The sequence below is a fragment of the Rattus rattus genome, chromosome 4 (genome assembly GCF_011064425.1).
Source record: "Rattus rattus isolate New Zealand chromosome 4, Rrattus_CSIRO_v1, whole genome shotgun sequence".
Taxonomy (NCBI): Eukaryota; Metazoa; Chordata; class Mammalia; order Rodentia; family Muridae; genus Rattus; species Rattus rattus.
Window position 1 is genome coordinate 113,862,487 of NC_046157.1, and position 273,802 is coordinate 114,136,288.

At 44.2% G+C, this 273,802-nt stretch overlaps 6 protein-coding genes and 2 pseudogenes across 9 annotated transcripts in view; 3 read left to right on the forward strand and 5 right to left on the reverse strand.

Moving 5' to 3' along the window:
* Positions 1-38,522: 38,522 nt before the first annotated feature.
* Positions 38,523-38,703, reverse strand: LOC116899945 (annotated as a pseudogene).
* Positions 38,704-72,266: 33,563 nt separating this feature from the next.
* Positions 72,267-76,800, forward strand: LOC116898479 (annotated as a pseudogene).
* Positions 76,801-96,306: 19,506 nt separating this feature from the next.
* Positions 96,307-199,900, reverse strand: Tsga10 (testis specific 10). The gene is made up of 20 exons (XM_032900959.1): positions 199,829-199,900; positions 187,263-187,391; positions 177,997-178,212; positions 171,839-171,904; positions 170,655-170,822; positions 169,968-170,126; positions 167,727-167,897; positions 167,563-167,640; positions 166,524-166,675; positions 144,183-144,298; positions 140,298-140,452; positions 135,958-136,013; positions 132,591-132,759; positions 130,141-130,251; positions 127,770-127,955; positions 114,122-114,331; positions 104,946-105,148; positions 102,374-102,478; positions 101,868-102,014; positions 96,307-97,251 (listed from the first exon to the last, which is right to left on the reverse strand). The coding sequence occupies exons 1-20, from the start codon at positions 199,898-199,900 to the stop codon at positions 97,227-97,229; spliced, it is 2,694 nt and encodes an 897-aa protein (XP_032756850.1). The 3' UTR covers positions 96,307-97,226.
* Positions 199,901-210,601: 10,701 nt separating this feature from the next.
* On the forward strand, positions 210,602-215,963 carry Lipt1 (lipoyltransferase 1). Of its 2 annotated transcripts, none has more exons than XM_032900960.1 (2): positions 210,602-210,722; positions 213,283-215,963. In XM_032900960.1, the coding sequence occupies exon 2, from the start codon at positions 213,284-213,286 to the stop codon at positions 214,403-214,405; it is 1,122 nt and encodes a 373-aa protein (XP_032756851.1). In that variant the 5' UTR covers positions 210,602-210,722; position 213,283; the 3' UTR covers positions 214,406-215,963. The 2 variants fall into 2 exon arrangements, with proteins under 2 accessions (XP_032756851.1, XP_032756852.1); XM_032900961.1 differs by lacking the exon at positions 210,602-210,722 and adding an exon at positions 210,854-211,044 and having other exon boundaries at positions 213,283-214,499.
* Positions 215,964-216,342: 379 nt separating this feature from the next.
* Positions 216,343-227,052, reverse strand: Mitd1 (microtubule interacting and trafficking domain containing 1). 3 transcript variants are annotated; one of them, XM_032900963.1, is made up of 7 exons: positions 226,812-227,051; positions 222,261-222,362; positions 219,958-220,094; positions 219,120-219,170; positions 218,325-218,440; positions 216,956-217,016; positions 216,343-216,810 (listed from the first exon to the last, which is right to left on the reverse strand). In XM_032900963.1, exons 1-7 carry the CDS (start codon positions 226,960-226,962, stop codon positions 216,715-216,717), a joined length of 714 nt encoding a protein of 237 aa, XP_032756854.1. In that variant the 5' UTR covers positions 226,963-227,051; the 3' UTR covers positions 216,343-216,714. The 3 variants fall into 3 exon arrangements, with proteins under 3 accessions (XP_032756854.1, XP_032756853.1, XP_032756855.1); XM_032900962.1 differs by having other exon boundaries at positions 219,084-219,170; positions 226,812-227,050; XM_032900964.1 differs by lacking the exon at positions 216,343-216,810 and having other exon boundaries at positions 217,011-217,103; positions 219,084-219,170; positions 226,812-227,052.
* A 6,296-nt stretch (positions 227,053-233,348) lies between these two features.
* Positions 233,349-238,355, forward strand: Mrpl30 (mitochondrial ribosomal protein L30). The gene is made up of 4 exons (XM_032900965.1): positions 233,349-233,459; positions 234,790-234,870; positions 237,716-237,862; positions 238,083-238,355. The coding sequence occupies exons 1-4, from the start codon at positions 233,409-233,411 to the stop codon at positions 238,284-238,286; spliced, it is 483 nt and encodes a 160-aa protein (XP_032756856.1). The 5' UTR covers positions 233,349-233,408; the 3' UTR covers positions 238,287-238,355.
* A 6,129-nt stretch (positions 238,356-244,484) lies between these two features.
* Positions 244,485-253,369, reverse strand: Lyg2 (lysozyme g2). The gene is made up of 5 exons (XM_032899519.1): positions 253,327-253,369; positions 248,470-248,613; positions 246,466-246,662; positions 245,699-245,837; positions 244,485-244,603 (listed from the first exon to the last, which is right to left on the reverse strand). Exons 1-5 carry the CDS (start codon positions 253,367-253,369, stop codon positions 244,485-244,487), a joined length of 642 nt encoding a protein of 213 aa, XP_032755410.1.
* Positions 253,370-272,687: 19,318 nt separating this feature from the next.
* The window catches only part of Lyg1 (lysozyme g1), an 11,736-nt gene continuing 10,621 nt past the window's right edge, over positions 272,688-273,802 (reverse strand). Inside the window, exons 5-6 of the mRNA XM_032899520.1 lie at positions 273,113-273,245; positions 272,688-272,952 (exon numbers count right to left, since the gene is read on the reverse strand). Of these exons, the coding sequence (XP_032755411.1) occupies positions 272,834-272,952; positions 273,113-273,245 (252 nt within the window). The 3' untranslated portion in view covers positions 272,688-272,833. The remainder of the gene's footprint in view (positions 272,953-273,112; positions 273,246-273,802) is intronic.

Genomic DNA, 273,802 nt, shown 5'->3' on the forward strand with positions numbered 1-273,802 from the left:
CCGGGAGCCTCACCTGCAACCTGTGCCACCCAGAGGAGGAATTTGTCTCCCAGGAAGAGATTCCAGTTCTGACAATTCAGTTACCTTGCAGGAGAGACTGAAGCCGAGACAATGGCGGACTCGGAGATGGGTAACAACACATCCCGGCCAGGACTGCTTTGGTTATGCATGCCCCCAGGCCTCTATTTAAGCCTAAATCGCCTATCAGGACCCCGAAGGTCCTGATAGGGAGGGATAGGTCATTGGATCTCTGTGTTCTTCTTCCCAGCGAGGCCACAATAAACAAATCTCCTCTCCCCTTTTTTCTTCATTAATTTATCTTGGCTGACTGAGGACAGGGTGTTCCCAGCCTAGCTTGTCAGGGCTAATGGCCCAGGCTCTGACCCTAAAGCAATTCTCTATCTGAAGAAGGCCAGAACCTGGGAAGAAAAGATCTCAGAAAATCTAAACAAACAAACAAACAAACAAACAAACAAAAAACATATCACAACCCAATCCTATTCTTGCACCCGAGCCACACAGCCCCTCCTGTTCCCAGGACCACTCTGAAGAGCAAGGGGCTTTAAAGCCTGTCATGATTCCTTGGGCTCCATACATTTTCAAACTGCTCTTTCCCGGCTGTCTAAATACTGCTTGTAGCTAGGGACAGGCTCACTATGCTTTGTGTGTCCCTGAACACCCCCCCAACCCCCGCCACCCGGCGCTGCCCCCCTGCGTGCCCTGCTAGAAACCACACCTGGCAGGTGTAAAGACCACGCCCACCCAAGAAGTCACCAGCACAGCCTCTTTGGCTGGGATCTCTGCTTCACCCAGTGACAAAGCCAAGGGCTTAGTGACATCCTCTCTGCCCTCCTACAACTGACACTTCAAAATAGTAGACTCCAGCAACTCCTGGCAAGGCCACTTGACTCAAGTTCAGCAAAGCCCGGCTGCCTGCCTCGGGGCAGCTACAGCCAGCGGTTTCTAAGCAACCTTTTAAGTGTTGACAGACAAGGATAGGCAGCAAATGAAAGAGTGTGGGGTGTGACTCCGTATTATTAAAATCTAGGCAGACTACGACTTCTGAGAGTGGTTCTAAAAAACTTTTTCCCCTGTTTCCCCAAACTGCTTTATACAGACCCCTAGCCCAGGAGTTTACAATCTAAAGAGAAAAGCATGACAAAAGTGGCCAGTGATGACAGAAACAGAGGACACCAAGGGCTGTGGAGGTTGTCTATACCCTCTTCTCTTCATGTAGGGTTAGAGTCTGCAGGCCCAGTTGCTACCTATCCTGTCTTCTCTTAGGGAGAGGGACAATGAGCTGACAGACAGACCCCTGTCTCCTCCTCAGGAGCCTGTGTAGCAGTGTGAAATACTGAAGCAACGCGGCCAATACCTCAGGGCTGCGTAAGCTAGCTGGGCTCTGGCCCAGTGGCGTAAAGATGCCACACCACGTGACACCCACCACACCACGTGACACCTACCATGTCACGTGACACCACGCTGTAGGACACCTACTGCATCACGTGACACCTGCCGCACCACGTGACACCTACCGTGGCAATTCCAATCTGTGGAACCCAACAGATTAGGGCCCACTGTGCCACCTGCCTGCTCTCAGGTGCCACTTGCCCTCTCCCAGCAGCTCAACAGTCTCTTGTGTTGTGCTGTGCTGGCTCAGCATCACGGTGCCCAGCACAGAATGGCCCAGGAAGCGATGCGTGGCAGCTTGTGTTTGCACCTCTGTATGTCCAGGGACCAAGATTTCCTCGGAGAGCAGGGAGGGAGAGGAGAGGTCAGTCCTGACGCAGCCCTCACAAACTTCCGCGTGCATCTCCCCCTCCCAGCATGCTCTCTGTGGCTGCTCGTTCTCACCCTAGCCTTCAGGAACTATGCTTGTTGTTCCAGTGTCTGAAACCATGTATTCTGGGTGGTAGACTGGTAATACCTACGTGTACCATTGGAGCGCCACTTATAAACTGCGACAGAAAGTCTTCTATGGAAAAATACCTAATGTTTTCCTAGTAAGACCTCTGTCTTGGTCCATTTTTTCTTTCTATAACTGAATAGTATGACGTATTGGATAGTTTATAAGGGATAAAAGTGTATTTGGCTCATAGCTCTACGGAGAGATCTGACATTGAGGGGTTGCATCTAGTAGGGGGCCTTGCTGTCAGTGGGGACTTTGATGAGTCTTGACACAGCCTCGGACACCACCCTGAGAGGAGCAGACATGAGACAGAGGCAAAGTGGCTTTATGACAGACCCACTGGTGGTAACCCATGAATCCATGGTTAGCTCAACTCATTCTTTTTTCTTTTTCTTTTTTCTTTTTTCTTTTTTTCGGAACTGGGGACCGAACCCAGGGCCTTGCGCTTGCTAGGCAACCACTCTACCACTGAGCTAAATCCCCAACCCCAGCTCAACTCATTCTTAAAGACTTTGCTTGCCTGTCTCTTTCTCCACATCTTTCATTTTGCAAGTTTCTCTACCTCTCCCTCTCTCTGTGTGTGTACATGTTCGTGTGTTTGTGTGTATATGTGTACATGTTCGTGCATGTATGTATGTATGTGTATGCACATGCATGCGTATGTATGTTTGTGTGTGCACTCGTGTGTAGGCCAGAAGTTGAAATCTGGTGTCTTCTTCAATTGTGTATATTGAGGCAGGCCCTCTCATTCGAACCCATTGCAGATTCAGCCTGTTTACCTATCCAGCTTGTCTGTCTCAAGGATCCTCTTCCTCTGTCTCCACAGTGATGGGATTGCAGGCACGCTGCCACACACACCTGGCACTTCTGTGGGTTTCCAAGCATCTAAATTCCAATCCTCGTGGTTTTTGAGGCAAGTGCTTTACCTGTTAGGCCGAGTCCCCAGCCTGCTTGTCTCTTAAGGCCTCCTGATGGAGATTAAATTTCAATTTGCTCTTTGGTGAGGACATTCAAGCCATAACAGCACCCTACGTTTCCCAGGATCACATTTTTTCAGAAGGATTAGCAGAAGGTCCTGGAGAATTTCTATCCCCACTCTTGTCTAATGCTCATACCCACCAGGGATTTGATGCTATAGTCCAGTTTTACAAGAGAAGGACACAGGATCTTCGAGGTTGAACAGCTCGTAGAAGATCATTGAGCTAGTAACTGAAAATCTGATGCTCAAATCAAAGCTTGTACATTGTGTCTGTCTATCCTAAGAGGGCAGGAAATGCTAAGAAACACTGGCCAAGAGCTTGAGGGACCAGTCTACCTTTATCCCTTTGGGGCAGGCAATCTGATAGTCTATATCAAAAGCCTTGTAGGGCCTCATCCTGCTGGGTCAGTCATTTCTGTTCTGGGGAATCTGTCCTAAAGAGATAAATCAAGGGCCCCTTGTAACACCTTTGGGAACATATTGGCTCTGTCACAGAGCTGAAGGGGAAGCGATCCTGGGAGAGGCTTAGAGAGCCATGCTGCAAAGGAGGCAACCAGCTTGCCCTCAGCAGCCAGCAACCTTGGATTTGGGGCTTGCCCAGGACTTCGTTTTGCCTCCATTTCCCACAGCCCGTTTTTGCATACCCTCATGCAGTGGCCATGCTCTGACCTGAGGGTGGAAACAGGAACGCAGCCCCGGGGTCCAGCCACCAAGAAACAGGCTGAAGGAGCCTCACATCATGTACCACTAAGCACACTTACCCCTCTGAGTATTGTTCTTTCCAGGGTGTATAACTTGGGTGGAGAAACCCGAGGGGAAAGCCAGAGAAGTGGAGCAGAGGTTGTTGCTCTTGCAGAGCACCTGGATTCAGTTCCTAGCAGCCAGGGGGCGGTTCACAACCTCCTGCTCTTTTCTGACCTCCCTGAATACCAAGGTACCCATGGAGGGCGCACACATACATGAAGGTTCAAAAATAAACATAAGGCCCAAAGAATGACATATACTCAAAAAGTAAAATAAAAAAAAATGAGGGAGAAAAAAAAGTAAGGAAAGGATGAAGGAGGAAGAAAGATGAGGAGAAAAAAAAGAGAAAGAAGGAGAAGGAAGGGAAAGGAGGAAGAGAAGAAAAAGGAAGGAAAGAAGAGGAAGGAAGAGGAGGAGAGATAGGGTGGTGGTGGTGGAGGAGGAAGAGAAAGAGGATGAGGAAGGAAAGGAGGAAGAGGGGAGGAAGAGAGGAGGAAGAGGAAAGGAGGAGGAGGAGGAGGAGGAGGAAGGATAAGAGGAGGAGGAGGAGGAAGAAGAGGAGGAAGAGGAGGAAGAGGAAGAGGAGGAAGAAGAGGAGGAGGAAGAGAAAGCTCCATAGTAGTTCCCTCCTGGAAAAAAGCAGACAGCAGAAGTTGCTTCTTCTCAGGCAACATGGAGCCAGTCACCCTCAACATGAGAAGTGCACTCTACGCTCTCCCAGAATGCAAAGGAAAATATTTGAGAACTTCTTAGAAGACAGGACTGAGTGCTGTGGCCTCCTCTCAGGCCCTTGAGAAATTCCCACTGCAGAAATGAGGGGGTTTGGGGGCTCCCTGGAAGATCTGTAGGCAAGAGCAGATGCAACCGGTAGAGTCTTGTGTTTGGCCTGAAGCCAGCTTCCCACTGTCCTGGGACATTACCACCACTCCATCGTTAGAGGCAGCCCAAGCACAGGTGACAGACATGGTTATTCTTGCTGTTGTTGTTGTTTTGTTTTGCTTTTTACAAAGCAAGGCTCATCCTCTCTGACTGCCACGGTGCTGCTCCCAGGTAGAGCCACAGATAGACTGAAGAACCACTATCACCCTAACTCCATCCCTCAGATCACAAGGGGAAGGCAAATCATTCTCCCGACACCCCCGACTCCTGGGAACCCATCATGGGCTTGGCTACCCTCCATTTCACCCTCCCTGGGCACATGTAACACAGGGCAATTCCAGCTGTGTAGTCACACACACACACACACACACACACACACACACACACACACACACACACACACAGCAAAGCCAGAGCAATGTCCTTTCCCACACTGCAATGTCCCTCTACACAGCTGCCATAACTTAAGCCCCGTGAGGCTGGGGCCGTGGACAGAGTGTGACTCAGTCCCTCATCCAGCAGACGAAGGCGCCGGCCAAGTAGATGCCTGGGTGCCTAATTCCCAGCTCTCTGTGCTTCTTCCTGATGCCCGTGGCTTGCTCTGAAACTCAGCAGATCAAAAACCTCAGCTTATCCTCCCAGACGCTGCATTCTCAGGCGACAGCTGTCAGGTCTGTCAGTCACCCTGTGGGGAGGCAGGTCCAATCTCTGACAGGGAAAAAGGAAAGTCCCAGCTGACAGAGTCAGAGAGAACAGTGCAGAGGCCCGGGACAGCGGGACTGTTATCCAGGGTTCTGTCATCTGCAGGAACTACCCTGAGGGTGAGATGCATGAGCACAGGGCTCAGACAGGAGCATCGTGAATCTCTGGAAATAATGTGTAGCAAGAGACTGAAGAAATGGGCTTCAGCCCTAAGGACAGAAACAAAGGTGACTATGAGAACCAGCTGGCTAGGGGGTTCTACGTTCACCACAGTGGGGTGGGTGGCCAGGTTGGTAGGCTGCCGATTAGAGCATGGTCCCTAACACCAACGATTCACTCTCAGACATACTGAGCACTGTGCCAATAAATGTGACCTGTCCATCTGTTGCCCTGCCTTAGTCAACTCCCAAGTTTTCTCCCAACCAGCTTGATCCCGGGATAAGACACACATGTGCAAACTGGTTTGTCCCACATAGGAGCAAAGCCTTCCAGGGACCATCTCGGAAGGACATTTGAATCTGGAGCTGACGTGAAGACTTTAAGAAATAATGAAATTATCATACCCCACCCCCCGCCAACTTACAGCTTCATTTGCCTGTATTTTTAAACTCAGCAAAAAAAATTTGAGGTAGTATTTTAATGCCTTTATAAGTCTGAAATCACCTTGGTATGTTAGCAACTAAAAAGGTATTAAATTAGCTTCTATTTTAACTTAATCTTAAAATAGCTCAGGCAGCCTGAAAAATGCACCACACAGCTTAACTGCACTCACGTTTCCCATCCCATTACAAGCTTCTGGTGTTTAAGGTAGGTTCATTTCCTCACTGATGGTGTTTTTCCTCCAAGAACTGGAACTCAGTGAGGGCCAGCTTTGTGTTCACAGCGTGGAATGCCTGTGTTAGACTATACAGTAAATGGCTATAAATTTAAATGAATGTGTTGGGCGTTTCATTTTAAAGTCATCACCAACCCACAACTTCTGCTTTAGAAGACACCTCATTTTTTCCACAAGGAAAGATGAGGCAAAAGGGCACTACCTGGCACCACCCTCTCATTGTCTGTCCTTGGCAGACATCAAAAATCAATCACAGCATCATTCTCAGGGCTGCTGGCAGCACAATACTCCAGATATCTACTTACTGCCAGCTGCTCAGATCGACGCATGGCTGCAGATGTGTGACCATGCTACCATTAGGAAGGATTAACTCTGTAGAACTGGATTCTAGCCTTCTTATCTCACAAGCTGAGTGACAGACACAAACGTCTTGCCTCTGTGCACATGGTGTACGGTGCGTGGACTCTGTTACATTGCTTTTAAAAAATTGAAGGACTGTGAAACTGGCACAGATTTCTTTGTGTGTGTGTGTGCCCACACATGTGCACAAGCGTATTTGTGAACACACATAGGTGTGTGTGTGTGTGTGTGTGTGTGTGTGTGTTGGGAGGTTGCACATATGTGTGTGTGCATGTGCATGTGGATCCCGGAAGATAATCTCAGGTGTGGTCCCTCGGGTGCCTCTCTTTCTTCCTTCCTTCTCTCTCTCTCTCTCTCTCTCTCTCTCTCTCTCTCTCTCTCTCTCTTTCTTTTTTATTTACTAATGACAGAGTCTCTCACTAGCCCAGAGTGTACCCAGGAGGCTAGGGTGTCTGGCCAGCAATCAGTGGAGGTCCCCCTGTCTCTACGTCTTCAGCTCTGTTACTACAAGCACATCATAATGGCTCCCTCAATGTGGCTTCTGGGGACCAAACTTAACTCTTCATACTCGTTTTACTGACTGAGTTATCTCTCCAGCCCAGCATAGACTTCTTTTTTCGTTAAGATGTTTTTAATTAGACGACACATGGCACATGTTTGAGATGAGACCAACGTATACTTTTTCTTAAAAAAAAAAAGTTTGTTGTCCAGAAAAGTGAACATTCATGGCAGTACTACAAATCCCCTCCTACCATCCTTGCTGTGTGTCCCCGACTGCCACACCTAATGTTCTGCATGGTCTCCAGGGGAAACATGAGCTCTCTGCCTTGCCCACACACACCAGCCCCCTTTCCCAGCACCTTGGTCCTAGGAAATGCTTCCTCTCCCTGGGTAACCAGCAAGCTTCCCTACCTACTGACAATTTGGGTTGTACACATCACTCTGCTGGACTTGGAGTTCACTGGGGGCAGCTCGTTCTTTTATCTTTGATGTCCTAATTTCTACACCCAGCAGAGGCTTGGTAAACACTCTATGATTCAGTAAGCCTCAACAGAGAGCGTTCACCAGAGAGCAAAACCTGCTCCCATTAACAAACAAACTGTATTCTTGGGAAATTTCACACACGCAACAATGTATCTTGACCATACCTACCCTATGCTCTGATCTAAATTTTCCCCCAGACTCCCACGTCTTGTCTCCCTCCCAACTTCATGCCTTCCCTAAATAATTGTTTTTAGCCCGCTGAGTCTAATCGCTGCTGCCCATGGATATGCACGTGGGCATGGGTCTACCCACTGGGCCGTGGAGAACCCACCAGTGGTCACCCTCGCTCACAGCAGCCTCTGCCTATAACTTGCCAGCTAGGGGTGGGGCCCAGGGAGCCCCTCCCTGCTCCGTGCTGGGAATTTTAACTGACTCGGTCCTGGGCTGGCAGCCCCTGCTGTTGTGAGTTCTTGCATGCAAAAGTCATGTCCAGGAGACTGCATGGTAGTCTTTTACATTTTTCTGCTCTGTCTTCCGGGATGGTCCCTGGCCTTTTGGGGGTTGTGGGAGTACGAGATAGCCGTTCCATCTGTGGCTAGGTATTCCAAGTCAGTTATCTTCAGCTCTTTGAACAGTAAAGGGTTTCTGGGTGAGCTACAACTCCCTGCGATAAGATGTTTCTCTGACCAAGGAGGGGGGCAGCTCAGATATATGGATATAAACATACATATTTAGAATGCAGTCTGACAAAGTGACCATTTAGAAAGAGCAACATCAACAGTTGTCTGCCAAGGCCAACGACTTCTCTTCTTCTCATGTCATCAGGCATGAGATGCTCCCTATGGAAGAAGCCTCAAATCCAATTATGACAACACTTGGCTAACACCACTAACGATCCTACCACCACTAAACTGGTGGGCACGGCTGGGTCTATATTGTAGCATGCGGGGTCAACGTTGGATAAGACACTGATGTCTGTTGTGTCTTAGCAGCCTGCATGGCACTTTTTGGGACTATGAAAGCTGGCCGGCCGGTGTGGAGTGTCTTGGTCAGTTTGAGGTTGATTTCTCTATGTCCTATAACCAAAGTATGTGGTGTATCTCACCATCCAGTTGCAGTGGGCAGCCAAGAGCCACAGCGGTGTTGTTTTGTGTGTCTCTGGAGCCTCTCTGACCAGTAACTTGTAAGGGAGTTGCCTGGCACTGAGACTTTCATTTAATGGCCCATGTCTTGAGAGAAGCATCATTTACTAATATGGGGCGCTTTTGTTCAAACTTTGTCAAAAACGCGTTCAATGGGCTTTCAAACTAGCGGTGTTCCGTATGGCTCCTTCACAATCCTTACTTTGGATTAACCATACCCCTCTCTTCCTCCCACCCCTGTCCCTATCGCAGCGTTAGTACATAGCGCTCAGTTTTAGAAGCCTCTACTAAGATAAAAATTATTCCCAAAGAGTTCATTTTGTTTGAGCCATTTGGTAAGATCCTCTGACAAAGTGCCCCTGTGTGATTCAGATGCGGGGGCTGGTTTGGTTTGACAGAAATATCTCCCTCTTCTGTAATTCCAAAGCATCACATTTGGAGAGCGGGGACATGGAGCAATATGGAGACACATTGGCTCATTATGTGCAAACACCTAATATTCTAAGTCACTCCAGTCTTTGTATTTCAAAGACCTAAAAAAAGGCAGCAACCCTCCCCCTTCCCTAACTGTTCCAGCGGGGGTGGGCACAGTATCTCGATGGCCCACGCCACTCCGCACTGAATGTCTCTTGGGTCCAGCTGGCTCCTCAGTTAGACTGGAAGTCTCCAAAGACGGCTTCTGCACACGCCCTGCCGCCAGGTTAAAAGCAGTTACTAATATTGAACATACAGTGCTTAACTCTGCTGGCAAGGGTCACTTGTGTCCCTGCAGTGGGCACGATGTTCCCCAGGGAGAACTACTATATCCCTTCCTTGGCTCACGCACAGGAAAGTGACCAAGGAGGGCAGGCAGGATCCCATAAACAAACAAGGACACTGGGGACTTCTCCAACTTTCCCCTTCCAGAAGGCAAAGTGCGATGGTCACGCAGTTTACCACATACTGCAGCTCTTCTAAACAATGCGTTCTCTCCTTAAATGGAAACTGGATTGAACATTAGGAACATCTCACCCGAGCCAGGTGACAGAGTCCTTCGGACTAAGGGTAGGGATGTGTCTCAGGAGTTGAGCACTTGTGAAGAGCAGAGCTTGCAGGGATACCTAGGGCCTGCACTCTAAGAAGCAACTCTCAGAATGGACTGGGTGGATTCCGAGGGCCTCCTACCTCTTCTCCAGAGATAGTGCTCCCCGATTCCCACCAGACAGATTCCTGCATGCACACACACACACACACACACACACACACACACACATACATGCACACACACACAAATACATATATGCACATGCACACACACATACAAATACACATATGCACTCACACACAGGCATGCATATACATCATGCACACACGAGTACACACATGCACACACATGCGCGCGCGCACACACACACACACACACATGCACATGCGCGCATGCACCACAGCTGGCCAGTAGGACTGACAGGAGGCATCAGTACGCAAGAGTACCAAGCCCCATTAGCAATGGGATTCCTATTTCTATTTGGTGGTGCCTGATCCTGAAGCCTAGCAGGGTTTCCAGCCTCCTGGCAAGAGCTCATTAGAGAAGAAGTACACTAAAGGTTCTTCCTCCATTTTACCAGATTTCCAGCCAGGGGCAAGACACTGCCATAGCAAACAGCTGTCCAAGGGGAGAGGGAGAGACAGGGGCGCCAGGAGAGCCCCAGGTGGAGCACTGCGGGGACGTTATGAACAGGTACCCTTTAGACCACTTTAACACATCACCTGCCTTCAGAGGAGGAGGCTCCTCCCAAGGACTCCGCCCCCTAGGGGGTGCTAAGGAGACTTGAGAGTTCCTTTTCTGAGTGTCAGGCTCTGAGGAGGAGACAACCCAGCCTGGGGCATTTCCTCTGTAGACAACCTGCCCCCTGAATGCCCTCTGATCTCTTGAGTGTTCCAGTGGCTTCCTGACTGACAGGTTAGATGGGGTACACTAGGTACCTGCTTGTAACCAAGTAAAGAACCCCAGAAACGGGAAATCATGGGTCCAGTTTCAGATTCTACCCACAGGCAGTCCCATGGATGGGCTGGAGTCCATGATGGAAGGTCCTGGCACTGGGTGATGTACACACCCACCAGGGGAGATCTGGAGGCCTCTAAAGGGGGACCCCAGTGTCCCTGACACTCACAGAGGAGCCTGGAGAAGTCCAATGGGAACTGGCCACTGCCTCACATAATCAGCGTCCAAACCCTAGCAGGACCCTCTCGAGATCCAAACGTGAGAGCCTTGGCTTTAAACCACTGGGCTCACACTGGGATGTGGGTGTTGGGTCATTTTTAAAGCTCCCAGGTGATTTCTGGTGGCAGCCATGGTAGAATGACTATTCCAGAGGTGTGTCGAGAGCACTCAGAGGGTGTGGCCTTCGCTGCATGAGGTAAGCCTGTGCTGAGGTGCCATGGGATACACCCCCAGTGTAAGCATGAAGTGCTCACATGAGACAAGCAACTGCTGCAAATTCAGTGCCCGCCTCATGCAGGCACGGAAGCCAGTCGTGCCCAGCAGGAATCTGGGAATCTGTCTGGTGGGAATCAGGGAGCACTTCTCTGGAGAAGAGGTAGGAGGCCCTCAGAATTGACCCAGTCCATTCTGAGAGGAGCTGCTGCTTCCTCCTCCTCCCCTTCCTCTTCTTCCTCCTCCTCCTCTTCCTCCTCCTCCTGCTCCTCCTCCTTCCCCTCCCTCCTTCCCCTTCCCCTCCTCTTCCTCCTCCTCCTCTTCTTCAAGATTTATTTATTTTATGTATGTGAATACACTGTTACTATCTTCAGACATACCAGAAGAGGGCATTGGATTCCATTACAGATGGTTGTGAGCCACTATGTGGTTACTGGGAACTGAACTCAGGACCTCTGGAAGAGCAGCCAGTGCTCTTAACCGCAGAGCCATCTCTCCAGCCCCTGAGAGTTGCTTCATACAGTGCAGGCTCCGGGAATCCCTGAGCTCTGCTCTTCTCACAGAACCTAGAGGATGTTTTCCAAACCCGAAAGGGAACAGTAAGAACGATGGGTCTAGGATTCAAGTGGACCAGGTTGAGGAGGGCTCAGTTCTGTGTCCAAGGCTCCCACACACAAGGCTTTCCTTGTGAGCCACTGGAGGTCAAGTAAGGCCAGCTGAGGTGGAATTTCAGTCCCTACTCAGCAGCACACAGTAGGCAACACCTAGAAACAAGGACCCGTGGGTGATGGATTTAATGGTCATTTTATTTTCCCTCCATTCAAACTTTGTTCTACTCTTAGGCACCGCTGGGCAGAGGGGACCATGCTTTGAGCAGAACTGGAAGCTAAGTTGAGAGCCCGGATTCCGTAAGAATCTAATGAGACCACACTCTTAATACACGGTGTAGCCTGAGATGGGAGCCGATGGCTCAGGCTTGAGCTGATCAACCCAATGGATGCTGTTGCATCCCCTGGACTGGTTTCAGACCAAGGAGAGTGAGGCTGAGAGCCTTCCAGAATCCCGTTAGTATTTTTCTCTTGGGCCTGGCAGGATGTCTGCAGAGAAAAGAAGCCAGCACACCACAGCGGCTCTGTGGGCAGCTCCAGCTTTTCCTGAAGTCAGTTTACCTGAGGCCACAAAAAAATCGATTTTTAAATGTGAACAACCAGTGGCAAGGTTTATTTGCGGGAGAGGAAAAAAAATGTCCCCACTAATTCCATCAGCATTCAGCGTAAGTGACTGAGTGATATCAAGAGCATGTGAAGCCCCGGGGCTGTCTGGGCATACGTTCCCTGGTCCAATGTTTGGATCTATGTGACAAACAGGGCTGGCACACTTCCCGCACAGCTGCATCCAGGGCGGATGGTGGTGAGCTCTAAGGTGGGGACCAATCAATGAAGAGGCTATGTGTTGTAGAGCTGCACGCGGCACAGGCACCAGTCCTTTAAGCCCCATCTAACAAGGCCGGGAAGATGGGCCCAGGACCTCACGTTCTCCACCAACAAAGGAAAACTCAGTCTCACAGCTCTGAGGGAGACAGACATGGGAAGACAGACTCGGTGGCAGCTAGAACAACAGAGAGCTGTGAAGGGTGTTCGGGCCAGTGAGCCTTTAATGCATCATGTGGGGAGGATGAGAGACTCAGAGTGAACCTTAGGAATCACCCGTGGTCCAGAGTGTGGTAAGTCACCAGAGGGACCAAAACAAGGGAAGACTCGATGCTAGCCTATGGAGAGTGCGAAGAGGCAGGGGGATTAGGTTTTGATGGATTGGACCAGTGGTACACAGGCCCATCAGTATTCCTTTTGTCTACTTCCCAGGACTCAGATGCTACCCACCATGAGCCCAACACTGGCCAAAATTACCCCTGGAAGGCAGTCACTGCTGGGCCTCATACTGAAGGTTGTGAGGTGTCTTCCCTGGCACCTGCTGGTCCCAGCCAGGGCCTCTGCACATCACAGAGGCAACAAGACACAGCAGCGGGTTTCTCCCAGCAGCTCCAGGAAGAAGGTCTCTGCACAAAACTAATACAAAGTGCCACCGGCACAATCAGCCAGAGGCGGTAAGTTTCCACCAGGCACACGGAACGGGACACTCGGGTCTGAATAGCATCAAAGGAATTCCACCGTGCTGTCTTCCCTGTGGTCTTGGGGTCCCTCCCTGGTAAGCCCCTCAACTGTCACAAGAGGGGGACAAGGTCTGCCACACAGACTGTTGTTCCAGACCCAAAGGGATGATGTCATGCATAAAGGGGGTGTGGAGCTAATGGAAGGGATTATTGCTCACTGGTATTTTTGGCAGCTTTCAAAATGCAGCACATGGAGACCCACCCACACCACCTCCAGGCAAGCCTGCTCTGGCTGTCCGTCTTCACTCGCTGGGATTCAGAAATAGTGCCACCCACATGAGATGGTTTGAGCCTGGGGAAGAGACAGAACTTCAGGTGTCCCGGCGACCGGCATGGCCAGCAGAGGGCAGCAGGGGGAGGGCGGGCTAGAGACTCCAACCAGGGATAAATGGTTCTGGGTTCCAGAGACAGCCAGGATGGCACTAAAGTCCCCATCATCAAACATCACCCAAATGGTTCAGAAGTCAAGATGACTCACAGAGCTGGGGATGGCTCATCACTGGGGACATGCACGACACATGTCAAACGGAGCCAGAGCCCTGGCACAATGTCAAACAGAGACAAAGAGAGACATGTAGGGTTGGGGATACCTGGAAAAGGAGTTCAGATTCTGGTGGCTAGGCCTGAACTCTCCTCTCTCCCACAGTGAAGTACAGCATGCCTGCCTGGCCACACTGCAAGGACACCTCACCCTCCCTGCCATCCAGTACAACTCCAGTGGACACAGGGCACAGGGCCGATGGTGCGATCCTCTCATGCTCAAAGTGTGCAAATCGAGCGTGTCTTCCAGGTGAACATGCTGAAGTTCCGACCCACAAGGTGTTGACACCAGGTGGTGGGGCCACTGGGAGGGGACTAGAGTATGACTGGGGAGCTGTCATGAAAGGAACCAATGCATATATAAAAGATGTCCCAGTGTACTCTCTTGCCCCTTCCTCCATGCAAGCACATGGTAAAGAAGGTACCTCCCAGTGGCCGGGGACTGGATCCTTCCCCAGACTCTGAAGCCAGAGTGGTGTTCATATACTTCCTGTCTCCAGAACAGTGAGGAATGAGTTTCTATTGTTTTTAAGTTACCCGATCCCTGATACTTTGTTACAGAAGCTCCTGCTAACCAACACGGAAGCCTTCAGGAGCACAGACTATGATTCTAGGCTTCCTGCTGCAAACCTTGAAACAAGTAACCGCTGAGTTAGTGTGGATAGTGGCAGGGCACAGGCAGACAGGAGTGTGTCTGTGGCAACTGGGTATCTAGAGGGGTGCTGGGTATCCAAAGGGCATCCAAGTACACAAGCTACAATTTACACAGACATCCTGTCAAGACAATGACAGAAACCCATGGCTGAAGTCTCTACCAGTGAAGGGTGCAGCCGGCACACGGCTTGGATAGCAAATATGACCTTTGAACTCCAGGCTTAAGATTAACACCCTAAATGAAGACAAACTCAGAAGTCACTCCTCGGATTTCATGCCAAGGAGCTGCTAAACCAGGAGGAAGGAGGCTGGTGGGAAAAGCAACTGCATTTCCCCCCTTTTCCTTTTTCTTTTTTAATGGAGGTTACTACACAGTAACTACTATTTGACATTCTTGGCAGGAATAAATCATACCTAAGAAGCATAATGGTGCTCTCAATAGCCAGAATGTTTACAATATGGAATGACGTAATGATTGTAAAGATATGCCCGGTAAAGTATGATAAAAAAAATTAGATGGAGAAGCTCAACAAAAAGCAGATGACACGGACAAGCGAGAGGAACATTAGAGGCTGAGAATGGCAAGATGGCAGAGCTGGGCTCTCACCTGGGAGTTAGCCTCGACTTGTTGAAGCAACAGAGCTCACTCTGACAGGATGTGTAACTCACCTCGGGACAGCGTGAACATGTGGCTAAACTGAGCTGGCTTAGTGAACGGTCCTTGGGTGGGAGTCGAGACACTGCTGGTGATCAAGGTGATCAATCAACATTCAGAAAACGTTGGAATAAGAAACTACCCTGCCCCCTGGCAAGTCCACTCCTCCATAGATGCCATCAGAGAACCAGCCAAAAGCGATCAATTAACTTGCCAAAATCCTGGAAACTGAAGCAAGAGTTCAAGGGGTGCTTATTCAAGAGGACCAGGCAACTCTCAGTGAAACGGCAAGCTCTGTGGCTTTTCTCTTGCTGCAGTACACCCCAGGCACTCCCTCCACCCTCTAGCTCCAGGAGAGCCTTGAAAACCAGCCATGTCACAACTCCTGCATGAATTGGCAGCCTGGAAGCTAATGCCAAGGGGGGAGTGAGGTTGAGGCTTCTTTAAAACTCCACTCCACGATGAGGCTGCTGCTGCTGCTGGTGGTGGTAGTGGTGGTGGTGACGGTGACAGGGATGATGCTGAAGATTATCTATGTGGTAATTCCCTCACTTTAGAAAGGGGAAACCTACTGTAACTAGGATGGTGCTCATCCAATGTGAAAAGTACCTCACCTCCCAAATAAGGTGTGTGTTAGAGTTAGAGGTAAGTATTACAACCAAATACTTACTTCACGGAGGCCTAAGGCAGTTGGTAGCTGTTGAGGGAGTAGCAGACTAACTGCAAAGCTTTGTTAAAGGGACATTTGGCATATTTCTAGGAGCCCAGCAGGCCCCATGTAGGTCTGAGCACACAGTCAGACCTGAGACAACCGGATCCCTCATCTCTGATTAACGTCAATGCTTTGCAGAAACAGGAAGTGAGGATTCACAGGTGTGGACAGCCTGGCTGAAGGCTGAAAGGAACGTTCTAATGGGTACACACGGAGGCGCTCACCAAACGCTGGTCCTGAATGTTTTCAAAATGTCCATCTAATCATTACCTGATTGGCCACTAAGGTTCTGCTCATTTACACCGTTAAGTATCCAATGTGTGCACAAGCTCAAGAGGGGGCTGGAGAGTGGTTAAGAGCACTGACTGTTCTTCCTAGAGGTCCTGAGTTCAAATCCCAGCAACCACATGGTGGCTCACAACATCTATAATGAGATCTGATGCCCTCTCCTGGTGTGTCTGAAGATAGCTAGAGTGTACTCACCTACATAAAATAAATCTTTAAAAAAGAAGAAGGAGAAGAGGAAGAGGAAGAAGAGGAGGAAGAGGAGGAGGAGGAGGAGGAGGAGGAGGAGGAGGAGGAGGAGCAGCAGCAGCAGCAGCTCAAGAGGAGATCCAAAGGTGCAGAAAGAATAGCTGAAGAATTTAGAACTAAATACTTCCAATGTCTAAGGCAAATGAGCTACACTCCGGAGAAAGCCAATGAGCGCCAGTAGGCGAACACTGACACACATACCTAGACCCACCAGACTGTCGAAAGGAGAGATGAAGAGGGAGCAGCCGGGGAGAGGAAACACACCACAGCAAAGTCACGGAGGACAGGAGGCATGAAATGTACACAGGCTGAAAGAACACTAAACCCACCCAAATGAGTTTCTGAGACTGAGCTGCTCAGATGTTTCCTTGTGGGTGGGTGGTGCTCTGGAGCTAGATAAGAGGTCCGCACTGCACGGCGCTCTAAATGTACCCTGTGCTTCTGAACTGGTCACTGGAAATAGCTAATTTGTTATATGATTTTTTTTTATAATTTAAAAAGGAAAGGAAAATTAAGTTTCCAGATAAACACAAACTGTAGACGGATTATTGGTAGATCATCAGGTTAATTAGGAAGCAATGGGCATTGGTTATTCAAATCCACATGGGGAAGAATAGTGCTAAGAAAGGTAATTACACAGGTAACTAAAGAGGAAATACAATTGCATTTTCATTTGCGATCTTTTTCTCCTTGACTTGTACCAGTGCACACATAGTATATAGCGACATGGTCTGTTTACCAATAGTGCAGAAAGTGAAGAGAGAACAAGACTATACAGGAGCAGAGACCTTCGCACGCTTTAGAAATTATATATTATTAATCCGAACCAGCCTGTTAAAAACTAAATATGTCCACTGAACCACCGCTCCCCAAGGGAAACTGCTTAGAAAATACACTAAAAACCATAGAAGAAATGACAAAGGAAGAAAGGGGTCCACTAGAAAACACCTATTTAACATGACAGGAGGCAGCAGCATGGTAAGATACACAGAACCCAAAAGATAAAAATGGCATTCTGTAAATGCTATCTTCATAATCACGATGAAATCATAAAGACTCTGATTAAAAGATAGAAGTTGACAGAAAACACAGCACAAATTGATCTAACAACACTATGTATGAAGAGACATGAGTTATGGTCAAAGACATTAAAACTAAAATAAAAAGGAAGACTAAAACCATGAAACTGTCAACCAAACCACCATTACAGCAGCCACACTACAACAGTATGAAATATTGTCCAAGACAAAAGTTACCAGAAATAAAGGGAGAAACTGCGTCTGGATGAGGGGCCGATCAAGATCTAACAATTGTGTGGGACAGACTAATAATAGACACCACTCAAAATGCATGAAACAAACGTGAAAGAAGTGAAGAGACAAATCGATGATCTAGCAGCCATAGCTGAAAGTGCTAATATCTCACTTCCATAATCAGTAGGAAAAAAAATAAAACATAAGAAGCACAAGAAACAGAACACTTGCTGATTTAATGGGACCTGGAATCAAGGACCCAAGAACCCAACTAACACAGAATGCAGGTCCTGCTCCAGAGTCCAAGAACACTGGGCAGACCATCTGTTAGACCATGAAAGAACCAATACTTGAAAAAATATTTAAGTCACAAAGATTTCTCCAACCACAACAGAAGTACATTAGAAAAGGAACAGAAGGGAATTGTGAAGACTAAACCGTATCTTAACCAAAAAAATCAACAGGTCAAAGAAAAAGGCCTAAATGAAATTAGAAAACACTTTGAGATTAATCAAAACAAAAGCCTCAACATACCAAAACATGAGATGTAGCTAAAACCATCCTTAGGAAGAGGTTTGTGGCTGTAAATGCTTAAAGAAAAAGAATCCTGGATCAGCAGCTTTCTACCCTAAAAATAGAAAGAAAAACATAGATGCAGAACAAGCTATGCTGCAAGCATGCAGGAGGAAAATTCTGAAGCACAGAAAAGAAATTAGTGAGATTTAAAATAGAAAAGGAGTAGAAAAAAATGACACAACAATTTAGAAGGAAGTTCTTAGAAAAAAGTTAACAAATCTATAACTAAACGTGCCACGAAATATAGGAAATTCAAAATGTTAAAAAATCAAGAACGAAAAAGAAGTCATCACTACCAACACAACAGAAATTAGTATGATTAGGTCAAGAAAACTAGACAACAATGAAACAGACACAAACTACGAAAAATGACTCAAGAAGAAATAGAAACTATGAGTAGACCATTTGGAAATTTTAACTTTCCATGATGAGATGCTCATCCCTTACAGCTTCACGGGTAAATTCTAAAAAATGCTTACAGAAGACTAGTAATGGATACATGACTTCTTTGATGGGCCATGAAAATATCCTGGAATTAGATACTGGTGATCATCCACAACCTTGTTCTGGGATATGCAAATTATATGTCAACTATCTTTAAACTGTTGGAATAAATAGCACATGTAATCTGGTACAGTTGTAGCAGTGGAATTCCTACTTCTTTCTCCCATATTTTATCTGGTCAAACTGAACAGAATTTGAAGGTTATCAGTCATGAACTGTCTCTCTCTTTCTGTATAGGTGTATGCTGTAATATGTGTGTATGTGTGTATATGTGTATATGTGTGTAATATGTATGTATGTGTGTATATGTGTATATGTGTGTAATATGTGTGTATGTGTGTGGGTATATGTGGAAGTGTTGTTACAGGTGTATATTGGTGGATGGGAAGGTCAGCAGTTGATGCCTTATGTCTAACTCTGATCCCTCTCTCTTTATTCTTAAGACAAGGTCTGTCTCTGAAGCTTGAGTTCATTGATATAGCTAGACTTGTTGGCCAAGGTGCTCCAAGCATCTGCCTGTCTCTGAGTCCCTGGTGCTGGGATTACAATGTAGCCACCTTCACATAAGTGATGAGGATCAGAACTCAGGCCCTCCTGTTTGTACTGCAATCACTTTACCGACCAAGCCATCTACTCATCCCCCCATTTTTATTCTCAAAACAAGTAGACTCACATCCCATCTCCCCTGAACCTACTCTTCAGAGAAATGTAATCAGGCAACATGGCTACTCTGACAAGGGATCATACCCAAGGACCTAGGTCTGTGTGATCTGGCTGGAATGCAGACAGGCCACACACCTTTAATCCCTCTGGCTGGAATACAGACACAACTTTAATCCCAAACAATGGCATCTAATTGAGGGATAGAGTGATGAATCAGAGGAAGATCTGACAGAATGAGTCAGAGATAGGATACGCCCAACTCTCACAAGAATAGACAGGAAAGAGAGGCTACTCTAAGAGCAGAGAGGGAGAGAGAGAAGTTCGGTTCACTTCCATTAAGTTCAGTTCAGTTCAGTTCAGAATAGTACAGTTCATGGAATTCAGAGGCAGTCCTTCCAAGCAGAGCAGTTCAGGGAGAAGCTGAGAGAAGCCAGTTTTAATCAGTCACCTTGGAGAGGAGTTTAAGCCAGAACGGCTGAATTGAACCAGCAAGCCAGAGTTCAGAAAGAGGTAGAAAGGGTGAGCTTACTCAGTAGTAAGTCCCAGAGGCTGAAACAGTCTAGGCCTAGGTTAGCAGATGGAGGCTGGAAGCTGAATTCTTTAAGGTCCAGGCTTGCAAAAGATTAGATTGTATGGAGGCTAGAAGCTTCCAGCCCTAGGCCCAGGGATAGTTCATACAGAGAAGGGAACGCTCATGGCTCAGCCCAAGCCACTATACTATAGAAGGCAAGGTTGAAATACAGTTTAAAGGTATAAGTAAGATTAGGAAGAAGTATCTACAGTGGCTTCAAAAAGGGGATACGATCAAATCTGTGAAAAGTATTTGCTTTTTTTATATACAGAGCTTGATGGTATTCTGTAAAATACCTGGTCTGCAACCCAACACATGAAGCTAGGTGTTCTTTCTCTCTCTCTCTCTCTCTCTCTCTCTCTCTCTCTCTCTCTCTCTCTCTCTCTCTCTCTCTCTCCCCCCTCTCTCTCTCTCTCTCCCCCTCCCCTTTTTGAGGGATGTAGTTTTTTGTTGGTTGGTTGTTTTTTTTTTCCTTGTTTTTCTGATCAGCTGGCCTCAAACTTACTATGTAGTCTAGAACAACCTTGACTTTCTCATCCTCCTGTCTCTACCTCCCAAACACTGCAATTCCCTGCAAGAGCCACCAGGCTCTCAGTAGTGTGGGATTTTCTTTTTTGTTGCATTATGGTGCTCAAAACAAAACCAAAAAATAAAACAACAAAAATCAAAACCATGCAGATTCTGGAGCATTCAATTCAAATAATCTTCCTTTTGCGAGCCTCACTATGCACATGTCCTTTTATGTAAATTACAGCCGGTCACAGCTGGCCGCCTTGGAGTGAGAACAGCAGTCCAGTTCACTCTTCCTCACACTCTCACCAAACTCAGGTCTTGCTACCTGCAGAACCTCTACCCTTTCTCCCACAGACTAGTGCGTAGTCTCCCTGCCGCCTGCTCCCAAACCTCTGAGCTACTCCCTTCTGGGATGCATTAACCCTGGCACCACATCCTGACAGCACCCCAAATCCAGGAAGGACCCTTGCTAGGCACTCTCCACAACGTCCTTTCAAATCTGGAAGAAAACAGGCTCTCTGTAGCGTGCTGCACGGAAATCCATCCACCAGAACTGCATCTGCTCCGGAGATCGGGGGAGCAGGGCCCACGGCCTTCAGCTCCACAGACCCGGGCCTCTGCAGAGCTTCAGACTTGACAGTCTGTGTTGCGGCGGGATGAAGGGCATACTTGAGCTTCTCTGTGGAAGGAACCACCTCTTCAGGATCTGTGCCTTCCCACCCTCTATTACTCATGTAATTAAAAAAAAATGATTTAAAAAAGGATCAGGAGCCTCTCTCTGTCTGTTGACAGCCATCAACCTTGAATCAGGCTACCCAGGACTAAGGAAGGAGGGCTGAGATGGTAGCCTGGTGCCAGGTCAAGGGCCACTTAGAAGTCAGAGTACACAGGACAGGGCTCCCGAAGCAGACTTGGGGAGGGAGAAGTGACACGGAGGTTGGTCCCTAGTTGCAAACGTAGGCAAGCACACAGGAGTCAGGGCACTGAGGGGGCACAGTCGCAGCCCTGGTTACCAGAATGGCTTCGGGGAAGAAAACATTCCAAAATGAAGAAGCTAAAGAGTGATGGTTCTGGGTTGGCAAACTTCACATGAAAATGTGTTCTGCAAACATTCATCGAGGCAGAGAGAAAGAAATCCTGAGAGAGACTCCCGAATCCCTACCCCAGGAGAATCCTCCACACCTTTGTCTTCCAGGCCAAGTCTGGAGCAGAGGCGCAACTCTGCCATCTGTTTTCATACAACAGGAAACCAGCTCACACTCTTGAGTGAACCCAGAAGCTGCTGACATGACGGAGTGAGCCCCGAGTCGAAAGTTGCTACCATGAGGTGACTTCTGGGGTGAGCGGCCGTAGCCAGAGGTGACTGCATTCAGACGACACCCGCTCTTCTGATACTTACTTTATTTCCAAATGATCTCGATGTTCAGCTCCACGAGTTCTGTCACATGCAGAGTCACGTGGCCACCACCTGGCTGGGTGGTGATGGGTACATAAGCGTCCCATCACCCCCAAACACTTCCCCCGTCTGTTCACTCAGGGTTGCACAGCACCCCTCTCCTGCCCCTGGCAACCATGGATCTGTTCTCCGTCACTCACATTCTGTCTTCTCCAGAATGTCACAAAAATGGAATGGTACACTGTGGAACATTCTGGGACTCGGTTCACTCAGCAGTACAACGCTTCCGACGCTCCCCCAGGCTGCTGCGTGCATCACTGCTCAGTCCCCTATCTGCTGCTATTAACTGGTGATGCTGGCAGCTATTCAGCTGTGATGGCCTCTGCCCCTTTTAATGCCCACATTTCATCTCTCAGGGACAACAAAGACATCATCTATCACAGGAACCCTAACCCTGGCCATCTGAGTTCATAACATGTCCCATGTGGGAAATCCTGCTACCTGTCTAGAGCTCTCACGAGCTAGAGGCCAGAGCGACCACCACCAGGTCCCCACTGTCTTCCCAAGTGGACTACTGCTCCAGCAGCACAGCATGAAGCCAGAGCCTTCAAGAATCTATGGCGGGGAGGCAGGGAGCCAGTCATGTTCTGCAAAATCTGAACCTAACAGCAATCCCACCCCTGGGCTCAAGGGCACAAGAGCACATTGTTCTCATACCTTGAACTGTACAAGTCTGTGCTGAAGAAGTAAACCTTTGTTCTTCCCAAGGAGAAGGAGGAAGCTCTCACTTTCACTGGGACGTTACCTGCTTCCAAATGGAGGAAGGCAGGGGCCGAGGCAGAGAGGAGTCTCAGTCAATTGCTACTTCATGACGGCCCAGAGAAACCCTGTGATAGTTCATGGCTACCAGGCTCCCCAAAGTGGAGGCACCAGAAACAGCCCCTCTGTCTCTTTAAACCAGAGGAGGGGCTGAGTACAGAACAACTTGTCCGAGACCTCCCACCCAACCCCGCTCCCACCCAACCCCGAGACAGTACAAAAACATGAAATACACCTGTTGCCATCCGTGTGAGTTAGCTCAGTCAGTCCTGACCCCGACACTCCCGCAACTGCACACAGACACCCAGCCTCCCACAACCTGTGTGTGTGCCCGTAGACACACATCCATCTGGGACGCTCACACTCTCAGAGGCAGACCATCTGAGGTTGAGTGGCCCTTGTGTTCGATCTCTCCCAAAGGTCTCACAGCAGATGGCGTATCTGGAGAGGTCACATGGTGAGACAGGAAGCCTGAAAGGGAGCAGAAGCCAGGCCTCCTCTCTCAATGTCCCATTCTTGTAAAAATTCACAAGACTAACACGATCCCCTTCAAAGGCAAGGGCAGCATCCCCAGTGACTTGCCAACTTCCCATGACGCCCCATCTCTTTAAGTTTCAAATATCTTCCAACAGCACCATCCCAAGGACCAAACAGCCAGGGTAGGAAGCCTTGGGGACCACAGCCAGCCACAGCAAGGCTGAATGAGAGGATACTTGGAATAGACTCAAGACATCATTACTGATGACCTTCTGACCAGCGGGTCTCACCAGGGGGCTGAGAGACCAGCTACCCTGACCCTGCCACGTGCTTGATTCTAGGATACGAGATTTCCCTGATTTAGAAACCTGTGCTAAGACTGGAGAGATTGCTCTGAGATTGGAGTGCAAACCACTCTTGCAGTAGACCTGAGTTTGGTGCCCAACATCTGTGTTGGGAAACTCACAAATGCCCCTGAGTCAAGTATCATGGGATAAGAGATCATCTTTTGACTTCTGTGGACGGACATACATACATACATACAGACAGACAGACAGACAGACACACACACACACACACACGCACACACCACACACACAATAAATAAAATAAAATAGTTTTTTTTTTAAATCTATGTTGTTTACTACCCTCACCTCTAAAAGTCTCATGTAGGGAAACAGGACAGTGGTTTTATTTTTGTTGTTGTTTTTTGGGGGGTTGCTTTTGTTTTATTTTGGGGTGTTTTTGAGTGAGATGTAAGAGAGGACATTGTGGTCTATTCTGCTAAATAATAATTTACCCATGGGAAGAAGGCATGTCTCAGTGGACACATTGTAAATGACCTGGAAGCACTTACATTAAGGAGTAAGTCTTTCTTCCCCAAACACAAATATACCAACTAGGACAAGCAATCACATCAGGATTAACCTCAACCTCTGAGAGAATGCTCTAAGCTGCCTCCGTGTGACTTTGTCTGGGTCCCTAACCACATGACACCCAGAATGACACCTGTAAACAGAGACAGCGCCTCAGGTAAGAGTGCCTGTAACCTCTGTCATTCCAGGTGTCAGTGATACTCACGGCTCCTGTCAGCATTAGATGGTCTGGAGACCAGGAAGGTGATGCCCGAAGAGCTGTTCATAAAAGCAGAGCCCCCGCCCAACACTGATAACGGAATGCGTGTCTGCTACTGTTCATGCACATTCAAAGGAGATCGTTTTAAGTCACTATTCTTGTCATTCGTTCTTGCCTTGGAACGAGTCTGCAGGAACCTCCAACCGAGTTAGCAGGCTAAGGCGTTGTTCTCCAGTTTTCTCCGTCTATCGCTCCTCTAGGGGAACTTGTTCCACAGAAAATGTACCTCAGCTGGAGCCTCCAAGAGAGAGTGCTTGCTTTTGGAATTCTGGGGTTTTTGTTTTGTTTTGTTTTGTTTGTTTTTCAACGCTGGGGATCCAACCTGGGGCCCCACAAATGTTAGACAAATGTTCCACCACCAAGCTACGCCCCCATCCATCCCCAGTTTAGAGTTTCTAAGACCCGGAATCCGTGCCAGCTTTACCACCTAATATGGGAGGAAACTTGGAGATCCACGTGTCCTTTCTCTGCCTGTTTCTTCATTGGAACAGATGGAGGAGGATTTTTTTCCCCCTTGTCTGTTTTGAGACTCCAGTGAGATCCTACATACAAAAGCCTAGTCTTTCTTCTGGTGATGGATCTGTCAGTGTTATGGACATGGATTCCTATTGGAGATAGGAAAATCAGCCTTCACGTCTCCAGTCGGGTATCCTGCCTCTCTAGGTGGCTTATGTTAAATATGCTGGACCCTGACAACTAAATCAGGCTAGCCCAAGGTCCCTGCGGAGCCCTGCACTTCATTTTTTATCCTGTCTGGATCCTTCTGGATCTGTCAGTCCCTTAGTCCTAGGACTAGCAGGGCCCTTCTTCAGCCTTTCCCTACATTTCGAGATATTTCAGGTCTGACTGATGCTGGGCTGGTCCCAATCTCTATCCCCATCCATCTTGCCTCCCTAACAGACCCTGAACACCTAGACCACTCTTCCCAAACTTGTCCTATCAAATGTAAAATCTTATAAACACCAGACTCCAAAGACTGCCTTGCCACACAGCCCGTGTGAAAACTCCGTAACAGGATGTATTTCCCATTACAGAATACGCTGGCTTTAGCTCATCTGTGTAGCTTTGCACAGGTAACTTACATCATGTACAGAAGGTATTTTGCAAAAGACGGCGGGGCACACCAAGTGTCCATCTGACAGACATGTGCTACCTTGATGTTCAAAACAATATCAAATCTCTCTACTTGTTTTGGGAAGCTGGGCACCAAACCCCAGAAACTTGCATATTCTAGGCAAGCACCATACCACTAAACTATACCCTTATCCCAACAATATCAAGAGTAAAAATTATGCACGTTTGTGCCTGCGAGTGCAGGTATCCATGGAGACCAGAAGAGAATCCCAGATCCGTGGAGCCAGGGTTACAGATGGCTGTAAGTTACCCATGAAACCCAACATGGGTTCCAGGAACCGAACTTGTCCTCTGCAAGACTAACATGAGCCCCTCATCTTTGAGCTATGTCTTCAACTCCTCAAAAACCTTTAACTAAAAATGGTCTTTCATGGTAAAATTATACAGGTTTTCGAAATAGGGTAAAGCAAAGCTGCCATGCTGAGTATTTTCATTTAGGTATATTTATTACCAGAGTCTGCACCCGTGGGCACTACATTTTAGTTGCAATCATTCACGGAACAAATATTTACTGGCTACTGTTAAGTTCCAGCCACAGCCATGGTACTAAAGATTCCTTGGTGGTCAACAGCCAAAGACAAATCCTCATTCTCTTGTTCCAAAGATGGAGAGGGCCAAAAAGCAGATGTATGATGTGTCAGGAGGTGGTGAAATTTCGAAAAATCAAAGTGGGAGGGGCTTGAGAGGAGTTCAGTGGAAGGGGCTGGAGGGGCTCAGTGGGAGGGGCTGGAGAGGGCTCAGTGGGAGGGGCTGTAGGGGAGCTCAGTGGGAGGAGCTAGAGGGAAGCTCAGTGTGAGTGGCTGGAGGGGGGATCAGTGGGAGGGCCTGGAGGGGAGCTCAGTGGGAGGGGCTAAAGGGGAGCTCAGTGGAAGGGGCTGGAGGGGCTCAGTGGGAGGAGCTGGAGAGGAACTCAGTGGGAGGGGCTGGAGGGGAGCTCAGTGGGAGGAGCTAGAGGGAGGCTCAGTGGAAGGGGCTGGAGGGACTCAGTGTGAGTGGCTGGAGGGGAGCTCAGTGGGAGGGGCTAAAGGGGAGCTCAGTGGGTGGGGCTAAAGAGGAGCTCAGTGGGAGGGGCTGGAGAGGAACTCAGTGGGAGGGGCTGGAGGGGAGCTCAGTGGGAGGAGCTAGAGGGAGGCTCAGTGGGAGGGGCTGGAGGGACTCAGTGTGAGTGGCTGGAGGGGAGCTCAGTGGGAGGGGCTGGAGGGGAGCTCAGTGGGAGGAGCTAGAGGGAAGCTCAGTGTGAGTGGCTGGAGGGGGGATCAGTGGGAGGGCCTGGAGGGGAGCTCAGTGGGAGGGCTAAAGGGGAGCTCAGTGGAAGGGGCTGGAGGGGCTCAGTGGGAGGAGCTGGAGAGGAACTCAGTGGGAGGGGCTGGAGGGAGCTCAGTGGGAGGAGCTAGAGGGAGGCTCAGTGGAAGGGGCTGGAGCGACTCAGTGTGAGTGGCTGGAGGGGAGCTCAGTGGGAGGGGCTGGAGGGGAGCTCAGTGGGAGGGGCTAAAGGGGAGCTCAGTGGGTGGGGCTAAAGGGGAGCTCAGTGGTGGAGCACTTGCCTGACACACACAGACAACACTTCCAAACTTCCAAAGCAAGAAGAAAGCAGGTGTCATATGAAAAATGAGGCCTGTTTCTCCTCATGCTACATCATGGAAAGTCAGGACTTCTGGTCTAAGCTTGCTGGAAACCTCTGGTCAGGTGACTGAATATTTTTGACTAGCTGTCTCATCGATCTATCACTAGACCCTATGGGGAACTCTAATGGTAATACTCAGGTGGAAGCTTTGCAAAGGACAGCCTGCTCAGCACTAGGGATGGCCTTCTCTGAGAAGGGGACAGGTGAGCAGAGCCTGAAAAGCTGGGGGTTGGGGGGTCTGATACATGTGGGGTAAGACTGTGCCAGCATAATGGCAGGAGGGCAACCCACAGGGATCCCATGGAGTCAGCTCCTACAGGTCACTTTGCATGGTTTTGGCATCAATCCATTGGCCTAGTTTTCTTTGCTCCTGACCACCTTGCCCTCTCAACTCATGATTATTTTATTGTATGGTAGGTACAGCAGATAATACTTTGTCTAAAGAATATTGGGTTTCATTGGGACTATTCAGTTGACTGGCATAAGACCTAACTCCTAAGAAGGGGTGTGTTTAGCTCGCCATGGCTCCAAGTAGGTGACCAAGAGTACAGTAGGTCCCTCTACTCCAGCAGGCTAGAAGAGTCAGCAGTGTGGTTCTGCCCTCTCCTGATTCCCTGCTCACAGCTCCCTTCCCCAGTCTGGGTCCAGTCTCAGAGCGAACACAGCTTGGTGTTTACTCTGCTCCATGGCTGCAGTTCAAAAACTTCTAGCTTGTTTTCCCTGCTCAGAACTGTTCTCTCTCTCTCTCTCTTTCTCTCTCTCCAGTGCACTTCACCACGAATGCTAACAACCTCGGCATGCTCAATTCTCCCCGCCCCCGCCCCGCCCTTCTCTGCTGGGCTCTCTCGTGGTCTCTGCTCCTCTGTGCCAAGGCTCAGGAGGCATTCCCAGACAGAAAGTCAGAGCGAATGTTGGTCTTGCATCCGACACCTGCACTGAGTGGTGTTCCGGTCCGGTCGTTCAAGTAGAGAAAGCAAATCCAACACAGATTGCTCCATCCTGTCTGGGATTGGAAATATGATTCCTTCTAAAAGGTGAACTCTCTGCGGTGTGTAGAAGATTAGAAATGAACTACATACCCTCAGACCACAAGTTTAAGAAGAAAAACTGATGGAGAAACTTTCTTGAGGCAGGAAATGCGAATACTGTGACACTGGCTACCCACCTGGGCCAATGTGGGAGGCCCCAGGAGCAAAATGTGTGCCTTCAGATAAACCCCAGGGAGTGTGAGGCCTGCTCACCTCGATGACACCAGGCAAAAGCAGACAGCTTTGAATGCTCCAATGGGAAGCCCAGCGGGGACAATCCCTAAAAGTTCTTTCCATGTTCAAAGCTGTGACCATTGGACTGACTGGCCACTTCATTTGCAATGCCAGCTATAGGGCCGAAGAGAACAGATGTGTGGGGACACTCTCAGGTCTTGAGTCCCCTTGTGATGACTACAAGTCCTCAGCTATGGGGCAGGAATGGGTCTAGTCTGCCAGCAAACACAGACCTAAGCTGCTACAGTTTAGATAGTAAATACCTCCTTAAGACCACCATGACCCTTAAGATGACAGTGACCGCTTCGTCCCCAGCTGAGCACTAATAGGAAGGGGCAGAGACTGGAAACGGTGAGGCCTAAGGGCCATCATTAGAGGTGTGCTCTTAATGGGACTATGGACTCCAGGCTCTTCCTGACTTGTCTGCACCCAGCCATTGGAAGGGTTTTCTCTGCCCTTGCATGCATTTCCCCCATCATGTGCTGCCTTGCTGCGGTCCAGAAACCGTGGGTCAATCAATATTACACTGACACCTCAAAAAAAAAGTCAAGAGAAGCCTTTTCATAGGCTGATGATCTCAGGAATGTGTTGTAGTTGTGGGAAGCTGACTAACACACACGTTTACTTCCCAATTAAAGTGACTTTCCGGCAAATGCTTGCCCTTGGTGCACAAGAAGGGGTCTTGGTGGCAAACAGGCAAACAGTGCTTCTTGACTACCCAGCTCCCACTGAGTTTCTCTCCACAGAGTCTGTGGGTCGCTTGTAAACATAACAGCTTGCTGGCATTCAAACTTTATCAGCCCCAATAAGAAGTCAAAGAGAAACTCAACCCCATTAAGGTGAAGGCCTATCAGGCAGATAAAGACCTCAAAGGACTGACCTTTCCTTACTCTGACACAAGTGCCACTTGCCCTGCACCAGAGACCAGGGTTCTGACGTCTCAGGTAGCTTTATATTCCAGTGACCTTCCTCTGTCTGGTGTGGCCTCCATCCGTAGCACAATGACATTCGTAGCTTATCAAAGGCTACAATGGAGAAGTGGACTGAGCCCTTTGGTGTCCATGGGTGAATCTTGTTTAATGACCTGCCACCTCTCTTCGCCCAGACTGAAGTCCTTGATTCATTTTTCTAACTATTCAGAATGATCCTAAATAAAGGCTCAGAGAACTACCTGTAAGAAAAGCCCGCAGACTCTAACGGCTTTGTGCAGACATGAGGAATGTGGGTATCTGAACAGACCCCCATTTAAAGGCATGTGCTATGAGTTGGTGTCTCAGAAGCTCCCAGAAGGCCTTCGGTAAAGATGCAGAGGGCTTGTAGGCAGCTTTTGGGCAGACTCTGGGTGAGACTGATACGGACGCTGCGAGATTCACAAGTCCTGATCAGCAGCAACAGACTGTAGTTCCCTTTGCAGCTTGCTTCAGAGTCCCTGGGCTTGTTTGGGGGGGGGTGTCAGTTATTTAAGCAGATCACCATGTTGGCTCACTTTTCTTCTGGTGACAGGTACCAGCATGGCAGCGTAACTGCCCTAACGTGAAAGGAGCAGACAAGGGGGGTGGGGGGACAATCCTATTATGCGCCTGAGAAAGCAGCCGTGATGATTTTAAAGAATCCCGGAGGAGGCTCTAACTGCTTCCGTGTCACGAGGACCCAAGCAACCAACGCTGTTCATGAAACAATGGGAACTGTCTGGCACAGGGCTGGCACAAACACTGGCCTCGGAATGGCCAGTCCCCACTCTGCTACATTCCTGCTTGACCTACCTGCCTGCTCTAAGGCTTTGGGAAACCTGACTCCAACCGGCCAGCCTTCCCGGGGAGCTGGGGCCTGGCACTGAACACTCCATCTGTGTGCACGCCCCGGGCCACCTGCCACGCTGCTCTCTGTCTGGTTCCCTCTCACCACCTGCAAACTCAGAGTGTGTCCCCAGGCACCGGGCCCAGCAGAGGGCAAAGGGACTGTGATAAGCCCAGGGAAGCCAGCAATAAAACGAGTAGGCTAAGCAGCGTAGGCAAAGGGGCGATGGGATTCTGAAGGGAGAAAAGGCTATATACTTTGCGTACATCCCCAACCCTCTGCTTCATCAAGCACATGAGCAGGAGGTGACGTGGTCTCCTTCGGTGGCATTTTCCTCTCTCCCATTGTACTGAACAGCCTAGAGAGGTGGTTCCCGACCTTCCTACCGCTGTGACCCTTTAACCCAGCTCCTCGCAACGTGATGACCCCAACTGTAAAATTATTTCCATTGCTACTTCTTGACTAGAATGTTGCTACTGTCGTGAGTCATAATATAAATACCTGTGTTTTCTGATGGTCTCAGAAGCCTCCAATGGCCTGGAGGGTAAAAAGGACAGTTAAGAAGTCCTCTCCTGTCCACACGTTCTTGCTGTCCATTTATCTGCTGAGTGACGTCAACAAGGGTCCCCGAAGGGCATTTGTATGCTAACCACTGAACCCACTGTCATGAGTGCCTGCAGGATTAAACGGGGTGGTACGCACAAAGCATTTAGCTCAGAGTTCCCTCAGAAGTGTGCCTTGGTTCTAATAAGCTTGCTGTGCAGAGACAACAGGAGAATGATGAAATTGGCTGGGCGTGTAGCTCAGTGGTCAACGCTTGCATGTGCCAGGCCCTGAGTTCAATCCCCAGCACAGTGAATAATGATAATAATAGAGTGGTAATAATACCTATTATGATTATATAAAACATTGGTGTAAAATAAAGAGGCAAAGGAAACGCTAAGACACCTTTGGTTTTCCAGGGAAAGGCTGAGGAGGTGTGGGCAGCGTATTCTGATAGGACAATGGCAGGCAGCAGTTGGGTAGCAGGCACCTGGGCAAGGCACTGAGTCAGGAGGCGAGAGAGCCACATGCCCACCACCCCATGCACACTGCCTGCAAGCGCCTCTCATTCTCTGGGCCTCAGGGCCCTGCCCACCTCCCAGTAGAGCCGGGGCCCCAACAAGGCAGTCGAGTACATGCTGTACTTTGAAAAGAACCAAATCTGAGCAAAGGAAGGCATTTCAAGACTCCTGGGGCTCGTGGCAGGAAGGCACCCTGTGCCCTAGCCTGGGTACCAGCAGAGAGGTGGGAAGAGGGTAGGAGGCCTTAGTGCTTAGCAAATGCTTCTCTGTGTGTGTGTGTGTGTGTGTGTGTGTGTGTGTGTGTGTGTGTGTGTGTGTGTGTAGTCTACTTCCAGTGCTAAAGAGACAAGGCCAATGTCCCTGATCCCTAAGTAAGGAAAGACTTCCTGCTTGGTGTGCTGGATCTGGATATTACCTGACCACCACTTCTGACAGTCTCCTACTAGTCCCCTCAGACCAGTGAAGACCGGATCTAATCTTGGTACCAGGACCCCAGCACAGACAAGGAACCCACAACTCAGGCCCTATCAAGACTTCTCAGTGACAACAGAGCCAGGCTGCATGGCCTCCTGACCCCAGACAATGGTCACCACAGCCATCTGGGGTGGGAAGGTACAAGTCACGGGGTAGAGCCACAGAGCTGAATACCCCGAGGACCTTCAGAGGTCTTTCCTTCCCGGACTGTTCTGTTCACATGACTAGCCACACAGAAACACTGAGAACACCGTGCACGCTGCTCCTGTGAGTCTCATCTGGCAACAGGAAACCTGCAAAGCTAGCGCCCTGTGCCCTACTGCACACCAGGATCTTAAACACCATTCATTCTTCTAGACCAACGTTGATGCGCAATTCAACACCCACCGTTCCTTCCAGCTGACTCAGCTGGGGGCTTCCTGAGAGCCCAGCCCCTCCATGCCCCTTGGGTTTTGTCCTAAAGATTGTCAGGTTGACAAGTTCTGTTTCCCTGTTTCCTCTGGCGACAACCACTGGCCTCTTCAGCAAGATACCTGTGCAGGAAAAGGCATGAGGGCAGATAAGCCATCTGGGATGGAGTAAAGCCACAGGCTAACAGTTGTTGCAGCTTACAAGGGGCAAGAACGACGCCAGACAGAGCCCCCCACCAGCTCCCCTCCCCCACCAGCTCAGGCATGCGTCTACTTGCCAGGTGTACCGACGCACTGAGCAGCCCTACCTGGCCAGACTGTGGGCGAGCACCACGCCTGTGTGCCACCCGTCCTGGGAGTGGACATGGTGATGTCTGCCCTGCACCCACACCCATCTTTAGCCTGCCAATCACACTAGCTGTGGATACAGACAGCCCACTCTTGAACAACTGCTCACCTACAGCTGGGCATGGGCCAGAAGCCAACAGGCTTTCTCCTTACTCTAAAGCCCGTGGTGGCTCTGGAGTGCTGACCCCCCTCTGTGGTGTGTAGCTGCTGCCTGGCACTGTCTCGCCCTCCCCACCACAGCCCTTCTAGAGCACAGTTGAGCTAATTCTGGGCTCCCTGCCACCCTTGCAAGCCCACGCTGCACATGTTCTGACTCACGCTGAGGTGCCCAGAAGCAAGCTCAGGAGAGAGGCTGCAAGGCACCTGCTGGGTACTGGGCCGCAGCTGGGGCTCCAACCTCAGGCTCACAAAGGATCCAGAGTTAGCTCTGAGGTCTCCCAACAACCTTCGCCAAATCTCCCTGGGAGATGAACCCAAAGGGCAACCTCCAAAAGCTTCAGAGACACCGAGTTCATGATATAGATCCATTGAACGAGACCCTGGAGTTTAATGTTAGCCGCCGATTGCTCTTTATAAGCAAGATCCACTTCAGTGTGTAACAAAAAATTCCTGACACTGACCAAGTTCTCAGACACAAAAAGCGTTACACCAAAAACATAGACTGTAGGTACCCAATGGTTCCAGGCAATCTGGTTCAAACACTGTTTTCTGAACACCAATTACAGGCTATTTTTCCACCATGTCTTTGTTATTTTGTCTTTTCCCCCTCCCAGAGCTGAGCACTGAACCCAGGGCCTTGCGCTTAGTAAGCACTCTACCATTGAGCTAAATCCTCCTCTCCACAACACACACACCATGTCTGTAGACTCAAAGTCATCAACACCAGAACCTCAGACTATTGGGGGAACAGACAGACGTTCCTGGCCCACAGTTAAGTACGGTGTGCTTAAGGAGAGAGAAGCAGCAACAGTCGCATCTGTTCAGAAGCGACAGAGTTAAGACAGCTCAGAAGAGTTGCCTCAGGGTGGCCTGTGAGTAGTCGGCTAGGTAAGCAGGCCCTCCGGACAGACAAGACACGGTTGTGAGGCCTATGGTCCTGTTTGGAGAACATGGAGAATTGAAGCTGGGCCTGGGTTGGGGAGCGTGAGGGAAAAGGGGTATGAGAGGGGGTTAAGCATGGACATGCTTGCCCAGTCTCTGAAGGGCTCAAGGAGCTGCCTCTGAGTCGGCAGGGCTAAAGGAAGGACACAGGGAGAACCACATGGCCAGATTGGTAGCATTTCACTAGCTGGCCCCTTGGTCCCTAAGGATCACAGCTCGAAAGGACGGTCTATGTCTTTTTTAAAGATTTATTTATTTATTTATTTATTTATTTATTTATTTATTTATTTATTTATTTATTTATTTATTATATATAAGTACACTGTAGCTGTCTTTAGACACACCAGAAGAGGGCATCAGATCTCATTACAGATGGTTGTGAGCCACCATGTGGTTGCTGGGAATTGAACTCAGGACCTCTGGAAGAGCAGTCAGCGCTCTCAACCGCTGAGCCTTCTCTCCAGCCCCGGTCTGTGTATATTCAGAAAGGACATCCTTAATAAACAGGTTAAGTTACTTAAGTACACCAAGCCTCCATGATAATCCCAACAAACCAGCAAGCTGAGGGCTGTTCTGAGAGCAGTAAACTAAGTTACAGGGAAGCCCCAGCTTTCAGCCCGAGAGCCCGTGTAACCACGGTAACACAATAGGGTATGACGGAGACTGGGACCTATCAGGAAACACCTCAGACATCGGAGCTTGCTTTCCACTAAGAATGGCACAGCCAGGGCCCCAGTGACAGGGCCAAACATCATCTCCATAGCATAGTCTTTCATCGCCACCCGTGACTCATGAGCTCCGATGATACCGGGAGCCAGGTCACAGGGGCCAAGGGAAGAACTCCAAGAGCCCAGGTAGCATGTTGGTGAAGGCCCTTGCTTCAGAAATAGCAGGCCTTGAGCTCTGGGATGCAGCCTAGCCTGTGCAAACATCAGAATCTACCTAGCGGGCCTCTGCACCTGCTCCCTAGGCTAAGCATCCCAGAGCAGGTTTCCAGGAAGACTGAGATGTGCCGACATGCAGTGTGAAGGAGCTGTAGATAAACACGCATAACTGCACACCCGAGTATCTTCCGCTGCAGGGCAGAGCCTCGCTCGGGAGAAACCTGGACTCCCACCCCCAGGACTCCACCAAGCTCAACTCACATCCTGTGCCCTGCGCAGCTGCAAGGCAGGCAAAGGGGCAGCGCCCCCACGTGGAGCCCAGGTGAGCAGAGCCCCCCAGGAGCTTCCTGAACCACAGAGGTCCCATTCGCCCTGGTTCCCTGGCCCATCTCAGTGGGCCCTCGGGTTACATAAGCTGGGTCCTGCCACCACCAGTGGTGGCTCTAAGGTTACACGGCTGGACAGGGGCCAGGCGGGCTTACTGTTTGTTTCCATCCTCTGTAAGGGAGGCTCTTCCAAGGAGACTTTCCTCACACTAGAGCCTCTGAGGGAAGAGGGAGCACAGACCCCACGCATCCCTTCCCAGCCAGAGTGCCAGCTCTTCACTCCTGTAACAGCCCCTCCCACCACCACCCACAGGCTCCTCCCTCAAGGTTTCTGCTAAAATGAGGACCCAAGGAGCAGAGCCTGCCTGATCCCGGAGGTGATCAGAGCTGGTGCTGTCAGCAGTCAGCCTCCCTTGCTCCTGCCTCTGCTTCACACAGCATCTCCAGGACTCAGATCCCTGAGAAGGGACAACGAGAAGGCTACTCTCTGGGCAAGGCCTTAGCTCCCAGAGGGCAGTGTCCCACCCAAGTCAGCCAGAGTCCGGGTGAGCCAGAGCCATACTCCAGAGCAGGCAGCCTAGAGCACCATCAGCAATGGCTTTTAGCATTGTGCATCCCTGTTGGCATTGAGTGTCTTGGGTACAACAGTGGCATGTGTTCAAGACAGTGCACAGAGTGACAAAGACAGCAAGGACCTTGCACGCCATATCTCGGGACACCCGGGCCAGAGACAAGGGGGCACAGAGGACTGGAGAAGACCCACCCCTGGTTGCTCCTTCTCTTTAGCAGCTAAATGCCCTCTTTGGGCCCTGCCGGCAATGCTCAACAGACAGCCAACACAGAGTGTTCTGGTGGAATCACTTCTGAGGACCCAAGGGGTAGCTTCTGGCATCCCCCAGGATATGAGCAATATGTGTGTGGGAACATGCCACAGCCAGCTGTTCTGGTCACAGTACCAGGATGCTTGGGGATTGATCTAGAGACTGGAGACATCCAGAACCCTAGAGTTTCTGCCTGAATTCCTGCTACTGAGAAAGATGGAGAGACCTCGCAAAAATCACCGGAGAGCACAAGGAGGTGGACCATGGGCTCCGGTGGGTGAAGGACAGAGATGCAGGTGTCAGGGATAGAGGCAGGAGGGCCACTCTGCACAGACATGGTGTCTAGGGTCTCTATTGCTGTGAAGAGATATCATGACCAAGGCAACTCTTAACGAGGAAAACACTTAATTGGAGCTGGCTTACAATTTCAGAGGTGCAGTCCATTATCATCATAGCAGGAAGCACGGCAGCATCCAGGCAGCCATGGTGCAGGAGGAGCTCAGAGTTCTGCATCTAGATCTGCAGGCAGCAGGAAGTGGGGGAGATGACAGAAAGAGAGGAGAGAGGGGAGAGAAAGGAGAGATGGGGGGGAGGACAGGAAGAGAGGGGGAGGGGAGAGACAGACAGACAGAAACAGAGACAGACAGACACTAGGTCTGTCTTGAACATTTGAAACTTTAAAGCCCATCCCCTAGAGACACTTCCTCCAACAAGGCCACACCCTCTCCTAATAGTTCCAGTCCCTGTTGGGTTTTGGGGGCCATTTTCATTCAGGCCAGCACAGACCCACAGGTGGAAGGGATGCCCACAGAAGTAAGGGGAAAAGTGTCTGCCACTTGGCTGATGCTGAGCAAGGACATACGAAAGTCAGCACCAGATTGTGGTGAGAGGCTCAAGCTCCTCCAGAAAAGCTCTCTTCAACCCTGACAGGGCCAAGTGCTAAAAATGCCTCTGGGACCAGCACTGAGTCTCCACCCAATCAAAACTCTCATCAAGACTACATTACCATCCCGAATATTAATGCTTAGTAGAGCTTTGTGAGCCAACATACTGTGAATGCATTATGTCTGGCCAGGAGAACCTCCCCCCTCCAACTTCCAAAGCAGGAAAGTGGAAGAGAGCAAATTCCCAGGAGACCAGCCTTTCCTATGGGGTGTGTGTGTGTGTGTGTGTGTGTGTGTGTGTGTGTGTGTGTGTGTGTGTAGCTGAATGAGTTTATGTAAACCGCATGTGTATAGGTCCCTGGAGGCACTGCTCCCTGCAAATAGAGTTACAGACAGTAGTGGGCTGCTGTGGGTGCTGGGACTGAACTCAGGTCCTCCGCTCTTAACTTCTGAGTCAACTGTATATATAGCCCCCAGTCCTGAACTTTTTAATTTTAAAAGTTTGTATTCTGTGTTTTTATTTGATTTTGAATTCTCCAATCTATCATGAATATTGGGAAGAAGAGGTAAGAATAGCAATGCCCCAGAAATGGCTGTAACCAGGAAAAGACGGGGTGTCCATGGGCCCAAGGCAGAGCCTTATGTCCACTGATCTCAGCAAATGAGGCCCACTGTAGTGACTTGAATAAAAATGGCCCCCATAAGCTCATATATTTGAATACTTGACCCTCAGTTGGAAAAATGTCTGGGAAGGATTTGAAGGTGTGTCCTTGTTGGAGGAAGCATGCTATTGAGGGTGGGCCCACTCCATTGCCAGTCTCTGTCTTTCTGTCTGCCTGTCTGTCTTTCTGTCCGTCCCAACACCCCACCTCCTGGTTGTGGATCAAGATGTAAGCACCCAGCTGTCACCTTGGTTCCACCACCACGGACCACAAGCTCCAAATTAAATGCTTTCTTTTATAAGTTGCCTTTGCCAAAAGTGTTTTATCACAGCAATAGCAAAAAGTAACCGCAGCACGCACGCAAAGCACCTCTTCCTTAAATGGCATCTCTTACCCAATCTCTGCTCAGGTAAAGCTCACTGGCGGTAACCTGCGTGCTGTGAAGATGAGGCTGGGAGTGGTGGTGCACATTTTTAATCTCACACCCTGGAAGCAGAAGCAGGGCGATTCCTGTGAGTTCAAGACCAGCCTGGTCTGGATAGGACATCCTAGCAGACAGGGTTACATGGCGAGACCCTGTTTCACAACAGAACAGCAAAAACGAGAGTGAACCATGGGAGCAGCCCTTCCCCAGCACATCCCGTATGCCGCTCAGCCTCTGCCTCCTCCCCACCGGTCTACTTTCTCCCCTCAGCCCTGGCCCTTCAACCTTAGGTCTCTGCATTCTCTTGTGACTGCACATTTTCCAGAAGCGTTCCTAACTCTGGACCCGGGATAGCGGTTTCCAAATGTTCCCTTTTATAAATAACGCTGGAATGGAATTCTTGCAGAGGAATCTTTACCTGCAGATTTAATTGTTTCCCCAGGATAAATCCCTAGAAATGGAATCAGTGGGGTAAAGGGAGGACTTCCTTTAAAGGTTTTGGGACAGACTGCCAAACTGCTTGGCCGGAGGCTTGCATGCTCCACTCCGAGTTCCAGGACTGTTCCTGTCACAACACCTCCACCTGCCTGCAGTACCATCGTCCACACAAACAAGTAAAAATGACCCAAAATTTGCTAGTTTGACAAAAAAAAATCTTGTATCTGATTTTGCATGTACTAAGATTGTCTCTCTCACAAGTCACCATTTCTCCAGTTGCCAACTAATCCCTACCCTCTACCCTATTCTTAGTTGGAAGTTCCTTCGAAGTAACGGGAATTCAGCTGGCTGTGGTGGCCCACGCCTGTAACTTCAGCACTTACAAGGCTGAGACAAGAGGGTTGTGAGTTCAAAGCCAGTCTGGGGTAGACAGCAAGACCCTGCCTCCAACAACAACAACAACAACAACAACAACAACAACAACACCGGCCTTGAACAACAACAACAAACCCAGCATATTGGTTTTTCTATTCATCTTACACATTGTGAGCATTTTTCCTGTTTTACCCTCTGACTGGTGATTTCCTATATACTTACACTTTTTTCCTTTTCCTTTTCTACGCATACTGAAGTTTACACATGCATGCAATCTTCAAATAAAACTTCTGCAGCCGGAGGCCTCGGTCTCTCGTACAGGAAGATATTTCCCATCTCACGAGAGCTTACTTACCTACATTTTCTTTTAGCACTTTAGTGTTTTTATTCTCACACTTAAGTTTTAATCCATATGGGATAAAGTTCTGTCTCCATGTAAGCAAAGTTTTAAAAAAAAACAAACCAAAAACAAAAACAAAAAAAGGCTGTGTCCCAAGTAGGGAAAGGCCTGGGATTAAATTTTACACTTGATCTTAGCCAGAAGGCCGAGAAGCGATCTGGGATTAAATTTTAATTATAGTTATTGTTAAACATCAACTAGATATGGTAAACTACAATTTCCAGAGCTTCTAGTATTTTCCACAAGAACTACTTTCACCCCGATGTCAAAAATGTTCAAATTAATTTATGGTGTTTTCGACATCCAGTCACCTCCCTAGGTTCTGGCTGGAGATTAGATTAAGACTACAAGTTAATTTGGGGAAACCTGAAACACTGATGTATTATTGATCCCTCCCGTGGTGGACGTCTAGACGTCTCTGTGCTCACACGGCTGGTTTGTGCTCTGGTCTATCTGTACCACGGCCTTCACAGCGGTTCCGATTTCTGATATGCCCCATTCCTGGAGGTTCCAGCTCTGATCCAACCATGCATAGAAATGTTCTGCTGGCTTACCCCCTGAGCAGTCCCTGGCTCACCTCCTGAGCAGTCCCTGGTTCACCTCCTGGGCAGTCCCTGGCTCACCTCCTGAGCAGTCCCTGGCTCACCTCCTGGGTAGTTCCTAGGTCCAGGACTGGGTCAGGCAATTCTGCGACTCCCACCAACCAGTCCCACTGGTCCCAAAGCCTTGGCTGGGTGGGCTGCCTCCCAGGCCCTTTCCCAGTTTGGCGCAGCCTGGCGTTTTCCTTAGAGACAGAGCCTTGTCCAGTCTGGTTGAAAGTTTACAAAGCATCTGTCTTAGGCTCCTCAGGCAAGGACGCAGTCACTGACCACCATTCCCCACACAGCATGCTGTTAGCTCTGTACATGATCTACCCCAGTTCCTCCAGGCAGAACCCTGGTCTGCACCCAGTCTTCCCAACCACAAATGTTCCCTGTGCTCCCTTACTTGGACATGGCTCCCCTTTCCCCACCCGAGTCCATGAGTCCCTGGGCTTACACCTTGTGGATCGTGTATGAGAGTGTCCCCGTGCAGTGCCATCATGGAGGTGCCACCTCCCTGGAATCTCAGCACTGTGTCATGGCTACAGTGTGCAGGAAAACTGATCAGGGCAGCAGCAACGTGCACCAGGGTGTGAGGAGCAGCTCCCCCAGCTCCCCCTGTGAGTCAAAGGAAGGAGACCCAATAGATGGTCACTGAGGCCTAGGGAAAACCTATGCTTCTGCCCAGTGATCCAATGGGAGTGTCTGCCAAGCAGGCCCATGACATTCCTCAGATCTCTTGACAAGGTCTCAGGCTCTTACCTCCCAAGGGAAGGTTGTATCCTGTACTTGGAAGTCAAGCAAGGCTACCTGACCATGGCCCAGACTTGCCTGGGTTAAGGTTGTAACTCTCACTCCAGCAGATTTGCCTGCAAAGCTTGTTAGACGCAGATAGTCCCGCCCAGATCTCCTGAGTCAGTCAGCAGAGTGAAGCCTGGGCAGCTACAGGATTGCTAACACAGGCCTAACAAGCAAAGGGAAAGTCACCTCCTCAGCACTGAGACTGTCCTGACAAGTGTCAGCCGACTCCTTTCTGCAGACTGTTTGAATGACTGCCACACTGACAGATGAGACAGCAGGGAAATCTCATGCCCAAGGGACCAAGCAGGGAAGACTTCAAACAGTCCATGGTATTTCAGAATCCATCCCTTTCTGGCCTAACCATGACTCTAAGAGTCCTGTGATTCCCAAGCTTCTATTTCTCAGAGATGTCTAAGGTAGTCCCAAGCCTGCAAAAACAAGAAACCTCTTCACTGACAAAATGGCTCTGGTGTGTGTGGGGTGGTTCTCCACTCAGATAGCATGCTGTTCTTCCTGTCCCATCTGGTGCCACATCTACCAGTGTGGCAACTGAACCCAGTACTGGGTCATTACCTATCTTTGTGATTCTGGGTCACAAGGACCCCCTATCACATCCCTGCCTACGCTGACATTATGGCTTTCTCAGACCCATATATTTCTGTCTTCAAGACCCCCTTCCTCCATTAGAATAACAACAACAGACTAAGGCTTATTTTTACCATCGTGTCATTATAAAAATGAATATATTAACATTGTATAGCAAAATATTTTAACACAATGGTCATATTTTCCTCCTGATTTGAAAAATATCAGAAATTAAAACCCTTTGGTGGGCCCCTAAACTATGGTGACCCTTTGACACTGTGCCTCGGGGCCTTATCCATAGCTAATCCTTCCTAGCCATGAGCCCCCAACCCTCCACAGGGTCCTATGGACATCCCAAGTAGAAGGCCCAGCTGAGGCATGGACTATGCCTACATTCTGGATGCCATACATCCCTCAGAGCCCCCACATTCTCTCCTGACGCCTCACTGCACATAAGTGACAGATCCCCTGAAGCCCTCCAGGATCCTCAATGGCCGTGGACTGAAGGAATCCTGCACAGAGCAGAGAAGTCACTTTTTTTCCCATTGGGCCACCATGCATCATCAGCTGAGATTTGCTTAGAGGAATTTGTATGGATCAGGTTTCCTTACTATGACGAATACTTAGCATAAGTCAATTCAAAAGGAGCAAAGGTTTAAACTCACACAAAACCATGATGGCTGATCCTGGTGCTCTGAACCACAGTGGTACTGTGCTCTCTGGAGCAATGTATGACAAAGGAGTCGGTTTACCTCATTGTGTGGCAGAGGAAGGAACCAGCATCTGACAGCCCCTTCAAGGTCACACCTCACTTCTATTGATGAAATGGCCCCTCACTCAGCCACACCTCTGAAAGATCCCACAACCTCTCAGTATCCAAACTAAGGAAACTTCTTCCTACCTTTCTGGTGAGTATGCAGTTCATATTTAAATTTTTCTTGACAGACAGTTGTGTTTCAAATCTCAGTATAGGGTCACGTTCACTGAGAGACGGGGATACTGAGGAACAAGACACACCTATAAGAGACCCAGAACTTCATAAAAGGATTGGGGCGGGGAGAGGCTTGGGATACCTCTCTGTCCCTGAGTGGACAATGCAGACAGCCTGGCAGGTTCTATAGTTGATGCTCCATGTGGCTATGACATGCATGCAACATACATACATACATGCATACAAACCAGGATAGCTAAAACAAGCCTGAACAATAAAAGCACTTCTGGAGGAATCATCACCTCTGATGTAAAGCTGAACACAGAGCAATAGTGATAAACACCACATGGTATTGGTACAAAGACAGGCAGATAGATGAATGGAATAGAATCAAAGACCCAGAAATAAACCCATATACCTATGTGGTCACTTGATTTTTGATAAAGAAGCCAAAACTATACAATGGAAAAATGAAAGCTTCTTCAACAAATAGTGCTGGACAAACTGGATGTCTGCATGTAGAAGAATGGAAATAGATCCATACTTATCACCCTGCACGAAACTCAAGTCCAAGAGGATCAAGGACCTCAACATAAAACCAGTCACAAAGAGAAAGTGGGAAGTACTCTTGAATACATTGGTATGGGAGACAAGTTTTTGAACAGAACACTAAAGGCTTAGGTTCTAAGACCAACAATTGATAAATGGAACCTCACGAAAATGCAAAGCTTCTGTAAGGCAAAGGACAGTTGTCAATGCCTTACGGGACATATTAATGCCTGAAAGCTAAAAATAAATGGAATCCAGAATTAAACAGAACAGAGCAATGGCTACTCAATGGGATTTAGCTTTTCTCTTAGCTTCACTGTATCTTTTAAATTTGAGTTTTTTGGGACAGTATTCTGTTCAGTCACATAGGAGACATATATGAATACATAATACATAATATAATAATAAATATATAAAATATGTCTCTCTTAAAGAATATTAGGGATCGGGAAGCTATACTTCATCTTTCAGTTGGGGTAAAGTTTCCAAATTTGGATGTAGCCTAACTACAGCACCTCCTGGTGGAAACTCCTGAAATTACAGGCAAAATTCCCAGGAGGAAAAAATGAACTACAGAAGACAGCCTGCCCCTATCAGCTTCTCTGGAAGCCTACAAATACGAAATCTCCAAACATAAACTTTAGTTACCAGTATCTGAACTTCTTATATGCCATAAGGGAAAAATTATGCCATGCATACACACAAGCGACTTTCCAAATATGTAGGGATGTTGAAAGAATTAATAAAATACAGTGTCACCTAAGCGACCCTCAATATTTAGCAGCATTTTTTTTTCCGGGGCTGGGGATCGAACCCAGGACCTTGCGCTTCCTAGGCAAGCGCTCTACCACTGAGCCAAATCCCCAACCCCAGCAGCATTTTTTTAATGATGCCTTTACTAATGATGGATTGTGAAAATATAGTCACTGTCGTGTAAAGGTTTTCCAAATCGTTTAATGTCACATGCATAGAAACCTGGGGGAGAGTTGTAAGAGAGAGAGATGGCTGAGAGGATAAACAGCTATGCAAGACTGGAGACCAGAGTTCAGAACCTTAGTAGAAGCTGAGCAGACCCTGTAGCTGTCTCTGGTCTCAGCACTCAGGAGACTGGCCAGGCTGGCTAGCTAGAATAGTTGGAACTGGTTAGCTTAGGTTCAGTCAGAGACCTCAGAGTAATAGAGGAAGCCATTCAATGCTCAATGCTAACCTTAGGCCTCTATATGTAGGGACACAAGTACACCCACAAGCGTGCACACACGCACACACACACACACACACACACACACACACAGAGAGAGAGAGAAAGAGAGACAGAGACAGAGACAGAAACAGAGACACAGAGAGAAACCAAACACTATGGTATATTGCGTACTGATCCTTTGATGTTTTCTTTTTAGATCCTTTGATATTGTTCTCCATATGTTAAAGACTTGATCCCCAGAGAATAGGTGGTGGCACTGGAAGGCAGTGGAACATTTAAGAGGTGACACCCAGTGGGAGGTCTTCAGTTTTCTAGCCATGATGTGGTCAGGTTGGTCCAGCCACCTGCTCCTTGCCATCACTGCACCACAGACCTTACGGCAATGAACACACCACCTTCAAAGTTGTGGACGGAAACAAACCTCTCTACAAACTGGTTACCTTGGGCACTTCTTGAAGCAACATAGAGCTAGAACAGCTGGGAAAGAATCCAGGACGAACTTGAATCCAGTGGACAATCAGCAGCTGGAACTGCCGACTCTGTACTCAAGTCTGGAGGGAAGGATTTCTGTGATACCCACCTGCAGCTCCCGTGTAAATTTACCCAGGGAGAAGCCAGAACGGATGATGCTGGCAAACACCTTCTCTTTCAAGTCACTGAGCAAAGTGAGCAGTTCACTGGGGATAGCCCAAGGAGTCAGATGACTCAGGATGCAGCCACCCACAGCCATGCCACCTCACCCAGTGCCAACCCAGGATCCAAAGACAACTCAGGGCCACAGTCACCAGATCTGAACTGTAGCCCACTCCCTCAGGCACACCTGGGTCTTCTGGGATTCAGACAGGGCAGCCATGTTTGCCTCACATCTGAAGTTTCTTCACCTTGAACCAAAGATCACCATTTCCATTTTAGAGGCTTACTTTTATTTTATGTGTATATGGGTGCTTCGCCTGCATGTCTGTCTGTGCACTGTATACATGCCTGCATCTGTGGACGACCAGATGTCCGGGTGTTAGGTTCCCTGGAACTGGAGTTACAGGGAGCCGGGAGCTGCTACGTGGGTGGTGAAATTAAACCCAGCTTCTCCAGAAAGGGCAGCCAGGGTTCTTAACCTCTGAGCCATTTCTCTGGCCCCTACCATTTCAATTTTTAATTAGAGGGATAGGACGGCAGCTCTAACTATTCCCTAAGTACCCGACCCATGGAGCAGGGCGCTCGCTCACTTATCAGCAAAGGAGGACGCAGCAGTGCCCATCAGCCACTCTCGGGCTGCGAAGGCTTGGGTGTGGTCCCTCAAAGCATCATCTGAGAATCCTGCTCCTCCGTGCAGTGATACGGAGGTAGAGGGACCTTTAAGGAGTGGAGTCTTCTAGAAATTGATTAGGTCTTTAGAATGGCACCTTAGGAAGGTACTTCTCAGGGGATCCTAATTCATTCCCATTAGGGTTGATTATCAAACAAACAAACAAACAACCAAAGTCAGCAACCCTGGCTCCCGAATCTCTCTCCCTTCCTGTCCTACCATATAATTTCTTCCTCTGCTGACAATTTTTGTCCGACTCTTAAAACCCCAGAATGATAAGCTAAATGAATCTCCCTTCTTTATAAAGCACCTGGCCTTATTTTTGTTCTACCTGCAGAAAATGGGCTTGCCCTGGCTTTGGCATAGGGTTCCCACTACCCCGGCACCAATGCTCCCACTGAATCCACACAACATCCCTGAGTCTATACTAATCTCTCCCCAGCTTTCAGGCAGAGGACAGAGGCAAGGAGACCCCACACACACATCTAGAGAAAGGAAGAGCCAGGTTTTGCACTTGGAGCCCTACTTTAGGATGGGATGGAAACTGTCGTGTACCCTTCATCCTACTGCAGAGGGCCCTGCCTGCCACCCTAGGCACAGCCTGTCTCCCACTCTATCCTCACCAAGTACCAACTATCCAAAACTCCTAACCCTGACAGCAATGTCCCCTCACTGACATTGTCACTCTAACAGCAATGTCCCCTCACTGACACCTGTCACCCCAACAGCAATGTCTCCTTGCTGACACTTGTCACCCCCCTGCTAATTCCACACAGAGACCTCTACTTCTCCCCAGAGCTCCAAGTTTCACGGCTCCCACAGTGTGAGGAAGATGGTGAGGTCTAAGCTTCACCAAACAGCACCTGGCTAAAGTGTGGACGGGGCCCAGTCAGCCCTCACCAGTGAGCTTTTTTGTGTTGCCCTTCTGCTCAGGGTGGGCAGGGAGAGGTAGGAGGTTATCTACCATGATTGCAGTCTGGGGCTTTGGTACAGAATGAACTACAGAGAAGTGCTCTGGTAGAGCCTGGAGTCTAAGGAGCCCTTCTCAAAGCCCAGCTCCAGCAGTGTATGCACCCCAGCAAGCCACTGCTTTCACTGATGGAGCACCTGGGAGCTCACTAGGACATTCTCCAGCTGGGGATTTCCAAGTTCAAAAGTCAAGACAAAACAAGAAGATGGAGGTTGGAAAGATGGCTCGGCGGTAAAGAGCACTTGCGAGGGCTGGAGTTTGGTTCCCAGGACTTACGCCAGGTGGTCCAACCTGCCTGAAACTTCAGCTTCAAGGGCATTGGGCACCCTCTTCTGGTCTCTTCATGTATCTGCACTCACATGGTGTATACACACACACACACACACACACACACACACACACACAATCAATCAATCATTCAATCAATTTTAAGAGGAAAATAAACTAAAAGCAAAGAGACAAGGTGAGGAAGAAAGGACCCGCTCTTCTACATCATGACAAAGTGGATGAGTCCTGTGTCTGTGCTTCAGTTTGCTTCTCTGCAAAACAGGGACAAATGCGGCCAAGGAGACAGCCGCCGGACGCCCTGTCTGCCGCAGCAGTGATAAGATGGACACCACAGGGCATGTGATAAGCGAGAGGGCAGAAAAGCCACACTGGGAACCAGGCAGTGTGCCATCCGCTGGCTCCTAAGCCACACACGGTCAAGATCCTCCCTTCTCTGAGCCTCAGTATCCCTTCTAAACTCACAGGGCGACGCTAAGGATCAGATCAGATGGCCGAGGTGAAATGATCTGAAAAGGTGATGAGCTGTGCTCCGGTTTTTAATTATTTGAAAGCACGAGGCAGTGAGGGTTCATACGGGGCATTTAATGAATATCTAGTGTTCACTCCTTTCCCTCTCTCCACTCTCTCTCCATCCCCCCAACACACACACACACACACACACACACACACACACACACACACACCCCTCCACATAGTAAGAATTGAGAGGAAAACCGCTGCTGGTGGGAAGGTAATTAGCATAGTTAGCTTCATACAACACAATCAGTACATACCCCCAGATTAAGGAGAAATGACTGCTATATAGAAATCAAATACGACTTGAAATCTATAAAGAGAAGGTGCCATAGAAACCTGGGCCGAGAGCTTGGATGTGGGAGAGCGAGAGAGCGTGGAGAGAAGAGAGGGAGGAAACAGAGGGAGGCAGGGGGTGTGGGGGGAGAGAGAAAAGGAAGGAGGTGGGCAGAGGAAAGGCAAACCATTTGCTGAATGTTAAACCGCTCACTGCTAGATTCCCTATTGTCAAAAACTACAGGTTTCCTGGACAGACCTAGCAAAACCATGACCTGCTGGGCCAGCCCAGGGCTTATCCCCAGAGCATGGAATGGGCTCCTCCTTCCAGCCCCCCTCTACCATTGAGAGGGAGCACCAGGTCACTTAAACAGATTAACCATCCAGAACGATGTTTGCTGTTGGGGGTCGCAGGGCCCCACAGTCAGGTCTGCGGCTGTCTACCTCCATCCACTGTCTCTCACATTCCCCAGCCTCGGCCTCTGCGGTGCTGTGAGCTGCTAAAAACATGGTCTCTCCTGAGCCCCCCTTCTCAACATGCTTATGGTCTCTTATCAACAGAAAATAACCCACCGCACTCCCCATTGAAGGGGTTCCTGAGAACCACACAGCTACCCAAACTCAGAACGATTGCATACAGAAGCCCGTGTGAGCAGGGAAAGAGGAAAATAAGCTGACTGCTGATTAATTATGACTCATGAAAAAAAGCGGTTATTTACACAGCACCAAATGCAGTGCTGCTTCCTGCCTACGCGTGGCCACGGGGCTCCTCAGTACTCACCCAGCACTGAGAAAGTGCAAGAGCATTTGCCTCACATCTCATGTGCCCTCTCCCTGGAGGCAGGGCTCCTGGGGGCCTGATTCCCCAACTCTTGGCTTGCAGGCTCCCCACACCAGTTGAAAGAGTTCTTCGAGTGTCTTCCCCTTGTTCTCCACCTGTTTTGATGCCCAGGCTGAAATCTGACTTCTCTAAGAGAACAGAGCTGGGACTTGAGGGTCTCTGCCGAGAGGCACCTGCATGGACTCTGGCAGAGGTCCTAGACCCTCAGGCCATTTGTGTCTCCATGGGGATGGGACCCTCCACCAAGGTAGCTAGATGGCTAAAGGCATGTGGCATGAAACCACCATAACTTCCTGCAGGACCAGAGCCGCACGGCTGCTGACGTTCCACCCGGATGTCTGGCCAAGGACCAGGCGTCTTCCAATCTGTCAGCCCCGTGCTTCCTGCCTTCAGCCTTCTTCTGCTTAGACTAATTAAGACTGAATCCCAAATAACACAGATGCTGCCGACCAAGACACACAAAATCTTAGCACCAATTCATATCACGGCAAAGAAACCTGGGGTGAGAAGAAATTACTTCAGGCGGGACACATCGGAGGAGGAGCCTTGTACATACACAGGAATCCTGCCTCGGGGTTAGGCACTTAGAAGTAACCAGGACATTGTGAAGAAGCAAAACGTGGACAACGGTGTTCACAGTTATACTGATGCTAAACGGAGAAGGGTTGGAAATGACCTAAGTAATGCTCTATCCAAGATGAGGCTTAGATGAGAAGATAAAGACTTATCCCCAGAATGCAACTTCTCCCAGCCATGAAAGCGGTTCAAAAAACAAAGGTCTAATAATCCAGTGGAATGTGGAAAAGAAACCCCACACACCTATTACTTTTGGAAACTCGGTCCACAGAGCAACAGGTGCATTGCCTCTGCTTCATAAACAGGCTCATGCCACAGGATCTGCAAAAGGCTGGGTTCCAGGAACCGGACCAAGACAACCCAAATCTGCAGATGCTCAAATCTCTTTGTTGTTTCTCGTGTAAAATTTCTCCCACAAGTTCATTTGCGTGTCCACTTGGTCCCTAGCTGATGGCACTGTTTGGGCTGGTTGTGTGGGCTTTGGGACATGGGATCTAGCTGAAGAGGTTTGCTAGAGGGTGGGTTTTGCCCAGGGGTGCGGGGGTTTACAATGGGGCTCTGTTTCCAGCACGATCTCTCTCAGATGCTCCCTCAATCATCTCACCAGCAAAGTCACCACAAATTCTATCATGCCTTCTTTGCTACAATGAACTGTCCCTTCAAACATTGAGTCCTTCTTCTTTTAAGTTGCTTTCTCGCCAATCATTCGATCATAGCAATGATAGAAACCACTACACCCTTACGGAAAATGTCAGGGCTGGAAAGATTGCTCATTGGTTAGTGCTTGCTGGATCTGAGTTTGATTCCCAGCCCCCCACACCAGGTGGCTCCTAATCACAACTCCAGCTCCAGGGTATCTGGTACCCTCTTCTGTCCTCCGAGGGCACCCACACACGTGTGCCATACATCCACACAGACGTACATATACATAGACAAAAAATAATTCTTTTAAAATGGTATAGTATTTGCATAGAAACTACATGTAGCCTCCCACATACTTCAAATCATTTCTGGATTATTTATAATGACTGACACAATGCAAATGCTATGCAAATAGCTGATAAGCACCATTGTTTAGAGAACAGAGACAAGGGCAGGGGTGGGGTGGGAGGAAGTCTATGTGTATTCAGTTTAATGCTTTCAAATGTTTTCAATTTGCGGTTGGTTGGATTCATGGATGCAGAACCCACAGCTACCAAGGGTGACTGCGTATTCTTACGCAATGCATTCTTGGGTCTTCAGTACAGCACAGACAAGTGTTTGCAAGGATGTCTCCCAAATGATACAAGTGATATGGAGAGGTCTGCTCCTTTTCTGCTTGCCTGATGGTAGAGACCACTGAGTCTGCCAGCATCTGGCCTGATACCACACAAGAGAACAGTGGAGGAGGCAGTGAGCCAAAGCACAGGTCTGGACAAAACCCGGCCTATCTAACAGGCCTGATCAATGCAGCTCGTTCCTCCCTGTCCTTCCTTGTTTGCTCAGCCAGATCCTCCGTCACCTACAGCCTCCTGGTGTCTCTCTGTTCTAGAATGTAGTACCAGACAAGACTCATCTACCACAACACCTCGGCCCAAAGACGTGTCTTTTCTCATGAAGAGTATGAAGAAAACATTGAGAACATGGGCCAGGCCTTGGAAAAGGGCAACTGACTCCTCTGAATGCCTGTGCGTGTATCCTGAGATCTCATCTGCAACCTAAGAGTGTGTGGAAAGCATACAGACACCAAGGATACAAAGAGATACAAAGAGATACAAAGGAGCTCACTTCCAACAAAGATTCTGGCGGCTGCCTAACAATTGTTCAAAACCACATAGATTTGGGGTCCTCTGGAAATGATCCGTTTACTGAGTGAATCACCAGCCCAGGACAAGATAAGGCGGTGTGATTTCAGACTTTTAGTGGGTGAGACTATTCTTCGCTGCCTTACCTCCACTGCCCTTAAGGTATAGCTTCTAAGTCACAAGTTGTGTGCACAGGAAGGGCCAACAAGAGTGTATAGGGTTGGGGGAGGGTTGGAGCATTCAGAGCCCAACAGTTGGAAGTGCAACTGCAACTGCAGAGGGCTCGGTTCCCAAACCCTCACTGGATGGCTCACAGCTGTCCGGAACTCCAGCTCCAGAGGATCTGACACTGTCTTCCGGCTGTCACAGGCACTGCATGCATAAGCACTCGCGCTTAGTGGTGTTTCATAGCAATAGAAACCCTAACTAAGACGTGTATGTATGTATGCATGTGTGCGTGCATATATGTATGGCTGAGATATAAAACAAGGTCATATGAATAGCAGGTACAGACCAGCGGTGACGGTCCAGGATGGCCACTGAGATTCCCATGCAGAGACTCAACCAGAACTCAAGAGATCCTGGTCTCTCTTGGCTTGTGCCCTGGGACAGTGTATGGACCCTTTGCCTGTCCATGTGTCCTTGACCCTGCTGGGTGTAGGCAATGCGCCCGGACACAGAGCCATAACCAGACCAAGGGCAGGGAACTGTTGGGACCGGTTTTCAACAAGACTCCAAGCAGCACCATGTGACAGTGAGCTTCCCCCCATGACCACTTCTCTTTCCAAGGCATCCAAGAGCACGAGTCAGCCCAAGTTCAGCATCTAAACCTAAAATAGATATGACCAAGCTTCACTGCCCAATACAGACCTGCACCCGCTCCCAGAAGGTCCCCGGGCCCCTCATCTCACCTATATTGATAAGAAAATGATTTCGCAAAGACATCCAACCCAGAAAACAAAACTGAGAGACCCAACTTGAGGCCCAGTCTTTTACTGTTTTGCCTTCGCTTTACTGTTTGAGAACATCGAGCTCAGAAGGAAAAGATTGCACATGCATGACCTGAGTCTTGTAAGATATATTTAATGCAAAGAAATACTAAATATAGTTCTGTGTGTTAATTACACAAACAGGAAGATTTGGGAGGCCCAAAAGATGCCTAATATTCATGACATCCTAAATAGACCCAAGGCAGCAGAGCATGTGATAGCATGCCGCTCTAAATCCAGAAAGGACACTCAATATTCCTATGCATAGGACTACTGTCCATAATCCAGTTGCCCACAGATGACACCTGTTCTGGTCCCTTGGTCCCAATACAGAGAACAGGACACTCCCATATCTCCTCAATTGAAAGTATACATCCTTGACTTGGGGCACCTACAATATTAGTACTTCAAGTCTGGTCCCTGGGATCCCTTATTAGCAGGGAAGTACGATGCTGCACAGAGTGGGATATGGAAGGCTTGTAATGTGGCACGCGGGCGCCATGGGCTAACATAATCTACCTCGCCTCTCACTGCATGTTCAAGTCCATCAAGGTCATTGCCCACATAGCACCCCTGCCATCCGCTCTGCTCGGGAACACTCTGTGCTACAGATATGCCCGCTTTTCTTAAATAATACCAGATCCCCAAAGCTGAAGAACCCTTCTATGCTTTATGTTATGTCCCTAGGAAATCTAATTGGGGATTCTAGCAAATGCCCCACACGTTCTTTTTTATTTAAACATTGTGTTTGCTCTGTTAGCATCCGTGTATGTGTGAGCAGGCACATGTGGAGAGCAGAAGACAGCCTGCAGGAGTCGGTTCCCTCCTTCTACCACAGGGGTGCAAGGGATTGAACTCTCAGGCCTGGGGGGGCAGAAGCCTCCACCCACTAAGTCATCTCATAGGCCTACCCTACCTCAGTCTGCTAAGGTCAACACTTGCAAAAACTTAATAAGGCATTCTCTACATCATTCAATATTCGGCATAGTGTGGGTATGCATATGTGTGCACATGTGTCTGTGCTTGTGTGTGTATGTGCATTCGTGCATGTGTGCATGTGTGTGAATGCATGCATGCATGTGCACACGTGTGTGTGTGTGTGTGTGTGTGTGTGTGTGTGTGCGCGCGCATCGCATTCCTATCCCATAGGAGCCTGAGGTCACAGGCTTCTAAGCAGTCATGCAGAAACCAAAGCCCGACCTCCTCACTGGCCTGGACTTCCTGCTTTGAGAAAGCAAAGTCCCTTTGGCATTTCCATGTCCCACAACTGACTGTATCTTTCTGTTTCTTGGAGACTGTGTGTACCACAGCTAATGGGCCTGGGGCCTCCCACAGACAAGAGAATTTGGAAGCAGAACCCACGAGAGGCTTGGGTATGGACTTCGGAGGTAAGGGCAAATATTTCTGGAAGTTCTTCAACTGCATACAATTAAAGATTGGACCCACACACTTCAGTTAGGCAAAGGCCTGGGGAACTGATAGGTTTCCGTGCCTCCCCAGAGGCTCTTTCCTTGTCTCTTTTCACAGAAAACTTCCTCACAAAAACCCCTTGAGATTGCCTCCTCCCAGAGACCTCTTCAGGAATGCTCTCGGACTTCCAAGGTCGGTGGTTGATGCTGACACACAGAGCCTTCATCTCCAGTGCACTACTGAGGCTGCAGGACACAGACGTGGCAGCTCAGGATGGCGAGCTGGAGCACTCTCGCTGGAGCACTCCTAAAGCAATCCGAAGAACCTGGGGATTAGTTCTCCGAATCACAAGTGTGTCCTTGGGGGACCTTTTTACCTGACCCAAACGGTCAAGTTATTTTCTGGATTCGGTGAGCATCACGAACACGATCTGATGAGAAGTCACCGTTTCCTTTCAGCTTAGAGACAGCAAGAAGAGCTCCGTGCGTTGGGTACCCTTGCTGTCCTACGTGCAGGTGACAGTGCCCGCCGGTACCCCGTGTCTCTCGATAGTGAAAGAGATGTGCACAGCAGCCAGACAAACCTCTGGCTGGAGCAGAAGATGCTTTGAGCAGGTCTCACATTCACGTGGCTAAGTCCATTAGAAGGCTCACCTCTTCCCAGAGGCTTCAACACCTAGCATGAACCTAGCATGAACCCAGCACGAACAAAGGCCGGGGCTCACATACACCACACCAGCCCTCCGAAGGGCTCCCCGCTTGCACCCTTGATGACTCTTAACCTCTCAGAACCTTAACAGAGTTTTCCGCCATCCCACCATTGCATCCTAATAAATGCCAAGTGCACTGTGGTTCCTTCTTAAGAGGAAAAAGCCACAGAAACAAGAAGCCGCATTAATTCATGGAAATTAAAAAGTCCAGCATGTAACCCAGGGCAGCCTACCCAAAAACACAGAGACAGGGATGGCGAGGCACTTTCTGGTCTTGTTTTCTCAGTCTTTTCCCTCCATCCCCCGCCCCACGACAGTTTCTCCAGGGACGGTGGAGTGGGGTGACTGCATTTTAAATAAGTTTGAGTGGAATGTTGTTTCCAACCACGTACCGCAAAGCGTGATGATCTAGTCAGGACAACTGCAATATCCAGCACCCCCAGAATCCAATTCTTTCTTTGCATTCACAATACAAAGCATTCACAATATTCTCTTTTTGGGTTTGAAATGTATATAGAAACTTATTTTCTACCTATAGTCACTTTGCTGTGTTGGAACATATTGCCGTCACATAACAAGATAATTTGTGTTTATGTCCCCTTCACAGATCAGTGACAGAGCCTCGCTGTCTCGGCCGAAAGCTCTACTGTAAGCCTGTGTTCAACTACAGAAGAAACCACCTAAGAAACATTCCTGGCCCCAGGTATGGAAAAGCTCTTCTGGTCCTGGGAGGAGAGGGACTGCGAAAGATCTCCTAGCCCCTTTGAAAGGTTGAGGGGGAGGTGGCAAGCACTGGGAACTCTGGTCCAGCTTCCTGTGTGTAATGTTGGGAAAAGGCTGCCCAGAAGTGCAAAATGGTGGCCTGGTGTGGCAGTACCACTCTACTCAGTACCCGGCCGGGTTACCAGCTACCTTATAGAGACCTTAGGGGTAAGGACAGCCAAGCAAAGACCAGCTAAATAGCACTTAGTAGAAACCCTAGCAAGGAGACCAATGTAGCTGAGGAGGAGGGGCTCCCTGAGGAACAGCAAGAAGACCAACACACAAGAGGCAACCTCCCCATGTCCCGATTTCACTGTGGCTTTTCCCTCGTGCCTAGCCACTGCCTCAACAAGAAGGTTCCTAAAGAAGGACTGGAGGAGGAGCGAACTGCTTTAAGCTACACAGAGATTGAAATATCACTTGAATTCGCCCCAAGAAAAACAGACTCCTGAGCTAGAAGTGAGTATTACCAAAAAGGAAGCCGGGGCCATTCTGTCTGGGCCACAGAATTAAATTCGAATCAGAAAGCTGCACCCCTTCACAGTAAACCCACAACAGGAGATGTATCTCTCCTGGTGCAGATGCTTCCGCTGGGTCTCTGTATAACACAAACAATATTTATAAGACTATCTGCCTGGGCTAAGTTCCAGGCAGAAAGCACATAGCCTCAAGCTTGCCAAATCAAATGCACGCCCACTAGGCCATCCCAGAAAACTTAGCCCACAGGAGGGCTAGGCCCTTGTTCATAGTCTCCCACTGTAGTTGAGAATTCTCCCAGAGCTGGCTGCTGTATAGCATTCAGGCTGCTGTAACAAAATACTACAGACTGCATGGCTTATAAACAACAGAGGTTTGTGCTTCACAGTTCTGGGCGTCTAAGATCCAAGCATCTGGTACCTGGTGAGGGCTGTTTCCTGACTCACAGATGCGTTCTCGAGCAGCCAAAGGAGGGAAGAAGCTCTCTGGAATCTCGACTCTAATGAACTTTAATCCAGTGCAGGGGGAACCATCTCATAAAATCCATCACCACAGAGCCTTCAGGACAGGGATCTGGAGGTGGGCACACAGGCAGAATGCTGCCACTTCTCCCCTTCTCCATAAAGAGCAGACAGATTTGAGGCGCGATTTGATAAGGCCCAAAGAACCAGGCTGAGTGCTGATGCTCCTAGCTCGACCACCCTAGCAGACAGCCTACCACGCGCCAAAACTCACACCCTCACCAGCTCCCGCAGCACAGCCACGCAACAGCTATGGATGGATACTCCCCTTATGGGCTATTACACCAATTCTATAAATGGGGAGAGGCTGCTGGAGAAGCTGAAACAAATCTAGAACCACAGCGAGTCCAAGAGAACGCCTCTCAGGTTACAAAAAAAAAAAAAAAAGAAAAAAGAAAAAAGAAAAGAAAGAAAGAAAGAAAAAAGAAAAAAGTCAGCCATGCTACTAGAAATGTTAAATGCAACATTTTGAAGCATTTAAAATAAATATGAAAATCCATGATGTTACAAAATACTTCAATCTTAAGTAAAGGACAGGGTCAGTCTTCCTGATCTCTTGGTCTTGTCTCATGCTCCAATATGGAATTGCACAACACTAGGATCGAGCCTGGAATTCAGCTCAGCTCAACATGGGGCAGACATCTTCAGCCACCCACCCCCCACGGAGCTTTCTCGCCACCATTTTATAATCACAAAGAGCTCTTGAGGTGATCTTGATCCTCAGTCATCTCAGGTGTGGGTCGGCACGACTTAGTTCCCAGGGAACATCAGGGCTGAGATTCTAGTTCGTGGTTGCTATGTATTTAGGTAAATGAAAGGAAGTTCCAGCCTCCACCAAAGGAGGGGCTTACTTTAAAATAGTTCTGGAAGGTGCGAGGTGGGCTCCCAAGAGAGAGGCAAACACAGGTGCCTGTGTCCCGCTTGGATTTTCTGGTTCAGTCCTGACACGGTGCCAACTGGCCACCTGCAGGCAACAAGTCCAGTCACACCGCGGTCTTCCTATTCCCTTGCATTTCAAAAAACAAATGCTTGCTCATTTGGGTAACTACTCCGCCTCTCAGCACATGTACACCTACCTACCTCATACCGAAAACGAAGTCCTGCCGGTTAGTAAATGACTTCTCAACAAATATTTGTTGATTCAAATCCTGATTATGTCTAAGATTAAACTCAGAATCCCCTCTGGTGCCTTGTAACCTAAGCCCCAAGCCTGTTAAATAAACCATGACCCGAAGCATAAGGAAGACAGTCAGTGTGTTCACTGTCTCCCTCGCCGTGGCCCTTGGAGACAGACGCGATTATGCCTCTGGTACTAAGAACTGAAACGCGGGCAGCAAGCCCTGCTCCCCCTCTCCCTCTGTTAGTGTTAAAACTGGTTAAACTGCTCAGGTCTGCCTCCCATTTCAAAGTTAAGTCCAGCAAAGCGCTCAGAGGAAAACTTTAGGCACTTGCGCGTCTGGCTTTTCTTGGCCCCACCGACCATGGTGTCGTGGACGTGGCCCCTACAGGGGTGGCGTGGGTCCCGCGTCCAAAGGGCCAGGGACTACCTGAGCTCTGCTCGCCACCACCTCCCCAGCTCCACGTCCGGACGCGACTTCAGGAACGCGTCAGACTCTTCCCCACAACCTCGCTCCCTCCAACCTCCCTGGGTCTGCGTTCCACGCGTGCTGCGTGCCCACGCCACTTCAGACCGTCCCAGGTACCTGGCACCGGAGCGTGGCCGTGCTTGGCGAGCGTGATGAGAAGGGCTCAGTCCGCGGGGACACGCGTGGGGCTGCTCTGCCGGGGTGCGCGCTGACCCCCAGCTGCAGAGTCGAGAGCCAGCGGCGTCGCGCAGCAGGTGGCGGTAGGGCGCGAGGACCGCAGGGTCTGCGGCCGGGGGATGGACGCGGACGCGACCCTCGGGCGGCCGCGCTGGCCCTGCGCTGGGCGCGCGCTCGCGGCTCCGGCTCGGCTGCGCGCGGCCCGGCGGGGGCGGACGCGGCTGTTCCGCTCTGCTCAGCTCTGCTCCGCGCCGCCCAGGCCCGCGCGCCTCCCCCGCGCCTCTCCCGCCGGGCACGCGGGACCCTGGCCACCCCACGCGGCGGCGCTGCAGAGCTGGGAGCTTGGCTGGCTTCTGACTACGTGAGGTCCGAGGACCCGGGGACCCCGGCCCGGACGAGGACGCCCACGATCGCGGCTCCTGCGCGCCACCTCCCTGCCACCTTGGCCTCGGAGAGTGGGCGCCCGGGTGGCAGGGAGGGACGTGCACATATGGATAAAAGTAAAAGTTGTTTCGTAACCTTATGGGTCCGAGCGTCTGAAGGCTAATGGGGGAAGCTGCCGCCCCTTCTCTAGGTGAATCATTGCTGTGATCCTGGCAAGTGTGGTATAAAAAGCTGAAGGAGACATCTCAGCCTTGTTCCCCACCCCCACTCCCTCATCTAACTGGGGAGCTGCTGGCCCATTTGGAGAAGAAACGCACTGGCCTTGAATACCTACCTGCTTAGCTCATCAGCTAGCTACCTACAGAAAGAGTCCCACTTTGGCCTGCTGACACTGTCATCGGCAGGGATGAAGTACAAGGCATATCAGCTGAGCCCCAGCAGGGCGCCCAAGCCGCAATAGCAGGAGCCCCAGGTGGAAAAGAATCCTCCCATCAGACAGTGGCACTGGAGTGGAGTGGTCCCTGAGTTCTGACTTCCCAGCGATGTTAAGAGGGCCATTGTCAGATCTAGAGGAATCCTTGGGGCTGATTACTCTGGATCGGGGACACTGAGAACCCAAGAAGCACACACTTGCAACTCTATCTTGAAAAGTCTTTCTCCACAGCTGGCTTTAAAATGAGACAAAAACCCCAAACAAAATAGGAAGACCGAGAAAGAACCTGGGGATAGGTCTCATTTGCTCGGACACCTGAAAGGACGTTAGTTGCTTCTTTAACTTTTGGGTGTTATCGATCGCTTTGGTTCAAGCTAGTCACTTAAAAGTCTCCTTTGATAGTTAAATGAAATTAATTCCCTCTAAGAACATAAACAAATCATGAATCAGACTCCAAATTGACAACCACTCGCAATAGGCAGGTGACTCACAGAGGAGCAAATGAATTGGTTAGGTGTGTGTGTTTGCCTTGTTTGAAATCCTCGAGCTAAACTGAACTAGGCAAACCCGTGCCCTCACCTGCCTTGAGCCTGCTGCTGCTTGCTGTTCAGATCCACGTGTATTCTGCATGGCTGTAACCGCTAAATATTTATTGACTCCGTAACTTGCCTTTCTAACCTACGAATTTTGTTTCCAGGCTATCAGAAGCCTCTGGCTTTATTCGTCTGTGCTTGTGGGTGGCTTTTGAAGTTCCAGGAGGGCTTCAGAGGACAAAAAAACCTACAGGATCTCGGTGATTAGCTAAGGCTTAGAACACGGTGTCAACACCCAAAATAGAATGTGGTTGGGAATGTGGTGACTGGGTTGGCAACAGGGAAGCTAAGGAGGAGCTGTGAGGAAGAAGAGCTGCCTACAGGAGACTCCCAGGGACTTCCACCGTCGTGGACATCTCTGGTTCTCAGAGATCCTGTCCACGGGCTCTTCTCATGGTTTCTGTCACCAAGCCTTCAAGCCAGCTGAGCAGAAGCTGTTGTATTCAAGGCTCAAAGGAACTTCAAAGGAAACATAGTTTCTTAAAGCCAGCAGAAACCACCACACAGGGAAAGCATAGGGTCGGGTGTTTTCCAGCCTCTACAAAGTCTCTCCTAGCCATCTCCAAACACCCTCTTCCAAGGGAAGAGACCTTCTGACGAGACTGAGGAGGCGATGCTACTCCTAACTCCATTATCTCTCTCATCTGGGGACACATCATTGTGAAAAGTTAAGATGCTGTTGCAAGCCATGGGCAAGAAGCAGCTCAGTGAAGGCTTGGGTCCTTAGCAGAACCCTGAACAACGATTCACCATTGTCGCCACATTAAGCGTGAGAGACCCCTGTGTCCTCTACAGTCTCAGTAAGTGGCAGAGATGGAGTCTGAATCTACAATCTATGTAGAGCAATCTTACTGTAGAGCAGGGCTGCCTCTCTCAATATAGCCCCCCACCCTGACAAGGAAGGAAAAAAATTTTGAATTCTGAAGAGGAGACAACTTTCCTACACCCAGAGAGAAGCCTCCTTCTGGGTGACAGAAAGCAACGTTGTTAAACGATCTCCCCCCCCCCTTTACATTTTAAAGTATTTCTATTTCCTTTTCTGCTCAATTATTCCTGTGTTGGTTAGTTTCTGGTCAACTTGACACAAGCTAGAGTCATCAGGGAGGAGGAAACCTCTTGAGGGTGTGCTTCTCTGTGAGCGTGCCTGGGGGCATTTTCTTGATTGCTGATTGGTTGATCCCAGTTCACTGTTGTTCAAAAAAGAAAAAAGAAAGAAAGAAAAGAAAAAGCAAGCCAGTAAGCAACATTCCCACGTGGTCTCTGCTTCCGGTTCAGCCTCCCAGTTCCTGTTTGAGGTCCTTCCCTGGCTTCTCTAAATGACTGAGGTGTAGGTCCATCCCACCTCACTATCACCAAGTTGCTTTTGGTCAAACATTTCTGTCACAACAACGAAAACAAACCAATTCCTGGCGCCATCCACACCACCATCACTAAGAGGATTTAGGTAGAAAAGAGTTTCCACTGCCCTGCAGATTCTTTCGGTTAAATGACAGGCGGGGAGAGAGTCAAGCTGAAAGTGGGCTTTCTCACCTAAGCTGGCAATGGGAGCTTGTGCTCTGCAGGAAAGTTCATCCCTAAGCTCTGCTTGTGGGTCGATGGAAGACAGCCACTTTCTTTGATTTCACTTGGATTCAGAAAGCAGGGACCCCACTGACAAGGATGTCTCTGTCTGGGTGGCATTCTGGAGCCAGGAGCCATGTCATTCTCCAGGCAACAGTACTGTGACTCAGGAAAGTGTTGGTGGCCGTGATCTCAGGGAGCTGCCTCCCTGTAGGAGTGTAATGACCGGAGTTTGAATCCCTGATACCTGCATAAATGCTGGTGGAAATCATGGCCTCTCACCTGGAATTCCAGCCCTCAGAAAGCGAAGACTAGGGATCCTCCAAACGCTGCCTGGCTGGGCTGGCCCATATTAGTGTGCTCTGAGCTCAACCGAGAAACTCTGCCTCAATGAATAAGGGAGAGAGCAATCAAGGAAGACTCCCAAAGTCAACTTCAGGCTTCTACATACACACACATGCGTGTGAACTTCCACACATATGTACACCCACACACATGCAAATATACCTATACGCACATAAAAAAGTGGGTGGACCAGCGAGATGGCTCAGTGGGTAAGGGTGCCTGCCACCAAGGCCTACAACCTTGGTTCAATCCCTGACACCCATATTGTAGAGGGAGAGAGCCAACTTCAGCAAATTGTTGTCTGTCCTCCATATACACACCCCTCCATAAATGTGTGGAAATATAATAAAACAACTAAAGAAATAAAAAATTAAGTTTAATTAAGTTGATATTTTTAAAGGGTAGGGTTTGACTCTGTTTTCGGCGTTAGTATGTACCCAAAGTGATCTCGCATAGCAGCTGTCTGAGGAACATCATTGGACAATGAACTTTCACCATGACCGGCTGTGTGACCCACATATCAGGCCATAGCAGCCACTCTTCTGTTTCAGACTCCATTTCCCCAACTGACCTATTCTCAGGCATTACCCAGAGTTTGTTCTGTTACCTTCCCTCTGCCTTAATCCACTCCGCGTGCAGCCACACTGGCCTTGATCCTCATGGCTGTTACTCAAAGCCACCCACCCAGCATCGGCAGTGAGTGCCCAGAGCCCTTGGTCCTCCATACTTTTCTGTTCAAAACCACAGCCTACACCAACTTCCTCTATTCCTACAGCCAGGCCTTGCTGGGATGCCAAGAAAATGCAGAAAGCTGCCCAGGTTAAACACATAAAGAGTTCTCCAGCCTCACCGGACTTTGCTTGAACCGTTTAATTACTTTCTGAACCCCACATGGGCCCTACATAAATGGGAAAGAAGGGGAGGCCACCAGCAGTTCCAACCCCAGAGGTCACTATTATTGCTGGGGTTGTTCGTTTGTTTGTTTGCTTTTGTTCTGTTTCCATTTTTGTTTACCATAAAGAGGGCATACAAATGTCTCCTATGTAGATGAAGTCAAGGCACAAGGAAGGAGATGTACTTCAGAGGGAGAGCACCTACCTAGGACACCCAAAGCCTTGGCCCAATCTCGAAACTCCCTCTACCCCTAATAGTTGAGGCTAAGGCAAATACCTTTATATTCTCTTTAAAGAACTACATGGAAATACAAGTATTCCTGCATGTGGTAATGAAGTCTTCATAAGTATAAATTCTTAATGACTTGCTAAGGTTGTGTGGTGTGGCTATTTCACAATTTAATGTTTAGTATTTTACTACTGCTGTGCTTCCAAGGCATGTGTCGGCTTTCTTTGATGGTATGGAGATGGTCTGCCAGTGCGTATTTTCCTGCATTTCCTTCCTTAAGAGAGCTGCAGAGCGGTGTCTCCGAGAAAATCGGTAAGAGTGAGCCCGAGGCCCTGGCTCCCACGGGTCTGAGACACAGTGGTCACATTTTCATTGTCCCTGGGTGGTTCCCTGCCAGCCACAGCTGCTCTCTGACACTGTGTTCCCATTTCCCACCAGAGTCTCTTGGGAAGAGCTTGTCTGTGGGTTTGTTTCTTCGCAGGAGATTAAACAGTTACAGAAATGTAACGATTCCAGGGTGGGAGGAGTTTTCTGCATCATCTGGGTGGGTCCAACACAATCAGAAAGTTGCTCATAGGAGAAGGGGCAGTGTCTTGAGAGTCAGGGGACTAGAGAACTCCACTGAGCAGGGTGCCTTAGGCTGGTAGAGGGGGCTGTAAGCCCAGGAAAGTGGGAATTTGCTAATGCTAAAAAGGGAAGGATACAGTTTCTCCTGCTTGAGCTTCCAGCAGAATATAAGCCTGATTTGTATCAATTTTATCAATAAAATCCCTTGATTTTTATCCCAGTGAGATTTCTTCTACCAGAACTGTAAAAGGGTTGACTTACTCAAAGCTACCAGTTTGGAGCTGGGGGATAGCTCAGTGGGTAAAGTGCTTGCTTCCCAAGTGAGGGGACCTGACCCTCAGCACCTACAAAGTTGTCAGAGACAGGAGGATTGTTGGCCAAACAGCCTGGCCCAGGGAGCCGAAGAGCGCCAATGAGAGCCACTGCCTCAAAGGAAGAACGTTCTAGAGGAGGGCATTTCCCTCTGATGTCCTCATCTGCATGGGTGCACATGCTTACACCACAGAGTCACACGCATATCAAGCAGAAACGTACGCACACAGGTATACCACACACACACACACACACACACACACACACACACACACACACACACACACTCTGAGGTCTTTCTTTTTCTTTTTCTTTTTTCTTTTTTCTTTCTTTCTTTTTTTTTCTTTTGCAATTTCTTATCAATGTGTGATTAGTAAAACATTTGTTTAGATTCTCCTTCCCATTGCCAGTTCCACTCCACAGTTCCTGCTCACTGGTACCCTCTGTGGCCGTGGTCCAGACACACTGGGGTCAATCGCTGCTTCTATAAGCTTAATAATTAGTATTCTAAATAAAGGTTATCATTGCCCACTCTAATAGGGTCCAGACTCTTGGCTAAGAGACATCATTCGTTCCTGTTCCTTTTGTTGTGTCATGCTAAACACTGGTGATCTGTTTTGGAATCTTGACAACTATTTAACTTCCTTTCGGCTACGTACAGACTCTTCAGCAACGCTGAAGATGGATTTTTCCCAAAGTCTATCACAGTGCTTCCAAAACAGTCTGCGTTTAACCCACAGAAATGTTACAGGATTTGTTATTAACCCTTTACCCCCTTTCAAAACAGCGTGTTCTTTCAAAAGGGTGTCAGAATTGTGTCAGTCCTAGACATCGATAAACGTCTACTATTTTCCATAGAACACTATGGTTGAATGCTTAATCCTAACGTTTGTGAAAACACTTGTTACTTTGCTTATTATGCAAATGTGTGGTCAGGTTCCTGGATGTGGAAGAATCTGGAACATGATTGGGGGACAATGCCAATACCAATAATACTGTGTTTATGGGGAATAAATATTGAAATAATAGACTGGGAACTCGTTATTATCAAGAAAACGTCCAAATCGCTACTTTTCTCTCAGGGGGAGAGAGAGAGAGAGAGAGAGAGAGAGAGAGAGAGAGAGAGAGAGAGAGAGAGAGAGAGAACAAGCATGTATCTGATTTTTGTGCTGGCCCACACAGTCCTTTTTGCAAATGTGGCTTTAAACCAGCTAATCTTTTAAAAGTCTTTACACCGACTAATTTAGAAGCAAGGAGAACAAACGTGGGAGTCTAAATGTAAGGCGCTGAATAAGAGAGATAATCTGTGCCAATGAGCACGCTGCTGTGTCTCTGCTACCCAATGCCATCCACGGCTTTCATTTCGATGGAGCTTCCTGGAGCTTCTCTCGCCTCCCCAGCACGATGTGCTACGTGACTAGGGTTTGGAAGCTTAGATCTGCCCAGGATCTTAGAAAATGTGCTTTCCTTCCCCCTTTTCTGGAGGAAAAGGTGCCTGTTCCAAGACTACCCACTGGCAGCCAAGCACAGCCTCACCCCTGCATCAAGAGGAAGGTGTGCACAACCCCTGCGCACCTCTGTGTGGACACGAAAACCACTCCCTGGTCCAGCTCTGCACTTTGCAGAGTTTCTCTGGCCATCGCAAATTTTCAAGACAACTATCTTCACAGCAGAACCAATGGCCGTATTCTTAGCCCCTTTGCTAGGAAAACCCCACCTTACTGATTTGATAGAGTATACATCTTTCGAATGGTATTTTTAGTCACTAGGTTATTTTAATGGTCAATATTTGGGCTGTCCCTAATTTGTGGCTGACTTGCAAACAAAAGGTGCTCGGAAGGCAGGTGTTTGGTACCCAAAACACATACTGTCTTCCGAAAACTGCTTAAGCAGCTGTTCCCATCTCTGTCAGTGAAATGCTGTGGCATTAAGGTGAGAGAACGAAGCCAGTGTTTCTATGGCAAATGGTAGCACTAAAAATAGTGTCTGGAGTGGAAGGGGGTGTGGAATAATTTTTCATTGTTTCCATGGAAAACCAGGAGCGGGGATGGTGAATCCGTGGTCTGGCTGTGCCGAGGAGTTCTCTGGTGGATTTGGAGACTTGCTGAGAGGAAAGGAAGGAAGTCCACCGGCAGTCACTCCCTGGCTGTTAATTTCATCACCCCCTCCCCTTAGAATGTCCGGGAAGGGAGGTCCATGCTTTATTTCATGGATATGTGACAAGTTTTCTTGATTGTATTTTGAGTCTAGTTTGTCCATTGCCTGCTCAGCGTCGAATCTGTACAGAATCGCCTTGGGGTGGGACCCTGTTCGAAACTGTGGTACCACCGAGTCACATGAGAGTCCTCTCCCAGCTCGAAGCATTCCTGGATGACCTTTGGTAGGCAAGCTTCCTTGGTTTACTAGTCTTCCCTCCAAACTCTCATTCCAATATGCCTTTGTATAAAATTCCATTAGTAGAGCAACAACTGGAAACCAATCCCTTCACAGGGATCTGTGGCAAGCATTGATTTGAAGGTTTCTGCTTAATGGGAGTATGCATAATTTCCTGAAACCCTGAAAAAAAGCCCCAAAAAGCCCTGGGGTGTTGTTGGTGAAAAGCACAGGCGAGGACACAGTGGGAAATGTTGGGTACAGGTTGCGAGCCTCTTACTGCAGTGTTGAGCGCAGACTGCTTCCGCATGAGTCAGCTGCATGGCGGGTGATGGTGGCGCACATATGCCCCCTTTTATGTTCAAAATACAATTGTGCAACATTTCCTCTGCATTCCAGCCACCAAGAAACCCAGAGAGAACCTGCCAAAGTCCAAACAGCAGTAAATAGTCACGTGGGAACTGAGACCCAGTGGCCGGACCCCAAGACCCTTAGGGTGAGTGCCGCGTTTATATTGCAAGCCGGTTCTCCTCTCTTTGCGGCGAATTTAGAGGAAGTATTGAATTTGGGTTATGATAATATGGTGTACTTCAACTCAACTGTCTGACAGAATCTTGAATGTCTTGCTGTTTAATCCATGGGGCATAAGGGTGAAACCACGGGCTGCACCGGCTACATAAGGCCGACAGGAGCCATGCATTTTTTTTTTAGGAGTCCCTCAAGTTTAGGGGTGCTACACTCTCCTCCTGTCACTTGCCTTCCCTCTTGGCCTCAGAGCGGATTGTGCAAAGCGAACGTTTCCCTGCTTATAGGTGCGGCTGAGAGGGGGCCACTGATCCGGTTTGCTGCGTGGACCTTTGTGAGAACTCTGGGCATACGGCTCCGTGGACCTTTTAGCTCAGCTGTGGGGCACATATACCGCATTCCAGTATTCAACACACACACACACACACACACACACACACACGCCAATACAGGTGAACGCAGCAGTACAAAAAAGGTTAAACAACTGGACACTGGGGGGAAAATAGGAACCGATTATGCTCACTTAACTAAAACAGCAGCCCAGGACTGAGGTCCCTAAGAACAGAGAAATGAACGCTGAGCCTGAAGATCACCTTGGCTTCTTGCCTGAAGGTGGTTTCTGCGCTGCGTGGGCAGAGAAAGGAGGAAGCCAGAGTCTGGCAGCTTTGCTGAGTTAAGGAAATGCAGCTCGGAATCCAGGGCGGCTGGAGGAGCTGGGATTCACAGGGCAGGTCTGGAAAGGAGACACTCCTGAGGGAGAAGAGCTGTGGGAGCTGGGGAAAGGTGACTAGGGCCTTGCAGACCACACACAGTACGGTGCCCAGGACTTCCACAGAGCTGAGGATACTAAAGCTGTAAGCTTCTCATAACTGGTGTATGGCACTTAATTCGGCACTGGAGATAGACAAGGGGTCACCGGAGCTTCCCTGGGTTAATCACCATTTGGACAAACCAGGCAATGGGTTGCAAGTTGAATTCATTCCTCTCAGGCTCATCTGCTCATGCCCAGTTGCAAGCCTCTTGAATATGACCTTATTTGGAAAACATTTTATAGATGTAGTTAGCAAGAAAGGGGGTCAGCATAGATTAAGGGCAGACACCTAATCCTGTGTGTTTTAGTTCAGGTGATAAAACACCATGACCAAAAGCGACTTGGGGAGGAAAGGGTTTATTTGGCTTCCACTTCCACATCACTCCTCATCCTCTAAGGAACGCAGAGCAGGAATTCAAACAGGACAGGAACATGGGGGCAGAAGCTAATGTAGAAGCCATGGAAAAGTACTGCTTACTGGCTTGCTCCCCATGGCTTGCTCAGCCTGCTTTCTTCTAGGACCCAGGACCACCAGCCCAGGGATGACACCACCCACAATGGGCTGGGCCCTCCCCCATCAATCACTGATTAAGAAAATTCTCTCCCAGCTTGCCTATAGCCCCATCTTAAGGGAGCATTTTCTTAATTAAGGTTTCCTCCTTCCAGATGACTTTAGCCTGTGTGAAGTTGACATAATACACCGTGTTATTGGTATTCTTATAAAAAGGGAAATTTAGACACAGACACACACACAGGAAGAACGCCAAGTGAGGCAGAGATCCTGCTGGTGAACACGCAGACACTAAAGATTGCTCGCAAACCCACAAACCTAAGACACCAGGAACATACTCTTCCTCGTTGGTCCCTGAGGAGCCAGCCACACTCTCACCTCACCAGTGGTCTTCAGCTTCAGAACTGGGAGGGGATACCCTTCTGCCATTCAAGCCTCTCAGTCTGGGAAACCTTGTTTTGACAGCTCTAGCAAAGTTACAGGCGAAAGCTAAGAGGAGGTGTTAGGGAGGGAGTGACTAGGGGGTAAGCCTTGGGGCTCTGTTTTTGCTTAGCCAGTTCACAGTTGTGCTGCCTCAAGTGGACTCTCAGCATCAAAAAGCTGAACGCCTACTTAATGAATTCAAGGTAAATCAAAATGTTAGGCAAAGGAGAGGAAAGGAGGGGGGTAAATTACACCAAGAGTGTCTGAGAAAACAGGGCATCATATTCTTCTGAGCTTACCTAAAATTGCAGGCAAAACGTGTGTATGTATGTGCATAGATACATAGTTTAAAGATGCTACCCCACACAGGGTAAAAATAAACTCCCAAGAGCCATGGACTAACAAAAATGCCAGTACCAGATGTGAGAAACCCCCCTGAAGTTGTTGGTCAGGGAAGTCTAAGAGAACCTCAAATGGTAATGTATCTTCTGTGTACAATGTATCTACTATTGTATGTTGGAAGTAGGTAATTTCCTATTTTCTTTTTAGAGGATACTACTCAAACGATTGCCCTGAGTCACGGAAGAGACTTAGGAACTTTGGGTTTTTAAATAGTCTGGAGAGGGAAAGACCATGAGGACTTTTGATTAAATGTATTTCCTATTGTGATACGACTGGAGGTCTATGGCCAGGCAATGGAATACACCGGATTGAATGAGAATGGGTTTCACAGTCTCATATATTCCAATGCTTGATCCCCGGTGGGTGGGACTCTTTGGGAAGGACTAGGTATGGCCTTGTTGGAGGGGTGTCACTGGGGGTAGTAGAGATCCTCTCTCTCTCTCCCTCTCCCTCTCTCTCTCTCCTCTCTCTCTCTCTCTCTCTCTCTCTCTCTCTCTCTCTCTCTCAGCTCCTGGTTCAGCACCATACCTGCCTGTGCGGTGCCAGGTTCCCTGCCATGACAGTGATGGACTCAGCCTTGGGAACTGTAAGCCCTAATAAACTCTCTCTTCTTTAAGTTGTCCTGGTCATGGTGCCGTGACACAGCAATAGAATGATAACTAAGACGAAGTCTCACGGGAAAGTCTTATGAAAAAGTAAAGAAATAAAAAGGAAAAGGGTAGTAAAAAGGTACTGGGTGATGGACAGAATTGTTTTGCTCTTTTCCGCAGATGCTTAGATACAGAACAGGTGTCCCAGGGGCTGGTGGGAGATGGCTGAGAAGTTAAGAACACTGTCTGCTTTTCTAGAGGAAACAGGTTATCAGTTTCTGATAACCATGACAGCTCACAGCTGCCTGTAACTCCAGCTTCAGGGGACCTGATGCCATCTCTGGTCTCCATGAGCACCTGTAAACATGTGGCATACACTGACACCATAGCATATGCACACGTGCGTGTGTGCACACAGACACACACACACACCAACACACACACATACACACCAACACACACACATACACACCAACACACACATACACACACCTCTTTTTTAAAAATACCTTTGGGGGGCTGGAGAGATGGCTTAGTGGCAGAGCTCTGGCTGCTTTCCCAGAGGACCTAGGTTTGATTCTCAGAATCTGTACACTGCCATCCTCAACTGTTTGTAATTTCAATCTCAGGGGTATATGATGCCCTCTCCTGGCCTCTTAAGGTACTGCACACTTATGGGCCACATACTTGCAGGCAAAATACATACACATAAAATAAAACCTGAAAGAGAGAAGCTTCACTTGACTATCTATCCTGTCTCAAAACAGGGCTGACTAGAGTGGGCAACAGCCCAGACTATACCCCTAGAAAGAACAAAGCCACCACTGAATGCTTTAGTTTTGACAAAGTATCGTGATGAATTCTCACACATAGATACCTGTTCTTCTTTGCCACTGCTGTGTGTGTGGTGGGGTAAGAGAGGGAGATGCTGTGTGCTTTATTATTATTAGCTACTACTACTACTACTACTACTACTACTACTATTACTACTACTACTACTACTAACTACTACTACTACTAATAATAACTACTACTACAAATATGTTAATATTTTCCACTTTTACTATTGTCTTTCAGTGTTTTTAGTGTCTGCGTGTGAGTATGTACACGTGAGTGCAGGTGCCTGTGGAAGACAGAGGGCTGGAGCTACAGGCAGCTGAGAGCCTCCTGACATGGGTGCTGGGAATCAAACTTGGGTCCTCTGGAAAAGCAGCAAGTTTCTTTTAACCCCTGAGCCACTTCTCCAGCCCCCAAATATATTTTATAAGGCTCTCCCCCCACTAAAAACAGCAGGAGGAGATGTCCCTCCCAGAGTCCAAATGTCGCATGCAAGAAGGTTGTGGGAGTGAGGAGTCTCTACCTGAACTATGACCAGTCTGATGCAGGCACATGGTATTAGTACTCATGTACAAGGTGATAACAGTCAGCGCACGTGCTGTTAGTGTTTAATGTGTTAAGAGTTCTGGCCCATCCTATCTGCGAAGTCTTCCTGAACTCCAGTTTTCCTATCAATGAAATGAAAGGGGTTGAATTGTTTAGAATATGTATGATTTCAAATCCACACATGCAGCAGACCTGATGCATGATTTCAAATCCATATGAGCAGCAGACCTGGTAGAAGATTTATAAACTGACTGCCATTCTTCCTTGGTGGATGAGGGTGACAATGAGTTGGTTTTTAGTAATATATTGTGCTGTATTAAATGAGGATGGCCCCAGAGACTCATATATTTGAATATTCCCCAACTGGTGGAACTGTTTGGGAAGGATTTGGAGGTGTGGCCTTTGGAAGGAGGGGCTTCTCTTGGGGCTAGCTTTGAGGTTTTAAAAGCCCAATTTCATCGCCAAGTAGTGGATCCTACTTATGCCTAAGGATATTTAGTGACACCAGGAAAGCAAAGATGGATACAGACATCTTTATGATGACAACCAGGGTGTAAACATAGGTCCTATGGCTCACCAGATGAACACCACCATGTGTTCCATAACCTTGTTATTTCCACCTTAAATCAAAAGAGCTGCTTTTCTCTTAATATAAGCGTGCTTTCTGATAACTGTTTCAAAAGGATATCCATGCAAGTTACAAGTCTATGAATGCATTGCAAAGGGTGAACTAAAATGCACCCTATTGGGGTTGGGGATTTAGCTCAGTGGTAGAGCGCTTGCCTAGCAAGTGCAAGGCCCTGGGTTCAGTCCCCAGCTCTGGAAAAAAAATGCACCCTATTATAGGAAAATAAAATCTTTATAGACTGAATAATATTCATAAATAGAATAATAATTTGGAATATTTTTTCTTTCAGAAATTTTTCTAATCTAGTGGAAGGAAATGTTTCAATGTTTATGTCAATGAGTGTGAAAGAAATTTAAATACAGTTTCTTTTTAAAAAGCACAACGATAACAAAATCAAGACCTTTAGCAGAGACTGGTGTAGGATTGTCATACAGGTGAAAGCAGGTACAAGATAGAAAGAGGCCTGTCACTGGATGAGAAGGAAGGATGGGTGGGAGAAAAGTTTGACGGAAGAGGAGGAGACTGGAGGTGACGGCAGGAGAAGTCGAGGGGAGAACGTGGAGGCTAACGTTAAGATTCCTCTCTGCACATTTACAGTTGTTATGAATGTTCTTAAGGGATGGATGTGTACCGGGCTTTGTATGTTTAGGTGGGCAATTATATCTTATCAATTGGATCAGAGGTTATTGTGCTGTGTATTCTCCCCCCCACCCCACCCCCGGAGCTGAGGATCAAATCCAGGCCCTTGTGCTTCCTAGGCAAGTGCTCTACCACTGAGCTAAATCCCCAACCTGTGTTGTGTATTCTTTATTGTGGTGAGTTGAGTTTGGGAGAGTGTGTGGTGGCAGAGACACTGGGCCACCACGGAGTTGGGGTGTGTTTCTGGCAAGATATCTAGGAGATATCTTGGGGGCACTGCTGTTGTGGATCTAGTGGGGAATAAAAGACAGCATTTTATTTTATATAATTTTACAACAACAGCCTGGCACCTGCAGTCCCAGCACTCAAGCCTTAGAGGCAGAAAGACCAGGAGTTCAATATCAAACTCAGCTACCCCAGACCCAACTTTAAAACAGTTAACAAGAAAACCCACAAGACTCTTAATGACACAACGATTATGCTGTCCAGTGTCAACTAAAGCTATGCCATGCCAAGAAGAATGTGAACTATAGTCAAAATGAAAAAATATCCAGTTAGTAGGAACAGACGCTGAAATGAATCGGTTGCAGAGAAAACAGACAAAGCAACCGGTGTGGCCTTGTTTAGACATTTGAAAAACATAAACATAAGGAAAGGAGAAAGGGAGCCTGGACTGTAGTGATCATTTTGGAATATTTTGTTTCTTTAAAAAAACCCACAGAAATATTACAAGACTATGTCTTCCATTTTAACCCCAGGTGTGGGATAAGGGATTCCTTCAGATCGTCCACAGCAGCTGACTATGATTTGCCTCGTGCTTTAGCAGGGCTGTCATTTTTTTCCCAGCTGCAGACAGTCTCTGCGATTGTGTGACATTGGGGACACTTCAGAGGGTAGATGAACACCAGGGCCCTGAGAGTTGGAGGCCAGGGGCGCTGCTCGTTGGTTGGTTGCTGTTGATTTCAGTTTAAGTCGTTGTATTCCAAGAAGAAATTAGATATCCCGATGTCGTAGATTAAACTTGCCCCAAGAAACTCCATGCCTCTAATCAGCAGGAAACAGTCGAACGGTGACATCACCCCTTTTCCTTTCTATCCTTTTTTCTCTCCTGTCTAGCGTTAAGGGGTTGAGATGGTAGAAAAAGGGTGGAGAAGGATGGAAGAAATAAGAACCCACAACGTAGCGAATGCTGGCTATCCTGGAGAACCTGCTACTTCCATTTCCCTAAATGTACAATTTCTAGGTACATTCTAAGGGCATATCTTTATACCCATATACTCTCACCTCTCACCAGAGAAGCTCCATCTGCAGCCGATGGAGACAATCACAAAATCCACCACCGGTCAAATGGGGAGAACAGCCAACCATGGGGAGCCCAGTCCCAATGGATACATCTCTGATGCAACACCACTATTCCTGGGTCTCAGGGGACATCTCAGAAGATGGGGTGGAAAGACTGTACGAGCCGGACCAGGACCTCATTCAAAAGAGTGGCTTCCCTGCATGAAATGGAAGCTATGCCAATGAAGTCTCAAAGACATGGCTGCCTAAATGAGACCTGACAACACTAAATGACACTCTAGCACGGATGAGGGAGGTCTCACAAGGCCCACCCCTAGAGGAAGAGCTACAGACAATTACTGGCTGCATGAGAGGGAGAATCAGTCTTCTCCAAGGACAAGACTCCTGTCTCATAGGTTAGTCAATCCCAAGTGGTCAGCCCTAAACAAGAGATCACACGTGTGTGTGTGTGTGTGTGTGTGTGTGTGTGTGAGAGAGAGAGAGAGAGAGAGAGAGAGAGAGAGAGAGAGAGAGGGAGAGAGACAGAGACAGAGACAGAGACAGAGAACTGAAGAAGTCATAATCTGAGAGGGAGAGGAGAGACACAGGAAGAGTTGGAAAGGGATGGAGAAGGGATGGAAATAATGTAAACACAGCATTCATGTAGAAAATCCTAAAATAAAAATTCTAAAAATTAAAAATGATCAGATTGTATGTAATATGTGTATATATGCATGACAATTAACTGTTGTAACTTTTACTGATGTACACATATAATACGCAGGTAAACACAGATTGATACTTTGATTTTATTTTGAAATTAACACACAAAAGTAATAGGCTTCATTATACCGTTTCCACACTTAAACTTCAATATACTATGTTCTTATTTGGCCCCACCCACTACTTCCTTCCCTTGTTTCTGATCTTCCCACTTCTTGGTCCCTGTCCTTCCTGGAAATAGCCCTCCTTTCTTCTTTCATGTCATGTGTGACCCCGCCTACCTGAATCCTGTCAGTCTCAGGTTGCCTCCTGGACCTCAGAGCCTGCTGCCAAACATGTGGCTGCCCAGGGCATCCGACTTGCGAGCGCCACGATTTTCTCCCAGTAGACCCCGAAGGGGACGTTGCATTTGGCATCAGTGGCACAGGTAGCGAGGGTGAAGAACTGAACCAGGCGCAGGTTTTGCAGGAGAAAAGAATAAATGGAGATAAGAAGGGGCGGGGGGCGGGGAGATGCTGCGCACTGAGAAAGTCAAACTGAAGGGAAGAAAGGAGGAAAAGGTCTTACTCCGGCCCCACTGAAGACGACTCTTTAAAACAAGAGAAACAAAGGGTCAAATAAAGAACGAGTTTGTGTTTGTTTGTTTGTTTGTTTGTTTGTTTTAAAGAACCAGAGGGGTCCAGGACACCAGGCAAGCACAACTCAGGGAGCTCATAGGGGCTTACAGAGAGGAAGCAGCAGCCACAGAGCCTGCATGATTCTTATCTGTATAGACGGTGTGGTTGTCCAGCTTGGGGTTTTTGTGAGACTCCTAACAGTGGCAGTGGGGGATGCTTCTGACCTTTTTTTTTTTTTTTTTTTTTTTTTTTCGGTCGCTCTTGAACCCTTTTTTTTACCTCCTATCGGGTTGCCTCGTCCAGACTTGACATGAGGGTTTGTACCTAGTCTTATAGCATCACCCAATGCTGCGTTAAGCTGTGTTAGGTTGACGTCCCGAACACTGGGGGCGGGGCTGTTCTTCCCCAAACTGTTCGGAAGCTACATAATTAGCATCACAGAAAATCCCAGCCTCTTCCATGAGGACAGTTTTTGCATGTTGGGACTCTTACATCCCCCTGGTCGTCCACACTAAATCTATCTGATTGCTTGAGAGCCGTGCCTCCAGTACAGATATTTGTACATGCAAAGCACATCATTTTGGGTGTTTGCGTTTCTGTGGGTTTGGCTACTGTTGTCATCTCATAAGTTAGTTGTCACATGACTTCATTGCAGTCTAGCGAGTAATCTACACGGCGGCTACTGTTCCTGTCAGCCTCCTAGTGACGGAGCTGGGCTTGTCCTGATTGACACTAGAGCCCAAAAAAGATAATGGCTTTATATACTGTGTGCTCTATAAAGATAAGTGGGGATCCTCACTGTTGTTTTTAAATCTCGGGGTTTTAAAAAAGAAAACATTGATAGTGAAACTGCTTTACTGACCTTGAATAGTAAGTTTTTAAAAGAATGGGATCTACATGAAAATAGGAATGAAAGTATTTTTTAAGAAAGTGTTTATGAAATGTGTGTTTCTAGAATATGCCTCCCATGTTTCGAAACGATTAAAATATTTCTTCCTCTTAGAATATAAAATAATGCAAAAGTTCATCCTACAACATATAAAAAGGACTGAACACCATGACCAATGTGTTCTCATGAACTAGGAACAGAAGGAAAACATCAACCTGACAAGGGGATCTGTGGGAGCCAGACAGCTGACCTTACGCTAATGGATGAAACACTGAAGGTTGCCCACCGAGAAAGATCTAAATGAATGTTTGGCTTCCAGTTGGTAGACTGTTTGGGGAGAATGGTGGGGGGGATTAGGAAATGTGGTTTTTCTGGAGGAGGCGTGGCCTTGCAGGAGGGCGTGGCCTCGTTAAAGGAAGTATGTCCTTGTTGGAGGAGGTGGGGCCTTGCTGGAGGGCGTGGCCTTGTTAGGGGAGTTGTGGCCTTTTTGGAGGAGGTGTGTCACTGGGGGTTGGCTGACTTGAGGTTTCAAACACCAGGCTGTCTTCCTCTCCTCTACTTGTGAATAAGTCCCGAGCTCTCAGCTACTGCTCCAGAGCCATGCCTGCCTGCCTGCTGCCATGCTCCCCGCCATGATGGTCATGGATTCAACCTCTGAAACTGTAAACAAGATTCCAGCCCAATGCTTTCATTTATAAGTTGCCTTGGTCATGGCGTCTCTTCACAGCAGTAAAACAGCAGTAAGTAGCTAAGACATCAAGTGACAGGCAAGTGAGAGAAATAAAAGCACCCAGACGTGAAAGGAAAAGTACATTATATTTGCAGGTTATTTTATATATAAACATCCCAAGGAATTATCCAAGAGGTATCAGAACCGATAAGCAAATTCAGCAGGGCTCACTGATCAGTACATAAAAGTCAATAGGATATTGACAGTAAACAACCCGAAGTTAAGAAAATCCCGTTTATAATAGTGTCAAAATAATAGAAAACATAGACACAGATTTAACAACAGAGGCACAAGAGTCACTGAAATCATAAAACTCTGTGGAAACAAATTAACGGATCTCTAAATAGATGGAAAGCCAGCCACACCCAGTCTTACTGTTTATAGTTAAGATAACAAGTGCCCTAAATGGGTTTACAGATTTAACACCATGCCTACCAAACACTAGCTCACCTTCCCTCCCCACTGGCAACCGAAAAGCTTATTTATAGGAAAACATGAGAAATTCAGAGCAGTCAAAACAATCTTGAAAATGAAGGACAGATACAGGAAGACTCGAGTTACAGTGAAGGTGGCTGGAGAGACGGCTCAGTGGTTAAGAACACTCACTGCTCTTCCAGAGGACCTGAGTTCTGATCCCAGCAACTACATGGTGCCTCACAACCACCTGGAACTCCAGTTCCGGGCGCTCTGCTGCTGCCTTCTGGGCTTTGGCAGGCACCTGCACACACATGGAGCAGAGATCGGGAGTGGGGGGGAGACAGAGACACAGAGACAGAGACACAGACAGAGACACAGAGACAAGGAGACACAGAGACACAGAGACAGAGAGACAGAGAGGAGACGGAAGACAGAGAAATAAAAAAGAAAATCTCTTAAAAGGTAGTCAAACAGGGTTGGGGATTTAGCTCAGTGGTAGAGCGCTTGCCTAGGAAGCTCAAGGCCCTGGGTTTGGTCCCCAGCTCCAAAAAAAAGAACCAAAAAAAAAAAAAAGGTAGTCAAACTACTGAAACCAAGGCAGTGCCGTGCAGTTGTAGACAGTTGTGTATATAGGAGAATAGTCTTGGCAACACAGAAATTGTTTCCCATATTGATGGCTGAGTAATTTTCAACCTCAATGCCAAGAAGACTCCCTGGGGAAAGAGTCATGTCTTCAGCAAATGATGACGGGGTAACTGGGATCTGCATTCCAGAGAGTGAATCTGACTCGTTTCTTCTCACATAAAAGACACGGTGATAAGGAGAAACGTAAGTGCTCACATAGTAAACCTCTCGGAAACACAGGAGTAAGCCTTTGTGTCTTTGGGATAGGCCCTTATTTCTTGGAAATGCTACCGATAGAGAAAAAGAGGTCAAATTTTGTCAAAACCACCAACATTTGTGTCTCAGTGCACATCAGCTATGTTCGAAGGCATCCAAACCGTCTGTTAGTTACATCGCAGGGTAAGTGACTTGTGTTCAGATGGCAGATTCCTACAACTCAGGAATCAGAAAGCAAATAGCTTCATTCGAAGTGGGCATGTGATGTGACAATTTCTCCAGAGACATATTGGAAATGAACGTTCTCAGTGCTGCACAAAGAGACGCCCAGGGTACCCAGCAAGGTTTTCTTTCTGTAATGGGAGTATCACAACCCAAACCAGGTTAGCAAGCAGCACACTGTCTCTATCTTTCATGCCCTTAAAGCAAGGGGGAGCTCCCCACAGCCTACTCCTGATTGGCCCACTTGGAAAGTGGTGGGGAGAAAAAAAAGGAAGGAAGGAAGGAAAAGGGGAGGAGCAGCAAGACCTTTGCAAAAGCAGAAGTCTCACTATGTGAGGGAGATTCAAAGATTTGAATTCCTTTCCATGAAAACTCTACAGGGTCTTTGTGTGTGCAGGGGGCAATTATGAAATATTGGTTCCTGTCAGACTAGCCACCTTTAATAGAAAAAAATATTCTCACAGTATGAAAGAGTTAACAAACACATGAAAAGATTCCAGTGTTGTGAGTCACTAGGAAATGCAAATCAAGCTCTTTAGTATATGTTAGGATAAAATAAAAATGCCACACATCAGCAAGAAGGCAAGTTTTCAATTTCGAAAACGATGCATACCCACCATGCCTATTATGAAAGCACGGGGGAAATTCATATGCCTAGTAACAAATCTTCAAAATGCATGGTGCCAATTCTTTCTCATGGAAAGCTGCAAAACATTATTGGAAATAAAGAGAGGAGTAATGCTTTCAGACTAGACGATTCAATATTATAGGGACGTCAGGTTTCTCCATAGTGCACTCACAGATTTGATAGAACCTAAATAAAAGTCGACTAAATGATCTTATTAGATGGTCTCACTGTGTAGCCTTGGCTGGCCTGGAACATACAGGAGTCCTTCTGATATTGCCTCCATCGTCATCGTCTTAGCATTACATGGAAACACAAAGGTGAGAGCAGAAACAGACGCTGTTGAACAAGAACCGGGTCAGGAATGCACCCGTGGCACCGAAGATAGAAAGGCTTTTCAGTTGATTGGAGACCCGTCTATTGGTCGCGTCTCGAGACAACGCTGCGCATGCTCAAGAGCTGCACAGTCAAAGGAATAGTGTCTGCCCAGGACCCCAAAGACCAAGTTTTCACCACAAAGGAGATGTGTTTGCCCCAGAAGGACAGAGGGAATGGGGAAGAGACAAAGACAGGAGATAGAGGATGAGGGCGAAGGGGAAGGGAAGAAAGGGGAGGCAGGAGGGGTATGTATATGTTCCAGGTGATAAAATAAACACAGCCCAGCAAAACCTCTAGGACACGTTAAAAGCAGAGGCAGGTGGATCTCTTGAGTGTGAGTCCAGGCTAGACTACAAAGCTAGTCTCAGGACAACCATGGTTACACAGAGAAACCTTGTCTGGAAAAACAGACATGTTTGTTGCTGCTCTATTTAAAAGTAGCTAAGGAATGGGTGGGAAAAACGTAAATGTCCTTGAGCCGATGAATGGATACTGAAATGTGGAGTATCTACGCCATGGAATACTACTCACCTGTAAAGAAGAGTGACACGATCCATTTCACAGGGAATGGGTGGAACTAGAAAAGATCACCCTGAGGGAGGTGAGACAGACCCAGAAAGACAAACATGGCATGTTCTCCCTCATCAGAAGCTCCTAGACCCAGATCTTCAGATGTGAGAACATATTACGGAGTGACTGCAGAGACCAGGAGAGTTAGAAGGACCATCGTCAGGATGGGGGCGGGCAATAGTGAGGTGATAATAGGACACCCATGATCTAATCAGGGCAGGGACGGGGAGTGAGGGAAGGGAGGAGATAGATTCAGAAGGAGCAGGAAAGGAGGGCAAAATAACTGTAAGAGTGTCTTAAAAAGCCATTAAGAATAATATTATTAGCTACTACCTAATAAAAAGCCCTATGATACACCTAGGTTTGTGTATTCATATACTCTACAGATATAAGAAATGAAAATTTTCTTATCTTTGCCAAGAGCCAAAGACCTACACACACACACACACACACACACACACACACACTTTTGAGTTGTTGGTCAGGGTTGTCTAAGACTCCTAACACATTACACATTATTGCTAGTGCCTCCAGTTGGCCTTCAGATGTGGACGATAAGTTCCTATCAGTAGTGATACCATGTAGTTTGGATACAAGGCCCAGAAGTCCATAAGCTGGAACTGACCTGAATGTCTCCCCCTTAAGAACTAACTTTCATGATACCAAAAAGCACTGTGCAAGCTTCCAAAGGAGGGAAACGACCAACGGTCCAACCCAGTGATGACGTCTATGAACCACAACAACTACCATGGTATGAAAACCCCAAGGATACCATGCTAGTGTCATATATACCTGGACAGTAACCAACATCTCTCTAGTTGAACTTAATTTAAGGCCTACTCAACAAGAGAAAGAAACATGCCTGGCACCAGAAACCTAGCAGTAATGAAGTCATAGATCTTGAAGGAGAATGTGTAACTGACCACTTTACTAAACCAGCATAACCCATGACTACAGTATAAATATTTATCCTTACACACGCAGGTAAGTGTAGCCCTAGTGTCTCATCGATGAAACTTCTCTTCACAATAGACACAGGCCTTTACAGAAAACCATAGCCAACCAAAGCGCAGTGGTTGAAGCTACAAAAACAACTCCTATATATTAAGTCTCAGGAACATTGTGGAAACCTAAGTGGAAAGATTCTTAGAGCCAGAGGATCAGAGAGTTTGCTGTGTGATATGTCTCCTAGTAATGTCACCCAAAAATTTATCACCAGCATGACCACCTAAACATGAGCTGAGCAAGGACAACAATACACATACCAAAGTGGCTGGGGAAAAGCCCATGCCGGCTCACAGACTCTGTAAGTACATATGTGCAAGTCTAGTGTCTGGAAGACATTGTCACCTGTGGATCATACAACCTTTCTACCTCCTTGTGATGGTTTGTATATGCTTGGCCCAGGGACTTGCACTATTTGGAGGTGCGGTGTTGGAGTGGGCGTGGACGAGTTGGAGTGGGTGTGGCCTTGTTGGAGTCGGTGTGCCACTGTGGGTATGGACTTCAAGACTCTCATCCTAGCTGCCTGGAAGTCAGTCTTCCTTTAGCAGCCTTCAGATGAAGATGGAGAACTCTCAGCTCCTCCTGCACCATGCCTGCCTGGATGCTGCCATGTTCCCACCTTGATGATAATGGACTGAACCTCTGAACCTGTAAGCCAGCACCAATTAAATGTTGTCCTTATGAGAGTTGCCTCGGTCATGGTGTCTGTTCACAGCAGTAAAACCCTCACTAAGACACCCCTCTTGCACAAAGACCCCTGAGCCTTAAGGTCCAGCCTTAAGGTTCGTGCCTCCTGGTTCCTGCCCTGTTTGATGGAGACGTCCCACTCAGAGCTGGGTGCTCCACAGTCTCTCACTCTCTGTACAGTGTGCAGTTGCTCGTCTCTGTGCTAACTACCATCTCCTGCATGATGGAGAATCTCTAATGAGAGTTAGGAGCCAACGCTCCTGTGCTGGCTGATTTAATGTCACCTTGTCACAAGCTCATGCTATCTGAGAGAAGTGAACCCCAAATGGGAAAGTGTCTCCCGAAGATTGGACTATAGGAAGGCCCGTGGAGCATTTTCCTAATTAGTGATTGGTGTGGGAGGGCCCAGCCTATTAAGAAAGCTTTGAGTAAGTCGTGAGAGCAAGTTAGTAAAAAGGACTCCTTTATGGAACTGCATCAGCTCCTGCCTCCAGGTTCCTGCCCAGTTTGAGTTCCTGTCCTGACTTCCGTCAGTGATGAACAGAGCTGTGGAAGTGTAAAGCAAATCAACCCTTTCCTCCCCGACTTCCTTTTTGGTTATGGTGCTTCATCACAGCAACGATAACCCTAACTAAAGGCTCCTTTAGCAGAGTAAGAGTAGTTTGTTTTGCCCTAGGGCCGTGGCGTATCGAGTTTCAGGGTTTTGGCTAATTTAGCAGTGTTGGGTTTGGGTTCCATCTCATGGAGTGAGCCTTTTAGTCTATCACACACACACACACACACACACACACACACACACACACACACACACACACACACACAAAAAGATACTTGGTTACTCTTTACCTGTCTGTCCCTCTGTCTCACCCGTACACCGTCAGATATGGTTGTAGGATTCAGGATCATAGCTAGGAGATGTCGATGGCCACCTCTCTCCTCCAGTACTGTGCAGAGTGTCTTACAGCACCATAAATGCTAGTTAGGAGCGGGTGAAGCTTCTGGTTAGGCACCGGTTTAATTTCTCTGTGTTTGATGACAGAAGTAAGTGTCGTCTTCATCACCAGGGCCTTATAATCAGGTTGTGCCAAATCAGTGAAGGCCTTGTCAATGCCCTCAGATGTTGGGGTTTCCCATGGAGCCCCTTTGGTCAATGAGTCAACAAGACTGGGTAACCCATCCCTGACAATGGATGTTTTGCTTGGTTTCTTTTAATCTTTCAAATGTATTTCAATCCAAATAAGCACAGAGCCTTAGGAACACAGTAAGGGACCCGGGGTGGGGGGGAAGGAGGGGAATCTCCCAAGGAAAGAGGAGCATAGCATTATGGAGAGATAAGGGGGGAAATGAGGAGGATTAAATGGGAAAGGGGACAAGTAAGCACAGCAAGGAGGGGATGTGGGAAAAGACAACTAACTCTAAAGGTATTCTGGAAAACCTATATGGAAACCTACTACTGTAAAGCTTCCTAAAATACATACACATTTAAATTAAGGTACCCCACAACAGGGGGGACAACACTCCAACTAGACATCTCAGTCCATGGACTCCGTGTAGATGTATACCTGACACCCATGCCGAAAAGACATACTCCGGAGCACTCTTGCTTTTTAAAGACTTGTTTTTATCATCGGATGTATGCCTATGCCATGTGTCTATGAGGCGCTCGAAGAGGCCAGATGTGGGTGTTGGAGCCCCCGGGGCTGGTGCTGCAGGTGGTTACGAGCTCCTAGGGTGCTGCACTAGGGAAACAACATGTCTGCATCGTGGAAAAGAATAGCTGAAGCTACCGTCATGTTTACCAATATGCGCAAGCCTCATGCATAAAACCTGACTGAAAGAGAAGCAAGAGCGAGCTTCTCTGCTGAAAGCCTCCGCGTGGATTAGACTAAAGCCTCAGCCCTAGATGCCAGGATGCCAGTTACTTGGAGGAGACAGGAATAGTGACAGAAATTGGGGCCAAAAGAAACTATTAAAGTTTGACGGAGTGTGTATATTTTCACTCCGATTATGGTTATATCATCTCATAATTTATTGCGTTTAAAAAACACGAGCATTGTGTACTTTTCTGCCCAGTTGTAGCCCGTTATAATAGAGATGCATTCAAAGAGCATGGCCCACTGTATTTTTATTATCTCTTTCTAATACTAAAATAGAGCAAATCAGAATCCTTGCTTCTCCCCGGACTCAGCCCAGCAAGCGGCTTTGTCCAGTCATTGCTCGATGTATCTGAAATATCAGGTGTCAGGTCTAGGATCCTGTGAGATCCTAGTCACAAAGAGACTGCTTTCCAGAGAAAGAAAATCTTTCCATCCTCATTGTAGAACCAGAGATGTCTGCTTTGTTTTGCCCCAGAGAGCTTTTAAACAATGAACACAGCACACCAAGAGAACAGACAGTACAGAGAAGCAGCCAGAGAGACAACAGACTGCCCTGTCTGGCTTTGATGCTATGGTAACTCAAGTAGATGATTCCTAGCCATTCTTTTCCATTAAGAATTAACCTCTAGCAATCTGCCATTCATTGCTGTGATGGAAGGGACTGTTCTGTTGCTACATTGCCAGTCCCTCACTGGCCCCTCATCCACACCAAAGGTGTTTATTTCAAAACCTCGAAAGGCTAACCTGCCTGAGGGGCATGGGCAGAAACCCGGAGCCATTTATCTTTTGGTGTACTTCCTGAACATCCTCCTCTCTCTTAAGGATCCAATTTCACAGATATCTGAGGATCCTGGATAAGCAGAGGGATTTGAGAGATGTCCTGGGAGGGCTGTCATGTTCAGATGTATAACTGTCTGTCAGTTATAGTGAGTTTAACAGTTTAGTCAAGGTACAGAATTGGAGGGAATTTTTCTTCTTGTACTAGAGCAAGCATAAAATCATCACAAATACAGTTTAGAATTTTCTAACGCATACACAGATTTTATAATAGGCAACTGAGTCTTCTGGATTCAAATGGTCTCTCTCTCTCTCTCTCTCTCTCTCTCTCTCTCTCTCTCACACACACACACACACACACACATGCATGCACACAGGACTGTGTAGCTACTAGAGTGTGGTTTTTTGTTTTGTTTTTTTTTTTCCGGAGCTGAGGACCGAACCCAGGACCTTGCGTTTGCTAGGCAAGCGCCCTACCACTGAGCTAAATCCCCAACCCCTAGAGTGTGTTTTAAAAGGCACTATAGTTTTCCTCCAGTACATGTACTCAAGTCCATGTGAACCCCAATCTTAACTGTCCACTCCCTGTTTACTGGAGTCCTCACAATGGCGGTCCTGGGTTTAATTACAAATTAACCTGCCTTTGATGTACAATTCTCAGCTTCTCGGGACGTTTTCTTGGATTTTTGGATTTTTTTTCTCTTTGTGACTCGACCTCAGATCTGCCTTTACCTCCCACTGTGAAGACCCACTTTTTGTTTTTGTTGGTTGGTTGCATAAACCGTGACCCAGCCTTGTTAAATCTATGTTTATTTATGATGGAAATACCTTTACCTGCATTTAGAATGCTTTAGTGTGGGTCCCTTAATATTTGGAACAGGGGTTGTCTCTGACTCTATTGCCTGACATCGGATCCTTTTCTCCTAGTTGAACTGTGTGGTGGGGTCTCAGCTATGATTTGATGTCCCAGGGTGGAGGTGGGGGGCTAAGAGGGGAAGGAGGGGGGAAGAGGAAGGAGGAAGGGGAAGGGGGAGGAGGAAAAGGAGGGAGAAGAAAAGAGGAAGAGGAGGGAGAAGGAGGAAGAGAAGGAGGAGGAGGAAGAGGAGGAGGGGGAGGAGGAGGGCAGAAGTGGGATTTAACTGCAGAGCTCCCCTAGCCAAGCAGTGCTTCTGGACAACAGATAGGTGTGTGGTTTAGCAGCACTTAGTAGGGTGTAAAAAATGCATTAGACTGGCTGTATGGGTCTATCATTTGGTGATTCCTCAGAGTTACAGACAAGCACCGAGAAAGGCCTTTGACGGTGATGAATTAAAAACGTAGACTCACCTGTTGAACAAATAGTCGCTGACCATCTCTGAGTCACTGGTGCCAAACATGGGATTCATGGGAAGGAGGGGAACAATCTAATGAAAGAACAATAAACTTATTCTATAAGGAAACGAGTACCAGTTCAAGCTTATTTATTTTAGTGTCAGAAACAGTCACGGGACACGTTTCTGAGTCTTCCCACTCCCTTCATCAGATGTAAGTCTCTAGATAGACAGATGGCTCTGCTCCTCTAGACACTGTTCCCCTGAACTGCAGACTGGCGCACACAGAGCTAATTGCTTGCTCTTGAGCTAGGCCTGTTTCCAATTGTACCGACATCAGTGGAAACATCATGAAAGAAACTGACCCTTTTAATGTCATCTCTGAGATCCCGCTGCCTGTCAGGACAACTCAGGAAGCGGGAGAGTTCTACCACACTAGTGTTTCTTGTCTCGGAATCTTGCAAATTGCCTATCAGACGTTGTATCCAAAGGGGGGGGGGCAGGTGCAACACTGTAAAGTCTGTTTGCTGCCAAGATGAAACTGGTTTAACAGAACACTTGTAAACAGGTAGCAAATAGAAAAAGAGTTCTTCCCCTTTACATCTCAAAAAGTGACATATTTGTGGTGCTTGAATTGATCCCAGCTCAGTGTTATCACATATACAATTAGTATTGTTTGAATAGGTTTGGCTCTCTTAGACTCTGTGTTCGAATGTTCGGCCCACAGGGAGTGGCACTATTAGGCGTAGATGTGGCCTTGTTGGAGGAAGTGTGTCATTGTGGAGGCAGGCTTTTGAGGTTTCCTATGCTCAAACTCCACCCAAGTGTGGAATCAGTCTCCTTCTGCTGCCTTTGGTTAAAAATCTCAACAACTCCAGCACGGTACCTGCCTGTACACTGCCATGCTTCCCACTGGGAAGATAACAGACTAGACCTCTGAAGCCAGCCCCAATTAAATGTTTGCCTTTGTAAGAGTTGCCTTGGTTAGCCAACAGAGGCAGTAGCCTTGGAGATGACAATGACTTCAGGCAAATAAAAGATACTTTTACATTGTTCAAGCGTCCTAAGATTTGATCTCCATTTTAATAAGATACAAAATTGTGAGTATAGAAACAAGAGAAATTTAAAACTCAAAAGAAAACTGGATTTTTCCCAGCACTAGCTCCACCCCTCTGGTGGTGGGATGCTGAGAGAGCACAGGTGCTCAATCAGTAGTTGAAAAGCCTCAGTCTTTTCCAGGAGGAGCTGGCACCTCGCTCACCCCACTTGAACCACTCCCCTTTTGTTTCTTTGTTTCAACCTCCTGCCTGTCTCAACAGAACAGAACGAAGAAAAGCTCTCCACACACAGTCCAACAGAAGATGACCCTGACAACTGATCTTTTCTTTATGACCACTGTCTTAGGGTTTTACTGCTGTGAACAGACACCATGACCAAGACAACTCTTAAAAGGACAGCATTTAATTGGGGCTGGCTTACAGGTTCAGAGGTTCAGCCCATTATCATCAAGGCAGGAGCATGGCAACATTCAGGCAGGCATGGTGCAGGAGGAGCTGAGAGTTCCACATCTTCACCTAAAGGCTGCTAGCAGAATGTTCACTTCCATGCGCCTCGGATGAGGGTCTTAAAACCCACACACACACACAGTGGTACACCTACTTCAATAAGGCCACACCCTGGGCCGAGCATACACAAACCATCACAACCACTGAGTACAACTGCTCTTTTAGGCCTTCACCCTCATTAACCGCCTACTCTTGATCAGTTCACTCCTGCATTATCACCGGTAGCTGTGAAAACAACAACAACAACAACATCAAACAAACCAGAACAAACAAAAAACCCTAGACACATTTTTTTTTAAAGTAAAAGGGGGAAAATGAACTCTGGCCATACTCTGTTTATTCAATTGAGATCTTTAAAAGAAAAAACTGATGACTTTTATGACCGTTCAAAACTGAGGGCGCCGGCGAAGTGGCGATGAGCACTGGCTGTTCTTGCAGAAGGCCTGGGTTCAGTTTCCAGCACCCACATCCAGCAGCTCACAACCACCAGAACTCCAGCTTTGGGGGACTCTAATGTCCTCTTCTGGCCTCTGTGGGTACTGGCACTCATGCACAATCTCATGCACATATATACACACACATACACATAATTAAAAATAAAAATAAATCTTAAAAATAAAGCGATTGGGGCAGGGCTTGCAGATTGGAAGTGTTAGAGTTGACCACTGCACAAATGGAAAGAAACCCCACAATGGATCTGCTATTGAGGTTCTAAGACATTGAACTGAACAGACTAAAACTTCAAAGAAACGATTGTATTTCCAGGAACTGAGAGAAACCACATTTAAACAATTAAAATCAGCAGTGGGCCAGGTGCCATAGGGTCCAAGAGGGTAGATCTGCCGCCAGCCCAACATCATGCAGCCCAGGTGGCCAGACCTTACTGGAGATGGCCCCAGCATAATGCCACATCTCATGGGCAGGGCACAGGACTCAAAGACCATGCCAGATACCTAGAGGCCCCTGGGCACCACTAGAAGCAAGTAAGTGATGAAGAGATGGATGAGAAAGAGAAGCAGAAGGATGTGGGCACAGTGAAGAGAGGAGGAACTTGGCTCTTGAGGATAATGAGGAACAGCCTGATATGAGTAGCCAGCGATGCCATCAAAGGCCATGTGGAAATCCTAGCCTGTGTTGCCGCTGAGGGCCATGTCTAGGTCTGTGGCCCTGCAGCAGAGAGGCTATGTTATTACCAAAGGCCAAATAGACATCCCTGATCTGGGCTGTCACCTGAGGCCATGTTGATGTCTGAGGGCTATGCAGAGCTGGTCCTGCCCCTCAACAGTTACAGCATTCAGGAGAGAAGAGGGACCCTGCACCTCTCCCAGGAAGCAGAGTAGAGCTGGCTCCGGTTGCTGGGGTTGTAGGTGAACCAACATGGAGGACATGAGTATGGGAGAGCTGGCCCTACCCCTCACCTGCTGCAGCACTCTGGACAGTGGCTCTCCACCTCCCTGAGATAGAACTGGCCCTGCTGGCACGAGGGAATGGAAGTAAGAGAGTTGGCTCTTCCCCTTGCTGGTCACGGCATTGGATGAGCTAGGGCAGTTCTGGAGAGCTCACCCAAGAGGTGTGGGTGAGGGAGAGCTGTTAGGCTGACCAGCTCAGATACCTCCAAGGCTTTGAGTTGGCCCTCCCCAGCATCTACCCCATCTGTGAGCTGCTGGAGGATGTGAAGGCGTCAATCCTGCAGATCCAAAGCTTTGAGCTCTTCATGACACAGGACAACAACAGGATATCTGAGAAGAGTCCCAGTGAGGATCCAGTATTGATAGTGTAGCAGAAGCCAGAGGTCTCGAAGCAGACCAATGACTCATTGCAATAAACACTTGCAAATAAAGTAGTGTGGACAAAAGGGTATACTGTGGGACACACTGTGACACATTACAAATTCCACAAAGGAATTTTGGGGGAAGATTGCTAGGTAAAGGTCAAGTATGAGAGAAATGAGGGGGATTGGAGTAATGAAATGAAATTTACAAAGGATAAAAAGTTAAATTAAAGAATAAAATAAGGTCTTGGGGGGTAGTTCAGTCAATAAAGTATTTGATGTGCAAGCACGAGTTTGAACAACAGAACCCATGTTTATAAAGCTAGGTATGGTGGTAATCTGAGTGCTAGGGAGACAGAAAAAAATTAATAAAATTTTATTATTTTTAAACAATGTTTATAAAAATAAATTTTTATAAAATTTTAAAAAAAGAGGTCGGTGTGGATCACATCTGGAGGTTGAAAGTCTGGAGCAGGATGCTGTTTTGCTAGGGGTCCCTTCACTGCATCCCTTCATGATCAATGAATTGTAAGTCATGGCAGAACATGGCCCATGTATGTTAAGACATGGAGCAATTCAGGGCCCAGTCTGGCTCTTTTGTACCACCCTCCCTTGAAATAATCTACTTCTTGTGAGAACTGTCTGCACCCTCTGACTTGATAGGTGTCTCCTGAGACCCTCAGGAGATGAACAGCTTGTTTGTAACAGAAACAATGGAGGCGAGAAGGCAATGGAATGCCATGCTTACAATGCTAGAGGGGACACACCACTGGCCTAGGTTTCCATGTCTTGAAAATGAGAAACAGATCTTCCAGTTCCCCCAAATGAAATTGCTAATGACAATCCAGCTTTAGAAGAAATGTTAGAGGAATTTCTTTAGGACAAATGGAATCAATATGAAAGTCACTCAAATCCATGCACGAAAACAGAGTTCCAGTAAAGTGACTATATGAGACGGTGCAAAATTGGTTCTTTCTTATTGTCTTAACTGACTTTGAAGAACCATTATATAAAAGAATATGCATATAATAGTATTAATTAGTGTTATATGAGATAGATGTGCAGCATATTTGACAATATTAGAAGGGAACGGGGACAGAACTATATTAGAATAAGGAAATAACACCATTTGGGTCATTTGAATTCACATGAAAAAACTGGAGAGAATCAAAATTGGGACACAAAAGTTAATATTCTTTTAAAATAAAAAACAATGTAATATAAAAAACAATGCACCCTTAGAGCCAGGGGCATGGCTAGCAGTTAAGGGCATTTGTGTGTACTCCTCAGTGGTACTACTCTCTCAGAGGACCCAAGTTTGGTTCTCAGTACCCGCATGGTGACTCACAACCACCCATAACTCCAGTTCTAGAGGATCAAATCCCTTCCTCTGACACATGGTGCATGAGATAAATCTCAAGAGAATGATGCTTCTCTTCCTTCTTCGATATTCCTTGAAAACATAAGAACAAGTAATTATTGGGCTTGTATATATGGAGAATATACATACAATATGAAGAAGATGTAGGTAGATGATCAATAGATGTAGATAGAATGATTGATAGAATGATAATAGATAAGCATCTGCCCATCATCTATCTAATTGGAATTAAGTAAAATTCGTTAACAAATTTAAAGGAAGAATATTTCAACCCTTAGAGCATCCCCTGGGGAAGTAAATAAATACACATGGCCAGGTAAGGGTTTTCCAGGGCCAGCTTGTTGCTCTGAGCACTCACATCCCACCCCTGTGTGAAACCTGTCACCTTTGCTGTAAGGAAACCCAGTGAGCTCACTCATTCCCCAGAGTGAATTTTGGTGGAATCATGTCAGGGCTTGTGGTTGGGACCACTGAGGAGTAGACATTGTTTATGTCTCCCCACAGAGGGATATTTAGAAACATTGACAAAAAGCAACTTAATGGATGGAGAACTTGTATGGCCTACAGTCTGAAGGGGTACAGTCCATCAAGACAGAGGCAGGATAGAGGCAGGAGGCCACATCTGATGGATCAAGCAGAAGAGAATGGTGGATGTCAGTGCTTGGTTTTCTTTCTCCTTCACCCTTTCCATTTAGTTCAGGACCTGGTCAACCAGATGTAGACCCACAGACACACCTGGAGGTGTGCCTTCTACATCACTCTAAGTCATGTTGACAGTGGAAATGCGTCATCACAGGAGGAAAAATAGATACTAGTAATTATATGAGCAACTATTTGTGATAAACCCTTCAAAGCAGACGTATTCCATGATTCTACAGGAAAACATCCCCAGTCAGACCAACAAAAAGTAATAGGAACCCTGAGAAAATGACTTTTTAAAGCCAATAGAGGCTGGGAATGGTCAATGTGTGCCTATAATCACAGCAGTAAGAGAACCACTAGCTTAGAATCAGTATGGGCTATGTGAGAGCATCTAAAAAGGGTTTAAACTTGTAACAAAATACATATAACATAATTTCCATTTTAACTGTTGTGAAGGGTACAATTCCGTAGTTTTATTACATTTTCAATGTAGTACAACTCTTACTCCATTACTATTTTGTTCAGAAATCTTCACTCTAACTAGATACCCTGTATGAGCAAAGAAGTTTCTTCCTGGGACCTTCTGACAAGCATCAATTTTCAGTATGCCCCTGTGAGTTTTAGTTTGCATATTTCATATGGATGAAACCATAGGGTACATGGATTTTATGCGTATCTTTAAAATTGCCATAAGGTTTTCAGGTTATCCATGCCATAGAATGTATTACTCCCTGCTCCTACTTTTATGACAGTAATATTCTATCATGGGTTTACTATACTTTTGGCTTGTCAAATAAGCAGCTGACTGATATTCTTGGTCTCTGCATTCTTTTGACTATTGTGACCACTATGCACATTAGTATGAAAGTTTTTGTTAGAACACTACCTTTACGTTCATTTGTGGGTAGGAAAGTAACAATTCTTGCACTAGTCATGTGTTAAACTTGCTGAGGAATTAGGAATTCCCAGACTGTTTCCCACAGTGGTCACATCACCTTATATTTTCAACAAGGAATAAAGATTCCATCATCTCCATGTCAGACACCCTTTCTTTAAATCACAACCATAACAGTACTTCTGAGGTAGGATTTTAAGGGTTTGATTCCCATCACCCTGACGACTAATGACATTGAGCATCTTTTTCTATAATCCGATTATTGGTCTTCTTTAGGGAAATATTTGAGGTGTTTTTGCTTATTTTTAATTGGACTGGATTTTCTTGTAGGTTTTTAAATATATATTATTCATAGTAAATCCTTGTCAGATAATCATGTGCAGATGTGTTCTCCTAATATGTCAGTTGCCTTTTACTTTCTTGATGGTATCTTGATACACAAAATTAAAGATTCTGAGGGTTTTTTGTTGTTGTTTGTGATCTGAGAAACCATTGCAAACCCCAAATAATGTCTCTATATCTGCAAACTTGTGTGTGTGGGCACATGCATGTGCACATGCCCACACACACATGCATGGAGGCCAGAGAAGGGCTTCAGATCCCCTAGTGCTGCTGCAGGTGGTTGTGGTCTGCCCTGCGTGGATGCTGGGAACTGATTTCTGGTCCTCTAATGGAACAGCAAATGCTCTTAACTGCTGAGCCACCTCTCCAGCTCTCTGTTTTGTTTGCTTGCTTGTTTCCTAAAAATTCTATAGTTTGATTCTTAAAATAAGGTGCTTGGTCCATTTCAGTTTGCTATTTGTATGCAGTGTGGGTTAGAGTTCAATTTCATCATCTTGCAAGAGAATATCCAGTTGTCCAAGTGCTGTTCTTTCTCCTATGGAATGGGCTTGGTGTCTGCATTGCAAACCAACTGATCCTAAATGCCTGGGTCTTGTTCAACACTCTAAATTCTATGTGGTTGGCCTGTATGTTTATTGTAAAGCCAATTCTGTTTGACCACTCCAAAGGAAAATTTGAAATTTGGAAATATGAACCCTCCAACCTTACTTTTATATTTTAGAAACTATTTTGACTATCCCTGGTCTCTCAAAATCCTGCATAAAATTTTGGATGAGGTTCTCATTTCTATGAGAGAACATCATTAGGGGTTCTGCTACCGTTGCATGTAACCGTAGCTTTGGGGGGATTTTACTGTATTAGTAACCTCAGGCCTTTCAATCCACAAGTGCAGGCTGCCTTCTTGTTTACTTAGGCATCAATTCCCTTCAGCAGTATTTGTTAGTATGAAGTGATATTTGGGCTGACTCCTGTAGCTAACAAGGAAGGAAGAGGTTTCCTGGGATGGCAACTGGCCTCAAAAGTCAAGATCATGATTAGTGGCATTCTGGAGAGCAAGAACAGAGGATGCTGGGAAGAAATGGTCATGGCTGTTCTTTACATCCCCTGTGCCTAAACCCACTTATCTGGGTGGAGATATTAAGTGGGCACTTTGAGATGTGGTTTCAAGAGGTTGATCAAGTCTGGAAACAGAAATACATCACCAGGGGTTGGGGATTTCGCTCAGTGGTAGAGCGCTTGCCTAGCAAGCGCAAGGCCCTGGGTTCGGTCCCCAACTCAAAAAAAAAAAAAAAAAAAAAAAGAAAAAGAAAAAAAAAGAAAGAAAGAAAAAAAAGAAATACATCACCAGGATGCAGATGGCAACCAGAGCTAAGGAACGGAATGAGATCTCTGGGACAAATTACAAGGAAGGGGTGTCTAAAATAGATCCCCTATAAAAAGCTATCATTTAAGGGAGAGATGTAAGAGTGTGAGAGCTGCCAGAGAGACAGAACAGTTTGAAGCGAATGTGGTTCCCTTGAGAACGTGTGCTCATCTCTCCTTCTGTTCACTGTTGTGGCAAGTGGTACATCCACAGGTGCCTGTGTCAGCAACTGGAAAACCAATGGCAAATACCATCTTCTCACCTTCCCCATGGTCATCACCTAATGTCTCTGTGGTCAGCTGCATGCCCCCATTCCCACTGTTTCAGTTTTAGGGCTTGTAGCCTAGACCATCCCCATATCAAGTGATTCTTCAGAAATGCAAAATCTCAATAATCAGTCCCCTGGTTAGAAGTCTTCCTCAGCACCTTGCAATATCTCCAATGGCTTTCACACTCCTCAGTGTAGAAAATAAACCCTTTATAGTCCATGTGTTCTTTAAGGTCCCAGTGCACTGACTCATGTGTACTGCCCCACCTTATGTGAACTTTCATCCAGTTTCCAGTCTGTCCTCACCTTGAGGCCAAGCGAGCTGGTCTTCCTTCCCGTGACACAGCAGCTCCTCTTGTCCATTCTTCATGGCAGCTGTGCATCCTTGTTGTTCTCAGGGCTGTCTAGCCCTCCTTAAGCCTGGAGGGTCTTTGCTGAGCCTGTGGTTCTATTATTCCCTACTTGCATGTGTTTCTGAGACTTGTCTGTGAGCTCACAAAGGGCAAACTGTGCCTTTTATCTGTGTGCCTCAGGTGATCAGAACTCAGTAACCATTCAGCAGAAATTAATGAAGATTTCGTAGGTACGCAGTATTTTTTTTTAAGCAAGGAGAGATCAGAACTTTCTGTGGATCAGAGTGTTTGTGAACAGCTACTACCCTCGTCAGGCTAGTTTATCTCTATACAGTAAATACGTGGGCTCTAAACTCAATCATCATGCTAACAATGGAAATCTGGTCAGGAGCTATGAGTGTGGAGGAGTGAGGAACCAGGGCAGCTAAGAGGTCAGGCTCTCACAGCCTGGTAGCTGAACATTGAGAAATACTGGGAGGAAGTGGGAACTCTGTCTCTTGACTCCACTGAGGGCATCATTATCACCACCATCCAATTCTTTCTTCTTCTACCTTGTTGCTCTCTAGTGCTGGCTTGCATCCGGATCATCTTCTAAGAAACAGACTGACCAAACTGAATGTCTTACTTCTTTAATAGTTTTTTGAGGGCATTAACTTATAAAGAATCACCTTTTTGTTGGCTTATACAAACCCGTAACAAAGGATGTATACCATGCTTCCTACAAGTGGCTGCTTAGTCTGTAGTCTGTTACTTTGATAGAATACCAGTCTGGGTAACTTATAAAGGAAAGAAATTTAGTCTGGAGCCTAAAATATCTAGTATAGAGATGCTGTCCACTGGTGTGTGCTTTCTGCCCTATTATAACACAGTGGAGTGCATCGTGTGGTAGGAACAAGAATGTGTATGGTCAGCTCTCTCTTCTGGGAAAGCTGATAATTCACCAAGAAGGAACATCCCTCATGAATCTGCCTAATGCTAACTGCCTCCCAGATACTCTTCCACCAACTACATCCACATATGAGTTTGAGGACTAAGTGTGTAGCACTTCAAACCAAGGAAATAATTTCCATTGATTTCTTGAGGATCAGTAAATGTCTACACAACAATGAAAAAAAGTTTGAATATCTTAATTTAAAACCAATCCTACATATAAGTGTGTATGTAACACACACACACACACACACACACACACACACACACATGATGATGGTTGTAGACACTGCACACAACACAAAAATTTCTAATGGTGAATAGTCAGTGTCCAAGGATAAAAGTTGAAAGCAGTTCCAAAGTGTATCCAATTACGTAGTCTTGGCAAGTACATTTCCAGTCAGTTTGGGTGCACATGAAGATGTATAATTACATCTATAAACATCCTTACAGGTGCCACAGGGTCCACAAAGGTGTAATGACACTAGATGTTCAATTAGGCTGGGTGACCTGTCTCTAGTATTTACTCTCCTCTCAGGACAGAGCCAGGTTTGTTTAGAGAGCATCGTTTATACAAGAACAAAGCAACTTCTGCTCACTCACCATGATCCTGAGGTTACTACTACAGTACACAGAAGTACACAATTCATTGCAGTCGTAGAGACTGGAGAGGACTTTTTATTGTAATGGAAAAGCACGCAGTGGTTGAGACTGCATACTGTTTTCTCAGAGGACCAGAAGGTATCACATAGAACTGGAACTGTAGTTGGTGGCTCCCAGCCACCTGTATTCCAATTCTATGGGACATGATACCTTCTCCTGGACTCTGCAGTCACCTGCCCTCAACACATGTATATACCACACATATACACATAATTTAAAAAGTAAAAAGTTAACTCCAGGTCTGATTTCTGCATTCACCAGGCTACATGTGGTACACATACATAAGTGCAGGCAAAACACTCATGAATATAGAACAAAACAGATTTTAAGAAATAAAATAACAGATCTTTAAAAATATCCAAAATTTTAAAAATTCATGGGAAACAACAAAATAAAACTACTACAACAAAATAAAACTACTAATGTTGCAAAAATTAATATAATTTGGAACACTGGCAACATATACTACAGCAGATGTCATGTAAGACAGGCAGAATATGTATTATAAATCTATTATAATCTATTAATTATGTTTGTAAAATTCACAAGAATTGGTTAGAGTCTCTAAAATTGAGTTATAATGTTCATTTCTGCCTTAGTTACATTGCTGGTGCACTAGGCCAATTAATATTGTTGTATTTTTCTGTGGAGGTGTCTAGGTTGCTATATAAAGTGAAGATTAGGAATTACTGACTAGGACAATAAGCAAATAATATCTTTCTTCCAATCTGCATCGCATGGCCGTCTGTACTGTGAGAAGGCAGGGTTACTGCACGCTGGCACTCTCTCTCCCTACCACAGATTTTATTTTTAGATTCAACCAAGAAATCACATTAGTGGTAATAAAAACTTACCTAAAGCATCTTGCGTAATTTGTGTCTAATAGAAGAGGTCACGCTACCACACGTGCATACTTGACTATCTCTGGCTGCACCGTCATCGTGGGATTGGACGTGTTCCTTCTTCTGTGAATTCTAACCCAATGAGGTACACCTAAGACAAGTGCTCTGCTGCTGTGGTGACAACCACACTCTGGTTCTACAGTCTTGTCATTTCAGGAGACTTTTGTAAATTATAATACACCTATAGAGTGCTTTCCCTTAAGAGTAAACAAAAAAATTCATTTTACATTCAAGAATGTATTGCCAAGAAGGCAGTGGGCGAGTTCACGCTGACCCATGGACTCAGACTGTCAGTGGTAAACTTTGAACGGTGTTCATTTAAAGGACGTGGATTATGATGTGAGGCTGGGCATGTGGAGATCATCTCTTCAGACAAGCTGCTTTGGGAGCTATTTAACATAAACGCCTTCTGATAAAACATGCTGCTTTTCCAATTCAATATGGAAATTACATAAAATTTAAAGATAATTGGTCTCAGGGGCAAAGGAGTAACACATGCAGGGGCTGAGAAGGTAGGTCAATTACCCAGGGGTTTTTATGTGCTTGTGGTGTGCTTTTCACATCTTGAGACCCAGATATGGCAAAGGTTTAAAACGTTCCTCTCTGATAGTTTGCAATTTGTCTTGTGGCACTCGGTGACCTTTGGTTTGCTGTGAGTACTGATACACAGTGGGCTGCAGACAGGTGGGCCGTGAGGACTCTTGCTTTCGACTGGCAGCTCTTATCTGACCTTACTGTGCTAAGAGAGTCTCTTCAAATTAGTTACAAATGTTTCTGATCCTGTAAGGAATGTAGCTTTGAGCACGGCATTAGGGAAGCCAGGGAGACTCTATTAAAGTCAGGACCAGATTTTCCGGGGAGACACACCGGAGACAGGAAGGAAGAGCAGACACCCATACGGACTCTGAAAGCATCGATTCTCATGGTTGGAGTAACATTTTAGTCAGTTTCAACCTCTGTGTTATGTAGTTGGCACTGTCTGAAAAACAGTGGACTTGTTATGTATTCCTATTGTTAAACTTTAATAAAGGGATATTCTGTGGTTTTAAAAGCTGCAGGTGGAACCTGGGCCTTTGGAAAAGCAAGGCAAACTCTACCATGGAGCCACACCCAACCTCTAATAATTGTATTATAATCACAAAACCTAACAGGCATTCCCTTTGAAATGCTGTCTTATGAACATCAGCACAGATTCTCATGCTCATACTTTACTTCTGAAAGAAAACTGGATGAGGGTTCATAGTAACTCAAGACCAAAAAACCCCAAGGGTACCTAGAACTTTAAAATGGGCTTGTTATAGAACAGTGCTTTTTGAGGTAGGTTCTATGTAGCTCCAATTAGCCTAGAAGCCACTAGCTAGCACTGTAGTACTGGTCTTAAACTTTCAGCAATCCTCCTGCCTCTGCCTCCAAATCCTAGGATTAAAGGTGTGCACAGCTCAAAAGGTATTTTGCCCTGTGAGTTAACAACACTCTTTATCAAGGCTTGTTTCAGCAGGAGTTGATATTTTGTATTGAACATAATATTTCTGAGCTTAGAGACCTTTTCAGGAGATTCCTTGCTGCTATGTCCAGGAAAGAATACGTTTGGTGTTCTGTGTTTGCAGCCAGGCTCGACCACATCAGCAGGCTACTCCGTACTCATATCAAGCATCAAGAATCCCACTTCAAACAAATATTCTTGACTATTATCTTAATGAAGAGATTGCCTTCAAAGTTTCTATATAGAACACAGGCAAGGCTCTTCTTGCCTCTAGGTAACAGTGGTCCCTTTGTACATAACAATTTTCCTTTGAAACAGTTTGTAACTTGGCACAAGCCAAGTACAACTTTAATCAAGTACGAGGATACTTTCTTACACACTTTATTCCCATGCCCTCTCCTAAACCTGCATATAATCTGGCATGTGTGTACCATCAGTAACATTCAGCTCTTGTTGGTTTTCTAGGAGAACAGATTAGTATTAGCACTGTGATCCAAGGTCACTGGATCACTTAGTAGAGGTTAATTCTGCAGTGCGTAAATCAGTATGTTCTGTGATATGAACAAGAGAAGTTACTTTGCACATTAGTTTTAAAGCATTTTTGAACAGGTGATCTTTTAGCCAGTCTGTAATGATTGTCTAAAACAGGATGAATAAAGGTTTGAAAGGCCAATCTAAAGTGAGTATATGACATGAATTTGTTATAAAGTATCAGAATACTAATGATTATGTTCTGATGACATAATCTCAAGAGGCTGCTACCCTTGTCCCTACTGCCATATCGAATAATGACTAGATACAATGAGAAATGGGCCATCATATAAATACTATTAATGACAGGGCTTGCTTTTTTATTAAAATGTAAGAATACAAATAGCTTATATCGGTAAAATACAGTAGCATTCAGGCTCTAATATCAACAGTAAATCGGCCTACGGACACAAAAAAACGTAAGAGATGCAGGTGAGGCGAAGGAAACATCTTGTCACTCTAGATTACAGACAGCTGCCACAGGCAAAAAATAAATAAATAAATAAAATGGCAATTAAGTTCATTGTGGTACTTGAATGTTTTGAAGAAAACTTATTGAGAATACATATTTTTAAAAAATCTTACATTCGGATAGATATACCATCACCTACCTTTCTAACAACAGTAAGAGCAAATGCTATTGTGAAAATGCTTGGCACCTGGGCTGCGTACTGCAACAGTGTGCACCAGAGCGTGGCATGCTCATACTTTGAAGGCAGACTGTGGCATGGGAACTATGGCAGGTTGGTTCCAAAATGTGACACTGGGTCCCAGGCCAATGCTGCTGGGCTGTGCCCATCTTGGCCCAGCTTCCCGAGCCATGAGAATATACATCACAAAGAAAAAAATGTAACCAACCAGTCATTTGAGATAGCAAGGAAGGAAAGGAAATCAGTTTTGTAAAAACACTTTTCCCTCTTTTTTAAGCTTCTTTATTTACTCCGGACAGTTAACAAAACAGTGCTCAGTAGTGAAGTAAGCAGATTTTATACTCACTATCACTGTGTGGATAGAAAGAACCATATGCATTTCGTTTGCATACATCAATCATCCCAGATTTCTGTGGTAGGGCACTGGAGAACAGACTCAGAGGCACAAAGTTAATAAATACATTTAACCCTGTCAAGCATTCAAAAGATAAATGCAATCACATAGCAAAAAATCCATTTGTATATTTGACCTTCCCAAGGCTGTGGAGAATCTTTTCACATGTCAGAAATCTCTATAGCAAAGATTCCTATAATAGAAAAAACAAAACAAAACAGATTAAGGTTTTAAATTAAATGACGTTAGCATGTGTAAAAGGAATGGATTATGTGTTACTTTAGCAGTTCTTGGGTTTTATTCCCTCAACTTCTGGGAAGGGAAGTGACATAGTGAACGTGTTCGTAAAATATGGTATATTCACACCATAGAGTACTAATTCAACTTCCTAAGAATGAAATACTGAGACGTACAGTTTGCATGGTTATCATGGGCATTACGCCCAATGGAAAAAGTCAGTCTCAAGGTTGCGCTCTGTGCACGGGCTCCTCAAAGGGATGGAATTATGGTGTGGAGAAGTCAGTTGGCCATCTGGTAGATACACAGGAGGTATGGATCCTAACGCTAAGGGGATGGGCGCCACAAGGGAGGATTTTCTTTTACACTTGATGTTTTTAATTAATAATGGGCATTTGCATACATATGTTATTTTACATTTTTTCTACTGTATCCCTGCCACAGTGCCCCTCCCACCATCCCAATCTGCAGGTCCTGTTATCCCATAATAGTTGCCCCTTCTGCTTTCGCGTCACCCTTCCTTCAGACCTTCTCCTAAGTAAGTTCTTTGCTGCTGCTGGGACAATTCAGTATCCAGTTATTAGTAAGTGATGTATACCAAGACTGCGCATGCGTGAACATGTGTGGACACTGAATACATGTAAAAAGCTAGGAAAATATAAATAAAGTCTGTGCACTGAGTTACATCAGTACTGACTTCCTATTTTGCAAGGTATTGATGCTGTGGGAACTGGAAAAGATCTATGAAATTCTCTGCCCTGTTTTCACTTCTGCCTCTAAGGCAGTAGCCATTAAAAACATTTGTGGTCCATCCATTCATCTGATGAATTATTTTTTTTTCAGAGCTGAGGACCGAACCCAGGGCCTGGCAAGCGCTCTACCACTGAGCTAAATCCCCAACCCCTCATCTGATGAATTTTAAATGTTGCTCAGCAGCTAAAAGAGACTGCAAGACTCTGTCCAAGACTTGAAATCTATTATGTTGAGACTAAGTCAGTGCCAGAGGCTGTATGCTGTGTGAGAGCAATTCTTTCACAACCTGGTAGAGATGAAACTAGAGGCAGAGGAAACAGAACTGAAGGTGGGTCCTCTGGCAGAGCTGCAAGCACTCCTAGTTACCTGCTCATCTCTCCAGCCTCGGGGGTAACAGTTTAGTTGACAGTGAATGATGAAGTTTAAAAGTAACACATAAAATACAAACCTTTCTATAACAAAAGAAAACCAATCAAATGGAGAAATACAGGAAACAACATAGTGCAAACAGCAAACAAGATATTGTGACTGATGTGAAACCAAATGTAACAGTTACAGCAACTGTGCATAAATGCTTTATCTCTATTAAAGTTTTTAACCTTAGTAAAAAAAATTAAATGGCATATAAAGCAAAACTCAAAACAATACTTCATAAAAGAGACAAAGTGAGACAGAGAGATCCAGAAAGAGCTAAGGGTATTTGCCAGGAGAATGGAGACAGTAAGAGCGGATCAGCAACTTGGACACACAGTATCAGGCACCAGACCAAACAAAGAATATAAATGTTTCAGAGAAGAACACTTCATAAAAGTTACACACAACAAGGAAGGATGGCAATTCAGAGTGTCCAGGCAGCAAAAGACAGCAAACCATATGGGAAATAATCATCTATGAGAGAGACAAACGCTGGTTCGACAAGCACCACAAGCAGAGAGGAGACAGAAAATCAATGACCTGTGCAGCAGGCTGGACTTCCCAGCAGTGAGATGCTGTATCTGTGCAAGAGAAAATGGGAGCGCATCTTCCAAGTTCAGTTCAGTTCGGTTCGGTTCAATAGCCGGACCTGGAAGGTGATTGATTAACAGCAACTAGGGTATTCAGGAGTGAGGCTAAGTTCCAAGGTGATCCTGTTGTCAAGAAAATGAAGGCTGGGTAGATGGGTCCATCGGTAGAGTGCTTGCCTTGTAATCATTGAGACTCATGGTGGTTCTTGCTTGTAACCCCAGCACTGGAGACAAAGAGATGGGGAGCCTAGGGGTGACTAGACAGCCAGCCTAGACTAGCTGGAGAGATCCTGTCTCAAAACAAAGAAAAATAGTGGACAGTACCTGAGGAACAACAGCCAAGGTTGGCCTCTGGCCTCTGTATATATTTACACAAGCATGCATGCACCTACCCCTCACAGAAAGACTATTCTTTGAAACCTTGGTCCAGAAGCAAGTGAAGGAAACCACAGCTTCTAAAGAAAGCAAGTTCCTGCCATGAAGTGCTAGCTCCTGGAGACTGCTGGTGCTCAACGTCTCTCATTAATGTCTTATTAGAATTTGATAGATTAAAATCCCTAGTATTTGATGCTTCTGAAATTTCTGACTTTTGAAATTATGTTTTGTTTAGCGCAGTATGTAGACTAATATTAGATCTCAATAGTTTTTATTCCAAACACGTGTTAATATATGCGAACATACTTACTAATTCTAAACTTTTACCTCTAGATCCTTTCTTCTCAGCATTTACAACCTTGCCATCTTTGAGAACAATCCCTATGTCCCTGTTTCTATGTTCAGGGCTCCTTTTATTTCACCACTCTTGACATCACTGCAGACCTCTAAGAGAGTTGGTGTTAGTGGTCACTATTCTATTTTTGAAAATAAACAGGATTCTGTGCCCTGAAACATAGGAGGAGTGAGAAATTAAGACATACAGGAGACTTTAAAATTCTCTTCACAAGAGAAGACAGGCCAAGTGGACAGAAGGTAATCAGATCTGCTTAAAAGATGTGCATAAGCCACACAGTCAGTGCGTTGTAGATGTACTACTACGCTGCAGACAGAAACATGCTGCACAGGTGTACACATTTGTGAAGACTGGTCCTGTGGAAGGTGTGTGACCACAGAGCTCAAGAGACAGAGGTGGTAAAGACAGCATTTCCTAGTCATGATGTGAACACAGCAGAGAAAAACCAAAACTGAATACACCCGTCCAACTAGAAATGCTAAGATCTCCCATAACTCATTGACAAAAGTGAAAAAACAGAAATCAGAGTTTCACAAACAGGGTGACAGAAAAGCAAAACATTTCAGAACACAATCAAAGATCATTCAAAGCAGCAACAATGAAAATGGAGAGCTCTAAACCTCCAGCAGTTAAACAAAGAACAACAGTAAGTTATTCATTTCCAATCCCAAAAGGTAGGAGAAAGCTCCAACAAAGTAAAAAATAGCAAAGGAAGAAAATGATAAAAAGAATAAAAATTAATAATAGAGAAAATAGATCAAAAGTAGTAGATTAAAATTCTGGGGTGTGTGAGGCTAGAGACAATTCAGTGGTTAATAAGAGCCGGGTGTTCTTCTAGCTGACTGGGTTTCATTCCACATGGTGGGTCACAGCCTTCTGTATCTCCAGTTCCAGGGAACCAGATGCCCCCTTCTGGCCTTTGCAGGTACCAGACATACATGCATGCAAAATACCCTTCCATATATATGCATGCACACACACGCTCGCACATACACACACACATGTGCATATATATGTGTGTGTGTGTGCGTGCATGCATGTATATGGATATATACATTATAAAGTGGGGGTGTTTTTAGTATTTAATGTTTTAGTATTTTTAGACTATTACAGAAAACACATTATGCCCACAACAGGTTATCACAGGTATTAGTGGATCATGGGTGAATACAAGAACAAATTTAAGTCATTCATGAACTCGATATTTGGTTAATGCTCTCGGGAAAAATAGGATTCAAGGACAGGAATGACAGCCTGCAAACAGATCCTGATCTTTTCCCTGAACTGATGGTGTTGGAAACATCCAGAGGCTGTTCAGACATGCTGTGGGCTGAGTGAGTCAGGAGTGGGGATGGGTGGTGTTGGTGTTGAGCCTCTGTCCTCGTGGTGACAAATACAACATGAGGAAAGACAAGATGGATGCCCACCCATGGACGGGTTGGGGGTGGAGTGGGATGGAGGGGAGGGGAGAGGGAGAGAGAAAGTAGTGATAGGGGAAATACGCAGTAGTGTGGGTACATGAGACACTTCTTTACACAATAAACAAATGGGACAAAATGGTAACAATAGTAAATTGAATGCAAGGTATTTTCGTTTTTATACATTTAGTTCATACATGTTTTTGAATTATTCCCAAATAAAACTTTTAAACATTTGTGAAATGTAACAACGAAGTCTGCAATGAAAGTAAATAGTAAATACTTTCCTGTGCATATGTCTTCTATGGTGCAACAGCAATTAACCCACACTTGTAAGAGCTATACAGGAGAAGAAGTAAAAAGAATTCTGACTTTGACCACACAGCATGCAGGGGATGGCCCAGGTCAGCCCACTGCGCTTGCCGAGTACCACGAGGCCTTAGCTTTCACTTCAAGGATTACAAAGGAGAGGAGGAACGGAACACTTACAGCACAGAACTGGGTAACCCTGGGAGCCATTTCATATTCATATGAAACACACTTATAGTTGAAAACCCTTTAGTCTTGGCATCACCATGTCTTATTAACCAGGTTTAAGTATCAGTTTCCTCGCTTCCTCACATCTCACTGTGAACACTGCTACACTCCAGGTCCTGGGCACACTTACTCTTCCAATGATCGGTCAAGGCCTCGGTCAGGAGATCGATGGTGAGCTCGCTCTGGTGAGTGACACTTTGTATTTGGCTTCATTGAACCCAAATGATAAGCATTGCTTGAGTAATTCTGGCGGCGAAGTTCTTGGACAGCCCTTTCCCTAATAGTAATTAAAATAATAATAATGATGATGCTTTAAATTTTACATTCAGTGGTATTATTAAACCTATCATAAAACTGTAGCTCAACTCAAACTTTAAAATCTACCCACTATGAAATAATAAACTCCTGACTGAGCCAACAGACTCTTATAACAGCAGCATTCTGGAGGCTGAGGCAGGAAGATCAGCAGTTTGAAGCTAGCCTGGGCTAGAATGAGACCTTGTTTCAAATAGGAAAACAAAAAGCAAAAACACAAATAAGACACATATGTACACACACCATGAGCCCCTAAAATAAACCAACTGTTAGCTAAGGAGCAACATATTTAGGCTGAGTATTATACAGAGGTTAACTCACCTTTCAAATCGTTCTGTCCCTAGTTGTCTTTTTGTAATGTCCAAATCTGCTTCTAACTGTGTTACAACGTTTCTGAACTGTGCCACATCTCTACTCTGGATGGCCCTGTGCAAAAGATCAGAGTGAGGGTTGATTAAACTCAAAATATGCTGTAACCCCAAGAATACATTAAGTATAGTAAGTAAGTCATATTGCCAATGGCATCTTAGCTGGATCCAAAATACATTGTGGTTTTTGCAGGTTATTTCATGAGTGTGTGGTATGTGTGATGTGTGTATATGTATGTGTGGTGTGTATGTATGTGTTGTTGTGTGTGGTATGTTGTGTGTGGTATATGTGTTGTGTGTATGTGTTGTGTGTGTTGTGTGTGTGTTGTATGTATTTGTGTGATGTGTAGTATGTGTATTGTGTGTGTTGTGTGTGGGAGGTGTATATGGTGTGGTTGTGTATGTGGTTTGGTGTGTGTGTATGGTGTGTATATATGTGGTGTGTGTGTGTTGTATGTGTTGTGTGTGTTGTGTGTAGTGTGTGAGTGTGTGTATGGATGCGGTCTGTGTGTGTGGTCTGTGTGTGGGGCTGTGTATGTAGTGTGGTGGGTATATGTGTATGTGTGTATATATGTGTTGTGTGTGTTGTGTGTAGTGTGTGAGTGTGTGTGTTTATGTATGTGGTCTGTGTGTGTGGTCTGTGTGTGGGGCTGTGTGTATGTAGTGTGGTGGGTGTATGTGTATGTGTGTATATATGTGTTATGTGAATGTTGTGTGTGGGTGTGTGTGTGAGTGGTGTGTGTGTGTGTGAGGGGTGTGTGTGTGGTGTGTGTGTGTGTGATGATGTGGTGTGTGTGTGTGGTGTATGAGTGTGTGTGTGTATGTGTGGTGTGTGTGTGTGTGGTGTATGTGTGTGTGTGTGGTGTGTGTATGTATGTGTTTGTGTGTGGGTGTGTGTGATGTGTGTGTGTATGTGTGTGGTGTGTGTGCATGTATGTGTGTGTATGTGTGATGTGCGTGTGTGTATGTGTGTATGTATATGTGTGTGTGTGGTGTGGTGTGTGGGTGTGGTGTATGTATGTGAGTTTATGTGTGTGTGGTGTGTGGTGTGTGCACACTGGACTTGCTACTGTTCTATGTATATGCACATGTGGGGTGGGAAAGGCCAGAGGCTGACTTGGGCCTTTTGCTCATTCACTCTCCACTGTATTTTTAAGAGGGTCACACATACACACACACACACACACACACACACACACACACACACACATCCATCTGGTATGCTGTATGGCCAGTGTCAGGGATCTGTCTGTTTGCAGTGCAGGGTTACAGTTGCTGCTGCTGCTCCCCGGTTTACATGGATGCTGGCAGGAGAGCCAAACTCAGATCCTTATTTTTGCATAGCTGGCACCTTACTGACTGAGGTAGTCCTCGGTCACGCACACACTTTTTGGGGCAGATTTACTGGTGTGTGTTAGATATATTCAGTGCACACACTTAATTACTTGAAAGGCCTCAGCCATCCCAGTCATGTTCAATCAAACCTTGTCCCAGTTCTGTACCCACAAATGGGGCAGCATTATCTATCATCAGTCTATATATTCACTTGTGCAAATGTTCTTTACAAATGTACTGTTTAGAAAAGTTTCCCCACATAGGCTAGCTCTGAGTTACAGTACTCAGCAGCAGTCTGAAACTGAGTACACCTCATGGTGGGAGTTTTCCTCTTTATTAAGGTGTGTTTCCTCTGGGCAGTCTGAGAAAGGGAACCTGAGGGACCTGCTGAGATTCGAAACAGCCTCTGACTGGATCTGACAGAACAGCTCAGTTACAGCCAAGAGGAGCTAAGGGACTGTCAAGGAATGAATTGTGGCTTGGGGTTCTTGGTGGCTGAGTGCTGAGAAAGCACTTACCATGATGGCCCAGGTACCAGGCTCAAGGGTGAGGAAAACAGGGTGACAAGCCTTACAGGTGACCCAGAGGAACAGAGGCTGAGGACCCATTAGTGACCAATTTCATAAACTCTCACTACCCAGACACTGGGATATCAAACTAAGGGTGTTTGAATTAAAGGCTGGTATAACTGAGGGTTTAAAAACACATACTAAGATAAAAACACATACTAAGATAAAAACACATACTAAGATAAAAACACACACTAAGATAAAAACACACACTAAGATAAAAACACACACTAAGATAAAAACACACTAACATAAAAACAGACACTGAGATAAAAATTCTGAGGGATTCCTCAGTGTTTGTAGGCTCATTTCCTCTGGGCACACACAGGGAACTATGATGTGACAAATGGGGGGACAGACAGCAATACAAGAGTCCTTGTGGTTTCACGGTGCTTGTTTACATTTCCTCATGGCAATATTTTATATCAGACTACTATGTTCAAAACAATCAGCAGAGATCATTACATTTGAAAATCTTAGATTAGAAAAACTAGACTATGGCATTGAATCTTGGGCAAATCACAATATTCCCATTTCTCAGCCTAATTAATGGCAAACTGGGTTCCAACCTCTAGATCCCAGCTTTAACATTCTCCTAAATGACCCTGCGGGCCGGCTCACATTTTGTTCTCGGCCAGGCAGAGGTGCTCCTTCAGCAGCTGGATCTCAGACTCCTTCTCCTGCAGAGCTATCTGAGACTGGTACTCCTTGTCTCGGTTGGCCACCAGCAGGGCCTCGAGATTCTGCATGGAGATCCTCTCGTTTGTCATCTGACTCCGGAGCAGTTCTATTTCAGAGCGCGCTGAATCCAGCTCGTTCTCCATCTGTGTGAAGGAAGACAGCCATGCTTATTCCTGTCCATTCACTTAGCTGACACATTATTAGGGTTCTGTGGTGTACCCTGGGCCATTGTTTCTTAACAACAATGGCACACTCAGGGCACATGTGTTGCCACTTTCCCCTCAGGCTTTATCAAAAAATCCACTATTTAAACATTCTGTCAGTCCCAACTGCAAACACTTTCCATTTCCAGTTTTGATACTTTCTCTTGTAACTTTGCAAAACTGACAAGATGGTGCTTGTGACTCCAGCATCATCCCGAACTGGATGTATTAGGACTAAGTGCCTTATGACATATCACTGTACTGTAGTGGCAAGGAGTAGGAAGGATATAGACGTACCATCCACTCTCTAACATAAACCTCGGAAAAACTTGCCCTTTGGAAAGGTATTCTGAGCTCAAAGTGTGCTCGATAAGCTGAATATTTCTTCAAAAGAATTATCAGTTAAAAGATTGATTTCTTGTGTAATATGTAAAATTTTATATGCACTTTAAAGCTAATAAAGAGACAAGAATAAAAACGACATTACTGGGGGAGGGGCAGATACCTCAGTAGACAGAGAGGAAAGAACTTTCTAAGTTACATAATGAACTTGCATAAACTAAGGAAAACTAAAAGTAATACTAAGCTCAGAAAAAAATTTAAAAATACAGTTAAATAGCAAACACACTGGGGAGAAAACCCGTGATCTAGGTTTTTTTTTCTGTTGTTGTGATAAATACCAGGACGAAAAGCAACCTGGAGAGGGTTCCTTTGGCTGACATTTCCAGGTGACAGTCTGTTACTGAGGGAAGTCAAAGCAGAAACCATGAAGGAATGCTGCTGACCAGCTCCCTCCTGCTCATGCTCAGCCAAGCTTTCTGATTTAGTCCAGGACCACGTGCCTAGGAGTGTCGCCACCCACAGTGGGCTGGCCACTCTTGCATCAGTACTTAACAAAGACAAGCTCTCACAGGTAAGGACAATCTGATGAAGGCAGTTCTTCACTTGAAGTGCCCTCTTCCCAGGTGACTCCAGGTTGTTCCAAGGTTACAATAAAAATTAACCAGAATGCCTGGGTCGTAAGTTTCAGAGGGAAACAAAGAACCCATCTGGGCTATTTAGGTGATATTTTGGACTAGGAATCTGTGCAAGTGAAACCTAGGACAATGGCTGCTGGCGATCTGGGGCTGAAGAATATCTGTGAGTAATAACAGATCAGCGTCATCAAGGTGGCGTCTCCTGAGAAGAGAACTGTATTTCCTCAGTCAGCAAACAGAAACTAGTCTAAGGAGACCAAGGAAACACCTCAAAATGGCAGGTGAACTTGGCAATGTGTAAGAGTCCTCACATGGTACTGGCTTTGAAGGCATGACGAAAGGAGCCATGGAGAAAAAATGGAGCTGGGCAGTGTGGCGGAGTTCGAGCTTCCCTGAGGAGAAGTTAAAAGAGGCCATTGGTAGGTGAAGACCCCAGGTTTGCAGGGGCCATAAAGAGAAACGGAGGTTTGGAACAGTGTGTTAGCATTGGAGTCTGCTGTGGACAGTGTCAAATGTGTGGCAGAGCCATCCTGAGCCTTGGAAACAACTGTCTGGTTGAAGGTGGCCAAGCTAGAGACATAGGCTGTCCAAGCCTTACAGAGGCAAGGCAATTATGTATAAGTCCTGAACGCTGGGCTACTGGGTTTTATTTATGTTGATTTGGGGCTTTTAATTTAGTCTCATTATTCCTATGTTCTGATTCCTCTCTCTGGAGTGAGAAGTATTTAACATGTTATTTTTTTTTTAACTTTATAGGAGTCTGTATACAAGATACTTTGGATCCTTAAAAAAGAACTTAGGCTTTAAAACTACTGAAAACTTTAAAGATCGTGGGACTTCTAAAAATTGGATGTGTTTTGTCTTGTATTACTAATACTAACATGCAAAGGAAGGAGACAAACTGAAGACAAAGCAAGGAAAGGTTGCCATTAAATATGCATGTCAAATAAACATGTCTGTGCTTAGGTTGACAAGGGATGGATTGTGCTGGTTAGTTTTTATTGCCAAGTTGACCTAACATAGGGAATTCTACCCAATTGGGAAGAAGAAACTTCAATAGAAAACTTGTCTCAATCAGATTGATCTATGACCAATCACACTGACTGATGTTTGATAGGGAAGGGTCCATCCCTACGTAGGCAGCACCATCCCAAGGTAGGTGGGTCTTACTGTATTAGAAAGTTAGCTGTAAGGATAGAGAGATGGCTCAGCAGTTAAGAGCAGGGGCTTCTCTTCCCGAGGACATGAGTTTGATTCCCATCACCCACATGGCAGCTCACAACTGTCTGTAACTCCAGTTCTAGGGTGTCTAACAACTTCTTCTGGCCTCCACAGGCATCAGGCAAGAAAGTAGTACACAGACAGATAGGTTGGCAAAACACCTGTCTGAGTAAATGCTCTGTGAAGAGACACCATGACAAGGCAATTTATAAAGGAAAGCATCTATTTTTGGAGACTTGCTTGTAGTGTCAGAGGATTCGTTTATGATCATTACGGTGGGAAACATGATGGCAGGAAGGAAGGCATGGTGCTAGATCAGATGATGAGAGCATACTCTTATTCGCACCACAGAGCACAGGAGACTAGGTCTGGTGTGGCCTTTTGAAACCTCAAAGTGACGCAATAAGGCCACACCTCCTAATCCTTCCTAAACAGTCCATCAACTAGGAACCAAATATTCAAACATTGAGGTGTATGGGGCCAAACTCATTCAAACTACGACAGAGCGTAGACACACAAAATAAGAACAATTTAAAAAGATACTGAAAGAAGGAAAGCTAGCTGAGAATGAGCAGAAAACAACCATCCAGTAAGCAGTTCCTCCACGGTTGGTTTCTGGTCTAGGGTCCTGTCTTGAGTTCCTTTCCTGACGCCCTCCCATGATGGATTGTGACTTGGATGCATAGGAAGAATAACCCCTTTCTTCCCCTAAATTGCTTTTGGTCATGGTATTTAGTACAACAGCAACAAAGCAAATTAGGACACCCTGCTAGTAATCAAACAAATACAAAAAACAAAAAACAAAAACAAACAAACAAACAAACAAACAAAACGAGGAGCTATTTCTAGTCCAGAGTTTCTTATCCTGACACCCTATTTACCATGAGAATCACACTTTAATTTGAATGACTCTGCTTATGGAGCTGCCTGACCTCTATTCACCAGACGCCAGTAACATTCCCCACTCTAGTCATAACAGTCCAAAACTGTATCTAGACATTACTAAGTGTTTCTCAGTTGAACTTAAAGCTAACAAGACACTGTTCTTGTCTGTCAACTGACTTAGTCAGTTTATGTTCACATCACAAAAATGACAAGGATGGTCTCCTATATTCTGCTAGCAGGACTATGAAATAAAACTGCACTTCCTTTGGCAGCAGCTTTATTGGGGTATAATTAATATGCCATACTACTCATGCAAATGAAGTGCCCAAGTCAATAACTTCTAACATATTAGTATTACCAAATATTAGTCACTGCCAAATTCTGTAAGAGATTGTTTTATTCTTAAAAAAAACACACACAAAAACTCAAAAGTATAGTTACACTAGTTGACATGCCGATGTGGATGAAGCCCCACCCCTAGGTGAAGAGATGTGGCTCCTACAGAAGAGAATCAGTCCTCTCCAAGAGACAAACCCACTGATAGGTTATCCTACTGCAGATGTTCATCCCTGTGTGTATATGCAAATCAGCAACACTGAACAAGCCCGCACATTACGTGTGTGTGTATATATGCATATACGTGTTAATTAAAGAATAAGAAGGTCATCAATTTGAGGGAGTGGGAGGAACATAAGAAGAGTTGGAGGGATGAAAGAAAAGGGGAAATGATGTAAAACTATTTGCACATGAAATTTCCCCAAATTAATAAAAAATATATTGGGAAAACTGGAGAGATGGCCCAATGGTATAGAACAGTTGTTATTCCTATAGAGGACCTGGGTTCAACTCCCAGAACCCACATGGTGGCTCACAACCACACATGACTCCAGTTTCAGTAAATATGACACCCCCTTTTGATCTCTGCAAGCACCAGACATGCACATAATATACATGCAGGAGAAAACATTCATACACACAAAATAAACCCATGATTCTTAATGATATATTTTAAAGATAAAAACAAATGAATAACTAAACAATCTGCACATCTACTGTGTCTCCATGGTTTACTCTACTGCACCTCCATGGTTTACTCTACTGCACCTCCATGGTTTACTCTACTGCACCTCCATGGTTTACTCTACTGCACCTCCATGGTTTACTCTACTGCACCTCCATGGTTTACTCTACTGCACCTCCATGGTTTACTCTACTGCACCTCCATGGTTTACTCTACTGCACCTCCATGGTTTACTCTACTGCACCTCCATGGTTCATCAAATTGTGGATGTCTTTCCATTCATTCAGTTGATAATTTCTTTTAACAATAATGTGTTACTTGTAAAGTGAAACTTTTATACTTCAGTATATTTCTTCCTAAGCTGGAAGATGGCTTAGAAAGCGAGGACCTGCATATAAGCCTAGAGCCCTGAGTTTAATCTAACACCTACCCGTGTAAAGGAAGAAGGAGAGAACTGACTCAACACTGTTGTATTCTCATCCCTACATGCATGCCATGGCATACCTGCCCACATACATGTGATATATATATATATATATATAATGTACATATGTGTATATATATGCACATAGTAATAAATAAAATTTAAAAATTATTTCTAAGAACTATGTACTTTTCTGATGCTGCCTTTTTATGCTATTCAGGTTCATGGAACTGTTTTTATTGTCGTTTCCATTTGATAATTGCTCATAGGTGGAAGTAAGAATTATACTGAATTTTTTGACACATTGGGCTAGTGTTCTATGATTTCATGGTTGTATTAGTTCTAGTAAGTTTTTAGCAGTTTCCTTTCTGTATAAAAGACCATGTGACCTCAGAGGCAGTCTTGTACCTTTTTCTATTTGAATGCCTGTTGTCCCTCTTTCTTGCCTTGTTACTCTGGCTAGACCCTCCACTAGATAGATGTTCAGCAAAATGCTGTGCTAGGCATGTATGTTACTGTCAGGGAAACGCCAGCTATCCACAATCAAGTATAGTGGTCACTGTAGGTTTTTCATAGATGCTTTTTATACAAATGAAAATATTTCCTATATTCCCAGGTTATAGCTATTCTTTCTTACTTAAAAGTATTGGATTTTGTCAAATTCTTTTTCTTTATCTATTTGAGAAAATCAGTTTTGTTTTTGACTATTCAATATGTATTACATTGATTGGTTTCAAGTACAAACCAATCCTACATTCATGGGATAAGTCCCATTTGATTAGTGTATAAATTCGTTTTATAGACTGTTAGATTTAGAGAGAAAAGAGGAATATGTGCATGCCAAAAATGTATGTTGTGTATGTTCACATGTGTATAGAGGTCATAGGTCAACTTAGGTGTCTTTTACAATTGCTTTTCTACCTTACTTTTTGTAGACAGGGTCCCTCACTGAACCTGGAGCTCACTGATTGGCTAGAATAGCTGCTCAGTGAGCTCCAGGCATCCACTTGTCTGCACTACTGTAGAACTTCTACAGGCCTCTCCAAGCACCCAGATTTTACATGCATCTTGGGATCCAAAGGTAGGTCCTTAGCACTAATCTTACATTCCTGGCCTGCAAGCATTTTACATAGCATAATGTCTTCCCAGCTCTGTATTGGTTTTGTAGTTATCACATTAAGAGTTCTTAAAGAAATTATAGTCATAAGAACTACTGGTCTTTAGTTTTCTTGTGATGACTATGTAAGTAAATATAAACTGTAAGTTGGAAATACAAGGGGACATCCTGAATCATAAAAAGTCATCTATGAAAAGTCTACAGCAACCACTATACTTAAGGATGAACACCTGAATGCTTTTCTGAATTGACACAGAAACACTTCACATGCCATTTCAGTCCAATATTTGAGTAGGGGCTCCAGCCAGGGATGGACATCATATTGGCGTCCTGGAATGTGTTAAGACATGTTTTCTCTTATTTGGAGGAGTAAAGTATTTTTGTATTAGAGTATCCTTCAACATTCAAGGGAATTCACAACTAAAGCAATCTAGATCTCAATTTGCTTTCTGGAAGTTTTCCAATTACTGTTTCAAGGTCTATATCTGTTTGGAGGTTTATCCAGGTTTGCTGCTTTTCCCTAAGCCAGTTTCAGCATTAGAAAGCCAACAAAGCATGAGAATATAGACAAGTAACAGGAGACATGCAGATGGTGAACAATGTCACAAAGAAAAGATCAACTTTGCAATCCAGTAGTCCATGCATATTTAAACCACCCTGATACAGTGCTGTATGCACAGAAGATTGCTAAAGCCCTACAGTTCAGATGACAACAGGTTTGAACAAGGATGCAGAGAACTAGATCACTCATTCATCATACATAGACAGGAAAAATGACAAATACTTAGGCAAACTGCATGGAACTTTTCTGAAAAAGTAAACCACATAATTAACATACCACCGAGAAATAGCATTTGTGAGCATTTGCACAGAAATGAAGACTCATACAACCAAGTCCCACAGTGAAAACCTGTCTTAAAAAGCAAATAAAAAAGAACAGAAACTGCTCACAGATGTTTATAGTAACTTTATTTTCAAAAATTCCAAACTGAAAACACACAGATGATCTGCAGTGGGAGAATGGCTAAGCTGTTATACCAACGGCACAGAACATTCCTCCACAGAAATGGAGGAGCTATGACAGACACAGCAGCCTGAGTGAGTCACAGTGTGACTTCATATATATTAGCATTTTAAAATTACTTTTAGTTGGCATAGAGTATTTCATTATATCTGTAAATACGTAGTATGCATTGCTGTTGTTTACACCCCTACGGCCTTCTTTGTCCTTCCCACACTCTTGCTGGTTCTTGAAGTGACACAATTACAGAAGTGGGGAACAGGCTAATGGCTGACAGAGGTTAAGGAGCATGTGGATAGGCTGTAGTAGAGAACTATGTAAATCTGCAAAAGGCAAATGTGATAGATTCTACAGTGGAAAGTCTCCTGTTTGCCTGGATCAAAGTTAATAGTACAATTATATCAGACTATAGTTTCAAAAGCTGCAATCACTAAGGGAAACTAAGTAACAAGTATAATATAATTATATATTATATTCTTCATATAATTTATTAAATCAGATGCAAATCTATAACCTTAAGAACCACGAGTTGTCTTCGTTACTTTTTGTTGCTGTGATAAGATACAAGGCATCTTATAGAAGGAACTGTTATTGCTTTCAGTTCCAGAGGGTGAGTCCGTCACTATCAAGGCAGGGAGCATGGCAGTGGGAAGAGCTGCGAGCTTACACAGGAGGAGGCAGAAAGACTGCTAACTGGCCCAGCCACAGTCCACCTCCTAACCTTTCCAAACAGTTCTTGAAAGTATCTGAACGTATGAGCCTTTGGTGGCTACTCTCATTTAAACTACCACAGAATGTTTTAAAATCTCCACGACAACTGAAAGGTTCAAAAATAAAAGGATGATCCCCGCATCTGACATCACAGCTTACCAACAAAATCAAGACAAAGATAGCTCAGTGTCACGGCAGTTAATGTCTCAAGTAATTCTGAAGAGCTAGGAAGAGGATTTACAGTGAATGGGCCCTTCAATTATGCTGTTTTCAAGCTTTAGATAACAGCTGTATATAAACCCCTGTGCTGGGGGCCATGATGGAAACTTTAAGACTGCTGTGGAACTGCACTCTACTTTCAAGTGGCATGCTAGCTTATAAACTCTGAGATTGTAACTACTGCAAGTGCCATTTTATATCATTTCAGTTGTTACAGTAACATGCCAAGACTTTCCCAATTAAAATAAATCAAGTGAATGTTTAAGTAAAAGGTTACATTTTTAAGTTTTTACAGTACCAAATTAATCTTTCAAAAGTTCATGATGCAATAAATAGTGGAAAAGGAGTGAGGGTTTGGGCAGATGGCACTTCATTAAAAGATTAATAGTAGATTCTTATAAACTAGACACATGATTCTCAAATGCACCATAAAGGGTGGATTAACAAGATAAGAAATTCAATAAGGTTTTATAATAATCAATAACCAAGGTGACCAAATTTGCTGACATTTCAGTTACACTGTACAATGTCTACACACTCAGAGTTGGATTCATCTCTCCAGGTTTATTTCCAGATAGTTCTTCTTACACTAAAAAGTACTTATTTTGGGGGCTGGGGAGATGGCTCAGTGGTTTAAGAGCACTGACTGCTCTTCCAGAGGTCCTGAGTTCAAATCCCAGCAACCACATGGTGGCTCACAACCATCTGTAATGAGATCTGGTGCGTCTGAAGACAGCAACAGTGCACTTATATATAATAAATAAATAATTTTTTTAAAAAAGTACTTATTTCCATTCAAGAATCTACATGGACCTCTCTACCATCACCGATGTGGGAGGTCCCAAGCTCCACAGTAATTCCTATAAGCTCCTCCTATTTCTCCAATTATTCGTATGCCAACATTGGGAGGTCCTGGGGAGCCCAGGCCTGTAAGGTCTGAATATTCTATCTGTAGTGTAGGCAAAAAGTAGATACAAGCAAGCGTCAGACCTCAGCCTGTTATCTCATCATGCTTATTACTGAGATGGGGAAGGTTTGTGGTCCCTCGCTCACAGCTCCGTCAAAGTGCCTTATAGTTCTAGCTAAATGTAACTGCAAACTACAAGTTCAAAGAAAGGGTTTGCTTTATGTTCTTGAATTCTTTAGAATAAATTAACTTTTTAAACTTTAAAAATAAAAATTAAAAAGCAAAACAAAAACAAAATTTAAAGCTAAAAGGCATAAATGTCTGATATAGTATTTTATGAAAAAAGCAACATGCTTTTTTCAAAAGTAAAGTACTGTTACAGTAGCAGCAATCATAGACATACTACATACCATCTCTATTTCCTGATCTTTGGCAACCAGCTGTCGGTTAAGAAGTTCTTTGCTTGAGTCGAGTTTAATGCAGAGTTCCCTTGTGGAAGACAAATCTGCGAGCGCAGACACCTTTTCAAACTGAACCTTCTGAAGCTCCTCCTCCATCTTCACAAGAGACTTGTGTAAAGTTGCAATCTGGGATTTGTAAGAGCGCTCTGCGTTTAAGTGCTGCAAGGACAAGGTGAGTGTTTACACAGATGGAGAGAGTTAGGCCGTAAGAACGTCCAACAGGCAAATCTCTCGTCACTGGGACAGCTGACTCAGCACTCAGGTGCTGATGGGACACATGTCATGCTCTCAGAGAGACAAACTGAGGCTTCAGCTTTCCTTCAATAAATCCTATGAGTAGTTCTTAAAGAGCAATTACAAAAAAAACTGTTTCCTATTAAAATGCCCACAGGTTCAATGCCAGTGAAATATCTACAGTTTGGTCTGCAGTTGTATCTGCATTTCATGGTTTGCATGGTCTACAACACAAATATTGCTGCTGCCAAAAAATAAATAAAAGATGCTAACCACTGCCTCACTCAGAGAATTCTTTTTCAATTTTTGACTGACAGGCTTATCTCGGTCACGCTATCATAAAATGAGGACTGATAATTTTCTAACACTAATACTTTTGAGAGAAAACGATTCTGAGCTAGTACAAATTAAACACAACCAATTATGGGGAAAAGCATATTTTTAAAACTGTAATATGAGATTCAAGTTACATAAATGCTTTCAAATGTTCAAAATAATTCCACTCTCCACACCCTTTTCTCCTAGCAGGCTGCTGACGTCAGTGCACCACCTCCTACGGAGAGAAGTATTTGTTTGCTACAGCATCAAGATAACAGATCTGGGAGGCGACAGCTGTGTGTGCTTTCACAAGTGCTTTTGCACGAATAAAACACTAAAAATTGTTCCTGGCACATTTCTTTGCCATAATTCAATGACCCGTCCACTCTCCCTTCCTTCTGTAGCCATTCCTACTCACTCTTCACATTATCTGTCTAGCTGTCCATCTACCCATCACATCTTTACAAAAGACTTTGTACGCTATAGTCACTGTGCCCAGAGACAAAATCAGTGGGAAACAAAATTACCTCTGTGTTGTTGTAAAAATATAAAAATAAAAAAGAGTAGTTGTCTTTTACCCCGCTAGCTCTGCACCGCAGTGCCCCAAGATATCTGCTAGGTATCTTGGCGGAAACACATCCTAGCCGCACACTTTCTTACACTCAAACCCTCACATTAAAGAACACACAACACAACAATCTTTGACCCAATTGGTAAGATATAATTGCCCACTTAAACATACAAAGCCCAGTACCATCCATCCCTTAAGAACATTAATAACAACCGGTAAATACACAGAGCAGAATCCTAACATCACCTGCCATCTTATCCTACTGCGGCTTCTCCCTCTCTCCCTCCTATCTCTTCCTCTCTCCCTTAGTCTCCTCCTCTTCCTTCAAACTTCTCTCCCGCCCATCCTTCCTTCTCCTCCAGTGACAGGCCTCCTTCTATCCTGTACCTGCCCCTCACCAGTACTTTACAAATTCAATGGAGAGGTGGTTCTGGTGAAGTGACCTGAGTTCTGAGTCCTTGACTAGGCAGCTGTCCTTGGGGCAGTGGAATTAGCATCAAAATACAGATAACTTCAGGGCAAACCACAACACCTCTGTTCTCACAAACTTCTACTACTGAGGGAGTCTGGTAGCAATCAAATATGCTATAGATGAATGTATAAATACAGACCGTATGAAGCTCAAGAAGAAGGAACACCAAGATGTGGATGCTTCAGTCCTTCTTAGAAGGGGGAACAAAATACTCAGGGGAGGTAGAGGGTGGAAGGGACTTGGGAGGAAGAAAGGAGGGCAAGAGGGGAAGGGGGAAAAGGGAGCAGGATCAGGTATGAGAGGAGATGGGGATGATATACAGAGGGGTCAGGAAACTGAACAGAGGTGTGTAGCAAGCGACGGGAAATGGGTAAGTGGGGGTAGCCACCAACAAGTCCCAGATGCCAGGAAAGCAAGAGGCTCCCAGGACCCAACAGGAATGAGCTTAGCTAAAATACCCTACAAAGAGGAGGGAGAACCTGCAAAGACCATATTCAGAGGTTAGGCAAAGCCCCCAGTTGGGGGATGGGGCCACCCAGTCATTTCCAAAATTTTTAACCTAGAATGGCTCCTGTCTAAAGGAAATGCAGGGACAAAGAGTGGAGCAGACACAGGGAAAGGCCATCCAAAGACTGCCCCACCTGGGGATCCATCCCACATGCAGCCACCAAACCCAGGCACTATTTCGGATGCCAAGAAGTTCATGCTGACAGGAACCGAATATAGCTGTCTCCTGAAAGGCTATGCCAGAGCATGACAAATACAAAGGCAAATGCTCGAAGCCAATCACTGAACTGAGAATGGGGTCCCCATTGGAGGAGTCAGAGAAAGGATTGAAGGAGCTGAAGGGGTTTGCAACCCCATAAGAACAACAATACTAACCAGAGCTCCCAGACACTAAACCACCATCCAAAGAGTATACATGGGACAGACCCATGGCTCCAGCCGCATATGTAGCAGGGGATGGCCTTGTCAGGCATCAATGAGAGGAGAGGCCCTTGGTCCTGTGAAGGCTCGATGTCCCTGTGTAGGGGAATGCCAGGGCGGGGAGGTGGGAGTGTGTGGGTGAGTGGGGGTAGCACCCTCATAGGAGGAGTAGGTATGGGATAAGGGAAACCAGGAAAGGGGATAACATTTAAAATGTAAGTAAACAAAATATCCAATAAAAAGAACATATTTCTGGAAAAGTAGACAACAAAAGTACTGGCATATGCTGAAGGACTCAGAAAGTCAGGAATGGCCTCCCCAGGGAAATGACTGAACAGTGAGCAGACAAGTGGCAGAAGCAGGCATTTCAAGCTGAAAAAAATGCAAAGCACCACAGCTCTGTTGGATGCAAGAATAACACGCTCCAAGAACTGAAAGAAGGGAGTGTGAGTAGAGCTTAGAGGTCACAGAAAAGTAACAGGAGATGCAGAGTCAGGCAGGCTTTAGTAAGCTGTGCTCCTCAGCCAGTGGTGAGGTGATCAGGCTTCTTGTGTTTTTGGAAGCTCACTCTGGAGGTTGTAGATGCTACTAAGATGATTGGCTAAGCTGAGGAAAAACTCTCAAGATGAAACTGAGCAATAAACATCTTGTGTGTTTTGATACAAGGTCTCACTATGTAGCCCTGGCTGGCTTGGAACTCACTATGTAGACCAGACATAGACTAGGCTGGCCTTGAACTCAGAGAGTTCCTCCCACCTCTGCTTTCCTGTAAGAAAACATTTTTATCAATTTCATATCTGAGCTTACAGAGAAGAAAGAAATTCTCATTTCCACAAAGGGAGCAAAGCAAGAGAGCACTGATGTTTTGCAGTTCAGGGATACAGCCACTTTGCCTAGCAAACATGAAAAAACTGGGTCACATACACACACACACACACACACACACACACACACACACAGAGAGAGAGAGAGAGAGAGACAGAGACAGAGACAGAGACAGAGAGAGAGAGAGAGACAGAGAGAGAGAGAGAGAGAGAGACAGAGAGAGTAAGACAAAGAGAGAGAGAGAGAGAGAAGACCAGCTTTGACATCACATGGTAAACTGAGGTAGGCAGTAAAAGGGTATGGTGATTGCAGTTAATCTGATAACAGCCAATTGGCCCCCACCACTTGCTGATAGTGGTGGGCAATTTTTGGGGTCAGCACTACTGACAGATTAAAACTTGTCTGGGTTGGCCCAGAGAGAAACTCTGAACTCTTTTAACTCTTAAGTATACATGCATACAGACAGACAGACATACCTCCATTTGATGGATAGAACACAGTCCCAACAGCCACACTTTAATTTTTCTCTTAGTCTTTTTATACCTTCTGACAAAAGTTCTTCATAAAATTATGCATAAATAAAATGTTACATAGAAGGGGAGTTACAGAAGGACGTCCATAGTAAGTTTGAAGCAGTGTTTTATTCTATAAGCTCATTATAAGTTCAATGCAACAGTCTCACATGGCCAAGCTTTATCATAGTACACACCTGTGGTCTCACCCTTGGATCTCACTTAGAATGAATGTTTTTTCCCTTGATCACAAATCTGTTCCAGGCCTATTTCTCTTATTAGGTAATTGATGAAAGCTCATTGTCGTCCTTATTATGCAGCCTTTACTGACTGTTTTGGGAGGAGGGGGCACAATCTTTTCTTTATTCTAACTTCACTACATCTCTCTAGCTGAACAACTAAAACTTTCTCTTTAAACTTTCTTTGTAAAATTATTTTAATCAAATCAGGAATTCATTAATTCATCTAAACAGCATTAATTCATGAAGTTCATCTTCATGTTATCTGCAGGAGATTCATCCTATATGGTGGGCTGATGCCCAGGAATCACTAGGCTATATGATAGTGGCAGGAAAGGCGTATCAACAGTGAGATGCAATCCTGGGATAAAGTCTGTAGGATGTGCCTCTCCAGAGTGCAACCATTGCAGCCATGCAAACTGTGGGCCCTCTCCAGAACTTGCTTGCCACAGCCTTTCCTATATGACTTCTGTCAACACACACACACACACACACACACACACACACACACACACACACACACAAAGAACCATGACCTCTATATAACCTGGGATTCTTGGATAATGTGCTATAAATGAAAAAGGGGGAAGTCTATTTAGCCATACAGAAACCACCAAAAGCTGATCTGGACCCGACCTCTGGATAGGAAAACAATGTCTTCTGTGATAAACATAAACTTTGATTCTAATAATTTTGAGATGCTACTCTACTCATCTCTACTTCTAAATGTTAACATACAGTTTGTGCCCTGTCAGTAATAACCTGGAGTCACTGTACAAAAGCAAACCCACGGCACCACATGAGATTCCATGCAGTGGAGGATTCTGTTTAAGAAAAGTCTGAGAATACAGGAGGCCAAAATCCAGCTCAAAGCGGAGTCAGAGCAACAAAATAAGACCGCACTTCCAGAAATCCACATTACTGAGCAAAATGTGCTGGAAAGTACAAAGTCATTAAGGAAGGAATCTGAAAAGAAAAAATAACACATGGAAAAATGGGCACATTTGAAAAAAAATAGTTGAACATCACTTCTAGAAAGAAACATAGTGTCTCTAGTGAAAACCATAGGAAGGACCAAGAACAGACTAGAACAGATGAAAAGGGACCAGTCCTGTGCAAGACGAAGCACAGAATACAGACGTGCACTCACTATGACAGAACCAATAGTGAAGGGAAATGAATCAAGATAAAGCAAGACTTGAGGGGACAGGAGAGGGAACTTGAAAGCTGGAATGTTCAAGAAGTAATATCTGAAATATTTCCAGAACTAATAAGAAGTACACGTACTCTGAATGAAACAGAGAAAGAAAAATCGAAAACACCAAAGCCAGAGGAAACAAACCCCACACACGGCAGAAGAATTTAAGCAATGAGAAAGACAAGACCATAATGGGAATGTTGACAGAGGCAGGCAATAGAGGAGAGACACTAGACTGAAAAGAGATCTACCAACAAGGACAGGGGCTACTGTCTTGAAGATTTATTTCTAGTTTTCTTTGTGTGTGAATGTGTGCGTGTGTTCACCATGGACACGCAGGTATCTGGAAGCCAGAAGAAGGCATCAAGTCCCCTGAGTGTTAGAGGCAGTTGTGAGCTGTCAGATGTGGGTAGGGGAACTGAGCTCAAGTCCTCTGCAAAGGCAGTATGCATTCTTAACCACTGAGTCATTCCTCCAATCCCTACCAGGTTATTTTTAAAGTTATAAAGGGAAGTATTCTCAGTCCAGAATTCTATGTTCAGCTAGACTAATTCTCAAGACCAAGGCTACACTAGTCATTTTCAAAGAGCTGGGAAAATGAACATCCTGGTTTCTGCAGAAAGGAAGGCCAGAAAAGGAAACTGAATAAGGAAGAAACAGAACACAAGAAGCAAGTGAACAAAGGATTTAGACGCTTCTAGGTACATACAAACAGTACTGATCATGAGAACAGCAATGATTATGCACTGTGGTATATAAAGACCATGAAACTAAAATAGTGCATGGTAAAGTCGTGAAAATGTGGGGGAGGTGTGACAGAGAAAAGACAGTGTATGCTAGTGAGCAGGATGTGGTACTCATTAGTCAAATATTGCTAAGGAGTTAGTGATGTTAATAATTATTTTAACATCTAAAGGAAAAGGTATACAATGTGTAACCTATAAGCAGTGGCAGCCAGAAATATATAAAGAAGACAAATATATAAAATGGAAAAATAGAAAGAAAGAAAATGATCACGATAAATAGAAAGGATGAATCAAATGACAGTGAAGCTAAGTGTGTTGGCAACGTGACAACTTATTAGTGAACGGAAAGGTACTATGCATTTTTTAAAAATCGGTTAAACTGGATTGGTGACCCGGGTCTGTAATCTCAGGTACTCAAGAGGCAGAAAGGTCCAAAGTTCACAGCTTGTCTGCACTTTACGGCTCTCTCAAAAAGTGAGAGGACTAGGAAATGAATCAGCGGGAGAGGGTTTGTCTAGACTCAATCATCGGTAACATACACAAAAGGAAATTCAAGGCTATGTAGCAAGTTCAAGTCAAGTATGTGCATATTGAAACTGTCTCAGAAAATAAAACTGACAAATGAATGTAAATGTAACATTTCAGACATATAAAAATTTCACAAAAAATTGTGTCCACAGCCAGAATGAGCATTAGTCATTGTAAGCAGATGTAACACTGGAGAGAGGGCAGGACCTCTCTGCAGACGATGAGCAAAATATGCAGAGACCTACCCTGGCTGATTCTGTGTTGTACCCGTTTCAGCTTTCAGTGCCCACCTGACCCTTGAATGATTACATTTTACATAGCAACAGCCTTGACAACATGAGTTACTCCATTTTAAATATCAAGGAGTGACTCTACATTTTCTCTCTCTCTGTCTCTCTCTCTGTCTCTCTCTCTCTCTCTCTCTCTGTCTCTCTGTCTCTCTCTCTCTCTCTCTCTCTCTCTCTCTCTCTCCTGTGTGTGTGTGTGTGTGTGTGTGTGTGTGTGTGTGTGTGTGTGTGTGTGTGTGTATGCATGCCTGGTCCAGAGACCAACACCAAGTGCATTCCTTAGTCACATCCATGTTACTTTTTTAAGATGCATTCTCTCACTGAGCCTGAAGCTCACCAATTCAGCTAAATTGATTGGCCAATGAGCTCTAAGGATCATGCCAATGAATAATGACACTGGAAAACATGCCACATTATGTTACAAAGACCAGCCTCCTGAGGAGAAATATGCAGAGCCTTCGTAATCTGCAGAACAGGATCAAGTGATCCACACATTTGTACTTTCAAGTACAGAATCTTAGCGAAAAGGCAATAGAGAAAAAAACTATCAATCAGAGCAATGGAACCTTACCCCAGACTTTAGAAGAAGCCTTTCAAGACCAAACATTGGCAGGCCCTCTGCCTGGTCAGTACCTTCTTATGAGTCTTGTCCAGGAAAACTGCCATAGCAAAGGACTCCTGTCTCTGCCCCTGGCCTGCATCTAGATCCTGCCCTGAGCAGCTCTGCCCCTGTGGTCACAGAAACTCTTCTTGTACCTGTGTTGGGTCTCTATCTCCAACTCAGAACAGCCTTTCTAAACTCTAGTGTTTTAAGCTCTTTCGGGCATTCTATAACCCTGTGCATGGATATGCACAGTATTAATTACGTATTAGCAAATAAGAAAGGTATAAAGGGGCTGTTGGCGCCAGCAGCTAGCTATAAGGCAGAATTGGTATCACTGGGCAAACAAACTAATGAAACCAATTTAGGTTGTGAATGTGTTGTTATTCAATTAACTGTGACATTGTATAAAGATGCGAATGTGCTCATCTGTTTTTTTACTACATAACACACTCACAACACACAAAAATAGCAATGATACAAAAACAGAATCCAGAGACGAAAAGACAGGGAAATGTGCAGCTTTCATAATCTGTGGAATAGGATCAGGTGATCCACACATTTATACTTTTAATTCCAGATCTTAGAGAAAAGGCAAGGGGGAAAACAACTTGAGTAAATAAATGGCAAAAGATATTCTCAATTTGATGAAACCAAGCAAGTGTGATTTATCAAATAAAATAATTATAAAGATATACTGTGTAGTTAAATCAATTCAACAAAATTGACAAATTACTAAATGACATGAAGTATTAAAATGAATAAAAGAGAAAAAGAATAGGCCTGTAACAAAGAGTCTGACTAGCAATTTAAAAACTTTCCAGAAAGAACAGGTACAGATGGCTTCAGACTTCGATTCTACCAAACCTTTAAAGAATTAGCAGCAAATACATACAAGCTCTTATAAACACTAGAAGCAAAAGGAACATTTCCAAGTTATTATATGAAGTCAGTGTCATGTGGATCCTACAACTACCGCTTGGATCTTATACAAACATAGGTTGTTATAAGAGAAAAACTTCAACAAAAATCACTAGAAAACCAAATCTAGCACCAAAAAGAATAATTGTTATTCATAATGAGCAAGTAGGATTTATCTTAGAGATGCAAAATTATACTTAATACCTTGTATAAAATTTAACCCAGCATGGATCAAAGACATGAAAGAAAGTGGAGTGGCTGGTTATGACAGCTAATGGGCACACTGTTTTTGTTTTAGTGTGATGAAAATGTTCAAAAGTGGTCATTTTTACAGGGTCATAACACATAATATTCCAAAGACCATTGAATATACTTTAAATAGGACAACCATATGGCAGGAATAATTCATGATAAAAGGTATTAGAAAAAGCAGTAACTTTAAAATGTGCAAGGCCGGTGTGGTGGTACATGCCTATAATCTGGGAGACATAAGCAGACATGAGTTCAAGATCAGCTTGGGCTGTACACTAACATCCTATCTCGAAGGAGAATAGAGGACAGTAATACTCTGTAGCTGAAGACACCACACACTTTGGTCACCAGACATGAAGAAAGCAAGCTGGAGCTGACCAGGGACGTGATCATATTATTGGAGTGTGCCATGCAGGCTGCTGGGAGTAGACAGTCATCAGTGGTCTTACCCAGAATTAATATTTAATAATAGTATTGACCCTGCAAGCAAGCTATAATAGCAACTGGCATGGCAAGATACACCCTGGATGCAGAGTGGTGTGACTGTTTTGAGGAAAACCAACTGTCAGGTTTATGGTCTATCCCAGGTAGGGAAATTCATGCCTAGTGCTGGAAATCTGGGTAAGAACCTGTGGCTAGAGGGGCCCAGGTCCCAGGGTGAGCCTGCTACAACTGTGGTCCTCATCAGAGCAGCAAGTGTTTTTTCCTTTGCCTTTTGTTTTAACTTTAACAAAAGTTAAAGTAGAGACTCCACTTGATCAAAGTGCAGAGAATAAGTGTTGGGATGCTCAACCTCAGATGGGATGCATGTGTCACTGCCTCCCTCAGACCCAGAGGTATAGAGCGGTGACAGAGATGCGCTTATCCACGCAAGTACATTTTCAGGATAATTTTTGTCTTTAAGTTGACATCATATTTGTCGAATATAATACATTCACACAGTATGCCATGATCAAAGCAGGGTAACAACAGATGAACTTCCTTTGATATCAATTTCTGATATCAAGCAGCAGTTGTTCACTGCTGTAAACTGTACTAACCTAGAATACTGATGATATTATAGGCATTTCCCTGCCTTGAGTGTACTTTGGTAATGATTACCCGCTTTTCTCTATCCTCCCTCTCTCCTATCTGTCTCACCCTCTACATAAGTTTAAATGAGCATATAGGAACATAGCTTCCAGGTCATAGGACACTAAAGAATTACTTAAGGAAAACATAATTCATATGGGAAAGATTCATAATAATTATAAGTGCATCTGCATTTCTTTATCTCGCAAATCAATGAAAAGACAAGTTAACTGTTAAAACGGGGCTGTGATCTAAAATATTACAGAGAATTCCTGCCACTTAATAAGAAAAATGTACAGCCAGTGGTAGTGGCAATGCCTTTAATCCCAGCAATTGAGAGGCAGAGGCAGACAGGTCTCTGTGAGTTCAAGGCCACCCTGGTCTACAGAGCGAGTTCCAAGACAGTCAAGGCTACATTAAACAAATAAACAAACAAAACCCTGTCTTGAAAAACCCACCAACCAACCAACCAACCCCAACCAACCAACCAACCAACCAACCAACCAACCAACCAACCAACAATTGAATAGAAGCAAGGTATACAAATGTAAGGAAAGAATCATCCCAAGGTCTGGAGAGACTGCACAATGGCTGACAGCGCTTTCTGCTCCTGCAGAGGACCAGGGTTTGGATCTAGCATCGGCATGGCTGTATACAATCATCTGTAATTTTTTCCCACAGAATCCGATACCCTCTTCTGGCTTCTATGGGACCCACTGACACATACGTCCCGGCCAACACTCATGCACACAAAACTTTAAATTTTTAAAAATGTATTCAAAAGAAATTTAAGAGAAAACCCATCTGAAAGGTGTTGTGGATTTGGTCTAATGTTTACATTATGTTATTTGGGTTCCCAAAATTTCCCAAGAGTCAGTATGTAAGTAAGATGCTGAGGGTTCCTGCCCCCTGTTGGTTCTGATTGGTACATAAAGTTGCCAGCAGCCAATGGCAGGGCAGGAAGACAGAGGTGGGACTTTAGGATTTGTGGGCAAGGGGACCAAGGGTAGAAAGGAGATTCACCATGCCAGGAAGGAATAAGATCCAGGCTTGAGAGCTGCAGAAGAGAGAGAGCACATACCAATCATGGAAGACCCAGGGAAAAGCGGCCCCAGCTTCCCCCAACACCCTCCATTGGGTCTAGGGTAGCAAACATGGAATATAAATTTTAGTAAGTAATAACTCAGGAGTACCGGAGGGGAGGCATTAGCGACATGGAAGTTTGGGAGTGGCCCAACCATTAAGCTGTTTAAGGCATATTAAAATAGAAGGCAGTGTGTGTGCATGTGTTGTGCATGTGTATGTGCATGTATGTGTGTGTGCCTTTCATTTGGGAATCCAGAACATTGAGGCGGCAGCAAGGAATTCACATCACCACCACTGCCGGGACGATTTAGAGAAGCGTTAATCACTAACAGCAACAAGAGGAACCTTAACTGGTCAATAAACACTGAACCCTGTAACTTGTGTCCTTACCAGACATGTGCCACCCGCTACTGACGAAATGTGAGTCAGACAAGTGTCGGCCAGCCTTCTGCCAGGAACTCCCGGCTTCCTGCTATTGGGCTGTTAGTGCTGGTTTTGCTCTTGCCGAAGGGAAAGCCTCAAACATCTTAGCCATATGTGGCGGTAGTTCCTTAAAGAGGTCCTACATATCCGTCAAAGATATTTATAGAACACAGTCTTTTTGGCACAGCGGTCGCTTATTCTAGAAAGTGCTTTGCTAACAATGTATAGAAAGGAAACTTCCAAATGAATTTCTGGTGCACAGTTGCTTCTGAGAATTTGTGTAATTTTCGTGGGTTTAGAGGACACATTGTTTTGGTAAAAGATTCAGTTGTAGTTTTTAAAAAGCAGTATTAAAAGACATTCAGTTTCACTTGTAATCTAGGAAACAAAACACAACTGTGGAAAAAAATAAGGCTCATAATACTGAATATAGTATTTAAGCAAATTATAAGCCATGATTTCTGGCAAGAGTAAACTTTTAGAAAGCAATTTAATAAACTAAGTGAAATCGTGTGTATCTCAGACTAGGCACTCACTTTCAAATGTAAGTCTAAGAAAACAGAGCCAGAAGAAATAAAAAGAATGTTTGTTACAGAGCCCTTCACTATGGAAAAGGGGGGGGAATTCCCCTTAATAAGGGGATAATGTAAGCAAGAAAATATTTACACAATGAATATACATCACTGTTTGATGTATATGTGTAATGAATCAGATGAAGCTTTAAAGTTGCTGCTGACCTTACAAGGGCTGGTTGCAAACACATAACTAGTATATTTTATTACTTAAGTAAAATTATTTGTAGTGCCTAGGATAAATTTGGGCAAGTACCCAATACTGAACCAAATCCCCAGCCCTAACAAATAAAGACGGCATGACAGAGACTGGAGAGACGACTCAGCAACTAAGAGGACATATTGCATTGCCAACCAAAAGTCTGATTCCCAGCACCCAGGTCAGGCTGCTGACGACCATGTGTAACTCCAATGCCAGGAGATCCAACACCATGGGTACTGTACTTACATGCACAAACACCTTCCATCTCCCTCTTTCTCACATATGCACATACATACATACATACATACATACATACATACATACATACATACACTAACAATAAAAAACAGGGCTAGAGAGATGGCTCAGTGGTTAAGAGCAATGACTGCTCTTCCAGGGATTCCAAGTTCAAATTCCAGCAACCACATGGTGGCTCACAACCATCTGTAATGGGATATGATGCCCTCTTCTGGTGTGTCTGAAAATAGCAACAGTTTACTTATAAACATAAAATAAATCTTTTTAAAAAATAAAATCTTAACACACACACACACACACACACACACACACACACACAAAGGGGTAGGGAGTAGGTCTGGGAAGATAGCTCAGTCAGTAAAATGTTTGCAATGCAAACCTGGGGATCTGAGTCTGACCTCTCAGAAACTATGTGTTAAAAAACAAACAAGTCCAGACATGGCTGGCGGGGCACACCTGCAACCCCAGTACTGGAGAGCAAAGAAGAGGAGCTTTCTGGGGCTTTCTGACCAGCCAGGCTAGCTGAGCTGTCCTGCTCCAGGTTCACTAAGAGACCTGTCTCAGAAAACAACAAGAAAGGTAGAAAATGACTGAGGAAGATGCCAGTTGCCAACCTTGGCCTACGAACACACATGCACGCAAGCCACTACAATGGCAGGTGGTACACACATGCACATCTACAAACCTGACCTGAAAACAGAAAACATATGTCACTGGTAGGTGAGAGATACACAAAAAGAGTGTGAGCTCATGAGAAGCAGCCAGAATAATGTCAAAGTTACACGTCCCCAATATGTGGGTGAGAAGCTTAATGTCCAGTAAACTCAATGTTTGGTTTCTTTTGATTTATCTCGTGTGTGTGTGTGTGTGTGTGTGTGTGTGTGTGTGTGTGAGAGAGAGAGAGAGAGAGAGAGAGAGAGAGAGAGAGAGAGAGAGAGCTCATGTGCTCCCCATCCAATGTGGCTCCTGGGAATGGAACTCAGGTCCTCTGGAAGAGCAGCAAGAGCTCTTAACCACTGAGCCACACTGCTCCTGACTCTGGTGATATTTCATGAAAACATGTGAAACAAATGCAGCAACATGCTAATGCTAATGTTCTTACACATGCAGGATAGAAACAGATCTATTTTATTGCTTTTTTTAAAAAAATTTTTTTAACAGTTCCCAACTAAGAAAAAAAAAAGCTGGTGATTACTCTGTTTGTGGGTACTGAGAACCAAGGTGGGTAGAAGAATAATCAGGAAATTCTATCTTACAATGCATTTATATAACTCAACTGTTTGTCACTATGTTGAGCCCAACCAAACTCACTAATGTGACATGCGGTACCGTGTAAGCACATTTCTACACTTACTTGCTCAACTTCTCTGTTAAGGGCATCGACTTTTTCCTTCAGTCTGTTGCCCTCGGCTTCCGCGGTGATAAGCTCCAGTTTGAGTGTGTTGTTTTCTGCCTCTAGTTGGCGGGCCTTATTTTCCCAGTTCTCAGCATCTTCGTTGGATTTTCGGAGTTGTTCCATTATTTGCCGGTTCTCGGATTCCTAAAAAGCAAATCTTGTGTGTTACTTTAAAACTTTAAAAGTGTTTAACATAAAGTGCGTATGGAACACTGCTATCTGGGCCTTGGGAAATCACTTGCTACACAACCCTGAGGAAATCCTACTCACCTGAACCTAGAAAGGGCCTCCTGTAAGGGATATAAAGAAGTGTACTCCAACCTGCGTCAGTCAGGCACCCACTCAGCAGATGACTCATCTTCAGGACTGGACACACAGCCCGTGCTTCTTCTTAGGGAATCTTCCCTCCATGACTGCTCACTGAGCCCTGATGGCCTCAGCTGCCAACCTCACACCATTCCCTTGCTTCCAATCATTTTACTGAGCTGTATGTGCTGGTCACAGAATTTCTACATGACCCCTTCATAGCTCATGACCGCTTCATAGCTTAAGTGTCAATTTCTGATGAGATTTACTTTTTTGTTTTTAAGTGGTGTGTGTGTGTGTGTGTGTGTGTGTGTGTGTGTGTGTGTGTGTGTGTGTTCACGTTGACAGCTGGTGCCCTTGGAGACCAGAGATTTTGGGTCCTCTTGAGTTGACCTTGGCTTAGAACACTGCCCTTGAGTCCTCTGTAAGAGTGCTCTTCACCACTAAGCCATGTCACCTGACTCTGAGGCATCATTTCTTGTCACAGACTATAATCTTTCTTGGGCTTTCTACTATTAAGCTGTCAGAAATTGCTCAAAAGTATTGCTCAAAAAATACCAAATGTATGCTCATAACATACACCTATGTGTAAGTTGTGCGTACAATACAGAGCCCAATTATTTTTGGCAGTCCTGGGACTGAATCCAGGACCGTGTACACACCAGGCAAGCACTCTTACTACTGAGCTGTATCTACCACCTGTGGGAACCAGATTGGTTTTTTAAATCTTCAAAGTGATACCATAAATAAATTTAAGTAAGACCTGCTTTCTATAGGCAAAATTCAGTTCCATAAATAATATACTATGTTAAATGACCACTGTTGGCTACTTCGAAACCATATCTTATCTTAGGGACTGGAAAGATGGTTCATGCTGCTCCTGTAAAAGCCCAGGTTTGGTTCCCAGCAACCATGTTGGGCAACTCACCACTTTCTGTAGCTCCAGCTGGAGGGCATCTCGCCTCTACGGGCGTCCACACTCACACACAGGTAGACACACATGTTCACACGGAATTCACATGCATAGGAAGGAAACAGCCTCAGGACTGTAGTCTGCCCAGCCTGCTCTTTAAATATCAGTCATTATCTCAGTGATGTCTGTCAGGAAGGCTCTCCTTCCAGAGACAGTGCATTTCCCGTCAGAAATCCTCAGCTAATAAAACAACCAAAGAACAACAAACGAGTCCCCACTATTTCTAATCAAACTCAGACCCAGACGTTCCAAAGCTCCTGAAGCAACAGGCACAATCCAGGAATCCTAAGAATGCCTTATCTCACCAAGCCCTTAAAAATGTTGTTTATGTATGTTATGAACACATGGTCAAAATATGTTTGTATGCAGATATTAAGTGAAGTGTTAAATGAAATACACAGCTAGGGAAGTAAAGTTCCCACAGACACTTTGAGTCTCATGTGGGACCAATATCACACCACACCTGTGATATTGATCTATTACACTATGTTAGACATTTTACCTAAGTACATCTCTGTGTACTGAATACACAGTAGTACTAAGTGCATCTGATGTTCAGACAAGCTGTATATTACAGAGCTCACACACTCCCAACACACACACACACACACACACACACACACACACACACACACACACCCCTTAGATCAAGTAGTGGCTAAAGAGATGTGCAAATGACAGCAACCTACTGGTTCTTAGAAACAGATGGTCTCAAAATAGTGTGATCCATTCTGCTCTGTCCAACAGGAAGAGCCACTTTTGTCATGTATAACAGAAAACACAGTATTTTATGCCCCTTGTTCTTCAATTAGAGAGAATCTACTTACCTGGGCTGTTTACTCTGAATTTAGCAAACTGAAAGGAAACGTGCTCAAGAGTCATCTTACAGGACACTGGTGATTCTGAATGCAAATGGTTAATCTGCACAGTCAAAACTGTAATATCTGGTTAGATAAAGGCTTGGTTCCCAATTCTGGTGAGGGTAGTAGATCACTAAACTCGGCCTTATGAAAACTTGTGTTCCGAGCAAGGAGACCCATGTCTGCGTACCTCAGACTTTAATATGTTCTTCAGCTTGTTAACCTCCAGGTTCGTGTCCTGGACCTTCTGCTTTATGTCGCTGAGCTCGTTATGAGTGTCATTCAGTTTTTTGGACAGCGCCTATGGGAAAAAAGATAGCTAGATTTGACTATAATAAATAGACACTCCTATATGTGAAAGCATCTAAACTAAAGTGTAAATATCTGAATCGGATGATTATATAAAATTAATATAGTAACCATGTCAAAATCTATGTGAACGAGGTTAAAAACAAACAAAAAACAAAAACAAAAACAAAATAACAAAAGAAAACAAGCAAAGAACCCAGACGTCAGGGAGCATGAGTTGGTAACACTAAATTAAGCTTTAGTAGTAACCAAAACTATGCTAATTAAGACACAGAATAGCATTCTGGCTACCAAGTTGGTGAAGAGTGAAAGTTTCAACTGTGGTAAGGAATGGGAATTTCCGCACATTGTTTACTGTAAAAGAGAGTTTTCACAGAGAACTTGTGAACCATTCTCATAGAGACGTGCTGAGCATTTCCAGATGCTCAGAAGAGAGAAGCCATTCTCTGCATTTGAAATGTAAAACATTCTAGTCACAATGTTTAAAATTGCAATTGCAATGAAATCAGTAAAAATACACATGAAAAGCTAACACAACAGTAACTGGATGGTTAAGACCCCAAGAAATATTTCTTTTTCCTTTCCTTCAAAATAAAAGTTCTATAATGAACTTATAATTCTGTTAAAAGGTGTGGTACTAAAAATAAAACTTTCTAAGGTTCCCATTCTCCAAAATTTCTACATTGTTCTTTCTTAGCCTGTGGTTTACATAAAGACTTCTCTTATATGACCTACGGGAAGAAGAAAACTACCCTAGAGCACATGTAAACTCTTATGATGATAGTTTTCTTCTGGAGACCAATCAAGAGTATGCAGTTTAAGGAGGCAGAGAAATTTATGTCATGGTCAGCTAATAAGTGGCATCCCGGACACTATAGTAAATGCTTCCCTTGCCATCCATTTTACAGATCATGCCTTTCTTAGAATTTAAATGCATGATAATACAGTCTAACAAAGAGAGTCAACCCCATGTGAACTTAGATAACTAGGTCTATTGCCTCCTCGCATAGAAAGGGCATCAAGTTTCATTCTACCTACATTTAAAAAGTGTTCGTAAAAGCGGTATGGTGGCTTAAAGGAGAGGGGCCCCATAGGCTCATGTGCTTGAAGGTTTGGGAAGGATCAGGAGGTGTGGCTTGTTGGAGTGTTGTGGCCTTGGAGGAGGTGTGTCAGTGGGATGAGTTTGGGTTTCCAATGCCCATGCCAGGCCTCTTTTTCTCTCTGTCTGCTACCTGCAGATTAGCATGGGAACTCTTAGCTACTGCTTCAGGAGCATAGCATGGCTGTCTGCCTATCTGCCTGTCTGTCTGCCTGTCTGCCTGTCTGCCTGTCTGCCTGTCTGCCTGTCTGCCTGTCTGCCTGTCTGCCTGTCTGCCTGCCTGCCTGTCTGCCTGTCTGCCTGTCTGTCTGCCTGCCTGCCTGTCTGCCTGCCACTGCACTCTGCAATGATAATCATGGACCAATCCTCTGAAACTATCAGCAAGCCTTCAATTAAATTACTGCTTTTATAAGTTGCCTTGGTCGTGATATTTCTTCACAATGATAGAACAGTAACTAATAGAATTAGAATTTTGAATTTAATGAAATAAGCAGAAATAAATGTTAAATGTCAAAAGTAGCTGTTAACTCAAGTCCCCCAGAATGACCTCAAAGTGATTACAGCCAAGCATAACCTTGGGCTCCTGGTCTTATGGGTTCTACATCCTGAGTGCTGGGACTAGGGGCACCAGTACCAGCTATGGTTCAGGGTGTCAAACTCAGGATTCGAGCTTAACAAGCACCTATTAACTGAGATGAGTCACTAGTTTCTGATACTTGTTTTCCATTTTTTCTCAAGAAATAGAATGTTTTAAGGTTCAAATTTGTAGTGTTATTAGAACTGAAGACTGTCACTGAAATACATTGTGTTACAGAGTAAAAACTAGAATTTCCCTAAAAATTATCATAGTGCTAAAAAAGGTCCAAAAATGTACCATAGTCCACACATAATATTTAAACACAGTAATACATAGTCCACCATAAATATGGCCACTGCTTTAAAGCTTTTCATAGGTTTTAATCCTTGTTTGTTTATTCAAATACCCTTTGATACAGAAGTTTTTCAAAGGTTTAAAACAAACCCATTCTATTCCATTCCTCTCTCTTTAATATCTAATACTTTCTGTCTGAGACTTTCACCTAGAAATTATATGTCAATCTGTTATAAAAGTAAAAAACAAGAGTGTTGTGAGTTTCAGTGTCTGGGTTTTTCTACAAAATTAAATAAGGGCTGTGTCTCTGAAGAAATCATTTTTGTCTTTGAGAAGAAGATTCTGAGAACAAGAAGTATACCTGGTTTTCTTGTTTGACTTTGGCAAACTGTTCTTGAAGATTGTCATTCTCATGAGCCAAGATATCTCTCTCCCTGGCGATCTGCCCCAGCTCGTCATTCGTTTCATCCAGCTGCCGGCGCATTCTGGAAATATCTTGTTCGCACATAATTAGGGCTTCCGTAGACTGTCTATTCCGCAAATCAAACAGTACATAAGAAGAATAGCTTACTGAAATAGAATGACAGATTCTCACAGACAGAAGATGGACAGTTAGAATGAAAACTAACTGTAAAGGTTTAAGACGTTTACATTTAAAGGAGCTAACGCTGTAAAGACACTTCCCATCTCTCTGGCAGTCCCACACTTCAGTATGGAAAGTATAAACAGACAAGTCAGGGGGTGGGTCACTGCATCTCAAACTTCTGACACATATGGGAAGTTCACCATCCTTCTAGCCATTTTTTTTCTTTTTTTTTCTTTTTTTTTTTTTGAGCTGGGGACCGAACCCAGGGCCTTGTGCTTCCTAGGTAAGCGCTCTACCACTGAGCTAAATCCCCAGCCCCTACTTCTAGCCATTAAGGCTGACTCTCCTCTGCCACATCTTCTTCCCCTGTGCCTTTAAAAGTCCGTTTTCACTTGCTTGGTTAGAGTCACACCAAGGTATTTTCTATTATTTGTGACTGTTGTGAAGGGTGTTGTTTCTCTAATTTCTTTCTCAGCCTGTTTATCCTTTGAGGAGAGGAAGGCTATTGAGTTTTTTGAGTTAATTTTATATCCAGCGCTTTGCTGAAGTTGGTTATCAGGCTTAATAGTTCTCTGGTGGAATTTTGGAGGGTCATTTAAGAACACTATCACATCATCTGCAAATAGTGATATTTTGACTTCTTCCTTTCCAATTTGTATCCCTTTAACCTCCTTTTGTTGTCTGATTGCTCTAGCTAGGACTTCGAGTACTATATTGAATAGGTAGGGAAAGAGTGTGCAGCCTTGCCTAGTCCCTGATTTTAGTGCATTGCTTCAATTTTCTCCCTATGTTAATGCTGAAGCAGCTGATCTGATAGAATAGTGGAACAACCTTTTAAGATCGAGTTAAAGCACCTAATATGTGGCAATAGCTCAGAGGATTAGGGCAGGGTTTTCCAGAAGACTGTGTATGTTCTGAATCAATGTCCAACATACGGTACTATTTCCCTTTAGCCAGTATTCATGGTCCAAGAATTGAAAAATGGAAATCAAAATGGTACCACTCCCCATCATCCCTAGTGATCTACTAGAATGCTTACTTCCTATTCCCACAACATTATATTCTGGTACCCTCCAAGCTTTGGTTCTAGAGCGGGAAGAGGGTTTCAATCAGGAGGTACAAGAACCATTCCACTGATCTGTAAGCCAAGGCGTCCTCCTGGCCACTTTGTGTTCCTGAGTCAGCATGCTTAGAAAGGAATTAAAGTATTAGGATTGATTCAGACTACCAGAGGCAGATTGACTGGTGTCCCACAATGAAAGAAAACAACAGCATGTCTGAAATACAAATCTTTTAGGGCATCTCTTAGTGTTATAATGCCCTTTGATTAAGTCAATGGGAAAGAAACTTCAACTTAACCTAGGTAGGATGATAAAAACCCCAGGTCCTTCTCGAGTGAAGGTGTCACGCCCCCATATAATGAATCTAGACTTACTGAGGCAGTTTTTGAAGGCACAAGAAATGAAACATGAGTAGTACATTATCAGCTACAGTCACATGACTAGTTACAGAAGCCAGGATTCTAATTACCACACATCTCCTCTGTGTGTGTGTGTGTGTGTGTGTGTGTGTGTGTGTGTGCATATGTGTTTGTGCATGTGTACATGTACATACATACTTATTAAGCAGATCTGTGTTTTTCTTTCCTGTATTACAGTTTATCAGATAATACACTAATTTAGTTTCTTTCAGAATTTATGTGCCATTATATCTATATTATCAAGTTTAATTCATGAATTATAAAAAAAAATAAACATTCCTCAAGGGACTTTGCCATTTTTATGGAGGAAGAATTAGTGCATTTTCATTTGGACACAGGATAGGTATTTCACATCACCTGGACTTATGACCTTGTTACATTCTTCATTTAAAAATTAAAAAAGACATTAGATGTGACTGTGTGTCAACTTGGTGAGAGATAGACTTGCAATGGCTGGTCTTATCAACTGGGTGACACTTAAAGACCCTGGAAAACACACCTCTAGGGATAATGTCCAAGATGGTGTTTTTGGAGAAGCTTAACATACTGGGGAAGCCCCACCCTCAAAGTGGACAGCACTCCTTAAGTGGCTCTTCCAGGAAAGCAGTGCTGTGTGGCCCCAGCCCTTCTTACTGAATGTATGCAGCCATAGCTGCTCCTGCTGTCAACAGACTCCAGCTTCACCAGTCCTTCGATGTAGACTGAACACCAGTAGCTCCAAGGCGCTCCAGTCCCCAGCCCTGCTCTCAGGCTGCTGAGGTGTCTAGCTTTATGGACTGGGCCGACACAGAGCTCTGCTCCTGCAGTATGCCCACAACTATTGTAGGATACTCAGCCTCTGTTGGATTCTGTCCTTCCTGTGCCTGGCATAGTTCTCAGCTCCATGGACCCCTCAGAATCATTGTCTTCGTGGTTAACTCCCTGCTAACATTGCAGAGTCATGCTTCCTGGACATGTCTACAACAAGTTCTCAGAGGCTCTTTAAATTCAGAGGCAAAATCCTCTTTCTCTGAACACACATCCTGTCTTGTGGGACCTGGAAGCCTGGTGTTTCCTAAAGTCTCTCATCATAAACAACTCATTCCTTCTATTGTTCTTATCTCTTCTAAAGCCCAATTTAGTACCTCTTCTTCCTGTAGTCCAATAAAAATTACTTTAAAACTTTAAAACCCCTAATAGCCTTTACTCCCAAAGGATGAAATCAAACTCGCTGTGTAGTGTACAGGCCTCTTCGCATGTTTGGCTCCTCCTTTCATCATTTCTTTTTATCCAAAGATTTAATTTCCCATGTGTGTGTTCTGCCTATAATTTTGCATATGCACCGCATGCTTGCCTACCGCAGACAGGAGAGTATAGGATCATCTGGGCCACCATCCACTGCAAGAACAGAACATGCTCCTAACAGCTGAGCCATCTCTCCAGTCCCTTCACTTCACTCATACTTGAGGGAGCTGTGATCCTTGCTACTATGTCTGCTTTGGAAGCCCTGCCCTTTATTTCTCCTGGTGCACACCATCCTCTGCTTTACTCTCCAAGACAACCTAGGCCTCTGTTGAGCATCAGGTCGGATACATAACACAGCCTCCTGACTTTCAGTCTCTTTGTATTGTACGTAAATCCTACTGACTCCAGTAAGAGCTCCAGTATTGTTGAAGCATTTACCTTGATGCCTGTTCCATCTCAGCAATGATATTCTTCATGCCTGAAATGGTCTTTTCCTTAAAATTAATAAAAATATTAAGTTAAATTATTTAAAAGTAGTTCCTACTAAAGCTGAATGAATAAAAGAACCCTCCCCCATGATTTCCATTTGTCTGTAAACACTTATACCATATTTTATATACTTTAAAGCCTATAATCAATGTATATACTTACACTAGGTAAAGTTAATATATTCATAAAAGGGAAGAATATACTTAAGTATATTGATATGAGATCATATAACTAATATTGTATTAAAAGATTTGTGCAATCATCCAGCTATAGAAGACCCCCATAACTACCATGTTTTAAATGAAATATTCCATACTAAATAGTATCAATTTTTTCTATATGTTCCCTATATTATAAAACTTGGGAAAGTGAATGATATGTAACTGAATTTGTTTCTTTTTAATTATTTATTTCATTTTTAAGAATATAATATAACATAATAAGGCCATTTCCCTTTACCTTTCCTCCCTCCAAACTCCCCCATGGCTCTCTTTCAAATTCATGGACTCCTTTTTTTTTTTAACTCGTTGTTGTCATGTACATGTATGTATATGTATATACACACATATCCCTAAACACATAAATGCTAACTGCTCAGTCTGTATGGTATGTGTATGTGTGTTTTCAGGGCTGACATTTAGTATTAGATAACTAATTGGTGAGCTCTTCCCTAGCCTCAATCCTACATATAGAACCATAGGCAATTATCTCTTAGAAAAAAACCAACTGAGTACATTATTTATATTAGCAATATAAACTTCAAATATCTGTCCCAGTATATTTCAGAGCTGTTGTGAAGAAAATACAAAGAGTGGACTCAGTAGAGGCTGAAATGGATTTGAATGCTGCCTCTGATACTATTGCCTTCAAACCCTCAGTGAGCATGCACTGTCTTCATGTGCCCCACCTTAAGGGATCGTTAGCTTGTGCTCTTTGATAGAATGATGAAGACTCTGTATGTGACAGTGTGACCAAACATATTTGGCCAGGGTATTATTACAGCCTCCATTAACAAAACAATTCATACCCCTGAAGAACAAACTCATGGAAGAAAACCTCACGCATGCGCGCACACACACACACACAAAACACGCACACTGGGAAGGTAGCTCACTCTGTAAAGCACCTGCTGTGCAAGCCTGTACTAGCATGAGGGCCTCAGTTGATCCCAGCAGCCGTATGAGGTGTGCACGTGCAATCCTAGCTCTGAGGTGGAGACAGGAGATCCCTAAGGCTTGGCAGCAGCCTCCAGCCAAATTAGTTGCTTTGGGTTCAGTGAGAAATTCAAAACCTAAGGCATACACATATCACATGCGCGCACGCACACACACACACACACATACACACCCTCACACACACATTTTTAAAAAGTAAGAGTCAGTTTATACAGGGTTTTAAGCAAGTTGTGATGTCATACATTAAAAAGTGAATTTAGAAAACATCACTGAACATCTAGTGCCTTAAAAGACATTACATGATTAAGTACAGATTATACTTTATATCCCTAAACAGGGCCTCTTTTTTTAATCAAAAGGATAAAAAAGTGAGATTCTGTAGGAATATATAAAATATCCAGGGCAAAAATTATTGAGTATAACCCAATAATATATCCTCTCAGACAATTTTTTCTTTTAGTAGAACCCTAGTATCACTATTCTTCAAACCTACCAACATGAGAATATTTAATATTCCTAGAAATAAAAAGAAAATTTAAAATCATTTGCACAACCTGAGTGTGTTCTTCCAGTGAGGAGCACATGCTCACATAAACTGTTAAAACACACTTATAAAGAAGAAAAGCTAAAACTTTTCAATTCTAGCTTTTCATACTCAAAAAAGTCTATGTGTTTGCTACTCTATTTTCTACCATTAATTGATACCAAGTAGCAAAACATGTCTTAAAACTAGGATTGCCAAGGGCTGAGATAGGAGCACTTGCTACTGTCCAGAGGACCAGAGTCTGATTCCCAGCACCTATGTCAGGTGGCTCGGCTAACTGTAACTCCAGTTCTAGGGATCCAACTTATTACTATGGCCTCCTCAGGCATTCACACATACTTGCACATACACACAGACACATACACATGAATAAAAATAAAACCTTTAAAATTAAAGGTAAGATTACCAGGGTAAATCAGTTTATTCACTCTAATGCAGAGTACTCCAGATTACCTTATTTCTGTATGGCGACATTAGACTACGAAATGTCTTGCTTTCTACTTATGGGCTCTGGTAGTTCAGTTCTAAAGTGTCACTACAGAGGACATATCACTTTTGTTTGTTTGGGTTTTTGAGAGAGAATCTATATATCTCTGGCTAGCCTGGAACTTGCCATGTAGTACAGGCTGGCCTTGAGCTCACAGAGACCTTCCTGCCTAGGTGTCTGCCTTTCTGGGTTTACAGGCATGTGCCACCATGCCGGGCCTCACTTTTAGCTCTCTAATGCTATCTTAACAAATCATTTTCCCTTCAGAGGATGTATGGTTCATACAACCTGTAAAAATTTAAAAGATCATTTCAGCAAGAAAACACACACACAGAGGCACACATAGAGACTAACACAAAACACAAGTGCATATACACACATGCACTGAACACACATGTATGTGTACATATACACATGCAGGTACCATTTCCTTCAATGACTTCAATTATATTTATGATTTCAAATTTATTTTCAATTTTCACTCTAAACCTAAATTCCATCAGCCTCTAAGTATAACATTTACAGGTCCCAAAGCCAATTCCAATCAGGAGGTCAGAGACCACTCTTCCCAGGCATGCTCTGTTTTGTGTTCCTTCCTCACACACAGGACTACTGAGGAGGCAGAAAGCAGATCTCAGTCCTACTTCCTTAACAGATCTGTTCCTCTCATCACCTCACAGCTTCTGAGGACGGTTCTCATGGTCCTACTCTTTACTAGTCCCTGTCTCTCAGGTCCTCATAGTCCAGCTTTCATGCCAATTTGTAGCCAATAGAATATTCATTCTAAACAGAGACACAGCTGTAACCTCTCCTCACATCATCACAGCTATAAAGTCCACAGTCCGCATCACATGGGTCGTTGTGATTGGCTGTTTCTCTATTCACCGGTAGCTCTTTGCAGCCTATGCTCTAGCCATGAACTCTCTGGACCTGTCCTGAAATTCTCCCACAAGAGTCAGTGGACTCTAGTGTAAGCGTCTCTGTTTGTCTATCACATTCCCACTGTCCTTTTTCCCTAAGTCCTCTCTGGCTTATTTCTAGTCATCTCTTATAAAAATTTAGACATGTCCCTCCCTAGAAGGCTTCCTAGACCTATCTTCTCCTGGCCCAAGACCCAGGTTGGATCAGATGTGCCAGTAACACATAGCAAACTTATGGTCCAACCCTGTCCTATAATAGTAGGACCATCTCTCTATTACTCTGTGGCCCCATTGACCCTCAGTTTTAATTATATCACCCAGGGCATGTTAATAAATACCTGTTGAAAGACTGGATGGACAGATGGATATATTAATGGGTTAGTTCCCTTAGATTAGAGAAAGCTCCTACTTCGATGATACAATTTTTGCTAACAACAGATAAAAACAAACTAGACTTGCGTTCAGGATCACTTTATAAGCTAAAAGGGGGCTTTCGTGTTTTTCTGTTTTCCTCATAAAATCTTCTGTTATTGTTTGACAAGAAAAAAATCATGGGTGACATTATTACCCAGCTTTATGAAAAGGAAGCACACAGCCTATTCTCAAAGACTGACAATCTGCACTAAAACATGTGCCCCAAAAATACCTTACATAAGCTGGGCTTGGTGGTGCACACCTCTAATCCCAGCATTTGGGAGGCAGAGGCAAACAGATCGCTGGGAGTTTGAGGCCAGGCTGGTGTGCACACTAAGTTCCAGGTCATCTGGGGCTACACAGTGAGGCTTGTCTCAAAAAACAAAATATGTTCCTATTTTACAACCACAAAGGAAGTTTTAATGGAATGAACGTATGACATTCTAAGGCATTCTAAAATGTTTGAAAGAAAAAACCATTCTTATCACTTTGATACTAGATTTAATCATTGTCAGTGAATATGAATCACTAATTCATGATAGAAAAGAACATTTAAAACACTAGCTAGTAGATTTGCATGCATGCTTTCTAAAACTTGCTTAAAACATTTCAACATCGGATTTTAAAGTTTTTGCTTTCCAGGAAAATCTGAGAAAAATCCCATTCTTTATTCAAAGTCAAGTAACCCACAGTTTCATATTTAAACATTTCATTTAAGCATATCTTGTCTAGCAGCTCTCAGAACATACTTTCATTGCCAAACTCTCTCCAAGGGATGCAATGTTCTCAGACTTTTTATCCAAACATGTTTGCAGGCACTCCTTCTCTTTAGCCAGGTCATTGAGGGTTGCACCAAGGATGCTGATTTCTTCTCGCTGTGCAATATTTTGCCTCGTAAAATTATCTAAATAATTATAAAGGCGTTGTTTTAATCAGGATGGAGTCCTTTTCTAGTTCATCAGACTGCGATAAAATTATCTAAATGATTATAAGGTGTTGTTTTAATCAGGGTCCTATGTTACCAATCACCTAAGAGCACTACACCCCAGATAAAGTCTTTGTGTGATTACAAACAATAGTGAATCCAAAGTTCTAAATGCCCATAAATGTAAAGGCACAATTAATGCCTTTGAATTATAGCAAGGGAAAGCCCTATATCCAAATCTGACCAGACTGATCTCCAAGGGGAATGCATGAGGCAGGTGGACTATTGAAACAACCTACAGATTTTCTCCATTAACTTCCTCTCCCTTCTAGCCTAGAATGCAAATTGAATATAAAGTTGACAACAACATTTAATAGAATATTATATCAAATCAGCTTAGAGATAATTGCTTCCCAATATTTTGAGTCTTCCTTACTTTTCTAAAATTTCTAAGAAAGAGAATTATCTGTGGTACTCTCTTTCTGAGAACTCTGACAAGCCAATATCAATGTTGAAGGCACGAATAACTTTTACAAAGCAGAGATTTTTAAACTGTGCTTTATCACCCAACTCTGTCAGAATCACCTAAGAAATACACATTTTTATGCTTTCCATGGTCCTACTGAATCAAAAATTCTGATAGTGGGCACAGCAACTTGTATTTCGGCAAGCACGCCATGCCCCATAGCCCACAGTGGTTCTAATCCACAGTAGGTGGGACCTGTTGGAGAGGCGGATGCTCTAGGACAGCAGAATTACCTCGCATAAACCTTCAACAGGTCTGGCTCCAATGATCTTTGTTAACCTTCTAGGAGACTATGTCACATGCCAGTGTGAGGAGCACTCTTCCAGTGCTGAGAGGAGAATGCTGGTAGACCAGTCCTCTAGAATGCTGCCTATGGAGTTAATCCCTGTCAAGAGCCATTCCAGAGCAGCGCTTACTAGGTAATACCATTCTATCCCATACAGTACTTAACAATGGCGTGTCTTTCTGTATGAGCAGTAATGACTCCCAGGCACACACACGCATTGTTGTTTCTGTATCTAAGTACATTTCTACTGAAAACCAGCCAACCTATCATCCAGCTATCATGGTGATGTCCACAAAACGATCTAGGATTCATCTGAGAATCTTTTGGTATGCCTATATGCGTTTCTCTTAATTTCATTAATTGATGTGGAAAGACACTTCTGACTTGGGAAAGGGAATATCATCTAGGCAGTAGGTCCTGAACTGCATAAAAAAGTAGAAAAACGTGAGCTGAGCAGCAAGCATGTTCCGTTGCTCTCTTCTGTCTGTAGACATGTCTGCAGCTACTGTAAGCTCCCACTGTCTGGGCTTCCCTGCATGATGAGCTGGTACTTTTGAACTGTGAGCTGAAATGAACCCTGCCTCCCTTGAGGTTCTTTTGCCAGACTACTGTGTCACAGCAACAGAGAGACTCCTGATAGCCATTTCTTTAAAACTCTAAACCTTAGCTTGATGCCTTCGTATCTCACTGCAGCTACCTCTTTGTTTTCTTGATACTTTCCAATTCACTGTATTATGCTGGTTTGAACTTTTTTTGTTTTGCTGGGTTTTGAGACAGGGTCTCATGGCATAACCTCAGCAGCAGACTTGGGACTTGTTAAGTACCCAGGCTGCCTGGAACTCATGGTCTTCCAATTCAACCTCCCAAGTGTGAGACTATGGGTATGAACTACCATGCCGGATTCTGATTTTTAATTGTTCGGGATTACAAATAAAATTACTTGGATAAAGTTCCCATGTATGTTGATGTGATTGTATCTAACTCTATTTAGAAGTACCAGGTAAATTTTTGTTAAGCCTATGGAAGATGAAATCATTTCTAATATTTGGAATTTTCAGAAAAAAACTAGCCTCCCTAGGGAAGAATACAGCAATTTATTATCCAATATAAAAAGTCTCAACAGTATAGCCCTCTATTTTGTGTAGCCATATATATGTATATGTGAGTGTGTGTGTGTATGGAGGCATCTGTACTGTTCGATCTGTCATAAAGGCTCAGGCTGGTTTTACTTCACAGCAGCCTCTACCACTGGTGGGCAAGCCCTAGCATCTTCAATATGAGGAAATCTCATTGCTTTCCTGTACTCACTTCAAGGATTCTGACCCTATTTCATGGTGCAAATGTGTGTCTGTATATATTTTAATGTATATATATGCATATACATACATATATACACAAGTCTCCAGACTTTTCTGTTCTTTCCCACTTCTATTTGAATTCCCATTCATTCCTGAATCACTGCTTCTTCCACAAATAACACTCCAGGCTTTTCTTGTCACTGTTAACAAAACAGCCAGGGAGCTAAAGCTGATTGACATTTTTAGTTCTGTGTTATTTCACTTTCCAAAAGTCTCTAACAAGAGAGCACACCTCTGCTTTAAAACACCTTTCTTTCCTGCCTTCCAAATGGATTCACTTCTGGGCTTTTCTCCTACCTCTGTGGTTTCTTCTCATCCTATTTTGGATTCTCTTCTTCTTATTCTCTGCTTTTTTCCCCTCCCCCTAGGTGACTTCATGGTTTTAAAATGCCCGCTTACATAAGGTATCTTATTATATTATCTTTCATATTTCTCTTTGACTATTTCATGTCTCAATCAGTAGCAATCCCACCTACCTAGCTACTAATGCTAACATTACTAAACAAAAGAAAGGAGTTTGAGTAATTACTTTTTGAGATTATAATTAAATCATCCAACCTCCTTTCATTTCTTTCCCACAACCTCCCACATAGCCCCCTTGTTCTGTTTCAAATTTATGGCTTCTTCTTCTTAACTGTTATACATATGTGCATATGTAAATATTTAGATCCAGCCTGCTCAGACTACACAGTGTCACTTGTATGCATGTTTTCAGGGCTGACCATTTAGGATTGGACGATCAATTGATGTACTTTTCGAGGTAAAGACGATTTTTCCCTAGAATTCCGAATCATTCCCTTTTGGTTTTCCAAGACAGGCTTTCTCTGTGTAGTTTAGGCGGTCCTAGAACTGGTTCTGCAGAACAGGCTGGTCTCAAACTCACAGAGATCTGCCTGCCTCTGCCTATCAAGGGATGGGAGTAAAGCTGTGTGCTACCACCACGCAGCTCTGATTTTCTCTTCTTTAGTCTTCTATAATCCAGAGAAAAACTTATCTGCCGCTTGTAATTGCAATAAGACGTTCCCATTATCATAAATGGGAATTTTTATCAAAGCGATTTTTATAAACTCAAATACTATTGTTGATATAACTGAATTATCATACAGAAAAAGGGGCTGTGGCTTTAACTATCTCTTGATTGATGAAATTCAAGTCATAGCTAAGTATTTTCCTTCTAAATCTAAGATTTAAAATGTTACAGTCAAGTAAAAATGCATTTTCCATTAATCTTATTCATAAACTTAAGGCTAAGGACTTCTCTTTCAGTCCTTAAGAGTGTGTGTGTGTGTGTGTGTGTGTGTGTGTGTGTGTGTGTGTGTGTGTGTATACTTCATATATGTATACTGTATATATACTTTAATTGTAACATTGAAAATGTATATTTTGGGGTTGGGGATTTAACTCAGTGGTAGAGCGCTTGCCTAGAAAGCACAAGGCCCTGGGTTTGGTCCTCAGCTCCGAGAAAAAAAAAAGAAAAAGAAAAATGTATATTTTACCAAACTTAAGAAAAATAAAAGGCAATAACAGAAAAAAACTTACCAATTTTTTCATCCAAGCACATAATTTTCTCCTGAGTAAGCTGTAGTTCATATTTTTTCTTAGCAAGATGTCGCTGAGTATCAGAAAGATCTTTTTCTGTATTTTCATATAAAAGTCTGAAAATATTTTAATAATAAAAACTAATTCTGGAATTTTTATGTTTTGTCAATGTTTAGTATATTTAAATCCAAAAGCTCTTAAGTGCACTAATATGTTTTCCCCTTTAATATTGACGTCCTTATAAAACCACACTACAGAAAATTTGCAAAACAAGGAACTGGGCTAGAAAGATAAATGCCCTACTGCGCAGACTGAGGACTGAGTTGAAATCCCAAATAACAGGCTGGCAGCCACTAAGGATAACGCCAGCACGGGGCTGGGAGAGGGCAGGGAGCATACAGTCCTGAAGCTCACTGGTCAGACAGCCCACCCAGTCAGTGAGCTCAGGATTCACAGAGAAGGACTGCAACTCAAAAGTAGATAGAGAGCAACTGAGGAGGGCTCCCCATGGTGACTTGTGGCTTCACACACACAGACAGACATACACACAGACACTCATACACAGACACACACCACGTGCACACACACACTCACACACAGAGACACACTCACACACAGACACACAGGCATGCGCACACACATGCACATACACACACTCACACTTAATATTTTTGCTTTGTTGTGTTTGCTATGCACATTTTAGAGTTATGCTATAAAGATAAACTGAAACATCTTACCTAGACTTAGTATTTAGTACCTTTAAATCTTATGACACAGCTCTCCAGACCGTGATTTTCTGGCTGAAAAGTATCACATGAGTGGTAATCATGGACTTTGAAGCAGGATCACGGATTCCTTGTTATCAGACTTCTAGCTTTATTCTGGGCTTTCACCTTTACAGCTAAATCTCCCGTAAACAGATTTTATTTACCCCACCCACATAGTCTGGCATGTGTAAGCACACTGGCACTAGAAGTTGAGGAAACAGTGGTGAACGGAGTTGGCACTGTCCATAGTCTCAGGAAGTCCATCGTCCCCACTGTGGAAGTAAAGCGGCCTCCATTTCTTGAAATATGGAAGCCCATTTATCAAAACCACACTTAGGCATTTTGAAGATAATGTGAAGCCACTTTATTTATTTATTTATTTATTTATTTATTTATTTATTTATTTGGTTGGTTGGCTTGGTTTGGTTTTATGAGACAGGATTTCTTCATGTAGTCTGGGCTGTTTGAAGATAATGTGAAGCCACTTTATTTATTTATTTATTTATTTATTTGGTTGGTTGGCTTGGTTTGGTTTTATGAGACAGGATTTCTTCATGTAGTCTGGGCCGTCCAGGAACTTGCTCTGGCCTTGATCCAGAAATTCACCTGCCTCTGCCTCCTAAGTGCTGGGATTAAAGGTGTCTGCCATCACTGGGTGATACTACACACACATGACATGGTATGGGAAGTCTGCTTGTGCACATTCTCAGCCATGACACTTATACTAGTCATAGTTCAGTTTATCTGACTTGGTGGCCTACAAAAGAAAAGGGTGCCACAAGATATCTCTATCATAAAGAATAGACTGAAGTAGCCCACATAAGCCCACTGAGCTATACCACTAATGGAAGAACAGAATCTGGAAGTTGTTAAAAGCCTCAGGGAACTCTTCCTTGTGAAATTCTTAGTTTTAAAGAAAATAAAAGTCAAAGTTGGTTCCAAGTTGGACACATAGATTGTGATTCTGGCAAAGCTTCTCTGGAGGCAGCGCTCTCCGTCCAGGTGAAAGCCGAGGCTCAGGAGCAGTCCTGCTGGAAAAGGTCCCCACCTCAAGTGACAGACTGTGCTGGGAAACAGTGCACACTCAGTAAGAAGCTAAAACTAAATTAGATAACCCCAAATTCCAGAGTGCAGCACTAATGAACTGAAGCTTTAAAACAGATGTGTTAAGTACAATCATAAAATAGAACACACAATCAAAAGAAAAACAACTTTTAAAAATATATCACAAAATTGAACTAATATAATTAAAAATTTTAAAACAACAAAGCTCAATGAACAAGTTAACAGAGCTAAAGAGAAAACTAGCAAAATGGAGCAAACCAATCAGAGGGAATCTCCTTTATTAAGAGCACAGGAAACTGAGAATGAGACATAAAGATGGAAATGTGAAGGTCTGCTGTCTATCAAGTCAAGTCAAGGAAGAGGATCAAGGCAGTGTTCAAAGGCATGGTGGTTAATGAAAGATGGAATCTTAGAAAAGGAAGCACTAATCTGAATCTATTAGGGCAGGCGTAAGTGGATAAAAGTAAAGAACTTCAGAGGGATGAAAGGAGGGTAGGGGCAGATTAACCAAAACTAAGGGCGTGCGAGCATTATGGAAGCCCACTAGAAAGTGAACTAATCAAGAATAAAGCAGCAGGGGCTCTCGAGGCAGAAACACCTGTCGCTCTTGCAGAGAAGTCAGGTTCAGTCCCAGCCCCAGAGGGCTTCACTCCACCCCTCATTCCACGTCAAGAGAGCTGATGTCCAATTTAGACCTCTACAGGCACCAGACACACATGTGTTACATAGGCATACATGCAAACAAAATACTCATAAACATAAAAGACTATCACAAGAATGAAAAAGAAGTTTGAACAGAGGTATCCTGCGTGAAGAGCCATGCTCCAGAAGACATAGGTTACTAAATGAAACTCAATGTTAGGCATAGGCTACCTCCCTGTGAGTCAATAGTCAGGGATGCCCCCAGGGCGGTGGTTCTCAACCCTCCTAATGCTGTGATCCTTTAACACAGTTCCTCGTGCTGTGGTGACCCCGCCAACCATAAAATTATTTTTGTTGTTACTTTATAACTGTAATTTGCTACTGTTATGAACTGTAATGTAAATATCTGATATTTCCAGAGGTCTTGGGTGACCCTGTGAAAAGGTCATGACTCACAGGTTGAGAACTACTGCCCCAGAGACACCCACGATATAGGCTATTGCAATCACTTTTTTGACTGACCATCATAACTAGGCAGCAAGACTCTATTGCGGAAGACACCAAATACTTTGGTTGCAGGACACAGAAAAGTCAATTTGTGTCCCTGTGAAAAGCTGACTTAGCTTTCACAGTGCTGGAAGGTGCTATGCAGGCCTCTGGGAGGAAATGACATGAATGGTCTTATACAGGCTATAAGTTTGACCTACTAGGCAACAGTGTGAGAAGCAATGACCCAGTACTGGCGAGGCTGTTATGGGGTAACCAATTGCTGGATGTGAGGTCTGATTGAGAGGGGGTATTTCATGTTGGTATTGTAAACATGGTCAAAATCCATGGCTAGGAAAAGTCATAGGCCCAAGAAGCAATTGCTTAGTGTTGTTTTTCTAAATGGTCATGTTGTCAAACTGCCTTCTAAATTTCCTTTTTGTTTAATTCATAGATTTGAACTTTCTCAACCTTTGACTACGAAGCTTCATGCTGCAGTAGGTAGTCGATAATGCAAAGGCTCCTACCTGTTCAGAGTGTTGAGAGCAAGTGACTTGGAATGCTTAGGGAACATCGAGAAAGAGAAGGCAAGAAGACAGTAAGAGCCAGAGGGTAGAGAGGAGTGTGTAAAATGCTGTCTTCAGGACATAATATGAGTGTTGAACACATGAACTCAAAACTACGCTTACCTGTACAAGATCAAACTGGTTAAAAATTCTAACATGGTGGTGGGAGTGACTCCCAAGGCCATGACTGCAAGCCAAGCATCTACTGGCAGTTGATTGCTGCTATGAGAGGGAGAGTCACTTTTTTTTTTTTTTTAAAGATTTATTTATTTATTATATATAAGTACACTGTAGCTGTCTTCAGATACACCAGAAGAGGGCATCAGATCTCTTTACAGATGGTTGTGAGCCACCATGTGGTTGCTGGGAATTGAACTCATGACCTCTGGAAGAGCAGTCGGGTGCTCTTAACCGCTGAGCCATCTCTCCAGCCCGAGAGTCACTTTTTTAAGGGGTAGCTATTGGCAGCTTGTCCATGCCCCCAGTAGACAGCACCATAGCTGTATGCACCCTGGCAGCACTGACTGGGTTTACTGGATGTATATATTTTTGGAAGACTTGAATACACACACACACACACACACACACACACACACACACACACACACATTTGGAGGGAGGGAACAGAAGAGTTAGAGGTAATAAGTATTGTATATATCTATGAAATTTTCAAGTAAAAGAGAACTTTACAGGGAAGCAAATTTCACCAAAAATAGTATACTAACACAGTAAAAATATAATACACCCATACACATCAAATTCTTCAATGTCAAGGAAAGCACTTAAAGTCAGAATTAATGAAAACAGGAAACAAAACTTAAAATGAGAGAATGGAGTCATATTCACAGCTGCAGTAGATGAGTCCACTCTACCTTGCTTTTATAGCCCCACACTGAAACAATCTGGATATGCTTTCCAGTTTTTATGCCACCAGAAGGCACCAAGAAAGCTTCCAAAGAAGGGAGGCTGTCAACGGTCCTACCCAGTGATGATGCCTACTGTCCACATCAACAACCAGCAGGACATGAAACCCTACGGTGCAGCAGTGGCACACACAGCTTGGCGGTAACCAACAGCTCTCTGAATGGACTTTAGATGCCCTTTAGAAACCATGTCTGGTACTGGAAACCTAGCTAACTACTTGGTGCTAGTGAGTCATGGCTATTGGGGGAGAATCTACAACCTCCAATTTACTAAACTAATATCGTCCCTGACAACCTATAAGCATCTGTCCTTGAACCCACACTTCCCCCCTCATCAAGGAAAGCTCTCTCTATAACAGACGGACAGCACCACAGAAAACCACAGCCAATCAAACTGCAGAGCTATGGAGCCTGGTCCAATCCCAAGGGACACATCGACAGACACTCCCACACCTAAGGCTCAGAGAACACTGCAGAAGATGGGCAAAAGATGGAAAGAACCAGAGGGTCAGGGAGTTTGCCATGAGACTGTTTCTCCTAGTAACATCAGAAACTACGTCCATCAAGTCTGACCAATATGACCACCCACATGTGATCCAAACATGTATGACACCAATGGACTCACCAAGGTGGACAGAGGAGCCTCAACCCTACATAAAGAACTACAGGCAACTGAGGCAACTGGGAGTCAGAGGCAGTGTCCCTTAGGAAAGAGCACACTAATTGGTTGTCCAGTGCCAGTCAGCCAGCCCTCAAAACATATATACAAGTAACATGTAGCCTAAACAGGTCGTACTTAGCAATATATATGAATATACACAAATACATGTGATAACAGTTGGTGGGGGGAGAAGAAGGTTATATGGGAGAGTGTGGAAGGAGAAAATGTTATAATCTCAGAGATAAAAAGAACAAATGTACTGTGTCAGGAGAATAGTTAAACTACTTGTGGTACAATTATCCTGTTGGATACGACTCAGCAGTAAAAAGTGACTTTAAAAATCGGATGGGTAATTTATTTTGCTTTTCAAATTTCACATTTCAGCAAGTCCAGATATTTTTTTAGAGCAGTGGTTCTTAACCTTCCTGACGGTTTGTGCATTCACAGGTTTTGGTCAGTATGCACCTTTACATGTGTGCTGATTTCAACTTCTGCATATCTTCAAAAACATTCTCGACACACTGTACTATTTATGTCAGTTAATCATGTATGTTTCTCTTCTTTGGGAATTCTTTTGTGTATCTGAAGGAAGTAGAACACAGAAAGGTTTTCCCATGGTTTTGGTAGTACTGGTGGGTTTATATAGTTTTTGTTTTGTTTTAGTTTATTGGGTTTTTTTTTTCATTCATGAGGTGTCTCTGCCATACACACTCATGCATGTCTTTGACCAAAAACAAACAAACAACAAAAAACAAGACTACTAAAACCTCTCCCGTCTGCTTACATATAGGTGTCATTCCAATGTGTGTCCTTTCCCAAAACTGACGAGTCCTTGGCAGCCAAAGCCTTTCCCATAGGACATACATCCATAAAGGTTCTTTCCCATGGGAGTCCCTGTATAATTAATTCCTAAGAGAACGGAGAAGACTGGAGACTTTATCATAGGCTCATCTTTCTAGAGTTATCTTTATAGGGTGTCTCCAGTGTGTTTCTTTTCGTTGTTTCTGGAAATAAGGTTTTCCAAAATTCTAGTTGGTTTTTGTTGCTGTGAAAATCATCAGCAAATGCAGCCTGGGAGGAGAGGGTTTATCTGGCTTCGTTCATGATATGTAAGGAGGGGAAGTCAGGGCAGAGCTCAAAGCAGTAGCTTGAAACCATGGAGGAATACTGACTGCTGGCTTGCTCCTTGTGGTCTACTCAGCTAGCTTTGTGTACAACCTGTGCAAAGATAGTACCACCCACTGTGGCTGGCCCCTCCCTTGCAATCCCAACGACGCCCACAGACATGCTCACAGGCCAATCTAATGAGAGCAACTCTTCAACTGAGGCTCTCTTCCTAGGTGTCTCAGCTGACGACCAAGGCTGGCCATCACAGTCACATTTTGCTCCAGTCTCCTCCTAATCATACTCCTTTTTTCTCTGCATGAGTTCTGAAGGTGAGTTTGGGGAGGAATGACAAACACACCCTCTCTCTCTCTCTCTCTCTCTCTCTCTCTCTCTCTCTCTCTCTCTCTCTCTCACACACACACACACACACACACACACACAACCACCACCACCACACAATGGGGGGGTTGACTTCACATGCAGAAGTCATGTTCAAACATACTCTAGCTCTTCACTAACAGTTTCTTCCCTTGTGATCAGAACATCTCTGCTCCTTGAGTTATGCTGTGGCTCTCGTTGCCGCCTTCAGTGTTCTGCCCCCCTTACTCATTTTGCAGCACAGAAGACTCATTTCCAAGGCTCTTCTACAAGCTGACTTGTATGTATCACCCAGGACTTTGGTACCATTTCCAATATTCTGGTCTCCACACATTTTTTCCCTAGAGAAGCCATGCTCTGGAAGGTTTCCTACATCACATGTCTTCTGGGAAGGATTAAAAAAAATCATTCCATGGCATGAAGTTGGCAACCACAGCTTTGAAGGTCAGTAACTACTTCCGGTTTCTGGTGTTCCAGGTTCTCCAGGGCTCTGAAAGCTTAGGAAGGTCACAACACAACAAAGAAGGAGCCACCAGAGTCTCTCCGAACAGCACACATCCAACAACAAATTCATCCAAAAAGCTTTTAGATGAATTTACGCAGTATTAGTCTGAGTTTTCAAACTTATCTCAAAATCTATATCCATATGACTATATTGATACAATTCTTGAAGTGGCAAAATGATAAGGCAGGTTAGTGAGAGCCAGCTGTACGGTATTTGGAGGTAAGGAAATGAGGTCTATGAGGAATACCAAAGAGAATCACTTTGTAGGGGTGCACCGGCTAGTTTTGTGTGTCAACTTGACACAAGCCGGAGTTATCACAGAAAAGGCTCCTCAGTTGTAGAAATACCTTCATGAGACCCAGCTGTAAGCATTTTCTCAACTAGTGGTCAAGGTGGGAGGACCCAGCCCATTGTGGGTGGTGCCGTCCCTGGGCTGGTGTCCTGGGATATAAGAAAGCAAGCTGAGCAAGCCAGGGGAAGCAAGCCAGTAAGCGGCACCCCTCCATGGCCTCTGCATCAGGTCATACCTCCTGCTTCCTGACCTGCTTGAGTTCCAGTCCTGACTTCCTTTGGTGATGAAACAGCAATGTGGAAGTGTAAGCTGCATAAACCCTTTCCTCTCCAATTTGCTCCTTGGTCATGATGTTTGTGCAGGAATAGAAACTCTGACTAAGACAAGGGGTAATTCTGTATCTTTAATATGGTGACTGACATAAAATATTCATATGGTAAAATGACATAGAACTATATACATACACATTTGTGCCTATGTGGATTTCCAGATTTTGATATTATAGTCTAGTTATGTAAAATATGATACTGGTAAAAAAAAAAATGGGCAAAGGATAAATAGGCTTTTCTATATTTTGCAACTCTTGTAAGTTTTATTTTAAAGTACTAAAATAAATTCCTGGGTCTAGATCACAGAAATAAATTATTAAGTAAAAAACAAATCTATGGGAGTGGAAAGCAAGTAACACTAATTTTTTATAAAAGTTCTGCAAAGGAGGCTGGAGCGATGGTGTGCTGGCTAATTTTATGTCAACTTGACTGACACAAGCTAGAGTCATATGAAAGAAAGGAGTTTCAACTGAGAAAATGCTTCCACAATATCCTGCTGTAGGCAAGGTTGTGGGACATTTTCTTGATTCGTGATTGATGTGGGAGGGCCCAATCCATTGAGGGGGGGCACTCCTAGGGTGGTGATCATGGGTTCTATAAGAAAGCAGGCTGAGGGGGGGTTGGGGATTTAGCTCAGTGGTAGAGCGCTTGCCTAGCAAGCGCAAAGGCCTGAGTTCAGTCCTCAGCTCCGGAAAAAAAAAAAAAAAAAGCAGGCTGAGCAAGCAAGGGGGAGGAAGCCAGTAAGCAGCACCCCTCCATGGCTCTGCATTAGCTCCTCCTCCAGGTTCCTGTCCTGTGTGAGTCTGGCTCACAACCATCTGTAGTTCCAGTTCCAGGGAGTTATAGTCGGAGACCTGACTAACTTCTTCTGATTCCTACAGGCACCAGGTGTGCATATACATACACACAGGCAAAACACATGAACATAAAATAAAGCAAATAATACATCTAAAAGTTATGAAAAGTTTCATTTACTTTGTCAAGAAGCATACAGGTGCAAATCCAACAAAATATATGTTATAAAAAGGGGTAGTTACTTCTCACACTTAAGCATATGTAAAGCACTGCTATATATCCTAGCTAGCCTTGCATTACTAAAGCCACACAACCATATATTTTCTTTTAAAAAGATCTCTATAAAACACTTGTGACCTATATAAGAAAAAGAGTAGAAAGTTGGAAACTATATATAGTCATCAAAATAGTCAAATTAAAACTCACAACTAACTAAACCAAATCTTCAAGTAGGCATTCAGAGATATGGCGATAGTGGCTCCTATATGACCATGCCTTGGGAGTTTCTGGAAGCATGAGGATCAGGAGTTCAAGATCATCCTCCACTCAAAGTACAGAGGCAACCTGAGCTTCATGAGACACTCTAAAATAAAATAAATCAAAGTATTCCAGAATCTTGTGGTTCAAGTGTCAAAAAAATACATCAGAGAAAATCCCCCAAGATATTTGGCTAAGCTACCATTTTCTCATATGCCCATTTTTGCATATTAAAAACAACTACTAAACTGGCAAGGTGGCTCAGTAGGTAAAGGCACTCAGCACTCGGGCTGATAGCCTGTGTTGACCTCTCAGCATACACTGTGGCACATGTACACCCACACCAATCAGCATCATCAACATCAAATATAGTTTTAAAATCCCTCGTCTTTGTACAACCTGGACAGAAGATTTGAAACGAAGACCCTTTCAAAGGAGCGGAAGGATCTCAGAAACACACACACACACCTGGTTAGTGTTCAGCTGTTACCAGATGCGGAAATGATGAGGAGAGTGCACATGTACATGACAAGATGGCTCGGCAGATAAAAGCACTTGTTGCACAATCCCAATGGACTAAGGTGGATCGGCAAACCTCCCTACTTTGAATGGTTTACAATATGGAACAATCACAAATTCAGGAACCTGGGGACAACTTGCCCCTGCCTTATGATGAAAAACAAGCCTAGGAGGCAGTCATGGCAATGGGGGCAGGGGGAGGACCCTGTAGGGGTAGTGATGGAGAGGGAGGAGCTGGGATGTTGACCAGTAAGTGTTTCAGACAGCAGGAAGGTCAGTGGGGCAGTGAGCTGTAAGGGGTTAGTTAGTAGCTTTAACTCTGGCTAGGAGATGAGGGTAACCATGGAGTCCTATGGCCTTAGCTTGAGGTCAGAAAGCAGATCAGCTGCTAGAGACATGGTTCTCAACCTGTGGGTCAAGACCCCTTTAAAGGAACACTATATCAGATATTTACATTACAGTTCATAACAGTAGCAAAATTATTGGTACTAAGTAGCAATAAAACAATGTTATGGTTGGGGTGACCACACATGAGGAACAGTATTAAAGGGTCACAGCAGGTTGAGATAGGAAGGTTGTGAACCATTGCTCTAGAGCCTTCTGTCACTGCTGAAGGCCTGAAAACTATGGAGCGCCAGTGCTGTATTTGGCTTCCACAGCACATACTATGACCAAACTGGCTTCATCCCCAGGATGGGATTTTAAACACAATGGAAGAAAAATAAGCTGTTAATCTTCTCTCATTGTCGTCTGGCCTTATTTAGGATGCTGTCTTTAAAAAAGTCTCTCTCTCTCAAACACTGATCCTACTGCTGTTAGACCAGGTAGTGGGGCTGGCTCAACAGTCAAAAACATGCTTTTCTTGGACCAGTTTGGTTCTCAGCACACATGGTGTGCCCACAACTACCTGGAACTCTGGCTCTATGGACATCTGACATCTCTGACATCACAGGCACCTACAGTCTGTGCATATGTCCATACTCTGTGGCTCGGGGCTCGTACAGCAGTTCCTGAGGATCAAATGCCCTTCTCAGGCCTCCATAGTCACTGCACTGTGACTTTGCAGACATATGCAGACAATATGCCCACATACACAAAACAAAAATAAGTAAAGAACAAAAGATTTGTATAAAAGATATATACCTGCCTTGTTCCTCAGAGTAAAAAACAAAGTCATTAAGCCAAACATTCACCAACTAATTGAATAAACACATGTAGTATTATCAATTCCACAGGGCAGTGCATAACGATTTAAAAAATATTAAATCACTTAAAATGTCACAGATGACTCTAAACAGCATTGTGTTGCAACAATAACATATACATTTGAAAAGCATATTCTCCCAGTCAAATGTAGTCACTTTGAGTTTCCTGCCTCTCAAGGACCATAAAATGATTGTATAAGAAGTCCAGGGTTGGGGATTTGGCTCAGTGGAAGAGCGCTTGCCTAGTAAGCGCAAGGCCCTGGGTTTGGTCCCCAGCTAAAAAAAAAAAAAAAAAAAAAGAAAGAAAGAAAGAAAGAAAGAAAAAGAAAAGAAAATAAAGAAGTCCATGCAGAGAAATTTAATAATCAATAAAAAGTTTTCACAGTCTTTGAACATTTTCCAGGCCGGATGGTGTTGGTGTTGGTGGTGTGCACCTTTAATCCCAGCTGTCAAAAAACACAAAAGGCAGAGACAGGCAGGTCTCTGTGAATTCAAAGCTAGTTTTGTCTATAGAGCAAGTTCAAAACCTTGAGAGAGACAGAGACAGAGAGAAGAAAAGTTCTGCTCAAATGTAACTTTCTTGCTATTAGTCATAATCATATAATAGAGAATTAAAACATTAAGCCAGTATATATGAAATACATTAACGATTAACATGTGTAAATCAAGAGGATGTTTCTAGTGATCCTGGAAATCAACATGTAAGTTTCTAGAAGAAAATTTAAAACTAATCTACCATACTCCCAGTTATGATTCCTTGGTAGTTACCACAAGGAATCAAAGCCAATATCACAGAGATTCTTGCTATTGGTGTTTGCTGCAGCACTCTTCGCAGCAGTGATGGGGAAGAATGGAACCAACTAAGTGCTTCTCCACAGAGGATGGATAAAGAAAATATGGTACACACACACACACACACACACACACACACACACACACACACACACGATGGGATTGTATGCAGTCATAAGGAAAAATGATACTACACTGTGTGAAGGGAAAAAATCAAATAAGGGTCATTATATTAAATGAATTGTTAGACACAAAAAGATATATATCATATACTCTGACCATATATGTGCTGGCTGGTTTATTTATCAATGTGACACAAACTGGAGTTATCAGAGAAAGGAGCCTCCCCTGAGGAAATGCCTTCATGAGATCCAACTGTAAGGCATTTTCTCAATTAGTGGTCAAGTGGGGGAGGGTCCAGCTCATTGTGGGTGGGGATATCCCTGGGTTTGGTGGTCCTGGGTTCTATAAGAAAGCAAGGTGAGCAAGCAGGGGAAGCAATCCAGGAAACAGCACCTCTCCATGGCCTCTGCATTAGCTCCTGCCTCCAGGTCCCTGCCCTGTGTGAGTTCCCACCCTGCCTTCCTTTGGTGATGAACAGCAAACAAACCCATGATGTAGGTGGAATAAATCCTTTCCTCCCCAACTTGCTTCTTGGTCATGATGTATTGTGGCAGGAATGCAAACCCTGACTAAGACAAACTGGTACCAGGAGTGGGGTATTCCTATGACAACCTGACCATGTTTTGAGGACTGTGAAAGGACTTTGGAACCATGAGCTAGAAGAGCCATTGGGATGTTAAGATATTCTGTAGGATCTTGGAAGATAATGTTGAGAACAGTACAAACAATGGAGGCCTGGCTTGTGAAATTTCACAGGGAAGATTAAAGACTCTAATCAGGGCCATTGCTGTTTTGATTGTGAAGATTCTGTGGTTTTGGTTAGCTGGGGCTGAAGAATCAGCTGTGATCTTGTGAACAAGATACCAGAACTTCTAAAGTAAAATCTTTGTATTACTGGGATGATTGATGCTGATTAGCTGGAGCTAAGAAATTAGCAGTAATATAAGAAATATTCAAGTTAATAAAAAAAAAAGAAATTAGCAGTAATTATGAAGAGACCAGCTCACCTGAGGTGAAATATTCTGGGAATTGTTTCCTGAGAGCACAGAGAAGCTGTGGTCCAGAGGCAGACATAGTTATACCTTCTGTTGGAAGACAGACTTGGTAATGTATAAGAGTCACCCAGGTGGTGCTGATTTTGAAACATGAAGGGATAGCAGCTGATGTTTGACACTGAGAGACCAGGAGAGGTCATTAGTGAAGGTGCAGCCTCAGTGACAGTTGAAGGCCCAGGACTGATGGGCAGAGAAGTTGAGGCTTAGCAGCATGAAAAGAGCCTATGTGAGGCTATTTGTGAAAATGCAGTCTAGTTGCAGTGGAAGACTGCAGAGTTTTGGAGATGACAGTGCCATGAGATGACCACCAAGAACAGCAGCAGCAGCAGAGTGGATCAACCTGAGCTTAGAGTGCTACAGAGGGCAGAGCTGGAGAAGTGACCCAAGCCCTCGCAGGGGCCCAGAAGAACATGAGTGGATCCTAGACATTGGATGGTTAGAGTTTGATTTTGATTTTGATTGTGACTCTGCCCTGATATTTTTCCCCTTTGAATTAAGAACATATTTTAGTGGAGCCCACAGTTAAGAGACATTGAATTGTAAAAAGACTTCGAATTTCAAAAGAGATTGCATATTTTAAAGGGATTGAAATTTTAATATGTAAGAATTTGAAAAGGCTGTGGAACGTTTAAAGTTATTTAGATCTTGGGGATGAATAAGAAAGTAAGGGTTGAAATAAAGCTGTAGAAGTCTCACCTCCTCCTATACCATGCCTGCCCTGGATGCTGTCACGCTCCCACCTTGATGATAATGAACTGAACCTGTAAGGCAACCCCAATTAAATTTTGTCCTTATAAGACTTGCCTTGGTCGTGGTGTTTGTTCACAGCAGTAAAACCCTATGACAATATCAAGAGTGAACCCCAATGTAAACTTTGATGTCAGATGAGTGTGCCGTACCTCCAGAGATTCACTGGCTGGGAAACCAACCTACCAATTCAAAATCTATGTATCTTCTGCCCAATTTTGCTGAACCTACCACAGCTCTAAAAATTAAAATCTATTCTAACAAGTAAAAAAAAAAAAAAAAAGAAAGTAAGGGTTGAGGCTTAATAGCAATGTGTTTGTGTGTCAGGTTGACAAGGGGTCAGTTGTACTGGCTGGTTTTATGTGCCAACTTCACACAAGTTGAAGTTATCACGGAGAAAAAAACCTCCCCTAGGGAAATGCCTCCATGAAATCTAGCTGTAAGGCATTTTCTGAATTAGTGGTCAAGTGAGGGAGGGTCCAGCTCATTGTGGGTGGTGCCATCCCTCGGCTGGTAGTCCTGGGTTCTATCAGAAAGCAAGCTGAGCAAACAGGGGAAGCAAGCCAGTAAGCAGCACCCCTCCACGGCCTCTGCATCAGCTCCTGCTTCCTGCCCTGTGTGAGTTCTAGCCCTGACTTCCTTTGGTGATGAACAGCAATGTGAAAGTGTAAGCTGAATAAACCCTTCCCTCCCCAACTTGGTTTGTGATCATGATGTTCTGTTGAGGAATACAAACCCTAACTAAGAATAGACACACACACACACACACATACACACACACACACGTGTGTGTGTGTGTGTGTGTGTGTGTGTGTGTGTGTATGTTCATAAAAAATATCCTTATGAAATCTAATAGTATGTGCAATGAATAAATGTCAATAATGGGGATGTAAGTAAGACAATTCTCCAAAGAAGACATACAAATAACTAAGAGGCACAGGAAATGATGCTCAGTATCAAGACTCAGTATAACCACCAAAAACAACAGGAAATTAAAATGTTAACAGGAATGTGTAGAAATTGCACCCCTTACACTCTGTTGGAGTGGAAGTAAGACAGAGCCCCTCTGAAAACCAGGGTTACACAAACACAAACCTAGACATATCTTGGGAGAGAGGGTCTTGTAAAGATGCTGCCATTAGATTGGCCTGCAGACAATCCCATGCTGTTTTCTTGATTAGTACCTGATGTGGGAAGGCCCAGGCCACTGTAGGTGGTGCCTCCCTAGGTAAGTGGCTATGGTGTATATAAGATAGAAAACTGAATGAGTCACCAGGACAGACTAGTTAGCAGCATTTCCCAATGTGCTCTCCTTCAGCTGCTGCTTGACTTCCCTCAGTGAATTGTGACCCAGGATATGTACGCCAAATAAAACCTTTCTTCCCCAAGTTGCTTTTGGTCATAGTTTTTATTTACAATAGAAAGAAAGAAAGCTAAGACAACCATTATGGCGCTTCGTTCTCAAAACTAAAAACAAAAATTACTTTAACAACATGGCAGGTCAGAGTGATAGCCAAGGTCTGTGATCCCAGAAATCAGAAGGCTGAGGTAGGACAAAAAAAACAAAAACAAAAACAAAAAACACCCCATAAAACAAAACAGAAACAACAAAAAACAGTAACAAACACAGTATGGCAGACAAGAGTCCAGTCTTTCTAACACACACAGAGACAGACAGACAGACAGACAGACAGACACACACACACACACACACACACACACACACACACAGAGAGACCTAGCACATCTGGAGGCACTAAGAATGAGTATCAGCCATGTACAGACTGCTGCCTTGGTGACCAGCAGCCTTCTCTGCGTGAGTCATTGCGACTTTCACCATGAAGGTAACCACCATCAATCCCCGCCACAGGTCAGGTCAGCTAAATGGGGAGAAGCTGCTATGGCCTTCCTCTCAGAAAGGAGTCATTACTGTCTGCTGCCCTGGGGCTGTGACCACTCCTCCAATATCCACACGTGCTTCAAGCCACAGAGTAATAAGCTACCTGGGCTTGCTTGCAGCTCAGATACCAGATATCCACAGGCTAGCACTGTCTCAGGCCTGTCCCATGTGCTGTGCATGTTCAGCATACACATATGTGCATGTGTGGTGCATGTGCATGCACACTATAACTCTCCACATACATAACCAGTGCTCCACAAAAACCCAGAACCAGACATCTTGTGTGGAAGCAGAGTGAGCTAGCTGATGCCCTGAGCCCTAGAGTCACTGCCACTGCACACATCTTGCTTCCATACCGAGTTCCCCAGTCACCCTACAAAGATCACTACCATTGCTGGAGCAAACATATCCATGCATCCATCCTTGGAGCAAAAGCAGCCAAGCACAGGATGCTGGACATGGACTCTGGGGCCAGGCATGCCCACATACACCGCACAGGTGTCAAAACAGATGACCTCATTCCTAGTCTCTCCTTGGAGAAAAGAGAAAACAAGCAGAAGAGCTGTGATAGCATTAGCATTGCTCAGACACCCACAGCCATGGCTGCTGAGGATACACGCCCATTGCCTGTGCACAACCACAACTGACACACTGGTGAAGACTGGCCATGTGCCTTCTCCACTGCATGAACTGGATTCTGTACTCACTACTGTGTGAAGATGCCTTCCTACCAAAACTCGGTGACAAATATGCACACATCAACTCAAACAAAGAACCATGAGAAAAAAAACCAAAAAACTTGACACAATCTCCCAATAATATAAATCTTGAAGGCACATGACCAAAAATTCAAAATAAATGATTAAGGCAGTCAATTGAGCTATGAGAGAACATAGACATGTTAATGAAATCAGGAAAAATAACACACAAATAAAATATTCAGCAGTTAGCTATAACTACTGCTAGGAGCCTGACAGAAATGTGGCGTTAAAGCAGACATAACGGGGAATAAAAGTGAGGCAGCACCAGGAGCCGCCATGACGAAGCAGAAGAGACAACCTGTAAACTCATGGCCACAGCACTTAGAAATACTGCTGGAGAAGCGATGAGTGAAGAAGAGAGAGGACCATGGACCCTGGAGAGAGCTAACAGTCACCTGCAGGAGGGTAGAGAAGATGCAGACGCTAAGGAAACACTGACTGAGACACCACACTGGGGAAAATATAACATCTAGATATGAACGTCACAAGCCTCTTAGCAAAACCAGGCATGGTATTATACAACACAGATCAAAACTGCAATACCACTTCACTCCTATAAGGACAGCTACCATTTATTTTATTTATGTATTTATTTTGGTTTCTTTTTATTTCTTGTTTTTAAACCCTTCCCTCTACTCTTTCCAGTTCCTTTCTATCTTCCCTCCATTCAAACTCCCTTTCTGTCTCTCATTAGAAAAGAACAGGCTTCTAAAGATACTGTTGAATTATAACAAAATATTATAAAATAAAAACTATCATATCAAAGTTGGACAAGACAGACCAACAGAAGGAAAAAAGCCCAAAAGAAGGCACAAGAAGCAAGAGACCCACTTGCTCCCACACTCAGGAATCCCATAAAACACGAAGAGGATCTGGTGCAGACCCATACCAACCCTGTGCCTACTGCTCCAGCTCTGCGAGTTCACATAAGCTTTGCTCGTGTTGCTCATAGAAGGCCTTGTTTTCTTGATGTCCCCATCCCCTCTGGGTCTTACAATCTCTCTGCCTCTTCTTCCACCAGGTTCCCTGAGCTCTAAAGGGAGGATCTGATGGAGGCACCCATTTGAGTGGGGCTCAGTGTTCCTCTCTGCATATTGTCTGGCTGTGTGTCTTTGTGTTTGCTCCCATCTGCTGCATAAAGAAGCCTCTCTGAAGATGGTGAACAAGGCACTGATCTATGAGTATAGTATTTTATATTTTTAAAAAGTGCTTCAAACACTGAAAGATACAGCTACCCCACTGATCTAGTCAAGCTGCTTATGTGCATATTCACCCGAAGAGTATTTGTGTCCACAGACAGTGGACCTTCCCTGTGAGTGACCATATAATCGGTCACAAAACAGGCCTCAGCAGATACAGGAAGATAGGAATAATCCCATGCATCCTATCAGATCACCACAGACTAAGGCTGGTCTTCAATAACAATAACGACAAACACCCACATATACATGGAAGTTGAACAATGACCTACTCAATGATAACTTGGTCAAGGAAGAAATAAAGAAAAATTAAAGACTTCTTGGAATTTAATGAAAATGAAGATACCACATACCCAAACTTATAGGCCACAACGAAAGCAGTGCTAAGAGGAACGCTCATAGCTCTGAGTGCCTGCAGAAAGAAACAGGAGGGAGCAGCAGCAGCTTCACAATACACTTAAAAGCTCTAGAACAAAAAGAAATAAATAAACCCAAGAGGAGTAGAAAGCAGGAAATAATCAAACTCAGGGCTGAAATCAACCAGGTAGAAACAAAAAGAACTATACAAAGAATCAATAAAACCAGCAATCCCACTAAAATCAGGGACTAGACAAGGCTGCCCACTCTCTCCCTACCTATTCAATATAGTGCTCAAAGTCCTAGCCAGAGCAATCACATAATGAAAGGAGGTCAAGGGATACAGATTGGAAAGGAAGAAGTCAAAATAGCACTATTTGCAGACAATATGATAATCTATTTAAGTGACCCCAAATGTTCCACCAGAGAACTACTAAACCTCATAACAACTTCAGCAAAGTGTCTGGGTATAAAATTAACTCAGACAAATCAGTAGCCTTCCTCTACTCAAAAGATAAACAGCTAAGAAAGAAATTAGGGAAATGACACCCTTCACAATTGTCCCAAATAATATAAAATACCTCGGTGTGACTTTAACTAAGCAAGTGAAAGATCTGTATGACAAGAACCTCAAGTCTCTGAAGAAAGAAATTGAAGAAGATCTCAGAAGATGGAAAGAACTTCCATGCTCATGGATTGGCCGGATTAATGTAGGAAAAATGGCCATTTTGCCAAAAGCAATCTACAGATTCAATGCAATCCCCATCAATATTCCAACTCAATTCTTCATAGAATTAGAAAGAGCAATTTGCAAATTCATTTAGAATAACAAAAAAGCCAGGACAGGGAAAACTATTCTCATCAATAAAAGAGCTTCTGGGGAAATCACCATCCCTGACCTCAAGCAATATTACAGAGCAATAGTGATAAAAACTGTAAGTTATTGGTACAGAGGCAGATAAATCAGTGGAATAGAATTGAAGACCCAGAAATGAACCCACACACGTATTGTCACTTGATCTTTAACAAAGGAGCTAAAACCATCCAATGGAAAAAAGATAGCATTTTCAACAAATGGTGCTGGTTCAACTGGAGGTCAGCATGTAGAAGAATGCAAATCCATCCATTCTTATTGTCCTGTATAAAACTTAAGTCCAAGTGGATCATGGACCTACACATCAAACCAGGTACACTCAAACTAATAGAAGAAAAAGTGGAGAAAAGTCTCGAACACATGGGCACTGGGGAAATTTTCCTGAACAAAACACCAATGGCTTATGCTTTAAGATCAAGAATGGACAAATGGGACCTCATAAAACTGCAAAGCTTCTGTAAGACAAATGACACTGTCATTAGGACAAAACAGCAACCAACAGATTGGGAAAAGATCTTTACCATCCTACATCTGATAGAGGGCTAATATCCAAAATATACAAAGAACTCAAGAAGTTAGACTCCAGAGAGTCAAATAAGCCTATTAAAAAAAGGGGTACAGAGCTAAACAAAGAATTCTCAGCTGAGGAATGCCGAATGGCTGAGAAACACCTAAAGAAATGTTCAACATCCTTAGTCATCAGGGAAATGCAAATCAAAACAACCCTGAAATTCCACCTCACACCAGTCAGAATGGCTAAGATAAAAAACTCAGGCAACAGCAGATGCTGGTGAGGATGTGGAGAAAGAGGAACAGTCCTCCACTGTTGGTGGATTGCAAACTGGTACCACTCTGGAAATCAGTCTGGAGATTCCTCAGAAAATTGGACAATCCACTTCCTGAGGACCCAGCTATACCTCTCCTGGGCATATACCCAAAAGATGCCCCAACATACAACAAAGACACATGCTCCACTTTGTTCACAGCAGCCTTATTTATAATAGCCAGAAGCTGGAAAGAACGCAGATGCCCTCAACAGAGGAATGGATACAGAAAATGTGGTACATCTACACAATGGAATATTACTCATCTATCAAAAACAATTACTTCATGAAATTCATAGGCAAATGGAATGAACTAGAAAATATCATTCTGAGTGATATCACAAAAAAAAATACCACATGGTATGCACTCATTGATAAGTAGATATTAGCCCAAAAGTTCGATTTACCCAAGATGCAATCTACAGACCACATGAATCTCAAGAAGAAGGATAACCAAAATACAGATGCTTCACTACTTAAAAGGAGGAACAAAAATATCCATAGGAGGAGAGATGGAGACAAAGTTTAGAGCAGAGACTGAAGGAACGGCCATTCAGAGCCTCCCCCACATGTGGCCCATATACATACAGACATCAAAACTAGGTAAGATGGATGAAGCTAAGAAGTGCATGCTGACAGGCACTGGATATAGATCTCTCCTGAGAGACACAGCCAGAGCATATCAAATACAGAGGCGAATGCTAGCAGCAAACCACTGAAACTGAACTTCCTGTTGGAGGAATTAGAGGAAGTATTGAAAGAGCTGACGGAGCTTGCAACCCCATAAGAACAATGCCAACCAACCTGAGCTTCCAGGGACTAAACCACTACACAAAGACTATACATGGACAGACCCATGGCTCCAACTGCATATGCAGCAGAGGATGGCCTTGTTGGTCCACCAATGGCAAGGGTGGACCCCCAGTGCAAGGGAATATCGGGTGGTTAGGGGGGCGGTAAGAGTGGGTGGATGGGGAGGTGAACAACCTTATAGAAGAAAGGAAGGGTAGGGGCTTATGGACAGGAAACCAGGAAAGGGAATAACATTTGAAATATAAATAAAGAAATATCTAATAAAAAAGAAATAAACAGGTCTTTAATGATAAAAAATAAAATAAATAAAAAATAAAAAATAAAAAGAAAGGGACAAAGGGCCAGAAACGAATGCCTAGTTGCTAGCACTGAGTACTTACCTGCACAAACAGGAGCTGGGAGCAGAGAACACAGCAGGCAAGTTCACAAAGTATCATTTCACAGTACATCAAAACACTATACTGTAGTCTTTAAATACATACAATTTCTATCATTCCACATTAAAGCTAAAATTTTTTATAAAATTTATAAAAGAACTATACAACAAAGTAATAGCTGGTGTTAAAAATGAACTGCACATCAAATGCTAGCGAGATTATGTAACTACTAAAAACTCAATGCTACTGGAGAAATGCACACTACTACAGCCACACTGAGAAAGACGTTAATGGTTTCCCCGAAAGGTAAACATATACTTAGCTATTTACTCCTAGATATTAATCCAAGAAATAAAACATATGTCCACACAAAGACTTACAAGGGCCAGGACTTAGCAGTTTATTTATTATAGCCACAAGCTGGAAAGCGTGCAGCTGTCAAAGCACACGTCCACACTATGGCACACAGCTCAGCAACCAAACAGGATGGTCATGTGCAACACAAATGCATGAGGAGCAAACTTAAATAACCACACCAGGGAAAGTAGCCTGATGAAGCAACATAGACGACAGGATTTCAATGGCTTAACTTTTTAGAAAATTCAAATCCCTCCATGCCTGAAACAAAACCAATGGTCACCTGAGAATCACTAGAGTGTGAAATTGCAGGAGGAGACTTACGAGTGCAGAGTAAGCTAGAACCTGACTGTGCTGCTGGTTTTAAAGGTTAAAGTTTTCCAACCTTAGTATATCAAACATTGACCTTCTACTCTATGTGCTTCAGTTATACGTCAGTAAGAGTTTTCGAATAAGCGAGCATACATCAAAAAAAAAAAAAAATCCCTGGAAACCACTGGGCAGGGTGCACACTGCTGTCCTAGAGAAACGGGGAACTGCAAAAGTGCTGAGCCACCCAGCAAGGCCCTGCATCAAGGCGCAAAGCACAGCCAGGCTACCACCCATGTAAGAACTTCTAACAACACGGAAGGCCTGAGGGATGAAATTGAAAATGCCAGGTATAAACTGCCTCTGGCTGAGCTCAGTCACACGGGAAAACTCCATGCTACACTGGACAGATTTCTGGTTGGAAGCAGTTCTACACTAACCTTCTCCCTTTTATATAGGTGACTTTAACCTTTCCTTGCTTCTCTTTATTTCTCAAGGCTTGCATTATTATTGTTGTCTTGCTTTGGTATCACTTGCATTTTGTGTGAGCTTTCAGCAGTGTTATAAGAAAGAAGTTTTCCAAGGAAAAGCAGGAGGTTGAGTAATTATCTGCCCCGACAAGCGGTTCCTACTATGCATCACAGGTCCTCAAGATCAAGGGCAGACTCTGGCCCAATTATTTTCTGTAGATTTAATAATATATTACACATTCACATCAACTAACATTTTTCATGTTTACAGATAAAGAGGAATGCATCTCTACTGAAACTTGAGTAGTTTTGTTTCACATTAACAAATTCTAACATAGGATCTCAGATATATAAGTGTCTTCCTGCCCACACAATGCTCTAGCAGCAATCCTCCTGCCATTATACTAGTGCAAAGAAAGGATTAATCAATTTACTCCTATTCCTTAAGGTTTTGAGTTTGGGCTTTCTTAAACTCAGTATATGAGGCTTTTCTGGCTAAGTGACTTGGGGACACCATTACATGTTGCTGAGGTTTCTACAACTGCTTCCTATAAATGTTTTAAATGGGAGATAACAGATAATCAAGTTTTCACTATGAAATGTACTATGAAGCAGAGTGGTTCAGTACAGCAAACTTTTGGTTGTTTAATGGCAATGTAGGTTTACCTCAAAGAATTATTCTCTGCTTTCTGTCTGCCAAGCTCACTCTCGGTGTCCATTGCCTTTCTTGCTAAGCATTTCATTTCTTTTTCCACAGTGGTTATGGTTTCCTTCATCAAAGTCATGTTTGACATCTGCTCCATGCGCTCATCATCCAGCTACACAAGTGGAATGACAAAGCGAGCCACCATCAGTGTGCAGCCTTATTGGTCCGAGCCGCAGAGAGGCAAAGTGCAGGCTCTACACAATCAGACAGTCACTAGGGTAGACCTGACCCCTGCAGAAGGCTTTGTAAAGTATTCCACAGTAGGAGTAAAACCAAGTCACCACATAGCGTCACTATAAAGCCTGTCTGTCTCAGTATGTCAGTCTACCTTTCTCAGTGAGGTTCAACTTGACTAAATGCATAATGAATATGCAAAAGATTCATTCATTAGCCAAGGTTAAACATTACATATAAAGCAGGATTATGAAAATAAATATTTTCTCTTCTCTGTTTTTTACATATAGGAAAATACCTCAAATGAACATATCAGTACATTCAAACCTGTAACTGTTTTTGTACTGCAAATATGTATCAAGAGCATCTCAAATGCTTGATATACTCATATTTAGCAATATTATCTTTAACTGAACACGGAGATCAGAAAACAATGAAAATTAGCCAAGCGTAGTGGAACTATAATGCCAACACTCAGAAGGTTGAAGCAGCAGAATCATGGGTTCAAAGCCAACCTGGACTACATAATGAGACCCTGTACCCCCCAATAATTAAAATTAATACTTCTGAGACTACATCCTAACAATGAAAACAAAAAAGCTGTGCAACCAAACACACCAACAATAAAAGGCTGCAGCTATTTCTAGAGGAGACTGACTGTGTGAACAGTGACGGAGGACTAAGGACCACCTTAGACAGCTTAGGACTGCAAACACAATCTTAGAGAACTACAGGGATTCTTCCTAAGGCAGTGCGAAGAGAACGGAGGGAGCATGGGGAGCATGGGGAGCATGGGGAGCATGGGGAGCAGGAACTTGGTTTTACATTGTGAACTGTGCACTCCAGCTCCTCTATCCGCTGTTCCAAGTGAGCCTTCTCGTTGAACGCCGTCTCTTGAGCAATCTGTTTAAGACACAAGCATAACAAAGCACGCTCAGTGCTGCTGCCCTCGTGCTGTACCACTGAAGACACACGGAATACTGCCACACCTTGAGCCTTTCCCTCAGACTATCTCGCTCGGTGGTCATTCTTCGTAAATCAGTGAAGGCGACATCTCTTTCCGTCTCGACGCGGCGAAGAATAGCATGTGCTGTAGTTGATTTAGGAGACTTGCAGCTTTTCATCATTTCTCGTCGAAGTCGAGCAATTTCTTCCTGTGCCTATGGTAGAAATACATAGAATTTTTAAAAAGAAAAACTTAAATTACACATACAGCATATCCAGTTGGTTAAAACCAAAACCAGAATAATATGCAAGCATTGAAGAAATAAGAAAATGGTAGAATTTTTATTTTCAAGAGTTCACAAATAACTCTGTGTGTGTGTGTGTGTGTGTGTGTGTGATATGTATGGGTGTATGTGTGCATGTGATATATGTGTATGGGTGTATGGGTGTGCGTGTGATATATATGTATATGTATATATGTGTGTGTGATATATGTGTGTGTGATATATATGTGTATGTGTGTAGCTAAGATAGATGTGGTATATTCCACTTACCTGCTCTGAGACATAAATTGGACCTCAGCACACCTTGGTGGAATATCTGTCTAATGGCATCCACAATACCTCTCTCTCTCTCTCTCTCTCTCTCTCTCCCTCCCTCCCTCCCCCTCCCGCCCTCCCTCCCTCCCTCTCTCTTGCTGTAACTCTCTCGATGCTATTTCTATGTCTTGGTACATCTACCCTGAGAGAGCTCCACCAGTCCTTGCTCGCAGCTCACCATGGTCTCTGAACACTCACTCAACAATCCTGAGGCCCCAGAGCTGCCGCACATCTACAGATGATTTTATGTCCCACTCTGCTCTCTGACTCTCAATTTTGATGATTATCTACTCAGTGGGTGTGGTGGTTTGAATATGCTTGGCCCAGGGAGTGGCACTATTAGGAGGTGTGGCCTTGCTAGATTAGGTGCACTACTATGGACGTAGACTTTAATAAACTTCTAGCTGCCTGGAAGCCAGTCTTTGCTAGCAGCCTTCAGACAAAGATGTAGAACTCTCAGCTCCTCCTGCACCATGCCTGCCTGGATGCTGCCATGCTCCTGCCTTGATGACAATGAGATGAACCTCTAAACCTGTAAGCCAGCCCCAATTAAATGTTGTCTATGTAAGAGTTGCCTTAGTCATGGTGTCTGTTCACAGCAGTAAAACCCTAAGATAGATGGTCTCTTGATTTCAAAAAAAAGATACACAACTTTTCAATATCTATATTGGCCATGCCTATAACATAGATGTGCAGGAATGAACATGGAGCAGAGACTGAAGGAATGACCAACCAATGACTGGCCCAATTTGAAACCCACCCCATGCGAGACAGCCAACTCCTGACATGATTAATGATACTCTGCTATACTTGCAGTCAGGACCCTAGCATAACTGTCATCTGAGAGGTTTCATCCAGCAGCAGATGGAAAACAATAAGAAACCATGGCCAAACATTAGGCAGAGCTCAGGGAGTCTTGCAGAAGAGTCAGGAGAAGGATTGAAGGAGCTGGAGGGGTCAAGGACACCACAAGAAGACCTACAGAGTCAACTAACTGGGCCCATGAGGGCTCACAGAGTCTGAACCACCAATGAAAGAGCACGTGTAGACTGGACCTAGGCCACCTACAAATATGTAGCAAATGTGCAGCTTGGTCTTCATGGGAGTTCCCCAAACAATTTGGAGTGGTGGCTGTCCCTGTCTGACTCTGTTGCTTGTCTTTGGATCCCTTTCCCCAATAGCTAGGCTACCTAGTCTGGTCTCAGTGTGAGAGGATGTACTTAGTCTTGATGAGACTAATTGAGCTAGGGTGGGTTGGTACCCAGGGCAGGGTGCTCCCCTTCTCTGAGGAGAAGGGCAAGGGAAGGGGGAATGGGAGAGGAAAGAAGAGAGGGTGGGTCTCGGTAGACAGAAGGGCTGCTATCAGGATGTAAAGTGAATAAATAAATTAATTAATTAGTTAATTAATGAAAAATTATTACACTGAAAAAAAGAGTGCCTTGAGAACAGGGCTGTGGATGTAGCCCAGCGGTAGAGTACTTGCCTAGAGTGCCCAAGGTCCTGGGGTTTGATTCCCAGCACCACAATAAAAGAAAAGGAAAAGAGAATATCTTAGGAAGAAATATAATTCCAAGTGTTAGATTAACTTGACTGGCATGTTTACTTGAGGTCATAAAGCCACACAGTAATTGCAAACCTCTAGAAGTGAGTGCTGTTACTTGCACAGTCTGTGTATTATGTGTTTACCTGCTCATAAAGGAGGAAGGTCTTGTCTCTCTCAGATGTGAGAACCTTGACGTTACCCTGGATCTCTGCCAAATGGCGTTCATATTTCTCCAGCATACACTTGAGCTCTTCACGGTCTCTTGCAGTTGACTTCAGAAGGTCTACATCACAGTTGGCGGCCTGGAATTATCATTTAAGACAGCTCAAGTTCTTGCTCTACTTTCTGCTGCTGAGGCAGAGTCTCAGACAGTTCAAGCTGACCCTGAGCTCACTGTGAAGCCTGGGCTAACCTTGAATTCCTGACCCCGCCTCTGCCCACCAGGCGCTGAGAGGATACACCGTGTGGTCAACAGTACTCCTGGCCTGCCGTTCTCTCACACAGTTCCGAGGAGACAGTGTGGCTGCTGGCAGTGCAGTCTCTCCTTAAGTGACCATAACCACAGTTAAAAGGAATGGAGAACAGCAAAATCGCCTTTTACAACCTCATCCGAAGTGCACCATGCTGGGCTAATTACCCCAACCACTCTTTTACTGAGAATTAAGACCTTTGTTGTTCACTGTGCCATCAAACAGACCTGACTCCCAATCTCTCTGATACTGTAATTTATACAAAATCACATTAGTTAGTCCCAAATTAGATAAATCAAAGAATAAAAGTCAGAACTTGAGAAACAAACTAAAAGATTAAAAAATGTCCTCCAAACCTACCCGAGAAGTTGGTGATGGGCGTCTTGGACTCTTAGATCTATTTCTCATCATTTTTCTCAAATTCTGAGCTTCAGTCTTATAATAATCTCTGTCTGCTTCTAAAGTCTTGACAAAGGAATCAAGTCTAGAAGGAGATGTATTTTGTACTTTTTCAGTCTCTAAAATTATCTTGCCAAGGAGGGAAAAGTTAAGCAATTATTTTAAGCTAAATTATAGCATCCTTTTAAAAATAGAAACACAAAAAAGTCTTCAAAATATTAAAGTTAATATTTTAAAAAATAGAACATGTAAAAACTTACTATTTTAAAACATCACACCATTTTTAAAGCAATTTTTGCCATTTTGGTGAGTTTTATTTGAATAAAACACTATATTTAGTTAATCATTTGGAGAAGAATATATGCTAGTATATATTATATGTTTATTATATATTTTATTTATATTCAATATGTAATTATATACATACAATCAAACAAACATACATACATAATTAGGGATTTCAGAAACAGGCAGACCTGAAGCACATCTTAGAAACAGAATGACTGACCCTGGAAATCTTCACTACTGTATCACTCTTCAGTGTCTGTGTTCAAGGAACTGATGTGTAATAAATCCTGAACAGTCGTCCAGACATTCAGGAGTCATGCCATGAACGTCCATTCACATGGACATTTAGAAAAACTTTTAAGATATTTTTAAATTTGTTTTATGAACACTGAGAAAAAGTTGACGTGTTTCAGATGGTGTTTTAAGTATTTTAAATAACAGATTAAAATAATTAAACAGAAGACTTTTCATTTCATGCTCTAAGATAAATAAAACATCAATTGGTACTAAGTAATAATTTATAACTTAAAAATAATTATGAAAGACATAAAATTTAAAATACAGGAGAACGTACCTTATATATCAAAATTTAAAATTCTTAGTAACAGTTAAAAGCTCTTTGCTAAAACCCACCAGAGGTTATTGCCACCAGCTAGAAGGAAGCAGTGATACCAGAGAGGCAAGAAGGCATCCTCTAAGATGAGGATGCCCAGAAGCCTCTTAGTGGAAGTTAATTAGAAAACACTGTTTTACTGTTCACAAAGGTACAAGTCAAAGGGTGTATTTAACTCTTTTAGTGACTTACTAACTAAATAAAAATGACTGCTTACCACATACTTAGGAAAAAGCATACTTACTGACTTAAGCTTTTTAATTGTATCTTCTAATACTGTTATGTTATTTTGCTGGCAAATGAGTTCAATCTGAAAAATTAGAAATTCTGTCATTTATACTGAAGATGCTTAAATTGGTTTAATTGGGAAGAATATAAAGAGGAAGACATTTAAAAATAAAAGTGTTCACACTGAATACCTTAAGCAGAAGGTAACCTGTCCCCTATGCTTGCCCACCTTCAGCAGTAAAGGAACCCAGACTTTAAAAAGCAGTTCCTTTATTCAATGTTCTTCATAAAATATTAATTTATTATATTGTACAAAATTATATCATTAACTGGATTGAAATGTTGAGATTAATTATAATTCTGAGGATTGTAACAGGAAAGCAATATAAGACTGGAGTGAAGTATTTTCAAACTCCTATTCAGTCTTCTTTCTCTGATGAACTATTTTAATGCATTACTTCACTCAACCCATGAGACACTTTTTACATCAATTTGATGATTGAACATATACTCCATTTACAATATAACTATCATCTATAGCTATATATGTCACACATCTATACCAAATGTTTCAAAACAAATGACTTTTTTATTACAGATACTAAAGTTCTCTGCTTAAAGACAGCAAAGAAGTTCAGCAAACACTTTTATAATTAATTAACATCACATTATTGTCTCATTATCCTGAACTAAGATAAACATGTTACAATTTAAATTAGAATTTCCTGGAACAATTAATTACCTTTGCTAGGATCCAAGCTCTGGGCCTCACAAACACTAATTAAAAGTTCTATCAGTAAAATTCAATATAACCCCATTCCATTTTTCTTTATTATCCTTCTAAGATCCTTCTAGAAGTCCAACTGAAGTTTATAAAATATTAAGGGACATTAATGTTTGGAACATAACTTATAGTTTGTATACGCTTTGTACAACTCTGAATCACTAATTTTCAGGGTTTTATTTTATGCTACCGTGATGGTTATTCTTGGTTGTCAACAACATCTGGAATTAGCTAAAGGGAAAGCAGGCAGGCACACCTCTGAAGGACTTTTCTTAATTAAATCATTTGAAGTGGGAAAAACCGAACTACTTCTGGATATTTGAGATGGAAAGATGCACCTTTAATCTGGCCACACCTTCTGGTGGCAGCCTATCTAAGGACATGGAAGGAGTGCTTGCTCTCTACTTGTTATTATTCTCAATGGAGAACAGGGCATTCCTTGTTTCTTCATTCCTACTTCTTTGGGATTCTGTCATATACTGAGGACCAGCTGAGGCATCCAGCATCAAGGATGAAGCAGCTATTGGATTCTTGGACTGTCCGTTGGTAGACAGCCATCGTTGGACTAGCTGGACCACAGCCTGAGAGCCATTCTAACAAATCCTCCTTCCTATATACAGATTCATTTTACAACAAACATATAGAACCTTTATAACAAAAGTGCTAAGCCTACCCTGAAAATAATTATAAATGGCCTAAAGAACAAGTGTTAATCCTGTGTTTTTTGCCTTCCTAACAACTGGTTAGTGGTTGCTTACTGTGTGTGTCTAACGGTGTGATCTGATTCATGCTGGGAAACATGATAAAGAATCTAGGCAAAGAGAGAAAGATGATAGTCAAAATATATATCAAGTACTGCCTATGTCACTCAAAAATACAGAATAACCACTCAGATTCTAAGGCACTTGTGATATTTTTAAGATTTATTTTATGCATATGGGTAATTTTGCCTTCATGTGCATCTGCACACAAGAAGAGAGCATCGACTCTTATAGAACTATAGTTATAAACACGGTAAGCCACCACATGGGCACCAGGAATTGAACTCAGGACCTCTAGAAGAGAAACTGGCACTCTTAACCACTGAACCATCTTTCTAGCACCCAAGAGATTTTTTTTAAAGCACATAGAATATTTGAAAGCTTTTGACTTTAAGGACACCTAATATTCCAGCTGGGAGAGATAAATGTGCTAGCTTGAATAAGAATGGCCCCCATAGGCCATTTGCACACTTAGTCCCTAGCATATAGAGCTGTTTGAAAATGTTACATGGCGTGGCTTTGTTGGAGCAAGTGTGTCACTAGGAGTGGGCTTTGAGGTTTCAAACCATACTAGTCAGTCTCCCCTCTTCCTATGGTTCCCTCTCCTGCCCCTGCAGCCCAGGGTGTAGCTCTTGACTGCTTTTCTAGCACCATGCCTGCTGCCATGCTCGCCACTGTGATGATAATGGACTGACCCTCTGAAACTGTAAGCCAGCACCCAGCTAGAAGCTTTCTTTTATAAAAGTTGCCTTAGTCATTCTGTCTCTTCAGAGCAATAGAACAGTAGCTAAGATTTTTTAAGTTAAAATAAGTTAACATCAAGTTATAAATCATACTGACCAAGGAAAGCAGAGCTAAGGGTATTATGATTATGGAAAACAAGACTGGAATTTGAAACAGAGTTATCAAGGAGTCTCCACAGACCGGCATCCTTGAGCAAGGTTTAAATAAGAGGGCACAGGAACATCTGGGTGAACATTCCAGGGAAAGGGTACTGTTACAGCAGATGTCCAAGGGCACAGGAATCCCTAGTGAGTTCAGTGAACAGTAAGGAGGCCAGTGCTGCTGAGGCAAAGTGGAGGAGGGAAACAGTGTGGGAAAGAGCTACACAAAGAATAAAGCTAGGGGCTGCAAAGAAAGCTCAGCAGTTAAAGGAGCTGTGCTCCTGCACCCACATAACGGCTCAGAACCATAACATCTGTAACTCCAGTTCCAGGGGACCTGATGCCCTCCTCTAGCCTCCATGTGCATAAGGAACACACGTGACACACAGACACACATTCAGGCAAAACAATCATATACGTAAAATAAAATAAAATAAAATAAAATAATTGTAAAATATATTTTTAAAAAGCAGGATATGGATTTTACAAATATAAATATTAAGTTTTACACAGTATTTTCTATATGGTAGGCTCAATTATTTTTGGCTGATTGAATGCCATGCAAAAGTAACAATAATAAAAGAGTATCAGAGATCTGGTTCAATAATGGTCCCATGTCAATTAGGGAGAATCAGTTTTCCCCAGAGATAAGCCTTCTAACTGGTTACCAATACCGACTGGTCATCCCTAAAAATATGTACATACAAGCAACACTAAATGGACTCAGTAGGTTATATTTGAGTATTTATATGTGTAATGATAATAATTAAAACAAAGAAGACATGAACTTGAAAGGGAGTGGGATGAAAAGGCATATAGAAGGAGCAGGAGGGGAGGAGGAAGTGGAATGTAGTACACATACATGATATTTTCAAGGAAATTAAAACATTTTAAAGTACGCATGCTGGGGCTGGAGAGATGCGTCAGAGGTTATAAGCATTTGCTGCTCTTGCAAAGGATCTATTTTTGGTTCTCAGTATCTACACAGTGGTTCACAACCATGCATCATTCCAATTCCAGGAGAGAGATCCTTGGTGACCTCAGCAGGCACTAGGTGGTACATATGAGGTGCATAGACACATGCAGGCAAAGAACTCAGAGTCAAACATAAGTAACGAAAATAAAAAGGAGCCTTACAGTAATAACTATAATATCTCATGTAGAATGTATTAAATTTTAAACTCATTGGTGCCATCTTAGAAATGTCTTTTAATTAAAGTCATAATTTAGTTGTGTTCAGTTTAATTGCAAATATCACTGAGCATGATAGCTAGTCACCTTTCAGTGACTTGTGGTTTAGGTTACTTTTCCTTAACACTATCACTGTTAAGTTGTGTTTCAAACAGGTGTGTGTGTGTGTGTGTGTGTGTGTGTGTGTGTGTGTGTGTGCGCACACACACACAGTGACATATATGGTATAAGAAACTAACAATGCTAAATTTGCAATTCTACTCTTCGTACTACAGAAAATCATGTTCAACTGCCTGGGAAGCTGCTGTGTTGTCATGGATGCTAACTGAAGCTGTGAGGACAGACAAAGGCAAAGGGCTGCAGTTTTGATGCATGCTCAAGGTCTAATGCCGCTGCGTAAGAAAGGCCTCCCCTTTAGAGCAGCTTCTAGACAATGCCACTTTGTTTTTCCCTGGATTGGTCTTTCTATGCAGCCCTGTGAACTGCGAACTCACAATCATCTTGCCTTAGCCTCTCCAGTGCTGAGATTACGGCGTGAGCCGCCATGCCCGGTCCTAGTGGGTCACATGAAAAAGCAGACTGCAGAAATGTGCAGTGCAGAGCCCAGCTTCTCGGCACTGGTGGGTCACTGGCTCAGGAAATGGGGTCAACGTCACTGTACAGAAGACTCCTGCTGAGGCCCCTCACGACTGCGGGAAGCTATCTGAGAAGCAAGTTCTCTAGTAGTAGTTAGTGCATGACTGCCAATCTGACCATCACCTTTCTTACAATTTCCTGGGAAACTGAAGCACAAGCACCACCTCACTTGAAAACTCACTTAGCTTCTGGGGCAGCGTGTTACATAGCAATAAAGCACACTAGTAAACAAAGGCAGTTTAATGCAAGAGGTTACTGCATGAATACTTAGAAATAAAACCTACCAAAATAAATCCTTCTCAGTGAATAGAAGTGATCCTGTCATTAGCCTTAGAGTCTACTTGTACATATCTGACTACGATAGGAAACGGTAAGAACACAAGCATTCAGCAATCAAATCAGAAATGACTTCAAATTCTCTCCCCAAACTCAGACAAGTGTGTGTAGTGATAACCATAAGCCTACAACACAAAGAAGAGGAGAACAGTGCTGGTGTCCACAACCTAAACTGGTCCTGCACCTTTCTCCACTCTGTTCCGCCCTACAATGTCCTAAGGTTGTTGCTCTCCCACTTCAAGGTGCCAATCCTAAAGCCACTCCTCTTTGATTTACTGTGCTTGCCCACATTCTCTCTCCAGCAACACTACCCCAAAGATGCTGGGAACCTCTTTCTCAAAAGCTCAAATAGCTTTCAGTTCTCCAAGGTAGCAGAAATTCTACACCATACATGAATACCATTTTTCTAGAGACATTTTTTTCTGAACCAGGCAAAATTTCAACCTATGAATTTAATATTTCATTTTTACTTAAAGCCTATGCTTTATAATTCAGAGGGTTTCCATTCCTGGAGTTCCTCCTTTTAACCCCAAGAATTTACCCTGACACCTACCTCCTCCCTGCTCCCATCTGCTCAGCAGACCCTAAACAGCCTTTAAAGTAGATGCTTTCTGTAAAGAGCACACTCAGGGCTGGAAGTCAGCCAGTCATGTTTCCTCTTCAGTCTGGGAAGGAGTCAGTTAATTTTTAATGTGAAGAATGAAGGACAGTAAAACTCAACTTGACAATGTTCCCAGTCAAGATGAAGATTGTACTCTGTTAACCACTAAGCTATGCTTGAAAGGTCAAAATAAACTGACCAGTTTATTGGGAAGTATTGAAAACGTACAAAGTGCTTTTAGAGCCTTTTCAATACTTGTGTGGTGACCATGTGATGTACATCATTACAGGCTGGAGATAAGTCCCAATTCTCACTGGGACTTCTAGGGTCTTCTCCAGCCAAGGACTTACAGATTAGTGTCCTCAAATGAAAGGACTGAGCTTTATATGTTACAAAATATAAAGGTAAATTTTAGAAGTTAAATTTATAGTTCTTGACATAATAAAGATCTTCCTAAACAAAAACTAACTCTTAAGTCAACCAAGATGAACATATTAACAACATAAAACACTTCTCTTTTGGTTAAAAGTCAAATGATAGACCATTGTGTGTACAAATTAGATAGAGCCAGGCATGGCACCTGGAATCCCTGTCCTCAGAAAGCTGAGGGAGGCAAGAAGATCCAGAGTTGCAGGCAGGCCTAGGCTAAAGAGCGAGCCCGGTCTAATGAAGGCGGGGGGAATGCATCCGTCTGCAGAGATACAAGGAGAAGAAACGGGAACGCAGAGCAGTACTGTGTATACAGACTATTCTTCTTGCTTTGAAATTTTCAGAATAGCATCATAAAACTTAGGGGGAAATAGGAGCAAGAAAATTATAAAAAATAAAGTATGAGAAAAATATAACTTAATCCTTATGATAAACAATATAGGCCAAACTACAAAGCTTCTAAATTATATGAAATTTTCACTTTTCCAATTTTCTTTCACAATCTCATGTTTAAAGTACAATCAAGACATTATCGGTGGTAAATTTAGTTACCTTTGCTTCTTCAAGTTCCTTGTCGGCAGTGTCCACCACAAAATTCTTTTCTTTTTGCAATTGCTCTGCTAGTTGGTCAAGTTTAAGCAACTCTTTACAAAGATGCTCATTGTGGTTGGTTAGATCATCTACTTGAGTGCTTACCACCTCTTTACTATCCAAGAGTTTCCTAACACATTCTTCCAGGTCATGATTTGTCTGTTTGAGATCTTCAATCTGTTATAATCAGAAAGATAGCAATCACGTTAAGAGAGTCCCTTAGCTTCCTTCTGAGAAAAACAATTGGGTGTTAGAATCAGACATTGCTTAACTGACAAGAACACCTAATGGTACAGTCTTGGTGTCTTTTATCATTTTGTACCATGTGAATATTATCTATCTGGAAAAAACCACTAAGTGAGAATATGAATTAAATAACTAATCAGTGTGGTAAGGGTCAAATCTAGGTCGCCATGCATGGCTGGGAAGCAGCCTAAGCCACAATCCCAGCCACCAAATGATTTTTCTTAATAACTGCATCTTTTGTATCAAATTTCAGGGGTTATATTTTAATAGAAATACTATCAGTGACGGTGCATGTCTTTAATTCCAGCACCTGAGAGGCAGAGGCAGGTACTCTCTGAGTTTAAGGTCATCCTGGTCTACAGAGTGGATTCTAGGATAGCCAGGGCAACACAGAGAAACCCTGTCTTGAAAAACAAAACAAAGCATAACAAAATTAGTGCTTTAAATAGCTTTAAAAAATACTTGCAATTTCTCTTTTCAGAATTTCACATAGCATGTGATACATTACACTCATGCTCTCCCAGCCCCTCCTGGATTCCACTCCTATAAGTAACCCTTACTATTGCTTTACTATAGCTTTCTAAGCAAATTATTTTTAAAAATGTCCAAATAGCCATGCATGGTGGCATATGCCCATAATCCAAACACTCAGAAGGCTAAGGCAGGATGATCACATCATGGCTTTAAAACTAACCTGGCTATATAAAGAGACCTTGTCTCAAGGGGAAAAAAGCCAAATAATTTATCTGCAGTAAAGAAATTAAAGTTAATTTGAATAATTAATGACATTTACTTCTCAAGAATCAAATTTCTACTTGCTGTTCAAAACTGTTAACTCTTTAGAAAAGTCCTTTTGAACACAATAGCTTATTTGCCTAAACTAAATGCCACATCAATCTGGTATCTGCTAATTAATAAGGAGGACAACAGTTTCCAACCCAGTATCAAACTATCAATAGGTGTAAAAAGACATGGACACACATGCATTCATGCACACATACACACACACACACACACACACAGAGCAGACTCACTGAACAACATGAACACCAGAAAGCACATGGAACTCCAAAGACCCCAAGGACAGACTAGATGCCTACTCTCAGAGAACTTTTGTTTTGTTGAGGCACAAAGCATTCAGCACAATAATAGGGAAGCTTGTGAGTCACTCATATTTAAGTTATCTACAGAGCACACACTATATTCAAGACCCTGTGACGGTCTCCTTCAGAAGGTTAACTCAATTTAAGTAAGACGTACGAGCAACCCTACTCCCTGCACCCCGCACCTCCCCACCCTCCGCAGAACAATCTAAGCCTTTGGGTAGCACCTGAAATTGCTAAACGTCTAGGCTTAGTTTTGAGTCAGTCAGCCTTAGCCTTGAACATTTCAAGTAACTGCAGAGGTAACTTCTTTCAAAACTGAAAGTTTACTTTAAAGTATAAACTGTATTTGTCCCTCTATGAAGAATATCCTATAGTTCATGAATTATTCCTTTTTCTGTTTTTGTTTTGTTTGTTGTTGTTGTTGTTGTTGTTTGGGTTTTTTGTTTTTTATTTTGACATCTGTGTACTTTATTTCATTTTGTAGCAGAGTTACAAACATCAAAATGGTTTTACTTAAAAACACAAAACTATTATAATTCTCAAACACTCTACTTATTTATTTTAGTAGATAATAGCAAAATAGAGATGCCATGATGAATAAAAAGAATCTTAAATGAGATTTTTAAAATTCTTACAGTGAAAACTGTAAAACGATATGTATGAACAAGAAACTAGTTAACAGGAACACATATTTGTGCATATACATAAACATTATATATGAACAAAAATATATGTTTTCTCTATTAACAAATATAGTATTTCATACTTGCCTATATTTTATTCATGCACACAGAAAGATTTTTGAAGTACTATAAGAAAATGGAAGTAATATCTAATACCAAAAGTATTTCACCAGAAAGGCATAAATGGCAGCCAATAAAAATGTAGTAACACAACTTGTTCTTCATTCTTTCAACAAAACATGTAACGCATATCTAAAGCATAAGATAAACCACTCATATTTTATAACTATCCATAAATATACTAAAGATAAGCATCCATAAGACTTGTTCAACTTTATCTGGTATTCAACAGAGCAATTAGCTTTTTTTTTTTTTTTTTTTTTGGATATTTCTTTATTTACATTTCAAATGTTATTCCCTTTCCCAGTTTCCTGACCATAAGCCCCCATAACCCCCTCTATAAGGGTGTTCCCCTCCCCATCCACCCATCCTTACTGCCCCCCTCCCCCGACATTCCTCTGCACTGGGGGTCCAACCTTGGCAGGACCAAGGGCTTCCCCTTCCACTGGTGCCCAGCAAGGCTATTCTCTGCTACCTATGCAGTTGGAGCCATGGGTCAGTCCATGTATAGTCTTTGGGTAGTGTTTTAGTCCCTGGAAGCTCTGGTTGGTTGGCATAGTTGTTCTTATAGGCTTGCAGCCCCTTCAGCTCTTTTAATCTTTTCTCTAATTCCTCCAACGGGGGTCCTGTTCTCAGTTCAGTGGTTTGCTGCTAGCATTCACCTCTTTATTTGACATGTTCTAGCTGTGTCTCTCAGGAGAGATCTATATCAGGTTCCTGTCAGCATGCACTTATTAGCTTCATCAATCTTATCTAGTTTTGGTGGCTGTATATATATGGGCCACATGTGGGGCAGGCTCTGAATGAGTTTTTTGTTTTTTCTGAGACATGGTCTCACTTTTAGCCTTGGCTCATCTGGAACTCCCTGTGTAGATCAGGCTGGCCTCAAACTCAAGAAATCCATCTACCTCTGTCTCCTGAGTGCTGAGATTAAAGGTACGCATCATCATACCCAGCAATGAATTATCTTAACTAAATATGTTGCAATGTCATTCATTATTCTGAATGTGTCACGTTAGGAAGTACACAAGGTCATTATGGTAATCCACCCATCACTGTGGTACTTTGTGAAGCATACTAACATGTGAGATTTAAAGTCTACATGATCAAAACCAAGAAACAAAAATAGGAAGGGGAATCTATAAATACACAAAGAACTTCCCCAGTTCAATCTTTTATGGTGACTGGCCTGAATTTCTCCCAATACCTTCTCTTTTGGCCTACTTCCATATACCAATTAAAGAAAGTTCTCTGAACCACTAAAAGGACTCATAGGAAATTTGAATATATAGTTGTTTTAAAATAGTGTGTATAGCTATAAAAGTTGGACTTATTTTAATTTTAAAAGAAATTTTTTGAAAATGTAAACTGGAAGTAACCATGTCACTAAGAATGTGATGCCAAGTCACCATTGTGACCCCAGCCTTTCTCATCTGTGCACTCTGGGTTCACTGTCACCAGTGTGTGCACCTATGTTGCAGACACACTATAACACTTCCTGCAATGGTCTAGAAACATTTTTACATATTTTTATTTACATTTCAAATGTTATTCCTTTTCCAAGTTTCCTGTCCATAAGCCCCCAGCCCATCTCCCTAGTCTAGAAACATCTTAAGTATTATAGTGCTACATCCTATATATCATAAAATCATCTTCAGGATCAGTGTCAGGAAAACTTCTTGGACCTGAACTTCAGGGAAGAAACTGGCTCTTTCCTGACCTAACAGGTAGAGTGTTTAACATTTTCTTCCTGCTTCCTGTATACCAAATGTGCAGCCCAACTGCTGGGAACCTGAACAAAAACCTCGTGCTAAACTACCTGCTCGCCATTCTACCACCAGCTCTTCACAAAGCAAACTGGAGTCTTTCCTGGACACTGTGACACAATTCCTGAGAGAACTTAAAGTGGACACAATTATCTGGGACCATGGTTCCTGAGGGTCTATGAAGGATGTGGCAGAAGTTTCACATCAAAGTCATCCCAAGAAACAGAGCACTCAGGCAGGTTTAGCCTGAAAGGTCTGCCCCCAAGTCACTCACTTTCCAAACCCAACCCAATCTCTCAAAGGTTTCTCAACTTTCAAACACTGTCCCAGCCAGGGACCAGGTGCCCAGAAACTTTCAACCTCTGGAGGACATTTCACATTCAAATCATCATACCAAATTTCTTCATTTTCCCTACCTTTCTTCTCTCAGGTACTGTGATCAATAGTGTGCTATTTTTAATAAGCTGTAAGATGTGAGTGTTGAACAATTCCAACAATTCATCTGTCTTCACAGTTCTGTTGTGTAGGTTTTTCTGGAGTAGTGTGTGGCCACACAGGTGTGCATTCACATGTATGAGCAGGCGGGGTGAAAGGGTAAGTATACACATGTGTATGCATGTGGAAGAGAGCGTGTTCTCTTTAACTGCTCTCCACCTTATGTACTGAGGCAAGGTCCCTCACTTTAACTCACTGCTCCCAGATTTACCCCATCTAGCTAGCTAACTGACTCCCGAGTGCCAGGGCTATCAGAAGGCCACCAGCCTACTCAGCATGGATGCTGGAAATCTGAACTTCATTTCTCATGCTTGCACAGCAAGCCCTCCACCTCCTGAGCTGTCTCCTCAGCAACCCCTCCATGCTATGAAAGTGTGTGGTGTGTACTACACATATGCTCATACGTGTGCAGGCCAAAGACAACCTCAAATGTCACTTGTTAAGCACTGTCTACTTTGGCTTTTTATAGACAGGTCTCTTGGTGTCCAGAGGACCCCAGGGATATGCCTGCGCCCACCTCCCCAGAGCTGGAATTACAGGTAGAATTACCACCATGCCTGGCTTTTCCACAATAGGTTTTGTGGTTTAAACTCAGGTCTTTGTATATGCATTATATTGAATTAACTTCTCAGCTCTTTCTTAGTATTTTATAAGATGCATTAAAATTATTTATTTACCTGTCCTTTCCCCTAACTTCTAAGCAATATACAGAACTCCTTTATGCATCATGAATTATGTATTCTGTACATAATGCTCATTTTATGTTAAGTGGGCAAATAAAACAAGTATATCATCGATAAATACATGAAAACCCTCCTTGCCCCCGACAGTAAGCCTGCTATCATTCAATTCACGATATAAGTACTTTAGAAGAGGCAGGCTGGAGTCCTCCATGCCTAGAATCTGGTGCATGTGCATCACTCTGTAAGTTCCAATGGACGTCAGTATCTCAGCTCGGCTAGGCCCTGCTGCCTTGAATGCACAAAGGCTCTCTTTGGGCAAAACCTCCTTGGTGATACAGCTTTCCTCAGCAGATATCTCAGCTCCTTCAAAACTCCAACGTCCTGAGTCTTTACCACAACTTGGGGTTCACCTTCAAAGCTTCATGCAAAGTCACTGAAGGATTCCCTGTAGGGAATCTGATCATGCTACTCGCTGCTTCACTTTCCAGACTTTTGTCAAAAATATTGGTGTAAGCCTCCAAGGTAACTAGAATTCTTACCTTCTGCATGCCGCCAAATTAGTACGTAGATGATCTTGTGTTGTGTTGTCAGCTCAAGAACTGGGACCCAGGGACAGCAGTTTGAGTAGCCTCGGAGTGCCTGTGCACTGAAAATCCTTCCCTAGGTTGCCTCAAAGAAAAATCTCTGAAATGGCTTTTCAGTTTTGCATCCTGGAGCCTTTCATGCATCAGGTGCCCCCTCCAGGCACCTCTTGCCGCAGTACAAAGCGAGTGAACGGCTCTTTAACAATGTGTGCACACGCTTCTGCTGCAGTTTTGAACACATGCATGCTCCTAAACTGCATGTGTTGCACATCTTTCTCCTCTACATCCTGTCCCTCACTGAAACCTGACTGCACATAGTAAGCAACAGGCATGCTACAGCCCAAATATTGTGCAGTCTTGAAGCTTCCTCTTCTGAGATCCGGGGCATTAATTCAATGAAGAGAGTGTTAAACATGTGCAGGGCCCTGGTTTGATTCCCACTACCACACCAAGAACATTTGAAATTTCCTCCACCAATAAATTAGTTCATTACCTTTTAATTCAGCCTTACTCAAATGTTCCTGACACAGGCAGAATGTGCTGGTTCACATCTTGGTGGACTAGGAAGCAGAGGGCAGACTGGAACCATGGGCAGTCCCTAGTGGGCTACTTCCACCAGCCAGGCCCCACCTCCTAAAGACTCCCCCTCTAAAATAGTGCCACAAGCTAGAGACTGCCCACTCGATACAGAGCCTATGGGGAACAATCCAGATTCAAATCAAAGGAGAGGCCTTGTTGAGAAATGAAGTCCTGACTGCTCTGACTCTCCTCCAACACCTCCCTAGCAAGAAGGACGGGTGGGTGCCTCTTACTACAGTGTAGAGGCAGATGCTCTGGTGCCCTCTGTGGTCTCTACCGACCTCAGAGATGATGCACCTCCTTACTACCAGATGGAAATCAAAGTCTTGGTTGCCTACTTAGTTTCCTGTGACACCAACTCTTCTCAGGGGTAGAGGTAAGGAAATGAGGCCAAGGAGAGGCACAGTTGAGGATCCTTGTCGCCACCTGAAAGGATCAAAGTCTAGATGCTGGCAGGAAAGGTCTGCAGTCTTCTTTTAACTTGCTTGCTTTTTAGGCAAGCAGTTATTATCTTAGTCATTCGCTTTGTGTTTCTCTGGGAAGTGTTTTGAGTCCACATTTTATGCATTACCTTATATGTGGATATTAGCCATTAAAAAATGATAACCAAGGGCTGGAGAGGTGGCTCAGTGGTTAAGAGCACTGACTATTCTTCTAGAGGTCCTGAGTTCAATTCCCAGCAACCACATGGTGGCTCACAACCATCTGTAATGGGATCTGATGCCCTCTTCTGGTGTGTCTGAAGATGCTATTATATATATATATATATATATATATATATATATATTCTTTTTAAAAAAATGATAGCCAAGCTCTACAATCCACAGATTCAAAGAAAATAGGTATAGAGGAAGGAACACACAGATAGACAGACAGGCAACAGGCAGACACATAGACATAGACACAGACACACACACACATATACACACACACACACACACACACACACACACACACACACACACACACCAATCTCCCTGGGAGGGGAATCAGAATAAATATCAAGGGTGAATGGAGTGTGAGGGATATGAGAGTGGGAGGCTGGGGTGGGATATGGGATTTAGGAAGAGAATGAGTGGAGAGACAACTAGGGGTGGTATGGAGACCTAGTGCAGTGGAAAGTAACACTAAAATGGCTTCTAGTGATACTCTGCTCCACTCATACATCAGTGCCTTGTTCAGTCAGCCATCTTCAGAGAGGCTTCCTCCTGCAGCAGATAGGGACCAATACAGAAACCCACAGCCAGGCATTATGCAGTGAGAGAGACCGTGGCACACACAGCGCTAAACAAGATGTCTTCATCAAACCCCTCCCCTCAGAACTCGGGGAACCTCACAGAAGATGAAGCACAATCACAGCGCCTGCAGCAGCTCCCTGCACCACAGCTTCAGTTTAGTATTCTTATGAGACTGTAAGAATGAATGGTCTGGTTCTTGTGCCCACTCTTGGGGCTCTTTTAGTTTTCTGTTGGCTTGGCTTGTCCAACTTTCAATACAGTGTGCTTTATTTTCTGTTATTAGATTTTACATGTTTTATGTTTGTTGTTATCTTGTAGAGGCCTGTTCTTTTCTAGTGGCAGACAAAAGGTGAGTGGGTCTGGATGGGAGAGGAGGTGGGAAGCAGCTGGGAGGGGTAGAGGGAGGGGAAACTGCACTCAGACGGTACTATATGATAATACGGTGTAGTGTTTAATAAAAGGGAAAAGTGTTATACTGTTTTATATCTCCCGTTAGACGCTGTATTTAACAGGAGGAAACAGGAAAGGAGATGATGGATCCACTTTATGTTCCCCAAAGTCCCTGCTTTCCCACCTCCAGACTGAGAGTCTCCTGGAGGCCCTGGCTGGCCTCGAACTCATTGTGAAGTCTGAGTATTACCTTCAACTTCTGATCCTCCTGCCGCTACCTCCTGAGTGCTAGGATTACCAGCGTGTTCTACTCTACCCAGTGTGTATGGTGCGTGGATCAAACCCAGGGCTCTGTGAGTGCTAAGCAGATTCTCAGTCAGCTGGGCTGTACCTACTCCGGGAAGGTCTGTTTCAGAGCCTTTGTTGTATCCTGTGCTAGATGGGCTCAAACCTGTAGCACAGAGCACTCTAATTAAATCCCTGCTAACTTGGAAATACAAAGAAATCCTGTCTGACATTTGCTAGCTAAACGGCATAACTCTTTAACCACTGGAAATTTAACTGCAGTGTGTGTCAATAGAAATGGCCACTATTTCACATGGTTGTATATGGCCAAGTAAGATTCTGCAGTAAAAGGCAGAGGATAGGGGGCTGGAGAGATGGCTCAGTGGTTAAGAGCACTGACTGCTCTTCCAGAAGTTCTGAGTTCAATTCCCAGCAACCACATGGTGGCTCACAACCATCTGTAATGGGATCTGATGTCCTCTTCTGGTGTGTCTGAAGACAGCTACAGTGGACATAGACACGTAAAATAAATAAATCTTTTTTTAAAAAAAAAGCAGCTGAAGTGCCTGGCACAGTCTCATCACTGTAACTCTAGAATTTGTGAGGCTAACACAAAAGAATTGCTGTGAGTTGAAGGCCAACCTGGGTTGCATAACAAGATCCTGAAAGGAAAAAAATACTGCATAATACATAATTTCCACTCACTAACTCTGAATCTATTATATCAAACTCATTAAAAAGTTGAATGAATCCAGGCAGTGGTGGTGCAGGCCTTTAGTCTCAGCACTCAGGAGGCAGAGACAGGAGGATCTCTGTGAGTTCAAGGCTAGCCTGATTTACAAAGAGAATTCCAGGACTGCCAGGGCTGTTACACAGAAAAACCCTGTCTCAAACAACTAAGCCCCCATCCCAAACTGAGTGATTTTAGAATCTTTATATTTAAAAAAGCTCTGAATTAGTAATTATTTACTCTACATCTTCTTGCTCTAAAATAAACCCACATGTTGAATTAGTTAGGAAAAGTATTTATGAATACATAAACCAAGGCTAACCTGTAATTTCAGTGTAGAGATGACTCTATCTTGGGTTCTCCCTTCTTGTTCTAGTTGGAAAGTATTCTGGTTTCTTCCAGCTTCAGAAACTGGAGCCCCGAGACCAAACTGATGTTCTTTGGTGGTAACCTAGCAAAAAGAATGAGATATAAAAAAACAGAGCTGTAACTTCTCATTTCAGTAAGTTTTGAAAGCCAGTAACAATCTATTTCATTCATATTTTCTACTGTTTTTAACTTTCTCCTCTGTAAAGCAGAGTTTACCAAGTTGTACTTTCGTAAGAGTTTATGGTGTAAAACCTGGGGCTAGTGAGATGGTTCGGCAGTTAAGGGAGCTTACGCAGAGGACAGTTAGATCCTAGCACTCAAACTGAGGGACGCAGCTCATAAATGCCTCCAGCTCCAAGAGATTTCATGTCTCTTCTAGCTTCTGTGGCTTCTTGTACACATGCATGCATATGAACACAAACAAACACACCCACATAAAATAAATCTTTAAAAACAAAACAAAAGAGGTAATTCAACAGGAGAGATATCATGATATCCCTCCTAATCAGTGCCAGTGACATCATGGTTATTGGAGGAGAAACCAATAATTGTACAGATTTACTAAACCAGCATAATCCCTAACAACAATCTGTACAGACTTGTCCTTACACCCACAGATGAGCATAGTCTTCACCCCTCATCAAGGAAAGCTCTCTGTACAACAGATGGAGAGCATGACAGACAACCACAGCCAATCAAACTGCAGAGCTGAGGTTACATCTACAGAGACTCCCACACCTAAGGCTCAGGGAACACTGCAGAAGACCAGCAAAGATCGTGAGGGTTAGGGAGCTTGCTGTCTTGACACTGTGTCACCTAATGTCACTGTCACCTAGTACCATCAGAAGCTCTGCCCATAAAATCTGACCAACATGGCCCACAGATGTGAGCTGAGCAAGGAGGACACCAATGAACTCCACAGGGAAAAGCCCACGGAGCCTCAGCACCACACAGAACTATAGGCAACTGAGTAATGCTGGGAGCAAGAGATGGAAGCTGGAGAGATGGCTTAGCAGTGAAGAGCACCGAGTGTTCTCCTAAAGGTCCTGAGTTCAATGGAAGAGCCAACCACTGGCTGTCCAGTGCCAAACTGTCAGCTCTGAAAGTACACAGTAACAGTATATGAACTCGACAAGTTATAGTTAGAAACACACATGCAGATACAAATATATATTTACATGTAATGGCAAATGATGGAAAAAGAGATTTGAAGGAGAACTGGGAGGGAAATATGGGAGGCTCTGGAGAGGGAAAGGGAAGGCAGAAAAGGTGTAACTAAAATACAACTCCAAATATTAAAAGGGGGGATGGCAACAGGAAAAAACCGTATCTGTTTTTCAAATAACACTATGCTAGTGAGTGTGCTTTTTAAAGATATATGCCCTGTTCTGTCACTTTCCTGAAGAAATAAGAGTTGGTGGCAAATAAGAGTACTCCAGACCTGTGCTTGTCAACTGTGGCAGTCATTAGTCATGTTAGCTACTGACATTGTATAGTAACAAATATTTGCTACTCATCCACTAGGGGATACAATCTTTGAAACACAAGTTCTATAAATAAAAAGCAAAAGAAATATTCTAGCAGAAAGATCAGAAGAAACATATGAATACTTACAAAAACATTCAACAATACCCTTGAGAGATGTGATATGAATTAAAACAATACTGAGTACTCCCTTTTAACCACCACCACGACAAAGGCCAATTGAGCTGGATATATGATTGTGTGTGTGTGTGTGTGTGTGTGTAATATGCACATGAGTATATAAATGTGGAGACCACAGAACATTTTGATCACATTCCGAAACCTTACTGCTTTGTGAGTTAGGTCTTTCACTGAACTGGAAACTCATCATTTTGGCAAGACTGCCTGGCCAGAGAGCCACTGGGATCCACCTATCTTCATTCTCCTACACTGGGGTTACTTGAATGTAAATGCATGCCTATTTCTTTTTCCATGAGTGCTAGGGACTCAAACTCTGGTCCTCACACTTGTATACAAGCACTCAACCTCTGAGCCACCTCCCGAGACTAATACATTAGAACCTAACTTCACAACTATACATCATCGTTGATGGTAGTATAAAATGACAGTTTATGGAAAACAACTGTACAAAATCTACTAACACTGAAAGTATACATATAGCTTCCATCCAAGTTATCTCATGTCTGGGACTCTATCACAGATGCAGAGCTACAAAATAACACGTGTTCTAAGTCTTCCAGGATATCACGGGAGCCCACGACTCCATAGCATTTACACAATATATCTGAGAAATGATGTCATTTAGAAAGTATTAGAATCTTCCTGACTCAGGGCTATCATTCTATTAAAAGTGAGAAATTGTTGATGAGTGTAGTGGTGCAAGTCTTTAAGGGGCAGGTGAATATCCGTGAAATCATCTACAAAGCAAGTTCCAGAACATCTAGGGCTGTTACAGAGAGAAACCTTGTCTCAGAGAGAGGGGGGAGGGGGAGGGAGAGGGAGAGGGAGACACAGACACAGACACAGACACAGACAGACGAACAGAGAGAGAATTTGTAAGTACATCCTAGACCAATGGTTCTCAATCTGTGGGTCTCGGGCTCTTTGGGAGTTGCATATCAGATTATACATTATATCTACTACCCCACCTGAAATGTCAGCACACATCTCATAGACTACTTGAAGTTATGAACCATTTAGAACTTTATGAAATATATAAAAATTCTACCACTTCTCACTTGGTTTCTGTTGACAACTATGTTCTTATTTACAAACATTTGACTCAGAAAAGCAGAAGAAATAATTTCTCACTTTGGCAATTAATTTTTAAATTTTGGTGAATAAATGAATCACAAAGGAGTGGTATTTAAATGGAGGTCCTTATTCACTGTACACCTGATACCCTGCAAGTCTATTATTGCCTTTCCACCACAGTTTGAATTGCCAAGATCTACTTTTGCCAAACATACAAAGCTCTTCACAATTTGTTCCCTTCTACTCTGACCACTTTATATTCTTAATACATATACCTAGAAACACTCTTCTTCGCTAACATTTTAAGGCTCAGTTTGAACTCCATATTCTCAAGATCTCTTCTGTTTTTTATGCTATGAGGAGGGTGTCATCTACAAGACTTCCATACATATGCTGATTAGGCAACAATTTAGGTATTCATGTTTTCTAGATATATCTTCCTTACACGTTTACTTGAACCTTAAAAAAAACAAGCAATGTCTGAAAATTATGTCCCTACCAGTCTGGGGAGAGGGAGAGGGAGAGGGGGAGAGGGAGAGGAAGAGGGACCCTACAGGAAGTGGAGGAAGACAGGGCACAATCTCAAGTGTCAGCCCAGCTTTTCCACCTTGTTTTACACAGGGTCTACTGTCTTATTACTGCATTACCAGGCTAGCTGGCCCACAGGCTTCCAAGGTTTCTCCTGAATCCATCTTCCATCCGTTCACTACCATCTGGCTTTACATAGTGTGCTGGTTGGTTTCTGTCAACTTGATACAAGCCAAGGTCGTATAAGAGGGGAGTTCAGCTGAGAAAACTTCCATCATACTGGTTTGTAGGCAAGTCTGTAGAGCATTTTCTGCATCAATGATTGATGTGGGAGAGCCCAGCGTATATGAGTGACACCACTCTTGGACTTAGGTGGTATAAGAAAGCAGGCTGAGCAAGCCATTAAGCAACATGCCTCCATGGTCTCTGTCTCAGTTCCTGCCTCCAGGCTCCTGCTTTGATTCCCTACCCTAGCTTCTCTTTACGACTACAGCTGTGTGATGACTTGATTGAGATGTCCCCTGTAAGTCTCAGTCATTTGAATATTTGGTTCCTGGTTGGTGGATATTTGAAAAAGATTAGGAAGTGTGACCTTGTTAGAGGAGGCATGTCACTGGGGGTGAGTTTAAGATTTCAAAAGCCTCTGCCATGTGCCCTCTGTTTCTTGTCTGTGGATCAGGAGATGAGCTATCAGATGCTCCAGCACCATGCCTGCTTGTCTGCAGCCATATTCCCCACCATGGTGGTCATCAACTCTAAACCTCTGGAACTGTAAGCTCCAAATAAACCCTCTCTTCTATAAGTTGCCTCGGTTATAGCATTTTATCACAACAAAAAAGTAACCAATGCAAACTGTAAGTGGAAATTAGCTCTTTCCTCCCCAAGTCCCTGTGGCCATGCTATTTTATCACAGGAATAAAAATCTAACTAGAACACATGAGTTTTAGGATCTAAACTCAAGTGTTTATCCTATCACTCATGGAGCTATCTCTCCAGCCTCTAGAGTTCTTTACTAACAGGAAGGCCTCTGAAAGAAGTAAGCTAAACAAAACTAAACTTTTCTTTATTCTCCGTGGTAGACTGAAAATCAAGTGAGGATTCTACAAAAACAGATACTAGGCTAGTCTAGTAATTAAATAAGAAAACCTGCTTGACACTTCATGCCAAGCTGCTACCATTCTCCCCTAGCTTTCAAGGCAATACTATGGGTAGTAAAGAGAGATGCATATCTGAAACTTCAGTGCCTGGCCTGCCAATTTCCACACCCCATACCACACAAATGATCTCCACATTCCAGTGAGCGCTAATATCTATTTACTTAGATATTAGAATATTTAGAACCTACTACTTTCCATTCCCACAGACCTATGGACAAGCCTGCATCAGAGCACTTAGTGCTGTGCTGCTTTCATTGGACAGTCACTGCCACAGCAACTTGAAGATGTCTGAAACAAACCTCCAAAATCCCTCACTGCCCTTTGCTCTCTTTGATTCATATTCTTTTCAGATCTCCATGAGGAGCCACCATCAAGTGTGTATATGCACAAGGTTAAAAATAAAAAATAAAAATATTTTAAAAGGAGGTTGTCTGACTCTTTTCTTTTCTTGACTCTCACCTAATGTATCAACGAGTTATGTTGGTTCTAGCTCCAAAATGTACATCCTAAATCCATCTGTGGTGGTTTCAATAAAAATGGCCATCCACATTGGGAGTGGTGCTATGAGTGGGTGTGTCACTGGGGATGGGCTTGAGGTGTCAGAGCTCAAGCCTGTGGAGGATGTGGAGATAAACCTGGTGGAAGAAAAAGTGGGATGGAGAGCTAGGTGCCACAAGTTCGAGACTCCTTGAAGAGTCCAGATCCACTGTCTGTGATCTGACGTGGATCCCAGCACACCAGTGAGAAACACAAAGTACCCAAGCCCAAAGCAGAGACTGCTTCCTGTCTTTACTGAAATCTCCCCCAGGGGACTGGACCCTCCCCTACAGGCTCAAGGACAGGCGAGTCAGATTCTGCTAAGCAACCCAGGCTGCCCCCACACACACACCCCATTTGCCCTTGAATACATAAACATATTCTAGTTGGCTAAAAAGCTATAGAAAGCTTATGTGACAAACAATAAAGTTAGACCTTTACTCTGATGCTGGTTTCCAGATTCTGACTCCTGGCATCTCTGTGAGCTCTCTTTCCACTTTCTTCCCACTTCCAAGTCCCTGTTCCCACACTGCCAGGCCCAGTGCTGCTGCCTCTTCTTGCTGCCTGCAGATCCAGATGCAGAACTCTCAGCTGCCTCTCCAGCACTATGTCTGTATGTTGCCATGCTTCCCGCCTTGGCCAAAATGGGCTAAACCTCGGAAGTGTGAGCCAGCCCCAATTAAATGTTGCCCTATATTAGAGTTGTCGTGGTCATGGTGTTTCTTCATAACAATAGAACCCTACCTAAGCAGAAGTTGTTACTAGGGACTGGGGTATTGCTGTGATAGGCTGGACTATGTTTTTATTTGGAGGTATATGAAACACTTTGGGACTTTGGCCTAGAAAAGTGACTGGAGATTTTAAATACGGCTTAATGGGCTATCCTAGTAAGAACATGGAAGACAGTAGTACAGAGGATGATTTGAACTGTTGGGGTCTGGCTCAAAAGATTTCAGAGGAGAATATTATTACTACGTGTCCTAGAGATTGTTCTTGTGTTATTTTGTCAAAGAATGTGGCTGCTTTTTGCTTATGTCTGAAGAGTCTGCCTGAGGCTAGACTGAAGAGTTTTGGGCTGTGTTAGCAGATTTGAAAACAGCCTAGTGCTGACTCTGTCTGTGCTTATTAGTGGCCAACTATACACAGATCTGTAGTGAAAAGGAGAAAGCTGGGCAAGGAAAATACAAAACATACAGTTTGAGGAGAAAAGGAGCACCAGGATGTGTACACAGATTGAAGAGAAGCCTGATGCTAAATGGAGTAGCAGAGAACAGTGATCTCAGAACAACACCCCACCAAGGCAACTTGTGGAAAGCATTCAAGAAACACGAAAGGGGTTTCACAAAGCTTAGAGCTTGGTATGGTGGTGCACGCTTTTGATCCTGGCACCTGCAGGGCAGAGGCAGGTGGATTTCAGAGTTCAAGAACAGCCTGGTCTACAGAGTGAGTTCCAGGACAGTCAAGTTTAAGCGTTGAAGCAAACCATCAAAACATAAAACACATTCCAGCTCCCCCGAGCAGACTCAGCAGCTTCGGCCACATGGTTCGAGCTTTAGAGTCAAGGGTACAAGAAAGGAGTTAGAGAATCTCTTTCCTCAAGTAAGGAAAGTCACTGAGGTCAGTTCAGTGGCAGGGGTGTCCCTGAATGGAGGCCCAGAAAGACCACTGCATGAAGCTGTAAAAGAAAAGCCTGGATTGCTCTGGAGACCCCAAAATGATAAGAGATGCCAGAGCCACGGGCTACCTGCTGAGGAAAGTGGGACCAGCCCAAGAGAGAAAGAAGTGCACTGCAGTCAACAGAGCTGAAGGAATCTGGAGGTCTGAAGAGGCTCTGACATCAGACATGGAGATCCAGTTTGGAGTGTGCCGGCTGGTTTTCAGTCTTGCTTTGGTCCAGTCTTTCCTCCCTGTGCTCCCTTTTGGAACAGTAACGTCTATCCTGTGCCATTTTATGTTGGAAGCATGTGATCTGATTTTTCATTTTGACTTTACAAGGAACCACAAATAAGAAACTACATGAGTCTCAGAAAAGACTTTTGAATTCTGGACTTTTAAACAGTGCTGAAACTGTGGTAAACTATGGGAACTTAGAAATTGGACTAAATGCATTTTGCATTATGATATGGTGATAAGTGTATAGGGCCAGGGAGTGAAATGTGAGGGGCTGAAAGAAAATGGCCATCCTAGGCATATAGGGAATGGTACTATGAGGAGGTGTGGCCTTGTTGGAGGAGGTGTGGCCATGTTGGAGGAAGTTTGTCACTGATGAGCTTGAGGTTTCAAAAGCTCAAGCCAGGCCCAGTGCTGCTGCCTCTTCTTGCTGCCTGCAGATCCAGATGCAGAACTCTCAGCTGCCTCTCCAGCACCACGTCTGCGTGCTGCCATGCTTCCCACCTTGACCAAAATGGACTGACCCTCTGAAGTATAAAACAGCCCCATTTAAAAGTTGTCCTTTATAAGAGTTGCTGTGGTCACGGTGTCTCTTATCAGCAATAGAAATCCTAAGACATCATCCATTTCTACACACTATAAGGATATGCCTCAGGTGCACCCTCCCCCCACCTAGATTACTGCAAGTTTCCTACTGGTCTTCCTGCTCCTTCCCTTGCTTTATAGAATTTATTCTTCACCCTAAAATGAGATGAATCACTTTAAAATGTTTAGAGGCTGTTCAAAAGCACTCCAATGGCTTTCTGCTATAATTAGGACAAAATCTAAACTTCCTTAGGCCCTGTCTGAGTTGGTGCCTTCTCTTTAAAGATCTGGTACTTTCTTCCTCACTTATCAATTAGCTTTACTGTCTATCTGTCTGTTCCTCTCATGGCTGCTCTGACCTGAAGAGCTGTATGTCCCTCAAGCTAATGCCACAAAAGCCTCGTCCCCAGACTGACAGCCTTAGGTGGTACAGGAGCCAATTGGTATGCAGAACACACATATAGCACTTTTGGGGTCAGCTCCTAGCACCAAAAAGTAAACTAGATCATGGTCAATTACCTGTATAGAAGAGGCCCCAGGCCTCTCTCACACTTTGTATCATGAGGAAACAACAATAAGGTATGTATGAACCAGGAAAAGGGCCTCCACCAGATATGATCTTCCAATTCCCAGCTTCCAGAACTGTTAGGATTAAATGTTTGTTGTTACAATCTCCTGAGCATACAGTGTTCTGTTGCAGCAATGCAAATGAGCTACGATGTGGTCCATTTCCATTCGACTTCATGCTCTCTTCCCACTTTTCCCCACCAGGAGCATTCTCTCCTCAGCCTTTTTTTTTTTTTTTTTTTTTTAAGATTTATTTATTTATGTTTGTAAATGAGTACACTGTAGCTGTCTTCGGACACACCAGAAGAGGGCATCAGATCCTATTACAGATGGTTGTGAGCCTCCATGTGGTTGCTGGGAATTGAACTCAGGACCTCTGGAAGAGCAGTCAGTGCTCTTAACCACTGAGCTATCTCTCCAGCCCTCTCCTCAGCCTTTTACCTGACTGACATCTTCTCAACCTCAGCTCTTTGGTTTGAACATCACAATAGCTTTTCTCCCTCAATCTCCTCCTTTAAGCAGATTCTCTCTCAGTCACTCTCCTCTCAGGCTACTACACTTGCCCCTACTTGAAATTATATTACTTATTTGTCTCCCTGCTTTCTGTCTATTTTCTTCTACCTGGATATAAATTCCAAGACGGCTAGGCTGTTGTCTGGTTGCTATGTTTGAACAAAGTCCACCAAAGTTTCTCTATGGAACATTTGTATTTACTCAATGAATAAATATTTAGAGTTAATAAAACATTTTTAAATAATGACATTTAATTAAACAAAGCAGTTTCTGTGGTGGAATGAAAGTAAATCCCAAGAGGACTAATAAATGAATAAGGATTAAAAATCAAAATATAAAATGTAAGCCTTTAATCAGAATGGCTACAAGAGCCAAAGAGGTGGAATAAAAGTTAAAGGAAGACTAAGGCTGTAGAAGGTTCACTGCCAAAAGAGAAAAGTATGCTCCATTCTTTTCAAGAGACCCCTTCCAGAGTCAAACAAGTACTGTGGCTCTCAAGAAAATGCAAAGAAAGTCTGCACATCCTTACTCTGAAAATTCAAACCTGAAATCCTCACAAAGTTTCTGAGCAACAGCATGAAGCTACAAATGCAAAAGTCCATACTTGACCTCAGGAGAGTGGCCAAAGTCAAAATCCCAGGATACCAAAAGTGTTACGGAAAATGGATATAAAGTTCATATGAAACAAATTAATTTTCTGTTTAGATTTGGCCCTATCCCTGAGATGCATCATGTACATGCAATATCCCAAAGTCCCCAACCTCTGAAACAGCAACACTTCTGATTTTAAGCATTTCTAATGAACGATATCTAATCTGCATACACAAAACCACTTCAATATTTCCTTAGGGCCAGGACCAGTGAGATGACTTAACTGATAAAGGCACTGTGCCTGAGCCTGATGACCTGAGTTTGATCACCCAGGACCCATATAGTGAAAGAAGAGAACCGACTCTCACAGTTCCTCTATCTCCGCACAGGCACTGTAGCATACATCCTGGCAAGCAAGTGTGCACACATACACATAGAAGTTGTCCTCTGACCTCCTCATGCACATAATGTGCACGCACATGCACATGCATAAACATACACACACACACGGGGGGGGGGTTGAAAAAGGAATTCACTAAAGTAATGCAAGTAATGAAGTCCTACAACAGAGAAAGAATGAAGACATAAATTAATGTTGATTGGTGGAGAGGCAAAAGGTGAGTAACATGAGGAAACCCAGGTAGCAGGTACACTATCCTCTGACACAGAATGAGAAAAGCAAAGGTAAGTGGAATTTTAAATAAGGGTTAAATATGAGGAACTTCCTACCTAGTGGGACTTTAATTTTTCAGTGAAATGAAGTTAAGATTATATGTTTAAAAACTATCAGCAAAAGGCGGGAAGGGTAGGGAGGATCAAGATAAAACAATATATGTGTGTGAAATGTCATGATACAACAGACTATTTGTATACTAACTTCTCTCCTCTGGTCACCCCCTCCCACTGTATACTAACTTTCTTTTTAATTATTATTTTATGCATGTGAGTACACTGTAGCTGTCTTCAGACACACCAGAAGAGGGCATCGGGCCACCATGTGGTTGCTGGGAACTGAACTCAGGACCTCTGAAGAGCAGTCAGTGCTCTTAATCGCTGAGCCATCTCTCCAGCTCTGTATACTAACATTTAAAAATTAGTTTTAAAATATATCATTAGGGTCAGGAAAGTACACACTGTACACATAGGATCAGAGTTTGGATCACAGCATCCTTGTAAAGAAGACTGGGCACAGCAGTGGCAGCATGTGCCTGTGATCCTAGCATGGGACAAGCAGGGGACAAGAGAACCACTGGGCATGCTGGTCAGCCAGACTAACAAACTCCAGGCTCAGTGAGAAATGATGCCTTAAAAATAAATAAAGTAAAGAGGGATTGAGGGAAAACACCCAGGTCAGTTTGTAACCTTCACACACATGTATACATGTGCATGTAACACATAACACACAAAGTATCATTGCTCTTAAGCAAACTGAGTCACACAGTACACATTTGGCAAGTAGCTATTATATTGATACAATAATTAAAAATACTGTAGTATTTTCAATTCAGGCCTGAAAACTGGTTCCGGGAAAGCTAAACTAGGGTTAAGTTTTGCTTTTTTTTTTTTTTTTTTTTACAATTCTCTCCAAAAGTTAGATTTTTAGACTCATCAAAGTAGGATAGAATTGCCTACCAGGAGATATGGATAATCCTAAAAAAATTTTATGAATGTCACATTTATATTTATGACAAAAAAATAAGTGAGTATGTTTTGAGAACATACTTCAAGCAAAATAGTAAAGTCATTAAAGTTTAAACTTTTCTTAAGGTAAACAACAACAAAATCTCCCCAGTCATTCCACTCCAAGCTCCAAGCTCATCTCTGTTTCTACAATCCAGTCTCTAAAGAAATAACTTATGTTCTCAATGCAGCATGAAACAATGGAGAGGCAGTGTTTATCAAGACCTTAGAAACCCAAGATGGAGTTAGCTATTCTCTGAAGGCTTTTCTAGACCAAAGGGATTAGTAATTTAAGACTAAGACCAATGGTGCAACTAAAACAAAAAGAACTACCTTCCCCACTAACTCTCCTCAAAACATGAGATGCATATATTTTAATACCCATAACCCTGTCAGTTATTTGAAAACCCGCCAACAGTAAATTGTGGTATACCTTTACAGTGGAACACTAGCAAACTACCTGGAAGCAGTAAGAATACAACCTCTAAGTGTTGAAAACAAGCTGTAGAACACCTGCTACAGTTTCCCTTCTATAAAGTCCCCTAACAAGGCAGACTGTAAGCTGTACGTTTGCACAGGATGATAAAACTACTAGGAAAAGCAAGAAAATGGCTAGCATTGCCAGTATGGGGAATAAAGGAAGCGCAAGAGCATGTGATTTGTTAGGGAATAAATTACACCTGTTTTAATGGCCTCTACTTGTGGAAAACTTTAAAACCAAATTATTTTTAAACAAATGAGACATTAGACTGAAAACAGAACCCGGGGGCTCTCTCTTTGCCTGGTTATATTCTGGGCTACGGCAATGATTCTTCTTTGGAAAATAAGTAAAACCTGTTTTTAAAACTGCCATTAAATAATATCGAGGTTTGGGGGTTTGAAAGGAATATTGGTTGATGTAATATATTTCTTATTTCTTTCCCAGTAATTAAGACAGAAGGACTTAGTTCATTGCTTAATTAAAATACAATTGTTTTGTTCTTGAAGCACAGTTAAATATAACTTCCCTTTAGCTTAACAACCTATTCTATTCCGAAATTACTATGACTTTATTTCCCGAAAGTGAACAAAATGTACTCGAAATCCTGAAAACCAGTAGAATAAAATGACTAGCTAGTACCGTGGGACACGCAGGTCTGCAGGGGCTTAAAGAAAACACCGAACCCTGTCACTTGTGCAAACCTTTCTTAAAATCTAAGTCGTTGACTGAAGATTATATACAAATACTTATGTACATATATACGTCGGCATTTTTAGATATTAAATGCATGACAGATGCCTATTTGAGTCTTGAATAAGTTTTCAAACAAAAACCAGTCTACCCTGCCTTTCCTCTGTACAAACTAGGAGATTGTGAGGTTTTTTTTCATGCAAAATTCAATTTCTCCCTTCATCTGCCTTCTAATCTATAAAGAAGAGATTGAGGAGAGACTGGGGGGTCCTGAAACAGACAGGCTAAACTTCCAAATGCCACAGCTTCACCTCAGTGTCTCTAAGCAATCAGTCCCCCAACAACCAAGCTGAGGCAGGCAGCGAAGCGGTCACCATAGGAACTGGGCTCAACCATGAACTCCCCAGAAACTAGGGTAAATTTTGCTCCTGGAAGCCATCCTACCCGGCGGGTTACCCACGACACAGCTGCCCAAACAGCGATGCCCACCCCGGGCCACCGTGAGGCTCTCCCCACCCTCTTGCAGCCGCCCCGGAGTGGCTCTCTTCTAGCCCAGCGCACCTCCGAGGCTTCTCCCTGGAGTTCCGCAGCCCTCCCCCGGCCTCCGCGGCCACCGTCCTCCCCGGAGCTCATCCCGGCCACTATGGGGCCTATGGCCTTGCCAGAGATCCAGCCCCACCCCGGCCTCCATCCTCCGCCCCTGTCTCCTTCTTCCCGCCCCCTGGCTCCGCCCCGGCGGAGGCGGGCGCTGGGCAGGGCGCAGCGGGAAGAGGGCGGGAGCGGTTAGCTCGGGGCTGGCCGACGCCCCGCCCTCACGCTCTGTACCTGAGCGGGGCTCTCCTTCCACCTCCCCGGCGCCTCCGCTCCACTTCCGTCCGGCGCGCCCTAGCCCCCGTGCGCACGCGTACTTGGCTCGACACGCCCTCTCGCGGGGACTACGGATCGTGCGCGCGCACCCGAGCGAGCACGTAGCGACGTAGACAGCCGCGGGCCCGCCTGTCAGGGCTCCGACTTGAGGCCTTTTCCTGGTCCATCCGCGCCGCGCAGGCGCACGGCCACGCAGCGCCTTGATGGCCGACCCGTGCGTCCAGTCTCTTAGTAACCATCCTCCAGCCTGCGCTTGCGTGGAGGCAGCCGGAACGCGCATGCGCGGTGGCCGTCGCCCGGCGCTGGCTCCCCTGCTGCGTCCCAGGAGCCCCAGGAGTTTCTAGCTGAGGGAGGCGGTTACTCCCTAGAGCTGAAGCTGTGCTGTGGGAGCCTTAAGGTGGGGTACCCTGTCGCAGCTTCCTGGCGGGAGACGATCTGTCCTGGTGAGCGTGGCACCTAGCCACCGGTCTGCTCGGGTCAGGATGGATCTGGGAAATGGCAGATCCAGCATTCATCTCCCCCATGCCAGGCGGGCATTTCTGTTCTACACGCCGGTCCTCTCTAGCACGCTTAGCAATGAAAACCAAGAAAGGATATAAAACCTCGTGAGATGTTAAATACTGTATCTGAAGGTTTTAACCCGAGTTTGGCTCCTACCAGCGAGCAAAATTGGGCCTTTTCTTATCCCGACGTATTTTTTTTTTTCTATTCGAGGGCCTTAAAATGGCATCTCGAATCTTTCTAAATGGAAATGAGCCCCGCGCTATGCTGCCTTTGTTTTTTTTTTTTTCAGTTTAGCATGAAAAGTATTTTGTCATACTGCTTTTGTGAGTGTGTTACCGCTTCTACCCATCTTAGCCAGAAGTTTTTTTTTGTTTTGTTTTTTTTACCCCGTTTTTACTTATTTTATTAGGACGCAAAGTAAATAGGTTTCTTTGTGGCATTTGCGTTCAAAATTTGTTTCTGTTGTCCACTCCCCTTGCCGTTCCACTCCAGTGACCCCAGTGGTCCCTGCCTTTTTCATGTCACAGTGTTCTGTTAACCCTCAAACCACTCTTTCCCGCCTCACCTTGTAGTTTCGTGAGCTATATCCACATTCACACCCGTATATACCCCCTACTTAATACATGTAAAGCTAGAATCGGCATGCAAGAGCATAATGGCATTTGACTTCGTGAGTCTGGGTTATCTCATTTAAAATAATTTCCAAGTCCGTTTTTCTGCAGATTTCGTGACTTGTTTTTATGGTAGAGTCAAGTTTCGTCGTATATGTACAATGCTCCCATTATTGGTTCAACTGTTCAGGACATCTAGTCCGGATCCATTCCCTGGCTCTTGTGAATAGCGCAGCAATAAACAGGAATGAATAGTCAAGTGTCCCTGTGGTAGCGTGTGAAGGCCTCCGGGCGTATCAGAAGCAGTAACTCTAGGTCGCGGGTAGCTCTGTGTAGTTTTTTTTTTCTTTTTTCTTTTTTTTTTTTTTCGGAGCTGGGGGCCGAACCCAGGGCCTTGCGCTTGCTAGGCAAGTGCTCTACCACTGAGCTAAATCCCCAACCCTCTGTGTAGTTTTTTGAGAAGTCTTCACACTGAGTTCACATCAGTTTGCATGCCCTCCAGCACTGTGAAAGGGCTCCTCCACATCCTTGCCAGCACTTGTAATTTGTTTTCACAATGATAGCCCTTCTGATTTAGGGTGCAAACCTTAATTTGCACGCCCCCTCCCCACACCATGGCTAATGCTGTTCAAAACTTTTCAAAACATTTACTGGTCATTTATGTTTCTTCTTTTGAGAATGGCCCATTTCGTTAGCCCATTTATTGATTGTAATTTTTATCTGGGATGGGGAGCAACATTTTAACGTTTTAACGTCTTTGTAAATTTTAGCTTTAAATTTTTTGGTTATTTTATGAAAACCATTCAGCCTCAGGTCTTCAGATGAAAACTGTTTTCCGGTGCCAGGCTTTGCCATAGTGTTTGTAATGAGAGTGCTTGGGAGGTAGAAACAAGGGGATCTGGAATTCAAAGCCAGTATCATCTACAGTGAGTTCAAGGTCAGCCTGAACTGCATGCACTGGGCTACATGAGACCCAGTTTCAAAAAAGAAAAACTTGGGGTTGGAAAGCTAGCTCAGTGGTTAAGAGCACTGGATGCTGCTCTTCTACAGGGCCCGGGGTCAATTCGCAGCATCCCTTAGATGACTCACAGCCCTCTAATTCCAGTTACAAAGGATCTGCTGCCCTCTGCTGGTTTCCACGGGCACTGCATTCACACTGTGCACACATACCTGGCAGAACATTCATATATATAAAAATAAGTCTCAACAAAAATTAAAATTGTTTTTTTATTGCTGAAAGTTTGATGTTTTAAAAGAGAAGTCTTCCATTATAAAACATAGCCTGTCTAAACTGGCAGTGGTAGCACACACCTTTAATCCCAGTACTCAGGAGGCAGAGGCAGAAGGATCTCTATGAGTACAAGATCTGGTCTACAGAGCGAGTTCCAGGATCGCCTGGGCAACACAGAGAAACCGTGTGTGTGTGTGTGTGTGTGTGTGTGTGTGTGTGTGTGTGTGTGTGTAGATAAGTTTGTTTATACACACACAGACACACATTCTCTGTATACTTTGTTCTGCCATTATCTTGGGAATATATAAAATAGTTAAATGACTATATTAAAGTACTTATGTATGGGCTGGAGAGATGGCCCAGTGGTTAAAAGCACTGACTGCTCTTCCAGAGGTCCTGAGTTTCAAATCCCAGCAACCACATGGTGGCTCATAACCATCTGTAATAGGATCTGATGTCCTCTTCTGGGGTATCTGAAGACTGCTACAGTGTACTCATATAAATAAAATAAATAGGGCTGGAGAGATGGCTCAATGGTTAGGAGCACTGACTGCTCTTCCAGAGGTCCTGAGTTCAAATTCCAGTAACCACATGGTGGCTGACAACCATCTGTAATGAGATCTGATGCCCTCTTCTGGTGTGTCTGAAGACAGCTGTAGTGTATTTATACATAAAAATAAATAAATTTAAAAAAATAAATCTTTTTTAAAAACCCAAAAAAGTACTAATGTACTAAATCCTATAATTCATGATTTTTTTTTTTTTTTTGGTTCTTTTTTTCCGAGCTGGGGACTGAACCCAGGGCCTTGCGCTTCCTAGGCAAGCGCTCTAGCACTGAGCTAAATCCCCAACCCCAATTCATGATATTTTTAAGTTTCTTTCTATTAGCTTTTTGGCCTCTTGGTTACAGGTTATATTTTTCCTGCTTGTTTTCATGACTAACATGTTTGCTTTCAATCTTAAAATTAATTTAGTTAGCATGCAAAAATGGGTTTATATGACATTTACATACATGTGTACCTACATAAAACTGCAAAATCCTGTTTTGCCTTTCCCTCCTATTTGCCCCCACACTACCCCCGACTTGTTCCTCTTCTCCCTCCCCAGTGTTCCCCCTTCTCTTTCATGTCCTTTAGCGCTTTTTCTTTTCTGCATGTATGTTTGGTGTGTGCATGTGTTTACATGTAAATGGAAATCCATTGGCCTGTGTGTATGCATGGGTATCCTGAAGTAGACGTTTGCTGGCTTCCTTGATAACTCTCTGCTTTTATTGATTAAGACAGGCTCTCTCCAAGGTCCTGGAGCTGGCCAATTCTAGCTTGCCTAGCTGGCCAGCCTGCCTCTAGGATGCTCTGTCTCTGGTTCCCAGAGGCAGGAATTGGCAACACTTCTGCCTGGCTTTCCCATGGATTCAAATTCTGATCCTCATGCTTGATGGCAAGAGCTTTACACACGGAACTGTCTCCCTAGCCATGGGTATGGGTTTTGTTTTGTTTTTTTTACATTTAGATTATGCATATGAAAGGCTCGTTTTAACATAATGTTTCATAGCCCCAAGGGACATAATTTCACCCTTCTTTATGTCTGAAACTCAGTGGTGGATATATGCCACCTTTCCTTTGCACACTTAACTGTTGTTGGGCATCAAAGGTGAATCTATGTCTGGGTTGCTGTGAATAGTGTAGAGATGTGTGGATATCTCTCTGGAGTGATGACTTAAGAGTCCTTTGGGAATGGAAGCAAGAGTGATACACCTGGAACTTATGGTGTTTCTCTCGGTTGCTTGAGCCCCCCTTACTGACTTCCGTAATGGCTCCATCAGTGCATTCCTGCTAGCAATGAATAAGGACTCCTCCTCTCCTTGCTTCTTCAGCCACATTTGTTGCCATTTGTTTTCTTGACAGTAGAGGGGCAATATAGAATCGCAACAAAGTTTTAATTTGAATCTTCCTGGTAGCAAGGAGCGCTTGGTGATTATTTACTTAACCTAGTAGCAATGAATTGAAAGTTTTTATTGGTGAGAATTATAGATAGGACTAAGAGAAGTTGAGAAGTTCAATTATTTTTCTGAAATGGAATAAACATAAAATCAAGAAAAGTCCTCTTTACAAAATCTTTTGGAGACAGGAGAGGTGGATCAGCAGTTAGGAGCTCTTGCTCATTTAGAGGAACTGGCCTTGACATGGTGGCTCATAACTCTAGTTCCAGGGGATCCAATGCCCTCTGCTTGCCTCTATGGGCACCAGGTGTGCACATGGTACATGTATATGCATCAGCAAGACATTCATTTGCAACAAATAAATTAATAATTAAAAATACTTTCAAGGAGATTGACAAGGTAGCCTAGGGGATAAAGGCATTTGCCACCAGCCTGGTGTCACAAAAACCAGAAGGTAGACAGTGAGAACTGACTTTCAGAAGTTGTTCTCAGTAATTCTCTGACTTAGACATGCATACGTGCACACTGGGGCACCCACATCCACAGATAGCGAAAGAGAGACAGAGACAGACAGACAGACAGACAGATAGATGGGGTGGGTGTAAGTTTTAGAAGACCTTCAAGAAAAAAAATGGGCCCCACATTCTTTCTCAAAAAGAAAATGTAAATAAATGTAAAGGGGCCGGAGAGACAGCTCATCCCATAAGAGTGAGTTCTGCTCTTGTAGAGAATCCGCACTCTCCGGCATCTACATTGGGCGATGTACAAGGATCTGGGCTCACTGGGCATTGCACCTACCTACACAAATCCACACACAGACATGTAATTAAGAGTAAAAATAAAATCTTTTGCTAAAAAAGAGAAGCAGTCATGGAAGGGTAGAGCGCAGTTCTGTGTTCTCACCATCAGAAGAGCATTCTGCTCAGAGAGACATCACCGTGAAATTGTGGGTTCACTTGTTACCGATTTTCTTTCAGTAATACAATTGGAGAACCGTTTCCACTTCTTAAGAGAGGTCCTCACACTCCCCTAATGTTTGACCAGCGGTCCTGATGGGATTTTTGCTGAGTAAAGCTGCTGCTACTCACACACCTGCTGGGCCGATAGATCCGGAAGGGAATGATCACTTAATGCGGGGAGCTGAGAAGAGTAAGGCGGGACTAGTGACTCGGATATTTCAAGACGCCAAGAAAATAAAGTTAGAAGACATAAAACAAGAACACTACACAGGAAAGGAAGGAGCTGACACAAGAAGGCGTTCCATGGGCTTTGTGAAGGAAAACGATGGCCTGATAGTGACAGATTTGGAATGAAGTCGCCTGGACATTTACCAAAGAGACCAAAAGTTGCTTTTGATAAGAGGATGTAGCCAAAGCCCGTTAGGAAGCCTAACAAAAAGAAGGAAGAGAGGACAGGCCCTTCTGAATCCAAAGGGATTTCTTTTTTTTTTTTTTTTTTTTTTTCCGGAGCTGGGGACCGAACCCAGGGCCTTGCGCTTCCTAGGCAAGCGCTCTACCACTGAGCTAAATCCCCAACCCCCAAAGGGATTTCTGTGGGTTCTATCCTATCCCTGTCAAGCACCGCCGGTATTTTCACTAAATTTCTGGTGTTTACACACCTTACTGTAATAATTATAAACCTTTTAGCAAGTAATCGGAAGGGGTCTAAGCAAAACACGACTACTTCACACCTCCTGCGGCGAGTACTTTAATACACTGAACTTCCGGTGTGGGAGTTTGCCATGGAGCCCTCTTCCTTCCTACCTGTTCTGCGAGAGAGCTCTGCTGACAAGAACCATAAGCCACCTGCCTTCAGAAGCACTCCTCACCCTGAGTCTCTTCTGATGGATTGCCTTCATTTCAGAGTTAGGAAGTAGTTCTTTCCAATTGTAATTGTTTGTCTTGTGGTAACTATCATTTTATAACACAGTATCTCCTGTGAGAAAAGCTAAACTTATATCTGTTGTCAGGACACCACTAGTATTGTCCCAAGTAACAGTGGAGGAAAGGAAGACTACTTTGTATCTGAATACGTGGTGACTTGTAATCATTTATACAATACATGGGTTTCTGTGGTTGCCTGCTTGCTTGGTTCATTGTTTGGTTTCCATTTTGGCTTGATGCTGGGGAGTGAATCAAAGGCATGGGACATGCTAAACTTGCACTCTACCACTGAGTTCCACCTCGTGTTTTGAACATGTTCTTGTATGCTAATATTTAATGACTGTGGGCTGGAGAGATGGCTCAGTGGTTAAGAGCACTGACTGCTCTTCCAGAGGTCCTGAGTTCAAATCCCGCAACCACATGGTGGCTCACAACCATCTGTCATGAGATCAGATGCCCTCTTCCGGTGTGTCTGAAGACAGCTAGACAGCTACAGCGTACTCATAAACATAAAATAAAGAAACAATTCTAAAAAAAAAAATTTAATGACTGTATCTATTGCCTCATTGCACAATCTCCTTAATATTAACTAAAGGATAGAGAACAGGGCATCTTGGGATTGGAGGGGAACAATATTTTATAAAGCAGGCCAACACTAAAGAAATTAATCTTGGGGTTGGGGATTTAGCTCAGTGGTAGAGCGCTTGCCTAGGAAGCGCAAGGCCCTGGGTTCGGTCCCCAGCTCCGAAAAAAAGAACCAAAAAAAAAAATTAATCTTGAGCCTAGTATTAAAAAGATAGTTAAGTTAGTCCATCTATCCTTCGTGGTACCTAGTACCCTCAAACTGTAATCCCCAGTGAACAGGTTCTTCTGAATCAGGTTCCTTCTGTCAGATATTTCGTCAAAACAAAAACTAACGTAACAAATTCACCTAATCCAGAATCACTCTTGGTGCTGGGAATAGAAGAGCCACTGCCTTCATTTCATGGTGGTGCCGGAGAAGACACAGGCAGTCAGCAGTAACGTACGATAAAAGCTGCGGTGTGCAGTGTGCCGTGAAAAAGCAAAGGAGAACACTTGAAAAGCCACGAACGCAGCTATCATATGTGTGTGATTTTAATGGTTGCAACTAGGAAGGCTTCTCTGGAGGTGGCATAGCTTCAGCTAAGTGGTCATCCAAACAGCTAATGACAGCGGTGTTCCCAGTGAGATGGAGCAGGATATAGCGAGGGGTCAATGTGAGATGTGGCCAAGAAAAGGAAGCGAGCGGGTAGATGCATTGAGGTTCCACAGAAGGATGAGCAAACTCAGTGCTGTAATTTTAGATCAAGTTTTCAACAATGGGACGAAGCTCAGTTTTTCATTTGGATGCTCTAACACCCTGCCCTCCATTACACCATACTGTGTAAAACTGTGTTGTTGGTTTTGTTTTGTTTTGTTTTGTTTTTTTTCCGGAGATTCCACTGTATAAGCAAATTTGACTCCATTTGGGAGATGACTGCACTTGGGTGAACATATGACCTATACTGTCTGTTTTGCACCCCCCAGAAGCACAGACTAATAAATGACTTGTGGTGGACTGGTTTGATAGGGAACACAAGCTGTATTGGGATGATATCAGAGGACTGTAAGGTGGGCTCAACAGGTAAGACACATGCCTCCAAGCCTGACTATTTGAGTTTGATGGAAAGAAAGAGCCAACTCCTGCATGCTACCCTCTGACCTCCATAGCACACATACATAAAAAATTAAGTGAAAACATAATGAAACACCAGGAGAACATACTAGATACATAGGCCATGGAAATCAGACCCCACAGAGAGGCCTATGACTGTGATGCTGATGGCCACACTATCCTGTTGTCTGACTATCCAGTGTGGGTCTGTGTGAGAACCTGACAGCTCCCAGCTCTCCCAGGGCTTCAGCCTCACTTTGTTCCAGCTTGTTAGCACAGGCTACTCAAACTGCCATCTGCCCGCTGTTTGCTTCTCTAGACCTGTGTCTATCTGTCCACCCACTTGCTCTTATGGGCCAGGTCACACCCTTTCACCTCCACAGCTGGACTCAACTGTACAGCTCAACTCTGACCCCGTAGCCTGACTATAGCAGCAGCCACATCTTTTCCAAAAACATAATCTGGTTTTTGTATCCGACAGCCATAGACTCCTTTGCTTTTCTGTCAGTTTCTAGCTTCGGACTCTCGGGTCTCTTTGAAATGACTTAAAACTCCTTGTTTCTTTAACCCTCTGTAGTCATTCTGTGTAATGGTTCTTCCTGGCTGTCAACTTGACTATATCTAGAATGAACTACAATCCAGAATCAGGAGGCTCGTCTCTGATCCAGATCTTGAAGTTTCTGACCTGGATCTTGGCTTGGAGATCTTGAAGCATAGTGGCTCTGAATCCGAGGAGACTAAGGCAAGGAGATTTTTGAGTTCAAGGTCGGCCTGGGGCAAAACAAGTCCCAGATCCAGGCATGGTGATACACACCTTTAATCTGGGCCACATCTTCTGCTGGGGACCTACATAAGGACATTGAAAGAAGGAAGATTCGATCTTCTTCACCTGCTTGCATTTACTTGCCAGCACAACTGTTGGGAGTCTACTAGTCTTGTGGGACTGAGCAACTACTAGATCCTTGGACTTCCCATTCACATCTGACCATTGTTGGAAGTTAGACTACAGACTGTAGGTTGTTATAACAAATTTCCTTGCTATATAGAGACTATCCATAAGTTCTGTGACTCTAGAGAACCCTGACTGATACATTCTGTAACCTACATATATACATATAGATTGACTTGCTGTATAGTGTGTGATCTCAGCCTTAATATGGTGATTAATATTTAAATAAGAGAACCTGGGCTGAGCCCCATGCTAATGCCTTTAATCCCATCCCTTGGAAGGCAAAAGGCAGGAAGATCTCTGTGAGGCCAGCCTGGTCTGCTTAGTGAGTTCCAGGCAAGCCTGACTTACAGAGTGAGACCCTAGCTCACACACAAATAGAAGTTTTAAGAAGAGCAGACAGAGCTGGGGATGGTGGAACACACCTTTAATTTCAGCACTCCAGAAGCAGAGGCAGGTGGATCTCTGTGCATTTGATGCTAGCCTGGTCTACAAAGTGAGTTCCAGGACATCCAAGACTACACAGAGAAACCCTGTCTTGGGTTGGGGGACTGAGCAGGGAAAGAGGAGGAGAAGGAGGAGAAGGAGAAGGAGGAGGAGGAGGAGGAGGAGGAGGAGGAGAAGGAGAAGGAGGAGGAGGAGGAGGAGGAGGAGGAAGAGGCAGAATAACACTCAGGAGAGGAAAATTGCCATCACCTGAGGACTATAAAGCATGTTTGTCATTGGAAATTCCAATGGAGAAGCTGAAGAAGTAGAAAAAGAGAGTAACTGGTCAAAGGACAGACATCTTAGAGCAGAGTGGAGAATTGAAGGAAGGTCACATGAAGGAAATTAAAAAAAAAAAAAAAAAAAAAAAAAGCCTGTACCAGCTCAGATTTCAAAGAATACAATTTAGAAGCAGATTACTAATTTAGTAGCCCTATTAAGGGCAACACTACGTGGGGCTATTTTGATATCTAGCAAAATTCCTACAATGATAAATGAAAACAGTATCCCTTCCCACCCTCACAATACCATCCAGCAGAAGAGCGACCTCATCAAAGTTGCAATTAACAGACAGGAGGTGTGCCTGTGCTAATTTACATACCCTGGTATAGCTCTGTTCATTTATTGTGTTAAGAGGAGCAAACCGAACACGAGTGCTTCTTACTCCAAGAGGCAAGGCTGAAAGGCTTCCATTCTAACTGAAGGAGAGACTGGTTTCTGTGAAACCAGATCGAGGGATGACCACAAATTCTTGGAGCTCTGCTCATCAAGAAGTGGGTCTATGATCTCGCTCTTTAACTCGTCTGACTTTTTTGTTCCTGAGGCCTTAAGAATGTGGCGGAAGTGCTGCCTCCAACTGCCTTGAATCAACCGCCCCAGAGGCTAAACAGAACCTGCCTGAGTGTGAGTAGAGACTGCACTGAAGAAAACCAGCATAGGAACCGCCCAGCTCGGAAATCCCTAGGACCTTAAATCCTTTGAGAGTTACTCGAAAGCGACCTGTGCCCTTTCCATGAATCTAGTTTTAAATGCATTGCCCTGCTAGGAAACACCCTTAAAAGTCAAGCAGGGACAGAAAGGTACAGGAGCTCCGACTTCAGGCTTGACCACGCCCCCTCTATGTCCTAGTGGTGGTTTATCCAGGGGTCGGGCTTTCTAGGGGCGTGCTTTCCTGGGGGCGGGCCTCTGGGCGTGGCTAGAGAGGCATAGCCAGCGACAGCGTCTCGCAGGACAAGTGCTCTAGGTCCCACGTGTGTTGATTGAGCTTTAATTTGCAGAAACGCTGCTGCGGGCGCGACCGGAAGTGGCAGGTGGGTGAAACCGGAAGCAGATCCAGTAGGTTCTTTGCGGGTTGCGGAGGCACATTTTGAGCAGGAGTGGGTGCTGCAGTGAGCACGCGTGCGTCGCGGAGCACGCGTTGCTTGGGCCTCTCCTGCTGGTAGCTGTGCAGGTTACACCTGGTGCTCCGGACAACGTAATTTCACTATTAGGAACAGTTGATTTCTCATACGGCGGAGAGCAAACTATAGGCATTCAATGCCAGTCGCGTGCCTGCTCACGAAGAGTAGAACTTTAGTACGCAATCACTTCCAGGCTGGGATCGCATTGTTAGGAGGGTAGCAAATAGTTTTGGTAAGGCCTTGTGAGGAAGGTGGGCCTGTGGCTTGGGCTTGAATTGCTCTCCGTATGGGAGAAGCATATGTTGGCAGTGCAGAAGTGTTTCCCAGAACATGGAAGTAAGGGCCCTTTGAGAAAAAAATTTATAACACCAAGAATGAACGTGAATGCAAATACCTGGGAGGTTGCTTGGCGGTCTCAAATCTAGATTGAGCCAGTTGCTGAGCTCTATCCTTTGATCAACTAAAGCTTTTAAAATAGAGTGTAGGTGGGTGTATTAATTCCTCACCGAGGGGTAGCTGGCCAACACAAAACAAACTCCACAGGCTGTGTGTGTTTGGGCATTTTTTGCCTCGCAGACCTTTTGCTTATTTTGTCTTTAGTTTTCATAGGTTTTTGTTTTTTAAAGTTGGGTGGATAGGGAGGTGATGGGATCTGGGAAAACGGGGAAGGGAAGGAACATGATCAAAATATATATAAATTTTTTTCAACTAAAGTAAAATATGAGTGCAGGGCACTATGTAAAGTGACTTTGTAGAAGCAAAATTCTCCCAGGCTTTCAAAAGCTGGACTGTTTGATTTAGTCCAGAGTCAGCTACACGTCTGTCTCAGAGGGTATGAGCATGCCTTCAGCCCGGAGGCAGAGGCAAGTAGATCTCTGTGAGCTCAAGGTCAGCCTGGTCTACAGAGGTATTTTCAGGACATCCAAGGCTACATACACCCTGTCTGGGGGTAGGGAGATTATGTGTTCTAATAACTAAAGTAATTTGTGATACATAATAATCATTTAGTCTGACTCCTTAATCTTGACTCTCATGTAATGAGGCCTAGATTAATAGTCCTATTTAAACTCGACTCACAGATTTCCAGTCTTCTCTGTTCTGGCCCTGGGTTTGCCTTCCCTGTAACTCTGCTCACCTTTATGTAGTTCAATGATGAATCTCAACTGCCAAAGACAAAGCATGCCTTGTAGTAAATGCAGAATATGTCAGATTATTTAATTCACACTGTATATCTATGCCTGGATGAACGGAGTGTTTTTTTTTAAGGGCTGTTAAAATGCATGAATTAAACAAATATGCAACTAATTCAATGAATTGGATCATTTCTAGAACCCTTATTGAGATCTCTGGCTAATTGTGGACTGTAGTTAATGTATCAAGGTAAATTCCAGTTTGACATATTTCTTAGGAATCCTTGTACACTTGAAAGAAGACATGTTAAAACGTCAACAAATTAGATTGGAAGAGAAGACCCTGTAATCACAATTTCAGTTCATCTCATGTGCTCTTGAATTCAATTAAAGGCAATTGGATCAGATAGAGATTAAACTACTGGTCTTAAGCTATTCAATTAGTTGCAAAGCAAGCATTAAAATATAAAAGCAACTATTTTACCTTAACCTCTGTATATGTTAACAAGAGTGACTAGCTTCACCTTAGGAAAGCATGTCACAAGGCCTTTTTCAAATCCCAACCTCAAAGGACACATTCTAGTTTATTAGTATCCCAGACATCATGACACTTGTTCCGGGATGTTTCTCCCTCAGATCACCCAGGAAGAGGATCTTTGGCCAGTGAGTCTAGACAATCACCAAGCTTCAGGTTGAGTGAGACGATGCACAAATGTGTGCACACACACACAGACATAAAAACAAATTAATGGTAAGTGAAAGCCAGGAATGGCAATATATCTATATTCTAGTTGAAGCTAGAGCAAAGGGACTATTTGAACCCAGGGATTCGAGGTCCAATGGGTAACTTAGTGAAGACTCATATCCAGGAGGAAAATGAAATAACAGTGCCATTACACTTTGGGGGGAAACGTGTATGTGTAAAGGTGTATACACATGAACAGAAACAAAAAAGGTTGTTTACACTAAAATGTTAATTGATTATCTCCAGATGGTAGGATTCTGGATTATTTCACTTTTCGTTTTTTTGTTAATCTGTTTTTTTCTCAATGAAAATGTATTATGAATTCAAAATAATTTATTTGGCTTTGCTGTACATTATTTAATGTGCTTACTCCATACCATTTATTTCAGTTTAGTTGAAATTATCTAAAGTTTATCTTCATTGATTTCCTTTGGTCACTCTATTAAAGACTAAAGACTAAAGGTAAAGATGAAAATAAAGGCAACTGGTCTGGACCCTTTGATAAGGTTTTGATAATTACCAAATAGTAAAGAATGGAATTTAATTTTCTTTTTTTATTGAATTAACTTGTCTTCTTTTGTCTTATTTTTAAAAGCATGCTAATTCCATTTTCAATGAAGAATTGCTTCCGACTACTTTGTCAGCACAAGGTCCCAACAGCTGGCTTTAAAAGCCCACCCACACATGGGCTCATTTTACAGTCGATCTCCAATGATGTGTATGAAAATCTGGCTGTAGAAGACTGGATCCACGACCACATACATCTAGAAGGCAAGCCGATTCTTTTCCTTTGGAGAAATTCTCCTTCTGTCGTCATCGGTAGGCATCAGAATCCATGGCAGGAATGTAACCTCCATCTGATGAGACAGGAAGGAATAAAACTGGCCCGGAGGAAGAGTGGAGGAGGAACAGTATACCACGACATGGGTAACATCAATCTCACCTTCTTTACCACCAAAACCAAGTATGACAGAATGGAAAATCTGAAACTAATCGTGAGAGCTCTGAATGCTGTCCAACCCCAGCTGGATGTGCAGCCTACCAAAAAATTTGACCTGTTACTTGACGGGCAGTTTAAAATCTCAGGAACCGCATCAAAGATCGGCCGGACAGCGGCGTACCACCACTGCACCTTGTTATGCAGCACCGACAGGACAGCTCTGTCTTCCTCGCTGAAGAGTCCCTACCACGGGATAAAGAGCAACGCCACCCCCAGCATCCCTTCCACTGTGAAAAACCTTCTGGAAAGAGATTCCACGCTGACCTGTGACGTTCTGATGAGTGCTGTGGCAGCAGAATACGCGGCATATCATCAAATTGATGACCACGTTAACCTTATAAACCCCGCAGATGAGACGATGTTTCCTGGAATAAACAGCAAAATCAAGGAACTGCAAAGCTGGGAGTGGGTTTACGGCAGGACACCCAGGTTTACCGTGGACACCATGTTTCATGTGCCGCATGGGCAGGCATGTTTGGAAATCCAAGTGTTCATGGACATAAAGAACGGACGAATCGAAACCTGCGATATTAAGGCACCCGATCACTGGCTGCCACTGGAAATAGGTGACAAATTAAACTCAAGTTTTATTGGCAGCAAATTCTGCCCCATTGAAACCACACTGCTAACAAATATATTACTGAGGACATGTCCAGACGACCATCACTTACAGAGTAAATGGAACATTCTGTGTGAAAAAATCAGGGGAATAATGTGACCCCGATAACTTTCTTTACACTGGCAGTTTCAGTGAGAAAGAATTTTAAATTACAATTGATTTTATGTCTCTTTAAAAAAGAAATAGGGGTGTCAGGTTCAACCTGCTTCAGTCTTGAGGTGGCCTGTTCCTAGTTTCCACTCACAAACTTTGATTGATAATCTGTTAGGAGTTTTGGCCCTCGGAAATGAGCCCTTAGGGCCCCATCCTCTGTCATTTCTCCTCTCATTAAACTTCAGACAAGAAACCATGTCCTTTTCCTTAAGGCTAACTCCCTACCTGGATTTTGTCCTCTCCTGCTTGTACCATTGGGGATTTTTGTTGTTGGTTTGTTTTTGTTTTGTTTCATTTAAAAAAAGAACAAAACAGGGGGTGTTAGGGTTTCTTTTTCTTTTTTTTCTTATTTTTCGGAGCTGGGGACCGAACCCAGGGCCTTGCGTTTGCTAGGCAAGCACTCTGCCACTGAGCAAATCCCCAACCCCTTAGTTAGGGTTTCTATTGCTGTGACAAAACACCATGACCAATGCAACTTGGGGAGGAAAGGGTTTATTTCGTCTTACAGTTCCACATCACAGCCCATCACTGAAGGAAGTCAGAGGAATTCAGGTAAAAACTGATGCTGTGGCCATGGAGGGAGGCCTGCTTACTGGCTTGCTCAGGACCTCCAGCCCAGGGGTGGCGCTGCCCTTAGTGAGCTGGGCCCTCATCAACTGTAACCCAAGAAAGTGCACCACACTCGTCCACAGTCCAGTCTAATGGGAATGTTTTTCTTTATTAAGTTTCCTTCTTCCAAAATGACTATAGCTTGTATCCAGTTGACATAAAACTAGTCAGTACACGGTCTCAGCATGCAGCCCTCACCAGGGCAGAACTTGCTACTTGGACCAGGATGGCCTCAGACTCAGAGATCTTTGCGTGTGTGCTTCTGACTCCTGAGTGCTGGGATTAAAAATGTGCTTCCCCCATGGCCAATGATTTACACCTGCCCGTTCTTTTGGCTCTTTAACCAAAGTCAGTCAGTATACCCTTTTCCCCAAACTGAGGTCCCATTCGTCAGTTTTACTCTTCCAAGTTTTCACTCTCCAAATTTCTTCAGAGAGTAACATCTGTTGGCTGCTTCTTAACTCTACCACTAATCAATTTTGCTCCTACAATACTGGCTATTTATTGTGTATGCACTGTATACCAAGCACTGAAAGGCACTTCACAGTATATGAAATTATCATGGATCTTGAAGAATCTCCTGCATCAATGTGGTATAAAGAATGCTCCCCAATTATCTCTGATTGGTTAATAGATAGCTGAACAGCCAGTGATTGGGCAGAGGAGATAGGAAGGCTTGACTACTGATGGGGGTGGGGCGCATGTCCAGGGAGGTCAGGAATAAGGAGGAACTGCCAAGGGAGTTCTCCATGAGGACAGCTACAGTAAAGCAAACCAAGGAAAGACTAAATACAAGTAAGTTGGGGACCTGGGGGCGTGTGGCTGGGAAGTAGCTAAGATAGCATGGAGGGTTAGGCGTAGTATCTGCTCAGTTATTGTGCTTAAAGCCTGTTGATTAAATAAGTAGGTCTCTGACTCAATTATCTGGGAGCTAACTGGGTTAGAAAAAAAACTGCCATGGCCGGAGAGATGGCTCAGCAGTTAAGAGCGGTATTCCGAGCTACAACTTCAGCCACACGTACATTTTTTTTCTCATGATTAGGCCCTCAGTCTCTCACAAGCACTGTGAGCCATGATTTTCATTTAGGAACACTGAATTCCTAGGAGCAACGATCATCCATCCGGTTTCCCTCATAACAGCTGTGCCACACTTGGTGAGCTACTCTCCGACAGTCAGACGGAGGCTGGTAAAATCTTTCCGTTAACTCCGTGACTTCAGAGGAAACACTGTAAATCTGATGAACAGTGTGTTCACAGATGAGTGGACCCAGAAATCAGTAGAAATGTAAACATTTATTGTTAAATTCATACATTATAAAAATATGTTCGGAGTAAATAAAAAAAAAAGCAGGCCCAATATCTGCTTGCTATGGTTTGTGCCCCCCAGGAGTTCATGGGTTAGAATCATGGTCCCTAGTTCAGCAGTGTTGAGAGGGGAAACCTCTGAGGTGTCAGGCTCTGCCTCACAAGCCTCCTCTGTCTTTTTTGCATTAAGCCCTGTGGGATGCAGAAGGAAGGTCCTCCCAGATACTGAAGACCAAGCCTCCGTCCTTTACCCACTCTCCAGTGTGCGCTGTTCAGTTCTAGCAACAGAAAATGGGCTGAGGCCACCTACGGCAGAAACGTGGATTTCGGTCATTATGGCATCATATTTTTTTCGTGTGCTTGTTGTGAAAAATGTCCACCGTTGTTTCATGACACGGCCTCAGGTCTAAATCACAGTATCCGAGAGAAAAACGGCCCTATAAAGAAAAGAAGGGCAATGTTAAAAGCAACTCACACGGAAAGACACGCATGATGTTACGTGGAGGCCGAGAGCCCAGGAGCCCATGAGAACAAGTATGAAAACAAACAGTGCTCACACGGAGTCATAAAGCCATAGCCTACCTGTGGTTTCTTAAAGTAATCAAGGCCCCTTCCGATTTTAATCATCCATCCATTGTTGAACCTATTGAAATCAGTGTACAGTATTATATTCGAGTCATCTGAGTCAGGCAGGTTTTTAAAGTTGGTTAAGAATCAACAAGATCTCCCCCTAAACCAAGAAAAGCATGAGTGGAATCAGACTGGGGTTGGTCCAGAGCTGCGTGTAAGAAAAACAAAAGGAGCACTGAAAACCATCAGCTAACCCGGTTAGGGGAGGAAGGACCAGTAAAGGGAAAGCCACTTTTGAATTCCAGCTTACCCAAGCTCTTCTCCACTAACAAGCGGTTTGCAAGGCCCTTTCAGGAAGAGTGTGGTGATGTTTCAACAGTGCCTGTGATAGCTATTCTGGCTTTCAACTTGATAACATCTAGAATTAACTAATGCTCAAATGGCCGTGCACACCAGTAAGGGATTTTTTTTCTTTAATTAAACAATTTGATGTGCGGAGACCCACTTCTAATCACCATATTTTGAGATGGGAAGATCTGCCTTTAATCTGGGCTGTGCCTTCTGCTGGCAGCCTATATAAAGCTCATGACATGGAAGACGGAAGCCTGCTCTGTTTTCCTGCTTGCTCTCACCACTCTGTCACTAGCACTAGAGCCTACTTCTCCAGGATTCCAGTGTATAACGAAGACCAGCTGAGGCTTCCAGCTTCATGGGCTGAACAACTCTGGGTTCTTGGTAAACAGTCACTGTTGGACTAACTGGACCACAACCTGTAAGTCATTCTAACAAATCCTCTTTGTGTGTGTGTGTGTGTGTGTGTTCTGTCCCTATAGAGAACCCTGACTAACACAGTGCCACTATGCAGAAAAGAGATGGGAACTGGGATCCCAAGGGTAGTCCACTGACCTCTGTTTCAACAATAGCGACACTGCCATCCACTTTAGCTTCTGATTTACTTCTTATTAGAAACAGGGTCTCTTTTCTGTATCATGTGAAATCTACTAGGCTAAAGGGAAGGAAGGATCACTAAGAAGCTGTGTCTACATTTCCTGATTGACAGCACACTGCTAGAACATACCACCAAAGCCACACTGGGTAAACAGTAATTTACTATCTTCTATAGTTGGCTCCTATAGTGGCTATGGTCTGCAAAGAAGAGCTCTTTCCCACATGACACAGAACCTGTAAATATTACTTGACTAAGAATGAACTCACTCTTTTAAGAGGTAAGTCAAGGGGTTTTTTTGTTTTTGTTTTTTGTCCAATGTGCAATTACTAAATTTGAGCTTGATTTGCAGTTTGTATATTTAACAATACATATATGATTATATTACATTAGAATTTTTAAAGTATATGAAAAAGTAAAACATTACACACTAACCTAATTTCTCGGTCATGGATAGATGAAGAATAGTTTATTTCCAAAACCACTCCGTGACTCCTGAGGGACTGCTTTACTTCTTCCAGGCCACTACTTTGCTGTGTGTTTCCAAAACCCTATTGATAATATGAAGCATAATTTACTGCCTCTGTTATTAGTAAGTTACATTATCCACAAGCTATACAATACCACAGAGAGATTAAACTGAAAAGATTTATATCGATTTCAACACTGCTGCCTCAAAGAAGCAACCGACAGATGAGTAATTCTTTTCTTTTTATATTGTTTTTATACAAGCAATTAAACAATTGTGAATATCACACAACTGCCTCCTCCCTCTGCCTCCCTGTTGCTAGGAGCACAGGCATGTGGCACCATGCTCAGTTTCTTAAATGTACCTTAGTGACAATGCTCGGTTATCCGTGTGGGGCTGCCTACTCCTTAGACTAACCCTGGAAAGTCTAATTCTTCAGGTACACTTCTACTCTAGTCAAAATCAAGAAAGACCCAGCGACAGTCTAATGCCAGGCCCATGGAGTAAAGGACAGAACAGTCACTGGCGCAGACTGCAGGGTCACTGAGACCACACTGATAAACTCAAATTCATAGAGTTCAACAGAATGATGGAATATGAGGTCAACGCTCTCAAATCAACAGCCTTTTTCTTAAGACAGTCTATTCTTGGCACGAAGGGCCCGGCCAGGTAACCTGTAACTGACGCAGTAAGTTCAGAAAGAATGAGGCTTTTCAGATACCTACTTCATCCCCAGAGGTGAGAAGGTGAATAGTCCTTACTTTACATGGCTTCTTAATCAGCATCTCACAGAACCGAAGGAAGTTATAGAGCTGAAAGGCATTGGGATGGATTAGTACTAGCTCCCCAGTTTTCCAGCAAGAACTGACTCTACAGTCATCAGCTGGCTGGGTCAGCACCAGCCTGCGAAGAAGGAAGGATCTGAGCGCCGGCGGAAAGAACTGGAGAAAGCCTACAGTCCCGTCACTGTACCAGAGCCCGTGGTACACCTGGAGGAACGCCTGGGGGCCTCCCTGGTGAGAGAGCTCCTCCATCTGGTGGTGCGTCCTCGGGTCCCACCACCGAAGGGGTGGGTTAAGTCGACTCAAATAAAGGTGGCGCAAAGTTCCACAAGGAAAGATACAAAGAACCCAAATACAGCAAGTTACACGGAAGTTTTAAATTTAAGCTGCTACAGTCAATTACTGGGCATTGTGCACAGGGAGCAAAATAAAACACTGCTTTATAAGTACTGCATCCGAAAGGAAACACCAGTGTCTAATAAAACTATTTAAAAGAACTGACTCTAGGACACCCTTCCCCAGCCAGATACTAAGATATCCACAGATGGTTCCATCCCTTATTTTAAGTGATGTGGTATCAGGCCAGACTCCACACACCAATTCCTGGGCCCTTTAAACGGCCTCTAGACTCTGTATCATACAGTGGAGACACCATGCGCTACCACTGTCTTGTCTCGTTTGTGCCTGTTCAGTACGGATGGAATTTTTACCTGTATCTCTGACCCTCCACTGAATCCATGGGGAGGTAACCCATAAACATAGGCAGCTGACTGTGCATTTAAAGTTACATTCCATTATGTTTTAGTAAACTACTTACCTGATGAGTCTGTCTAATGTAGGGGTCTTCTATCCAAACTTCTGTAACTGTCTCCTGTAGATATTCTCTGAAAAGTGACTCGTAACTGAAACCAGTGGCATTCTCTTCTATTTTAATTTGCTTGTGATATTTTCCATCTACAAGACACAAGCTACGACAATGTGACCAGTGACCACTTTAAAAAGTTACACCTTCAGTCTTTCCTGTGGGGCACACACGTGGGTCCCCCGGGGGTTGAACTTAGGTCTTTACATTTGTTGGCGGGTGGTTCTACCCACTGGACCACCTCACCAGTGCCTGTGAGCACTTTCTTTATACGCAGTTATGTTTCACACAGTGAGTAATCAGGATAAGTTACAATCTTTCAAACTTATTGACATAGAAGCTATCACATGCCTAATCTAGGCTGAAAACTGCAATATGTTTCATACACATAAGGAAAGAAGACAAAATACTATTCCCAAGGAGATTCCTGCCTTCACAGAGGCTAAGCAAAGGGGACCATCCATTTTTTTAAACTTAAAATTTTTTCTTTAAATTTAAATTAAAAAAGAATTTATCTTATGCATATAGATGTCTTGCCTGCATGTATATATTTGCACCACATATACGCAGTGTCAGTCTAAGTCAGAACACAGCCTTAGATTCCCCAGAATCAGAGTTAAAATGGCTGTGAGCTGCCATGTGGGTACTGGACACTGAACCCAGGGGTGGTTGGGGCGGGGGGGTCCTCTGCAAGAGCAGCCAGTGCTGTGCTGGGCCTTCTCCCCAGCCCACAAGAGGTTACTTGAAAAAGCTTCCAAGAGAGGACTGACTGAGCCAGGCAGTAGTGGTGCACGCCTTTAGCCTCAGTACTCAGGAGGCAGAGGCAGGTGATCGATCTTTGTGAGTTCGAAGCCAGTTTGGTCTACAGAGTGAGTTCTAGGATAGCCAAGACTACACAGAGAAACCCTGCCTCAAAAACCAAGCCAAAAATGTGAACGTTTGTATATGCTTGGTCCACGGTGTGGCACTATTAGGAGGTGTGGCCCTGCTGGAATGGGTGTGGCCTTGTTGGGGTAGTTGTAGCCCTGTTGGGAGTGTGTGTGACATAGTTGGAGTGGGTGTTCCACTGTGGGTGTGAACTTTGAGACCTTCTTCCTAGCTGACTAAGGATGCCCGGTTTATTCCTGGCTTCCTTCGGATGAAGATGTAGAACCCTCAGCTTCTCCTGCACCATCCCTGTCTGCCATGCTCCCACCTTGATGATAATGGACTGAACCTCTGAACCTCTGAACCTGTAGGCCAGCCCCAGTTAAATGTTGTCCTATAGGAGTTCTCTTGATCATGGTGTCTGTGCACAGCAATGGAACCCTAACTAATACAAGGACTGACTGTACCAAGGTGTGGCTCAGACACTGCCACAGTGGGCAGAACAGGACGAATCCAGTTGTATCCGCCTTCCTTCCAGACTGGCCACCTCAGATCTCGAACTCTTGTGACTAATGTGGGCCTTAAACATAAACAGCACCACGGAAATCAGAAGCAGGCCCTAGCACTGTAAGAAATGTAGCCCAGGCTGGCTACATCTTACGTAGCTGAGGGTGACCTTGAATTCCTAATCGTTTTTCCTCTACCTCCCAAGTGCTGGGTCTACAGGTATATATCACACTGCCTTTTATTTATTTAATTACCTACTTATCTGTTTGTTTGTTTGTTTGGTTTGGTTTTAAGGTTTTTTGTTTCCTTGCTTGTTTGTCTGCTTGCCTTTGGTGCTGGGGATTGAATCCAGGGCATTGCACATGAGAAGCATGCTACAAAGTGTTTCAAGCAGACTTTTAGTGGTTTACACTCTGCGAACTGAATGAAGTTCTTATGAGACTGTAAAATGAAAGAAAGAAAAAAGCACCCAACCCAGGACAGCAGAGTTACACATGTTTCCTTAGCTATTCTAACGATTTTCATTTTTCATAAAAGGAAATACAGCTCTAGGATCCACATTCAGAGCTCTTCTGCAATGTTCTTAAATTGGGGTCCACACATACACTTCATAGCGATCTACAGGTACCTTTAAAATGGTCAAGTTTTCCTCAGATGTTCAAAGGATGACTGAATCCCCAAGTTCCAAAATGAAAACCAGAAACTGTTAAGAACAATTTCTGTATGAGGAATAGAGAAACAGCACAAATCCACGAAGCTACCAGGTACAAGTGGCCCAAACAACATCGAGCTCCAATAGGCAAGATCTTTGAACCCAGGGCCTCAAGCCCCACCCCCAACTCTAAGCCCAACCCCAAGTTATGTTGCAAAACTGAGCCTTTTACCTTCTTTTTCTTGATCTAAGTATTTCTTTATATTTTCTGCTCTATCCATGTAGCCAGAGATTTTTGTTCTGAGAGTACTTCTTTTACTGGACTCTTTGGTGCCTATGAATTGGAAAAAAGAACAAGGATTTCCTCAAGTTCAAGAACAGCTTCTCTATTTAGTCCAGCAATCTGTCAGGTTTCCCACAAAGTCCCCACCCTTGCAATGTGCTCAGATTCAGAGTGCTGGAGGGCACAAAACAGCTAGGTTAGGAGTACGGCTTCAACACTGCTCACCTCGTCCTGATTAGCCACACGTTGGGAAGTCTAAATAATTAAGATACCATTTTCTCGATTACCAGCTTTTCTTTGAGGCCTCTGCATTACAGTTAAAGCTTATCATTTTCCTAGCTACCAAAAAAAACAAAACAAAGAACAAAACAACAAAACCAACCCACACAAAACAGTAAGTGATTTTTCACAATACATTATCAATAAAGCTTACCCTGACCCAACCCCAAACCACATCCCGTTCCCTTCTTCCTTTGACTTTCCTAATTAGTTTTTAATTTCATTTTTTAAACATCATGTTGATGTGTGTGTGTGTGTGTGTGTGTGTTTTCACTGACTATAACAGGAGTCAGTTTAGATTTCTCTAGTCATCCCTATCTGTAGGAGAGTACCTTGTACCCTTTAGCATCTGCTCATGTGTGGGTATTGGTCTTCATCGTACTTCCTTCAGCACGGTCTGATTCCTTTTCAATTCTCTCACTCTTGGGTTTTGTGAGGTAGTTGAGGATCACCCTATGTATCCCAGGCTGGACTGGAACTGCTTATCCTGTGCTGGTCTCAAACTTGTCATCTTCCCACCTCAGCCTCCACGGTCCTGGGATTACAGACTGTGCCAGCAGGCCTAGCATTCTCTTACTTTTGATGTGACTTGTTTTAAACTCATTTGTGTTGATTCGACATGTGTTCCTTGTCCCATCCTTGTAAACCAACCATTTTTCAGAAAGCCCGTGTCTTTTTATAAAAGAATAGTTTTATAGAAGGGACAATCCTACCATGGCTTCTAGGCTCTCTCCGCCAACCAGCTAGAAGTTCATGTAGGTTTGCTAACATGCACGTTTTATAAAGTATTTCTGTCTCTATCGGACTGCATGTGTACTTTAAAGCATGAGTTATGCTGACAACTTTGACCCAGTAAAGTTCATTCCAGCCGTCCTACTTTCCTTCCTCGTAACTTACTTGACTACTTAGAAACATTTTCTTCACTTAAGGGTAGGGTACACAGAAGTAAGTTGCAGGATTCCTACCCCATACTTGTGCAAGAAAAAGGTTTACCAGCCAGCATATGATGCTTGCATGCTACTGGAGTTACCTTTTTAGTCCTTCCTGTCCCCACCCCCCACCCCTTAAGACCAGATCTCATGTAGCCAGGTGTGGCTTCAAATTAAACAAGTAGTCAAGAATATCCTTGAACCTCTGATCTCCCAAGTGCTGGGATTATAGGTGTCCACCACCATGCCCAATTTTATAAGGTCCTGAGTGAGACCAAGGGCTCTGTGCAGGCTACATAAACTTTCAGCCAACTGAGCTATATCCTCCAGAGCTCTATCTCCCTCCTCCTTATGCTCTTCAACTGAGGAGTTCAGAATGCTGTCAGTCATTCTTGATTCTCCCTTTACTTTCCTCCTCCTTCCTACCCCTTTCTCACCCACAACACTTTAGGTAAAATCATTCTCATTTGTTTCTGGCTTCATCCTTTCTGTATTTCCTCTGAACAAATAGACATTTTCTCTCTTCTCCTAAACATGGTTTAAGTCCCCCCCCAACCCTGCCTAAGGTTCATGAACAGGAGGCTGAGTCCTGTGTGACAACATTAAGAAACATAGAGCCTCTAAGTGGAGGTGGGGGGTCACTGAGGTGCCTGCCCCTGCAAGAGACTGATGCAGTTCCCCTATATTGCCAGTTATAGAAGCACAATACAGGGGCCAGCAAGATGGTATGGCAGGTGTGATGGTTTGTATATGCTTGGCCCAGGGAGAGGCACTATTAGAAGGTGTTGCCTTGTTGGAGTGGGTGTGTCACTGTGAGTGTGGGCTATAAGACCCTCATCCTAGCTGCCTGGAAGTCATTATTCTGCTAGCAGCCTTCAGATGAAAATGTAGAACTCTCAGCTCCTCCTGCACCATGCCTGCCTGGATGCTGCCATGCTCCTGCCTTGATGATAATGGACTGAACCTCTGAACCTGTAAGCCAGCCCCAATTAACTGATGTCCTTGTAAGAGTTGCCTTGGTCACGGTGCCTGTTCACAGTAGTAAAACCCTTACTAAGACAGCAGGTAAAGGTGCTTGCCACTAACTCTGAAATCCTGAATTCCATCCCTGGGACACAAATGGCAATGAGAAATGACTTTGCCAACTTGTCCTCTCACCTCCAGAGATACACACTGTGGCATTTCATCGCTAATCACAGATCTTATGGGGGCATTTTCTCCATTGAAGTTCCTGCCTTTCAGATAAATCTAGCTTGGGTCAAGTTGACATAAAACTAGCCACCATGCCTGGGGAGGGGAGAACTAGCCAACACTGACACTACTGATATTTGGTAAGTGTGCTGCTGAGTTTAATGCCAACTGACATAAGCCAAAGTCATCTAAGAGGAGGGGACCTCAATTAAGAAAACGCATTGCTGGGCATTAGGCGCATGTCTTTTAATCCCAGCACTTAGGAGACAGATTTCTGAGTTCGAGGTTTCCCTGGTCTACAGAGAGAGTTTGGATAGCTAGGGCTACACAGAGAAACCCTGTGTGTGTGTGTGTGTGTGTGTGTGTGTGTGTGTGTGTGTGTGTGTGGCCTCTGGCAAGCTTATAGACCATTTTCTTTATTACTGATTGATGGAGAAGGGTCCAGTTCATTGTGGGTGGTGCCATCCCTGGGCTGGTAGTCTTGAGTTCTATAAGAAAGCAAGCTAAGCCAGTTATGAGGAGCAATCCAGTAAGCAGCATCCCTCCATGGCCTCTGCATTAGCTCCTGCCTCCAGGTTCCTGCCATGTTTGAATTCCTGTCCTGACTTCCTTCAGTGATGGACTACAATGTGGAAATGTAAGCCAAATAAATCCTTTCCTCCCCAGATTGCTTTTGGTCATGGTGTTTCATCACAGCAACAGTAACCCCAACTAGAACAGTAAGCTAGTAAAGAAAGATTAAATTTTAAGTGGAGGTATTCTCTGTAGATAGATTAAGCTGCTCCCAGAAACATGACTTATACACACACACACACACACACACACACACACACACACACACACATTTAAATTAAAAATAAATACATAAATTCCAATTCTGGGAGTGGGCTACCTGTGAGGTCCTCCAAAATAATACAGGCTTGCCCCTGCTTTTGAATGTCCACCAAAACTAGTTCATAAGGCCCTATTGCTGGGGCTGGAGAGATGGTTCAGTGGTTAAGAGCACTGGCTGCTCTTCCAGAGGTCCTGAGTTCAATTCCCAGCAACCACATGGTGACTTACAACCACCTGTAATGAGACCCGATGCCCTCTTCTGGTGTGTCTGAAGACAGCTACAGTGTACTCATATAAATAAAATAAATCTTAAAAAAAAAAAAGGCCCTATTGCTGGAGATAATGCACACCTTGGTCACAGGTCAGAGAGAGAACTGGGTTGAAAGTTGAAAGCGTCCTACTTGTTGGATAGTTCCACGGTGCTGGAAGGTGCTACAGAGGCTGCTGGGGGAGAAGTGCCACACACTTTGTTAAAACCAACCAGCCGGACAAGATGAGCCCATTTGTGGAATCGTGGTAAATGTGGTACCTAACTGCATTCGGATTGGATGTGAAGTCTGCCTGACAGGAGGGGATCACATCTGGTACTGTAATAAACCTGACTAAAAATCATGACTGGGGCAGTCCTAGGTCCTAGGGGGATGCTACTGCTGTAGTTTTATTAAATCAACATGATGTACCTGTCAAACTGCCCTCTACCTCATGTTTATGCCCAGAGAGCAGTGCTGTTGTCTGTAGGGTCAGAGAAGCCTCCTCCACCAGTACTGAATAGTGACTGCAGAGACTGACCACTGGTTGCTGCACACAGAATAAATGGCCGTGGAATGCGCCCCCATCTTGAGAATGAGTATATATAATCATTGATGGGGAGGGAGAGACCATTTATTCAGTGGTGTAGTCATTAGTAAGGTGCACTGTAAACAAACTTCCACCCTACTGAAACTCTATGGATAATAATTGGGATGAAGGCAGGAAGGAGAGACAGCGGGAGGAGAAAATCAAGTCACAAACTGACAACAGCGAAGAATGAAATTCATTCAAACGCAAGACCTATCAAGTTTACATTTGGTTATGCCTCTTACGTTTCTGAATAGTGACTTACGCTCCTTCCTGATAACATTAGTCTATTGCAAAGGCCACCACCACCGTTATCCTGCACAATATCAGAATATACCTCCTGGATTTGAATGCTTCCTGGTAGTTAGGAAGTTTCGTTTTCCTAAGTTTCGCTCAGTCCCAGATAGAGCGGAAACCGAAACTCGCTCACCTTTCAGAACCTGCAAGAGCATATCAATCCCCTCCTGGTAACACACCAGAGCCTGCTGGTACCGGGACTCTGCATCCAGCTCCACTGCCCGCTTTAGCACCGCCACCGCGGCAGTGCTGTCGGAATCCTGTCCCAAGCTGGATTTAGCCATCACTGCGACAACTCCCAGGCTCTCCCAGCAAATTCCCAGGGCTGACACACTGTGCTACAAGGAAGCGCACACGTGACGCCACTGCGCCTGCGCCGTCTTCTATGGCGCTTTGTGAATGGACCGGAACAAAAAAAAAGAAAACCTTTCGCGGAACCAAAGAATCGTATGCACTGTTACGGCAGCGGCGCGGTTTGAGTGTCGCACTGGTCCGTCTGCTTCCGTTCCTCTCCTTCCGGCTGCGGGGGGCATTCGGAGTGGACACAGCGGTCGCTGGTGAGTGCGGCTGCGGGAGCTGGAGGTGTTGCTTGGTTTCACACGGATTCTCTCTGCAGTTCCGGACTGACTTCCTTTCTGTTCCAAGTTGGAGGTCCCGGAGATCCATTTCTTGAGCTTCTGAAAGCAGCCGGGTTGTCACTTTATTCGAGGGTTATTGCGTTGCATGTGTCTCTGAGAGTCTCACTCGTGTAGATCTAGGTCCGAGCCATCCAAGCGTCATTGAAATTCATTTTTTTTTAAGAAGTCAAAACTCGCTTAATTTTAAATTGTTACGACTTAGAATGCTGAGTTTTGGGAATCGCTGTTGATTAAAGACAGTGATTTTGCAGGCTACTTTGTCACCTGTTCAAGCTGCTGTTTTTTTGTGGCTAAGAGGCCGTTATGACGGCTGCTTACTACCTTTACGCCCTGGGAATTCGAGGAAGAGAGAGAGAGAGACATTTATTGATTTCAGAGAACTCAGTTGATTGCACGGGAAATTCTGTGTTTTAATGTCCATTCCTCGTTATAGATATATACCTTGTCTATTTAGAAAGAGAACGAAATTAAAGAACCACTTATGAGCTGGTGTTGTAGTTTGGGGTAAAGAGCCGTTTACATGCATAGTCATTGTAAAAAGCAAAACAACAACAAAACTCCAGCAAAACGCTGGAGTTGAGGGAGAGGAAAAATGGTTTTGGCAACGTTCAGTTTTTCTGTGAATACACATATATTAACATATTAGAGGATAGAAATAGGTTATATATTTCATGTGATGAATGGTATTTTTCAGTTTGTTTTTACGTGGATGGGTGTTTTCTAGTCATATCTACACCATGTGTGTGCAGTGTCTACGGAGGCCAGATCTGTCAGATCTCCTGGAACTAGAGTCAGAAACGTTTGTAAGCCTCCGTGTGGTCACTGGGAATCAAATGCGGGTCCTCTGGAAGAGCAGCCAGTCCTTTTAACTGCTGAGCCATCTCCCTAGCCCCATTTCTTTCTGGTATTTGCGACAGACAGAAGAAGGCAGTATAATTGCTTCAAGGTTCAAAGGTTGCACATGTGATAGGAGTAATTTCTGCTTTATTGAAACGTAAGTTTTTGAATCGAGCTACAGCTCAGAGCAGTTATGTTCTCTGTGCAAGGCTCTAGGCTCAATCCCCAGCACCCACCTTCCCCCCACCGAAACAGAACAAAACAAACAACGACAACCAAAAGCAGCTTTGATGGTGCTGCCTGCTTATATCTGAAAGTTAAACTTCAGCAGAGAACCCTGAGTGCAGAAGCTGCTCTGAGAGACACGTCTTTGACTTGAATAGATCCAAAACAAAATATAAAAGGGCCTTGTCTTCTGACCCTGTCCTGTATTTAGAGCGGAGACAGCCGATAAATGGTCAACTAGCAAATTACAGTAGAACAGGAGTCTTCAAGTAAGGCAAGGGAGTGAAGTACTGCTAGCTGTAGTGTGACTGGAAATGTGGAACTGTTTGGTGGAGGTAGTCCTCATTCGGGACTGAGACAGCGTGATCCAGGTAGACCTTGTTGACAAGAGAAAGTTTGAGCCAGATATTGAAAAAGCCACGTCAGGGTCATTTCAGCCAGTCATAGGGAAGAAGACCTCCGGTTTGGCTAGCTCCAGGTCATAATGGAGAGAGAGCCAGCTACTCTGTGAGGAAGCAGGAAAGCAGTAGGAGATGTGGGGGAATACGGGGCGGAGGAGGTCGGCAGCACTATGAAAAGGATTGGCATGTGAGGGTTAAGGACTTTGATCTCCACCTTGGTTAATTGGAGAGACGCTGAGGATGGCACTGGGTATTGAACCCAGGGACTCATGCATGCCAGGTAAACGTTCTACCTCTGAAACATTCCTAGTTCCGCCTTTAATTAATTAACTTTTTAAATGAATGAACTTTAGTTTTAGCCAACTTTAGATTTCAAGAGAAGTGTGAAGCTTAGGGTCCTGTACCTCCCTTGCTCAGTTTCCCCCTTTGACATCAGATATTAGTGAGGGTGCTCAGTGCAGGGTGCTCAGTGCAGCTGCAGCTCAGTACCCTATTGACTTCATTTGCTGTACTCAGATTCCTTTAGCTTTGCGTGGTGTCTGTATGTACTTTTATATTCCAGGATCCAACAGACACCAATGCAGTGTATGTTGTGCATAACGATTGTAGCTCTTGGGTTCTTCTTGGCTAGTTTCTCTGGTTTCTATGACCTTGGCAGTTCAGAGAAGTGAGATATTTGAAAATGTACTAATGAAGTGTTTTTCCACAGTCTCTTAGTTAGGGTTACTATTACTACAATGACCAAAAAAGCAAGTTGGGGAAGAAGGGGTTTATTTAAGAGACACATCTCTCATGCACATCTTAGTCCATCACTGAAGGAAGTTAGGACAGGAACTCAAGCAGGGCTTATGGAGAGTTGACAGAATTAGCAGCACACACAGTGACCCTCCATTAGGGTGGGTTTTCTCTTAAGTGGTAGCAGTCATCTCATTCCAAGTCCTGGTGTCAGGTATAGATGCTATCGATGTTGTGATCACCATCGGTGTTATGCATCCCTGATCTCCTGGGGAAGGTAGTGTTGCGTGTCCATTTGTTTCCCTTAACAGTGATCCCTGCTTTTCCGAGCAGCACTCCTGGGGGCAGTTCATTTATTCATGTTAAGTGTGGACTGATCCATGATTGTTTCAGTTCCAGTTATAAACTGATACTTTGTTGTGTATTTGTTTAAATACTGTCACTCCCGTTTGACTGTTGGGAGTTCTTTCAGTTATGTCTGTGTCCTTTTAATACACTCCCTTGGGTTTGCATTTCTGATTCTGCAGGTTGCAGCAGACTTTCAGCTGTCTCTTGAAGCAGCCCAAATGGCTCCTTTGAAGAGAATGCTATTAAAATCATGATCTGAGCACAGGGTGTGTTTGTGGCTATTGATGTAATTGTTTTGGGTCCTCTCAACAAACAGAGTGAGCCCATGTCTACATACATGCCGGCTCCAGTGGTTGTCCAGGTTCCTCAGAGGAGATGAGGTGTCCAAAAGGGAGGATCAAATCAGACTCGGTAGTCAGGAATCTCGCAGCTCTGACTGACCAGCAATCAGGTGACTTCTTTATTTATACAGGTTTCACAGACAGATTAATATCTAAGAAGTACAGATTATATCATTTTGTCTTGAACGTGTATCTGATTTTTCATTGCATGTCTGGGGTTACAAATTGAGGCAGGATTAAAATGTACAAACTGAACAGATGTTATTTTTATTATCAACCCTACAATTTCAATTCAAAGACTCTAAAGAATGCCTCTGCCAAAGCAAATGCATTTACTATATGGCAGCCTGACTTTAGGTGGGGCAGTGGTTGGAGTTTAAAGCACCCCACACAAACAGAAACTACCTGAAGCGGTGTTTTTATGAATATCAGATACTAACACCGAACACCCGCCTTTTACTATATCCTTTCCCCACCTACGCGATAAAGTAGGAAAAGTTATTTAGTCAATCCATCTTATTTACTGAGTTATAATCCTCCAGAGGTTTGCCCTGTACAAACCCCTGTCTTTAGGTTTTCAGAGAGCTCTAAGTGTATTGTAAAAAGAGGTCTTGAGTCTGTTACCAATTCTCCTGGCCAGTTGGAATTTGTCACGTATCTCATGAGTTTACCCTGCTCCAGCTACACTGTATGAGTTTGCTTAGGGGTGGATACCCCAAGAAGATTCCTGGTATGAATTTGCTTAGCAGTGGATCCCCCAGAAAGATCCCTGGAGTCACAGCCTCAGTTAGAGATTCCTAGCTTAGTGCTCATCTGTGCTTACCACTGTCTCCAGGGCATAAGGAAGACTTCCAAACAGGGCCAGATAAAGTTATCTCCCTGAAAGCAGAAGGGACAGTGAGTTTAGGACTTTCCTAAAAAGACTCGGACATAATTTTCTCAGGAAAAGACATGCAATGGATCATAATGCAGAAAGTCCCCAAGAATGCAGCTTGCAGAGACCAAAACCTAAAGTGAGAGACAGAAGGACAGCTATCACAGCATTCGGCTCAGCGCTGCTGGAGCCATGTGAGACAGCTCTGCTGGCCTCACGACTCTCGCTGTTTCCAGTGTGGCTGTGCCACAAACATATCTATAATTATATCTATATACATCAGTGTTTGTGACTAGCTAGACACATGGTCCAGCTCTAAGACATTCTACTAGGATTAAACTAGTCTTCTTTCCTTTTCTTGAAATTAACTTTCCCCTTCAGCAGTAATCTGGCCTTTTGGAAGGTTTTAAGCAGAGAGGTGTAATTTAATGAGATGACTTTCTACTGTGACAGGCAGTGGAAAAGAAAGCAAGCAAGAGATGGAGGGGAAGGCAGAAGGCTAGTTACGGGGACTATGTTGGAACCTGACTGAGAGGTTAGCAAGCCACACTGAAGGAGTTGGGCTCACAGATGAAACTTAACTTGGAAGAAATGTCATGAAGTAGCATTTGATAAATGTAGCCGCTGGGCAGCTCTTCTCAGGTAGCATCTTGCATGATTCTTCTGTTACTTCATGGACATCACAAAAAAGGGTTGTCGACATTGTGAGCCGGAATCTGACACTTACCCTATCTGGGGGCATAGAGCTAGTATTTCTGATGTTGTATAGAATTGCTTACTTGTAAAACAGGTACTATTTTCTTGAGAAGAAAAAATGGTTCACCCAAGAGTCTACCCAAGGTATGCATAACAGTTCATGAACCTCATCTGTCTGCTCTTGGTGTGCTTTAGGCTACCCCTGTTTCATGCCTATTTGAATAAATACAGCTTTTTGAGAGCAGAAGAAATCATTTTTAAAATACTAATAGGCAAAAAAAATGACCTGTTTGTGTGTGCGTGTGTGTGCACATTGTGCATAGAAGTGTGTGTGCATGTGTGTGCTTATGTATGTGGAGGCCAGAGATGTCTTTCCTAGGCATTCTCCCTCTTATTTTTGAGACAAGTCTCACAACCTAGAGCTTTCCAGTTTGGGTGAGCTGGCTGGATCTGCGGGTCCCTGCCCTGTAGCTGGCCTTTGCTACTTTGTGGGTTCTTCTGTTTCCCACCTTTTATCCTCTCCCTGACACTAGATAGGAGAAAAACAAGGATAGAGGGGAGAGAGAAATTAACTCCTGAATCTAATTTCTTTCCTTTTGTTTCTTCTTTGACCGTGGTTACTAACAAACCACAACCAAACCCCCATCTATCGGGGCTCTAGCATTTATATGCCCTCTGAAAAGTTCCCAGAATTCCAAACATCACACAATCGCAGAAACTATCTGCAGCTAGCAAAACCATGCTTCTGCTAGAGCAGGAGGCAAATCATGGTCAGCTGCTGCAGACAGTCCAGAGCAGTCCACATCCCTACACCGGTGGTTAAAACTAAAGCACATTCTTATATTTGTGTTTTTAAAGGAGCCAAAATTCTAAAATTGTCCCTATAATTCTCTCTAGCTTTGGGGCTAGAGACACAGGCCACCAAACCTAGGTACTGGCAATTTGAACTCAAGTCTTCATGCTTACACAAAAGGGCCTTAGCAGCTGAACCATATTTTCAGCCCCAAACTCTCATCTTTTTTTGTAACAGAAAAATTAATAATCTAGGGAAATACACTAGACTGCTAGCTAGGAGAATTGGGTTAGAGTGCGTGTACTTTCCCCCCACCTCTACCTCCACCCCCTGTTTTGTTTGTTTGATGCAAGTCCTTGCTGTGCAATCCAAGATGGACTGGGAGTCAGTCTTTCTGCCCCAGGCTTCCCAAGTGTAGGGTCAGAGTCATATGTCACCAATGCCTGCCTATACATACTCTCTTAATGGCTACATACCTTGGGAAAGTGATTGCTTTCTGGAAGTCATTTTCCTCATATGTAAAATAAGAGGGCACTTGGTTCTGATTCTAAGAGGTGGAATTTCTTCAGTCCTGTCTAGTTTTGCATTTTCTATGATTTCTCTGACAAAGAAAAATGATCAAATATTCTTTATATTTTTCAGGTGATAGAAAACCCCATTTCCCAGTTTTGGGGAATGAACGTAGACACTAATCTCACTAGATGAAAACAGGATTATTTAATATATAATGACTACCTGTGGTTTTACTGATACAGAAGGGGAAAATGTGCCCACCTGTAATGTATTTGACCAACAGTGTTTTTCCTACTCCCCAGCCTCTGAAGAGAATAATTCCCACACCTATGGCTGGGGTTCTGCGCTCAGTATTTCAGAGGCCTCCAGGCAGACTACAGGTAAGCTTTAACTTTCTGTGGATTTCTCATAGCGAGGACTGACCTCAAACTCACTGTATGGCTGAAGAGAACCTTGAACTTCTGCCTGCCTCCACTTCCCAAGTGCCCAGTTTCATGCAGTGCTGGGATCTAAACTCAGCTTTATGCGTGCTAGCAAGAACTGTGCCAACCAAACTTCGTCCTCAGCCGAAGAGTTTGTCTTTTGATGTTGTCCTCTCTTGTTGATTATAAAATGCAAAAGCAAGGTAGTCCTTCTGATGTAAGTTAGTTGGTTTAGGTCTGCTGCGTTTGTGTGTGAGAGCGCGGAGCCCTGTGGGCACTGAGCACACAGTGTAGCCGAGCTGTACCTGGCCCCTGCTTGTTTCTGCTTTATGTGCTTCCCCTAAAGATTTCCACCCCACACACCTTTTCCTGTAGGTCAAGCCAATGAAAAGACTACTGCTGCTTCCCCTTGGTTTGTTTTAATGTCACAGTTTTAGGGGAAAGCCTTCAATTATGAAAAGAATGCATTTTTAATCACAGTCAGACAAACATAGAAAAAGTAGAAGATAAGCAGTCTCCTGAAGAGAAGAAATGTGTCAGCATCTCCTAGTGTTTATGGAGTACATTGGGATGACTAATGTATGCATATTGACCAGACTGGGTGCGTACAGACCCCAGCATACACAGGATCTCAATACAGAACTCCTCCTGGCTGTAGGGATGGAAATGTCAGCTCCTTCCATTTGGCTCATGAATTCTGTATAGTCTCCTTTTGGTACTTTGGAAACTGATCCTCTGGGAGGGTGTGTGTCTCACATCTTAGTGTTGTAAGCAAAGGAAGCTGGATTAGAAGCTTAGCATTTCTGGCATACGTGGGACCAGGTTTCTCTTTCTCACCCCATCTAGACTTACCCTCTAGTTGTTGCTGTCAGCTCTGTAGTTAGGGGAGACTGAAAGAGAAAGACTGCAGTGAATCCCTGTGTCCAACTGCAAGAGTAGAGGAGGATTGGGCAATAAAGTTAAGGGGTGAGAGGTGGGTCTGGTGGTGCTGTTAGGACGAGGGACACTCACTGTGCCTTGTGTGGTGTTGGTTTTAAGACAGTGTCTTACCCTGTAAGCCTGCCCCAAACTTGAAGGAGGTTGCCAACTCCAGACTGGAAGTCTAAGTGCATGTGGTTTGGCTTTGCTGTTCATTAGTGCTTCAATGAAATGTGTCCATTCAGTGAGGGAGCCGAGTTAAACGTTAGCGATTGTAGACTATGTTAGATCAGACACGTCACCTAAAGGCTGGTGGATACAGACTTTAATACTACACAGAGTTCTAAATAACAAATGGCTTTTCTTTCAGACTGTGAAGAAAGGTGCAGAATCTCTCATTGGTACAGAGTGGATTCGTCACAAATTTACCAGATCAAGAATTCCAGATAAAGTAAGACCTGATTCTTTTTAAAGAATATTTTTAGATACCAATTTTATAAAATCATAAGTTATTTGCAAATTTATTACACTGTGTGTTGCAATTGTGTCTGTGTTTCTTTGTGCATCTGTGTGTGCCCTTGCCCTGGTTTTGTGTGTGGAGGCCTGGAAGACAATTCTGTAATCAGTTCTCTCTTACTGTCATGGGACTCCTGGGGAGTGGAGCTCAGGGCATAGACACCAGGCACGGCAGCAAACACTCTATGCTAGGGCCAGCTCATAGCCTGCTAGTGCGAGTTTTTCTTAAGTTGTATGTGTATATAGATAGGTATAGTGGAGAAGATACACTGCAGACTGGGAAGTGCATATAGATAGTATAGTGCAGACTGGGAAGTGCATATAGATAGATATAGTGCAGACTGGGAAGTGCATATAGATAGTATAGTGCAGACTGGGAAGTGCACATAGATAGTATAGTGCAGACTGGGAAGTGCATATAGATAGATATAGTGCAGACTGGGAAGTGCATATAGATAGATATAGTGCAGACTGGGAAGTGCATATAGATAGTATAGTGCAGACTGGGAAGTGCATATAGATAGATATAGTGCAGACTGGGAAGTGCATATAGATAGTATAGTGCAGACATATGATAGATATAGTGCAGACTGGGAAGTACATATAGATAGATATAGTGCAGACTGGGAAGTGCATATAGATAGTATAGTGCAGACTGGGAAGTGCATATAGATAGTTATATTGCAGATTGGGAAGTGCATATAGATAGTATAGTGCAGACTGGGAAGTGAATATAGATAGATATAGTGCAGACTGGGAAGTACATATAGATAGTATAGTGCAGACTGGGAAGTGCACATAGATAGTATAGTGCAGACTGGGAAGTGCACATAGATAGTATAGTGCAGACTGGGAAGTACATATAGATAGATATAGTGCAGACTGGGAAGTGCATATAGATAGTATAGTGCAGACTGGGAAGTGCATATAGATAGTATAGTGCAGACTGGGAAGTGCATATAGATAGTATAGTGCAGACTAGGAAGTGCATATAGATAGATATAGTGCAGACTGGGAAGTGCATATAGATAGTATAGTGCATATAGATAGTATAGTGCAGACTGGGGAAGTGCATATAGATAGATATAGTGCAGACTGGGAAGTGCATATAGATAGTATAGTGCAGACTGGGAAGTGCATATAGATAGTATAGTGCAGACTGGGAAGTGCATATAGATAGTATAGTGCAGACTCAGAAGTGCATATAGATAGTATAGTGCAGACATATAGATAGTATAGTGCAGGAAGTGCATATAGATAGTATAGTGCAGACTGGGAAGTGCATATAGATAGTATAGTGCAGACTGGGAAGTGCATATAGATAGTATAGTGCAGACTGGGAAGCACTGTAGATGCTGACCTCTGCTCCTGGCCCCACTGGTTTCGTGGAAATGGGCTCTTACTACTTCCTGTCCTGTGTATTCTGCCCGTGTTCTCCCTTTACATACTGTGGTCTTTCTTACCATCGTCCTGAGAAGACAGTGAGTTGTCCCTGTGTGACTCCGTTCTCACTTCCTGCATCAACCACACAGATGAAGTTCTCCCTTGGTTTGTCGTTGTAGTTTTCATCTTGTTTGGGCTTCACTTGCTTTTAAGGTAATTGAACTTTCTTTAGTAAAACAGTTTAATGATACTGAAGTAAATGATCAGAAAGCAAGGAGGCCTCCTCTTTCCAACAGTTTCCCATCTTGCATTGATACAAAGCGACTGCTCACATAGGGGAAACAACATGGACATTACTGCAGGCCGTGTGCACTGGGGTCCGTCTGCATGCTGCATATTACACTGTGGGTTTTGGCAAATGCATAAGGTCATGTATTTACTACTGCAGTGTCACACAGGACTGTGCACTGCCCTACACGTCACTGTGTCCCACCTCCCACAACGTCTGACCCTAGCAACCGTGATCCTTTTTACCCACTTTCTGGCTTTACCTGTCCCAGAATCTCACATAGTTAGAGTCGTACAGTCTGTACATGAGGTTCTTATAAATCTTTTCATGACGACTGTCTGTGATGCGGGCTCACGTAGTTTACTTATGTGCTCACCTGCTTGCTGCCGGCTTGGGGCAGTAATGAGGCTGTTCAAGTGCTGTGTACGTGGGATGACTGTTGGTTGTGGTGTGTTGGGGAGGTATTGGTAGTACACTTAAACAGTAAAGACCATTTAGCCTTGTCGAGCTGCTGCAGAGGTCATTTTGTGGGATGGGAATGTTTTTGTACAGGTTTCCTCCCCTACTGTATTTTTATTTTATTTTCAAATATATAAGTTTTTATTTTATGTGTATGTGTGCTTTGGCTGCCTGTATGTATGTGTATCATGTGAGCGCCTGGTGCCCAAGGAGGTCAAAGATGGTGGCAGATCCTGGGAACTCAAGTATGGATGACTGTGAGCACCGTGCAGTGCTAGGAACTGAGCCCAGGTCCACTACAAAAGCAGCCATTGCTCCTGGCTGCTGAGCTGTCTCTCCAACGTCACCAAAGCGATAAAATATAGAGGGCACAATTCACCACTTAACCTCAATTGCAGAACTGAGTTTCGGCTCTGGGGAGATTGGTTATAGTAACTGTGCTGGTTGAGTGTCCCGCTCTGAAAACCTGAAACTAAAGCTTTAATTCTCAGACTCTTCTGAACTGTTCAAGCTGAGGTTGAGGAGGACAGAAAAATTAGGGGTGGGACCATCATGAACGTTTGTACAATTTTGTCCATTTTTTAAGGCATAGGCAATATATAAAGACTGTAAGTTGGGGGAGTTACCCATCATGATTCTCCTTTCCTAGGTATTTCAGCCTAGACCTGAAGATCATGAAAAATACGGTGGAGACCCCCAAAACCCCCATAAACTGCACATTGTTACAAGAATAAGAAGCACAAAGAGGCGTCCATACTGGGAGAAAGATACGATCAAGATGCTGGGACTGCAGAAGGTACACAGCGATCCTGGTCGCTCTCAGAGTCTCATCGACTGCAGGCTTATACTTTAAAACCCACACTGTGTGCATTTGCTATCGCTTATGTTTAAATGTGTCATGTAGTGTGACCTTTTTATAAGTTAGTATACAGAGGATGATCCTTCAATGTGATGTTTTCCGGAAATGGTACCACTGCCTTTTACGTTGATCTGTGACCTTGCTCCCCTTGTCCTAGGCACACAGCCCTCAGATCCACAAGAACATCCCGTCAGTGAATGCAAAGCTAAAAGTGGTTAAACACTTGATACGCATCCAGCCCCTGAAGCTGCCACAGGGACTTCCCACAGAAGAGACCATGTCCAGCACGTGCCTCAAGAGCACTGGGGAGTTGGTGGTGCAGTGGCATCTGAAGCCTGTGGAGCAGGAAGCAAAGTCCTGAGGCCGCACAGATTCAGGCACAGATGGACTTCCTGAGGAAACCGTTCTCATTAAAGTGTGTTAATCCAGTCACTTCCGCTGATGAAGTCCTGATGTTATCACTTGGTTCAGTACTCTCCCTTTCTCCCCTAAGAATTTTACTCCTCAGAGGGCAAGATCAACATTTAATAGCTCCCATTAGGCCCCTAACACTAACAGTTGTCATTGTCTCCTTGGAGAAACTATTGTCTTCTTTAACTGCTTCCTCACTGAATTCTATAGATGCGAGAGGCTATGTACTAGTCAGTCGAAAGCTTGGTAGCTTATTGGGCAAGGAGGTTTATCTTGGTTCTAAGCTCTGAGGAGTCCAAGCAAGGGCAGCATATCTCCTGAGGGCCTCCTGTAGGATCCCCTATGTATCATGTCATACATGATAGGGGATGCCACACAGTTTTTATGTCAGTGGCGGAAGAGGTCATAGGTAAGATTGGTGTGGTGTGCCCGCCTTAATCCTGGCAGTCCAGAGGTAGAGGCAAGTGGATACCTTATGAATTCAAGGCCATGGTCTACATATTGAGTTCTAAGCCAGCCAAGACTATGTAGTGAGACCCTCTCTCAAACAAAACCCAAGAGACCAGTTTTGGCTTCATGTAATGATCCCTTTGCTGCAAAGGGAGTATCTTTGATTTTGAGTGAGAGCTACACTTAGCTATGGTAGGGATACGTGCTGGAATGGAGTTAGAAATTATAGAGATCTAGTAGTATGGTTGCAGAAAGTCCCCTGGGGCCCATAAGACCTCACTAGCCGTCAGTACTTGGTTAGATTTCTAGTACCAGGCATGAGTCCCTGCAGTGAGGTGGTCAGCCCACTGTGGGAGTTCAGCCCCAGGCAGTGCACCCACAGCACAACTGCTCATGAGGGTCACAGAACCTCTTGGAAGTGGGGCAGAAAGACAATAAGAGCAGGAAGACCGAGAAGCTGCTGTGAGATGTTGTCCCAGAGGTACTAGAGAAGCCACATCCATAATACCTCAGCAGTGTCTCGCTGTCCGCGCAGCACCTAAACAATAGCACCAGTAGACAGGCTAATGGGAAGGGGGAGATCCCAGGGGTGCGCAGGTGTCCCTCCCCTAGACAGCTGCAGCAACTGACGACTACTGTGACAGACTTCTCCCCTCAGCAGCCCCTAGTGGGTTACCCAATACAAAGTGCTCAGCCCTAAAGTCATAAACTCAGAAGCAGCACCAAACAGACTCAGCAGGTCATACGTAAACACACGCACGCCTTTATTTCCCTGTATATATCTGTGTAACATAAAGGCTATTGATTCAAGAGGGGAGACACAGGAGGGGTCAGAGAGAGACTTGATGTCCATAAAAGGAGGGGGTGGAGCTAAAAGTTTCTGAGATGGAAGGAGGAAGAAGGGAGAGACAGATGGAGGATGGAGAGACAAGATGGGACCAGAAGAAAAAGATGGAGCTGCCCCACGTGGTCTGGAGAAGCCGCAAGTAGCTAGAGGTTTCATAGATGGGCAATAAAATAATGTAGGTACATGTGTCCAATTTAGGTGTGCAACTTGTATTTCTATCAACTGATTTTGTGTTCTTCGCATGGGCATTTCAGGTAGAAGGTTTACCCTTCTAACTCGGGCTGGTATCTCACAAGTCTCCAGTGTTACCATTTTACAGGACCGAGGGAATTGAGTGAGCAGTAGCTGGGGGTGGTTCCATGACCAAGATCTACGGAGGACAGCAGAGAAACGGTGTTAGGCCCAACCACTTCAGCAGAGGCTCTAAGAGTGTGGCCCGCCAGGTCCTCCAAGCCCTGGAGGGACTGAAAATGGTGGAAAAGGACCAAGATGGGGGCCGCAAGCTAACACCTCAGGGACAGAGAGATCTGGATAGGATCGCCGGACAGGTGGCAGCTGTCAACAAGAAGCATTAGAACAAAGGATGCTGGGTTAATAAATTGCCTCATTCATAAAAAAATAATAAGCACACATTAGATTATTCATGTGTTCCTAGTAAGCATGAGACAGGAGTTGAGAAAAATTGGAAAAGAAGAAAATTCAGGGGAATTCCAGAAGCTGACAAACTAACCGAATCACTAGGTTTTCGTGTTCAGCTTCAGGAACAAGGGACTAGTGGGAGTAGGAAGGGATTTTGACCACGCAACTAATGACAAGCCTGGGTACCCTTCCTGAGGGTGAAGTAAGCAGGAAGGAAGCCTGCTGTTTTTCTATTCCTTATAGAATTGTAATAAAGAGTCGTATTGAGGGCTGGAGAGATGGCTCAGTGGTTAAGAGCACTGACTGCTCTTCCAGAGGTCCTGAGTTCAAATCCCAGCAACCACATGGTGGCTCACAACCATCTGTAATGAGATCTGATGCTCTCTTCTGGTGTGTCTGAAGACAGCTACAGTGTACTCACATACATAAAATAAATAAATAAATCTAAAAAAAAAAAAGAATCGTATTGAATCATATTGAATCGTATTGAAACAAGGGCATCGTATTGAAATAAGGGTTCGTGATTGAGACACAGAGGGAAACATTTTGTCTCAGTGAACTTGCCTGCCTCCCTAAACAGATTGGTCAGACCAGAACTTTTCTGATATTATAGACAAAGAACAGACCGCCTTTGCTTAAGCAAGGGGCTGCACAGTATTTTAAGAGTCAAAAGACGGTGTCTTAAAGTCAAATATAAAAGAAATATAGAGGAAGGAAAGGAAGAATTAAACAGAGGTCAGAGAGATTGAACCTTTGTTAAAAAGCCACACTTGATACAACGGGTAGTGGGGAATAACTTTTGACCTATTAATTTGGGGCCAAACTGAATCAATCAAATCCAAATAGTTATCCTGTCTAGTATTTTTCTAACTGCAAGGCTTTCTGACACCAATCTTAAGGAAGAAGATACTTTAAAGAAAATTTTGGGGTTGGGATTTAGCTCAGTGGTAGAGCGCTTTTGCCTAGCAAGCGCAAGGCCCTGGGTTCAGTCCCCATTCAAAAAAAAAAAAAAAAAAAAAAAAAAAAAAAAAAAATTGATTTCATCATAATGTTAATTTTTAGTTCTCATAAAATTGCTGTTTGCGGGGTTGGGGATTTAGCTCAGCGGTAGAGCGCTTGCCTAGCGAGCGCAAGGCCCTGGGTTCGGTCCTCAGCTCCGAAAAAAAGAAAAAAGAAAAAAAAGAAGAAGAAGAAGAAAAAAAAATTGCTGTTTGCTTGCTGTGTTCCTCTTCCGATATTCTTGCCTTATCAAGGAAGACTTTAGAAGAAAATGTATCTTGAAAAGCTGGATAATCAGTGAATAGTTTCCAAGGAAATGATTTTGTGTATAAGTAAAGCCTGTGAGAGACACAGGTTGTCAGAGTAGGTCAAGCCATACCGTCATGTGCTTCCTCTCTGCCCCCTCTCTCATGACACAAAACTGAATGGTGTCCCCCACCCCCACCCCCTCTGAATCTACCCTGGCCGCTCTTGCGTCCACCCTGCTCCAGGCCCTGCCCTCAGTGGGGCTGGTCCCCAGCGATCCCAGGCACTAAATCTTCATCTTCTGTTTGCTAGTTTCCTTGTATGGAAAAAACTGTTAGTTGGTAATGATATTTATCCTAAGGGCATCGATTACAAAAAGAAATACAAATGGGGGGTTGGGGATTTAGCTCAGTGGTTACAAAGTCCCCACGAAAAAAAAAAAAAAAAAAAAAAAAAAAAAGAAAGAAAGAAATACAAATGGGTATGGCTTTCACATGGTAGGTGGTATGATGGCTTTCACATGGTGGGTATGATGGTGCACACTTGCACAGGGAGATTGAGGAAAAACTTGGGAGTCTCGGGCAAGCCTGGGCTGCACAGGGGGACGTTTCGGTTTGTTTTGTTTTAAGGCATTTATTCAGCTGGTGCACGAAAAAAACACACACACACACACACACACACACACACACACACACCCCTTTATCAAAGCAGCATGTCCTGGTAGAGGATGGATGAGAGAGCAGAGCAGGTGGAAATGAACAGGAGGAAGAGGAAGGGGCTGGGGCTTGATATTTCAAGTGCAGGCTGTGTCTTCTGTGGCTACAAGACCTCTCAGTAGGCTCCATCTCTTAAAGGTTCCCTTCTTCCCATTGATGCCAAGCTGGGACCACGAGTTGAACATGGGGGCTTTCAATGGGGGCACACCAGATCTAACCTATAACACTTCTCTTTACCCCAGAAGATCTTAAGAGTGAGAAGTAAAGCTTACAATGAAAGACCTGACTCGTAATCGTTATCTCTGAGAGGAACATGGGCACCAGATATAAAGAAATTGAGACGGCTGAAGACTCGAGACAATTTAATGGTACCATATTTTGGGTTAACATCATAGGCATTTTTCTCAGTAGATTCCTGGGAGTTGACCATTGAGCTACTGGTGGAAGGAGGATGGAGACAGAGATTGTTCTCTTGGGTCCAGTTAGCTATTCTAACAGATTCTGCAGAAGCCTAGCACTGGAACCGGGAGGTATAATAGATGTGTATTTCAAGACTATTTGTAACGTGTTATTCAGTCAGAGACAGAAACAGGAAGCTCTGGAGCAATGATTCCTCCCTCCTACAACAGATGCTACCAGTACCTCCGGTGCCCCTGGACCTCTCAGAATTCTCACTTGGTCTTCCTGTCTGTGCCCCCTAGCTTCTCACTCTTGGAAATTTAGACAAGGGTTCCACATTTGTGCTTGTTTAGCACATCAGACTAGCAATAAATGACACCCTCTCCCTACAGGTAGGTACCTCAACCAGTGGCTTTCAGAGGTGCTGTGCAGACTCCAGTCCTGCCCCTGTGTAGGTAGATCTGTGGTGAATGCTCACAGCTTTCCTGCAAGGCTGAGTCCTGTTGCCAACTAGGGTAGTGGCTTGGTGACATGTGCTTTGCTATTCTCTCACTCCATATCACCGACCACTTTATAACAGTGTTTTCTGTGCCCCCATAACTACTTGTACCCACATTCTTGTCACAGGTCTGGTTCAGAGGGAGCCAAACTAAGGCACCTTTACTATGTGGCCTCCTCTAGGACATTTCTGCATGTCGGTCGGAACGAGAGCCTGAGGAAACCTTTGGGGAGTAAGGCACTGAACTGTTCTGCCACACCTGGCCTACACATTAGCTATCTTTACAATGGTGATGTCTAAGGGGCTGGTGTTGGATGAAATTAATGCTTCCAGAGGAAAACCCAAAAGAAATCACACCTGAGCAGCGTGGTCATCTGAAGAATATCTCAGTCTGCACACATGCAGGGTCGGGAACAATAGTTAATAGCTGGTAAGGCTGGGGCCTTGTCACATCCCTAGAATTGATTGCACTATGGGTACAGCACTCATACTTGTGATACTAGAATTCGGGAAGCTGAGGCGGGAAGATTTCTATGAGTTTGAGGACATCTTGGGATATAGAGCAAGACCTTGTCTCCAAATCCATGATTCCCAGTTCTGATCTGGCCCCTTCCTCAGGCTGGGTTGAGCCATCACAGGGCAGAGAAAGGTTTACCTGACTCTTTCCAAAGTGGCTGAAGGAAGGAGAGTAAAAATTTGGTTCCTTCTCAGAGAAGAAACAGGCAGAAAATATCCACCAAATATCCCCAACAAAAGCAAAAATCCCAGGAGCCACTTGGCACGGATGCCGAAAGCTTCATAATCCAACAGGTTATCACGTCTTCTCCCGACCAGGCAACCAAAAGCCACAGCCAGCACCCGTGTCCCTGCTCTGTCTATTGCCCCAGGGTGGATCTGGCCTCTGAGACAGACACATCTCATGAGCAGAGTCCTAGCAATTGGGGTAGATACTGCGAAAGGGACTTCTGGTTAGTAATTCTGGCAGAGTTTAGGTAATCATTAGAATCATGGGCTACAGCTAGACCATGCACATGCCATATGCTATGATATTCATATTGACCACAAGTTATATGTATGTCTATGTAGGTTTCTTGGGAACCATACAAGAAGTTAGGGTGTTTTCTTTGTGATAAAGATGGGGCCTTGCACGTGTTCAGTTGTTCAAGCAACTGAACGTTTGGGTGTCCTCACCTCTCTTCCTTCCTTTCTTTAGCTAGCTTTGATTGAAAACTTCGGAGATGAACTTTCTTTCATAATTCTAACCATTTCTTTGCTCCTATTGAATGAAATGGGCTAATGTTAAACCTTGAAAGAGAGACTAGCTGAGTGCCTCACCAATGTAACTCGCTCTACCTAGAAGCCATGTCTTTTATAGAATTTAGCACGGGCAATGATGTCATCCACTAAGTCGCCTTCTATGTCTGCAGGAGTGACAATAGTTTCCATCCCCGATTTAAAAGCAGTCAGACCACCTGAAAGGAAATACACGTGTTTAGATTCCAATCTAAATCAGCAGAAATAAGACCCGAGCTTCCAATACCTCATCACCCTCCAGGCAAATAGTCCAGAGTAGTAAGGTTTCTGTTTTCTCTTTACATAGCCCAGATCTGATAGAACTAACACAAGATTGTAACATTTTCTCATTTATTCAACAATTCATCCATCCAACATGTTTTTAAAGCACCTATTGTGCCAGAAATGTCCCTCACCGAGAACAAGCTACCCAAGACCTGTTCATTTCTCAGGAGGGCTTGTGTGTACGCATGCACCATTTTACCCTAAGAGTCCATCTGCCGTCATTGTTGATATATTTAAAGGACTTGTGTTTGAGGCTGGCTGTACTCATTCGTGCCTTTGAGGACCTTGGGATACTAACAGAGAACTCCTTGCTCAGAGTTCAGACTATTAAAGGACGGAAAGAGATTATCCATGAAACTATGTAAGTCATGATCCTATAAAAGGCAAAATGAAAAACCGATGATGGGTAGGAAGAAAAAGCCAGTGAATCTAAGGGGAAAAATTCTGTTTTTCTGGCTGTGATGACTGGCTGCATTGGTGTCTCCAAAACCAAACCAAAACAGAAACAAACAAACAAAAAATTAAAAACAAAAAACAAAAGGGGGAGCTATGTCGGTAGGGTTAGTGAGTTAATTCTGGCTGGAGCTGCTGACCTTGAGGGGCTCTGAGTTCAGCCAAAAAGAGTTTTGTTTTGTTTTTTACTTAGATTTCTCTGAGTTAATTGAAGCTCTGAAATTTCTCAGAGTAAAAGTTTATTCAAACAATTTGAAAAAAAAAATAGTAGTGTTGGCCTAGGAAGAAAAAAAAAACTATAAGAATGTAAACACTGTTTTAAACTATTCTGTTAAGGCTTAGGGTGTTGGTCAGTGGCTTAATAGTTGACCAGAGGTACAATTAGAAGAAGCCCAGCATCTTACAGGAAGGTGAAGAACATGAGGCCATTCTTGAGATGGGCTGCCTTGGAGCTTTCCAGGGGGCCTGGGCCACGGTTACTTTCAGTAGTTTCATTTGCTTGCCCATTTAAATAAAGCACAAGGCGTGGGGCCTACCTTTCAGGTGCTGAGCTGCATTCCAGGTAGGAAATTTCCTCTTCAGTGCCTTAATTCTTTCTGTCAGAATCCCAACAGACTGTAGAAGGTGTTCCTTGCTGTCCCAGGAACCAATAGGATGGTACATGTTTTTATCAAGCTAGAAAATTCAAACAACCATGTCAGTGTCTGGGCAAGGTGGCACCGTTTCTGCAGTTCTGCAGTTCCTAGGTCTCTCCCCTTGTATTCAAGTTCAAATACCAGTGGTAGCATCTTTCCTTTAATCCAGGAAGGCCTACATTCTGATGTCTTGTCTCTCATAGACAAGAGAGTCAGAGGAAAAGCTGTTTTGGAGAAGCTCACTATGTTCTTTCTGATAGGTGGAAAGAGGAAGAGAAGAGAGGGAGAAAAAAAAGATTTCAAAACAAATACTTAGTATCCAATTTATAAGTTTTTGTGATGAAAAAATGCAGCTAATTAAAATATAATATTGTTTCTAGCCAGGCTTGGTGGTACAGATGATCCCAGTATTACAGGTAGGAGCCCAGCATAGGCTACAAAGTATCTGGTTGACCAGAGCTACAGAGTGGAATGCTGCCTCAAAATAAACAAAGAAAAGGCCTGGAAACCTGTTTTAAAGAAATGCCCAATGGCTGTCTAGAATGAAACACCACAGGTGTCACAGAGCAAGGTGTGCCCAGACACCTGGGTGTTCCGTCCTGGAATGGACTCTGAGCGTCAGCTCGGAGAGATGAAGTTAGGGTGATGTAAAGTCTCTGGCCCCCTACCTGCATCAAGCCAAACCTCTGTCCCTTATGGTCCCAGCCATTTTGCAGGACAGCCCCGCCGTGGCTTTCTCTGGAGATGATGGCAGCGATGAGGGCTGGGTCGATGCAGTGCCTCTGTCCCACTTCTTTGATGAGGATCCGGTAAGGCTTTATGGCTTTCAAGTCCATCTCAGCAAACATTTCAGAACCGTGGATCCCTATGTCGGCAGAAAAGAAACGATTAAACGATTTCCTCTGCTGCAGAAGGGGTCCGGTTCTCGATTTTAGCCTCTGCTTCTAACCACGCCCACAGATCAGGGCAATCATTCCAACCGCGGAAACCCAGGAGCCAATGACGCCTGCCTGAGCCTCTACAGCTGTCTCTCGTTCTCCTTCCTGCCAAGACGCTGCACTAGGGGACTAGGAATCAGGATTTTAATCCGGCTCTGCAACCAGCTAGTTCTGTGCCAGAGGTTGTGGTCTGTGCACTGAGAACACGGATTCATACATGACCTTGCACGAGGAAGGCTTAGCATGGGATTGCAAAGGAGAGAGGTGTCAAGAATGAGAGGCTCTGCCTGCTTGAATACCCATGCTGCACCGTGAACTGAGCACAGCAAAGCCAGAATTGAACCTTTGAATTCTTTTGCCAAAATCAACACATCCAGGCATGGTTTAGAAAGAATCGGGACCCCATAAACATACAGCCACCAAACCCAGACAATATTGCTGATGCCAGGAAGTGCATGCTGACAGGAGCTTGATAGAGCTGTCTCCTGAGAGGCTCTGCCAGAGCCTGACAAATACAGAGGCTAATGATCGCAGCCAACCATTGAACTGAGCACAGGGTCCCCATTGGAGGAGTTAGAGAAAGGTTTGAAGGAACTGAAGGGGTTTGCAACCCCATAAGAACAACAATATCAACAAACAGACTAAACCACTGCCCAAAAACTACACATGGACAGACCCATGGCTCCAGCTGCATATCTAGCAGAGGATGGCCTTGACGGGCACAAATGGGAAGAGAAACGCTTGGTCTTGCCAAGGCTGCCCCCCAACCCAGTGTAGGGGAATGTCAGGGCAGGGAGGCGGGAAGGTGTGGGTGGATGGGTAGGGGAGCACCCTCATAGAAGAAGGGGGAGGGGGATGGGATAGGGGGCTTATGGACAGGAAACTGGGAAAGGGGATAACATTTGAAATGTAAATTTTAAAAAAATCCAATTAAAAAATGTTTTTTTTTTAAAAAGACCTTGAGGTACAAGATGAAGATTCTAGAGACATTTTCTCTTCTCTTTTAAAATAAATTATAGGGGTTGGGGATTTAGCTCAGTGGTAGAACGCTTGCCTAGCAAGCGCAAGGTCCTGGGTTCGGTCCCCAGCTCTGAAAAAAAGAAAAGAAAAAAATAAATTATATATATTTCTGAGCTAAATAAATAAATAAATGTGTAAAATTTGAAATCAAATATATTGTTGCCTCCCCCAAAGAAAGAAAGAATCAGGAAATAAAAGAAAAGAAGTAGTTTGTTAGGTTAGCTAGGACTTTTTTGGGAGGGGGAAGGGGGCAGGGTCTCACAGTATAGCCGTTGCTGAACTAGAATTCAAAATATAGAGCAGTGGTTCTCAATCTTCTTAATGCTGTGACCTTTAATACAGTTCCTCATGGTGTGGTGACCCACAACCATAAAATTATTTTGTTGCTACTTCATAACTGTAGTTTTGCTACTGTTACAAATCATAATGTAAATATCTGATTTGTGACCCCTGTAAATGACCCCTATCCCCCAAAACGGGTTGGGACCCACAGGTTGAGAATCACTGATAAAATCCTTTCTTCTGCCTCAGGAGAGTTGGGGCTTGGATGTACACCACCACACCCAGCTTGATTTTACCTTTTAATTTTGGATTCATGGTTGTTATTGTTATTATGATGTTGGCACCTTTTCAAAACTAATTACCTCCTAAGAAAACTCTGCAAATGACAATGGGGATGGGGATGGGTGGAACCCTGCTCCATTTTGTATTTACCACAATTCATCAGATTGTTTATGTCACAGGGAGCCCCAAAAGTCTCCATGGTCATGACGTCTCCGTAGCAGCCATGGTACAGACGAGAGTGCACATGAGGGTTCGTGGAGTGAGTGAACCCAGGATATGAGCCCCTGGCAGTGCCTGGAAGGCAGAATGATTATATATGAAAGCCTGTGAGAAAATTACTTGTCTTCTCTCTCTCTCTCTCTCTCTCTCTCTCTCTCTCTCTCTCTCTCTCTCTCTCTCACACACACACACACACACACACACACACACACACACACATGCTGTGTAACAGTAGAGACCATAACTTATCCTGCCAACACTTTTTCTACCAAGGATTGATCAGACAAAGCAAAAATGACCCTTTTCCATTTTGATCGCAAACTTTGTTTTATCCTCTGGACATATTCCAGAGCACCATGGGAATGTGTGTGAAAGTTGGTGCATATAGGTTTCATATAAATGTGTGTGTGTGTGTGTGTGTGTGTGTGTGTGTGTGTCCGCCCAGCGCAAGACTCAGAGAAGGTTCTAGAGCACCTTCTGATACAAGTGCTTCTGGGCATGAAAATAGCCCATCATGTGATGGGATTGTATGTTCATATGCGATCCCATTATATTTATATTTTCAAAGAAACAAAACAAAGATGAACCAAAGAACAATGAGAATTGTTAGGGAGAGGAACAGGCCTAGACACTAGGTGTTGGGGGTTGGTCTGAATCTGCTTATATTCGTATGCTTAATTCTTGTACCCCAAGATCTGGTTGCCACAAAATGAGCAAATTCCCAGTATGCCAGTCCTTGTTATACAAACTTTACTCCCCAATTAAAAAAAATGGTTAAATAAAACTGGCAACAGCCAATTACTGAGGGGAATAGAGAGGGGTGGAGTATGAGTTACCAGACCGGGGGGTCATAGTAGGGACCACAAGGAGAAGGAGAGAGAGAGAGACAGAGAGTCAGGAGAAGACAGAACAGGAGGTCTCCATTAGTCATGATGGACCAGCAGCAGGTGCCAGAGCGAATGCCTCCCGTGATCACCAGATCACTGGAGCAGAAGTAACCCAGGAAGACTCAAACAGTAAGTGCTTGGGGAGGTAGCCAGTCTAGAGTTCGAGAACTAGATTAGGGGTAACTCCCCAGTAATAGCCCAGAGCCTAACAAATAAATCACAGTTTGAGTCTCATCATTTGACGGTAGATGGGGATAAACATTAATTTGCAAGTAGACTTTTTTTAGGTAGTTTGTAGGTAGTTTTTTTTTTTTACTTTGGAGGCACGCAGATACTGCTATAGTTCAAAAATGAAATTGACTAGGAAAGAGGAATTATCAAGAGACAAACAAACCCAACGCTATACAAAATCGGGAGACTAACACATAAGATACAATTATTTCAGATGAGCTTATGTCAATGTAAATATATCCAGTGCATCATAGGACATATATGTGTGTTATATGAATATATTGTGTCATAAAGTGATCATAAATTATATTCAAAGGCTCATTGCTGGTTATCTTGATAGTCTTCACAAATGATAATATAAAATATATGCAACACTGCATAGGTACAAGTCTAGAACCAATGTAAAGCTTTTGTGTTCTCAACTATGAATTTAAAATATCTTTGTGAATATGAAATTGATATTCTCTTGAAAGAAAGATATTCATTCTCTAGTTTTTGCTATTTCAAAGATCTGAAGGGAACGCCAGCACCGACAAGTGAAGCATTCCTCGCTCCCAAACTGTGGTCTCTGTGGTCTCTGAGTACCACTCTCTTCTAAGAAGGTCCAGGTACAGAAAATGGCCGATTCCTGGCTTGGGACCCCCCAAAAAATGTGTGTGACAGGGAGGAGCCACATCTTCTGCCGGAGATGGTCTTACATTTTGCTGGTGAAATGTTTTGTTTGTCCTTTTTAGTTTATTTTACTTTCTGTGTATGGGCGTTTTGCCTGCCTGTAAGTCTGTGCACCACGAAGGCCAGAAGAGGGCGCTGGATCCCTTGAAACTGGAGTTAGACAGTTGTGAGCCACCGTGTGATGCTGAGAGTCTGACCTGGGACCTCTTGAAGAACAACCAGGGCTCCTAACCACTGAGCCATCTCTCCAGCCCCAGGCAAAAGGTTTTGATGTTTTAGATTTGCTCTAAAAGACTTCAGTCAAACATTACACGCCACATACACATAGCTATGCGCATGCGCGCACGCGCAGAGTAAAGCAAGGTAGGCACCAGGGGCTAGATTAAAGTGGCAAAGGTTTTAAGCTGTTAAGGCTGGTCAGGGTTGGTCAAAGCTTACTATACAATTCTCTGTCTCGTCGGTTTGAAATTTTCTCCAGCTAAAGGAAGTTTTAGACCTGGTAAGTCAGCTCAGTTGGTAGAGTGCTTGCCTAACTTGCCTGAAGCCCTGGGTTTTATCGCCAACAAGGCATAAACTGAGAGGACTGGTAACACCAGCAATCTATGCAGTCAGTAGGTGAAAATGGGAGGAGGTTCAAGGTCATCTTTGGCTATGAAGTGTATTTGAAGCCTTGGCTACAGGCAGCAGTATTGGCCACACAAAGAAACCCTGTTTGGAAATGTATTTGTATGTATATATGTATACATGTATATATATTGTTTATAAAATATATGTCTTAATGTTTTTCCAAAAGTAACTTTATGAAAGCGAGTGGGGGTTATAACAGGAATCGAGTGTGTGTTCAGCACGAGCCAAGGTTCAATCCTTGGCACACACACAAAAAAATCGCTTTGCCAGAGAGCCTTTTTTATTTGCCCATATGAAAAAGAATCATCCTCACATTTCACTCCTTGGCCCCCAGTACCTTCCTCTGCTATGAAGAGATTGACAGGCTCACTGTCCATTCATAGAGGAGCAGCTCACTATGTAGGCACAGCCCACAACCATCAAAACAGCCTGAGCTACTTACTAAAAATGCTTGCCCTCTGGGCTCCCATACCAGGTCTACTGAGTCAGAAATGTTATCCCCAACACCAACGAGCCTGCTCTTAAGTAGCGTCCTCAGCTGACTGTCATGCATATTTGAGGACTATTGCTTTAAGGACCTGCAATCGACCACAGACCCTCTACTGTTCATGCCAGCATCATCGACGCACAAGTCTTTTAAAATTTGTCATCCTTTGCTTGCACACAGATAGCACAGGGGCTCGCCATTAATGCACTGGCTGCACAACTCTGCTCTTAGCTGGCAATTAGAAATGAGTAAAAATTTACCAACATGCTGCTCTGCTTTTGACCACAGGTAACTGCAAATTATTGCTCTTAGCTTGGGCTCTCATTTACGAATTTAGAAGACTTTTAAAGTACTTCCTTTCCAATCTATCATGACAACTGGAACACTGTTTGCAGAGGGTCTTTATCTTTCTTAGGCTGCTGTTTCCACGATTTCTTCCCTTATTTTCTATGTATCTATTTTTATTTTGAGAAAAAGTATCACTCTATAACACAGACTAACCTGAAATTCACTATGAAGTCAAGGCTAATATCGAACTTGTGGTAATTCTGCATCAGCCTGAGTGCTGAGATTACAGGGATGAACCACCACACCTGGCTCACCTCTTCCTCTTCCTCCTCTTCCTCCTCTTCTCCTCTTCTTCATCTTCCTTCTCTTCTTCCTCCTCTTTCTCCTCTTCTTCTTCCTCCTCTTTCCTTTCTTCCTCCTCCTCTTCTCCTTTCCTCTTCTTCATCCCTTCCTTACTGTTCCACTAACCTTATCCAGGACAAGGGCTCAATTCCTAGCTCCCACATAGTGGTTCACAACCATCTTGCAGTTTTATGGTATCCAATGCCCTCCTCTGCCCCCACACAAGCACACGCATGGTGCACAGACATATACACACAGGCAAATCACCATGCCCATAAAATAAAATAATTGTTAGAAAAATTGAGAGGACTCTTCTTTTCTGGCCTCACCGACTAGCTCACTCCACCCTGGACATTTCCCTGGCATCTGACCAGAGAGCTTCTGCTAAGTCATTCTGTCCCTCCAGCAGGCACTTCCTCATTTCTTGACCTCCCCCAAAGCCTTTCAGGTCTGACCGTCCTATATGGATGTGAACTCTTCCTTCTAAATCCCCACGCTAATGGATTTTCACTCTACACATCTCATTTAAAGCCTCTCACCCACTCCCTAGCAGCGAGGATTTTCTCTTCATGACTTAGCTCTCGCACTGTTCCACACTCCTCTTTCTAAGAAACTCAGTCAAATGGGTGCACTGTCAGAAACTACATAGGCTAATTAGTATTTAATTATTTTAAATCCCCGCTAATACCTCCTTTGTGCGCTTAGCAAGCAGAAGACGCTCTTAAAAAACGAGCAGTTGGGCTGGGCAGTGGTGGTGCACACCTTTAACTCCAGCATGCAGGAGGGAGAGGCAGGCAGACCAGTGGGTTTGAGGCCAGCCTGGTCTACAGGGTGAGATTCAGTACAGCCAGGGCTACATAGAGAAGCCCTGTCTTGGAAAAAAATTTTTAAAAAAATGCAGTTGGTCAGGGATGGGGAAGTGGGTTTGATTGCTATGTTCATTGAACTAGAGTGACAGCCAGCCTAACCAATCAGAACGTCCAGTTCCAGTGAGACACCTTGTCTCAAAGAAACAAGGTAGCGAATGATGGAGGAATGATGTCAATTCTGACCTCTCCCTGTGTGTACATGCCCTTGTGCACGCACGCACACACACACACACACACACACTGTACACACAAAGACACACACACACACACACACACACAAGCAAACAACTACTCAGTCTGTTAATAGCCAAGCCAGTCACTCTTTTGTTCCTTCTGACATGCTAGAAAGCAGACGCCCTGAGAATAAGGGAAAATTGCTACTTACCAACGAGAGCAATAAGTCCCCAGAACACCACCGAGGGCACCATGGCTGTCACTCTTACCCTTCGGGACCTGTTCTGGATGGAAATAGAAACAGATTAATTTTAAAACTTGAAGGTTTCTTAACAGGAAGTCCCTGTCATTTAAACAATACATCGAAAAGCTCAGAATCACTTCCAATACAGTGTCTGTTTCCCAGCTCCTCGACAGCGGCCCTGAAGTCCCAAGCATAGCTGCCCTTAGCACACTCTAATGGTGTGACTCCTGAACACCCCTTTAGCCTTCAGCACACTGTGCCTGCCCTTAGAACACACAGTGTGACTCCTGAAACAACATCCCTGCAGCCTGAAGCACGCCATGCCTTTCGCATACTCTTGACAGTGTGACTCCCAGTAGATTTCAATCCGACATCACGTCTTCCTGCCCCACGTACACTGAGCCGAGGGTTGCTGTATTCTGTCTCTTCTCAGATGGGCTCTTCCCCCGGTTTCCTTTCTGAAGCGTGCTCAGTGTTTCACAAGACGCAAGGGGAGCAACCACTCACCTCCCCTGCAGTCTCCCAGAGAAGTCTTTGGAGACACCCTTAGTGGCAGCCACCTGTAGATCAAGATTTCACACAGGGTTGGCCTTTAAAACATGTCCTAGAGCAGAGGTGTGACAGTCGGAGGCTCCATCAGGCGGAGGCTGGCTGGGCCTCTGGCTTCGTTCAACTGAGCAGACCTCAGTGTGGCTCTGCCACTGAGAAGGAAGCTTTTAAACACTAGGACCTAGACTCACCTGCCTCCTCTACTTTTGTCCTGTACCAGTGATTGGCAGAGAAGCTTTATATAGGGCTTAAAGGGCCTCTGTTTAAAGCATTGACCTCATTAGACCTGATTATAGTAGTACTTTGGATTTAGGTGGCTCCTTTAATAAAAGGACTTCAAAGCGTTTATTGACTACAGCGAATTAATGAATCTAACGAACCCCGGGGTTGCACTGGAGGCATCTATCCGGTGGGTCGTTCCTGGAAACCTAAAATAGCACTAGGCACACGTCTTCTGAATTTGAGTAAAAGATGCTGATAATTAGCCTAGAAGGGAGAAATAAACAGGAGATACTAGCTCGCTTCTGAATAGACAATTCACCTGAAAAGCTGATTTACTCATTCCAGAAGCGTTAGGATTCCCATGCAAAGATGTCGTACAATCCTGCCGCCAGCATGTCTCTCAACTGTGACAGATGATCCTGCCTCTGAGATCCAGGTTCACCTCTAACAGGGTAGCTGTCCGTGGAAGAGGAGAAACACTAACTACAGAGAGTAGCAATCTGAACGTCCGTTGCCCCCATTTTTTCTTGTGTGTGCATGCACATGCGTGTGTGTGGAGAGGCCACGAGTCAGTATTGGTGTCCTCCGTTCTCGCCTTCTACATTATTTTCTGAGATGGGGTCTCCTACTGACCCTGAAGTTCATTAACTAACCAATAGTAGCTGTCCAGGGGTACTCGTCTCCGCCTCCCAAGCGTTAGGAGTACGCATGCGTGCCGGTGTGCGCAGCATCTTACCTACGCGCTGGGAGTTCTTGTTCACATGCTCAGCACTCTGCTGACTGACTCTACTCGCTCTAGCTCTGTCTTTCCCAAAACTTTCTAAGGAAACAGGGGAAAAGGATTTTGCTGGGGGTAAATATATCTCCAACAAGACAGTATCACACACACACACACACACACACACACACACACACACACACACTTATAAGAGACACATACAGGAAATGAAAGAACATTCTTACACTAGGCAAAGCACATTTCCCAGAATGGAGGGTGAAGTCTAGCCCGGACCCCTCCATATATGAGAAATGTTTTTAAGACTACACACAATTCTTCTATCCAACAGAGGATGGAAGGAAAAGGCACTGAGCTAAATGGCACTAAGGCTTCCTAGGGACATGGTAGAGCCTGGGAAAAGTTGCCCACGTGGAACGGGTCTCTATCTCAGGGCACCCACGTCTGCCCTGTGTGCTGTATTGTAGAGTAGGTGCATCCAGAAAGGCCAGGCTGGGATGCTTTGGGCCGACGGGAGAGTCCCCGATTCCTGCCTTGGGTCTCAGGGAGATGAGTCATGGAGGGCCTGCTCTATCTCCACTGTCAACACTGCAGGCAGGGCTGCTCATTAATAAGGGGTTCTGCACAAGACTAGCTGCCTTGAGGCGGCCTTTAGAAACATGGAGGTTATTACCGGCAACAATGTCACCCTACAGGTCACACTAAGGCACTGGGTTTGGGGCCTGCCCAAGTGTTGGCCAGGAATGAATTGGGCAACCGATGGGAAGCTTTCAGGACAAATACGACATGAGAGTTCAGGGAAGAGTAAGAAGAGAAAGAATTTAAAGGTGAAACCAGGTGGGGGCTCATGCTGTCCCTCCATGCTCCTGGAAATTGCCAGCATTCTTAGAATTCTATTGAGCACGAAGCCCACTCATTTTCTCTTCCCACTTCCAGAAGTGACACTGTGAATCCTTCTAGGCATAAAGACCACAATGTCCATAAGCCTTGTGATTTATTGTTTTCAAGTGTGAATCATTCTGCTTTGCTCAAACTGTGATGGGGGCAGAAGAAATTTTATTGGACAGTCTTCAAATGCCAGACTCCTTTGTATTTACAGTGTTCCAGGCTCCAGTAGCCCTGTGGGTGGGTGTTATTATTTTGGAGATAAGGAAACCGGGACTCGGAAAAGCTAACCGGCTTATCCAAGATGGAGCAGCAACAGTGGGCAGAGTCAGATTTGGAATCCAGGTCCCTGAGACTCTGTAACCAATGTTTTCCCACAACAACAGAAGAATCCCTCTCTACATGAATGACCCTGAAGAGCAGCCGTTAACAGCAGTCTGGGTATGAAGCCAACCACAGAGAGTCACACTGGTGTCTCTGGATGGTGCTTGAGTTCTAAGGCACAGAGTGATGTGAATGTGTTGAATCCACTGGGCTCTGTTTTCTCTGCAATGGTTTGGTTAACATGTACTGGATTTGAGCAGTAGGCATGGCAGGGGTGCTGTACCCCTTGACTTTAACGCAATTCCCTCCTAATACAGAGGATGGCTAGCTTCTGACACATGAGGATCTTAACAATATCTTGATATTTATGAAAGAAACCCACAGACTGATTCTCTATCGCTTTCCAAGGATGGCAAGAGTGACTATCCCCAGGAGGGTCTTAAGGGGACCTCAGCACCCAACACAATCTCCACAAGTCCTTCAGGCTTCCCCAATAGAAATGGAAAATGCACACGCAACATCTTTGCTATGCAAACCAAATTGCCGGTTCCTGAGACTGGTCAGTATATCAATCTGTGGCAGCCTCTGAGGAGTCTTGGTATATTTGAGTGCTGCCCTGAGTAGTGGGAATTCCAGTAGCCCCAGCATCTAACTGGCCTCAGAAAGAGGCTGAGGAAGAAAAAGGCGTTTTCCACAAAGCTGATTCCTCGGCCAGTCTCATCAGAGGCAGGGGCATGACAGGAGCTGCTCTATCCAGGCATCTCGGCTGTGCCACATGCCAGCCAACCAACTGGTCCAGGCCTCATTTTTCTTCAGTGTGCATAGCGAAAAGGCTGGACAGGAGCAGATGCCCTTCGAGCAAACCTCTGCAGGTCAAACTCACCTTGCTTACAAGGGGCAGATGTCCAAACAAGGGATGTCCAGCACGGGGTTTGACAGAGATTAGGTCTGTGACTCAGCCTTTGCCATTGTTCACAGAAACACTGGCAGCACTCGATTCTCATCCTAACCATAGTGACAGCTGAGTCATCGTGTGTTTGGGGGCGACTTCCAAAGCGTATTTTCTCCTCTATCTTGAGACTGACCAATAGTAGAAGTCTTTCATAATGTGGGAGACCAGGATTTAAATTGAGGACCCCAATATTTACCATTTTCGTACGGAGAAGGGTGGTATAGAGCAGTACTCATCAACCTGTGGGCCGTGACCCTTCACAGGTGTCACCTAAGACCATCAGAAAACACAGATCTTTACATTAAGGTCTATACCAATAGCAAAGTTACAGTTATGAAGTAGCAACAAAAATAATTTTATGGGGGGAGGGTCACCACAGCATGAGGGTCGTGGCATTAGGAAGGTTAAGAACCACTGGTGTCTTGAGAGGTGCTCTTTGATGGCTCGACTGCTGGTCTCCGCCTTAAATCCAGATTTCCCGTCTGTCTGTCTAGGCCATTGGCAGAAAGAAACACTGCTTCTCAAATGCTTAACCATGCACGTGTCAAGACTTCACTGGGAATTTCCCACAGCAACGGGAACACTGACAAACGCATTACATCGAGAGTCAGGATGTTTTCCATCAGAACTGTCAGTCCTGGATGCTACTGCTCACAGTTGGAAGCCAGGTGTAGAGAGGGTACAGCTTAGAGGAGCCACTGCGGCACCAATGCGGTGATGCTCAGGTAGAAGTCAACCAGATCTTCTCTTCTTGCACCTGTCCAGCTTCCTAGCCCCATGTCCTGTTTCTCCAAGGTTAATCACATCGCATCGCATCACGGATGGCCAACAGAGATGTAAAGTGATAACATTTTAAGGCACAGTTGAGATTTTTAAAAATATTTATTTATTTATTTATTTATTTATTTATTTATTTATTTATTTATTTAAGTACCCTGTAGCTGTCTTCAGACACACCAGAAGAGGGCACCGGATCCCATTACAGATGGTTGTGAGCCACCATGTGGTTGCTGGGAATTGAACTCAGGACCTCAGGAAGAGCAGTCAGTGCTCTTAACCTCTGAGCCATCTTTCCACCCCGAGATTTTTTTTTTAAAAAGGCAGGATATGCAGTACCTTGATGAAGTCTGATTTTTCCAAGTGGGGAATGAGTCAGTTCTCTTGGGGATCCTGACACCAGAGCCTGGGGATGGCAGGCATGCAGCAAAGGCCGTTATTTCTATGATAGAATGCAAACATCTTTGTGATGGGGAAGAATGTGAAATCTGTATGAACGTTCAAGACCAAAGCCAGAACCGTATTGAAAGCCTCTCTTGCAGCTTTGCTTGGAGGCTTCCCCCTAGTGCCCCAGAGTGGCCCTTGCAAGCTCTACCATGGGACAGCTGCAATGAAAAAGTCTCGTCTATGACCAGACCACCCTCCACACGTCTAACATCATCTGATCTCAGAGGTGAAGCAGGGCCAGGCCTAGTGAGTGCTTGGATGGACTGAGATTAACAAGTATGGCCGCTCTGGGCTGGCTAAGGCATGGATCTCGAAGGAGAACCTACGACCATCGCTTTACTAAACCAACATCATCTCTAAGTACTTGTCCCACCCCTCACCAAGGAACCCTCTTTTCGACCATTACAGAAAACCACAGCCAGTGCTGGGTTGTGGAGCCCAGTCCCAACGGATGCCATCTACAAGACCCACGCCACACCTAAGACTGGGGAAACATTGTGGAAGGGGGTGGACGGGTTTTAGAGCCAGAGGATCAGGGAGTTTACTGTGAGATCATATCTCCTGGGAATGTCAGAAGCTATATCCATAAAGTCTCACCAGGATGACTGCATAAACATGAGCTGAACAAGGACCTACTAAAGTGGATGGCCTCAACCCCACACGTAAACAAAAGGTGGCAAAGGGATGGTGCTCAGGGTGGGGGAAAGTCTTCTCCCGGGAAGAGAGCATCAACTGGTTATCCAGCGCCAAATGGTGGGCCCTGAAAACATGCATACGAGTGACATTATTCAGACCGTGCACTGGCTGGTTCTGTGTGTCAACTTGACAGCTGGAGTTATCACAGAGAAAGGAGCCTCTCTTGAGGAAACGCCTCCATGAGATCCAGATGTAAGGCATTTTCTCAGTTAGTGATCAAGTGGGGAGGGCCCATTGTGGGTGGTGCCATCCCTGGGCTGGTGGTCCTGGGTTCTATAAGAAAGCAGGCTGAGCAAGCCAGGGGAAGCAAGCCAGTAAGTAACATCCCTCCATGGCCTCTGCATCAGCTCCTGCCTCCAAGTTCCTGACCTGCTTGAGTTCCCGTCCTGACTTCCTTTGGTGATGAACAGCAATGTGGAAGTGTAAGCTGAATAAACCCTTTCCTCCCCAACTTGCTTTTTGGTCATGATGTTTTGTGCAGGAATAGGAACCCTGACTAAGACAGAATGAGTAGGTTATATTAGGATTACATATACATAATATACATATACATCACATATATCATAGATATACATATGTGACAGTACTATTTTAAAAGACCATGAATTTGCAAGTAAGTAAGAAGGGATTTATGGAAGTGTTTATATAGCTGGTTTTGTCTGTAACTCTGACATCTAAGAAGCGAAGGCAGGAGGATCAGAAATTCAAGAACATCTTTGGCTACATGGAAAGTCTGAGGTCAGCCTGGGCTACATGAGACCCTGTTTCTAGAAACAAACAAATCGAACATAAATCATGTTCCAAGTAGATGCTGATCAGAAGTCATGGAAGCAGAGTCACAAGTTACGCCCACGGAGCACACTTGGAGGGCTGCCTTTGTGTCCTGAGCTAGCCTACGTTTGTCCCCTTCGGGGTTATAACATCTCATCCTTCAGTCACATCGCTGTGTCGGCCATGTTGTTTTCCGTGCATACCAGCCACAGACCTCCTTCCTCCTTCCTCAGGAGGAACAATGATGACCACGCACAGCTCCCCTGAGCCTTAATTTTCTGCCCCTGTAAAATGCAGATGATAATGATGCCTGGGGACTTTGTTTTGAAGATAAAAACAAATTATACACGTGGAGCCGTGTTATAAACCGCAGTGCCGCCCACACACGGCAGTTATTACAGTGATGAGTTGTTCTCAGGCTCGGCTTCCTGTTGATTTATTCATTTGTTTGTTGATTTTTTTTCTCCACAGGCTCCAGAAAAAGAATTGAGGGTTGCTTTATAGGGCAGGAGGCGGCAGGCAGAGCCTTCCTTCGAAGGAAATAGAGCAGGACAAATTGTTGGGACTCTGCAGGTCTCCTGCTGGGACGGCGGCTGAAGTTACCACAAGGGTAACCACAGCCAAGCACTTGTTCCTCAGCTCACGTACAGACGGAAGCATGTTATCCAAGACATATGACAAGAGACGCTTCGGTGTCCCAGGCCAGAGGCACGGCAGAAGGGGAGCTCTTTCATGGAAATTTCACTAGAAAAATCTCACCCAAACCCTGGTAATGCCAGTTGTAAACATATAATTGCTTTTGAAATATGGCTCGATGTAGGTAAACCTTTATAAAAAAGGCCAGGCACTGTATCATCTGGAAAAGAGGGTTTCCATGGTGCCTCGACTCTGTCTATCAATCAAATAGTGAACCAACCTTTCAGAAAGGAAATATACAAAAGTCCAAAAGAGTTTGTGGGAAATTGGTGTGTGTGTGTGTGTGTGTGTGTGTGTGTGTGTGTGTGTGTGTGTGTGTTACACACACACGTAGCAGACACAGGAAAATGAAAACTTAGTTGTCTCACATATTGGTAAGAATACAAAGAACTCCCATTCGCTATTGGGCAAAATGAATGAGGGTCAGAGCTTCCCACAGTTACAAAGCTCTAACCAGTCTATCCTGCCAATGGAGTTTTTAAAACGGATGCAGGCCATTTTCCCCAGAACTAGAGCAAACAGTTCTCCCTGTTGGCAAAGTGTTCACAACACTCATTTCAAAAGGTATATGAGTTTATCTGAGCCATGTGTGACTGGGACTTAAGTCCACAGACTCAGGTTGCCCCAAGTAACATATGGGAGAGTGAGGGAGAAGAAACCCAGAAAAGGAGATTTTGGAGGACACTAGATATACATATGTTTAGGTCTGAAGTGGAAGACATCTTGCTTACAAAACCAACTTCTTGGTGACTTTAAACAGCAGCCGACAGTTCACTGATAGAACAATTAAGGCCTTGTAGAACATTTAACAGTAAGTTAAAAGCATTACGTTTCTCCTGGGGAATTCCAATTCACACCTGTGATGCAGGAATTCCACTCTTAGCTATTTTTTCAAGGAGAATAAATGAAAGGTCTCCAATGAAAGATTGTTTATAATAGCTTTACTCCTAATTAGAAAAAACTCAAAAACAAAAAACAAAACAAAACAAAACCCCAACTCAAACAACAACAATAAAAACCATCCATAGAAAAATGGTTTAACAGTTCCAGCATAGATTTTAGAAATGGAATAAGGGGCCTGGAGAGATGGCTCAATGAGTCAGAGCCAGTTGGATCTCTAGCACACCTGTTTTTGTTTCGAATCCGGTATGGTCGCCTGTGCCTGTAACCCCAGCACTGGAGATCCCTGGAGCTTGCTGGAGATCTCTCACTTGTCTGGTTGTAATAAACACACACCCTTAAACTTCCTTTGTTCTGGTTCTTTCCCAAGCTCCTGCTTTCTTTCTGGCCCCTGAAGTCTTGAGACCTAGGAGAACTGAGCCCTATAGAGCTCTCTGCAATACTGAGGGCGAGGATGTTGAGAATAAAGTGTTCACAGGGTGTGGGCTGTAGCGTGTCCTTGCTACAATGTATGCAAATGCCTGTGATCCCCGGATGGACTGAGGCCCTCACCGTGCAGACGAAGCAGGGGTTAGGGCCTGGAGCTAGAGGCTTTTTAATAATAAGCTTCCTTGTTTAACAACAGAAAACTGTTCATGTCCTGTTGTTTAACTCTCTGATTAAGGAGGTTATTAAGTAGTACTAGATGTTTTAAATGTTAAGTGTATGTATATACAGACACACAGTAAGTCATATTGCATGTTGCATTTTGCTATACCAGATATCATAAAATTGTTTTTCATGGCCAAAAACAACAGCAGGAGTTGTCTCTCCACATCTTTACCAAGGTTTTCTTTAGCAGACATAAACTGGGAAATGTCTCACTTTACTGATTGAGGTTGGGTGTCTTTATTTTTTTTAAAGAATTATTTATTTTATTAGTGCTTTGTCTACATGTATGCACATGTATCACATGTGCCTGGTGCACAGAGAAGCCAGTAGAGGGTTTTGGGTCTCCTGGACTTGGAGTTATAGATGGTAGTGAGCTGCCCTGTGTATACTGGGAACCTAAATCCAGTCCTGTGCAAGACAAGTTAAGTGCTCTCAACCCTCAAGACATCTCTCCAGCCCCAAGGCAGTATCATCATCATCATCATCATCATCATCATCATCATCATCATCATTATCATCATCATTATTACTATATGTGCGAGCTTCACCTTCTCTGAACTCCCTGCTGATATCTTTTGATCCCTTTACACCACATTATTGGCTTTTTTTCTAATTTTAAAATAATATTCTCTTTAGACATTTCCTTTCTGGTCAGTGGGGGTGGACATGTGAGCCAGGGCATATAGGGGCGGTCAGAGGACAATTTTGTGGGATTCTCTTCTTCCACCCTCATCTGGATCTCAGAGGTCAAATTTTGGTCCCCAGATTTACATCACTGGGTAGCAAACACTTTTACACACTGAGCCATCACGCGGGCCTTAAAAATAAGATTTCTTGATCTATCACGGTCTAGAGGAGTAATATTTCTTAATATATTATAGAGGAGTAAGGAAGAAGGAAAGAAACAGGAGGAAAAAAGACAAAGCGAAGAAATTTTGTAGCAAAAGATAGAATATTTCAATACAGTAATTCTCGAGTGTCCTGCAAAAACTTCATTTAGCTGATGAAAAGAAATGTTGCTTTAAAATTATTTAGAACTTTAAGAAATCCTGCTTGTTCTGTAAAATTTGGGGCCAAGTCTGACCCCACCAACCTTGTCACTGCAGCTGGTGTAGGGCTTTCCTGAACCAAGAGCGTCTTCCAGAATTCCATCCCCTTTAGCGGATGGGGGAGTGGGATAGCCAATCGCAACTCTTCTTACTTCTCAGGTTTAAGGTGGGGATAAAGGCTAGACTCTGAGTTTTGATGGAGTTGAGCTAGAGGGAATAGCTTTATATACTCTTTCATGACCCGTGCCCCTTTGCCTACCTTCCGTCCTTCCTTGTCACCTACTCTCATTCTCTCTGTCTCCGTTCTGGAATTTTAGGCTCCACCCACCCTTCCACAATTCATTTCCAAATCTGCTTCCGTCTAAGTGTTGTCTGAACATCACACAGAAGTAAAAATCCAAATCCATCCTTTAGTTTTCAAGTTTGATAACGCTGTCTTTCTGGGTGTTGAACCATGAAAACCTGAAAGATTTAATCAGTGACAAAAGGAGCGAAAAGGAACAGTCCACGTTTAGCTTTGCCCTCCAGGGGAAGGCAGAGCCCACGGAACAACAGGACTCTAAAAAAACCCTGCAAGGATGGCAGTTTATCTGTCTTCCTCATTAGGGAGACCATGGATACACCAGGGTTTGGACTCTTTTTTTTTTTTTTCTTTTCTTTTTCTTTTTTTGGTTCTTTTTTTTCCGGAGCTGGGGACCGAACCCAGGGCCTTGTGCTTCCTAGGCAAGCGCTCTACCACTGAGCTAAATCCCCAACCCCCAGGGTTTGGACTCTTAATGAGTTCTTTCACATTCTTCAATGAGGAGAAATAGGTGCGTGCGTGCGTGGGTGTGGTCTCCATACTTATAAAGAAACTCGGATGGTCTGCAGAATTCCTAGCCATCCAGATGATAGAAAATCAAATGAGCAAAGGAGACCTTCGTGAGTTTCCAAGACTGTCTCTAGAGGAGTCAGTCTTCCTGACCCCATTCAGCCCAGCATTAGCCATTTTTAAAGGATATTGCCAGGTCTTATCGATAGCTTATCGATAGTTCCTGATGCTGGGATTAACAAGAGATGCGCCAGCAACAGTTACATTCACCTTTACTGAGCCCCACTAAGCAAATCCTTTCTTCGGTGCGCTAACTTTTTTTTTTTTTTTTTCAAAATGTTCTATTTTTCTGTCAAAGCTAGTTTGTCTGGCCACGAGTAAATAGAAAAATCCAACTCTGTTTAATGTCTCCTCCATTATTAGTAAAAAAAAAAAATTGTCCATCACACGTGGGTCCATCCACAATGGACCTTTGGCTTGCACTCCCTAATGTGACTCAACTTTAAAACATATCCCTGGGGATCTGGAGAGATGGCCGCTCTTGAGGAAGAGCCCGGCCTGGTTCTTAGCATTATATGGTGGCTCACAACCGTCTGTAACTCCAGGAGATCAGGTACCTTCTCCTGACCTCCGTGAGGACCAGGCATTCCCGTGGTACACCCACTTACCTGCAGCCAAATTCCTCAGACACATGCAATGAAAACAGATACGATCTTTAAGAAAAAGAAAAACAGGGGGTTGGGGATTTAGCTCAGTGGTAGAGCGCTTGCCTAGCAACCTCAAGGCCCTGGGTTCGGCCCCAGCTCCGAAAAAAAAAGAAAAGAAAAGAAAAAGAAAAACAACGCACATCTCTAAAGTCCTCTTGCAGCCTTGGAGGATGAACCCGTCCCCTAATTCTGGCACTGCCTCGAAGATGCGCCTTTCTCCTGCCAACTTCTGGCACCACCATCTTTCTTGAGTCCCCCCTGCCCTATATGGGCATCTGAGTGAAACTAGGACAAAGCCTCTGCTTCTGTGGCAGAGTGGGCTCTCTTGCCTTCTGGAATTCTTCACTAAGGAATACAACTCCTTCATCGCAGGATGCTGTTTTGTTTTTGTTGTTGTTGTTTTTAAATCACTGTTTGGACAGACATAATGATGGTTTGTCCCTCTTATCCATCTAGCAATATTCCTTGTTCCTCGCTGTATTTTCCGTCCCTGACTCCTTCAGTGACTAATTAGACTTGTTTCTTCCAGAATTGGACAGACCTCCTAGTTGGACAACTCCTGGGTAACTGGAAGATCGGTTTTGATTGCTTTCTTGTTTAACTCCGGTTTGCGATTTCAGCTCTTGCTTACGATGTGACCTTCTGGCACGATTGGTATCTTTCAGCCTGCAGGCCCTTGAGCTACAGAGGGAATTATCTGAGGGATATCAACCACGACCATCAACACCAACACCCATCTCTAAATGATGTCACAGTTTGGACGTTTTGACCCCTTGCAATAGTCACACCCTCTCCTCAAATTTAAGTAATGGCTTTACAGCCTATATCAGACTAGCGATGCCAGTTAGGGCCCTTTGGTGCTCCCACAGCCTCAGCCCAAAGTAGCTTCAAAAGACATTTCCCTCCCTCATAATCGATTTGACCCTGCTGAAGAAATTCAAGGATAAAACTCAAAAGCTCAAAGCTGATTTCTTCAGCTTCAAACACTGGGAGTTGAATCGGTTATGTCTTACACAGGTATTTGGACCCTAACCCCAGATGACCAATAATACCTTACACAAAAGTGTCCAAGTTTCTACACCTATGCTAAAAACACCTATGCTAATATAATGGAGTGTGGGGTTGGAGACCACAGGAGTTCCACGAACACAAGTTCAGATAAGTTCTTCTTCAGGTGCTATAAAAGAGTTCCTGCCTGTCAGTAGCACAGTACCTACTCTGAGAACATCACTGTTTCCCGTCTGAATACAAATTTTGGAAGAAAACTGTTGGGAAGGGGTCCCTGAAAAACAGGTGTCCCAGGCACAGGGTGGGTCTGTCCACGGTGTTCTCAGCATATACAATCCTACGGGTTTTATTTCTCCTGACAATGTGGAAATGAAATCATATGTGTGTTAGCAGAAATGTCTGACATGCTTTTGATAGCTTTACCCCTTTTCTTCTCAGCTTCTGGACAAGAAGAATGGCGCCCGGGGCCTTGATCCATCGTTCTTTGTGTTTTCTTCCCAGTACAGATGCTCAGGGGTCAGTATTCAACTTGAGTGAAGAAAGCTTTGTCTGGGTAAAGTTCCGGTGTCACTTGTCAAAGAGTGGAGCCTTGGAGAATGACACCGGTGTCCCTAAAATGTGAGTTAAATTACAACAGCTAGCTCTGCTCCTCAGGCAAGGCGACTCTCTGAGCATGCGCGAACTTTGTCAGCATTTGGTCCTAACCTTTCATTTCCAGGAAAGGAAAGAGTGTACTCAACTTTTATAATAATTCTTAGTTTTATAACCTTCCAGGTTCCTATCACGTCAGGTTTGTACTCAGCGTTTTACCTAGACTTTACGCTGCTGCTTGTCACTCCAACCAAGAAAGACCCTTGGAGGTAAACGACTCAGGCTTTGTCAGTCAGGCAAGTAACAAAAGCAGATGTTTATTGCAGGCATGGGGCAAACCTTTATACATACCTCCCAGCATCTCATTGGCTCCCAACTACCCAGATATGGTGCTGTCTCTCTTTCATGGCTCGCTCCATCGCCTAACAGTCTCTAGCTGTCCAGGCAGATTCTAGGTTGGCTCGGGAGAAAGTACCAGCGCCCATGCGTCAGTTTTGCGGCCGGGCCTGCTTATGTAAGTTTCTCCTATAGACTGAATCATTTAATCCTTATCATGCTGATGGAAGAATTCAAAAAAAAGGTGAAATTACTTCCAAAGGTCCATCTGAAGCCACCTCTCGCTCAGTTCACGAGGTCAAGTGTCTTTGTTGAAGTCACATACCTGCAGCCTGTCTCATTAAGTGTTCCTTTAGCAGGGTTGAATGTGCTTTGAGTATCCCACGTGAGTACGGTACAGAACTAATGGTGGGAACGTTGACAGGAGCAGGTGGGAGTCTGCTGAGAATGGAGAACACATTCCTTCTCCCTTTGATTTATATTTGAAAATAATATAGAGAAGGTGTTCTGACATATTTGGTGGACCTGGGTTTGAGGCCAATCTGATTTCAAGAGAGAATAAGAACGAACACACTACCCTCAGTTTTCTGTCCTCCCTCCCTCCCCCTCCCTCCCTCCCTCCCTCCCTCCCTCCCTCTCTCCCTTTTCCTTCTGACGATATTTTGCACATCGCCTATACCAATCTCAAACTCATGATTAACCAGCGTCAGGCTCTAACTAGGGGTACTCACAGACATCGGTCACCTCACTTGGCTCCACACTACACTTTTAATGTCCTGGAGATCCCGAATTAAAGGTCCAGGCCTGCATCTGCTGTAAAGCGTGCTTCTTTCTAGTTCGGGCGTCGCCAAAGTGTTAGTTCTAAGAGGTGAGCCCTTTAACGTGTAATCGGGTCATGCGGGCCCTCCCATGTGAGTGGGGTAAGGGCCATAGAGAATGGTCCATGTACCATTCATCCTCTCAGAAAGACGCGGGACATAGCCACACGGCACCACGCTTGGAGTGGACAGCAGCCCCCCTTACACAATGGATCCTCTTGACTTCTCTTTCTTGGACTTCCAGCCTCTAGAAGTCTGAGAAATCGACTTCTGTTTCTTGTGAATTACTAATCCAGGCTGGGCAAAAGACCGCAGCGTTAGGCGTTGAGATGCTTCCACAGCAAACTCGGAAGCAAATTATGCAGATGATGGCATTGGGCCTTTTGCTGTGAGCTGCAGGGATGAACGCAAAAAGTAACATAGTCCCCAACTAGACCAGACGTTTAAGTGTAAGAAATGCAGCAGACTTATTTTTTACTCTGAGAAGGTTATTTTAGCATTTTACAGAGACGAACTAGGATGAAACATTTAATACTCATATCATCAGTGTGTATCAATGTGTACTGTGAATGTATAAAAAGTCCTATGAATGTTGGATAAACTGAAAAAAAGTGAGCAAAATCTAAATTTTTCCAGAGCCGAAATGTAAATTTCTCAAGCATATGGAAAGATTCTCATCTTCATTCATAACACAGACACACGCACACACACACACACACACACATACACGCACACACGGAAGTATATAAATGCACACATGTGTACAAAGACACACACATCCATACAGAGTAACACACTCACAAATGTACACATAGACACAAACACACACAAATACAAATGCACACATACAAACACAGAGGCTCACACAAATACACACTTACTGTCTTAATTGGGTTTCTTTCTCCTCCTCCTCCTCCTCCTCCTCCTCCTCCTCCCTCCTCCTCCTCTTCTACTTCTTCTTCTTCTTCTTCTCCCCCCACCCCCCAACAGGCTCTCACTTTTGTAGCCCTGGCTAGCCTGGAACTATGTAGATCAGGCTGCCTTAGAACTCACAGAGATCCACTTGTGTCTGCCTTCCGCACTGGCATGTGCCACCACAATGCCACAACACTAACCGAAAGCAACTATGAAGGGCAGGGTTTATTTGGCTTACATTTCCAGGCCACAGTCATCACCAAGGGAAGTAGAAACTCAAGCAGGGCTAAGGAACCTTACTGGCTTGCTCCACAGCTGGCTCAGTTTGATTTATTTCTTCTTTTCTTCTTCTTCTTCTTCTTCTTCTTCTTCTTCTTCTTCTTCTTCTTCTTCTTCTTCTTCTTCTTCTTCTTCTTCTTCTTCTTCTTCTTCTTCCTCCTCCTCCTCCTCCTCCTCCTCCTCCTCCTCCTCCTCCTCCTCCTTCTTCTTCGTCTTCTCCTCCTCCTCCTCCTCCTCCTCCTCCTCCTCCTCCTCCTCCTCCTCCTCCTCTTCCTCCTCCTCCTCCTTCTTGTTTATGTACAGACAGGTTTTCTCTGCATAACAGTCTTAGGTATCCTGGAGCTCACTCTGTAAACCAGGGTAGCCTTGAACTCCCAGAGATCTGCCTGCTTCTGCTTCCTGAGTGCTGGGCTAAAGGGCATGTGACACCACACCTGGCTACTTTTTTTTAAATTAATAATTATTTTATTGTTACCTTTTAATGTGTAGGTCTTTTAGCTGTATGTAAGTCTGTTCGCCTCCTGCATGCCTGATGCTCATGGAGACCAGAGGGAGCGCTGGATCCCCTGGAGCTGGAGTTACAGGAGGGTGTCATTTGGGTAACAGAAATTATTGTGAGACATGTGACCTGGTGAGTGTCAAGATAAGAAAAAAAGAAAAGACTCTATAGCAAAAAGAAAGGAAGGAAGGAAGGAAGGAAGGAAGGAAGGAGGGAGGGAAGGAAGGAAGGAAGGAAGGAGGGAGGGAGGGAAGGAAGGAAGGATTTGTTGGAGAGATGGGCCAGTGGCTAAGAGTGCTTGCTTAGCCTGTCCTAGCACCAATGTCACACAGCTCATAACCACTTGCAACTCTAACTCCAGGGGATCCAACTCTTTTTCTGGCCTCTGCACACATGGGACTTGCACTCATACAAATGCTCACACACATGTACATAGAGAAAAAGAAACTTTGGAAAGATAGATGCCAGGTGGTGGTGGTTGCTGCTGCTGTGGAGGTGGAAGTGGAGGTGACTGGGGGACGGGGGTGGGGGTGTGTGGCAGCAGCAGCACAGGCAATAGTAGTAGTGGCAGCAGACGCCTTAAAAAAGATAGGTTTATTTATTTATTCATTCATTTATTTTATATATATATAATATATATATATAGTCGCTGTCTTCAGACACACCAGAGAAGGCATCAGATCTCACTACAGATGGTTGTGAGCCACCATGTGGTTGCTGGGATTTGAACTCACCTTTAAACCCAGCACTCGAGAGGCAGAGGGAGGTGTATCTCTGTGAATGCAAGGCCAGCCTGGTCTACAGAGCGAGTTCCAGGACAGCCTAGACTACACAGAGAAACTCTGTCTTGAAAAACAAAAACAAAACAAAAACAGAAAGAACAGAAACGCTTTGGAGAGTCACAAAAGCAAGGCACTCCAGACAAGCTGCTCCCCAGGAGAACGGGAAGAAGAAGTTTCATCCAAAGCGTACTCCAGACAACCCCAGAGAAGAGACCAGCCGTCCAGCACACAGGACAAACCCACAGCAGCCTCAGGCCTCAAATCCTGCTGTGCATCTCCTAAGGAAATGACTTGTCTGGCAGGACAGGTCCACAATGAAGAAGAGTTACCTCAGCCTACAGGCTTGTGGGTTAGGAGTATCTAGAACAGGGACTCCAGACACTCTGGGGACCTGAGAAAGGGAATTTCCACAAGTCAGGGGGTCTAAATTCAGCCCAACACTACTGCAGGGTGGGAGAGTCCTTGGAAGCTGTGAAGAGCAGGGAGGGCCCATGCCAATGAGCTGGCAAACACAGGTGGCAGGAGCTGGGTCCAGGCCATCCTGTGTATGAGGAATGACAGACACGCCCTCTGCAGTCTGGAATCTGACTAGCCCAGAGGGTGAGGTCAGTAGGTCAGTCTGTCTTGGCAGTCACTCAGCCTTAGTCCCTCCCCTCCAACAGGTGAGTCACTCTTGGTGTTGGCATCGCTGCAAAACTGAGAGTACCCAGCAGAGGGCGCTATACACAAAGAAAAGCAAATACAGTTAAGAGTCCTGAAGAAATCAGACATCCAAAACAGTCCCAGTACCGGCACAAATCACAGGGAAGACCAGCGCACACATGTTCACCATTCACCGCTGCCTACGCTCGGCCCCTCTCTGGTTTACAAGAATCTGGAAGGAAGAAGCTAGTTTAACAGGCTGTCATCTTTCTCTCTGCTTTGCCCCCTTGTGTGGATTTTCTTCTTACAGTTCTTTTTAGTGATATTTCCATTTCGTTGTATTTTTTAAAGTTCATGTTTCTGTTTTTCGTTCCTCTTTCTATATTTAATTAATTTCTGCACACATCTATTTCCTTACTGAGAATTATTTGTTTTCTTTCTTTTCCTTTTCCTTTTCCTTTCCTTTCCCTTGCTTTTCCTTGCACTTTTCCCCACCCCAAGCCCCTTCTTTCTACTTTAAGGAATATTTTGACTTTAACTTGTAGATTGCTATCTGTAAGCAGGGGAGGGCAGGTGAAAGACCAGGCTAGAGCCTGTGATTGGACAGTAGAAAAGGAGGGCGGACATAGAGTTTTTGAGAGGCAGGAGAGAGAGGAGAGAAGGGAAAAGGAAGGAAAATGGAGGAAGAGAGGGGTGACCCAGATCTGTGTGGCTTTAAATGTAGGTAACTATAGCTTTAAAAACAGGTAGCTATGAACATCTTACAAGGGATGGACAATTACAGGACCATTTGTCTTATCTAGGTGGGCAGTTTATAGCAATATCAATTGGTTCTGAGTTCATCGTGTGGACATTTTGTGGAGTAAGAATTTAGTGATAGAAATCTGATTAATAAATCACAAGCCTCTAAGGTTTTGATTTCACCAGGATACTGGGAATTGTGACAATAACCACAGGGGGCGGATGCTGGGAATGAAAGCAGAGTCCCTAGCAAAAGAGCTGTGAGCTTGGTAGTCTCTGCATGGGGCTAGCCATGGAGGCAGAGAGACCGCTGGGGCCAGGGAGTAGCCAGCGCTAGTGTGGGATGGAAAATCCTTTTTTATTATTTAACCCTACGTTAACTTACCATTTTTTTTAAAATAAATTACTTTCTGCTTTTATTTTTATTCCTTTAGAATAGTTGTGTGTGTGTGTGTGGGTGTGTGTGTGTGTGTGTGTGTGTGTGTGTGTGTGTCCATACAAAGGTGTTCACAGAAGCGGGAAGAGCGTATCGGACTCTTGGAGCTGGAGTTCTATGATTGTGGGCCACTCAGTGTGGGCGTTGGAATACAAACTCCAGCTCTTTGCAAGAGCAGCAAGCATTCTTAACTACTAAATCATCTCTCCAGCCCTTTTGTTTCTCTTTAAAATTTACCCAATTTTGGTTCTGGCATGTCCTCCTTATTGGGAAATCTCTTCTTGCTTTTATCTTTTGACTTATGGTAATTTTATACTATCTTGTTCTTTTCTTTTCCCACCATAACATTCTTCTCTTCTCTTCTTCAATTTCTCTTAATCACTCTCTCCTTTCTTGTAATCTCACTCCGTCCCTGCCTGCTTCCCTTATCTCGTTAATTTATTAATTAATATTTTTTGGTTTTTTTTTTTTTTTTTAGACAGAGGTTAGATTTGAGCTTGCTAGATAGCTAAGGCTGGCTTTGAACTCTTGGCCCTCTTGCCTCACTCTCCTGAATGCTGGGATGAGAGGTAAATTTTGACCTCATAGCACACGCTGCATTATTTTGCCATCTGTGTTCTAACAGCTATTAGTGATGTATTAGCGGGCTAACTGGGGTTTTGCATCTTGTTTAGTTAGGTGCTGCTGTTGTTATAGCAATTTTGTCTTTTACTCGGAGTGCTAGCCGAGACTGAGCTCTCCAGAGCTGCTCAATAAGAAGATTTCTGCCCTCCACTGGTGTTGCATGTGCATAGTTCGTGACATCTGTGAATGCAAAAAAACCCCACACACTCATAAAGTAAAAATTAACGAAAATCTTTAAAAATTAAAAAATATATTATTTGTCTTTGCGGCTGAATAGAGAGAGCTCAGTGGTAGAGCAGGTGCCCTGGGTTTGCTTCCCTGACACCACCCCAAACTCAATACTTAAGCGGAATTGACCTGGAACTTGCATTTCCTAAGCTTTTATTTACTGAATTGGGCCACTGGATTCTTCCACGCACAGAAATCCACACTAGAGCTAACACCTGGGGAAACGTCTTAAAAAAATTCAGTCTATAACACCGGTGATAATGTTTTCTTTAATATAATTCATGATATTTTGACAGCCTTCAGATTCAACTCAGATGTGTGACTGCAGGCTTCACCAGCTAGACAACAGTGGGACAGAAGAAGCCTCGAGTCCAACAATGAACTTGAGTTTTTTCCGATGTGCTAGAATCCATGGTTCTTGAAGTATTTGGCTCTTGCGAGGACATCGTTGCAGAAGTCACAGTTCAGGTCCTGGTTGCTTCGGACAAAGTTGGGACCTTTACTGTAGGCACAGAGTCCGCCTGAAATTCATGTGACAGGTTAATCCTCACACAGCTTCGGGACCCTCAGTAGAAAGCTCAAAGTCCCTCTCTCAACTCCCCGTGAGCCTGGAGAACCCAGCATCACACTTATCTCTTCTGTCTGGACTATGAAGCCACCGGCCGGCAGTGTAACACATACCTCTCAGGTGCTGGTCCGTGGTCCAGGTTGGAAACCTAGTCTTGATCTCTTTGATGCTGGATGTCAGAGTCTGAGTTTTCTGGGAAACCCAGGTCTCACTCTTCCAAGCTGTGGGAGGGTAGAATTTTGACTCCTATTGGGAAAGAGGCAGAGGGAGGGCTGGGTAAGCCAGGTGGGCAGTGACATGGGATCCTCTTCCGTCCCCCTTCTGTTCTCCTTTCTCCATCCCTGGAGACTAGGTGCGGGAGCTACTTACACCTATTGTACTGCTGTGCAAAACACTAAGGCAAGTGTTGCCCAGGACCTGGAAAAGTTAGAATCCTGGGCACTGTTGATGGGAATGCAAAATGGTGTGACCACTGTGGAGAGCAGTGTTCGGGTCCCCTCTTTCATAAATTAAAATTAGAAATGCTGTACAGTCTAGCAATGCCAGGTCTGGGTGTTCGTCCAAATGAATTGTCTCAGCCTGTTGGGGGAGAGAGAGAGAGAGAGAGAGAGAGAGAGAGAGAGAGAGAGAGAGAGAGAGAGAGAAAGAGAGAGAGAACTTCAATGTCCTTGACAGACGGACAGAGAAACCGAGGCATGCCCACACCATTATTCTATTCAGCCTCAAAAAGGAAGACAATTGTATTGTGAAGTGCAGAGGATGGAGATGACACTCGTGGCTATTATACTAGGTAAAGTAAGCCA

What these genes read in the sequence shown, in the direction of transcription:
- Tsga10 (XM_032900959.1), bottom strand. Translation starts at nt 199,900, where the DNA reads ATGAGCTCCGGGGAGGACGGTGGCCGCGGAGGCCGGGGGAGGGCTGCG. An exon ending in AAGATCAGGAAATAGAGATG is followed by an intron (nt 105,149 to 114,121) that starts GTATGTAGTATG and finishes TCCTTCACACAG; the next exon opens with ATGGAGAACGAGCTGGATTC. An exon ending in TGCCTGGCCGAGAACAAAAT is followed by an intron (nt 102,479 to 104,945) that starts GTGAGCCGGCCC and finishes TCTTTTGCACAG; the next exon opens with GGCCATCCAGAGTAGAGATG.
- Lipt1 (XM_032900960.1), top strand. Translation starts at nt 213,284, where the DNA reads ATGCTAATTCCATTTTCAATGAAGAATTGCTTCCGACTACTTTGTCAG.
- Mitd1 (XM_032900962.1), bottom strand. Translation starts at nt 226,962, where the DNA reads ATGGCTAAATCCAGCTTGGGACAGGATTCCGACAGCACTGCCGCGGTG. An exon ending in ACATTAGACAGACTCATCAG is followed by an intron (nt 219,171 to 219,957) that starts GTAAGTAGTTTA and finishes AATGCCTTTCAG; the next exon opens with CTCTATAACTTCCTTCGGTT. An exon ending in TTCTCACCTCTGGGGATGAA is followed by an intron (nt 218,441 to 219,083) that starts GTAGGTATCTGA and finishes TATTATCAATAG; the next exon opens with GGTTTTGGAAACACACAGCA.
- Mrpl30 (XM_032900965.1), top strand. Translation starts at nt 233,409, where the DNA reads ATGGCTGGGGTTCTGCGCTCAGTATTTCAGAGGCCTCCAGGCAGACTA. An exon ending in GATCAAGAATTCCAGATAAA is followed by an intron (nt 234,871 to 237,715) that starts GTAAGACCTGAT and finishes CTCCTTTCCTAG; the next exon opens with GTATTTCAGCCTAGACCTGA. An exon ending in AGATGCTGGGACTGCAGAAG is followed by an intron (nt 237,863 to 238,082) that starts GTACACAGCGAT and finishes CCCTTGTCCTAG; the next exon opens with GCACACAGCCCTCAGATCCA.
- Lyg2 (XM_032899519.1), bottom strand. Translation starts at nt 253,369, where the DNA reads ATGGTGCCCTCGGTGGTGTTCTGGGGACTTATTGCTCTCGTTG. An exon ending in GGGACTTATTGCTCTCGTTG is followed by an intron (nt 248,614 to 253,326) that starts GTAAGTAGCAAT and finishes TCTGCCTTCCAG; the next exon opens with GCACTGCCAGGGGCTCATAT. An exon ending in AGAGGTTTGGCTTGATGCAG is followed by an intron (nt 245,838 to 246,465) that starts GTAGGGGGCCAG and finishes TGAATTTTCTAG; the next exon opens with CTTGATAAAAACATGTACCA.